The 288,358-nt window shown below is 42.5% G+C and overlaps 16 protein-coding genes and 1 long non-coding RNA gene across 23 annotated transcripts; 11 read left to right on the top strand and 6 right to left on the bottom strand.

Moving 5' to 3' along the window:
• Window positions 1–17,287: 17,287 nt before the first annotated feature.
• ankrd9 (ankyrin repeat domain 9) lies at window positions 17,288–21,118 on the top strand. Of its 2 annotated transcripts, XR_014599873.1 has the most exons (3): window positions 17,288–17,973; window positions 18,673–20,723; window positions 20,758–21,118. XR_014599873.1 is itself a non-coding variant. In XM_084045499.1 (2 exons), exons 1-2 carry the CDS (start codon window positions 17,708–17,710, stop codon window positions 19,307–19,309), a joined length of 903 nt encoding a protein of 300 aa, XP_083901625.1. In that variant the 5' UTR covers window positions 17,288–17,707; the 3' UTR covers window positions 19,310–21,118. The 2 variants fall into 2 exon arrangements, 1 of the variants encoding a protein (XP_083901625.1); XM_084045499.1 differs by having other exon boundaries at window positions 18,673–21,118.
• A 327-nt stretch (window positions 21,119–21,445) lies between these two features.
• LOC311035916 lies at window positions 21,446–25,807 on the top strand. Its single transcript, XR_014599806.1, has 2 exons — window positions 21,446–23,685; window positions 23,718–25,807. It is a non-coding gene; the product is annotated as an uncharacterized lncRNA (long non-coding RNA).
• Window positions 25,808–25,910: 103 nt separating this feature from the next.
• On the bottom strand, window positions 25,911–76,735 carry tecpr2 (tectonin beta-propeller repeat containing 2). Of its 2 annotated transcripts, none has more exons than XM_084044411.1 (27): window positions 76,614–76,735; window positions 75,597–75,706; window positions 74,705–74,845; window positions 72,771–72,899; window positions 72,269–72,400; window positions 70,892–71,049; window positions 70,013–70,166; window positions 66,403–66,555; window positions 65,284–65,416; window positions 64,104–64,336; window positions 63,078–63,318; window positions 61,967–62,204; window positions 59,894–60,116; window positions 59,583–59,798; window positions 58,994–59,061; window positions 57,554–57,669; window positions 56,082–56,255; window positions 52,961–53,141; window positions 51,179–51,320; window positions 50,462–50,702; window positions 49,210–49,299; window positions 48,924–49,021; window positions 48,303–48,438; window positions 31,677–31,825; window positions 31,116–31,257; window positions 30,320–30,469; window positions 25,911–28,508 (listed from the first exon to the last, which is right to left on the bottom strand). In XM_084044411.1, the coding sequence occupies exons 2-27, from the start codon at window positions 75,678–75,680 to the stop codon at window positions 28,360–28,362; spliced, it is 4,071 nt and encodes a 1,356-aa protein (XP_083900537.1). In that variant the 5' UTR covers window positions 75,681–75,706; window positions 76,614–76,735; the 3' UTR covers window positions 25,911–28,359. The 2 variants fall into 2 exon arrangements, with proteins under 2 accessions (XP_083900537.1, XP_083900536.1); XM_084044410.1 differs by having other exon boundaries at window positions 59,583–59,804.
• A 3,811-nt stretch (window positions 76,736–80,546) lies between these two features.
• Window positions 80,547–91,862, top strand: znf839 (zinc finger protein 839). The gene is made up of 10 exons (XM_084044860.1): window positions 80,547–82,119; window positions 82,490–83,734; window positions 84,225–84,359; window positions 86,012–86,128; window positions 86,262–86,354; window positions 86,522–86,662; window positions 86,975–87,085; window positions 87,375–87,453; window positions 88,067–88,172; window positions 88,279–91,862. Exons 1-10 carry the CDS (start codon window positions 80,929–80,931, stop codon window positions 89,048–89,050), a joined length of 3,990 nt encoding a protein of 1,329 aa, XP_083900986.1. The 5' UTR covers window positions 80,547–80,928; the 3' UTR covers window positions 89,051–91,862.
• A 137-nt stretch (window positions 91,863–91,999) lies between these two features.
• Window positions 92,000–97,311, bottom strand: cinp (cyclin dependent kinase 2 interacting protein). Its single transcript, XM_084044861.1, has 5 exons — window positions 97,180–97,311; window positions 94,942–95,131; window positions 94,220–94,349; window positions 93,965–94,094; window positions 92,000–93,612 (listed from the first exon to the last, which is right to left on the bottom strand). The coding sequence occupies exons 1-5, from the start codon at window positions 97,184–97,186 to the stop codon at window positions 93,410–93,412; spliced, it is 660 nt and encodes a 219-aa protein (XP_083900987.1). The 5' UTR covers window positions 97,187–97,311; the 3' UTR covers window positions 92,000–93,409.
• Window positions 97,312–97,911: 600 nt separating this feature from the next.
• LOC311036840 (uncharacterized protein) lies at window positions 97,912–108,096 on the top strand. Of its 2 annotated transcripts, none has more exons than XM_084045845.1 (5): window positions 97,912–98,207; window positions 104,892–105,275; window positions 105,560–106,001; window positions 106,635–106,842; window positions 107,077–108,096. In XM_084045845.1, exons 1-5 carry the CDS (start codon window positions 98,163–98,165, stop codon window positions 107,315–107,317), a joined length of 1,320 nt encoding a protein of 439 aa, XP_083901971.1. In that variant the 5' UTR covers window positions 97,912–98,162; the 3' UTR covers window positions 107,318–108,096. The 2 variants fall into 2 exon arrangements, with proteins under 2 accessions (XP_083901971.1, XP_083901972.1); XM_084045846.1 differs by lacking the exon at window positions 97,912–98,207 and adding an exon at window positions 102,321–102,757.
• Window positions 108,097–110,955: 2,859 nt separating this feature from the next.
• dkc1 (dyskeratosis congenita 1, dyskerin) lies at window positions 110,956–120,837 on the top strand. Its single transcript, XM_084045290.1, has 15 exons — window positions 110,956–110,993; window positions 112,276–112,334; window positions 112,812–112,898; window positions 113,892–113,983; window positions 114,302–114,486; window positions 114,951–115,015; window positions 115,294–115,420; window positions 115,506–115,636; window positions 116,316–116,459; window positions 117,019–117,139; window positions 117,386–117,504; window positions 118,471–118,574; window positions 119,044–119,095; window positions 119,575–119,760; window positions 120,424–120,837. Exons 1-15 carry the CDS (start codon window positions 110,978–110,980, stop codon window positions 120,490–120,492), a joined length of 1,557 nt encoding a protein of 518 aa, XP_083901416.1. The 5' UTR covers window positions 110,956–110,977; the 3' UTR covers window positions 120,493–120,837.
• Window positions 120,838–122,336: 1,499 nt separating this feature from the next.
• Window positions 122,337–127,633, bottom strand: zbtb8os (zinc finger and BTB domain containing 8 opposite strand). The gene is made up of 7 exons (XM_084044446.1): window positions 127,438–127,633; window positions 126,724–126,748; window positions 126,511–126,632; window positions 126,075–126,157; window positions 124,567–124,619; window positions 124,021–124,057; window positions 122,337–122,889 (listed from the first exon to the last, which is right to left on the bottom strand). The coding sequence occupies exons 1-7, from the start codon at window positions 127,517–127,519 to the stop codon at window positions 122,803–122,805; spliced, it is 489 nt and encodes a 162-aa protein (XP_083900572.1). The 5' UTR covers window positions 127,520–127,633; the 3' UTR covers window positions 122,337–122,802.
• Window positions 127,634–129,886: 2,253 nt separating this feature from the next.
• LOC311035854 (uncharacterized protein) lies at window positions 129,887–135,181 on the top strand. The gene is made up of 6 exons (XM_084044316.1): window positions 129,887–129,950; window positions 130,185–130,247; window positions 130,447–130,578; window positions 131,443–131,520; window positions 132,046–132,201; window positions 132,873–135,181. The coding sequence occupies exons 2-6, from the start codon at window positions 130,204–130,206 to the stop codon at window positions 132,913–132,915; spliced, it is 453 nt and encodes a 150-aa protein (XP_083900442.1). The 5' UTR covers window positions 129,887–129,950; window positions 130,185–130,203; the 3' UTR covers window positions 132,916–135,181.
• A 723-nt stretch (window positions 135,182–135,904) lies between these two features.
• On the top strand, window positions 135,905–141,816 carry LOC311035918 (histone-binding protein RBBP4). Its single transcript, XM_084044414.1, has 11 exons — window positions 135,905–136,040; window positions 137,665–137,812; window positions 138,368–138,513; window positions 138,724–138,897; window positions 139,049–139,164; window positions 139,286–139,446; window positions 139,741–139,867; window positions 140,193–140,270; window positions 140,426–140,560; window positions 140,696–140,806; window positions 141,075–141,816. The coding sequence occupies exons 1-11, from the start codon at window positions 136,025–136,027 to the stop codon at window positions 141,135–141,137; spliced, it is 1,275 nt and encodes a 424-aa protein (XP_083900540.1). The 5' UTR covers window positions 135,905–136,024; the 3' UTR covers window positions 141,138–141,816.
• A 131-nt stretch (window positions 141,817–141,947) lies between these two features.
• Window positions 141,948–147,171, bottom strand: LOC311035919 (syncoilin-like). Of its 2 annotated transcripts, none has more exons than XM_084044416.1 (8): window positions 147,038–147,171; window positions 145,900–145,932; window positions 145,708–145,765; window positions 145,040–145,137; window positions 144,224–144,799; window positions 143,223–143,633; window positions 142,442–142,566; window positions 141,948–142,351 (listed from the first exon to the last, which is right to left on the bottom strand). In XM_084044416.1, the coding sequence occupies exons 5-8, from the start codon at window positions 144,794–144,796 to the stop codon at window positions 142,315–142,317; spliced, it is 1,146 nt and encodes a 381-aa protein (XP_083900542.1). In that variant the 5' UTR covers window positions 144,797–144,799; window positions 145,040–145,137; window positions 145,708–145,765; window positions 145,900–145,932; window positions 147,038–147,171; the 3' UTR covers window positions 141,948–142,314. The 2 variants fall into 2 exon arrangements, with proteins under 2 accessions (XP_083900542.1, XP_083900541.1); XM_084044415.1 differs by having other exon boundaries at window positions 141,948–142,365.
• On the top strand, window positions 147,116–190,147 carry LOC311035917 (uncharacterized protein). 3 transcript variants are annotated; one of them, XR_014599807.1, is made up of 9 exons: window positions 147,116–147,476; window positions 162,065–162,395; window positions 177,821–177,964; window positions 179,279–179,322; window positions 180,002–180,140; window positions 181,540–181,647; window positions 182,053–186,648; window positions 188,911–189,044; window positions 189,097–190,147. XR_014599807.1 is itself a non-coding variant. In XM_084044412.1 (8 exons), the coding sequence occupies exons 2-8, from the start codon at window positions 162,089–162,091 to the stop codon at window positions 188,961–188,963; spliced, it is 5,391 nt and encodes a 1,796-aa protein (XP_083900538.1). In that variant the 5' UTR covers window positions 147,116–147,476; window positions 162,065–162,088; the 3' UTR covers window positions 188,964–190,147. The 3 variants fall into 3 exon arrangements, 2 of the variants coding, with proteins under 2 accessions (XP_083900538.1, XP_083900539.1); XM_084044412.1 differs by having other exon boundaries at window positions 188,911–190,147; XM_084044413.1 differs by having other exon boundaries at window positions 162,072–162,395; window positions 188,911–190,147.
• Window positions 190,148–203,276: 13,129 nt separating this feature from the next.
• On the top strand, window positions 203,277–213,955 carry LOC311036812 (putative histone deacetylase 1-B). The gene is made up of 14 exons (XM_084045806.1): window positions 203,277–203,411; window positions 206,015–206,127; window positions 206,611–206,728; window positions 207,170–207,244; window positions 207,643–207,781; window positions 208,296–208,437; window positions 208,529–208,621; window positions 208,879–208,987; window positions 209,509–209,649; window positions 210,148–210,256; window positions 210,374–210,504; window positions 210,662–210,835; window positions 212,222–212,279; window positions 212,731–213,955. Exons 1-14 carry the CDS (start codon window positions 203,360–203,362, stop codon window positions 212,756–212,758), a joined length of 1,482 nt encoding a protein of 493 aa, XP_083901932.1. The 5' UTR covers window positions 203,277–203,359; the 3' UTR covers window positions 212,759–213,955.
• Window positions 213,956–214,416: 461 nt separating this feature from the next.
• tmem54a (transmembrane protein 54a) lies at window positions 214,417–223,515 on the bottom strand. Its single transcript, XM_084045807.1, has 6 exons — window positions 223,363–223,515; window positions 219,598–219,794; window positions 219,309–219,368; window positions 217,726–217,929; window positions 216,790–216,927; window positions 214,417–216,243 (listed from the first exon to the last, which is right to left on the bottom strand). Exons 1-6 carry the CDS (start codon window positions 223,373–223,375, stop codon window positions 216,094–216,096), a joined length of 762 nt encoding a protein of 253 aa, XP_083901933.1. The 5' UTR covers window positions 223,376–223,515; the 3' UTR covers window positions 214,417–216,093.
• A 16,533-nt stretch (window positions 223,516–240,048) lies between these two features.
• Window positions 240,049–257,646, top strand: pabpc4 (poly(A) binding protein, cytoplasmic 4 (inducible form)). The gene is made up of 15 exons (XM_084045657.1): window positions 240,049–240,732; window positions 245,463–245,656; window positions 246,047–246,162; window positions 247,712–247,851; window positions 249,823–249,917; window positions 250,715–250,852; window positions 250,954–251,049; window positions 251,718–251,987; window positions 252,616–252,706; window positions 252,982–253,074; window positions 253,759–253,889; window positions 254,274–254,364; window positions 255,372–255,502; window positions 255,674–255,778; window positions 257,250–257,646. Exons 1-14 carry the CDS (start codon window positions 240,537–240,539, stop codon window positions 255,773–255,775), a joined length of 1,884 nt encoding a protein of 627 aa, XP_083901783.1. The 5' UTR covers window positions 240,049–240,536; the 3' UTR covers window positions 255,776–255,778; window positions 257,250–257,646.
• On the top strand, window positions 248,642–249,430 carry LOC311036884 (beta-1,3-galactosyltransferase 2-like; the record flags this gene model as incomplete). Its single annotated transcript, XM_084045895.1, has 1 exon — window positions 248,642–249,430. The coding sequence occupies one exon, from the start codon at window positions 248,642–248,644 to the stop codon at window positions 249,428–249,430; it is 789 nt and encodes a 262-aa protein (XP_083902021.1).
• A 4,184-nt stretch (window positions 257,647–261,830) lies between the features above and the next one.
• LOC311036113 (cytosolic 5'-nucleotidase 1A-like) lies at window positions 261,831–268,864 on the bottom strand (the record flags this gene model as incomplete). The annotated part of the gene is made up of 6 exons (XM_084044635.1): window positions 261,831–262,175; window positions 263,932–264,116; window positions 264,770–264,892; window positions 265,451–265,580; window positions 265,744–265,911; window positions 268,682–268,864. The coding sequence occupies 6 exons, from the start codon at window positions 268,862–268,864 to the stop codon at window positions 261,831–261,833; spliced, it is 1,134 nt and encodes a 377-aa protein (XP_083900761.1).
• Between the last annotated feature and the right edge of the window lie 19,494 nt (window positions 268,865–288,358).

Consider the following 288,358-nt stretch of genomic DNA (forward strand, 5'->3'; position numbering starts at 1 on the left):
AGTAAGTCTAGCCTAGTCTGTCTAACATCTGCAAACACGCTGGACAATTTCTTGTTGAAGGCGAGCATTACGAAAGCTGGCCAACGAGCGTGATGCTAAAAGCAGAGCCAACATCTTCAAAACCCAGGTCAGGATCATCATGGAGTACTACTGCCTTAATTGCCTGGATAAATGTCTGACAGACTATTCTCAGGCAGTTAGATATCCAGAAAAGGGCAAGCTGAGTCATCGCAGAATAGATGATGGCATGCTGCAACAACTGTTCCTTTTAAGATATTTCTTTTTTAGATGCCCACTCCCAGCTGTCCAGAAGATCTGTAAGCACTGCTGCCTCCATCCCGTGTCCCAGGTCAAACCATACGGAGGCAGCTATTTTAGCTAAAAATAGCTAAAATAGCTGATCTACAAGCTCACAATGATGCAACGTGTTGTGAGCTTGTAGATCGCTGTTTTTGCTAATACAAAAAAAGAACATTTTGAGAATGCTCACCTGTAATGACATGTCAAAAATAAGGATACCATGGAAAGTGGGTAATGGATGTATGTTTGAGGACAAGAACATGTGTCTTGTCTATAACACATCACATGTCACATGTAGATGGATGGGAGTGGATTGAGATGCACTCAGCGTCAATCTCCAAAAAACAGGTGGAGAAAATATGCATAAAATAACTGAATTTGAGGTACAAAATGCAAATGCTAGGCTAGGGTGGCATTTGCCCTCCCCAGGACCCCAAAATGACGCCCCTGCTCGGAGATGACCACCAAGCCATATACCTCCAGTTCTAACACCATATGACTTGACAGGAATAACTTCCATTCTGCAGTTATAACATAGCCTGATTTTCAGTCTGAAATTGGCTCCAGTGTCGGGGATTACAAGGGGGAGGGGATTAGAAATTCCCTAAACCAATCCTAAGGGATCCCCACGCCCACCTCCGCCTCTCATTGGACAACGGATTTTGTACCGGAGAAGTCTTAGGTTCACATTTGCAACTCCAGACTTTTCCTCCGAGGTGGAAAGACTGGTGATGCGAGGTTACTCCAGACCAAGAGGCAGTCCACTCAGAGAGTGGGCGGGGTCTATGGTATGGAACCAGGCTAGTTAACATGGAACAGCCTTCCCCCTGCTGTTGTTGGAGACATCACATTAAGTGGTTAAAAGAATTGAAAAAATACCAAGAACTTCTTTATATAAAGTAGATTGAATAAAAAACAACTATATTCTGAAAACCCCCCACATATTGGTCAAACATTCCTCAGCGCAGGGAGAGAACATCCCGGTGCCTGCCCCAACAAAAACAAAAAACATAAAAATATAATCGCCATTCAGGCTATAGATCACTATCTAACTAATTCTAACTAGATAGCTAAACATGCCAAGAAAGAACCCAGTGAGGCAGCAGCAGGCAGTCGGGCGGATGAGGAAATGTCGCTGGTCTGAGGAGGAGGTCAACAAACTGCGAGTTCTGCGCCGGCGTCCTAGAGACACCTGGTCTTGGAAGTCCATTGCTAAAGACCTGGGGCGCGGCCGAACGGCGGAACAGGTGAAGGCGCGGAGCCTTGATAAGATCGATCGTGCGAGAGGCGGTCTCAACCTGCCGGCAGCGTCGGCTCCCCGTAGCGGCTCGCATTCAGTTTAAAACCCTGGCGCTAGCCTATAGGGCAGTGAAAGGAACAGCTCCCTCTTACCTCCGGGTTTTGGTCAATGCCCACAACCCTGCCCAACCACTCCGGTCTGCCACCTCGGGGCGACTGACTCCCCCGCCACTCAACGGTCCTTCTGGTCGATCGATGCGGTCACGACTTTTTTCTGTTCTGGCCCCACAGTGGTGGAATGAACTTCCCACTGAGGTCAGGACAGCAGAGTCACTGCCCATCTTTCGCCGCAGGCTGAAAACCCACCTCTTCAGGAAACACTACCCTTCCTCTTTGCCTGACCTACTTGTTGTTAACTAGTCGTAGGAACTATTGTTGTATTGTTGTATTGGATCTTGCTTAGTCGTTACACTTTTGTATTAGCTTGTGCTCATTTGATTTGGCTAATTTATCTCATGTGTTTAAGAAAGTAGGTAGCTGATATATTGCACTTTTACCTTAGCGCTAGGTATACTCTTGGTTGCTTGTTTTTACAGGAAATTCACTTAAGACCTCTGGTGATTAGTAGTTTCGTTCCCTACCTATGTTGAATGCACTTTTTGTAAGTCGCTTTGGATAAAAGCATCTGCTAAATGACTGTAATGTAATGTAATGTAATGAAACACTCATCCTAGAGCTAAAAAGCCCAGACGCAGTCCCGCCCCCACCGTCGCTAATGAAGCAGTACCTTCGGGATATTGTAGAAGCTGGTGGAGCCGATGGGGTTAAGCTGGGAGGGGGATCCAACCTCTCATTGAAGGTGGAGGATTGTTCTCCGGAGCAAATTGAGGCTAGGGCCCTGGGTCTAATCAGTAGCCTGGGAACTCCTGAGCCGGGGTGGTCGCGACGCCCGGTGGTGGATGATGAAAAGCGGCCCAGAAGGTGTGGTGGTCGACCTCATCGGAAGCGTCGTAAGGCGTTCCTGATGCGACTTTACCGCACGGATAGGGAGCGACTGGCGGGCATAGTCCTGGACGAACAGGATGGTGCCGAGTGTCCGATTCCCGTGCAGAGTGTTTCAAATCTACTCTGATGCGTGGGGGCTCGCCAGGCCGTTCATTGGATTGGGTCGCTTTCACTCCTTCGCTGGGGCAGACAATACTGCCCTGGGTCGGTTGGTTTCGGGTGAAGAAGTAGTCTCCCACCTCCGGCGTATGGAAAAAGGCAAAGCGGCCGGTCCCGACGGCATTACTCTTTCTGAGTTGAAGCTCTGGGACCCTGACGGCTCGCAACTCGAGCACATCTACTCGTCTTGGCTGGTCGCGGGTCATGTACCCCAGTGCATGAAGCAGTGCCATATAACCCTTATACCGAAATCTGATGATCCGGCCAAATTAGACCTACCAGGGAACTGGCGCCCCATTACCATCGGCTGTTTAGTCGTTGGAATTTTCTCTCATATCCTAGACAGGAGGTTGAGAGAAGCCTGCCCCATACATCACCGCCAGCGGGGGTTCATAACCTCTTCTGGCTGCTCTGAAAATCTGGTGCTGCTCGACGCATCGATGAAGATTAGCAAGGGGCAAGGCAAACCGCTGGGCGTGGTCTTCATAGATTTCTCTAAGGCGTTTGACACTGTCTCCCATGAACACCTGAGGGCGGCACTGGAAGGGCGGGGCCTCGACCGGCACATGATCAATGTAATCTTCGCGGGCTGCGAGGGATGTGTCACGAGGGTCAGGTGCGGGGAAGGGACAACACCTGACGTTAAAATGAAAGTGGGTGTGAAACAGGGTGATTCCCCGTCTCCTCTACTGTTCAACCTAGCGGTGGATCCACTAATGCACGCTCTCGAACGCAAAGCGCGATGGTTACAATGGCTTTCGCCGATGACATCGCGCTGCTGAGTGACTCAAGGGCGGGTATGCGACGAAATCTGCTCATTTTGGGGGCATTCTGCCAACTTACCGGCATGCGAGTTAACACCGGTAAGTGCCATGGGTTCTTTATCGAGAAGAAGGACGGCCGCCTCACCTACAACCAGAACGTCGAGTGGAGCCTGGATGGTGAGAGGTTGCACCTGATCGAACCTGCGGGTTATGAGAAGTATCTTGGCCTCAGGGCGAGTCCACTAGGCGGCTTGACTTCCCCGGACCTAAAAGCCTTGATCGCCCTATGGTGTGACAGGATCGGCAGAGCCCCGCTTGACCCTCGAGTCAGACTTGAGCTTTTGAATCGTTTTGCCCTTCCGAAGGTTCTTTTCGGTGCGGATCATACTGGCGTCAGTCCCTCACCCTTGAACGATGCGGACACGTACATCCGAACCGTAGTGAGGTTGTGGCTTCACATGCATCCTTCGTGGTGTAATGGGGTCTTGTACTCGCACAACGCCGATGGTGGCATAGGCTTGCTGCGTCTACGATCGGTTGTGTCTGCTACCCAGGCTCGACGGGCTTTCCGACTCGGGATGTCTCAGGACAGGGTTATCCGGAAAGTAGCTTGCGCGGTGATCGGGGCAGATAACTTGGTGTGGTGGTGGCTAAGGGCAGGTGGGAACATGGACAACCTCCCTCGCTCGGGGGGGACTCCGCCTCGGTCTGTTTCTCCTCGAGGCAGTTTATTGCTGCCCTGCAGTTGCGGGCAAACATCTACCCGACCCGGGAAGCCTCAATAAGGGGGCGGCCCAAAATTAACGCGGAATGCAGTCGTTGTGGAAGAAGAGAGCTCGAATCCGCTTCCCATATCCTTAGTCTCTGTCGATTGGTCAAGAACAGCCGGATCAGGAGCCACAACAGGGTATGCCAGCTGTTGGCCGCGAAAGCCATCGAGTTCGGCTGGCGGGCCTATCCGGAGTTCAGGTTCCGTGACCATGAGGGAGTCCTCTGGATCCCGGACCTGGTACTCGTGAAGGGTCGTCAGGCGCTGGTGATTGATGTGGCGGTACCCTTCGAGATGGACCTGACTACCTTGGCTTCGGCTGAGACGGCGAAGGTCCGGAAGTACGCGCCACTGCTCCAGTACATCCGCATCTTTTCTCTTCCTTTTATATTCCTTGCTCCTCCACTGACAGTCTTTGTTTAGCCATGTTTTCCTAAAACACAAAGTATGAATAATTTTAACTGGGATGTGCCTTTCTTTTAGATTACTTGACAAGATGTAGGTACTATGGTTTGTAACACGTGTTTTATATTTGAACACTTATAAATGGTTTAAATGTAAAACATAATGTAATATAATTAATTAATTTAAATTATGGTAAGTAAAAGCAGTATAAGAGCAGCCTACAGTGTCCATGCTCTACAAGTCAAATATGTTGGGTAGGCTATAAAAGACACATAAATCAGCATGTGTATACATTTATCCATAGGTAAAACAGTCAAATAACATTTGAATATGTAATCATGAGCATAAGTAATATTATATGTCCACAGTAGGATGTTATAGGAAGATTTTACAACTCCAGCCATTGACATTACAACTCCGGCCAATGGAAAATCGTCCAGAGTTGTAGTCTGCCGGAGTTGTAAAATGTGCCCTTTTCCCTACATCAAGTAAATATTGTACATGCTAGCTCTTTGTTGTTAGCACAGTTGCTAGCTGCTACAAGAACAAAACTAATATAAATTCAATCCACAGCTCATACCTAATATTATCAATATTAAGGGGGCGGAGTTGTACTGCATTAGCTGTGACATCAGTGATATCAACATTGTTTGTCTAAAATATAAAAAAAAGTAAAACTTACCTGAGCACATCATGTACTGCTGCATCCTTCATGCACAGGTGGTGGGAAAGGGGTCCTCGGGCTTATAGCTGACCACTCTATTTCCTGATTAGAACTGTTTTTTTTTTTAAATAGTCCGGAGTTGTAAGAAACAGAGGACACAACTTTGATAGGCAGATTTCTGTATAAAATATTTTTTTAGAATTGTGTTATTTCTTGTTTAATGTGTCTTTAACTATTCTTTTTCATTTGAAACATATATTTTCAAATTGATGATGTTTTTAATAGGTTTTTGGAACAGTGTGATATTGTGACCTCTTGCTGAGGACAGGTAAATTAACATGTAATCTCTATGTATAGATCATGTATTCAAGTAAATTCAACAGAAACAGTAAATACATATATACAAATACTACTATGGGTATACCCAGATCCCATAGATTTAAATATGTATATATTTTATTTATTATACATTTCATGATTTTTAACATCAAGATCACTTTTCTATGTAGGACGTGTTTTGTCCCAATTCTCAAGAATGGGTGCTTTGCAAACACATTGGTGAAGATTTTTTTTGGTAAGGAATTTATTCCAAGACTTTGTAATATCCCCTGACTATAGGGAGACAATGTAAAATATTGTATATAAATATTGTATTGTGAAGTATGATGCACTGCTATGCATAAATGTATTGTCTCTCCTGATGATAATAACAATAAAAACAATAAGTTGCAAAAAAAGAAATAGGAAATCCAACGCACTAAATATCTTTTAAGTATTTTTGGTCAAGTTGAATATGTTACGTTATTGTTGTTATTGTTACAATTAGGGCTGCATGATATCAAGGCAACAATATGGACAATAGGCTACCGTATGCATTTTCCCCTACTTGCCTGAAGTCATCCAATCACAAACATCCCTTGTTTAGCCGGAGGCAAAGGAAAATCACCCCTCTTTTTCTCTTTGCATCATATTGAAAAAAGTTCAACAATTCAACTCTGGCAAGGGTGGTGTGTGTGTATGAGACGAGTACAACCGCAGAGCACACTTTTATGTAGCCTAGTATATGGTATTCTTTTAATTTATTCTGCCATGACCAGGACCCATGGGTAACAAATTGTGTTCTGTATTGAATGGAATGACAATAAAACTCCTTGAATCTTGACCCTTGCTTGAACGTGGTCGCAGATTGCTCGTGGCAAATCTGATAGCGATTTGATAAAAGGGTGTACCAAACATTTCTCAGTTGATCCTTGTGTGATTTATCCTGTAGAATCCATTTCTGCATTGTACATTTTTGTATTGTGCATATTTAATTGGATAATTTGCATATTTTAATAGATCAGGATAAATAACGAGTAAAGGTCATACAACTTGCATTTTGGTGGTTTTGTGGTAAGTGAATGAATGTTTTATCTCATTCAGGTGTAAGGACATTTGCTGTGTATCCATTCGGCATGTTTATTATGGTCAATTAGCATAACATATGAATATGTAATGACTCAAAGCAAACACATGGTTATTTTCTGTTCAATATTAGTCCAAGTATTTCTTTTTACAAATATTTGTATTCCTGTACATGATCACTATAGAGACAGTAAATATCACAATCAAATATTATTTGTCCATGTAGTAAGCTAAGACACTGGGAGGCATCTGGGAACGTATTGCGGTAGACCTTGCCTAGAGCAGCAAACAGGGCAGCGGTGAGCTTGATAGCGTGAGGCTTTATTTCTTGATCGGCTTTGTGGATTGGCCAAGCTTTGCGTGACATTTGTGCCACTGAAGCAATATAAGCGCTAAACGCGCACATTAGGACTCCAATGTTGTTCAGAGTGGGTTTTACAGATCCAAAAAGATATATGGTGTGAGACATGTTCTGCTGGACGGTACATGTGAATGGAGGACCAGAAGGATCCTTTTGTGCTGCTGCTGCAGTGCAGGACGAGTTGTACGCCTTTGAACGTCGGAGTTATGACTTTGTTGACTTTGGACTAGGACCTTGGACTAGGATTCAAGCCCACGTTTTCAACACAGAGTCTTTACACTGGAGGAAGCTGACCACAGTGACAACTGGAGTAGAAGACTATCCACTTAGATGGAGTGACCGCAGTAGTCATGATGGCCACACAGCTGTGCTGATAGAATATATTGTCTACATCTGGGGAGGGTGTCCTCCTTACAGCAACATGCTTTATGCGTTTGATGTCGACACCCACAGCTGGTTCAACCCCAGGGTGTCTGGGACTGTACCAGAGGGGAGGACTTACCACTCAGCCTGTGTCTTGAGGAAGGTCATGTATATTCATGGAGGATGCGTGCAGCTGACTACAGCACGACCTAACTACAAAACTAATGACATCTACAAGTTGGACACCACCACAATGGTCTGGTCTTTAGTTAACACCAGAGGACCTCCCCCACCTTATTCAACAAAACACTCTGCCACCATCATTGGGACAAAGATGTTTGTATTTGGGGGTGAAGGTCACCACCTTCCCCCCCACGACCGCATCAGAGTGTTTGACACTGAGACCAACTGCTGGCTGAACACACCTTCTGAACCTTGGCTTTGTCCAAAAGGCATGGGTTCATCCTTTGCCTACAATGGAGAGCTGTACATAATTGGTGGTGACGGATCCGGGCGGGACACTACCTCAAGTGACGTGTGGAAATTTAACCCAGAGACCTTTTCCTGGACAAAGGTTGGGACCAAGGGGAAAGACCCATCTTGGTGTAGTAAACGCTGTTTCATGGTGGGACATCGCATCATCCTCTTTGGATACCTCAGAATGAAAGACCTGCAAATCCTAGACTTGAGTCCTAGTCTGAAGACGTTATGTAAGCTAGCAGTTATTCAGTACGGTCTGGAGCAGTCAGAACTCCCACACAACATCAGGTGGGAACTCAGGGCCATGACTTCCAACAGCAACAGAACACTCTCTTCAGTGAACTGGACAGATAGATTCGATAGTTTCGATGAACAACCTTGAACAACCTGCTGTAAATTACTCAAAGCAAACACAGTTATTTTCTGTTCAATATTATTCCAAGTATTTATTTACAAATATTTGTATTCCTTTACCTCTGATCACTGTAGAGACAGTAAATATCACGATCAAATATTATTTGTCCATGTAATAATAACCTAAGTAAGACACTGGGAGGCATCTGGGAACGTACTGCGGTAGACCTTGCCTAGAGCAGCGAACAGGGCAGCAGCGGTGAGTTTGATAGCGTGAGGCTTTACTTCTTGATCGGCTTTGTGGATTGGCCAAGCTTTGCGTGACATTTGTGCCACTGAAGCAATATAAGCGCTAAACGCACACTTTAGGACTCCAGTGTTGTTCATGTTTCATTTTTGTTGGCCTTAATTATTGCTCCTGTTCCTCTATCTATGCAGAGATAGTTTTATTTTTTAATGGTTGTTTACATCATTGGAAAGCCTTTTCATGGCCATGTTGAGATCATATCTCATATTGAGATTGTGTCTAGAACTTGAACTGAATTGTCATTGTTATCCTGAAACATTTTTCAAGTGAAAAAACAGTGTGAGACATGTTCCGCTGGCGCTGGACGGTACATGTGAATGGAGGACCAGTAGGATCCTATTGTGTTGCTGCTGCAGTGCAGCACGAGTTGTACGCCTTTGAACGTGGGGGTCAGACTTGCACCGTGATTCAAGCCCACGTTTTCAACACAGAGTCTTTTACGCTGGAGGAAGCTGACCACAGTGACAACTTGAGTAGAAAAATATAAACATTGGAGTGACTTCAGTACTCATGATGGCCACACAGCTGTGCTGATAGAATATATTGTCTACATCTGGGGAGGGTGTCCTCCTTACAGCAACATGCTTTATGCGTTTGATGTCGACACCCACAGCTGGTTCGAACCCAGGGTGTCTGGGACTGTACCAGAGGGGAGGACGGACTACTCGGCCTGTGTCTTGAGGAAGGTCATGTATATTCATGGAGGATACTATTCATGGCGTACTATACTACGAAGCACTAAGGGTTCCCCAATTAATTACATTTTTTTTTGCGGTTTTGGGCGGGCTTTGGGCGAACATTTCTCGGTTTTGGGTGGATTTTGATTTCTGCTTTTGTCAACTTTATTTCGAAAAACATTTTTTTCCTCTAATCTAGCTAATTTGACACTGTTATTTTAGGCCTGGGGTTCTTGTGTTGAGGGTCACACAAGGAAAAAATGCTCTGAAAGCAAAATTAACACCAGAGGACTTCCCCCACCTGCTTCATCAGAACACTCTGCCACCATCATCGGGACAAAGATGTTTGTATTTGGGAGTGAAAGTTACCACAACTGCATCAGAGTGTTTGACACTGAGACCAACTGCTGACTGAATACACCCTCTGAACCTTCTGAGCTTTGTCCAAGAAAACCCTTCATGCGTTCATCCTTTGCCTACAATAGAGAGCTGTACGTAATAGGTGGTGACAGATCCGGGTAGGATACTAGTACTACCTCAAGTGACCTGTGGAAATTCAACCCAGAGACCTTTTCCTGGACAAAGGTTGAGCCCAAGGGGAAAGGCCCATCTAGGTGTAGTATGCGCTGTTGCATGGTAGGAGGTCACATCATCCTCTTTGGACACAGCAGAATGAAAGACCTGCAAATCCTAGACTTGAGTCCTAGTCTGAAGACGTTATGCAAGCTAGCAGTTATTCAGTACGGTCAGGAGCAGTCAGAACTCCCACACAACATCAGGTGGGAACTCAGAGCCATGACTACCAACAGCAACTGAACTGTATTCACAATACAGCCTCCATCTGGACTCGCTCAGATAGTAGAGCTGCCCGCACCGCTGCGTGTTCGAACCAATCAGCGGCTGCTAGGGGCGGGATCATCCAATCACTTGCCAAGTAGCTTGAACAAAATAAAGGGGCCGTCCCTTCATCGATTGTGCTACCGAGGTCCCAGATGGAAGTAGGAAGTAGTAGTGAAACAAATGTGACTCAAGCTTCTTCCATCTGGCAGAGTCAGGTCCTTCTCTCGCAGTCAAGGGATCATTCATAGGTTGCGGAAGAGCGCCCTCTAGCGTACTTTTTTTTTAAATTTACGTAGATCTACATCAATGTCAGTCAACGGTTGGATTTGAAACTACGTAGATCTATGTCAGTGGCAGTGAATGTGTTAAGAATTGCATCATGCTATGTATCTAATCCAATTTGTCTTCAATCTTGTGAAAAAAAAGTGATGATGACGTCATGATGACGTTATGATGACATCCTCCGGTGACATTCGTGACTAGGCCAGATCACAGCCAATGTGGGGATGATTTAATGTGTTTATGGACGGTTTTGTAGTGACCTCTAACAGCTGCTTTTACGGCCAGTGTGGGTGATGAAAAAGCAGTTTAGATGTCCTCCCGCTCAATACTTCCAAATCATCCCCATATGGGCTGTGATCTGACCTAGTCCTGAACGTCACTGAAGGACTTCATCACAACATCATCATGACGTCTTATCAGCGATTAGGCCAGATCACGGCCCATGTGGGGATGATTTGGACATCATCATCACCAGGACATCTTATGAACACACCCAAATCAACACATATTATACATAAGAATGTGAAAAGGAGAGAGGAAGTGACCAAATGAACAGACATTTACACTCATGGTTTTACTAACAAATGACATAAAACAACATAAATCACCAAATAACACCACGACAAAACACTAAACACAATAACCCATAACACAACCCCAATACGCATTCCCATGTTCAAATAATAACACAAATAAGAAAAACAACACACAGTCCTTTTCCAAGTGCATGCTGGGAATTGGACTTCCTCATAGCCACCATTAAAGGTCACTAAAAATCCACAACATTTTCCAATGAAATCAGCTTGTTGCCTACATCTGTGCAAGTTTTTTTTTGTGTCACACAGAAGCTGCCAAATAATCCGACTTAGGATAAGAACAGTCGAGGATTTTAAAATATGTGATTTAACCATTACAACAATTTAGTTATCCTCTGTCTAGGAGATTTCAGTGGCAACATATATTTTCTCTATAGGATTTATGTTAGTTGAAATAAGTTGATATTCTGGGCCAGATCTAACTAGACATGATAGGACTTGATCAAACCCCATTCATTCGCTCCTTGGTCCAGGTTCGTCCATGTTTTGCAGGGAAAAATACATTCCATTTTGCCCCATGAATTTAAGTTAATTAAGTTAATCTATGCAAGGAAACATTGCTAGGTCCGTCCGTAAACAGCTACCGGCACAGTTGAACTGATCGGCATGAAATTGCATGCACACTCTCAGTAGGCGAAGGAAGAACCTCTGCACCAGTTCTTTCAAATCGACCTCATGGTGGACTTGGTGGTGCTATAATAGGTAAGGGTTAGATATGTGTTTATAATGTGTTTATAGCCATGTGTCACGTGAAGCTTGACCAATCACTTTGTTGACGTGCCTGACCAATCAGAACGTTGACGTCCCTGACCAATCAGAACGTTGACGCACACACAAAAAGTCAGGTATAGAGCGCCGCTAAAAATGTAGACTAAAAATGTAGACTTAAACTAAGAACCAAATGGACCTGTTGAATTAACTCTGAGAGGGCGGACCTGTACCTCACCTGGTAGAGCGCATACCTGGTAGAGCGCATCACAAAGAAGATGTTCTTTGTGTGAAAACCATATTACAACAATGTGTACTTTGACTCGATTTTAATTGCCCCGCTTTGATCGCTCACAGTAAAATTAAATATCTTGCCCGTTCCCGAAATATTTAGATATTTCCTGACATCTGAGGTATCTACGACGACCCCTTGAATCTCCCAGGTCATAGAGAATCTAAGTTCGGCAACAGGGGTTATTGAAGGATTGGCTGGTATTTCAGTATTTGTGGTTCCATATACTTTTGTCTCAGTAATTTGTAATGGACTATCTGCACTTGCACTGTTACAGCTCGAGGGTCTCTCTAGCTGTTTTTACATCGGGATCTGTGACCTGGCTGCGTTTTCGGCTTTAAAGGCGGTTAGTTCCTTGGTGAGCAATCGTATTTGAACATCACGTTCATCCAATTTGTACTTGTAGGACATCATTATTTGTGTGATATCCTCTGAAATTAGAGGGTCGATGACTTCGTTCTTTTCCTCGGGGATAACATCACTCTTTGACCTCATTTGTGGGTCGATGACTGCGTTTTTCGGCTCCGGAATGACAGGACTCTTGGACCTCATTTGTGTGCTATCTTCTTTGTCAAACCATTCTCTCATAAGGGATGGCGGGATGCCCAAACTCAGACTTTCTATTACTTCGTTCATCGTCGGCTCATCATTCAAAGACGTACTGTAGTTTCTTGTATCTTTCTTTTTCTATTCGTCATATTGGGCGGAATCTTGGGCAGATCCAAGATTCTGTTGAGGATCTAACAACTGGGCTAATTACCTTGAAGGAGACTTTTTCGAAATGAATAGTAACATAGAATCACTCAATATTTCTGGATATTAGTCTTCATCAGAATTTTTACAGTTTATATACTTGTGTATTCATGATATAATAGTGATGTCATGAATAGTCCCCTTGCCTGACCAATCAGAACCTTGACGGGCCTGACCAATCAGAACGTTGACGTGCCTGACCAATCAGAACGTTGACGTGCCTGACCAATCAGAACCTTGACGGGCCTGACCAATCAGAACGTTGACGGAAAAGCCAGGTATAGAGCAGGACCGCTCTATGTATAGAGCGGCTAGCGCCGCTAAAAATATGTATAATTTTTTTGATGATTAGTCTAGCTATTTATTGAGTTCTTATACGGATTTGTCATTTGCATACAAGTGGCATTACTGTAAATAGATGGTGTATGAAATGAAAGCCTGCCAGGTACTTATAACAAAGCATTAATAAGGTGATGTCATGGATGGAGCTCTCTCTCTTTGATCTCTGCTCTGCCCTGCAGGAGTTAATGAGTATATTATTTTCCTCTGAAAACCGATCAAACTACAATAATAACGACTGTCTGTCTATCACTCTGACACGTGCGTGAAGGATATAACACATAATAAGCAAGCAGTGACACTTACAATGTTAAGGTGACATTAATGATTATGTATTACATTGTTTGTTTTGCTTACTTTGTGATTGTCTACTAGTTTCTTTTTTTAAACTAGCAATTGTTTAATTGTATTGGCTTAAGTAGACTACTTTCAGACGGAGCACCGTTTTTATTCAGTGTTCATATGTTTATAGGATTATGTATTTGCACTGTATTAGTCATACTGGTGAGGTGACAGTAGATTTATAGTGTTGTCTATTGACAATTTGTTGATCTGTGAGCTGCAATTTACAGATATAACTGCCACGTGACCTGTAGCCTATGCTCGATTCAGTTCCTTTAATTTGCAACTCTCTGGTATAAAGGATTCTCTGCTGGTATTATTTCCATAGTGCATCAAGTTAACCATAACATGGGTGGAGAAGTACAGACACTCTGTGTAGGTCTCTGGCAGCTTAAGTAGGGCGTGCAGTTGCTAATTCTTGATTATTTTCAAGTAAAGCACTACTGAAAGTTTAAAACTTTGGTATCAATACTTGGTACTTCCACGCCTACTTCAGAGCACACTCCATGAAGCCTTGAATTCATGGAGATTTATTTGTTTTTGTCACAATCCTAAGCCAATAATTTGATGACTGGCAGAGTCTCCAGAAATCTCCTGCCGGAGACTTAAACAATAATTACTTAATATTTAATATCACAACAGAATGAGAAGAATCAAATTAAATGATGTAACCAGCACAGTACCATGCTTTCTAAAGGAAGTGAGATCATAATTATTTTCAAGATAGTGTCGTCTGACTGTTTAATTGATGGAAATACACAGGGCAACGAGTAACAACGTCTATTAAACAATTCTACCTCTGCAATTGATCACACAATATTATAATATGAGGAACGTAAACAATGTGCAGTGAAAATATGTCTCTGTATTTATTCATGAATATACATTTAAGAATATATTGTATTTTATGTCCCAACTAATTCCAACACACTTTGCTAGTTTGGGATGGCTCAGGGTAGAAGACAGGGTTAAGCAAATATCATTGGGATTGGTATTTAAGATAGTCAAAGGGACAGTGCCCTCAATACCCTCATACCTGTCTAACTACTTCTCCAAAGTGAGTGACAGCCACAACACTAGAGGGAGTAACCATCTGGTATCACCCAAATTTAGAACAAACATGGATCTATTCTACTATTCTGCCATCAACATGAGGAATACCCTGACACCATCCATTAATACTACCAAGTCAGCCATACCCCCCATGACCAAAATTTGCATTTTAAAACAAAGTGTGAGACGCCAGATGTATGTGAAAACTTGGTGTCTTTCAAAACTGGCCTGAAAAAAACTATCTATCTCCTGATAGATGTATTTTCAGGCCAGTTTTGAAAGACCACAAGGGTAGGTACATGTAGTTTCGCATCTCCTTTGTACATGCAGTATCATATAGGCCTAGTGTTTGTATTTGTTGATGGCAGTATTATTGTGTTAATTCCAATTAACATAGCATAAAGATCTTTATGCTATGTTGATGAATTGAATACATAGGACCACAATGGAAACAAGTTATGTCTTTCCCTTTTAGCCTTAATGTCTTACTGTACCACGTGCTGTTTACATAAACATTTCTGACTAATAAAGTACTCAATCAATCAATCAATCCTGTGTCCTTTGAGAAAATTATTTCACAGTGTAATCACATCAAGTGACCACTAGGTGGCTCTGTAGACCACCTCTTATACTACAATGCGACTGGTGTTTGTGGAACAACAGACAGATAAGTAATCACTATTTACCGGTAGTGTAAAGTAACTAAGTAGGCTACATTTACGGAAGTACAATTTTGAGCTATTATTGCTTTACTGGAGTATTTCCAATAATCAGTACTTTTACTTCTACTCCACTACATATCAGAGGCAAATATTATACTTTTACTCCACTACAATTATTTGAAAACTTGAATTACTAGTTACTTTGTAGATTTTGATTATTATTACAAAACATACATTACCCACTTCAGCCCAATATACATTTTGGCCATTTGAAAATAGCCGATCTACAAGCTCAACAATGCTAACACTGTGAGCTTGTAGATCGGTTACTTTCAAATGATATTTATACATTTTATATTTTCATTTTCATTTTCATTTTTCTCTCTCTCTCTCTCTCTCTCTCTCTCTCTCTCTCTCTCTCTCTCTCTCTCTCTCTCTCTCTCTCTCTCTCTCTCTCTCTCTCTCTCTCTCTCTCTCTCTCTCTCTCTCTCTCTCTCTCTCTCTCTCTCTCTCTTCTCTCTCTCTCTCTCTCTCTCTCTCTCTCTCCAATTCAAATGGGCTTTATTGGCATGAGAAAACATACGTCTAGCTATGCCAATTAAGGCAAAAGGGGAAGAAAACAAATCTAAACAAAAATAATGTAGGATATACAATTAGCTACAAGAAATTGAGAATGAAGACATGTGTAAACAGAGAGCTGTTCCATTTGCATCTCTCTCTCTCTCTCTCTCTCTGCATGCATGGTGGTGCCACTGCAGTGCAGTGGTCTGAGTCTCAGTCTCAGTTACATAACATGAACTGAACACTGGCAGCCACATGAGCGCCTCGCTGCAGCAATGTGCGTGCGCGTGCGCGCACACACACACACACACACACACACACACACACACACACACACACACACACACACACACACACACACACACACACACACACACACACACACACACACACACACACACACACACACACACACGATATGTTCGATATGCGGGGCATGGACACACGGACACACGACACGGACGGATGGGCATGAGAACATCTCGTCTCCCAAAACAAAAATAATGACAATATATCATAACATGTTTTTGCATAGCGGAACACATACTGACAGTGCTGATGAGTATTAATACTTTAAAGGAGTAAACAAATAGCCCACGTCGCGGCCTAAATAAGACAATAACATTATGTAACCAGTTAGACCGAATACCCAAACGCTCGCCCCAAAACACAGTCTCCCCCAAATCTGGCGGCACCTGGTATACCTAAACGCAACCCCTCAGTAGACTATGCCTAAAAACCTAACCTTATTCCTTCCTATACGTTACGTAATCTCAGTAAACTATGCCTAAACCTAACCTTAAAATGTTTCACCACTTTGTCTTTAATCCTGATGTTTTGATAAAGTGTGTTTGTTTATCTGTTTGTTAGGTAACGGCTCAATTCCAGTCAGTGCAATCTACTTATAGCGTTGTGCTGTCCAGCATTCTACAACCCCCACTGTTGATATTATTGAAGGTGTGTGTGTGTGTGTGTGTGTGTGTGTGTGTGTGTGTGTGTGTGTGTGTGTGTGTGTGTGTGTGTGTGTGTGTGCGCACCCGCGTGCGTGCGTGTGTGTGCGTGTGTCCTCTGCAAACACTTCTCTTGCGCTACAAATATGGGCAAAGTTAGGACACAGTGTTGCCAGGTGTTGTGAGAGAAATAAGCAACCAAGTCTAGGAAAAGAAGCCCAAAAGAAGCGACTTCAGGTCACATGAGCACTTCATACCTATGCGTCATCAGCTATTTGAAAATAGACGGTGCATCGCGACGCGTTGTGAGCTTGTAGATCTGCTATTTTCAAAAAATCTTGAAATAAAATGTGGAATATTTGGAATATGTTTTGGGAAATTCTAACACAAATGCTCCCTGTGGCACAAAAAAACTAAAGAAGCCCAAAGTCGCTTATAATAAGCCGACATGGCAACGCTGTTAGGATGGCACGCGGCTCACGGCCAGGGGACTTTGAACGGTGGAGCTCTGACGTCACGCTCTCTGGCTTTGGAAACGGGGCTGCCGTTCCCCCTCAGCCAATGAGGAGGCGCTGGGGGCGTGGCGGGGGCTGGTGGGTGGGGGCACGGGGTATAAAATGCTCCCATGGAGTATGAGGCAGGGGTTTGAACCTGTGCTGTCAATATCAGCACTGGGGAGTCCCTAGGGACAGACAGACACTGAAGACAAGAAGAGAGGAACAGGAGTCTTTTTTCCCCTTCCTCTGAAGCTGTTTGTTTTTCTCTCCTGCCTTTAAAACTTTCATGTGGTGTTGTTATGCAACTCCTCTGTTGTGACTGTAACACTACAGCTGATAGGTTCGCTCTCCTCTCCTCCTCTCCATGTCATCTGAGCAGTGAGGAAGGAAATCAATATTTGTTTTTTTTAATACCAAACAAACAAAACAAATGGTGCACGGTTCAAGCATTTAAACAAAAACAAAACACAAACAGGATTTTTTTTCTGCCAGAAAAACTACCCTAGCCGTTTAAACAGACATAAAAAAAACAATAACAGGACTATTTAAACAACACCAGGAGGAGCAGAAGGGGCGGAGCCATGCCGTGGGATGTGGGTGTGGAGCAGCAGCCGTCGTGGGAGCGGCACGCTGACTACCGGTCAGAGAAACAATGCCAGAGGAGCTCGTACGCCTTCTACTGCTCGGTCCGGGACCTGCTGCCGGTCTGGGCCCTGGAGGACATGCGTACCATGGAGGTCTTCCACTGGGAGGACGACGGCCGCGCGTGCTCCTTCACGCCGTCCGAGGCGCTGCTGTACGCACTTGTGCATGACCACCAGCAGTACGCACGCTACCTGCTCAACAGGTAGGTTTTTTTTTGTACAGTTAAAGCTGCGATCCATGTAACTTGTTTGTAAACACAGTATTTTGACAGAGGTGTATGGTAGTGTATATTAATACAATTATATACAGTGGTCAGTTAGGACCACTACTGGTTGACACGAGGCATTGAGTGAAGGTCAAAACGCTATCTATCTATTCTCTACTAATGAGCTTTCTGTTGTAGTTCAACAGTAGACATTTTGGCGCTCGTCCGGTTCGGCGGACCTATGTTCGAATTGTGGAGGTGTGGAGATTCTCTGTGTGATGTCACCAATCCCACAAACCTATCATTGTCCATTATGCAAATTAGCCACTTGCTGAAACCGGAAACCACTTTGCTTTGGGCAGCAGTGGACTGTGACGCCTGTGATATTTGCATATTTAAATATTCATAGATCCAGAATTTCTAAATGAGGGAGAAAGAGTAGATGCGCTTCCAAGCTCTTTTTCAGAGTTTTTACGTTATTTATGTAGGAAAACCAGATTAAAGAGTACAGTATATCATAGCAGAGTATTTTTTACCTATTTCAAAAGGTGCCTAGAGGGGAACTTTAAGGTGCTTTAAACATGCTTGAATATGAACAAAACCTGATGTTGACATTGCCCCATTGATGTCTAATTCACACAAATGTGTGAAAAAATATCTTTACAATAAGAATTAAACACCTTGTATGTGGTCCAGGTACTCTGTGAGAGCGTTGGAGATGCCCAGCCGCAGTTTCTGCTGCTGCCAGACCCACGCGGCTCCGCCACACCTGTCCGTCGCGGTGCGCTACAACCGTACCTCCATCTTGAGGATGATGATGGCGCAGGTGAAGGACTTCTCCACAGAAGCAGAGCGCCAGGTCTACCTCAACAGCCGTGGCGGGTGCGTTCACGACGCCGACGCCGGGAAGACCCCGGTCCATCTGGCGTGTGACCTCACACGCCCCGAGTGCTTGTTGCTGCTGCTCGGCCACGGGGCGTGTCCCTACCTCGCCGACCGCACAGGACTGAACCCCTTGGACTGTCTGCTGCACCACATGTGCCACGCCCCGTCCAATATGGCCACCGACGCACACAGGATGCGGGAGTGTCTCGGCTACCTGCTGCTCTTCATGCCCAAACCGAACTTCCAGCTCAAAGACGAGCTGCTGAAAAACCCACAGCTCTGGCAGCGGCTGGTCGGAGAGGAGGCTTTTAATTGGCTGGCGGGTCTGACTCCTCCCTCCTTATTCGTCCAGTCCATGCAGACCCTCACTCAGTCCATCCCAGCTGAACAGATGGACGCTCTGCCGGACTTCCTCAAACCTCTGGACTTCAGACTTCAGCAGGTGTAAGCTGCTGTTCCCAGAACAGCCCTGTAGGCCAAAACATTCTGCCCCTACAGATGTAAATAGCAAGAACTTGGCTACAACCATGTCCACCTGAACATCAAACACAGCCTGGGAGGAGTGTTGTTTTGTTTTTTACGGGTCTCACACACACACACACACACACACACACACACACTCTCAGGGAAACTGCACAAGACTGTTCAGGAACTGGACTGAAATGTCCCTGCTCTGCTGAACTCTGGGTTGTCAGAGGTTGGTAGGGGGGTTAACCACTTAAGCCCTATGTACTTTATCGTTTGACAAATTGCAAAAAAGGCTGTTCTAAAAGCTCACAATGCGTCCCATCATCGCTTTGTGAGCTTTTAGATCATCTATTTTGTGCAGTTTTGAAAAATATAACACTTGGTGTTCATAGTGAAGGGAGGGGAGGGGGTCACCTTCTTCAACGTGGTCCCACTATAACAGACAGCGGGAATATTTTAAAGTTCAGATGTGGGTTGAAGTTCAAAGGGGTTTGAATCCTGAATGAATGTACGTCACTATGTTCAGCAGGAGAGGAGACAAACGGAAGATATTTTTTCACAGCCTTCTGTAACCCTTCTTGAATCTTGAATCTTGTAAGATAGAACAGGGAGGGCTCAGAGATACAAGCTGCTATAATTCATTTACCACAATCTCCTTACTGTATCTACAGCAGACTGATCTGAACACACAGACAGACAAACAGACTGTTAGACAGACAGACAGTTTGATCTCAACATGATACAACCTCCTCACTGGTCCATTTTAGAGATAGACTTTTAGTAAGATCTCTGGCAGACTACCTGGCAGACAGATGGTTAGACAGAACGACAGACTGTTAAGACAGACAGACAGATAGCTGTAAGGTGCCAATCTATTTATCACTGGTTCAATACACTTTCAAACCAATCAGCACAAAATGTCAACAGAAAATTAGTCACTTGCTGATAACAAACCACTAAATGTCAGTTATGTTGTAATATAAGATATTTGAATATGATCAACCTTTAGCATGAAAAAGTTGTACGCAACAGTATTTGAGTTTATGAAGAAACGGCAGCTTCCAAATCCTGACAGAACTGAAGGAGACTGTGTGCACATACTGTTTGTGCGAACGTACCACCACCAACACCAGTCGTCCTCAGTTCTGATCTTTGTCTGGAAAGTTAGCTTACCAGCCACTGTGTCAGACAGGCATCATGTGACAGCTGTCTTCACCTGGTCAAACAGTGCATTGTGGGTCATCCCGGTGTGTGCCTGGGTGAGACAGACGTTACTGTATATCATGAATGTAGCATGAAAATGTACTGTAAATACCGACAACAACCTCTGAAGGGTTTATGCACTTTAGACTAACTACTGTGAATGATGTGTAGGTGTGTGTGTGTGTGTGTGTGTGTGTGTGTGTGTGTGTGTGTGTGTGTGTGTAGCGTGTTTTGTTGATCATGTAATGTAAATAAACTGTTTCGTGAATGAGTACCCTAAAGTTGTTCGGTGTTCCATGTTGCGACAGTTTGACCCCAGCTCTGGTTCTGGAGAACCAGAATGATGATGGTTCTCTTCTATTCTAACATCTACAGTGTAGAATCTACACTGTTAAATCCTGTGTTAGTTTGGTTCCCTTTTCCACAATATCAGAGTTACAAATGGATAAATTAACACAGAGGATTTTACTTTGTAGATTACTTATCGTTGCGTTTAGGGCAGAAACCTTGAATCCCCATTCGTCAACGTTTGCCCTAATTAATGCCCTACTTTGTCATGCTACTGTATCACACAAAAATCATGTGTTGTGAGCTTGTAGATCTGCTATTTTAAAAAGACAGCAGTGAAGTCGTTCTGTGGGTGTTATAAATATTGAACCAATGAAAAATATGAACGACAATGGATCCAGGTTCTTTTTCCCATTTCCTGAAAAGTAACAGTTTTAGACATACAAGCTGTCGGCAATGTTATAATAATGATAACAACGCATTTCATTTATAATGCACTTTACATTCTTACGAATCTCAAAGTGCTCACCTGGTGCTCACCTAGTGTCCAATGTCTAAACTAATCCCTGATTAGACAGCTACTAGAATACAGACCAGCAGTAAACTCAGTAAAGTCTCCGGACCATAAATGAGAACCAATGTCCTCGATGCTTGCAGAGATAATCTTGTATACAGGGAGTAACAGATTTGATCTCTGAGACAGGAGCCAATCGGAGAGAGTAGCGTTCTGTAAAGATCTTTATTTAAGGAAGTTGTTACCGAGAGAGGGAGAAAAGCATATAAGAGTTTAAAACAACAACAGAAGTCGGAGACTGTATTGACCAAACCCCTCCTGCCCAAAACAACTGACATTAGATCAGCGATAGCTTCATTAATTTGCCGTGATTTATCCGGGGATAGGTATGTTGTGGTTATGTTTGAGGTATTTTTTTATGAGTTGTGTTGTTTGATAAATACAGACTCTTCCTCCTGAGTTACCCAGGCAACTTACACTAGCGACACGTTCTTATTGGTCAGCATGACCAGCGTCTTAACCAATTACAGCTTAAAGATAACATGAGAGCTTGTCTATGGGAGCAGCCAGACAGCAGTAGCAGTATGGAGGCTGTATTGGAGGCATATATACTGTACACAGGCGTGACTAAAAGGAGATAGGGAAGTCCGTTGTTCAAAACATCTTTCCATTTCCCCAAGAGGAGGAACGATAGCAACGATAAATTACTGAGTGGGACAAATGAATTAATGTGAATTAACACTCCAAGTTGGCCTGGTTTCTGTTATTAACCACTTTCAACCCAGTGTCCCTATTTTGAGCATGGCAGTATAGGCAAGCATTTTAAAAAATAGCAGATCTACAAGCGACATGTTAAGAGCTTGTAGATCAGCCATTTTTTAAACGTTTTGAATAGTAAATGGTTAAAATGGTCAATGTCAACAGACCTGGAGGAAACACGAGCTGAAAGCTAGGAGTCAATGAACGTTAAAACGTACAGTTTATTTACAAAGGAGTTATTTCTTTGTACCATCAACACGTCAACCGTCACAGGCTCACAGACTCACTATGGTTTGATTCTGAAGAGAACACCAAAGGAAGGGTAAATTGGAACTAAAACCGGTGCTGTGAAAATATCTTAAAAGTACTTCTCATTTTTATTTTTATTCTTACATGAAAGAGTTTTCCAGCCCGTGGTCACATGAAAAAAGCATCTTATCTATCCATTTAGTACAGATCGTTTTAATGCTAGATATTCCTATCAGCTCCTTTCCTCAGGCAGGTCTGTGAGTTCTGGACGCTCACTGAAGGTACAGTAACAGTAGGTTCACGTCAAACATTTACATTGTTCAGCTGTGATTAGTTCCATTTGTACAGTCATTGATACAATATTTACAGTGTGTGGGTGGGTTTCCCTTGTCATCTTATACAGTAGCAGAATGGTTGTCGACTGGAAGGAGTTCCAACAAGCTAACTAGATCCAGTTTTTACAGAACCACACACCACACTAGAACAAAAAGATAAGACATTTCAAATAGATTTCACATATGTGTTTCAAAATATACAAAAACAAATTGCCATAAATATACTTAGTTTGTATATTCTGGATCCTGGAATTATACATTTCATATTTTTCAATATATTTCAGATTTTCTTTTAGCCACTCAAAATATTTTCTCCATATATATTTTATTAAAATAACATTTCTGGACCATTTGTTTTGTATATTCTGAAACAACATGTGTGTTTTTGAGTTTGGGTCTGTTCGCTGCTGATGCACCTTCATAAAGAGGAACAATCAAACAAGAGTATAGATCTACTGATCTGAGATACCAATAATCAATCACACTGATCACATATACCAACACTGATCAGATCAGTACTGATACCAATATTCAATCATTACATATACCTACAATCAATTACTGATCAGATATACCAACAACCAGTCACACTGATGATCAGATACATACACTGGACACTTTATTAATGGTACACCTGTCCTGTTAACGCAAATGTATAAATCAGCCAATCACATGGCAGCACCTCAATGCGTTTAGGCCTTCTTTAGACATGGTCAAGACCATCTGCTACAGTTTAAACTGAGCATCAGAATGGGGCAGAGAGGTGATTTAAGTGACTTTAAATATGGCATGGGTTTTGGTGCCAAAACAGGCTGGTCAGAGTATTTCAGAAACTGCTGAATCTACTAGGATTTTCATGCACAAACATCAATAGGGTCTTTGCAGAGAATGATACAAAAAAATATTTTTTTTTCCAGTGAGCGGCAATTCTGTGGCATAACATGCCTTGTTGATAGCAGAGGTCAGATGAGAATGGCCAGACTGGTTTGAGCTGACAGAAGGGCAACAGTAACTTGTTACAACCGCAGTATATAGTACAGTATCCCTTAACGCAAAATACATCACACCTTGAGGCAGATGGTCTACAGCAGCAAAAGTCCACACCAGGTGCCACTCTGTCAGCTAAGAATAGGAAACTGAGACTACAATTCACACAAACATTCGGATCGTAGGGTCAGAATTTGTAGCCTGCAACATGAAGGAATGGATCCATCCTGTCTTGGATCAACGTTTCAGGCCACATTCAAAGTCACTTAAATCACTTCTCTTCCCCATTCTGATGCTCGGTTTGAACTGCAGCAGATCATCTTGACCATGTCTACAGGCCTAAATGCATTGAGTTGCTACAATATAATATAATACAATATTAGAAATGTGTGTTAACATGCAGTTGGACAGGCATGCCTAATAAAGTGGCCGGTGAGCTCATATCAACAACCAATCATAATCACCAGATCAATCAATTATGTTGATCTGTCATTACAATAAATCATATGGATCGATCAGATAAGCCATCAATCTGAACGTTAAGTCATACAAACCTACAAACAAACTGATGAGTGATATGAATAATCATTCATATTGATCGGTCAACATGGGACAATATTTTGTAGCAAAGTAGAAACGCTACCGTAAGCAGAGCAGGATATCTGGAACTGAATGACTGAATACTGAATACAATGTTGGGCAGAGCTGTTCTCTTGCTCTTGTGGTGTGTGATTGTACTTATATGATCTTGTCTGTGTTTTATTCTACCAATGAAGCCAAATTGAGCCAAACCAAAACAACTTGAGTCAATACAGCGTTCTTAAATAAACACGATTAGCTCAATAATACACATTTAAATCTGTGGACAAACAAATTCACAATTCTCTTCAAGATGTTGCCTCAGGTCGGTTATGCCTGATTTGTACTTGGTTTGCAAGCCGCATTGAAGTTGATTTACATGCTCACAATTGCTACGAGTTGTGAGCATGTAGATTGGCTATTTTCTATGTGCAGCATCGGCGTGAAACAAAGTATAAATCAGGCCTTACCCAACAGGGACACAGACACTGACCTAAACAGGTCAGGAGAGGGTCAGACAACAGCTAAGGTACTGATCTAGAATAAGAGCACACAGCAGAGCAATACAAAGACAATACTATGTGACTGAATGAGTTAATCTTATGGTCTGTCAAGGTATTTATGGTACATAAGTGGATAGAATGTGTTTTTTCTGTTATTTACTCATATGATCTTTACTTTTATACATTCTGAAGTGAACCCAAGCCATACGCTATGACCATCAAAAACAAATGTAGCTACAGTTTGTTTCCTGTCCTGTCTAACGTATCGTGGCTTCAGAAAAGGAGAGTATATCTCTCATATCTCTTTAATGTAAGGCTTTTCTATGATTTCTTTCAGATAGGACAGTGAGAAAGACACTTAAGAGAAGACAGGGGTCGGATTCAAACTCCAGTTCCTCGCGCTGACTAGAAGCATATGGTGTTTGCACTAACTGGCTGAGCCACCAGGTCCCCCTACAGCTGTTATTTTTACTGAAATGAACTCTAAACCCTAACGGTGACCTGTGACCTTTAAAACATGCCAAAAGTAGCTACTGCTGTATATAACTACAGTATACCATATGTCCTTACCTACAGTGTACCATATGTCCTTACCTACAGTATACAATAGATTCATACTGACAGTATACCATTGATCCATTTGGTATAAAACAGGGCTTACGTGGTTAACCAGTTAATTGAGAACCAGATCTCATTTACAAAAACAACCTGGGATATATGATATGGATATGGATATAAGACCAAATGCAATCTTTACTATAACAGCATATCCATACGTCCTGCTCTCGCAAAGCCAACACACTAACCACAATCTATTGATACTGGGTCCGCAACTTCTAAAAATGTACTGTACTGTACTGTACTGTATGTACTCAGTCCACACACTGGTTGTCTCTGGTTGTTAAGTATGCCAGTGGTTAGTGTACCTCGCATTGGAGGTAGCATTGAACCACAGTGCACAAATGATATAACCAAAACTGTGCAGGATTAAGTCTAGTAAGGTGAGAGAGGGAGAGAGCACTACAAAAACTAAATGGTAAAAAGAAAGAAAGAAAAGAACTGTGTGGCACTGTCACAATGTTCAAATGCTTCTGCCGACCCCTCTGTAATTCACAAGCTCTGAAAATAAGTAATTTCCCAACTTCCGTTTCGCCTTGTGCCTTCACGTAAATAACCCAGGCTGGAAAACAAATTAGCTTAAGCCTAGTTAGAAAGCTTCTTAGCAGAGATGGAAATTCCCAAAGGAATTTTTGATTCAACTCTTTCAAAATTCTGAAAGAGGAACCTGTCAGAACATGTCTGGAATTACGGACTGTCTTTGGAGCATTCAAAGATTGTGGAAGAGGAAGGCTTGGTTTATACTTGGTTGCACGCTGGTGTTGGGCACCAAAAAGCAGATCTACAAGTTAAAACGGCGTCACGCTGCGACACGTTGTGAGCTTGTACATCAGTTATTTTCTAGCGTTACAACAGCATCAGACCAGTCTGCAGCCAGACTGACGTCTCACTCAAAACTGCTAAAGTGCTAAATAGAAATTATTGTACAATAATTTCCTGTAACAAGATGCAAATAAAAACAAAACCAATGAGGTGATCAGGTGAAGGAGTAATAGAAGATATCGAATATTTAAAAACAAAAGATAAAACGTAGAGATGGGACCGAGGTCAGTGGTTTGAACTTCACAACTTAAGTGCACGTACGACGCACACATACACACACTCCAGTACAAACTCATACACCAGCAGAAAAATTGGTACATTGGTCCTGCCTTTCACTATATACAGCTCCTATCCATTTAAAAGGAGTAAAGTGCACCCAATAAAATCTACATCCCTTCTTCTTGTCATTTAAAATCCCAGAGTTTTAATCTGCTGTCCATTTTGCTTCCCTTCTAATCTGTATATAGTAATTCAAATGAGGATCCCACATTGGTGAGACGCCAAGAAACGAGAAAGAGGGATAATTAATCTCGCATAACCAGGTTTTCCGCAGCACCTGTGTGTAAGGCCTGGCTTCTGCTCAGTGTTATCAGGTCTAGAGTCTGCCTACTGCAAAAAAATATTAAAATGATTAACCATACATTAAAAGCCCCCAGTATGTTAGTACCTTTGTTGTTCCCCAACATAAATGCCAAATGGAGTAGCCTAATCTTGCCAGTTATAATAAAACATAGACATACCAAATGAATTATTCCAATAAGTAGTAGCCGGATTCGGAAGATCAGTGGTTCTCAAACGTTTTCATGTCAAGGACCCCCAAATTGATATGTATTTGGCCGTGGACCCTCCTTTCTGAAAATGTTTTGTGCCAGGGACCCCCAGAAGAGAAGATTTGTATTAAAAATGCTTGATACATTCAAGATTTTTAAAAGAAATGTTGTTTAAATGCTGTTTAAAAGCAGCTGCGAGCTTGTGCATCTGCTATTTTTAATAGCCAAAATTTTAAATATGGATTAAGTGGTAGCCCACTTTGAGAACCACTGCCTAAGATTACATCTAGGTCAGAATAATAACGCTGTGGCACCAGAAACTGAATTCTTGTAGTAGGAGTAGGCGGGCTCTAGACCAGGGGAAAGCGAAATGATCCCAGTCTAAGTGGTAATCGGGACGACGTGACAAACGATGTCACAGCGACAACAATGCAAAGAGTGGGGGTGGGAGGCGATGTCCACTTCGGTACAGAAGTAAGAGATGTCACACAGCGAAGCAACGGCATAAACGAAACAGCTTTGAGTCGATACAGCGTTCTTAAATAAACACGGTTAGCTCAATAATGCAGCTCAAGTAAACAACCGCTAGTGTGTCGACTGGGACCAGCGTTCTAATACTTCATTTAATACGCAATGGCGTTGTGAGCTTGTAGATTGGTGAGCGACACCACCACCACCACGGACACCTCCTGTCGCTGTCTCTGCAGTCCCACGCGTGTCCACTAGTTCCAAATAGAATCCACTGGTCCCAGTGCTAAAGCCCCTGTGCTCACTTGGATTCCTGCGTTTGTTTGGTGTGGAAACAACATTGCCATGTCACTGACTTGACCTTGTTTTCCAATATGGGAAGTGATGTCACTGACTGGTGAGAGGGGTGATTTAATTCAGTGATTCTCAACCCTTTTAATTTCAAGGACCCCCAGTTTGATATGCATTACGCCAAGGAACCCCATTTGATAGGATTTTTCTTTTTGATCTCCGGGACCCGAATGAACACTGTAAAATCCTCAGCGTACATTTAACTCTGAGAGCGTACAAATGGAACCAAATGGACCAGGGGTCCATTTGGTTCCATTTGTACACTCTCAGAGTTACAGGGTCCGTTTGGACCTCTGGTCGTTGAGAAACAGTGATTTAATTCAACACGTTTCCTTCTACTACTAACCTTTCGCTTTGTTCAGCTTAATTCAACCGGGGATCCAAAATGGTAACTAAAGTACAGCAGGACATTGTGTTGTGGGGATGTTAGAGGATGTGATGTCACTGACAGATGATCTCGCTGGTCACTCCCAGACTTTGTTCATTCTACTTACAACACTGTCAAACGGTAAACTTTATAAATCCTCTAATCCATGGAGGTGGGTGGGAAGTTGGCAGGAAGTGACGTCACCGCCGTTCGATGTTTAGATTACCTCCCATTCGTCGTCGAAGTCGTCTGCGCTGAGGGAGGAGGTGGAGGGGAGGGGCTTGGCAGTGTGGGGGAGGGACTTAGTGAGGCGGTGTGACAGACCACCTGACACAGTCACCGCCCACAACTCATCATCAGGAGTCACTGCAGTGCAGACACAGAACAACACACTGTAACCAACAATGCTACAATATATTACACAAACCATAACAAATGGCAATACACACAATATAAAAAACTATACACAAATAACAAACAACAATCACAGTTATCACACACTGTACTACACTGCCTGTATAATAACTACACTGAACAGTTTGACATTTAGTGGACAATCGTATGCAGAGCGACTCACAAGAAGCAGCTCAGACCTATACATTTATCAATAACAGGTAAGTGGTCAAAGTAACTAGGAGAACATAGCCGCTTTCTAAATAAAGTGTAGAATAATGTCAGGTGAGGTGACTAAAGGCCTTTTCACACCCAGTCAGAAAAGAAAATACTGTAATTTCATGTGATTAAGTTCGTCGAGTTCATAAGAAGTAATTGTGGAGAAACCAAACAAAAGCATTCCGTGCTGAAGACTGCAACAGACACCAATCATTGACGAATGCAAACATAGTGTGCGATTGGTCAGAAATGTAAGGTGCTTGTGACTTATTTTGCCTTCTTTCGGCATTCTGCCAGTGTGCCAGACAACATACCATGGACAGTTTTGAAGAAAAGGTACAAAGCCTCTATAATCCCTCTCTGAGGGACTATAAACATAACCAGATGGCAATCAATTCACTTTGTATATTGAGTGTCTGTCACCAGAAATGGCAAAATCTCTGGGAAAAATATGTCACAGTGCATCAGACACCTATTCTCTCAAGCTTATGGCGAATAGTTGGTTGTTCATTGTTTTTGATTTATTTAGTTTGGTTTATGAAAGGCGCTATATAAAGTCAAGCTATTATTATTATTATTATTATCAGAGGGTGAGGGTTAAAAAGGAGTGGAGGTCCAAAAATCAGTACTCAAAGCGGAGCAACATACTCAGTTTCAGCAAGCCACATTTATTTTGACTTCTTTTGAAGTATGCCGCCAACTTCAGAGTCTAAAAGCCCTGTGAGTGGCCGCTAAAGGATAGTGGTTCTCTTTAAAACCTACGCGACTGTCGTAACTAAGTGGGATGAACCAATCGACCAACACTGCCACCCTTAGATCACTGAAGTTTCGCTAGTGGCACTACATTTTGGCCTAAGGGTGGCGCTAGAGGAAAGTCCATGGGGAGTATGAAGGTACACAGTAAGTTTCATGGCAAACCAGCCATTAGTTTCCAATAGACAGACAGGTACCAATGCCATTTATTTGGGCTAAAAATGAAAACGCTCTTAAAGGTGGGGTCACAATACACCTGGATATAATCTTTGAGAATAACAACATGAAGGTTGTGATAGTCACCGAATTTTAACAGGTGACGTTAATACTCAGAGCAAACAAGATAAAGCAATCAATGAAATTCCCAAGCTGTCATATGATCTGCCATGTCATCATCCTATAATTCAGCAATTTACAGTAGGCCTATCTCTCGTTTGTCTTTACCTTTATTTATTCTCTGACACGCAGGGTTACTTGGAAGCAATTCTTGTTTACCTTGGCGTGACATTCTACATTGTATCAACAGCTATGTAATCATGTGAATACATTTATATTTAGATCTGATTGGTCACTGACTTTTTAACACAAAAAGAAACGTAAAAATTGTATACGCCGTTGTGACACAGCAGTTTCAGACTCTCCGTACAAAAGGTCATAGACAGGCATGTGTTCATTATATTAAAAAAGTGTTTCTTGTGAAAAAATGGGACTTGGTGGGAAACGGCCTTAAGTCTTGACCAACAGTGGACTGTTTACTGTTCTTATCAGTTTGTTTCATAACGATTCATGTGATTTGACTGCCTGCTTCTTACCAGTCAACCAGTGAGCTGTTCCAGGGATCTTCTTCCAGTAATCTCCAGCAGGGTTTTTGTCAGTGATGCCATAACGACGAGCTATCTCCCCACTGGGACAACGAACCCAAACCGTCCGAACGCTGACCACCAGCTGACTGGCTGATAGACCTGCACATAGATATTATATTATACAGATAGAACACTGACCACCAGCTGACTGGCTGATAGACCTGCACATAGATATTATATTATACAGATAGAACACTGACCACCAGCTGACTGGCTGATAAGACCTGCACATAGATGTATGATATATAGACAATACCGGCTATCTAGTACAGGGGTCTTCAACAGGGGGCCCGGGGCCCCTAGGGGGTCCTCAGAGTTACTAAAGGGGGTCCGACAAATCTTTGTGTGATGGGGAACATTAGCCATTGGAACATTTCTGAGATTTGGTTTAGAGGGGGAAAAAAGCAAGTACAGAGCCAATGGTCAAGTGGACTAAATATTGATGGTTTCAAGGGTTAACTATCTGAAAATACACATATACATAGCATGAATCCAACTATCTATGAAATCTATGAAAAGGTTTAATCTGCAACACAATTTTATACAGTATGTAGTGGGGGTCTCAGCTAGGGGGGGGTCTAGTATACGACTATTAGTAGTAGTGTAGTAGTATTACCTATTACATGTTCCCCATTCACCCCTAGTAGTAGTACTAGTATTCATGGTAGTATTAGTACTAGTATTAATGGTTGTAGCATTAGTACTAGTATTAATGGTAGCAGTAGTAGTATAGTAGTATCAGTACCTGGGACGTGTTCCCAGTCTGTCCCAACAGGCATCTCGTCACTGATTGCAGTCCGGACGTGGACGCTGCCTCTGTTGTCCACCCCCCACAGGAGACGGTCATTAGGACTAGTGTGGACACTCACGAAATGGATGCCCACCGGCTGAACAAAAACAAATACCAGTAAAGTCCCAGTTAACCCCTTAAAACGGGGAAAGCATCTGTGTCATTTTAGTGAGTGTGTATGTCAAGATTTTTCCAAAATAGCAGATATACAAGCTCATAGCGTGTTACTTCTTGCCTCGCTATGAGCTTGTAGATCTGCTATTTTTTCAGAAAACTGTAATTTTTAGAAACGGCCTTAGGTCTTTGCGGGTGTGACGTGTTGTGAGCTTGTAGATATGGTATTTGCGTACGACGGGGCATACATTAGACATTACTGTGTGTGTGTGTGTGTGTGTGTGTGTGTGTGTGTGTGTGTGTGTGTGTGTGTGTGTGTGTGTGTGTGTGTGTGTGTGTGTGTGTGTGTGTGTGTGTGTGTGTGTGTGTGTGTGTGTGCGTGTGCGTGTGTGTGTGTTCTACCTGTTCTGGGGGTTCTATACAGATCCACGCAGGCAGCATCATGCTGGGGTTAAACGGTTGGGTTCCAACCCGGAAGTAGACCATTCCATGTGCATCCACGGCCCACACGTTCTGACTGCCACACGAAAGACTGACCAGACGGACTGGACCTAGCAGAGGAGAAGAGAGTATAAAGCAGAACTTGTGTTGTTAGCATATAGGTTATATAGGTTATAAGCAACAAAGAACAACAGTTCTTTCCCTCTAGACAGACAGAAGTAAGGACAGCTGAGAGACAGACAGTGTAAAGAGGGACAGACAGTAATAATATGGTCCCCAATCTTTTGGGGTATTTTATTTTTTGTCACAAGACATTCACACATTTAACCCATCCTAACTATTTAGGAGCAGTGGGCAAGTGCCATTAATACAGCACCTGGGGGCAGTTAAGTGTCTTGCTCAGGGACACTTCTGACACATAGTAGAACAGGGGAACCTTTTGATTACCAGCTGCCCTCCCATTCAGCTATGGCCACTCCGAATGGATTAGAGAGGCCATGTAGGACAGTGGTTCTCAACCTGTGGGTCGGGACCCCCAGCGGGGTCCCCACATGATTGGTTAACTGGTTAAACATTGGCCCAATACATATCATTTTGGGTATGATGGTTTTACCCATTAAATTTTTTTGTTCCAGGGCCCCCAGAAGCAAAGATTTGAAATGTTGTTTCAAATATATATATATGTATTCAAAAATGTGCGCAAAATGTTGATTTTCAAAAGCCAAAGTATAGAGCACCGAAGGCTGATGTAATTTACGCATCCTACCTGGGTCGGGTTTTTCCCCCAGTTCTGAATTCCCATAGACGTGTTTAATATCGCTTCAAATAATAACTGTGTTACAAAAATAAACAAATGATCCCGGCGGATTGACTCATATGGATATGACGGTGAGAAAAAAGTAAATTTTCGCCAGAAACGGATTGTATCAAATATGAGTGACTGACTACCCGACCCAGGGGATGAACGAGTAACGCCAGGACTTCTGTACCCTATAAAATAATGGTTATAGCTAACATCTAAAATAACACAGATGCGTTCCCGGATGGGTTAAATAATACATGTATCAATAGTGGAATTACTGAAAACAAACATAGTCAATACTAACGTATGGCAGAGGGAAGGTGTTTACGCCTCTATTCATTTTCAGTGTAGGCTGAAAAAGGATTGAATCTGGATCCCCTTATTATGTAAACAAAATTACAAACTGCTTCAAGCCTGATTTCTTACTACCAAAAATAGCGATCGACAAGCTCACATTTCACCTGTGAGCTTGCAGACCGACCGGCTATTTTCGGGGCACGACACCATCGTACGGATGGGTATAATAAAGTTAACCACATTAACCCTGGTGTCCCTATTTTCAAAAGTAGCTAATTATAGCGGATCTACAAGCTCACAACACCACAATGCAAAGTTGCCACAATGCAAAGTGTTGTTGTGAGCGTGTGCATTTTCGCTATTGTTATTTGGTAGGGTTTAAGTGGTTAACATGATAACAAACAGAAGCAGCTGGGAGTTGTTTGGGGGATTAGAACCGCCAACCTTCTGGTCATCTCTGTAGTGATTTGATTTGGTGAAAATTGACAATCTGCTAATCTAGTTGACCCATGTTTACACTGATATCACAGACAGACACAGACAGACAGACAGACAGCTGACCAGTGTGTAGGTCAGTCATGTGTTGCGGTTATAAACAGCTCTGTCCCTCGACCAGGCCCTCACTACCCTGTATCATATCACACTATGACGCACACACACGCTCACACTCGCGCTCTCACACACACACACACACACACACACACACACACACACACACACACACACACACACACACACACACACACACACACACACACACACACACACACACACACACACACACACACACACACAGGAATGCACGAAGGCAAGTGTTATCACTTGTGGTCAAACGTCAGTAATAAAGAGGCCAAACGAGCACACAGTATTGTGTGTGTGTGTGTGTGTGTGTGTGTGTGTGTGTGTGTGTGTGTACGTACATACACTGAGAGTCTGTTTGTGTATGTATGCATGTATGTATGTGTGCATGGGAATTTTTGAATGTAACTCACACATGTCCCAGAGGGGAACCTTACAAGAACATATTGTACACACAGTTGTACACTATAGGAGTGTGTGCAGCAGCAGGGACATCATGTCTCGTCTCCTCCTAGAAGGACAGGTTGGACAGGTCCTGACTACTACTGCACACACACACACACACACACACACACACATATAACAAGTAAGACGCGCGAACGCGGGAAGCGAACGCAAAACAAAATAATAATAATAACATTTTTTTTTTTTTAAAGTAACCAATAAAAATAAAACATACCAAAAAAGTCTGCGTTAAAAGGAGCATCTTAGAAAAATACAAATTCCCCAAAACAATTTTTTTAATGTTTTTGAACAATTCAACAGGCGTTTGAAGTGCCTGTTTCACCCACTTCCGGGCGGCGGAGCCAAAATCCGAGGCCGAAGTATTTGTTCATAGACCCCCACTTAGGGGGGGTAGAAAAAGTTTGGGAGCGATTCGGGCACTTTTCATTTAACATGGGGTTTCAATGGGGAGTTTTTAGGAGCCTTCTCCGGGGCGTGGCTTCCGGGGGAAGGGGCGGGCTTAAACGCAACCTTGACAGGTGTGTTCAGTTTTCAAAGACCTTTCATTTGATGTATGGTACGTCTATATTGGACATTTACTTGGCTGCACACAGGCAGTGCACACATACTGCACACAGAGACACACACACACACACACACAAGCCGAGCACGGTTTCATAGTAAGCTCCACTTGCGCGGAGGCGCGCCTCCTTCCGCTGCGTTCGCAAATAGAGACACACACACACACACACACACACTAGAGCTCTTCACAGGCCCCCTGATTCCGAAAATACCCGACAGGACGCGACCCGTATCGGGTCGGTCGGTATCGGTTCTACTACCTCGGAACCCGGGTCTGTTTATCATTATGTGTAATACCCTAGTGGATCCGAGAAGACCCGTGCTGTGTGATTGTGTGTGCGGCGTGCTGCACTGATCAGGAGAGAAACGCAACAAAGTGACGTTTAAATCATCGTCATCATACTCATGCTCTCTGTTCAGGTCACCCACCACCTCCCCGACACCGCCCGGGCAGCAGGCACCACCAGGTTGGCCCTATCTACAGGGGACGGGCTCCTGAAGAGCCCCCTGCCTTCATCAGGCAGGATCTGATCAGGACGATTCTGATCTGATTCTTCTCCTGCGATGGGGCCCGCGCCAAAGCAACATCATTATATGTTCCATTAATGCATAATCCATTCATGTAAAGCAACATCATTATATGTTCCATTAATGCATAATCCATTCATGTAAAGCAACATCATTATATGTTCCATTAATGCATAATCCATTCATGTAAAGCAACATCATTATATGTTCCATTAATGCATAATCCATTCATGTAAAGCAACATCATTATATGTTCCATTATGCATAATTTATTCATGTGAAGCAATTTCAATACATGTTCCAGCGCCATTCTTGTAAACAGTACTTCGCAATAAATATCATTGCATTCATTTTGTGTAGCGAAGTCTTCCTTAAAGGTGAACTGTGTAACTTGTTTGATGATTTTGCTGGTTTAGGATCAGATTACTGGAGGCACAAAAAAAAGTGTTGAGCTATGCAACGCATGAGCACCATACTGCTGATTGAAAACACCGGCGTGCAGTCATGGATTTATCTGACACCGTTGTCCTCGGGAGGTGAAAGCAAAGCTTTAATTATAAAACGGTCATTGGTCAATAGGTCTATTTCAAGTCCACATTGATATACAAAGAAAACCTTTTGTCATGCATATTAAATTAATAGCCTAATGTCCTGCACATATTCATTTATTTATTTTTGTATTTGTTTCATATGCCCTTTTTTGAAGGGGTGTCTGTGTTGGGTCTGTAAAATCTCTGAACTAATCGGATGTCGAAACAAATTTGACGGGTCCAATAAAGAGCGTAGGAACGGCTCGGAATCTGCCCAAATTGTCACGAGTCTACTCGGGCTCGGTGCTGTTATTTGAAAAAAATCTCGGAACGGTTCAGATTCGGACCAAATTTCAGGGGTCCATTTCGGTACGGGTCGGACCCGTGAAGAGCTCTAACACACACACAAACACACAAACACACACACACAGGAATATTACAATTTACACACGCAATATACTGTACAAGCTCACGTGTCACGAAGTGAGACATAGTTATCTTGTTGCGCATTTTTTATTGCGCTTAAATGGTTAATAGTGTAAGGCGTCATGCACCACAAGAATAAAAAACATTTATTCTACTAGTCTGCTCTGGACATGAGGCACTAGAGTTGCTAATATGTGACCCAGTGCAAGAGGGGGGTCCAGCTTGAAGCTACAGCAGAGCTCAAAAAAATATCCAGTTTGGCTTAAGAAAATATTATATGCTGATTTAGAATCCTCAAATGCTTTTCTATCATTCACCTAAAAATCACACCCTGTGTGAAGGAAGCGGTGCCTTTGATGAGAGGATGTTGGGGGGACCACCCACCAAGTTTGAGATCTGTAGCACGCTGCAAACCGGCATTATGGCAGTTTTAATCCCAGCCAATAAGAAGATGCAGGGGCGGGGCTTAAGTAAGACAGCTCGTCCCTAGTGGTGGCGTAAGTCCACAAACCAAATTCGGACTTGGTGGCATGCTGCTAACTGGAGTTATGGCTGTTTGTAGCCCAGCCAATGACAATACAGAGGGGGCGGGGCTTCAGCAATTAAAGCTTGTCCCTATTGGTGGTCTAAGTTCACGTGGTAAATGTGTATTTGGTAGCATGCTGCAAAGTGGACTTATGGCTGTTTAAAGCCCAGCCAATAGGAAGACATAGGGGGCGGGGCTTACTACATTTCAGTTCGTCCCTATTGGTGGTCCGAGTCCACGTACCAAATTTCTACTCAGTAGCATGCTGTGAACTGGAGTTATGGCTGTTTAAAGCCCAGCCAATGGGAAGACAGAGGGGGCGGGGCTTATGTAATTACAGTTGGTCCCTATTGGTGGTATTAGTTGGACTTGGTGGCATATGCTGCAAACTGGAGTTATAGCTGTTTAAAGCCAGTGGCCTCCTGGTGGCGCTATAATAGGGCGGGGCGGGGCTTCAGCAATCAATGCTCGTCCCTATTGGTGGTCTAAGTCCAAATACCAAATTTGGACTTGCTGGCATGCTGCGAACTGGAGTTATAGCTGTGTAAAGCGCTGTTTAAAGCCAGTGGCCTCCTGGTGGCGCTATAATAGGGCGGGGCGGGGCTTCAGCAATCAATGCTCGTCCCAATTGGTGGTGTAAGTCCACATACCAAATTTGGACTGGCTGGCATGCGAACTGGAGTTATAGCTGTGTAAAGCGCTGTTTAAAGCCAGTGGCCTCCTGGTGGCGCTATAATAGGGCGGGACGGGGCTTCAGCAATCAATGCTTGTCCCAATTGGTGGTGTAAGTCCACATACCAAATTTGGACTTGCTGGCATGCTGCGAACTGGAGTTATAGCTTTTTAAAGCCCGTGCTCAAACGGACATCCGGGCACAAACGGACATAACGGACATAACGGACAAACGGACGGACATAGTCAAGTGTAGAGCGGCTGGCACCGCTAAAAATCTAAGCTGAAATTGTGTGGAGTGCCGCCTGGTGGCTCACCTGGTAAGAGTGAATACTGCACCAAATAAATTAGTCTATAGTTCTTCCTGCAGCTAGCCTGGGTTCGAAGCTGACCCGAGTCTTTGCGGCACGTCACACCCCCTCTCTCTCATTGTCAATATCAACAATAAAGCCAAAATGCGAAAACTATTATAATAATAATAATGATTTGAAATTGGTTTGCAAATACTGTATGAAAAGTATGCATGAATATCAACATTGATTCCGCAGTGGAGAAACAGTCAAATACACCACTTGTTAAATCAAATCATCTGATCCAATTACTGAAATGTGTTGCAGTAATGTTACAAAATCAACCGTGCGCTTTTTCTGTCATGTCAAGTCTGAATTAACAGAAGTGAATCACTAAAATCAAGTTTAAAACCAACATTAGGATCCTTGTTTTGAAATGCAACAACTAACACTGGTCCTGAGGAAATAAGGAGTTTCTTTGTCCCAGAGTCCATTCTCTGAGGCAGCCCTTCTGTCTGTTAGCTGTGTTTGATTTAATTAAGATGATGATTTTGGGTGAACTCGTCTTTAACTACTTGTAAAAGTTTATTTGTGCATGAGATGTTGTGGAACTCAACCATAAAACTAGTATTAGACAGTCAGTCGGTTGGACAGTCAGTCAACTGACCCAACATAACAGATCTCAGGGTTAGGGTTCATCCTACTGATTGTAGCGTGAATTGTATTGACCCTGGTGACCCCATGGCCTTTCCTCTAGTGCAACTCAAAATATCTACAGTAAATCTTCTGTTTAAAAGGCACTTATTTTATTTCACTTCAATGCTTTTTCTGTTGTCTATAACAAGTGTCAGTGAACTATACTGAACATCATCTCCCCACCCCCATATACATATACTACAGTACACTCACTGGCCACTTCATTGCACGTCAACGCAAATTTCTAATCAGCCAATTACGTGGCAGCAACTCAATGCATTTAGGCATGCACACATAATCAATACGATCTGCTGCTGTTCATACTGAGCATCAGAATGGGGAATGCAGGTGATTTAAGTGACTTTGAATGTGGCATGGTTGTTTGTGTTCTACTGGTACGCACAACCATTTTAGGGTTTTGTGGAGTCTCGCTCCAGTCCCGCCGGTCAGGTGAGTTTTCCTACAGTGAGAGCCAGAGTGAGGAGCCTAGAGTCCAGCACCTCAGACAGCCCCGTTGCCTAGGGCAACTGATTGAGGGGCGGTACGTGCCACTCTGCATCCTCAGTCAGTTGGAAATGATGACACCTGCGTGCTGGGCAATCAGAAGGCAGCTGGGCTGAGTTTACTAAAGCAGCTCACTCAGGCTCACTCACTCCTGACTCTCCCTGGGGAAACACCGACCGGCGGTAAGCGATACACTCCACTCATTTCTCAGTGTTATGTGAGATCAATGCTATGTTTGAATACAAGCCTCATGTGTTGTTTCTTTTGTTTTGTAGGCAATGTACGAGCGCTCATGAAGCCTACACTGCATCTCCTAAACCCTACTAACCCCTGATATGGGAAGAATCTAAGTTGTTTTTTGCGTGAGATGCATGCCCCATGAACTGTTAAGTTTTCCCTTAAATAAATTGAGCTTTGAAGCCTGAACTGTTTCTATTCTCTGTGCCGGGTTGGAGTCAGACACCACATATGGTGGAGAATACGGGTAGTCTGACCCACACCAAACACAGATCATGGAACATGCAAATGCGCTCACAGCTTTGCTCAAGAGCCAAAAAGACTTACAAGATGCTGTGCAGCAATTGTTAAAAAAAATAGATACGGATGCTACGGCTCCCCGCCCTCCAAGTGACGTGCTGACCAAATTAGGCCCTGAAGATGACATTGAGGCCTACCTCGAGCTGTTTGAACGGACGGCTACTCGGGAGCATTGGCCAGCAGGAGACTGGGCCAGCATCATCGCCCCATTTCTGACGGGGGAAGCCCAGCGCGTCTGCCGCGATCTCTCCCTGGCCAACGCCCGAGACTACAATAAGCTAAAGACTGCCATATTCTCCAGCCAGGGCTACAGCCTGCCTGCCAGGGCCCAGCGCGTTCACAATTGGAACTACTGTGCCACCCAGCCCCCGCGGCCGCAGGTCGCGGCCCTAACGCGGCTCACTCGCAGTTGGCTCACCAGTGCGGGGGAGCCCCCGTGGATTGAAAGACTTATAATTGACCGCTGTATCCGCTCATTGCCGCCGGAGGCTCGTAAGTACGCGTCCCAAGTTAGTCCTGCCTCGGTAGATGAACTCGTGGCCCTGCTCGAGAACTACCAGGTCAGCTCGGAAATGCTGAGGACTACAAGGATGGAGACGCCGAAACCCGCCCAGGAAGAGAGACCCAGCCGAGATCGTCGGAGAGGAGCGCCGCCCCCTCCACAGCCGAAGCCTGCAACCCCGACTGAGAGAGCACCTCGGGGGCCCCCAGCCCCAGAGGAGGTGCTATGTCTGTGGGCAGGCAGACCACATTTCATGGGCCTGCCCAGATCGCGACAGAGACGTGTCCATGCCGTCTGCAGCGAGCTCCGAGGCTCCACGTCCCTGTCTCCACTCCGGAAGCGCCGGCCAACAACACGCCACCCTGCCGGTGAAGGTGGATGGTGTCGACACCCACGCCCTCATCGACTCCGGGAGCGTGGTCACCCTTGTCCGAGCTGACCTGGCGGGGCCGGTCAGCGACGCCACCGTACCTGTCACCTGTGTACATGGAGACATGCGGCGCTATCCGGTATGCCACATCCGGGTCCAGACTCCCAGAGGTGACGCTGTCGTTCCAGTGGGCGTCGTCCCAAACCTCCCGGTACCACTACTCATCGGGACTGACTGCGTCATCTTCGACCGGTACTGGGCGCCCGGCTTGCGTACAGGGCCACCCCGACGAGGGCGACGCCGAAGCCGCCGCCCAACCCCCAGGGCCGCCTGTCCGGCTTTCCGCCCCATGTCCGCCGTACCTCTGAGCGGGAGCTCAGGGGATGACGACGGCGCCGCCAGTGGGAGGGAGGGAGAGAAGTCCACCACACCAGAGGAGGGTGACCCGTTTGCAGAGTTCCCTGAAGCCGAGGCCGGGGGCCCCGGCCCGAAGGGTGAATTTGCTACGTCCCAGTGGTCTGACCCCAACCTAGAGGCGGCACGTCAGACTGTGTCGGCCATAGACGGCCAACTATGCGTGGGGGTGAGTGAACTTGCAATACCTCATTTTATGGTAAAAAATGGCTTACTGTATAGGGGGGTGAAAGCTAAGGGGGGGGACCTGGTTGAACAATTGTTGGTTCCAAAGAATTATGTCTCACGAGTCCTCTATCTAGCGCACACTCATCAACTGGGGGCACACCTGGGGGTCCAAAAGACCTATGACCGCATCCTGGCTCGCTTCTACTGGCCCGGGGTCAAACGAGCGGTCGAGGACTTCTGCAGAGGCTGCCCCGAGTGCCAGAAGTCAGCTCCACGGCCTAACCAACGCAACCCGCTGGTCCCCCTACCCATCATTGGCACACCGTTCACTCGCCTGGCCATGGACGTCGTCGGCCCCCTGCCGAAATCGGGCCGAGGACACAGATACATTCTGGTGATACTGGACTACGCCACCCGCTATCCTGAAGCTATACCCTTACGTGCCGCGACAGCTAAAGCGGTAGCGAGGGAGCTCTTCTTGTTGTTTAGCCGGGTGGGAATCGCAGAGGAGGTGTTAACGGACCAGGGCACATGTTTTATGTCAAGGGTAATGACGACATTATATAGGTGGTTGAACGTTAAGCGAATTCGCACCTCGGTGTACCACCCCCAGACTGATGGATTAGTCGAAAGGTTCAATCACACCCTGAAGCAAATGTTGAAAAAGCTGGTGGAAGCTGACGGCAAGAATTGGGACCAGCTGCTGCCCTACATCCTGTTCGCCATACGGGAGGTGCCCCAGGCGTCCACGGGCTTCTCCCCGTTTGAACTGCTCTATGGCCGAAACCCCCGGGGCCTCCTGGACCTGGCCAAAGAGGCGTGGGAGAGCCAGCCCTCGCCCCACCGCAGCGTAATAGAACAGGTTGATGTCTTACAGGAGAGGGCGAGGCGCGTCTGGCCCATTGTCCGGGAGCACATGGAGAAGGCGCAGGCGGCCCAATGTCGCACCTACAACCGGGGGGCCCGTGTCCGAGAATTCCAAGTGGGGGAGAAGGTCCTAGTTCTAGTGCCTAGCAGTGAATGTAAGTTCCTCGCCAAGTGGCAGGGACCCTATGAAATCGTGGAGAAGGTGGGGCCTGTCAACTACAGGGTAAGCCAGCCGGGCCGGCGGAAAGGTAATCAGTTGTACCATGTAAACATTCTTAAAAAATGGACCCCGGCTGGTCCTCTGCCCTCCTCGGCCCTGTTAACGTCCGTTTCTCCCCAGGCCCCACCCCCAGTTGTCATAGGAGAGGACCTCGCACCCGCACAACTCCAGGACATCAAGGAGATGCTGGGTCGGAGCCGCGATGTTTTCTCCGACCTCCCCGGCCGGACCAGTGTCATCCAGCATGATATCCAAACCTCGCCAGGGGAGGTGGTGAGGCTACGCCCCTACCGCATCCCGGAGGCCCGAAGGGAAGCGATCAGAGAGGAGGTCAAGATGATGCTGCAGCTAGGTGTCATCGAAGAGTCATTCAGCCCGTGGTCTAGCCCAATAGTGATTGTGCCAAAGCCAGACGGCTCTCTAAGGTTTTGTAATGACTTTCGCAAGCTCAATGACATCTCCGTCTTTGATGCCTACCCCATGCCCCGGGTGGACGAGTTGATCGAGCGGTTAGGCCCCGCCCGATTCGTCAGCACCTTAGACCTGACCAAAGGCTATTGGCAGGTGCCCCTGACCGAGAGGTCCAAACCAAAGACGGCTTTCACCACCCCAGACGGTCTCTTCCAATACACAGTCCTCCCATTTGGTGTCCACGGAGCCCCCGCTACATTCCAGCGCCTGATGGACAGAGTACTCCGACCCCACCGTGCCTATGCTGCTGCTTATCTTGACGACATCGTCATTCACAGCGCCACCTGGACTGACCACCTGCTGCACCTGGAAGCCGTCTTGGGGGCCCTACGACGAGCAGGGCTGGTTGCTAATGCAAAGAAGTGTCGGGTGGGATTAACGGAGACAGACTACCTGGGGTATACCATAGGGCGAGGCTGTGTGAAGCCACAAGAGAGGAAAGTCGAGAAGATACGGAATTGGCCCCGCCCTGTCACCAAAAAGCAGGTGAAATCATTCGTTGGTTTAATGTCTTACTATCAAAAGTTTATTAACCACTTTGCTACAGTTGCAGCCCCCCTGTATGACTTAACCCGGCAGAAGTTGCCAAACCATGTAAAATGGACAGAGGAAAGTGAGCGGGCATTCCAGACGCTAAAGAGTGCCCTCTGTGAAGAGCCAGTGCTGGTGGCCCCTGATTTTAAGAAGCCCTTCGTTCTCCACACGGACGCGTCCGGGACGGGTCTGGGAGCCGTCCTGTCCCAGGTTATCGACGGGGACGAACACCCGGTGACGTTCATCAGTAGAAAACTGCTAAAACACGAGAGGAATTATGCAACGGTGGAGAAGGAGGGCCTTGCAGTGAAATGGGCCATCCACCACCTTCGATACTATCTCTGGGGTCGAGAGTTCACCCTTATCACTGACCACGCCCCGCTGAAGTGGATGGCCACTAACAAGGACCGAAATGACCGCATCACCCGCTGGTTCCTAGAGTTACAGAACTACCGTTTTAAGGTCGAGCATCGGCCCGGGAAAGCCATTCAACACGCCGATGCCATGTCTCGCCTTTATGAGGAAGGAGGACCTGAAGCTCCCGGCACGAGCGGCGAGCTTAGGGGGGGGATGTGTGGAGTCTCGCTCCAGTCCCGCCGGTCAGGTGAGTTTTCCTACAGTGAGAGCCAGAGTGAGGAGCCTAGAGTCCAGCACCTCAGACAGCCCCGTTGCCTAGGGCAACTGATTGAGGGGCGGTACGTGCCACTCTGCATCCTCAGTCAGTTGGAAATGATGACACCTGCGTGCTGGGCAATCAGAAGGCAGCTGGGCTGAGTTTACTAAAGCAGCTCACTCAGGCTCACTCACTCCTGACTCTCCCTGGGGAAACACCGACCGGCGGTAAGCGATACACTCCACTCATTTCTCAGTGTTATGTGAGATCAATGCTATGTTTGAATACAAGCCTCATGTGTTGTTTCTTTTGTTTTGTAGGCAATGTACGAGCGCTCATGAAGCCTACACTGCATCTCCTAAACCCTACTAACCCCTGATATGGGAAGAATCTAAGTTGTTTTTTGCGTGAGATGCATGCCCCATGAACTGTTAAGTTTTCCCTTAAATAAATTGAGCTTTGAAGCCTGAACTGTTTCTATTCTCTGTGCCGGGTTGGAGTCAGACACCACAGTTTACAGAGAATGTAATGGGACCATAATTTACTAAACGCATATCATGATCATTTCAAAAAAGACTTTAAACTAGCAAAGTGTTTATGAAAATGTTGACGAAGGTAAAGTGTAAAGTCCCGCCAAAACCTCATTCACTTGTATTGTGACTGAGTGAGTATATTCTTCTGGAGCCTGAAGGAGGTGACATAGCGACATTTGCTGGGCCATTAATGAGGCTCCCTCCATCCATATTTTCTATGGGTGCAGCACAACGCTTAAGGTGCAGACACACGTATGCGGAGTGGATTACCTTCACCTCTAAATGTTTGCAGCTGGTGGGTGTGTCGCTCCAACCCTCTGCGTAGGAGAGGCTGGTCTGTGAATGGTTTCATTTTCATTTTAGGTGAGAAAAATACTATGCAGTTGCTCAATATTGATTCATTTCACACATACAACTGCTAGTTTAAAACCTTTTTATCAGTATTCTTTACTTCCCATAGTTATATCGAAGTACATTTCTGTCAGTTTCAAGTGGTGTCATGTCTCACTGATGTAACGCTTGCTATGTATAGCTGCAGCCTGGCGAACTTTGCTTCTCATTTGCATACAGTAACAGTTGGAAGATGCGTGCGGCCGTGCGTGTGCACGCACACACACACAGAAAAGGCATTGACGCAGGTATTCAAGGACTTCTTTTTATCAGGAAAGTGGATAAATATACACACACAAGGGACGATGCTGTCACATTGTATTAGGAGATAAGTGCATTTTGCACAGGTCATCTGTTGTGGAAACTCTGGTCTTGTGACACACACACACACACACACACACACACACACACACACACACACACACACACACACACACACACACACACACACACACACACACACACACACACACACACACACACACACACACACACACACACACACACACACACACACACACACACACACACTCCTGTCTTGACCCCTGACATCTTGCTTCAAGCAGAGGTCCATTATTGGACACTTATGCAAGGACCCGCTGTCACAATTATTACATAATCGCCTAATTCAAAGTAGCAGAAATAGCATATCTACAAGCTTACAACACGTCACTTTGTGATGTGCTGTAAGCTTGTAGATCATCTATTTCCGCTATTATTATTTTTTAAGTATACAATTATTAAATGTGTCAGTAATTTCTTTAAATATTGAAGTTATTGGTCATATCTGCCCTGTGCAATTAGTGATTATAAAGCCTAACCCCCCCAAAAAAATAATTCATATGTTCCAACATTCAGTGCCAAAAAGCTATTAAATTGTTACTCGCAATTATTTGTGTGATCATTAATAGACATAATAGTCAACTTAAATTTGTAATCGTGACAGCCCTACCGCTGTCAATCCAACTCAAATAACCCCTGCCCCCCAAAGCATTATACATGAGAAGCCTCCCCTCCCCGCCCTAGACACACACACACACCCCCACAGAGTTGTGCTGACTCCAGTACTGTGAGTCTTCTAGGTCAACCGATCTAAACATAAACACTCTGACCTGACAAAACCACTGACCTCCACCAGGAGGCACACCCTACCTCCCTCTGCCTCTTTGGATGGTAACCGTAACACTCGCCCCAAAACACACTCACCCCCATTTTTTTCGTGGACCGCTCGGCCCCAACGGTTCTTGTATGCTTGCTTTACTGTGATGTGCCATCGTCACTAGGACAAACATGATGTTACAATGTTATAATATTTTCCAGTCTAGCCTGGCAGGGGCAGACTGGAAACAAAAGCTTGGGAATTGTTATTTATAAATACAAGTGAGTAAGAGTCCTGTATTCAAAATCTTACATGAGGAAATATTGGCATCAAAATACACTTTAAAGGGATATTTCACTTTCAAAAAAATATTGGGTCATTTTATAGTCTACTCAGGCTTTTGTCAGCCTCCAGACAGTTTTTAAGTTGCTTGATTCAGTATTTAGATATTTGATATTCATTTTATCAGACACGCCCCTTCCTATACAAACCCATTGTAACGTCAAACTCTTTTAACCATGACAGATTAATCGAAAACACCCGTCCTTGGTTCTGGACTATTCTGGCCTCATACTGCCCTCCGAATACGCGAGCGGCCGTGTCTTTTCGATTACCCTTTTAATCTATTTTTTGGGGGGGTTTTTTTGTATTTTGTTTTTTTTCCAAAGAATTATTAAAAAAATGAAAAAAGTAATTGAAAAAACACATTCTCCCCACATAATAGAAGGACAATAGTCACCAGAACCAAGGACCGGTGTTTCCGATGTGTTGCATTGCTTGAGCTTGTAGATCTGCTATTTGTGAGGGGAAAAAATTGCATTTCCGACTATAATGGCATGCCCAAAATAGGGACGGCAGGTTGAAAGTGGTTAAAGGTCCAGTGCTATCGCTGAATAATAATAATGATAATAATAATAAGACTGAATGCAGGTATGGGACACATACCGTTTCCTACTTTACTAATAAACTGGCCTGCCTGCTCTATCAGTGAGGGATCAGCATTTATTGTTATTTATTGAAAATGTTATTTGACAAATGCCCCTCTTCCCCCTCCTCTGACGGCCCTGCTTTCTCGGAATGATGGTAGTCATGGTACTCATTCACAGACATCATCATCATCACCCTTCGACTGTCGTCGAGGTCTTAGATGCCACGTCTTTCCATCGGGTCCTGTCGGCCATTGCTGCTCCCAGTTCTTGGAATGTAAGTCCTGTGTCCCTGGAGATCGTGTCAGGACTCAGGATATGTATGAGGCCTGGTTCCTCTGGACTATTGGGGGAGGCGCCATAGCAGGATATTCGATATTACTTGATCCTTGGAACGGTAGCATTGACCAGCAAAGATTGCTCTAAGACGTTCTACGGTTGTTGTTGTTGTTGTTGTTATTAGCAGCAGTTCACCATAGATCTGCTCTTTGGTTGGATGTGTTTTCCAGGAGATGTTTTTAACACACATGAGTCTTGTATATGTGCCATCAAGCCGGTCTTGTAATTAATCAATTAATTGGAGATGAATACGTAACACACTATTCTTGTGGGTCATGGGCTGTATCATTCCATCATGCAGTTACGGGCAGCTCGTAGCAGCACTAGTCCCTCCATGATTTATAGCCTAGTTAATCTTAACCCATTAAGACCTGGTCACTTTAGATTTCTTTGGGCTATTCAAAAATAGCAGATATACAAGCTCATAGCGCGGCACCGAGTGAGCTTGTAGATCTGCTATTTTTGAAAAATCGTGAAAAAATATTTTTTATATTTTTTTCAAAAAAACTTAGGATTTAGATTTTTTTAGACGCGGCCTCAGGTCTTAATGGGTTAAATAGTCCTGCTGCCTTGCAGGTAGTCCTTGGTTGAACAAAGGCTAAGGGACCAGCCCCAACAGAAAAGGGTGACTGAAGGAGTTGCGCCCTCAGATGCACCAAAGCAGAAAGACAAGATTAATGATGTCACAACTAAATTCACAGACATGGCTCACCCTACATGTTCCAAAAGTCCACACGGTGTTAGGAAGATCTGCTTTCTGTTACCGTGTCCTACGTACAAACATGCTTTAAAAGCAAAACGATACGTTTACCGATCCGGACCTCTAGTACCGTACTGCTGGTTTTGTATCCTATCAGGACCTCTAGTACGACTGGTTTGCCATCCATCCAACCAATTATTCAATTCTATTATAGTGCCAAATCACAACAAGGATACTCAAGACATTTTACATATAGAGCAGAGAACCGACATTGTCCTCAGGACATCTAGTACTGCTGGTTTTCTATCATATCAGGACCTCTAGAACTGATGGTTTTCTATTCTACCAGGTACTATACAACTGCTGGTTGTCTATCCTTTTCTTACCAGGGCCTCTAGTACCGCTGGTTTTCGAAGCTACCGGTACTGCTGGTGGCGATCATGAATGCTACAGAACTGGTGTAAGTGATCCTGTACCAGACAGACAGACAGACAGACAAACAGACAGGTTGGCACGTGGCCGAGAACTGGTCTGGTCTTAGGAACACAGCTGTCAGCGGGGAACTGGACACTATGTTCTGTTTAAGTAGGGCAGACATGAACGCTAGCTCGCAGATACGGGTCAGTCGAAACACGGATAAAGTTTCTTTGTCCAAACAACCCTCAAGGAGTTTGCCAGTAAAACAGCTTTTTATAAAACAACTGAAGTGTACTGTATCAACTCCCCCCCTTCTGTTGTCTTTAAAACCAAAAATAATGGTTATTATTATATTATATATATTTTGACGGATGCTATGTCAAAAGTGTCTCACTTTCGCCACGTTGATCACATTAACTCTTTGACTGCCAGAAATAAAACATGGTTTGCTAAGCCACTGCCAGCGATTTTGGGCATGTCATCATTACAGGTGAAACTTTTCAATAAGACACCATCATAGGACATGTAGTGTTGTGTACCGGTGTGTATCGTACTGTAGTGTTGTGTACTAATAGTGTTGTGTTGTAGTGTTGTGCAGTTGGGTGTCCTACCTAGCTGGTTGAGGTCCAGTAGGGTCCACTGGAGGCCTGTAGGACAGGTAGGAGACAGGGTGCGGATGTGGACTCTACCGTGTGTGTCCAAACCCCACAATGCATCAGCACAGGATGACAACTGAACCAACTCCACCTACACACAAACAGATTTAAGTTCTTGAGTAGTTATTTGGGGTGGTTGACGTGCTGTATATAGCAAGGGTTCCCAAACCTTTCAGGCCGCGACCCCCCAAAATAATTATATTTGAACTGGGGACCACTGATAAAGCTCACAAGCTTAAACGTTTGTAGATCGGCTATTTTCACAATGTTTGCCTCTTTCTTACGTAATATTTGACAATTTGCCCAATTTGGTATTGAAAAGGTCTTAAAAGTCATTCAATTGTAACTATACAAATTAACTAATCATCTGGGGACCCCCCAAAATAATTTGGGGCCCCCCCTGGGAACCACTGCTGTATAGCACCAATGCAATTCAAAGAATGTGTTGCGCTGAATTCACATCAGCAACGATGTTGGCGGAGAGGCAAATTTGAGTGAGATTGTGTGTGTGTGTGTGTGTGTGTGTGTGTGTGTGTGTGTGTGTGTGTGTGTGTGTGTGTGTGTGTGTGTGTGTACCTCAGGGGGTAGCTGTACAGTAGTAGGTCTTAGTTGTCCATCCTGGTCCCAAACACAGAACAGATCTTTCCTGCTTTGAGCAAGCCACAGGAATGTACCTACAAAAGCACACATGCGAGTGTACACACGCAAACACACACACACAGGAACGCGAGCGTACACATACACACGTAAACACACAGGAGTTATTTGACATTCTATATCCCAAATAATGACACTTTCTGAGTGTGTGTGTGTGTGTGTGTGTGTGTGTGTGTGTGTGTGTGTGTGTGTGTGTGTGTGTTACCTTCTTTATGAGGTACTGATGATGAAGTGATAAAGACCCATCTGGTGGCTGACACTGTTCCCCTGGGAACCACGTTCTGCCAGAATGTACCTAACACACACAAACCACACGCACACGCACGCACACACACACACACACACACACACACACACACACACACACACACACACACACACACACACACACACACACACACACACACGTTGTGTTGAATTCATCAATTAAATTACTCTAATATTACCCTAATATTCAAACGTTACAGAGGTCCAACTGTTTAATGGTTTTAGGTGTCCAATTAAGAACACCTAAAGGCGGGTGCATTATCTACTGTAAATGGTAGCATCAACTAGTTTTAGAGTAGATTAGCTTTTGACGAGGTTGAAAAACCTGGTCTACATCTACACTCGCTAGTCGTGACTTTTGCGGCACTTTTTCCTCATTGGCTGGTCCTTTAGCCAATGAGGGCTCAATGTCCTCTCAGAATATGGGATCTAAAGACGACCCACAATACTGTGTTCGGACACTGTATGTAACTGGTAAGTGGTGCTGTTGCTCAATTTCCTCTCAGAATATGGGATCTAAAAACGTTGCCATGTTTAGTGAGAGAAATAAGCAACCTGGTATAATATGACTGTGTCATATGCTTGTTTCTGTAAATTTCCACTCATTCTGGCATGTACTGTATAACGTCCCTGTCACTGCCAACCACTACTGTTGTTCTGGGGTATGGTGTAGACCAGTGGTTCCCAAAATGTTTTGTTTGAGACCCAAAAGAGAAAATAGACGTTTGCCCGGGACCCAAACAAGTGAAGATAGCAGATATACAAGCTCACAACGCTCTTCGTCTCTTCGCGCTGATCATCATGCGTTGCGAGCTTGATGATCTGCCATTTTCACTACTTCATAAAAGTTTTTATTTATTTATTTATGGATCTTTTTAGATTTTATTTACGAAATACTTTAGAAATATTTTGGAATTGAAAGGTTGTGATTTGTTTGTTTAAACTTTTGAAATAATATATATTTCTAATAAAATATGTCTGGTACCTGTCTACCTGACCACTGCGCCACCCGGACACTAACGATGATGGCTCACTGAGAGAGAATCCCACGATAATAACCCAACCAGGAAATGTATACCCTATGAGTGCACACATACAGTACATATATACATACATACATGCATGCACACGCACACGCACACACACACACACACACACACACACACACACACACACACACACACACACACCTATGAGGTTGCCCTTGGCAACGTGCAAGTGGTTTCGTCCTGATGCGATCCACACTCCAGTGCTGTTGGTAGCGAGCAGACTGGGCTGGCACTGGGCATGCTGGGAGAGGAACGCCACGCGAAGGCACTCCGCCACACGCTCCACAGGCGCACGCGTAACCGTGGCAACACTCTGTGTCGCCGCCAGTAATGTCTGGAAAAGACTGCCCTGGTCGAACACCACGTAGTCTGTGATACTGACCTACAGTCAGACAAGATGCATAGAGCTTTATCGATCCCAACAGGGAAATTCAGTCACCACAAACAGAAACTGGTAGAGATACAGCCATGCTGTTACAGTCAGACAGAAAGGTAGAGAAGCGACCTGTCAAAATATCAGTGGTGTAAAGTAACTAAGTACATTTACTCAAGTACTACTTAAGTACACTTTTCGGGCATTTTTTACTTTACTGTAGTATTTCCAATTTTCAATACTTTTACTTCTACTCCACTACATCTCAGAGGCAAATATTGTACTTTTACTCCACTACAATTATTTGAAAACTTTAGTAACTGGTTACTTTGTAGATTTGATTATTGTTACAAAAAACATTCATTAACCACTTCAGCCCTATATATATTTTGGCCATTTGAAAATCTACAAGCTCACAATGTGTCGCGATGCGACACAGACAGGTACAACGGCGGACAGAGATACAGATAGACAGAGCAGCCTACCTGCCACCAGTGGTCATCCTGACCCTGTGGTTTAATGGGAGAGATGCCGGTTCGAAACCACAGACTGCCACTGGTGTCCAGGGCCCAGGCTGTTTCGTTCTCACCAAGAGAGATACAGATAGGTTCTAATCCCTGAGCCTCACTGGACACACACACACACACACACACACACACACACACACACACACACACACACACACAATGTACATGTTGTCAGATATCGATATCAAGGTTTGTTCATAAATATTGTGATATAAATTATTATATGACCTGGTATATATGTTGTGATACACAGTATATGGTGATATATGCGACCCAGTGCCGCAAACAGATAGATGGTCATGGCGTGGCATCACGCTCCACCCCTTTGCTCACATAGAATGGAAGTGAACTTCTGTTTTAGACGCATACAGTATGTATGCGTCAGTATGTACAGTATGTGTACCCATAACCTCTCTCTGCTTCTCCGTCCTCGCAGGCATCTTGGAAATAACGTTACGATGGGAACGATGTACAAAAACGAATTTCACCCACTTTTTTACTTTGTAAACCTGTGATGTGACAATAAACCTGATTCTGATCTTTTGGTTTGCTCATAGTTTTTGTTATCTAGTCATTTCCTCATCCTTAATCTCTCTCTGCTTCTCCTCACAAGCACCTTTTGGTTTGCGCCTGGTAACTCAGCTTCATTTCATCCATGGTCCTTTTCCATTGCGGGAAGGGACATTGAGGGGAAAATGTGAAAGCTGAAATAATAATAACTACCCTAAACGCATAGTATTGTATGTGCATCTGAGGTGACAGAACACCTTCTGATAACACTGACTTCCACCGCCTCGCATTGTGATGCGTTGTGGGCTTGTGAGGAAGAAGTTATATGGCTGCTTATATCTAACCTTTATATTATGCCATCCTTTATAATACTTCTACGATACATTATGATATGTGTCAGCTTGTAAGAGCCTAGATGTCTCCACTAAGCCTAATATCTATTGTTTTGGTACAGCCTATCTTGTTATGGTTCAGTTTGTCCTTCAGGCTGCTTGAGTATAACTATGATCTCTGCCTTGTGCTCGGGGCAGAACTACCGTACCACTGACATGAGTGTTAATGTACTTCTGACCATGATATCATGTACATAAAGCATAACCACCACCACCTAGAATATTGTCTCGACTCCTAAGTGCTTTATTGATTGCTGATTGATCCAGAATTCCACGACACTTGCAATAACTCAAATCAATAACTGATATATACTGTATGTGATATAATGCAATACACTATGGTCTCTTGTGAGTTATATACATTGGAATATGTCGCAATATATATTTTGATATACTGGTGGTATCGGCCCAAGGAACCATCACGCCTGAAGGAAATGTTTGGATCGGGATGGTGCAGAGGATCTGGTACAGCGCTCAGGTCCTGGACCTGGTGAGACGGATGAGGAGCCCGGCCAGGAGGCCACCCACAGAGCCTAGTCCCTCCACATGCCAGAGCCTCCCCCGAGTTCCGGCAGAGTAGTTCCGGAGAAACGGACTGATTGGCCCCGTCTTTCCCTATAGGACTGACCGTGGGTAGCTACCTTGGACGTAAGTTGGGGCTTGATCAACCCCGGCTGGGTCACCTGGGCGAGGGTGTATTTTGCGAGACCCGAAACACCCTATGATCCCAGGCTACAACACTGATGATACGTCCCAGGTGCATCCATGTGATGTATTCTTTATAGTTATATCATGATATATTGTCTGTCATATACTGTATGCCATGTCATGTTTGTACCTGATCTTGTCGTATTTCCACATCTCTCCTTCGCTGCAGTAACTGGTCAGTCCTTCTCTGTAGAACACGGCTCTCTGCTCACTCAGAGCCCACACTACCCCCCCGACTGCACAAACCTGAGAGAACGCACAAGGACACTCCACCTTCACTGAACGAGCGCACGGACGGTCTACTGACAGACCTACACCAGAGAGACAGAGAGAGAAAATGTAAATAATGATTTCAACTGTTCTAATACATCTGTGTCACTTCCATATTGATACTACATTTACTAGGGTAGCTATATTAAAAGGTAGGGTAAGTGATTTGTTGTTAATAAAATGAATGTTAAATAAATATTTTGTCCAATCTGTATGGTAGAGTATTATGTTAATAAATATAACTTATACAAGTGGGTTGGTTGTATTTTGTCTCCCTGCTCTTCTAGACACATTTAGATCGTGTCAAAGGTCATGTCTCACCTAAACACAGGATCTGACAGGAATTTTGACCTGATGTTCAAGATTCAATTTATCCCCTGAGCAAGCAGGCAAGCTCTATTAGCTCAATGGTAAAATTGAAATACTATACATTTGAAGCTGATAAATGGATACTCTCTCCTGATTGGCTGAAACTGGCAACCCACCTGAACATTTATTATTCGTTTATTAACTCATTCGCTGCCATAGGACGACTTTGACGACTTTTTCCCCAAAGGTCCAGACTGTCAAGGACGACTAAAACGACTTTTGGACGATTTGTTTATTTATTTTATTTTATTTGGCCCACAAATGTAAGAAAATTGAAAAATCACTGGCAGTGGGCAATTACAGCCAGAAATAACTCTGGCAGTGAATGAGTTAAAGAGCTGGAGAGACTGGGAAACACTCTATAGTCTATAGCTATTACTATACTATCACAATATAGTGATTTAAGTCACTCTATTATCTAATGTGCTCAATAAATAGCGGGCCAATGATAATAGACCCATTATGAACGTGTATTGAGACTGAATAAAAAGATAAAAGATTCTGCACAAATAACGCATACAAGTTCATTGCTGATGGTGTGCAACGAGTACAAAATGTTGGAACTGCAATTTTATTGCGTGCCTGCGTGCGTGCGTGCGCGTGTGCCTGCGTGCGTGTGTGTACAGGGTGGATCAAGACAGCTGCTCCAAGTCACCCTGCCTTTATTAGTTATGCAATACACACACACCTCCTTATACAAGCAGTGCTGTAATATCAGTGCCAAACCCAAACACAACCTTTCATGGTGACAGCAGCTGACTATTATGAAACCAAGCTCTGATTTACAACGGATATATTTGGGAGTAACATTCAAAATATAATAACATATCAGTATGTGACCTGCTGACAAAGCTACCATACTAAAGCCTATACTTAGTTGACCGGATTCCCGCCCTATATTTGGTTGACTGGATTCCCAAGGGCTCTACCCTAGATATCTTTGGCGAAAATAGCCGATCTACAAGCTCATAATGTGTCGCAAATGCATTCAAGTTGTTAAAAATATCATACGAAGTAACTTAAATTTGGTTGGACATAACTTGATTTAGCTTGACTTTCATAATTTGTAAATATTGTCACTCAATTCAAATAAGATTTTTGAAGTGTGTAAATAGATGTACAGATGCAGAAATAGCTGAGCAGCTAGCACAGATTTATTTCTTATAGTTAGGAAGCTAGCACAGATTTATTTATTTTAACTTTGGTTGTGAAATTGCTACGCAATTATCATTGTTATTAATACTAGTTGTAGTGGCAATAGTAGCAGTAGTGGTAATAGTAATAGATATACTGTAGTAGGAGTTAGCAGAAGTAGTAGTAGTAATCGTAGTGGTAATAGTAGCAGAAGAAGTTGTAGCAATTGTATTTTTCAAGGAAAACTTGGAACTTTATAGACTCAAGACTTCCGTTACATTATATACAGGTATAGGAGGGTAACATTCTTGGATTTTGTGTTCTCAACATTGCAGCAACAAGACGTGTAGGTTGAGTGTATTTCAGTTGAACTCATTGAGACATGTTCGTGTTTCTTCTACCACTTCACTAGCTAGTGGCCATCCAAGGTCGTCCAGCTTTTGTTATGGACCAGAGGGGAGCTCTGAGGACCCCTGCTGGTCGCAAAGACACATTTCAACAGAAACACTAATATCACCGGAAGCAATTTGTTTGAGGTCTTTGGCTTTGTTTACTGAAGTACAGTGTCTCTCTCTTTCTCACACACGCGCACACACGCACGCAGACAGAGACACTCGCTCAACTACAGACACATCAAATGAAGGTTTTAGGGGTGAAACACGTCACTGCTCAGTTCGCTGTTACTCGCGGTCAGAAACAAATGGCTTTTAATCACTTTTTTCCTCGCTCGCTCACGTGGCTCAGCTGGTGCATGTTTGCGTGTCAAAGATGGAGAGGGAAGAGCATGTATAAAAAATGTATATGCATTGAGGCAGTTCTACATGCTCTCAAGGCGTTGTGATGTGCTGCGTTGTGAGCCTCGTAGAAGTGTTTTGAGAGCAGAAATTAGGGCTAAACAGTTACACAACCACCCTCTCTCCCATACACACTGACAGACAAACAAACAAACTAATTTTTATCCTGCGATTTTGTAACCCTTATTTTTTCACCCGGTGCCAATTTCTAAGTGATCCTGGGCGCTACACTCCCCTCACCAGCCTAGGGAGATCAGGGCCGAGCTCATGCCTCCTTCAATGCATGAGAGCCAACTGACCTTCTTGTCACCTGACAGGGGGGAGTTTCCCTGGTTGGACGTAGCGTGTGGAAGGAACACGTTATTCCAACCAGTTCCCTTCCCCTCCATCAGGCGCCCCGGCTGTCATGGGGGAGGCGGTATAGCGACCAGGATTACTACATGTTTTTGTGAGGGTATTAACTACCCTGAGAGACACGGGGAGAACATGCAAACTCCACACAGAGTAGGCCGTTTCGCCAACCCCACCTAGGGTATGGGCGCTGATGACGCGGAGGAGAAGACACGCCCCAAGCGCCCACAGCGTCCCCGGCGGGAATCAAACCCAGGACCTTCTAGCTGTGAGGAGACAGCGCTACCGACTGCGCCACCGTGCCCCCAAACAAACATCCTTATACAGTCGTACCAGTCTGTAGGTAGAGGTCCCCGTTGGTCCTCACGATCCAGGCAGTGTCATCGCTGAGGGCAACGAAGGCGGTGTGCTCCATGGCCTTGTACCAGTGACGCTTCCCTTTGATGGTCACCTTCCCGCAGGCAAACGCCGTCATGGACCTCTGCTCCACCTTCCACAGCAGCAGGCCTGAGGTGGGAGACAACACCTCACTCAAACACAACATCAAACACATGCATGTCCACAGTCTTATCCCCATCAACACCTGAGGCCGATTCTACACATGAGCTTGTATATCTGCTATTTTTTAATAGCCAAAGAAATATAAAGTGACACAGATGCGTTCCAGGTCTTAATGGGTTAAACGAGTAGCTCTCACACTTTCAGGATTTTTCTAAAATGCTAAAAAATAGCAGATGCACAAGATGTAGCTCGTGAGCTTGCAGATCTGCTACTTGCGATGCTTTTGTGTGACGCTGTAGTATTATGATCAAGTAGGGCGTTAATTTACGAAAAAAACACACAAAAAGTTAAGAGTATTGAGATGAGAGGTGTCCGCCCGACAACAGCGACATATTATAGTAACAACTAAAACGACACAGAGGCGTTCCCAGCTTGAAAGGTAGAACAACGTATGGGAGTAACGGGTCTAAATGGGTTAACATACTTATTAACAGTACAGGTAGCACTGTCAAAGGTTATGCCAAAAGGATAACACAAAAAGACCCTGGGGCTTGTTTCCATTGTGGTCCTTTGTACTCAATTAAATCAGTAATACATATAATACAGATAATGCAATAAAATACAAAATATACTACAAAACATATTGGAATAAAGCTAAGTAGAATCATAAGGTATATTTATAAAAAGAAAGTGGGGGAGGGGGCGGGGCTCAGGAGATTCTACTATCAAGGTGTTCAAGGCGTTAAAACTATGTTAAATATATTTTGACAAAAAACCCTATATTTCGTTGACTGGAGCCCCCCAGGGTTCTATACAAGGCCCCGTATTCTTTTCCCTCTACACCAGGAGTCTTCCAACATCTTTCAGGACAGGGACCCTTTAGCGGAGACAGAGATGAAGCAGGGACCCCCACTATTGTATAATATTATGGGTTTTTTTGTTCCCCTTTTTGAGAAAGACTTCCATGCAACTTGATAACAGGGGTTTAAAAGCTAGTTCACCATATTCATCCGATTTGAGACCAGTTTGGACATATTCCACAGGTTTTTATTTTAACTCATTCAATCCGGGAACGCATCTCTGTCATTTTAGATTTCTTCGCTATTCAAAAATAGCAGATATACAAGCTCATAGCGTGGCACAGAGTGCCACGCTATGAGCTTGTAGATCTGCTACCCCCCCCCCCCCTCCTGCAGTAACTCTGTCAGGCCCCCAGGAGACTCCTGTTGAAGATGCATGCTCTACACCAAATATCAGGTTAATGTATCAATAATGTAGCATCGATTATGCTGCATCTGTGTCACCTGAGGGGGACAGTGCCATCTGGTGGACGTTGTCTTCAAATCTCTGCCAGTTGAGCCCTCCATCAGACAGAGAACTGCAGAACAAACCTCCTTTAAAGTCCAGACACCACACATACCTAGAACACAGAGAAACCAGTCACTATATTGGATGTACAACCAGTAACTATATTGGACATACAGTATAACCATTACAACATACATAAAAAACAGTCACTATACTGTACAGTGGCTCGTGTTCATGAAAAAAAATGCCATGTTGATCAAATGCTATGTTCTCATTGTCTTTGTGAATACATAAGGTTATGACTATGTAGGTTTGTGATGTGACAAACAAATTATTGCCCAGCATTTTCTCATTGCTCTCATTATCCAACCTCAGGCTCACCTGTATCCTGCAGGGTATGATCGGGCTGATAATATTTATGGCCCTTGGTTGGATGACCTCGGCCCCAGGTGATAAACTACGCATAGACATTACACTGCACATACTATTTGGAATACATAGAAATGTACGTTGAAATCACTATGGATTTATTTGTAAATATATAAGCTCTAAGACATGACCAATTCACTTCTGACACAATTGGCATTTCTTGTACTGTATGTATAAATGCCAGAGGTTGGCGCTCACGGTTGCTTGATTGCCGAGGCAAGTACAAAACAATATTCGGGCAATTGGGTTTTGCTTTCTGTTTCCCAGAACCGGAGTGATATTAAGGACTGGGTAGCAAGCAACCTTGTTTTGTTCGCTGTTCACACAAAATGAGACAAAGCCTATCTGTCACGACTGAACATCCTCACGCTCTGTTCAAAGGGCTCTCTCTAAATATCGTACGTTGCACCAGCTGAGCAACGTAAGCGAGGGAGAAAAAGTGATTAAAAGGCATTTGTTTCTGACCTGTCGAAAGCAACCTGCAAGCAAACTGAGCAGTGATGTATTTCACCCCTAAAACCGTGTAGTTGAGCGAGTGTTCGTGGCTGTGTGTGTGTGTGTGTGTGTGTGTGTGTGTGTGTGTGTGTGTGTGTGTGTGTGTGTGTGTGTGTGTGTGTGTGTGTGTGTGTGTGTGTGTGTGTGTGTGTGTGTGTGTGTGCGTGTGCGTGTGCGTGTGTGTGCGCACACGTGATGCAGTCCTCTCCTCGTCCAAGGCACAAATAGTTAATTTGGTTGGTTCGGGCGAGTCTCGACGCTATTATATCAGGATAGTTTCCACCTATTTTGCCTACTGACTGTGGCACAAATATTACACTGATATGGTGACCTGCTGGTTTTTGTTGTGCTCAGAGAACTGAAATCAAGGGTAGGATAACATGAATACAATTTCACTCCATATTTCACTCAATATTTGCAATTACATGCCCAGGTAGCTACAGTGTATACAACCCAGGGTTCTACCAAAGTTCAGCATCGCTTTAAGTTTATGAGGATAATAACAGACTTACCTGTCTGTCACCTGTAGACTCAGAATACCACAGCCTGGACCAGAATAACCCATCCAACTCTCTGCCAACTAGGAGAGGAGAGGACAGATGGTATCATTGCATAATTCATGCATTCTTCAACTCATTGTCTGCTGATGACGGCACACAATCTGTCAATCATGCAAACACCTTGTATCATTCACCCACTAAACCTGCCGTACCTATTTTAGGCATGTCATTATAAACAAAAAACGAAATCACGTGTCACAATGTGTTGTGATATTATAGATCAGCTGTTTTCACGAATACAAGAACGCTCGCCCCAAACCATGTCCCCCCGGGTCAAATCTGTCGACCTTGGAATGGTCGCCACCAGGTATTCCTACACGTAACCTCAGTAAAACTATACCTAAAACAAACCTTAATCTTAAAAGTAACCTCATTAAAATGTACTATGCCTAAAACTAACCTTATTCCTAAACCTGAGTAAAACTATGCGTAACCCTAAACTTATTTCCGCGGAAAGAATGGGGGCAAGCGTGTTTTGGGGCGAGCGTTACGGTTAGCGTTTTCACCACACTACTACACTGCTAAATATAATTCTTCTGACCTGGTCTGCTTTGTGTCTTGTCTTGTCCTCGTCCGTCTGTCTGTCTGTCTGGAGGGACAGGGAGCTCAGGCCGTCTCCTACACTGACACTAGTTGGCACTGCAGCGTGCCCGTATATGTCCTCCTCATCACTGGACACACTGCTGGGCCGTCTGTCCAAACAGGACACGGTGGAGTAGAACATCTGGTCAGCCACACCACTGGGGGGCACCATGTCCTCATCCTGGACACAAACAAACAACAGCATCAGTTAACTTTCAGTCTGACTTCACACACACACACACACACACACACACACCCACACACCCCCACCTCATCCTCTTCCTCTGGACCAATGAGAGGGCTAAGGAACTCATCTTCCTGCTCTTCCATTGGCTGCAGGTCCTGGCCGTCGTGCGTCTCCTCTGAGTTGTGCATGTAGGAGAACGTGCACTCCAACAGGAGGTCCACATCTGGGGTCGGGGGCTCGGCCCTGCTGTCTGCCATGGGGTCTGATGACAAGTGAAGAGGGAGGGAGGGGGGAGGGGTCTCAGAGCTGCGCGCACACGCACACACACACACACACACACACACACACACACACACACACACACACACACACACACACACACACACACAGGATAGGATGAGTAATTAGAATATCAGGAGTCATTTTAATATTAAATTATCAGATCATGTGGAGTCCCGTGAACCACGTGGAAACGGCATCTTGGCCGTCATGTGGCCTGCCTGTGACATGACATATCTTGTATATGTCGTATTACACCGTATTTGGGCAAGTTTTCAGCCCGTTCAGTCTCATTGACAATTATACAATTTAAAGGTAGGGGAAGTGATATCGCTTTGTTAAATTAAGTGTTAAATAGCTCTAGTATTCATAGTCTCCCCGTCTCTCCAGCTCGTAAACAGAAAATGCGAACAGAAAAAAAGAGTGAACTCACACAGATTAAACGAGTGAAATCCGAGGTGATGACACAAAGAAAGGGGCAGACAAAATTGGAATACTATAAACTTTAAGCTGATAAATGGTACTCTCTCCTGATTGGCTGACATTGGCAACAGACCTGAAAATGTATTATCTGTTTATTAAAGAGCTGGAGTGACAGGGAGACCCCTGTTACTGAACCAACACTCTATGGCAGTGATTACTATCAGAATGCACTTGCATGAACAAAATGCATGGAGAATGTGTGGAGAAATGTTGTGTTGATCAGTCCAGCAAGATCTCCAGGCACAGAGACAGACACACACACACACACACACACACACACACACACACACACAGACACACACACGGACAGACCCTCTTATAGATGGCTAGCCTCATACAGAGCCAGTCCGTAAACTCTTGTTTCAAATCGGTGTGTTTCATCACAATATAAAAGCCTTGCAATGCCAGTCTTCACTCATCGCTTTATGGCCAGCCTCAAAAGGTAGTATTTGCTGTTGTTGTTGTTGTGGGGTAACCTCATTCCCAGTTTTATCTCCATCTCATGAGGAGCTAAAGCCTGGAAAATAACTACTGCCCCTAAAGTGTCTAACCAGAAGTACAGGAGTACAAGACTACACATGTTGTCCAGCCAACTGGAACTTCATGTAGCCCACAGTGGCTGCCCTGTACTTCTGGTTAGACACTTTGAGCAGTAATTCTCATCCAACCTAGATTGTGTACGTCGTCAATGCGCGTAGACCAAAATGACTTTTCAGAGGTGATAGACCAGCCTTTAACCACCCAGCCAGTAACCGTCAATCCATAGAACTGGAGCACCATATGTTTTTACAATACACGCACTGATCTACTAGTAAATAAGTGAGGAACAATTATGGTAGAATTACATAGCGTTATATTACGCCACACCTTTTGCCTTATATGTTCTAACAATCTGAATATCATAGAGTCAAGATGCCATGACACAGGCCTGGTATCTATTGTTTATGGTACAGCTTGGTCCCGTGACACACAAGCAAGTTACTCTCTTATCTTTGTATATAACTAGTAGGCACTCTGTTATGCCTCAGCATTTACTAATCGATACATAATTTCTCAACACAACACTCCTGCAATCAAATCTAAGCAAGAAAACAACCCCAGTACCGAAACAAAACAGATTATATTGTATTGATGCCAATATCATCAAATGCTGAGATAATATGACATGTAACCATACAGGCTTCCCACTATAAATGCAAAATGCAAAAATGCCCTTGAATGTTTAAAGTTGTGCAAATTAAGTTGGTCTCTGACAAAGATGAAACTAGGTAAACCGCTATCATTATTGTCCAATGTTTTTTGTCTCTCTGTATTGACCGGTAATATTTATATGCACAAAAAGAAGGTTGTATAATTAATAGAGAGCTTGTCTCCGCCCAACCCCCCCACCTCACCTCTGTCTATCTAGGTCTGTGGATTCTGCCGGACGGTCCAGGACCTGTTGGTCTGAGCGGTCTTGGTTCCGGTTCTGGTCCAGGTCTGGTGAGTCCTGGCCGTGCAAGTCGGACAGCGTCTGGTCACTCAGTGGGGTTCCACCGCTACATCCTCCATCGCTGTAGCAGCCGCCATCTTGGAGGCCGAAGTTGGACTCTGACCAGCTGCTCTCTGACAGTCGGTTACCACTGGAGCTGTCTGTCAAATACATATGTCAACTGATAATCATTATAATGTCAGATACATATAAATATGACCTGATAATTATAATGTCAGATACATATATGACCTGATAATTGTAATGTCAGATACATATATGACCTGATCATTGTAATGTCAGATACACACATACTGTATGACCTGAATCATTCTAATGTCAGATACACACATATTGTATGACCTGAATCATTGTAATGTCAGATACGTATATGATCTGATAATTATAATGTCAGATACACATATATGACCCGATAATCATTATAATGTCAGATACATACTGTATATTATCTGATGATTAAAATGTCAGATAGACACATATGACCTGAATCATTGCAATGTCGGATATGCACATACAGTGCATACTGTACTGTACGTATGACCTGAAATCATTGTAATGCCTTGATGAGATTTGAAGATGTCATCCTTTTATATTCACAAGGAACACTTTATCAACATAAAAGGAGATTCATACAGGGACATGACTGGCTAATTGATTATCCAAGTAAATGACCAACTGACTGACTAGTTGAATGACTGAGTAGCTGGCTGGTTAGCTGATTGACTGTGGCTGGTTAATAGTATAACTGACTGTTTAAATAATTGACTGAGTGACTGGCAGGTTAAAGCCTAACTAGTTGAATAATTTACTGAGATACGGGCGTGTTAACTGCTTAACAAGTTCAAGAATTGACTGACTGGGTAACTGGTAAAATTATTGACTAAGTGACTTGAAGGTTAAACAGCCAAAGTAGTTGAATAATTGATTTAGTGACAGGCAGGTCAACTGCCTAACTAAATTTAGTAGAATAATTGACTTAGTGACTGACTGAATGTTAAAGGACTGCCTCCCACCTTGTCGTCTCCTCTTGGCTTTCTTCCTGACTTTAATGGCTTTGACCACCAGCTCCTGCTGTAGCTCCTCATGTCCCAGGGGGGTGCTGTAGCGACTGGCAGTCATTTCCGACTGCTCGGTGGTAGAGGAAGTGGTCATCAGGGCATTGCCGTGGACACTGTCCCAGGAAGTGACGGAGCTGCTGCGACTACGGGAGTCGGTAGTGGCCAGACTAGGTCTGTGGTAGAGACGCTCAGAGGCCTGGAGGGGACAGACATACATTGGTCAACATGCCTGAATATGAGATGAACATTGGTTTCTATGAGTTAGAAACACATTGAAACCATCTTGCCGTCTGTAGTGTGGAGAGGCAGAATACATAGAAACGGTCATTGATCCTTGGTCATTAACCCATTAAGACCTGGAACGCATCTGTGTCACTTTAGATCTCTTTGGCTATTCAAAAATAGCAGATATACAAGCTCATAGCGCGGCACCGAGTGCCGCGCTATGAGCTTGTAGATCTGCTATTTTTGAAAAATCTTGAACATTTTTTTTTAGGATTTTAAGAATCGTCTCAGGTCTTAATATTCTTTCCGCCAGACTTTGTGTCCATTTGTGTCCATTTTCTTAAGCTTAAGTTAAGTTTTCTTCCAGACAAATTTACCATTCATGTGTTTCTACCGGGCGTCCCTATTTTGGGCATGTCATTATAGGCAAAGCTCTTTTAACCCATTCAAACCGGGAAAGTATCTGTGTCATTTTTTATTTTTGCATTGGCTATTCAAAAATAGCAGACATGCCTCGCTGCGAGCTTGTACTGTACATCTTTTTTAAAAGCTTGAAAGAACTACTGGTTTAGAAGGCATTTGTAGATTCGGCCCCAGGACTTAATGGGATAAACAACAGATTGTATCAAAGGGAGGTCCGTGGCCTAATGCATATCAAACTAGGGGTCCCTGAAATGTAAAGGTTTGAGAATCACTGCTCTATTCCTCCCATCTCTCCTCCTTCCACACCCCCCCCCCCCTCCACACGTCACTCACCTCCACCTGCTCGTCCTCCTCTTCTCCTGCCTCCTCTACCTCCTCCACTGGTCCTTCCTCATCCTCCTCTTCATCCTCGTCCTCCTCTTCTCCCTCAACCGCCCGTCTCCCCCCTACCCCCTGCTCCACGATGATGGCCATAGTTCTGATTGGCTGAGCCGTTTCCACAGACCCCGTTGGTGGGAGGAGAGTGGGTGTGGACGGGGAGGAGAGGCGGAGAGAGAGATCAGTCACTAGAGAGAGAGATACAGAAAGAGGTGAAAGGGAGACTTTGCAAAGAAGAGTAGCAGCGGAGGTAAAGGTTATTGGTCTGTTTTGTAACAGTAGTACTAGTAGTAGCATTAATCATAAATAGTCATAATAGTTGCACTAGCATTACAGTACTTCCAATGAATACTAGTCCTTCAACGATACTAGAATTAGTACTAATAGAGTACAGAAGTCCTGACGTCACTCGTTCATCACCAGGTTCGTAAAGTAATTTTGCTATGGAGAATAACATTGGGTCATCATAGAATCGTCTTATATAAGAATTGTGGTCCGAAAATAAACGAGCTATCTCGGCGATATTGTCAGGGAGTAGGTTCTGTATCGTTTATGATAGTCAGTCACTTATATTTGATACAGTCTGTTTCTGGCGAAAATGTAACTAATTCGGCGGAAGTAACATTAGCGTTTTCTCACCGTCAGTTGATGCTTCATATCCATAAGAGTCAAACCGCCAGGGTCATTTGTTTATTTTTGGAACACAGTTCTTATTTGACGCGATATTAAATACGTCTATGGGGATTCAGAATGGGGGTGGAAAACCGCGAACCAGGTAGACAATCCTAGGATGTGTAAATTACGCCAGACTTCGGTGCTCTATAATAATAGTGGTAGTGCATACAATTTGAAACTACCCCTTCAAGGCTAAAGCAACAGTACTACAGTAGTATTAGTACTAGTATTAGCAGTGGTAGTGCATACAGTTTGATACTAGTCCTTCAGGGCTAATAGGGACGGTACTAGTAATAGTACTAGTGTGATAGAGATGGTAGTACATTCAGTGTGATGCAAGTCCTTCGGGGCTAATAGGGATGGTAGATCATGGTACTAGTATTAGTACTAGTAATAAGACATGGTAGTACATACAGTGGCTAATAAGGACAGTACTAGTATTAGTAGTGCTAGTACATACAGTTTGATGCTAGTCCTTCGGGGCTGTTGGAGATTCTAACGATGTCTCTGTCTCCTTTCAGGATGAAGATTTCATTTTCACAGCAGGACACTGAGACGATGTCACCACAGCTCTCCAATGCCCCGATGATCACCTACAGCACAACACAGCATATTACAAATACAACACATTATTAGATTTTCACCCATTAGAGCCGGGAAAGCACCTGTGTCATTTTAGATTTTTGCATTGGCTGTTCAAAAATAGCGGATGTACAAGCAACAAAGTTAGTGAACTCCTGATTTAGAAGGCCTTTGTGGAATCGGCCTCAGGTCTCCATGGGTTAAGGTACCGTAAGTAAAATCTTTAAGGAGCTTTAACTTTTTAAAGTTATAAACCCCAAAAATATAACTTTTAACTTCGCACCTTTGATTTCATAACACATGCTACCTAACATACTATATTACATTTGCCTAGTATACACACAACTACATTGACTGATTGATTGAATACTTTATTAGACAGAAATGTAAACAGTCAGACATTTAGGCTAAAAGGATAATACAAAAAAGTCCAGGGGACCTGTTTCCATTGTGGTCCTATACCACATAGCATATACATAGCATATACTATATTGCATAATGCTGTAGAACACACTATATGATACAATACTCATTAAGACCTGGAACTGTGTCATTTTTCGATTTGAGCTAAAAAGCATTATTTTACACTTTGGCTATTCAAAAATAGCAGATATACAAGCTCATAGCGCGGCACCGAGTGCCGCGCTATGAGCTTGTAGATCTGCTATTTTTGAAAAATCGTGAAAATTTCTGCAAATCTTTGAATATATGTTGTTTAAAGCAAACATTTTTAACTCAAATCTTTGCGTCTGGGGGTCCCTGGAACAAAATATTTTGATGGGGGTCCACGGCCAAATACATATAATTTTGGGGGTCCTTGACATGAAAAAGATTGAGCACCACTGATACAGAAACATACGTTTTTCAGAAAACTGTTGGGATTTAGGAGACGTGTAGAATCGGCTTCAGGTCTCAATGGGTTAAGCAATGGACATACTGTAGTTGAGGCATGTGCATCCCCGGGGTATGGACTAGTTTTTATTATCGGTATTATTACCTGGTTAACACAGTCCAGTACATAAACACTGTATTCGTTCCAGCTGAGCAGCCAGCCGTCTCGGAGAAAACAAGACAAGAGACCCAGCTGTCTCTCTCTGGGCCTGTATCCCCCCGCCGGACCTGGTCTGGGGAACAACTCAACCTGAGGGACCTGGACAGATGGCGAAGGGACAAAAAAAGGCAGGCACACATTCAAAAATCACACCCTGTGTGAAGGTAGCGGCGCCTTTGAATACATTATGTCATCGATATGTGTTTATAATGTGTTTATAGCCATGTGTCATGTGAAGCTTGACCAATCACTTTGTTGACGGGTCTGACCAATCAGAGCGTCGACGACAGATAAAGTTAAATTGAGGATCTAACTTTAAATAACTTACCTAGAAGGAGACTTTAGCCAAATAAAAATATATACAAAAAAAAACATGAGGAAATAAAAAATAAACCTTGACATCATAGTGATGTCATGAATAGTCCCCTTGCCTGACAAATCACAACCTTGACGGGCCTGACCAATCAGAACCTTGACGGGCCTGATCAATCAGAACCTTGACGGGCCTGACCAATCAGAACCTTAACGGACTCTTGGATTCTCGATCGTCTCTATCAAACCATTCTGTCATAACGGATGACTGGGTCCCGAACTCAGACTTTCTATACATTCACCCTTCATCTGTTCTTGTATCTTTCTCTTTCTATTCGTCATATTAACTTTAAATAACTTAACTAGACGGAGACTTTAGCCAAATGAATAATAAGATGAAGTCATTGTCATCGTTTATATAGACATCGAATTCTATATTCATGACATCATAGTGATGTCATGAATAGTGACCAATCACAACTTTGGCGCACCTGACCAATCAGAACGTTGACGCACCTGACCAATCAGAACGTTGACGCACCTGACCAATCAGAACGTTGGCGCACCTGACCAATCAGAACGTTGACGCAAAAGCCAGGCATAGAGGGCTAATATCCGCTCTATACCTAAAGGTATAGAGCGGCTAGCGCCGCTAAAAACCTAGATAAGAGACCGATAGAGACCGATAAAGATGAATGCCAGCGCCGTAGTTGGGAGTGGACAATCTGGAGGGGACTGCGGAGGGGAGGATGAGAAGGAAGCCGGATGCTCTCCTCCTGAACCTGTCTTATCCATAGAGGTATAATATAACTAGAGCATTGGTTCTCAAAGTGGGGTCCGGGGACCCCCAGGGGTACTTGAGGTGGTTCCAGGGGGTTAGCTAAATGATGGATAGGAACCAAATGGACCCTTATGGGTGTGTAACTCTGAGAGTGTACAAATGGAACCAAATGGACCCGTTAGGGTCCATTTGGTTCCATTTGTACACTCTCAGAGTTAAGTTAACATAGATTTTACAACATGAATTGGGGTCCCAGAGATAGAAATGCCATTAAATGGGGGTCCGTAGCCCTAATGCATGTCAAACTGGGGTCCTTAAAATGTATCTTTTCAAATGGGGGTCCGCGGGCTAATAAGTGTCCATTTGGGGGTCCTTGACGTGAAAAAGTTTGAGAACCCCTGAACTAGAGGGCGGATTGCCCCGCCCCCAGCTATTCATTTCAACGCAATTGCTCAGTGGCGTTTTGAAGCACACGGAAGTAATGAATATTGGTTCCATATTGGTTCCTGTTCTGTTCTAGGATTACAGACTCCTGCTTGACTCTGGTACATTTGCACATGGACTACTGGAACCATGTCTATTTTATAATTAATTCTTAAACGTATCTCTACTCTTGCTGCTACAACACCTGAATTTCCTCACAGAAATCAATAAACTCTATATGTCTCCCTGTTCTGTCTGTCTGTCTGTATCTGTCTGTAACAGACAGTGATACAGAAGGAACCAATGTGTCACCGAACAGAAAGCCCCTTTAAGCCTTTTATCCAAAGTGGTTTACAACACAATCAGGCCATTATAGGACTATTGTGGGATGGAAGAGACATTCAGCTGATGCAGTTATCCAGAGATGTCTCAACCCTCTCCATGGTATACTGTAGTTCCACATCTGCGCTTTATGTGTTTAGACTAGAGATGCGCATGTCTCCCTTATAAGATACTAATCTGGATACATGGGGCTATGACATGATTCGGGGATGATACATTTTAATACAGAATGATTACGTGCGATTCAAAGCGATACGATCATACAGCTCTTAACATGCGTTTAATGTAGACATTAATTTCCCATCGTAAATTAAAATAAGCCAATTCCATAAAAGTGGTTATTAATTTGATAACAAACTCAAAAGTTGGGCGACTAAATAGTATGCAGTATGGCTAATGCAGTGCATACTGTCAGTAGACAGTAAACCGTTTGAATCGTTAAATGCAGTGTATAGCAGACAATGACAGAAAACGGTGAGTAGTACCAGAAGTCACAGAATACAGCTAGTGAAAGCAATACATTCAAAAGCAAACTGCTAAGCTTAATTTATACTCGATCGCACGAGAATGTCTCTTGCCAAAAGGAACAACGGGCTGTGATGCAATGTGTTTTTAGCTTCTTTTTGGCAAGAAACATTGACAGGCTTTGGGTTTCAACGTAGTAGAATAAGAAAGCCAGTCCTTTAGTTTTGTATTTCAAGTATGTGTATCTGTCTTTTGAAAATATTTTGTTCCAATAAAAATTGAGAATTGAGAAAAAAAAAAAAAAGAATAAGAAAGTCATGCCAAGCCATGGAGTGACTGAATGACTTTTTTTTAATTAATGCTGCTTCGGCTGCTGATGCGTGAGCAGACCTACGTACGTATATGATTACTTTCATTAGGCTGAAGATTCTTTGTCAGTATCTGCCACTGCAATGGACCCATTATGCGAACATGTTAATTAAAAAATGAGTAATTAGCGTTGCTGGAGCATTGTCCGATACAATTTTCAATATCAATAAGCATCATTGAATCAAGGATTCGACTTTGTGACTGGAAATTGAGCCTGTACGTTAATCAGGGCATGCCTATCAGACAGTACAACTGCAACTTAGGTACACATCTGCATCTGTTGCCATTTTAAACCTCATGTACATAACTGCTACTACCGGTAGATATGCTATACGTATCTTTTTCACTCTAAATTAGAATATTTGATTAACCGACTTGTTTCTATCCTTGTTTTCGTTTTTTCTTGCCCTTCCTTCTATCTCTATTCTGCCTCCCTTTCCTAAAAACTACAAATGGAGTTTGCACGAAGAAAAAAAAAATCACCCACTTGTTTACACCTGTAATCCTGTGATGTGAATTAAACAGATTCTGATTCTTCCAAATACATTTTACATTGCGGCATCCCCAATTACTTGAGCATGCCACAAAACTAACAAATCTTCCTTATTTGTTTTATTGTACATTATTGGGTATATAGGCATATCCCAATGGCGCCCACACATATCGATGTGCAGCACTACTAATATTATTACTACTGTTCTTGTTCTCTTTGCACTCTGCTTATGTAGAGTGACTATTTATGTCATTTGTTTGACTAGGGTTCATGCCATTTACTCTGATTTCTGACTGTTGTTACTAATACTAACACTGTACTTCTACTGCAGCTACTATTGTTACAACTACTAAACTACTGCAATCATGTACCTCCATATTAAAGAGTGGTTTCAACAGTCTGGTGTCCTCCACAAGTCCTCTGATGTCTGTCCTCCACAATCTCAGTCCCGGTCTGGCTGCAAACACCTGTAGGTCACTTTGTTTACACAGACCCGGCAGGAAACACACTCCAAACCGTCCACTACTACAGCGCGCGTACACACACACACACACACACACACACACACACACACACACACACACACACACACACACACACACACACACACACACACACACACACACACACACACACACACACAAAGAGAGATTGAGAGAGACAAACAGGTTCATTATATATAATGAGTTTTCAACTTAAAATGTAACATTTAACAATACAACATTTACAACATTTATTTGGCAGGTTTTATGGCAATCTGCAAATTACATTTTGAGATATCTTGTTTGCAAGTAGAAATTCTGGAATTCAGAAAGGTTTTTGGGGGTGTAGTATCCGTTTAATGGTAATTTGGTTCTTATCTGCTGTACTTACTTTAAGACATTAGCACAGCTTATTTGAGAGTGTACTTATTACTTATGTAATACACTGTGTGGCAGTGTCTGGCCAGCGGCAGGTCGTGGTTGTGTGTATGTGCATGGTCAATACCCGTGTGCAAGTTCAGATCAATTGCTAAAGCCACTGAGGAGAACCATGCGGAACACGGCTGAGGTTTCGTTATTATATAGTAGTATATTCAAGCAATTAGAAAAATCATAAATATCTTATTGAAATACATTCAAAATCCTATCAAAAAAGTTAAACAGACATAGTATATATATAGAGTATAAATAAAGGGTATTTACTGAAAAATAGCTTTACAAGCTCACAGCGTAACATGTAAATCAGAAGGGCTCTAATGATAATGTCACCTCTTCCTGGGTTTGGTTCCTATCTGCTGTTGCGTGTGTTCCTGGGTGAAGAAGAGCAGTGATCTCTGCTGGGTGGAGACCAGTAGAACTTTCTGAGAGTACTCCAACTGAACGACACCCGACGGCTCCTCCAGCAACAACACAGGGTTACACACTCCCTGAAGAGGACACATATACATATTAATGAGTACAATGATAAATTAATGATGCGTTCCATAATTTTTTCGGGCGCTAGGACCCTGCATTATTCCTTATTGAGCGGCAGGTTTGGTATAGATAAACGCTGTAATGACCGGGAGTATGACTTTAATGCTGCGTTCACACTGGCAGATACAAAAGATACAAACTACAAACTACTTTTTTGAAGCTTTGTTGCTGTTGTAGCTTTTGTAGCAGCTACAAATGTTGGATGTATCTTTGTATCTTCATGTCGCTGGCTTCTAGGGGTGTGCCGATACACTAATTTCACCAAACGATACGATACGATATTTGGCTCACAAGTTCGATACGATATCGATACGATACGCACTTTCTTTATTATGAAAATATATGGGGGAGGAAAAAAGTAATTGCAAACAAATAATTCTGTTTTTGCATTATTCAGACATGCAAACTTGTAGCTTTTCAGCTACAATAGCCGTTTTCAATCCAAATAGGGCAATAGTGTGACACCTGACCCGAAAAAAAAAACATGTTGTCACCCTTTTCACCTCGGGGCTGTTTGCATGCCTGATTATAATGATTGTAAAAAAAAAAAAGTAAAAAAATAAATAAATAAAATGTTTTTTTTTCAAAACGATATTTTTTTTTTCCCAAAACGATACATATCGTCACGAAAACGTATCGCGATATATCGTGGGACGATATATCGGCACACCCCTACTGGCTTCCATTGAAAATGAATGGTAGGCATGTATCTTTGTTGTTGACAGTGTGAATGCAGCAGTACTGTCAATTGTCAAGAGCAACCTCATAAAAGGTAGCGTAAATTAATATTTAATATTTAGACATAAAAGTCAGAGGCATTAGTTTGAGTTTTTTTGGTATGTATGATATGTATTATTTTTATGTTGATGAATTGAATACCGTACATAGGACCACAATGGAAACAAGTCACCATGTCATTCTCTATGGCAAAATGTGCATACAGGCTCATTCAAAGGCTCACTCTAATGTTACATTTCATCAAAGCAATAAGCAAGCCTCTCTGATCATGGATATATTTTCTGCTGCTGTGTACACTTTTGGTTGGTCAATTCAAGATGACAACAGCAACAACATAGTGTGGTGTGGTCACTGTGATGTGGTGTGGTGTGTTACTGTTGTGTGGTGTTGTGAAGTGTAGAGCTGTGTTGTGTTGTGTTTTGTTGTGGTTACCTGGTCAAGGTCCAACGAAGAGAACACCACCTTCCCTTTGTCATCTCCAGAGAAGAGCTTCATACCATTAGTGCTCCATGCTAACGATGTCACTGTGCTCTTATGAATACCAACCACGTCAAAACGCCTCAACTACAGAGATGGAGAGACGGACAGACACAAGAGAGAGAGAGAGATGGAGAGACAAATAGCTAATGAAACAGATATACAGTGGTGTTAACCACTTAAAGCGGAATAAAGTCACTTTTATTAGTGGACAACATTTTTGTAATGTGTAGTAGAGTATGTTAATACAATATAACGTATACAATTGTGGTGGTTGTATTTGGTCTCCCTGCTCTTCTATTGAGACATTTTGATCCTGTGTCTAAGTTAGACACGACCTTTGACAAGATCAAAATGTAATGTCTCCCCTCAGCATGCAGGCAGGCTCTATTAGCTCAGTGGTAAAAAAAAATCCATCTCTTGTACAGGAGACCCGGTTCCAGTTTACTGAGTTCACCTGTTTGTTCCTTCCAGGAAGTTGAGACACCAGCTGGAAGAGAGCCACCCTTCCTGATGCTGTTCCCACGGCAACCAGGTCGTCAAAGCAACTGAGGAGCTTCACAGCAGTGATCGCCTCACACTTCCCCTGCAGCGCGCACACACACACACACACACACACACACACACACACACACACACTTAAAGTACTTATTCATACAGAGGAAAAGCAGGACAGAAGTACAAAACTACAGTGCACATATTTTACAAATATTGTAGGTGCGTGGCATAGCCTAAACACTGAACAGAATAATAATGAATAATGAAAAACAAGCAATTAAAAATAGCAACCTATAACTATGACAACGTATCTCTATGTCAAGGACAGCGGTAGCAGCATCTTCTTCGTGTACAGCAGCTACCAATGAGCGAAACCTGGTGTAACACACTGAACGCAAATATTATGCAGTGAAAAGGCGATTCAGCGGGAATAAAATCATCCACCTGTATGAATGAGGTGTCACCAAATTAATTGTTTAATGTATCATATGCGCATTTTCATATCATTTATTTGTGTTGCTTCTGGAGGGAAAATACCTTTAGACAAGACCAGTATGGAGATAAGGTTGAGTTAACCACACATTTTCTGGCATGTCACTATAGCAAAAAAAAGCAACAATTTCACACTTTTTTTTTTTTTTTTTTTCAAATATGTTCAAAAATGTTTAAAAAAAATAGCGAGACAGCAGATCTAAAAGCTAACAATGACCCATTGTTGCTATTTGTCATAAGGTTATAGGGCCTAAGTGGTTAACACATTCACGTTCAGTGTGTCCTCATGACATAAACAGCATGAAATAAACGCTCCCGGTGTGCACAGACCTTAAAGCTCACTACAGGTTGGTACTCGCTCTGTCACAGAGGTGGGCTGTGGATAGCCTCAAAATGTACTATGAACTATCTACAGCCCACCTCTGAGACACAGAAATGGTATCGTCCTATAGTCAGCATTAGCGAGGACCCATACAGTAAATGGAGATAGGGTTGAAAAGATTTCAATGTTACTTTAACCATATACAGTGATGGTAGAGTGATTAAGAACCACACCGTCTCCCTCTCAGCTGTCCTACTGTCTGTCTCTCGTACTCTCTCTCCCTCTCAGCTGTCCTAATGTCTGTCTCACCTACTGTACACTGCGAGACAGAGAATGGATACAAAATAAAAAGAATAAGCAGCAGAGACAAAATCATCAATTTAAAGTGGGTGGAGCATGTTCGTATCACTTAAAAAAGAAAACCATACCGATGTCTATTCGAGATCTGTAATCCACATTAGCACTGAGCTGCTCTCTACATTAACTAGACACTGTACGGGTGCTGTCAGACAGAAGGTGATGTGTTCAGGGTCTTCTCTAATGTCCTTAGGAAACGGATAAGTGGCTTTAGAATTTCACCCACTTAGTTACAGTGGATGGGAGGGGAGGGTAAAGAGACTCGTCCATTACACTCTTACCCCTGGGACCTGTCCACTAGTACAACCACAGTCTACCGTTGACCACCGGGAGCTGCCCAGTACAACTATAGTTTTCTACTGTTGGCTACTGGGAGATGCCGAGTACACCTACAGTCTTCTACTGTATACCGCCAGGAGCAGCCCAGTACAACTATTGTTTTCTACTGTTGGCCATTGGGAGATGCCCAGTACACCTACAGTCTTCTACGGTTGACCCCTCGGACCAGCACAACCATAGTATTCTACTGTCAATCACCAGCAGCTGCCAGTACAGTTGCAGGCTTGACCACCTGGACCTGTCCGGCAGTACAACCACAGTCCTCTACCGCTGGTCACTGGGAGCTGCCCGGTACAACCACAGTCTTCTACAGTTGGTGACTGAGCAGCTCCCTCATTATAGTATGTGAGAGTATCACGCTCAAGGACACCTCAGTGCCTCACCTCCAGGTTGTATTTGTTCATAGTGCTCAGTCTGCGGCAGTAGAGGTACAGCATTCCAATGCTGCTTCCCACAGCGATGTAGTCTGGTGTGACGTCCAACGCTGTCAGATAGACCACCACAGACCTGAACCCCTTCTGAACCTGACCCAGACCAAAACCACAACAAACAACACAACAAAGAACAATCAATCATCATCAGTAACATAATAATAACCTATTAGAATCAATTATATCGCAATCAATACAACAAAGATCATATATTCTAATCAATTATATATTCTAATCAATTACATCACAATCAATAGAACATAATGATTATCTATTACAATCAATTACAACATCACAATCAATGATCAGATTAATAATCTATTTGATTCATTTAGAACATCATATTCACTAATAGAATAATAATGTATTAGAATCAATTACAACAAAATGAGAACATCACATAACTTGTTATAATAACATAATGATAATCTAACTTTGTTGTAATACTTTTACAGTTTGTGTAGTCATTTCTATCACAACCCAAGAGGGGGTTGCGAGATTTTATGACAAGGTTGCAGAGAAAGAACTGTAACACAGAGAAGTAGCTTTATATTAGATTAGGTTTCAACTAAGGCTTTGCTCTGAATCCCTAAATAACTCTGTACTAAGTGCAACATAGTCATTTGAAATGTGGTCATCTGAAACCTGTATGTCACTGCAGTATTCCTCACGCTATCCGTTTCACCTTCATCACCGCCCTGAGCTTTATTTAACACTACATCCAATGTGGTTCATAGCTTCCTCTTAGCTCTAAAGGCACATATGTTAGTGCAAGAAGACTGATGATGTGTTTATGTATGGGAGATTATTATGTAAAGTGCTCCTTTCAAGTGACAGACGGTACCTTGGCGGGGATGGCATTGAGGAGGTAGTACAGAGGACAGAACTCCCTCAGAACCGACGGAGGAGGAGGGGTCTGGGTCGCCATTGGTTCTGCTGACAAATGGATCTGTACTGGTGGGTTCAGCAAGGAAAATAAATAACCATATAGATTCATGGGAACAAACATTAACAGATGGAAAGAGGTCATTGACATCTATAAGAGAAAAACTAATAACATACCTAGCTACATCTGTTAACACTTAATTTAAAATCCGGGTGTAACAACAGAAATGGATGCAGATTTCTATTAACATGTCTAAAACACAGACTTGGGTCTTTCTACACTGCAGTGTCACGTACTGTCAAGTAGGCAGCTCAATTGTATCACCGAAAATGGTGACCCGTCCAATTTGGTGACTCCAGAGGTTTCACTTTTACTTTACATCTTTACTGTGCACAAAGATGAGGAGATGGTAGCAAACTCACCTGATATAATCTTAATTAACGCGTGGGAGATACAATAATTACAGAGAGTTCACATCTTTCAGTTAGATGAGGTTTACAAAAGGCTGACATTGCTTTTTAACAGACATACACTTTGGACATTTCTCATGTCAAACAAAGCCATATAACTATGAGATCATATAATACCAGCATCTCTCATATTGAAGTAAAGATGTTGATGGAATGTTATACACTGCAAAAGCTCCAGACAGCAGGGACTCGAATTCTAGGGGTGGGTCACAGAATTCAATAGGTTTCCATTTCGGGTGTGACATTGACTGCTCTGTACTTACACGCCCAAGGCAAACAGCTGTTAGCAACACAAACATTACGACCACCAGACCTAATGTCCACGTTTTAATACATCACACAACTATATAAGTGTATAATAACTGTGAACAGGCAGTGCACAAAAAATATAGACGTGTTTGTTTTTATGTTTTTTGTTTTTTTGGGTGTTTTAATATCAGCAGGTGAATTTGACGCTATGAAACCGTAACTGCATAAATAAAACATATTTTAAAAACACACTTACAGCTTCTGTCGTCCGTAGTTATCCGTTGCCACAACGCACATGTATCACACGTTTAAAGGGCCGTCGGCGACATCGCCTCCTTTTGACGTTTGTTGTTATTTTAAGGATAAATAACATCTCATGATGATGCCCAGGCTGTCAAGCTCGCTTAACACAAACACTAGCAATGAATATGACTTCCGGTCGTGGACTTAAAAATAAAAGCTACATTTATTAATACATTTTTATATATATATATATATATATATATATATATATATATATATATATATATATATATATATATATATATATATATATATATATATATATATATATATATATATATATATAATATGTTAAGGATAAATAACATCTATTGCTAATGCTCACATTGTCAAGTAACACAAACACTAGGAATAAATACTTCCGGTTAAAGATTCAAAAATAAAAGCTAAATTTGCATTCCGTGGCGAGAGGTGGTGTCGCCAAGCTCCGTTCCGTCAGCAACTATAGGACATCCGGTTTTGGAGCTAGCAACTATAAGGTTTCCGGTTGCCTTAAAAATAAGATCACCAATGTGTAATGTTTTTTAAAAGACACAAATGTATTTTAAAAATACATTTATGATGTACGTCTTTTAAATGGCGCATACTAGAACACTTCTAATTGCCAATTCTATTTTTATAGACACAAATGTATTTTAAAAATACATTTACTTTAACTGGATATTCATTTGTGTTTGTTACATATGTATTGCTTTTGAACTGTTTGTCCATTATTGTAATAATGCTGCCTCTAGGCCAGGTCACTCTTGGAAAATTATCATGATATAATATTGTTTATTGCAGAAGCAAATAAACAGTGATAAAAGTAACAACAAAATATGCTACAAATAATAATAGTAGATCACTGCAGGTGCGATTTAAAAAGAATAAAGCAAGGGGGGTTTATAAAGTTGATCTCACCTATTTAAAAACTAAAATACAATACAAATAAGAATGTAATTAGAAAAATAAAAGTGTGTGTGTGTGTGTGTGTGTGTGTGTGTGTGTGTGTGTGTGTGTGTGTGTGTGTGTGTGTGTGTGTGTGTGTGTGTGTGTGTGTGTGTGTGTGTGTGTGTGTTTGTTTGTGTGTTTGTGAGAACTGTTCCATAACTGAGCGCCCCTGAACTTGATAGAAAATTGATACAGACCAGTAGGACAGAATGTTGGTGAAAATTGAGAGATAATTTGTTAAAAAAAAAACTGGCAGGCCGTCCAGTGCGGCCAGATGTAAGAAAAGAAAGTGCCGTTTTCAGACAACAGTGGACACTGGAAAGGCGCCGGCGGACGCTGCCAAAACTTCTGACATACGCACGCGTGCGGGGACACCTGCCCTACAACGCCACAATCTCGGATAAGCCCGAGAGGTGTAAAAAAAAGTGTGGCGGACCGTCCAGTGAGGTCAGAGGTCAGAAAAGTGCCGTTCTCAGACAAAAGTGGACACTGGACAGGCGCCGGCGGACACTGCCGACACTTCTGACATACGCACACCTGCGGGGACACCTCCCCTACAACGCCACACTCTCCGCTAAGCGGGAGAGGTGTAAAAAAAAGTGTGGCGGACCGTCCAGTGAGGTCAGAGGTCAGAAAAGTGCCGTTTTCACACAAAAGTGGACACTGGACAGGTGCCGGCGGACACTGCCGACACTTCTGACATACGCACACGTGCGGGGACACCTCCCCTACAACGCCACACTCCCCGCTAAGCCAAACAGGTGTATTTTCAAAAGTGGCGGGTCGTCCAGTGAGGTCAGGGGTCAGAAAAAGGCCATTTTCAGTGCATAGCCTTTACAAATTGGACGCTGGCCACGAGACAGCTATTTGCCGTGGCACTTGTGTCATACGCACAAGGTTTATCATACCTGCCATTCCATCTGTACTTTAATTTTATTTGTGTTATCTATATTTTTATTTTCTACTTCATTACATCAGTATTGTTACTTGTTACTGATGTATTTTGTTTGGTTGTGTTAGCACAGTCTCTGTAGAAACAGGTCTCAACATTTCACTGCTACTTGAGTAAGTGACAAATAAATCCCTCTTGATTCTTGTTCAGATTAGTTCCAGAGTTCTCTTTGAAAATATCTCACATTTTGAAATGGCTCCACATCCATTGCCTGATATTAAGCTGGTAGGTACACATGATGTAATAGACATGCCACTAAAAGTATGCACTTAAAAGTTTATTTTCATTCATTATTTATATTCTTTATAATTGTGAATGTCAAAAATTGTGGGGTTCTGCTATAGTCACTTACAAAACGTATACTCTTATTTCAACGTGAAATGATAGTGTTGTATACTGGAGTCAAACTGGGTTTGTGTCAAATATACTGCAGTTCTCACATTAGTTTATATATAGTAGGCCTAATACCTATCACCGTCCTTTGACTTTATTTGACTTTTAGTGAGAAAGACTGTTACTTGAGTCAGCGTTTAATAGCCTACAGCCAGCAATTGTTTCTAATTATGACAAGCACAATAACACAAATAATAATAATACTCCTGTGTGCGAGTCTGTTGAGAACGGCACTTTTCTGACCTCTGACCTCACTGGACGGTCCGCCACACTTTTTTTTACACCTCTCCCGCTTAGCGGAGAGTGTGGCGTTGTAGGGGAGGTGTCCCCGCACGTGTGCGTATGTCAGAAGTGTCGGCAGTGTCCGCCGGCGCCTGTCCAGTGTCCACTTTTGTGTGAAAACGGCACTTTTCTGACATCTGACCTCACTGGACGGTCCGCCACACTTTTTTTTACACCTCTCGGGCTTATCCGAGAGTGTGGCGTTGTAGGGGAGGTGTCCCCGCACGTGTGCGTATGTCAGAAGTGTCGGCAGTGTCCGCCGGCGCCTGTCCAGTGTCCACTTTTGTGTGAAAACGGCACTTTTCTGACCTCTGACCTCACTGGACGGTCCGCCACACTTTTTTTTACACCTCTCGGGCTTATCCGAGAGTGTGGCGTTGTAGGGCAGGTGTCCCCGCGTGCGTATGTCAGAAGTGTCGGCAGTGTCCGCCGGCGCCTGTCCAGTGTCCACTTTTGTCTGAGAACAGCACTTTTCTGACCTTTTCTGACCATTTATCCATTTAGATAAATTATTAATGTTTAAAAAAACGTTTTTGTTACACAGAAACATAATATGTGTTGTATAGCTTCGTTTAAATGCTTAATTTGTAGTTTTAATGTGCAAATTAACTGTTTTTCTACTTTATTTGTATTTTTAGAGTGTACTCTTATTCTGAAGAGATCGTCCACCGGAAGTCTTATAGTTGCTCCGTTATAGTTGCTGACGGAACACAGCTGTTTTCTCCTCGGTTTTCTTCTGTATATTTTATTGTCCACATATAGAAATATTTTAATATGAACAATTATTATACATAATATAACATAAATAAAAGACTGTATTTAGCTTTTATTTTGGTTAGTATTATTACCATCGGTCAAATATTTGTACGTTAAAGGACGACTTCACCACTTCACTAATGCTCATGATAGGAGGGCTGTAGACAGTTCAGAAACCCGTCTACCAGTGCCATCATCGATGGGGAATCCTGGCCAAGCTAATAGAAACTGCAGGCTTTGTATTCCTGGAAAGTTGCAATGCAATAATAGATCCCATGGTTCTCGCCTGAATAAAAAAATTGTAATCTTTTTGGGAAAAAAATCCTGCCTAACGATGATGTCACTGGTAGACGGGTTTCTGCCTCTGGACTGTCCACAGTCCTATGAGACACAGACCAAGTAGGAAAAAGTGTATAATTTTATCATGAGCATTAGTGAGGACCTATTATATGAATATATGTTGAAAAGTGGTGAAGTCGTCCTTTAATGACAGGAACCGGAAAAGGCGTCACTGGATTCAGCTAAAACCAGGAGTGAGGTTTTTTTTTTTTTATCAAAACGGGGTGCGACAGCTCGAGCTGTAATCATTACGCTGAAGTGTGTTTATTGAGGAGGCTCCATTCCAGTCAGAATTCCATTCCACAACTTATCAAGACCCGGACGCTGCTGGGGGAAAATGCTATGCTAGTAAAAAAAAAACATCGTGAACCGTTACCTTTTTTTCGTACTTATTAACTACACTGGTTAATAATTTGTTTCTCTCTCGCGATACGTTATATTGTTTTTTTTTGCGGTTACATTTTCTAAGAAATTGCGGTTGGAGTAAAAAAAAACATAATTGTCACGGATAAAAAATAATAAAAAATAAAACCCACCGAGTGGCTGCATGAAAATCTTTTAGCTTAGCTACGGCTAACAGTAGCTAGCTAGCTTCTTCCACCACAGACTTGCCAAAATGGCGGACAACGTTGGGGATGAGACGACCAGTACGTCAAATATGACAACAGTGGCGGCAGGGGATGCAGTTACGGTCACACAGGTTCAATGTGTTCCTGGACTACCGTCCAGGAACGACACCACGTCCGTGATGACCGCGGGTCCGTCGGCCACCACCAGCAGCCACCAGGACGTCACAGTCTACCAGGGACTGGCGGACTTCCTCCAGACACAAGGAGAGTGTCAGGTTGTCACACATCAGATTGTTGGAGGAGGCGGCGGCGACCAGGTGGAGCAGAATATATTCGTCGGCTCGTCCGAGTATGCCACCATCAATGCCGATCTGTCCAACACCACCATCATTTACGTGCAGCCGGACGGCAGCCTGGTGGAGGGGTCCGGGCTGACCCCCGAGGAGCAGCAGGCTCTGCTGGAGCAGTTGGCCAAGCAGCAGATAGTCCAAGTCTCCGACACCGAAGCTGCCCGTCTCTTTGAGCAAAACCAGGTGGTTAAGACCATCCCTGCTGGAGCTCAGTTTCTCCCCAACGCCACGCTGGCCCCCAGCGAGCTCCAACAGGTCATAGACCAAGTCACCAAGTCCCAGCAGCAACTGCAGACGTCCCCAGTCCAGGTCACCAAGTCCCTGCAACAACAGCAGACGTCCCCAGTCCAGGTCCCCAAGTCCCCACAACAACAACAGCAGCAGCAACAGCAGACGTCCATAGTGCAGGTCCCCAAGTCCCCACAACAACAGCAGACGTCCTTAGTCCAGGTCCCCAAGTCCCCGCAACAACAGCAGACGTCAGTCCAAGTCCCTAAGTTACAACCACAACAGGCATCCGTTGCCCAGGTCACCAAGTCCCAGCCACAGTCACAACAGCAGACGTCCATGGTTCAAGTCGCCAAGTTGCAACAACAGGCCTCTATGGTCCAAGTCGCCAAGTCCCAACAACAACAGCAGTCTGCCCAAGTCACCAAATCCCAACAACAACAACAAGCATCCATAGTTCAATTCAACCAGCAGAGCCAAGCAGCAGCTAAACCAGGGGAAACCCAGGTTGTGGCAACTGTGGATGCCAGTGGGTTGGTGACGGTAAGCACTGCCACTGAGGTGTCTGGAAGTCCCAAGCCACAGAACACCTCAGTGCCGCTGAAGAAAGTGGCAAAGGGCAACATGCAGACCACACCAGTACGTGTTGTCCAGAAAAGGGTAAGATGTAGGCATGTAGCCTTGGATAGTAGCACACACAGTTGTACTGCAAATTTACAAAGTCATGACATGACCTTAAAAAAATCACCTTGTAGCTGCTATTGACTATTATCAGTCTGTTTAATTGGATCCACAGTATGTATTCTTAATTTGAAACCTTCCTTGCCCATGTTTATGCTGCTGCCATGCTTTTGCACTGGGCTATATACAGGGAATGGATCTTGCAACCTGTTGAGTCTCTTGCTCTGAGCTACACAGAATACTGAACCCCTAATTCTATTTGTTGTTTAGTTGTTGTTTAATCATTTTTTGCTGTTTTTATGATTTTGCTAAAGCATTTTGTAAACTAAACTAATTTACTCCCTCTCAGCCTGAGCCAATCAGAATCCAGCTCCAGGCCCCACCCAAACAGGAAGCAAAGGCAGGGGGTGTAACCACCATCACCCTCCCACCCCAGACGAAGCCCCTGGCCATCAGCCAGCCACAGGTCAAGGTCTCTGCCAATGGTGGTCTAAGCAGCCCACAGATCATCACCCTCCAGCCAATGGTAGGCCAGCAGGGCCAACAGTTCTTCCTGCAAGGGAACCCCGGGGACCCACCCATCCAGCTGCTCTTACAAAGCCCTGCCCCTGTGGTCGGTTCCCTGGTCCCAGTGGTCCAGAAGCTAGCGGGTCAGCAGAGTGGAGCCACGGTGACTGTACAGACGTCTGCTATGCCCGTTAGCATTCAGAATCAGAAAATTGTAACGTCACCGCTTCGCATTCAGACGTCTCAACCTGTCAAAACAGTCACTGTGCCTGTTGTCAAGCCAGCGACAGCGACGGCAACCCCAGCTAACGGCACTGCGCTATCGAGCACCCCAAAACTCGTTAAGACTCCCATTAAGACTCCCGTTAAGACTCCCATTAAGACTCCCGTTAAGACTCTCGCTAAGACTCTCGTTAAGACTCCCGTTAAGACTCTCGTTAAGCCTCTGATTAAGACTCCCGTTAAGCCTCCCATTAAGGCCGTCGGCGCCGCAGCCACGGGCACAGCTGCTTCCGCAGTTACAAAGGCAACCAGTACCACCACAAAGGCGGTCGTCAAACAGTTGGCGCCAGTGGAGAAAGTAGTAAAGAAGAAAGAGAAGAAGGTGAAAGCGAGGGATAAAAAGCCGCTGAAGGTGCAGACGAGGTCAGGGCGCGTGTCTCGTCCCCCTAAACACAAAGCCAGAGACTTCAAGTTCATAAAGAATGAAGACCTGGCAGAGAGCCACCAGTCCGACTCTGACGACTACTCTGAAATGAGCATGGAGGAAGAGGAGGGCGAGGGCGGAAAGAAGAAGGCGAGAGGTAACCCCACCTCTTCCTCCTCATCAACCTCCTCTCGTAAGTCGCGGTCGTTCAAGTGTCAGACCTGTGACAAGTGCTACATTGGCGACGCAAGCCTGAATAGACACTACAGACTTAACCCCACCCATGGAGACCCCGAACCCCCAACCACACCCACCTCCCCAGGAGGAGGAGGAGCTGGAGAGGAGGTGGTGAAGAAGGAGGAAGGTGGAGAGAAGAAACAGACGAGCACTCTTGAGACAGAAAAGGTTTCCAGTAAAACATCAGATACCTCGCTGGACAAAGTAAGACAATGTTCTCCACTCATATTGCGCTAACACACTGATTGGATGGCTGGGTTGACTGACTGTATAACATAGACAATGAAGTTACTAGAATAACTTTACTAGAATAACCTGTGATTTAGGGCTGCAACTATCAATTCTTTTCTTAGCGGTTATTCTATTTATTACTTTTTCGATTTATTTTATAATAAACTAAATCGATTAGTCTGATTAACTGTTGTAGCCCTGTTAGACTTGACGGCAAAGCTGAAGTGACGAGCAACTGAAAAGTTTAGTTTCTCCAGGAGCCCTTGAAAATAGGTCTGGAAGACAGTCAATGATGTTAACAATCATTGTGTTCATATGATAAGATTACATTTCATGTCACACCATATGTACACATGTAACTTGCACCAGCAAAACCAACATTCAATTCAATTCAATTAGTTTGATTAAACTATTGCATCCCTGCTTTGGTTTATTCCCTGTTCCCACTCTTCCTCTGCTCCAGGATGAGGAGATTACATCAGGAGCAGCAGGTTTGAGAGTCCAGCCCAGGGGTCCCGGCAGGCCGAGGGGCAGGGGTCGAGGCAGGGGTCGTGGCAGAGGTCGTGGTAGAGGTCGACCTCTGGGTCCCCCTCCTAAGGTGGGTACAATCTTGTAGTTGTAATACTGAGTGCCAAAGCATACTCCCTGTGCCCTTTTTATACAGTACCAGGTAGGCCTACATATTCGCATTCCTATGGGTGATCCTATCCATTGACTTTATTCATTTCTTGCATTAATGGCTTCCTTCTACTATAGCTGCTCATAAAAACAATTATAGAGGCTTTAACGGAGGTGGACTATGCAAATGACACTCACACACTCTACGATTGTATTGACCTGACATCGGGTCAGTAGATGTCCAGGTGAAGTGAGGTATTACAACACAGTTTAGTGTGTGGCCTTCTGTTTGTATAACATCATAGGAACATTAATGTTCCATTAACTTAGCTAATCATGACTAGTAGCTATAACTGCATCCATGGTAGGGTTGGTTCCTCCATAGTGTTGTGATCTTTCTGTTGTATGTACAGTATATGTGGGAGGAGCAGCAGTGACACAAGTTAAGTAGACGCTTAAGTAGACACATCCATTTACACTTGACTAATGCATCAGATTTCAATCAAGCCACAGTGCTTCTTGGCTTTATTGCTATCCAATTCAAGGTTCAGCTCAAGATGCATGCAAAGTGCTTTACTGTAATCACTGACTAGGGGCATGCATCTCACCCGGTGAGACCGATTCCATACGCATCTCAATACGCAATCAACAATATGATACATCTAGACACATTTTAACCATTTAAGCCATACATTCCTGGTTCTGGGTTGTACTCAACATGTACTGGGTCCTACATGTAACCTTATTGGGTCATACTATACATGTGCTGGGCAGCAGAACTGCAGGTGGGGTGAAACAGACGTACTCTCTCGTACAGCACATCCATGCCATGGCATCTCTGATAAATGATTCTACCTGTATATACTGCATTTTTCAGCGGTTCAGCTGGTTTTGTATATTGTTGCACTTTAAGTTTTATTTTCTTATACAAGCCAAAGTTAATGTTTAGAAGTCAAAAAGTAAACGATAAAATAACGGGTTTATTGATAAACTGAAACATGCATCGATTTGTACACAATATCTACCAATGTTTTTGATTTATAGACACCATACACCGGTGTTGTGCATTAATCGATAAGCTCACAACACGTCACAATGCAACACGCTGTGTGCTTGTAGATCGGCTGTTTTTGTCATATGAAGGTGTCATGCTTAAATGTCAGTGGATTGTCTCATCCCTAGTATATTGACCAATAGATCGATTGTATTTATTGTGTAGAAAACAGGAGTAGTCATTTGTCTCAATTAATATATTTTTATTTAGAGCTGAATGATGGTAAATGCTCTTTGTAAGTTACCAAGAAATCATTTAGACTGAAAATTAATTTTTCATTTTATATTATGGAACAAACATTAACAGTTCAAGGTTTAAACATCACATATTAGATGTGTTTACATGATACATAACCTCAATGTATCATTGGATCAGTAAAATTGGATCACAATACAATTTATAAATCTTATGTAAATTGTCTAATTAGTTATTTGATTAATAAGTTCACCCCTACAGTTGCAACACAGTATCAGACAATGAATCAATATTGACCAATGGTTTAAAAAAAAAACATATATATATATATATATATATATATATACATATATATTTACATATCTTATATTATTATTATTAAGGTGGTGGTTGGCCATCCAGGCAGGCGGGGGCGTAGAGGCAGACCCCCAAAGCTAGGGGGCGCAACAAGAGCAACAGCAGAACAACAGGCAGAGAGGAGGAGAGAGCAGCTGGAAGAGGTAAATGAACATGTGATCTGATTTAACCTCATTAACCATATTAATTGAAAAATAATGTGTTATGTTATAATTGTAATCTGTGTGTGTGTGTGTGTGTGTGTGTGTGTGTGTGTGTGTGTGTGTGTGTGTAAAGTTGGTAGAAGAGTGTGAGGATGAGGAGCTTGTAGATGCGGTGCTTCCTCGTCTGTCCAAGGCTTTAACACTCTGGGACCTACTGCTGGCCAAGGTAACACACATACAACCCTGTTACCTCCCAAACCTCTGATCTCTCTCTCTCTCTCTCTCTCTCTCTCTCTCTCTCTCTCTCCCTCTCTCCTCTCTCCTCTCTCCTCTCTCCTCTCTCTCTCTCCTCTCTCTCAGCTGTCTATCTGATGTCTCTGTCTGTCCCTCCAGGTAGAGAAAGGTCGTCCTACTAGGGCTCACTTCCCAGAGATGTACCGTGAGTTTGAGACGCTGCAGGGCCAAGTGAAGAAGCTAGCCCAGGAATACATCTCCAACCCAACTGGTGATGCTCTGGATGTCCGAAATATAGAGGTGAGACTTTCTATTAGAGAGTTTTGCTCTATTCAGTTCCATTCTATTGATTATGCTGCACTAGTGCAGTGATTCTCAACCTTTTTTAATTTCAGACCTCCAGTTTGAAATGTGTTAGGCCATGGACCTCCATTTGATACCAGTCCTTTATCTCTGGTGCCCCAATCTACACTGACAAATTAAATATTAATTTAACACTGAGAGTACGTTACGTACCGACGTTGAGAACCAGTGTGGTAGTGGACAACTTTCATACTTGGAGTATAATATCACTCCTGTGTGGTTCACTTCTAACATGTTGATTGTGTCCAGGTTGCCAAATCTCTGGGGATCTTTGATGAGGTGAACAAGCTGAAAGTTGTTCCTGGAGCTCCTCAGAGCTCAGCAAACATGGCAACCAAGAATGTCCGCTACATGATGGAGGTAAATAATAATAATAATAATATAACTGTTATTAACAACGCTGTGTGTTATTGACTGGGTTTTGTAATGGTTAAACTGATTGATAATGGTTCATTTGACAAGAAATTGAAAACTAGACAAATTAATATTTGTTTTTCAATATATATTATCATCACACACTGTATTACTACAAACCTGTGAGCCTGGTATTGTGTGAGTTACATCTGTACTTAACAGCTCATTGAAATTCAGTGCAGAAGAGCACAAAAATAAATGAACTAATTCTTATTCTAATTGTTTTGTTTTCTAGAACGCCAAGATGTTGCCTCCTTCTAAAAGGTTCAAAATGGAAAACAGTGTTCCCATTCACCTCAACGGGATAGAGAAAGGTATGAGCTTCTGGAAATAACGCCTTGTTTTCTATTTCAAGGACTTAAGGTCTTAAACAGCGCTAAATGTAGTGCTTACTGTAGTAATGTACTTACTGTCTTAAATTCTTAAAATATCAGCTTTCTTGATGCACTGATAGTTGCTGCAACTCAGCCAAGTAGATTAAGTAAACCTGCAATTGCATTCTGACAGTTTTTTAATGACATTTATTTTTATTTCTCTATTTTATGTTTTCTATTCTTTTTTTTTGTTTTATGTGAATAACTTTGAACTGCCTTTTGTGTTTTTAATGCGCTATAAAAACAAACATGCTTAGTTTGAAATCCACTAGGTCACAGCACACACACTTCTATTCTCTCGATTTCCATTTACATTCATTTCATCAGTTTAATTGGTCTTATATTTCATTCTAAACCATATTAATATGCCCTTAAAATGTCTTAAATTTCAAGTCCATTTGCTGAAAATTGTAGAAGCACAAGGTTTAATATAAGAAATGTAAAACTACTTTACAATATACTAGTGCAACATGTCACCCTGTATGTTAGATGAATGTAACTTGAATCTTCAAATGACAAACTACTTCACATTCTGTTCTATTCCCACCCAAAGTCGGTGGTCCCACAACCCCGTTGACCTCTACCACCCTGAAGTCAAGCTCTGGACCGTCTGGATCCAAAATCCTCTCCTCCACTACCACCACCTCCAACACCATCAGGTACCTCCATCATCACACACACTGTAATACTCCAGGTTACGGTAAACAGGACATTAAGATCACGTGAGATCACTGAGATCACTGATCCTTCCTTTTCTGCTCCTAGCTCCTCCACAGCCACGGCCACCAAGACCAACCAGCCACAAAACTCTACCCACGTGCCTCCCACATCGAGAGCCACACCTATGGAAGTCTCCCAGGACTCCGCTCCAAACAACCAGACCCAGGATGCCGCCCCTAACAACCTGACCCAGCAGCCTTCAGTGGGAGAGGCAGAGCCCATGGAGACCAATACCCGGGGAGGGTCTCTGCAGGCTGGGCAGGGCGTGGTCTCAGACCCCCTGTTGAGTGTGGAGGACCAGGCTCTGAGCAGCAGCGACATCGCAGCCCAGATGAAGGAGCTGGAGAAGGCTCTGGGTTCAAATCCCGACCCGCTATCGAGCAAACAAGAGTCAACTAAGGGAGAATCGACCCAGCAACAGAACACAGGGCTGTCGGTTCAAAACCCAGCTACACAGACCACCGCCGCCGCCGCCACCACCCAGAAGTCAACTACAACCACAACTCCACCCATCTCTTCTCCAAAGCAGCCGGCATCAATCACCACCACCACACCACTGCCCCAGCAGAGCACACCGACTTTGGGCACTGCGGGCGCTACGGTGGCCTGCGAGGGCCAAGAGATCTACATCCAGACGGAAGGACTGACCATGCACGTGGAGGGGGAGGGCAGGGGGGGCTCGGACAGGGTGGTGGTGGTGAACGGGCCGGACGGCACCACCATGCACATCAGGACTCCTGAGGGAGTCCCCCTGGAGGCCGTGCATGCCCTACTGGGCATCGAGGCCGCAGCAGCAGAGGGAGAGAAGATGCAATAGACGTGGACTTGAACCTGAATTTGCACTTCATCGTACGACGGCGTCGCACGCCAAAAATAGCAGATCAATAAACTCACAAAGTTCCGCATCTGCGGCGCATTGTGAGCTTATAGATCTGCTATTCTTGGTGCATGACGCCGTCATATGACGGCGCATAAATTAGGCGATACAGACATACATGGAAACAAACAAAGTCACACAGACACACCCATATATACTGTATATATATATATCTGTGTGTGTTTATGTATATATAAATGTGTAAATATACATACATACATATGTATTGTGTATGCATGTATATGTACAGTATATATACATATATACTGTAATCTGTGTGTATACATTGATAAATAGTTAGATATACACACGTGTGCGTGTGTGTATATAGAGTATGTGTGTGTATGTATGTATGTGTATATATATATATATATATATACACACACACACACACACACACTGTATACACACACACACACACACACACATACAGATACACGTACACATAAACACCCAATACACAAGCATAAATTAACCCATACATATACAGTTACATACTACAGTATTTTAAAGAGCAGCTGCTCTGCAAAATGTCTACGTCAGCCTACGCCAAGCAACACGTTTTACATAGATCCTTGAGTTGACACAACATATTGGGAAGTGTTATGTCACATTTTCACATCCTTCTCACAATAGAGCTCGATTTAGAATTGGCCGAAGTTGCCCTTTAACACACAGACGCTCACTCATACAGTATGTATACACAAGCCACACACACATACGAACACTACCCTGCAAGAGCCAACAGCAGAAAGTACTTGCTGCATGTTTTTAAAAGGTCATCAGTTATGTTTCAGATCCAATTTGAACTACAGTTAAACCAGTAAATGTTCCCCACATCTGGACCTGAAATACTTCCTCATAAGATCAACTCTGTCTCTCTACTCTGTGGAGGAGTACATGTATATATAAATGATTAATCACTTTATGTATGGTCCAGTTTATACCAGAAAGACAGCGTGTTCGTACAGAGACTGAATTTGTGTTTACTCTGAGGCAGAAAAAGTTTCTTTTTTAATTTTCTGATTTTACACATCTCTAGAAAACCTCCATATTTCCGTTTTTTATTACAACAAATATCAAAGATGACAGACTTTCAGATTCTCAAATGTATCGGTATTTAAGTTGAAAACAATGATCAGCTTTTCAACAATTCCATCAGCTTTAGTATATTAATGATTAGACGAGTGGGCTGTAGTGGATCAAAGAGGATCAATTTGTTACATATTGTCTACAGGCTCAGGTTATGGTTCATATTGTTATGATTCATAAGTACATTTTACTGGTAAGGTTCAAAGTTGGACCAAGGGTTACGATAAAGGTGGAGTTTAAGGTCATGGGTAAGGGTTTGGGCTGGGCAGTGTTTGTCTTACAGTTAGAATTTGGGGTGTGGTCAGTTTGTTTGGCGTTTAGAGCTGGGTTCAAGAGGTGTAATGTTACTCTAAAGCCTGGTTCATGCTTTCTGCTGTCTTAAAGGTTGCGGCCAGTGCTGACAGTCTCCGTATATGTCATTTCATAGTTATTGCTGTCAGAGAAGCTCAAAGAACTGAGTTGACCTCCTGGTGACCATGGCAACAAACTAGCCTGCTTCTTCTGTAGTTGTCTTGGCTTTGTTTTTGTAGTCTACTAGTGGTAAATAATGCCACGTATATCACACAGTACACAAGAAGCATGTATCGGGATTGTGATTAAGCTCCGTTATTTAATGTCTCAGTGTAGCTTCCCGCGTGCGTGCGCGATGTATTGGTGGGAGATCAAGTCAAATGAATCTGTGCAAACTCTGACCTCTGCTCCAAGCGCCTGCCTGAACATAATTAACCAGATATTTCCACTCTGGCCAAACCCAACCGGTTGATCCATTTTATGTCCTACAACATTTTTACTCTGCTCTGACCAAACCCAACCCCATTTGGTCCAGTTTATGTCCTACAAGGACAGACGGCACTAGCAGCTACTGTGGGCCATGTCCTACATTTCAAAATTACACATTCTGGTATGCTACTAAACCAACAGTACTCATTTCAGAACTCCCAGTTTCACAAGGCAGGTAGTTGGTGTGTCCGGCTTTGTAGGGCAGTATTGTGTGTACTGTACGTTGAATGTATCAATTGTATCTGAGAAGCGGTTTAAGGATAATACCGTTGTTTAGTATATAGTTTGTTTTGCTTATGGCTCTTATAACCTTTGCCTGTTGGCTTCCTACCACTCTACCCTGAACCCACACATATACTGGTTAATGTTGATCAATTTGCCTGGCTTGTCAAATAGTGAAAGCGTGTTTGTGAAATCCCCAGTTCCAGCCTCTTTTGTTTGTTCCAGAGGTGTGTTTGTGCGTAGGTCTCAGTTGCTACAGCAAGTGCTTGGAAATCTGTACATGATCAAAAAATTGGACAAGAGGTTTCTGACGCGAGATGGAATGACTCCCGAGTTATTTCAAAGTCTTAATGCACGTTGTCACGGAGGGACAGGACAGCCATCCAAAGACAAACGGCAACAAGTACCTTTTCTGTGTTCTTAAATGTCTAACCTGAATAGAATTTAGATTGTATATCAACAAAAATTACACCCATAAATGGTTTGAAACCACAAACATACAGATACTTATGTACAGACACATACACTCCACCAGGGTTTGAGGGTTGGGAACTAGTACGCCAGGAAAATCTCCCATGATCCTTTGCTTCAAATTGTTCACTGAACTTGGTGGTTTTTATGCCGTATATTCTTTGTATATTTGTAAAACTCCTTATTTTGTTTTTCAATGTGTTTTCATATTTAGGAATAGACCCTCCCTTTACCGGATAAACAAAAAAGTACTTAGTCGGTTGTGATATGTTTATATGTAGATAAATACGAAAAGGAAGTTTAAAAAAACAAAAACAAGAAAAAGAAGTTGCACTATTTTATTATTACTTTTTATAAAAACAAAGAAATCCTGGCGTAACATTTTCTGAACGTAAAGCTAGGTTTGCAACAGCAGGAAACATGTAAAGATGGGACGTCAAAACAAAAACACAAATAGGAGGAAGGATGTGATTTTATTGATTTTTATGTGTAGTTTCTGTTGGATCGCTGAATGCAGTACAACGTTTCATAAGCTGGACTGTACAGTTGTACTCATGTTCCCTCAATAAAGAAACTGAGAAACCACATGACGGCACATTATTTGATATCAGTCTGTTTATTATGATCAAATCACCAGCTGTCTCCATGTCAGCTTCCCAACTGTCCTGTCTCTGTATCAGCTGTCCTACTGTCTGTCTTGCCTACACTGTCTCTCAACAGCATCCCTACTATCTGTGTCCACGTGAGCTGCCAGCACCTTTCTGCCACGCATTTCTATTGTCAAAATGCGCTAGGAGTGCTCTTCTTCCCAGAACCTCGAGTTTTAGTGTTCTCAGCGGCCAGCGTTATTTAGCCAAGTGCCCCGGGTGCCTCATGTAGAAAATCATAAAATTTGGAGAGGAGCACCGCTCTTCAATGTCACTTTTTTCCACCGATCAAAGAATCAAGAGGGGTTTACAAAGATCAACAAAACAATCGGACACAGTGTACACCCCTACTCCTCAGAGCAGGGTCTTTGAGATCCACCGCTAGAGCCTGGACTCTGGCATCCATGTTTAAAGTTATTTTATCCCTTACTTCGGTTAGGCTAGTTGTGATAATAATGGACATGTGACATTCACTTGCAACAATAATAAACGCTCTGTGCCCTTTGGAAGCACAGCTAGGCATTCATATATTTGCAATCCAAAGCACTCCACCCTGGGGTAGAAAAGAAAACACCTGCCTTCTGTCTGATACAATAAAAATGAGAAATACAAAGAGTATTTGAGCAGCTGACTGGTTTATAAGTTATCTAGTTATGTATTAAGTTATCTGTAACATGATTCAATTCATCACAACTTGACTTATACTGTGTGGCGACACACCAACATTCAGTCTAACAAAGCTGCTTCATTTGACATAAGCATTAGACATACAGGTAAGCTTTACTTTTATACCAGTTCTCCTTCTACCTACACATGTTCACAATTGTTCATCTAAATACTGCCAAAGTGTCCCTGAGGAAGACAGTTACTGCTGCTGTGTTTGGTTGGACTGAATGTCTCTGTCTGAGGAAAAAGTCCAGTCACATCATCATGGGTTTGAATCCAGCTCATGACCTTTGTCTCATCATCTCCTCTAACTCATTTAACAGGGAGGACATCATTGTCAGAGAGGCGGTTTTGTAACAGAAACCTCACAGGTTCCACCGTCCTACCCACCCTGGGCAGTGGGCGAGGACCCAGTAAACCATTATAACGGCCGGTGTCCCGTCTCCAACAGCAGGGACTCCAGGGTGAGTCTGGTGTCCGACTGGATGTAGGGCTGGTACAGCCAGCAGGACAGGAGGACCATGGAGAGGTCGGTGGTGTCACAGTGGGCCACTTCCTGGAGAATGGAACGCTTTAGTTTCAGCTCCTGACTGTAGGAGTCAAATAGATCGCGAGACACCTCCACTGGAGACGAGAGAGAGGCAGACGGCAGTACAATAAAACACAATGCTTCTACTAGGCTGTTCATTCTGCTTTGTATTTTTAGGACAATAAGACAGTAGAAAGCTGAGAGGGAGACAGTGTAGGAGAGACAGACCGTAGGAAAGCTGAGGAGGATAACAGTGCAGGAGAGACAGTAGGAAAGCTGAGAGAGACAGTGCGCGCGCGCGCACACACACACACACACACACACACACACACACACACACACACACACACACACACACACACACACACACACACACACACACACACACACACACACACACACACACACACACACACACACACACACACACACACACACACCCCTTACCAAAGCGTGCAGTAGGCCAGCTGATAAACAGTGGAGCGGTTCTGCCTTGACGTCCGAATTGAAACAGTTCCAACTGAACCACTCCCTCCACCGTGGACACCAAGCGCTCCATCTTACACACAATATGATCCTGGGGGATTCACATGAACAAACGCTGGTGTATGTAGATTGATAAACTGACATAATTATTTGCCAGTACTTTATGATGAGGGACGTCAATGGCATCATGTTTTAGAAGATAAAAAACAGGCTCACCATCTTGTCCACGATGTCCACTAGTCGGCCACATTCCTCCTCCAGCTGTCTGTCCATACTGGGATGAGAGGAAGAGGAGGGAGAGGAGGCATGGTCCTCCATCATGATCATCTGGTGCTCCTTCTGGGAGCTGGGACAAGAAGGGACAAGAGGAGGAGAGATGGGAGTGTGTAACTCTGTTTTTGTGTCACAAAGTGGTCACTAGCTCATTGGATACTAGTGAATGATTGGATTTCAGGCGCAGATTACTGATTCATTGAACATTGAGACACTGATGAGTCGATCATGTGTAACTGGATTAGGAGGCAGCACCTGATAATGAAGTAACAGCACCATATTGGCTGGACAATGTGAAGCAGCAGCTATAGCTCAGGGCCAGTGGGTCCCAAACTTTTCCGGATCGGGGCCCACTTGAAAATCTCTAAAGCTTTCGCGGCCCACCCATCTGACCAACAGAGCATCCGACTGGCTGCCGTGCATTTTCAAAGCATGTTTAATTTAATGATCAATCAATCGATTGTGTTCCGGCTTCGGTCAATGGAACCAACGTAGAATTCTTTACGTTCTGTATCACAATGAAAGCTCAATTTTCAAGGGTTTAAAGGCTTTCTTTTATACAAGAATGTCTGATTCCATATGTAGTTTGTGACCACTCCGGCGACTCGTTTACAACAGTTGGTGGAAAACACGACAATATCAACACTACAGTGATGTCACCTTACTCTCTGGATGTGGTCCTGAGGTTGACGATGGCGGTCGCAACCGCGGTGCCTTCATCGTTGAGTTTCTCCCATTTCAGGATCAGGTTGTGCCAATCGGCCGCATTGTCTTTGATCTTCCTGGCACTTCCTGTCACAGCAGCAGAACACTTCCTGTTTCTTGACGGAGTCACCGCGGGGTCACACGGCTGGGCTGAGAGAGGGAGAAAGAGAGTTATTGTTCTGTTGAGTGGACATGTTTCTGTAAACAGTAAATACCTACATTTCAGATCAGTAATACATTTCTTTTACCGGCTCAGTGGCCTTGTGGACAGTGTCTGCCCTGATATGGGAGGTCAGTAAATACTCCAACTCTGACCAAGAGAAATGCAGTGGTGTAAGGTAACTAAGTACATCTACTTAAGTACTGTACGTAAGTACAATTTTGAGGTATTTTTACTTTACCTGAGTATTTCCAATTTTCAGTACTTTTACCTCTACTCCACTACATCTCAGAGGCAAATATTGTACTTTTACTCCACTACAATTATTTGAAAACTTTAGTTACAAGTTACTAGGTAGATTTGGATTATTATTACAAAACATACATTACCCACTTCAGCCCTATATACATTTCGGCCATTTGAAAATAGCCGTTCTACAAGCTCACAATGTGTCGCGATGCGACACATTGTGAGCATTGTGAGCTTGTGGATCTGCTATTTTCAAAAGATTTTTATACATTTGAAAACTTGAAATGGGACATTCTGCATAATGGGTACTTTTACTTCTGGTACGTACTTTAAGAACATTTTGATGCCAATACTTGTACTTGTAACAGAGTATTTCAATATTGAAGAATTGATACTTTTACATAAGTACAACATTTTAGTACTTTTTCCACCACTGGAGAAATGGTACCCAAAGCCTCCCTGCTTGGCACTCAGCATCTAGGGATGGATTGAAGGCAAGTCCCAGTGACATACTGGCATCATGTCCAGCAGGGGGCGTACTTGTATATCAAGCTGTCCTTGAGGGTGTTCCAGGGGGTCCCCAGCCAAATGAATAGTTAGGAACCAAATTGACCCTTATGTGTCTGTAACTCTGAGAGTGTACAAATGGAACCCCATTTGTACACTCCCAGAGTTAAATGAACACTAATGACAATGATACAGTGTAGATTGGGACCCCCAAGAAATCAAAATGGTTGAGTCCCTGGCATATCTTTTCAAATGGGGGTCCTTTGGTCTAATATGTGTCAATTTGGGGGTCCTTGATGTGAAAAAGGTTGAAAACCACTGATATAGGCTGCTGAACTATGGGCCACATGGCTCGAGAACCGTTGTTTTCTTTTTTATGATTGATTGAATACTTTATAAACAGTTTGTAAAAAAAAATAAAAGTACAGTGGTACAGATTTATACAAAAGGATTCTAAAAGGATTACTCCATGAATTGAGTACATGAGGACCCCATTGAAACAAGCCAGTGGGCTTTTTTTTTTTTTTTTTCAAGCCTATTTAGTTGACCTTGTATTTTGAACTGTACTTCCATGTGCTTTTTTTCTCTGCAAAGTTCTAAATAAAGTATTCAATCAAAATTCGAAAAGAATAAGCCAAAAAAGACCAGGGCTTATTCCCATTGAGGTCCTGACTGTGTATTCAATTCATCCCACGGCTACTTACTTTAATATTTACTTATACACTGTTGTGATTTGGCACTCGGCAGGCACAGTAATACAAGTTGTATTGAGTTGGAATGAATGGAAAAACACTGTGGTCCTGCTCAGTTATTTGAGGCATTGGTTCTCAAAGTGGGGTCCGGGGACCCCCAGGGGTACTTGAGGGAGTTCCAGGGGGTCCCCAGCTAAATGATAGATTAGGAACCAAATGGACCCTTATGGGTCTGTAACTCTGAGAGTGTACCAATGGAACCAAATGGCATTTGGTTCCATTTGTACACTCTCAGAGTTACATTAACATTGATTTTACGATATAAATTGGGGTCCCAGAGATATAAATGCCATTAAATGGGGGTCTGTAGCCTAATGCACGTCAAACTGGGGGTCCTTGAAATTAAAATGGTTGAATCTCTGCTAGAGCCATAAAAATCTTCTCTCATGGGGGTCCCTGGCATATCTTTTCAAATGGGGGTCCGTGGGCTAATAAGTGTCAATTTGGGGGTCCTTGACATGAAAAAGTTTGAGAACCACTGCTTTGAGGACAGGACAGGTTAGAAACAGAGTGGCTTCAGAGCCTCTTACCTTGCATTGTTATGATGATGTCACAATCATAGCTTTGTTCTATTAGATAATTGAAATGATCTTCTCTCTAAACCATAGAGTTATATATGCTCTAAACACGTTTCTGTCCTCCTCACATATCACTCCAAAACATCCGGGATCATCTTCTTCTTCGCGAACTTGGGGCGATGGTGTACCTGTCTGTCTGCCACCTAGCGGTCAGTATGAGAAACAATTGGAAACCACATCTGTTTGACGAATCAGTCAGATTGGTGGACAGACAGACAGACAGCAGTGGTGTAAAGTAAATAAGTACTCAAGTACTGTACTGTAAGTAACATTTTTAGGTATTTTGACTTTGACTTCTGCATTATGAGTACTTTCTACTTTTGGTACTTTAAGTACATTTTGATACCAATACTTTTGTACTTTTACTCAAGTGCATTTTGAATTATTTCTACATTGCAGTATTGATACTTTTACTTAGATAAACAATGTGAGTACTTTTTCCACCGCTGAAAGACCATAGAGGTATGAAAGACAGACTTTGGACCAAATATAGGAATAAAATCTCTGAATCTGTGACGACAAACTGCGTCACATCCGATGTTACACCAACATTGGTGTAGCCAATCGAATTGTGTGACTTTTACATTTTTGCTCTGGGCTCCTTACCGTAAACCGTTGTGTCACAGAATTCGATGGGTCACCAATGTCCGTGTAACAACATCAGCATACGCGTAGGTAGGAAGCAGTACAGTAACAATGAAGAAAATGGTTAATCTCTTACTATCAGGTTGCCATGGTGATGACCCGAGAATGACGCACTCAGGAACAGAAAGAGCCGATAGAAGCTGAATGGGAGAAACTATTGCAGTTCGTAATCTACTTTCTATTCTATTCAGGTCCCGTGAAGTCCACAGGATTATTAAATCCAATTCTGCGAGAATAAAATAAAACACATATTCACCGGATCAATCAAGGGGCTCTACGGGGGGGGCATCATGACGCTGGTGGAGCGCTCCCTGCCGGAGGAGGTGTGGGTCCAGGTCAGTGCATGTGAAAGTAACTAATTACATTTACCCAAGTACTTAAGTAGAAGTGTCGAGGTTCTTTTACTTTACTTTAGTCCTTGGGCCAAACCCCAAAATCTCACATATCGCTACCACCTGGGATGGCAAATTCTAGTTGGGATTTTTTTATTCCTATACATCCCTAGATATTATTTTTGTATGATAGACCTTCCTGATGCCCAGCTAAATTGGGGTTATCAGCTGCTAAAGTTACCACCCCCCATTGAAAAATGGCATTTTAGACACATGTGCATATCTTGGTATTGGCTCACGTTCAGGGCATATTACAATGTTTTATATTTTATGTTTGGTATCATTTTTAAGGGGACACTTTGAGCTTTCATTCGAGCCCTTTGGTGACTATGTATGATAAGTACAGTGGTCACTGGAGCTCTTCAAACCTTTAATAACCTTTTTTTTCTCACAATTTCCGCCTAAACCATATATTTTCTTTTAGTTCTGTGGCATCAAGAAACATCAGAGACACAAAACACAACAACTGGAATACTGACATGACCCTAAGGATTCAGGAGATGTATAATTTACCCATAGTATTTCATTCTGGGGTGGTCATTTTCAGCCTTATCTTAAACAAGCACTTTTTATGAGAAATAGACCGGTCAATAGGCATATAAGAAAGAGTACCACTAAACCTCCCTAAACATTGATACAAAAGGGTTTTCAATTGATTCTGGTACCTTTAGGCATGCTTGAGAACATCCCAAATATCCAGGAAAATATACTTAGCAGAAAGGCATAATTTTCAAGATGCCATCCAAGATGGTCATGCAGTTCTGGGCAAGAACCATGCAGTGTTTTGCATGCAGTACAAATATGTAATTTCTGCCTATCGTAAAAAGGAGACCACTTCTAGGAGAGGAGACTGCATCTATAGCTGTATGAGACCACTGTACTGTATCTAGAAACCACTGTACTGTATCTAGACCACCACACTGTATCTATTGCTATCTGAGACCACTTTACTGTATCTAGAGACCACTGTATTGTGTATATATACCACTGTACTGCATCTATTGCTATATGAGACCACTGTACTGCATCTATAGCTATATGAGACCACTGTATTGTGTATATATACCACTGTACTGCATCTATTGCTATATGAGACCACTGTACTGCATCTATAGCTGTATGAGACCACTGTATTGCATCTAGACCACTGTGCTGCATCTATATCCCACTGTACTGAATCTATAAACCACTGTACTGCATATATAGACCATTGTACTGCATCTAAAGACCACTGTACTGCATCTATAGACTAGCTAATGTATCTATAGACTGCTGTACTGTATCGATAGACCACTGTAGTGCATCTGTAGACCATGTAGTGCATCTGTAGACCCCTGTCGTGATCTGTAGACCCCTCTAGTGTGTCTGTAGACCCCTCTAGTATGTCTGTAGACTACTGTCGTGGTCTGTAGACATCTCTGGACACCGATACTGCATCTGTAGACCCCTCTACTGCATCTGTAGACCACTCTACTGCATCTGTAGACCACTCTAGTGCATCTGTAGACCACTCTAGTGCATCTGTAGACCACTCTAGTGCATCTGTAGACCCCTCTACTGCATCTGTAGACCCCTCTACTGCATCTGTAGACCACTCTAGTGCATCTGTAGACCCCTCTACTGCATCTGTAGACCCCTCTACTGCATCTGTAGACCACTCTAGTGCATCTGTAGACCACTCTAGTGCACCTGTAGACCCCTCTACTGCATCTGTAGACCACTCTAGTGCATCTGTAGACCCCTCTACTGCATCTGTAGACCACTCTAGTGCATCTGTAGACCACTCTAGTGCATATGTAGACCACTCTACTGCATCTGTAGACCACTCTAGTGCATCTGTAGACCACTCTAGTGCATCTGTAGACCACTCTACTGCATCTGTAGACCACTCTAGTGCATCTGTAGATCACTCTAGTGCATCTGTAGACCCCTATACTGCATCTGTAGACCACTCTACTGCATCTGTAGATCACTCTAGTGCATCTGTAGACCCCTATACTGCATCTGTAGATCACTCTACTGCATCTGTAGACCACTCTACTGCATCTGTAGACCACTCTAGTGCATCTGTAGACCACTCTACTGCATCTGTAGACCACTCTAGTGCATCTGTAGACCACTCTAGTGCATCTGTAGACCACTCTAGTGCATCTGTAGACCCCTATACTGCATCTGTAGACCACTCTACTGCATCTGTAGACCACTCTAGTGCATCTGTAGACCCCTCTACTGCATCTGTAGATCACTCTAGTGCATATGTAGACCACTCTAGTGCATCTGTAGACCCCTATACTGCATCTGTAGACCCCTATACTGCATCTGTAGATCACTGTACTGCATCTACCGAGCCTTTGTGGCGACATAGTCATGTTAAATGTGCTTTATATATACATGTTTAAAGCTGTGTTGAGTTGAGATGCAGTATAGTGGTCTATAGATACAGTACAGTGGTCAATGTATGTGGTCTATAGATGCAGTACAATGGTCTATACATGCAGTACAGTAGTTTATAGATTCAGTACAGTGGGATATAGATGCAGCACAGTGGTTTATAGATTCAGTACAGTGGGATATAGATGCAGCACAGTGGTCTAGATGCAATACAGTGGTCTCATATATGCAGTACAGTGGTCTCTAGATACATTAAAGTGGTCTCATATAGCAATAGATACAGTGTGGTGGTCTAGATACAGTACAGTGGTCTCATACAGCTATAGATGCAGTCTCCTCTCCTAGAAGTGGTCTCCTTTTTACAATAGGCAGAAATTACATATTTGTACTGCATGCAAAACACTGCATGGTTCTTGCCCAGAACTGCATGAGATAGGCATACATTTGGCATGTCTGTACAGGAGAGGCTTGTAGGTATCCATGTAACCCATTTTCATTCACATATATTGAGGTGACAGCTCAAGGGACCATTTGGAAAATGGTGATGGTCGTTTTTCCCTCGTCAAAATGTTGTCTTAACTTTGAATCATTAGGTATTTAGCCCCCTTCCCGACAAGGTAGCATGACAAGGTTGGTCCCATTGGAAACCTGAGGTTGTCTGGAATCAAATGGTATCTCTATCTTTGGGCTACGTCTAAATTTGAGTGTTCCACAGTCTCCGAAAGACAGTCTCGCCGGCGTTCCAGCCAGCCATCCCGCAGGTCTCATAGGGTTAATAAAACATTGAAAAAAACACACTTGGGACCACTTTTTTTCTTGGGATCATCAAAATCCCAATATTAGAGGTCCTATGGATGCCAAAAATCAAAACTAGAAAAAAAATAAGCAGTCGCGCGTGGACCCCTCCTAGGGCCTCTACTACTTCAGCTTTGATTCCTGAAATAACTGCTCCACCACCACTTCATCAACTACTTTAATTGGACACAGGTTTGTTTAATTTATTAAAAAAAAGGAGCAGTGTGATGTCCAAAAAGTGTGTTATATAACTTTTAATATGTTGTTGGCTATGAATGAAAATCCGCCTATAGAGAAAAATAACAACATGTCAAAAAATATAAAAAGCTGCTCCTATGGAAAGTCTATCATATTTTTATTTACTTATATTGGCCCAAAAAACAATTTAGTATAGGTAAGGTTTTGCCAACTTAGTGGTAGCGATATCTCGTCTGGCCCAAGGACTACTTGTGTATTTATGTTTCGACACTTTATAGCAGGGGTCTTCAACGTTTTCAGGCCAAGGACCCCCTAGCTGAGAGAGAGATGAAGCAGGGACCCCCTCTATATTGTAGATTTAACTTTTTTTGTTTACTTGGTCTGCTCTTTTTCCCCTCTACACCTATACCTCTTAGCCAAAAAATAGCAGATCTACAAGCTCACAACGCCTCGCAGCGTGTGAGCTTGTAGATCTGCTATTTTTTGTCTAAAGTTCTCCTCAGAGAGGATGCTAGGGTTCAAGTGGTTAAGGTAAAATACAAAATCTTATCACACAAAGATTTGGCGGACCCCCTGTAGTAACTCTGAGGACCCCCTAGGGGTCCCGGACCCCCTGTTGAAAACCCCTGCTTTATAGCCTTCTTCTACTCCACTCTACATCTCACTCAGAGTCAGAGTCAGAGTCAAATATTGTACGTTTTTTACCCCACTACCATTATTTCAAGAACCAAGAATCAACTTTATTGTCACATGGCTGTCTTGGGGCTGAATACTGTGATGTCACCTTACTCTGCCCATGTGAATGTAATGGTTACGGGTGTAAAGAAGTGGGTAGGGCAGGACTAAAAGGATTATGAAGGACATACATCACCCGAGGAAACTGTTGGTGATTATGTGAAATGGTATAACGCCTGAGATGTCTAGGTTCTTGGCTCTTTTTTTACTTGCTGTAAGAGCACTTACTAAATGTGTACATGGCCATTAAATAAAAAGAAAAGGAGAACAAAGGTCGATGATAAGTGTCAGTTGGACATCAGCCTCGGAAACCCATGCCTTTTTTTTGATCACTTGTTTGAGAAATGCTGCCCATGCTATACACAGTATCAGTGGTGGGTATGTGTGACACTTGCACATTTGATTGAACCTGCTGCTTTGTACATCTGCACATGGTCACTCGCTTTGCACATTTGGGTGAACATTGCTGTTTTGATCTGGTATGTATCAGAAATTGACTGCATAAGGAAATGCTGTTAAGTATGTTAAGTTACCGTGCTTGTCTAAGACAAGTCCCTAAAGCAGGGGTCTTCAACCTTTTCAGGACAAGGACCCCTTAGCTGAGACAGAGATGAAGCAGGGACCCCCTCTACATATTGTATAAAATTGTGTTTTAGATTAAACTTTTTTGTTTACGTGGTCTGCTCTTTTTTCCCCTCTACACCTATATCTCTTTGCCAAAAATAGCCGATCTACAAGCTCACAACGCCTCGCAGCGCGAGGCGTTGTGAGCTTGTAGATCAGCTATTTTTGGCTAAAGTTCTCCTCAGAAAAGGGATGCTAGGGTTCAAGTGGTTAAGGTAAAATAAAAAATCATATCACACAAAGATTTGGCGGACCCCCTGTAGTAACTCTGAGGACCCCCTGTTGAAGACTCCTGCTATACACAGTATCAGTGGTGGGTATGTGTGACACTTGCACATTTGATTGACCCTGCTGCTTTGTACATCTGCACATGGTCACTCGCTTTGCACATTTGGGTGAACATTGCTGTTTTTATCTGTTATGTATCAGAAATTGACTGCATAAGGAAATGCTGTTAAGTATGTTAAGTTACCATGCCTGTCTAAGATAAGTCCCTAAAGTATTAGGGTATATAGTCCTTTAACTGTAGGTCAGAGGGGCTTATTGTCTGTATCAGCCGAGAACACGGGAGTATATCCCTGTTTCAATGCGTTCGGTTAGACCACTGGGAGATGGATTTCTGAGGTGGAGCGCCACACCTACCATCAGCTCCCAGTACTTAACGCATGATTTGCCACACCTAAGCCACCTAAGCCATGCTACTTATCATACGCTGAGTTGGCAGTGCCCAGGATCAAACCCACTACCTTGTAGCTATTATCTTTTTTATTATTGTCATTCTATTACATTTTCTTGGTTAATATCTTATTTTCTTCTTCGTTATATGTAGCACAGTCTGCGGGACAAGTTCTTGAAGTGGGTGCAAGCTACGCCATTTTGTTGTTTTTCAGAGAGGAAGAAAAAGAAAAAGGAGGGGGGACATGGAGAGGGAGAACAAGGAGAAAAAGCAAACAATAAAGAAGCATTTCAAAGAGAACAAAAAGTATGTACATGAGGTTAAACAAAAGGTGCGAAAGTGGTAACACATCAGTGGGTCCACATAGTGGCAGGCTTGTGCATGAGATTAGATTATTTTATCTAATTTAGATAAGGTGCAAAAAAAACACATACGGCAGGTCCACAGGTAAAAGTAAAGCCCCTTGGAGGAACATATCCACAAGAAGGGAGGTAAACAGTAAAGTGTTCCTGTTGACAGGCTAGTCTGGTGACAGGCGAAGATCAGGCCAATCTGGTAGTCTTGCCCTTGATACTACGTAGGTAGGCCTGCTAGGCTGGGGGTTTGAAAACTTAAAGGACGATTTCACCCATTTTCAACCTATCTTAATATAATTGGTCCTCACTAATGTTCATGATAAAATGGGACAATTTTTTTCTACTCGGTTTGTGTCTCTGTGGAGAGCTGTGGACACTTCAGAAACCCGCCTGCCAGTGACATCATCGTTAGGCAGATTTTTCTTTTCAAACAAGATTTCACATTTTTTATTTAGATTTTTATTACCGCAAGAACAATAGCTTCCATTATAGCATGCTAACTTTACAGTTATAGAAAGCCTGCATTAGCTTGGATTCCCCATCAATGATGTCACTGGTAGTTGGGTGTCTGAACTGTCCAGCTCTCCTCTGAGACACAGAGTAAATAGACAAAAATGGTACCATATTATAATGAGCATTAGTGAGGACCAATTATATAGACAGGTTGAAAATGGGTGAAGTCGTCCTTTAAGTAGTTACTTTGCAGATTTTAATTCTTAATTCAAAAACCCTATTGAGCTATTCAAAAATAGCAGATCCACATATTGCTCTTTCTACATGGTGGTATTGCTGCTTTTACTTATTGATATAAAAAAATCTTAATCTGAGTGCTTCTTCCACCATTTCATCCAGGTATTCGACTTTCTGTCCACGGAGGACAAACACAGTGTGCGGTGCAGCTGCAGGTACTTCAAAGAGCTGCTGGATAAATACTCGTGCCTCTGGAGGGATTTCTGCGTTGTGCTGACGAGCCGTTTCTCCTCCTATAACCGCCGGTTCTGGTCCACTCTGAGCCGGCGGAACCTCAGCGGGGCGGTGCTGAGGAACGGCAAGCGGAAGAACCTCAAGCACCTGGCGGCGACGCTGCCGTGTCTCCGAAGCATCGCCATAGAGAACTGGTCGGAGGAGAGTCTGGACCACCTGGGACTCTTCCCCAACCTGAGATGTCTCACTGTCAAGTACCCGTCCAACTGTCCCCTGGAGGTGTCCCGGGCCCTTGTGCCCCTGAGCGGACAGGTAAGGTAACCCTACTTTACTTTGATAACTCTAGATAAGTGATTCTCAACGTTTTTCATTGCCAGGACCCCCAGGTTGATATTCATTTGATACAATTAGTTTTTATCTCTAGCCCACCAATCTACACTGTAAGATCCTTAGCGTACCCATAAGGGTCCATTTGGACCCCTGGTGGTCCCCGGAACCGACGTTGAGAAACGGTGATTTAGATACTAATTTATAATGGTATTGTCTTCATTTAACAACTGTCTGTTTCCATGTCACAACATTTTTTTCTTTTACAGATAACACACCTGAACATCTGTAATGTCAAACTCAAGTGTCCTGTCACAGAGTTCATCCTCTCGGTGTCCAAGATGACGAGTTTGACGTCCTTCCTATTCCACCACGACGGGACCCAGCGCGTTCCCATCAAGGCCTTCCATGCCTTGCTCGTCGGCTTGCCCAAACTCAGGCACCTGTCCTGGGAGATGATCAGCTACAAAACCCTGCCTGAGGACTATTTCTCGCCGGCCGCCGGCCCATCGGACAGACTGGCTGCAGGTCTCCCTCTCTCCAGCTTGGAGCTCCTCAACTATGACACGGTGGTCTCAGAGGAGGCGCTAGTCTGTCTGTCTGGCCTCACCTGTCTGTCTGTGTACCATCTGTACTCTGTGCCCGGGCCCCGTTGTCACCTGAGGACCTGGCTCACTGCCCTGCCCAACCTCACAACCCTCAACATCCACGGTGAGTTGTAAGATTGTAATAGGTTATGGAGGAGGAGGAGGAGAACCACAATCAATATCTTATTTTAACCGCGTCATCAGCTTGCCCACCGTTGACGTGTTATTGCACTGAAACGGTGCTGCTTTTCAATGTGTTTTCATCGATCAGCGCCTTCAGGTTTCAGCACCCAGCATTGGCTAGGTTATTGCGAATGCATGGGTGAAATAGGCTCTCTATCTATCTCACTTTCACTCCTCCCCTCCCTCCCTCCCTCTCTTCTCTTCTCTGTCTGTCTGTCTGTCTGTCTGTCTGTGTCTCTCACTGATCTCAAGCTCTAGTGTGACATCACAGACGACCTCCCTCACTCTACCTCTCCCCCACTCCCTCCCACTCTCTCTCGCTGATCGAGCCCTGGTCTGATGACACAACAGAAACGGTTGGCTTTGCCAGACACTATGTGGACAATAGTGGTTTGTTTTTTTTGTGTGCGTGTGTGGGTGGGGAGGGTCATTAAGGGTACAGCCTTAATGTGGATGAGTGGGTTTCTGTACCTGTGTGGGTGAGAGTGTGTAAAAATGTTGGGACAGTACCATTTACACTCAGGATTTTGCAGTGTATGGCTATAATACCTAGATGTTATGTTGTCTTGTGTAGGTGGGCATCCTCTGGGTGCGTATGCAGACTGCGTTCCACACACTGTGACCAGCCTGACATTGTGCGTGGACATGACAGCGGACGACCTCGAGACTTTGGCCAGTCGGGTTTCAAACCTGCAACATTTACATTTGGAACCTTGGGGCAGCACGGGACATATCAGACGTCTGCCAGAACTCTTTCCCCAGCTGAGGACCCTCAAGATGAGGTCAGTTAACACTGGTTGTCAACATCGGGTCCGAGGACTACCAGGTGTCCAGATAGACCCAGATAGATCTTAAAAACAACAACAAAAAAAGAAATACCATATTGAGAATATTATCTCCTACTATAGGTAGGGAGGTAGAATTTCTTGCACTGTTTTGATACATAATGTATTTTCTTTGTCAGCAGTCACTTTGACCTATCCTCCTCCCCCCGTTGTATTTTTGTCCCTCTACAGGCACCATAACGTCCCTGACAGCGACTTCCTGGGTCTGTACCACCTCCAGTCCTTAGAGAAAGTCTTAGTTCTGGATCCGTACTACTGGCCCGACCGCAACCTCGTGGACCACATCACCTACCAGCCCAGTCCCCGCCTCCTCAGCCTCATTGGTGGGCTACAGGGTTTGACCAATCACAGGGTCCACGTCGTCACCGCCAAAAACACAAGGGATCCAATGACCTGTAACTGTATCGAGTGACAATTTAATTAACAATCACCACTAATCACATCGAGAAAGGCCTTGCACTCCCTTTCCTCAACGGCACTCAACGAACACCCAAACTGTCTAGTGGTGCTGCCAGCGGGTACACTGCAGCTGTAAATATAAATGTTTTAGCCCACTACTAGCCTGGCTAAATAAGAAAGCATTACCAACCAGTCAGACTGAAAGGGTATTTCACTTTAAAACTGTTCTGGGGTCATTTTAATGTCTACTCTGGCTTTTGTGTGCACCCCAGACAGTTTTTAAGTTGCTTGACTCAATATTTTACATAGATATTTGATATTCATTTTATCAGACACAACCCCCTGCTATATAAGCCCATTCAACTTCAAATAACATTTTGCTTACTCATCGATTTGTTTACTAAAAATGTTACTCATCGATAACACACGTCTTTGGTTCTGTTGACTGATAGCCACTCGAATGCGCGAGTGGGCTGTTTTAACTTTTTTCCTTTCTTTTTTTAATGAACAAAAAAATAATTTAGTATAATTGAAAGAACATGGCCCCTCACGCATTAGGACAACAGTCACCAGAACCAGGGACCTTTTAATCTAAGACCTAAGGCCGATTGTACAAATGTCATCTAAATCCTAACAGTTTTCTGAAACACTTATGTTGCTATATCAGTGGTGCTCAAAACCTTTTCATGTCAAGGACCCCCAAAATGATATGTATTCAATCAAAATATTTAATTCCAGGGAGGGACCCCCAGAAGCAAAGATTTGAGTTTAAAATGTTTGCTTTAAAAAAATATATATATTCAAAATTAGCAGATCTACAAGCTCATAGTGCGGCATGAAGTGACGCGCTATGAGCTTGTAGATCTGCTTTTTTTGAATAATCATAAGGCGTAAATAGCTCAAATCTAAAATGACATACTTTCCCGGTTTTAATGGGTTAAATGAGGCATGATTCAAATGGAGATTGAAGTTGAATGGGCTTATGAGTGTGACAGAATAAATATCAAATTGCTAAATTGAAAATAGCAGATTGCACTTGAATTTTGTCATGTTATGACTGTTATAATGAAACTGCCTTAAAGCTTCTAAAGTAATAATGTGGATGCTCTTGGTACAAAATGATTATGCAGCTATCAGTGATGCTATGCTCATTTGAGAAGTGGTTGCTCTCTTATTTTAATGACGTGACGCACACCTATAGTACAGGTCACACAATGGACAATTGATATGCATATAGGCTAATTCCTATGTTAATGTACCTGGCGTGAGTCGGGAGCCTTTGTAAACTTTGATGAAGTGTGAATTTAAAGTAGTTTTAAATCGATGCGTGTGCCTGCGCGTCCCCTTGGACAAAATGCTCAGTGGACGGGGTTGCACCCCGAGCAACCACTTATTTAATAAGTGGTTGCTCGGCGTGCAACCCCGTCCACTGAGCATTGCACCCCTGCCAGCTATACAGTATAATTAATACACAGCAAAACCTGCCCTTGTCTGTTTCTTGAGTCCAAGTCTCAAACCCATGACATTTAAAAATAGTTAGTCTTTGCAGAGCATAAGGAGTAGACTTATAGTCTAAACTCTTCAGCCAATAGAAACAGGACAATCTCTTGTTAAACACTCAATGCGTTCTGAGCTTTAATGTATTTTTGATTTTTTTTATAAAAAATGGGTATTTGTTTTGGTTTCCACATACGCTTTATCTAGCAGTGTAAACTTATTGTAATGACCATCATTGTTTTGAAATTATGCCCTGTTATATATAAAAATGTTGTAAACAACCATGCGAGATGGAAGAACCAGATGGGGATGGTCAGCCTTCACACATAACACATATATACGATAATGACATTAATAGGACACTACTCTATGTAATATCCTGTTATTGACTATTGACTTAACATTTCTTTAAAAATAGTATTTGTTTTTAAAGGAAACAAGATTCTGACATGGACAAAACAGTGAGAACTTACTTTTTAATTTATTCCACTTATACTTGCTAGCAACATTTATACAAAAAGTGTATTGAAGTTATGTGAACGTCAGTGGAAGTGTTGGTCGTAGACAAGGCTTCATCTCTGTTCATCAGGACAGCAGGGTTGTAGAGGAGGAAACCAATGTGTGAAGAAAGCAGTGGTGGGAAAAGTACTCAAATGTTTTAAGTAAAAGTATCAATACTGCAATGTAGAAATATTGTGTTACAAGAGTCCGGAATTCAAAATGTACTTGAGTAAAAGTATAAGGTCTCTATTCTACAGAATGTCCAATAAAGTTTTCAAATGTATTGTGGTTTGTGCTCCGACATGCACTGTCAACTGTGGGACCTGATAGACATGTGTGCCTTTCTAAGTGATGTCAAATCAATTTAACATAAGCAGACTCCAAGTTATAGAAACATCTCAAGGACTATCAGTAGAAACAGGATGCACCTCATCTCAATTTTGAGTGTCATAGCAAAGGGTGTGAATACTTATGCACACGTGATTGTCTTTAATACCTTCGCAAACATTTTTTTTAAAAAGTGTCATTGTGGAGAGAGTAAAAGTTACTTTGTATATTTAGATTACAAAACAGTAATCACTTGAGCCCTAAATACATTATAAACATTTGAAAATAGCCGATCTACAATCTCGATGAGACACATTGTGAGCTTGTGGATCTGCAATTTTATACATTTGAAAAGTTGTGAAAATGAGTCTACATTGCAGTGTTGATACTTTTACTTAGTAAAAAATCTGGAACCTCAATACTTCTAGTTCACAAAGCACTTTCACTGCACCATAGAGGCATGAGAGATGTCGATGACAATTAAATACTCAGAGTAAGGTAGTGGTTCTCAACTTGTCGGTCGGGACCCTCTAGAACAGATGACAGTGAAGTGACAATTTAAGGACTTTTAAGATATTTTGAATACTTAAAAAAGACCATTACTCCATCAAAAGGATTCAACAAACTATAGGCTACAATAAATAGTCAAAGTAATTTAAGAAAGAGGCATACATTGTGAAAATAGCTGTTTTCACAATATTTATCTGTGGAACCGAGTCAAATAGAATGTATGCCTCAACTACTACAATTCCTTGTGCTTGTCAGGGTGGGGGGTCCCCAACTCCCCATAGAGTTATATATATATCATTGGTTCTCAAAGTGGGGTCCGGGGACCCCCAGGGGTCCTTGAGGGAGTTCCAGGGGGTCCCCAGCTAAATGATAGATTAGGCACCAAATGGACCCTTATGGGTATGTAACTCTGAGTGTACAAATGGAACCAAATGGACCCTAACGGGTCCATTTGGTTCCATTTGTACACTCTCAGAGTTAAATTGACATAGATTTTACAATATAGATTGCGGTCCAACTGATAGAAATGCCATTAAATGGGGGTCCGCGGGCTAATAAGTGTCAATTTGGGGGTCCTTCACATGAAAAAGTTTGAGAACCACTGATATATATATCCCCAGGGGGTCCCCAGTTCAAATATGTTTTTTTTTGCGCCGGGTCGCTGACTGAGGTTGAGAACCAGACCAAGACCAAACTCACTAGCCGACTACCTATTAACTCGCCGTTAGGTGGCGGTAGATTCATAAGTGAACGATGAACAGGCGGATGTGCTCATATGAGTTCACTTCTTCACGTTAAGTTCAGAAGAAGAGAAGACAGAGTTGCGCACATTGTGAAGATGGCGGACGTAGAGGGTGAGTGTGCTTGTCAGCGTCTCCTGCGTGCATAGTTTACATTTAACCTAAATAACTTGTGTCATTCTGCGGATTGACGATGATAACATCTGTACTGCAAAGAGAGTTTTAATGCTGTGTTAAACTGAAGCAACGTGGAGTTGATTGAAACCTTGACATTAGGATAGATAGATGCACTGTTTCAGTCGCAACTCGTGCTCCAATGCAAACTTGTCTTTTACAAGCTCACATTTTAAAACATGAGCTGTTGCACTACTTATATTATACACTTAACCAAAATACCATAACGATCCACGAATAAACGATTTTCGTCCGTATGTCGGCCGGGGCTACATTCATTCATTTAGACTCCAGATGCAACGTTATTAATCTCAGATAAATGGGTTTGTTGCATAAGTTATTTAAGTGCCTCGTTTGTCAGCTCGTTTAAATTCCAGTTAATAATACACATCATCGTCCAGACAGTGCGCTAGTTTGTCCCAGTTCGGCCTGCATGCTGCATCCATGCATGTTGGCTCCCAGCTAGCGCCTCATGCTAAACCACGTTTGGAACCTCACTCTCCACTACAGCTCCGAGATGAGGTCCCGCTGTCTCTGGTCCGGGCAGAGGTAGAGTCCGTCCAAATGCGGTGTAGATCACCCTTTTCACATCATCGTATCTAAAAAGTAAAGGTGGTCCGAGACGCCTGCATATCTTTGACATTTCGCCGGAAAGTAAAATGTAACCGATGGGTTTGTATAAACCGTTTAAATCGCGTATTTAGTCAGCCTGTGCCATGTTTTCCCATTCAACCCGGAACACCCCCCGACGGAAGGTGCCAGTACTGCTCCCGCTTTGGCTACAATGTGAAAACATGACACAGACTGACTAAATAAGAGATTTAAACGTTTTTTTTTTCCAACCCAGTTGGTTAAATTTTACTTACCGGCAAAATGTCAAACATCTGTAGGTGTCTCGAACCACCTTTACATTTTGGATACGGTGTTGCGAAAGAGGTGATCTTCACCGCATTTGGACGGACTCTACCTCTGCTGGGACCCCAGACAGCGGGACATCATCTGCGAGCAGTCGTGGAGGCGAGGGAGGTTTCAAACCGGGCTAGCCTCATGCTAACCACGTGTCGTCTGATCTGCCACGTGGGTTCCTTCAGAGACACGAACTATACATATAAAGTTATCTGTTGAGTCAGACATTGGTAATTTTATGATCTGATTAGTCAGGTGTTTATCATTTTACCACTTAATGTGTGAAAATAACTTTTTTTTTAAATATCTTTACCAGTGTCAGCCAAGAAACAGAAAAAGAGAAAGGATAAGAAAGTAGCTGATGATGAACTCGGGGTAAGGAACACACTTTTATTTATTGAGTATAATGTAACTTAATTAAAATTGTCATTATAGTTTGAGCTCATGGTATCACTGCAATGTAACGATAAATCACTAGCAGCATTACTCATAACCACTCTTTAAATGACACATGAGATGTTACATGAGATGATCATTGTTGGACATATTATTATACCACCTTAATACAATGGGTTGTTGACCCATTACAAAAAGGAAAGCATTTGTGTCATTTTAGATTTCTTTGACTAATACATGGCCCTTTGGCATGAAAACGTTTTGAGCACCATTGATACAGAAATGACACACTTTTTTTCTGAAAACTGTTATAACTGTTTAGAAGACATTTGTAGACTCAGCCTCAGGTCTTAATGAGTTTTATCCATTTCTAACCAAATCACTCGGCATAAGATTATACAGTATACACACAAGCCACTGTATGGCAGCTTACCACTGTTTGTTTATTTGTTTCAGGACATCCAAGAGAGTGAAGACTTCCTCATCAAACCAGAGTCTCGGGTGGCCAGTCTGGACACATCTCAGTGGCCTCTGCTACTCAAAGTGAGTCGTGTAAACAGCCTTGTCACCATGTCTGCACCAGCTGAAGATTTATATTATACAAAATCCCACCTCACCTGATGTCAACGTTAACGTTAGAATGCAGACAAAGCTTGTCACTTAGCAATGAATGGTATTAAGATTGGAATTTACTAATCTATTTTAGGCTAGATAAAAGACGTGACTTTAATAGAAACAACATAATCTAAGAAGTATGAAGGTTAAGCAAACCAAAACCTATGGCGCAAATTAGTGTAGAAAGATGGACCTTTATTTATCCCTGTGGGGAAATGTAGCAGCTAAGGCAGTAAGACTGAAATGTAGAACAGGTGTGAGAGGGAGAAAATAACTTTGCCCTAGCCATCTGCACTTGCTCTGGTTGGCTTAACATGATGTCAATATACATTTTATCAATATACGTGCGTGTATTTATATGCACACAGAAACAAAAGGCCTATTTTACTAAAACAAATCTCAAAGCATTGACTTCAGTGTTACTGAAGCAATGAAATTTGAATAAAACTTGGAAGTGAGCATGTGAAATGATGCAACAGTTTATCCATTCTATGAGTTGTGCTGAGCCCGGGCTCTGATGCCCCCCGGTGTCGTTCTGATATCGGGGGGTCTCTGGCTGCCCGGCCCTCGGTACCGACCCAGTGTTCTACTGGGCCGGCTGCCGAACCGGGCATGCTGGGATCTGGACCCAACGGTGAGCTTCAACCAAGACTTGAAATGCTGACCTGATCACATGCTTCTGTCAGAATGAAAGTATTATTTCATCAAACAGAAACTTGATTTAGAATATACAACGGTAATATTTCCTTCCATAACAATCAAAAGCAAGAAACGTAACAAGTTCCAATAAATGTCCCTGTTCATTCACTACTGTAACTAAATGTGACCGGAGACGTAGACTGTTGGCTATGGTGAAGTTCTGTTAGAATTAATTAACTAAGCTGCTCTGTCTTGGGTCTACTATCTTTTATTTTCTTGCAGAACTTTGATAAACTAAACATCAGAACAGCTCACTACACCCCCCTACCTAATGGCTGTAACCCTCTCAAAAGGAACATCCAGGATTATGTCAGGTAAACACTGTTTTAAACCCTGCATATTTAAACTGAAAAGTGTTTGGAGCAAGCCAAATGATTAGATGTATAGACTGCATTAGCACTCTGTGCAACGATGACAATTATCTATCACCCACGTCTGATGGCTGCTTTGAAGTGTTATGGGAAACTTGATATTTTTATTGACTTATACTAAAATGTTATTTAAAATTTGATCTATATTTGATTATTTCTGACATGGCCAAAATATGAATGCCGTTCGCCAAGGTGAACGTGATTATTGTCAAGTGTAGTTTTAAACCGTTAATGTCAATGTTTATCTGAACACCCTTCCAGGTCTGGTTTCATCAACTTGGACAAACCGGCCAATCCCTCGTCCCACGAGGTGGTTGCCTGGATTCGGCGAATCCTTCGTGTGGAGAAGACGGGTCATAGTGGAACCCTCGACCCCAAGGTCACTGGGTGTCTGATTGTGTGTGTGGACCGCGCCACGCGACTCGTCAAGTCCCAGCAGAGTGCTGGTAGGTTGGAGGGCCAGGGCACAGGTTTGATGGCCATTTGAAAACAAATGGGCATGGCTTTGGATCAGAGCTGCTTGATATTTTGTTGCCTTTAAATAAAAGTATTTGCTTTCATGAAGATTGAAATGATGACGAGGAGGCAGTATGTCCCCCAGAATAGTGGGGGGCACAACGGCTGGGGTCAATTCTTGATTAAAGGTAGTGTTGGGCCAAAGTTGTTTGAATTTCTTGGGTTAATACCTGTAATGGTGTGCAGATTGATATCGGTCTTAATTAATAATGAGAGGCTCAAAGTGGGGAGGGGTTTTCAGTTTTACAACTAATAAAGACCCACTTCCTGTAAAAAAAGAGAGAAAATGAAGCAAAATGACCCCAGCTGTGCTCTGCTGCCCCCTGTGGTCTTGACAGCTGTCTGTACAGTAAACGTCAGCCTACCTTACTACTCTCTCTGCTGTGTGTTGCAGGCAAAGAGTATGTGGGAATAGTTCGGCTGCACAATGCTATTGAAAATGAACACACTCTTGCTAGGGTAAGTGTATTTGTGTGTGGAATGAGGAAAATGTACTGTTTTATGGTTGTAATATGTTTTGAAAGAAGCATTTCACCCAAAATGTTTCCCAGTAATGACATAATGCTTGCTTCATGTAGAGATGACAATTTGCATGATTGAAAGCCTCACAGATGAATGCTGTTAGAATTGGTTTACAGTAACGTAAGTCTGAAGTGCCTCTACTAACTCCTGAAACAAACTATTTGTGTTGAGCAGTTTAAATATGACCACTCAACCCTTTCCATGACCTCCTGCAGGGCCTGGAGACCTTGACAGGTGCTCTGTTCCAGCGACCGCCTCTCATTGCTGCTGTAAAGAGACAGCTGAGAGTCAGAACCATCTACGAAAGCAAACTGGTGGAGTACGACCCAGAGAGACGACTGGGTAAGACGGTCCCCCCACACACACACCGATGTCGGCTTTAGCACATTTGGTTCTGGAGAGATGACAACGTGTATGTTTGTTGTAGGCATCTTCTGGGTGAGCTGCGAGGCAGGGACCTACATCAGGACACTATGTGTCCACCTGGGTCTTCTCCTCGGGGTCGGAGGTCAGATGCAGGAGTTGAGGAGGGTCCGTTCTGGTGTTCTGGGTGAGAAGGTGAGAGTAACAGAATAACACTTCATCAAAATCTGTCAAATCTCCCTGAACAATAAATTAACAGTTATTTCTGATATGATGATCTACTGTACATGTAAAAAAAAACACATTTCCATTGTTTCAAAATAAGCCAGCCAAATAATCATAGATGAGATACTTGCACACATCAGTGTAGTGTCACTGTACTCGCTGTACTGATGTCCAGTGCTTTTTAGCTCTACTGTGTCCAAAGTGTTGAGTTCAGTTCTGGGTCGCTCCCTGGTTCTGGTAATAAACCTTTGGGAAACAATGTGGCTCTTGAGTGACCCCTGCTGTCGGTCTACCTCTGACTGCAGACTTCACACTGGCCTACAAGACATTACCACTTATGACATTTTTTACAAGACAACAAAAATGGATAAAGCAAGGGCATGTATCGCAATGAGTTGAGCTTGTAGATAACATTATTTTGTATATATGCTCAGTTGTAATGTTTAGACGGTGTTGAAATACTGCCTGTTAGGTCAGTGATATCTTGCCAGTGTACCCTTCATTTTAAATGCACAGATTTACCTTGACAACTATGTTTCCACACGTACCAACGGCTGTGTGGAAACTAATAAATGCAAAGTTAGTCCCTTATAAGTTGAATGTAGCAGTCCATATGTATAACCGTGGACCTGCTTTGTGGCTGCTGTAGGACAACATGGTGACGATGCACGACGTGTTGGACGCACAGTGGCAGTACGACCACAACAAAGACGAGTCGTACCTGAGGAGAGTCATCTATCCTCTGGAGAAACTCATGGTGTCCCACAAGAGACTAGTGATGAAAGACAGCGCTGTGAGTCCACACAGATCCTACCAGAACCTTGACTTCTCACTCTGCTCTCCTACTGTCTGTGTCTCCTACACTGACCCCTCTCAGCTTTCCTACCGTCTCTCCTACACTGTCTCCCTCACAGCTGTCCTGTCTGTCTTTGCTACGCTGGCCATCTCGGTATAGGAGAGCTGTCTCCCTCTCTGGTGTCTGTCTCTTCTACACCGTCTCCCTCTTAGTTTCTCGGTGTAGGAGTGAGACGGACATTAGGACAGCTGAGAGGGAGACGGCTGTCCGACTGTCTGTCTCTCCTACGCTGTCCCCCTCTCAGCTGTCTGGTCTGCCTGTCCCTTCTAAGCTGTCTTGTGTCCCTCAGTAACTAAATTATTGTACAGACTGAGCCAAGTGATTAGATGTATAGACTGCATTAGCACTCTGTGCGGAGATGACAAATATCTATCACCCACGTCTGATGGCTTTTGTCTGTATCTATAGCAAGAAAGTTTTGGTTAGTCTACAGTTAGTTAAATAGTTTATCTTAAGGTAACAAACTTAAGTGTGTGTGTGTGTGTGTGTGCATCAGGTGAATGCGATCTGCTACGGAGCCAAGATCATGTTACCAGGAGTCCTTCGCTATGAGGACGGCATCGAAATGAACCAGGACATCATCGTCATAACGACCAAAGGAGAGGCCATCTGTATAGGTGAGTTGCTGTGACTGTAAATGAACAGCAAATTTATAATGAACCATGAAACCACATGATTAAAGTGTAGCTTACAGGAGCACTATGTTGCCGTGGTGACCTGCTATCTATCACCCCCAGCTGATGGTTTCTCAATGATGATTTAAAATGATCAAATTTCAGTCTAATTTAGTTGGCCAACTTAATATCTATATTAATATATATGTGAGATTGAACCTGCTTCCATTCTCTTGCTCTCCTGTGTAGCGGTCGCTCTGATGACCACAGCCGTCATCTCTACATGTGACCACGGGATCGTAGCCAAGATCAAGAGGGTCATCATGGAGAGAGACACTTACCCTCGCAAGTGGGGTCTGGGACCCAAGGTACGTGTTCAATACAGCACTGGTACACACGCAAACGTGTTCAATGCAACACTGACACACGCACAGCTTCAGTACAACACTGGTACAAGGCAAGTGAGAAATAAAACAAAATGTCCAAGTGACTTAAACCTGCATCTCTAATGGACTGCAGGAGGAGACTAGTGAAATAAGTGATTGTTTCTAAGTAAAATGGGAAATGACTTACTTCTCAATACTTGATTTATTACCTTTGTAAACATTTTCTTAGTGAGGTCACTAGTTTCAAGTCTTCAATACTCATAATGACATTAATCATAATAATGATTAGCATTTTGTAAGTTACGGTCCCATTTAGTGTAAAATGTATACGATAAAGCAGAGTATGCTTTATGGCGCCAGGGTTGATGTGATGATAATGAGAACTGGTTTCGCGACTGTTCTGAAATAATGTGATGTCATGATTCTCTTGGCTATCTGATCAACAACTGATGATAAAGAAAGACTTAACAATAAATGGAAGGATACTACCAGTGGCGTGGCAATCCATCTCGTTCAAATATGGCGAAGGCCAGATTCATTCTAGATGTCAGAAGTGTGCCACATGAAGTCTGGGAGAGATGAGATAATTATTTTAGTCTACGTTACCTACACGTAAATGCCATGACCCATTAAAACCGTGAAAGCATCTGCCTTTGTTTTGCGTTGGCTTCTCAAAAATAGCAGGTCTGCAAGCCCACATTACGTCACTTTGTGCCGCGCTGCGAGCTTGTACATCTGCCATTTTTGAAAATTAACTGTTTGACTTTTTTTAAATAATTTTGAACTGATTTAGAAGGCATTTGTAGAATCAGTACAACACAGTACGGCAGTGTTTGATACCTTGTTCTGCTAAGTGTTTATGATTGTCTTTGTTTATAGGATGGTTGGTTTGTTATACAATGAATATACAGTGCTTCTGTTTTATTGTTGGTGGTTTTGTGTCTGCAGGCCAGTCAGAAGAAGCAGATGATTAAATCAGGTCTTCTGGACAAACATGGAAAACCAAATGGCCAAACTCCATCAGACTGGAAGGAAGGATATGTAGACTACAGGTACTACTGCTACACCCTAAATACTCTGGGCCTGACACAATTATTACATTATCGCCTGATAGCAGGTATTTGAGATCATTCACAATTATTTCTCATAATCATCAGAATCGTTAACATTCATCTGTTGACTGGCGAAAAGAGCTGATTTTTGCGGTCTGTTCGGCCTCAGAATAGGGCTGCTCGGGTTCATGTGGTTAAGCTTTGCTTTGACACAGAAGTCTGAACTGTACATCCAATCGCAAGTGATGGATGCAGACAGTTTATCCCTTGGTGGTCTCTGAGTGTGTTGGTCTACGATAGCAGATCTCTGACCACAGCTATAGTCTGCCAGCAGCCATGGCAAGCCGCTCACCTGAGGACCGATTATTGGTTTAATTTCTGTCTGAGAGGTGAATCCACGTTCAGATGTCTGCTGCATGTTTGGGTGTTTCAACGTCTGGGCTCTTATTGATGACGTTTGTTTTCACAGCGTTGCTGCAATAAAGAAAGAGGCCGAGGAGTCGAGCGCCGTGCCGGGAAAGGTACGCCACATCCATTACACAAGTTCAAACCACTGGTACTGCTGGACATCTTGTCCTTGTAGTTTTCTGTGCTACCAGGACCTCTAGTACTGTTGGTTTTCTATCCTACCAGGACCTCTAGTTGGTACCACTGCTGGTTTACTATCCAACCAGGGTTGATGTGATGATGATGAGAATTGGTTTCGCGACTGTTCTGAAATCTTGTGATGTCATGATTCTCTTGGCTATCTGATCAACCACTGATTTTAAAAGATTAGTTAGAATACATTAAATGATGTCATTATTTTGGGGACTGGGTTGGACCTACCAAAACCTTGTGAATGTAGTTAAACCTCTGTTAAGACAAACAACCCACAGTACTAGTGATCCATGAGGACCAGGGGCCATTACCAGCACTGTACCAGTCTTTCACACCTGACAGACCGAAGCTGGAGGTTGACTTGATCTGTAGAATAAACGAAACACTTTTGTTTTTTCAGAGGAAGAGGGAAACGAGTGACAGTGACGGGGAGGGTGGAGCCAACACCCCTTCTACACCCACTACGCCTTCTGCTGAGGATGTGAAGAAGGAAAAGAAAAAGAAGAAAAAAGAGAAGAAACAGAAGGTTGAGGAGGAGGCAGCGGCAGGAGTTGCAGAGGAGGCTGCAGGAGCAGAGGAGACTGAGGTGGGTTGAGCTGTCAAGATTTCAATAGTATTAATCGGTATCGTTAAGGTTGTATTTAATTGGCTTGACTACACACGCTTTAAATATTAAGACAGAACACATGCACACAAATATACATGCAAGCACCTCACCATCTTACCAAGACCACTAGTTGGTACTACTGCTGATTTACTAATATCCAACCAGGGTTGATGTGATGATGATGAGAATTGGTTTCGCGACTGTTCTGAAATAATGTGATGTCATGATTCTCTTGGCTATCTGATCAACCACTGATTTAAAAGATTACTTTGAATAAATGGAATGATGTCATTCTTTCCAAAACTTGATTTTGGAGAACTCTGCCTGCACACTTCTCGTAAAACACACACTACACCCACTTAAAATATTAAGACACAACATATGCACACAAATGTACATGCAAGCACTTCACGATCTTACTTGGACCACAAGTTACTACTGCTGGTTTACTAATATTCAACCAGGATTGATGTGATGATGATAATCACAAATGTACATACAAGCACCTCAAGGTGTTCCATGACTAAAGTACTTTCCCCCCCCCCCCCGCTTCAATGTTGAGGGACCAAAACTAGAGATTATTTCTCTGCACGACTGGAAAGAGTGTGGGGTAAAAAAATGAATCTATTCTTTACCTCCAAGGTGGGAGAGAGTGTCAAGAAGAAGAAGAAAAAGAAAAAACCGAAAGAGACGGATGGAGAAACGGAGTGAACAAAGCTTGTTGCTACCAGAGCATCATGGACAGTAAACTGCCCCTGGTCAGAACGGGCCAATCTCTGCTCCGCTACTGATGGACAGGTTCTGCAACCAATGAGTTGCAGAATAATAAATGAACGTGAATGTGGGATTTACCTCCACAAGACCACGGCCACTAACCCCACCCCAATGGATCGGAGGAGGATGAGCAGTGTGACGTGAGATGGTATAACGATATAACAGATGGTTTATGTTTTTGTCTTTTTTTTTATCGATCAGATATATTGTACAATGGCGATACGCTTGGTTTATGTTTGTTTTGTAATTTGAACATTAAAACCAGATTCATTGTTTTCTTAAGTGTGTTGTGCTCAAGTGGGTTCATTGTGATGCTGTACACCTCACTCAGAAAAACCTCTCCAGTCGAACCATAGACCAGCCAAGAGTAAACGGGGCGGCCCTCATAGCTGCAATAGGGAAAACATCATTTTGACCAAATATGATATTGTATGTTGATATAATATGACTAGCACATAACTGGAAATATTTTGTTCTGATATGTTGAGTATCTACACATTCAGGGCCAACTCTTGACATATGACACTCACGCATCCATTGACAACACTCATGTCGTGCAGGGAATGACTGTTGTATGCCCTGAAAAAACACCACTGTTTGAATGTGTAGTCTCCAGTCTAAGGCTGGGAACGAGGCTACAATAGCAGTCGTTCAACTTTTTTATTTGGACCCCCAGTTTGGCATGGAATTAGGTCACGGACCCCCATAACGGTCCATTTCATTTGGTTTCTAACTATCAATGATTTATGTGGGACTGGGGACCCCCTGGAAGCCCCTCAAGGACTTTGAGAACCACTGCATTACATTGATGCAAAACTGTGGAAAGGTTTTCAACTATTTACTAAACAAGCAAGAAGCTATAAATTATACATGATATACAATGTACACTAGGCTGTAGAGGCTAAAGTTGACAGTTGATTTTTCATCTGACAGCAATGTTAAACACTTGTATTTCAAAAAACTTATTTTTTTATCCTAACTCCCTAAAGTTGAAACTCCTTCAGTAAAAGGTTTTCTGTCTCCTTAATGTGTTGTCTGTCTGTATAGAGGAAGTTGTAATTGGATACCATGAACAGAAATGAAGAAACTCCTTTCCGCTGATGCTGCCTTATACCTGGATGTGGCATAATCCTTGTTTGTGAATATACCACCAGACCCCTTTGATGCATTGCATTTTATTCTTTACACAAGATCATGCCATTATCTGAAAGGGTTTTAGTTTAGTAAATCTAACTGATTTAGACAGTAGTACATACTATTGTGTCGAGCAAAACAACCCATTAATTTGTATTACTGTATACAGTATGTGTGGGACACACAGACATCTTTTTCATGATGTCTGGTATTCAGACTAAAGTACATCCATTTAGTTCTACCAAATCCTGGGAGGCATTCATCCACCGCAAAATAATATACAGAATACTGTATGGTCTCAAATTACAGTACAAGCTGCTGTTTTCATTGGCACAAGCAATGCAGTCCACAATACAGTATCAGTCGGTTCTTCAAAATAGCAGCTGGCATCATAATACAGTACCTTATGTTTATCGCAGAAATTGTTTTTTTCTTATTTTTTTCACTGTCTGCATCCAATGCTTTAAAAGGCTCAGTATACTATAGACCAAATAATCATGACATCACCACAACCAAACATGTATTTCCGGGTAGATAACACCAGCAGCATTGCATTGGAACAGTATTATTAATTTACCTTATTTATGGAAGAACAGGACACTTTTTATTTGTTCTAAATATCCACAGTTTGACAAACTAGGCATAGCTAATGTTCTGGACACTTTAGTATTATATTGTGAGAACATCCATAGACATTCTACCCGGAAATACCCGTTTGAAACATTCAAGCATTCTGATCTGGTCTATAGAGCGTAAAGTAGTATAGAGCTCAAGCTTTCGTTGTCCCAGCTTGGACATGGCTCCCAGAAACCATTCAGTCATAGAAAAATGCTGTTTTGATATATTTATTTATAAAGAATAAAGTCTTCAAAATGTAATGTAGAGATAAAGGCTCATCTCTTGAAAAATATATCACAATTGCAACCTAACTTATTCTTTGTTTCTTGTCAAAAAACAACTGATCTTCAACTAATGAACAACAACATTTCAGATAGTAAATCTCCAGTGTTTTATATCAAGTGACCACCCACAGCAAGGTGGTAACATGTGTAGTCCTTTTCCATTTGTAGTCCTTTCCCATTCAACCACAAACCTCTTCTGCTGACTACATCCTCAGATATCAACAATCATAAAGATCTGAGGTTTTTCTATATCATGAATCTGCATTGCTGAGTATGTGATAGCTTTCACCTCAGTTCCCTGGAAAGATAATACAGGACAAAAAAAAACAGAATTTTAACAAATTGTTTCAATATATCTCTATCTCCGCATTTACAGTGTGCGTGTCATTTTAATATGAACTTTTACCAGCAAGATAAATGCATATACGCAGAATGCCTGAACATAAAAAATAGATATTTATTTGATTGATATCAATTTTATAGCATTATTCTATTGAGGGTTAATGTGAAAAAGACGGAAGCCTCCAAGATTTCACTGTCTGAAAAAAAAAAACAGATTTTTATCATAGCGATAATAATAAGTGGTTAATAATAATAATGAATTAACCACTTGAATCCCAGCATCCATATTTTGGGGGTAACATTAGCCAAAAATAGCTGATCTACAAGCTCACAACGCAAGATTGGCTATTTTTTCAAGAGGTTAAGTTGAAGTCTGCAAACTGCTCCCTATACCAGATGAATTACTGCAGTGTAGTGTTGTCATATTTTTGTCATATTTTGAGCCACGTTGCCCTTCATTAGACATGGTTGCTCGAAACACTGCAGTAACACATTTGTAGCGTGCACTGCCGTGCAAACTTGTATTCTAGTTTTACTTGTTTTATCCAACAACCTCCTTTTAATTGTGAGATGTGTGTGGTCTCCACGCTTTTAATAGCCAGGTTAACTTAAGAGATGTGCATAGTTGAGATGTGGCTCAAGGCCTTTTATTTTAGGTGTCTGGAAATGCGTTTCACTGTATTTTCAGTGCCCTCTGGTGTACAAATTTGTCAAAAGCATGAAATATTATAGTCACATATACACAACAGAAAGACAATAGTTTTCAGCAGTTACAATAGTTTTACATTGCTTTGCTGTATTATTAATAGTTAGTTATTCATGGTCAGGATAGCGGGAGACAGGCAAGCAACCACTCAATGAGCTGGCCTGTGTTGGTGTTATTAATTGGTAACAAGCTAAAATACCGTAAATTCAAAAATAGGTAAAATAGCCGATCTACAAGATCACAACGCATCCCATTGGAGCTTGTAGATCGGCATTCTTTACTATTTTTGAACATTTTTACCTATGATAACACGCCCATGCCCAAATAGGGACCTCGGGTGGAAAGTGGTTAACATGTAATGCATCTCCACCACTAGCATACCTGTGGATGCTTGACCAGATTGAATTCTTCACCCCACCTTTAAGAAGGAAAGGTCAGACAGAAAAGAAGATGTGAGTTTGAGACACCACACACAGCTCAAACTCTATAAGAGTGTTGGTGGCGACACCATTGCCATCAGCCTGATCACAGTCAATGATGAGATGGGAAAAAGGCAGACCTTTGTTAGTCACGTGGGGGAGGGGGGGGGGGTCAGTTTCAGCTTCATCCAGCTGTTGGCTGTTCAGATGGTAATGATGAGCATTGCTCAGCGGGAGCGATTAGGGTTTGCAAAGTATCTTGCCTAGGGACACTCTCATGGCTCTCTGTATGAGGCAGGTCATCAGCTTTACAGTGAGGTTTCCAAACCAGGTTGAGATGCCATACCACAGCATGTTCTGAACTTATTAGACAGGTTTAGCTATGTGAAATGAACAATGAATGACTCTACCTGTTGTGTCATCATATCTACATTATTAATGATTATTTCTCAAAAGGTACAAAAAATGATAATACTTTTTTGTCAATGTCACCCAGCCAGTAACTTACCCAATAGAACGAATCCTGAAGTGCGTCCTGTCAAGGTGAACAACCTTCACCTCCTACAAGACAGACATTATCTAATTACTTGCTATATTCCGTAGATCACACAAGAATAGAAGAGATTTTCATAATGGAGGTATGATGTAAAAGCAACAATAATCAGTAACACGTTATGGTACATCATGTCAGTCACTATATACAAGTTACTGTTTTCTGCATTCCGCACCTCACTGCAAGGCCTGATTTATGCTTTGTTATATGATGGTTTGCATGCCAGAAATAGCCAATCTACCACAGCTAGGGATGTTAACGACTCAGTATTTTGCTAGTCAAGGTATTTACCGACAAGTCCACTGACTTTTTGTTTTGTTTTTGCAATGAACTGCCACACAGCATGTTCAGAATTTGCATCCAAGCCTTTCACATTTGACAATATGAGAGGCTTTATTTAAAGTAAACATGTGTTTACTTGACAATGCCTGTCATATCTGTTCACAAAGTTATAATGAATTTGTTACAAATGAATTACTGTGTTGTTGAGCCATTGGCTAGCCACTAGAGGGCTCCTCCACTGCAGTGCTGCATATGTTTAGCTATAAACCCCCAATGTTTTACCTATTACTGTATAGAGTTTGCTTGGTCTAATCTCTGAATCTGTATGGAGACTCTGTTTAAATGCTGTGGGGAGAAGCTCGTTCCTACCCGACCTCTCCTCCTTGTGCTGTCATTGGACACTCTGGGCTGATGTGTGTCTTCATAAATGGGTCATCATATTAGAAGTATTGCCTCTACCATAAGCCACGAGTATTGCACAGTGCTTGCACATAGTCGGTTTAATTTTTTCCCCACTGACATAGACATCTTTTACGCACCGGGGCATGACAAATCAATAAACGATTGACGAGTATTTAGCATAAAAACTATTCATATAGTTGATGCCTCATTCATAAAGACTGATGCTTTGTGTAAAATGGACTTTGCTCTGAATAGAAATTGTGCCGCTTTTATTACGTGTAATATTCACGTTCTGTGTGGATAGTCATGACACAAACAACAGTTGGAATTTTGTTTAAACTAATAGTAAAAAATGCTGCCGGTGTAAGGACCTTTACACTGCATATTTTGCAATGCAGCACATAACTTGAGGAAACTGAAAACAATACTTTTTTTTATTATTTAGAACACTTTTAATTGCCTATTTTGTAAAACAGTAATGTTTTCAGAACATTTTTGAATAGGCCATTGAAATAAAAAGTTAAACAAATGACATAATACTAACTAAATAAGTTGGTTGTTGAGTTAGACAGACAGGTGGGGACTCTGGGGGAGACAGACAGACAGAACGTAGGCCTATACACTACAGATAGAACTGAACAGAAAGTCATTCATGGTCGAGTACATATTGTCACATCCTTCAACATGCTCACAACGCATCACATGTAGACCTGCTGTTTTCAGGGAGAGACACCGTCGTATGACGGATTAAGCATTAGACAGACAGAAGTCACACTTACCCTGGGAACGAAGAAAAGATCTGCACAAAATTTGAACAGCCAATCATCTAAGAAGTGGAAAAGAAGAGATTCCATGTCGTGACCTGGTCAGGAGGAATAGAGAGAAAATCAGTGTCAGTAACATTCTAATAACAAAATGAAAACAGGTGTGATGTGTAAACTGTGTCTCATAAACAATATAAATGTCTCACATTCACCTAAATATACAAACAAAATGGTCAAAAATATATAATTTAAAATAATATTTTGGACCCTGTGAATATACCTTCTTTTTTCCCAATGTTGAAATGTGACATTATGTTTGTGCACAGTAAAATATGGTGTTGAATAAACTGAGTGCACAAATGGGACTAAATGGACCCGTTCCATTTGTACAGTCTTCAGATAAATTAACACTGAGGGTTTTTCTGTGTGTAAAACACCATCCAGGTCTCACCCTCTGACTCCACTTCTACTGTATCGAGGGGTTCCACCGTCTCTGTGTCGGTCATGTAACCAAACATGCCCATAGCACACTGTTCAAACGCCTCCTCCAGAGAATCCCCCCACGAATGGATTCTTACAACACAAAACAAAAGGCATAACCATGACAATGCAAAAGAAAGCAAATTTGACGGCTGCTACATTTGCTTTGAGTTACTATACTCACTGTACATCAGCTGTGTGATCCAAATCTGAAAAGATGGCAAAAGCAATAGATACTTGTTTACTTCCATTTCATGCTACTTTTATATAAGAAAGAGAATGTGGCGTAAACCGCGTTGTAACAGCGGTCGACCTCACAAGATGGGTGGTACCATCTTGTGAGGTCATCTCTACTACACTACATGTATTTGATAGCTTTAGTTAGGTAGTAGGTACTTTGCAGATAGCCTAATAGATTATTAACAAAAAATATAAATCAACGAAATGAACGAATGCATTATGATATATAGGCCTATATGTATATGTGTGTGATATGTGAGTGTGAGTGTGAGTGTGAGTGTGAGTGTGTGTGTGTGTGTGTGTGTGTGTGTGTGTGTGTGTGTGTGTGTTACCCTGCACAATATATGAAATAATTAATGATTCTGAAAAGGACATTCTACATACGTGTATATTTTGATGGAGAAAAATAGATAGATTTAGGAGCCTTCATCACAGATAGACAGACAGACAGACAGACAGACAGATTTAGGAGCCTTCATCACATACATACAGACAGACAGACAGATTTAGGAGCCTTCATCACATACATACATACATACATACAGTCAGACAGACAGACAGACAGACAGACAGACAGACAGACAGACAGACAGACAGACATCCTAAAAGCGACACCTTCTTACTACAGATTACATCATATGCCAGTAAATGAGCTCACATTCATATTTCTTGTTGATAGGTGGATATTTTGCTTTCGTGGCTTTCTGTTCCTCTGTCAGGTCTAGTTCACGGTCGTCCATTTCACTGATTATTCAGTCGGTCCGAGAGGAACTAATTTGTTTTCTAAACATAAATGTTAGAAATGCTAAAACCATAGAGGCTAAAACACAACACGAGCTTCAGAGACTGGAACGATCACGTGGGACCAACTTCTTCTTCTTGGTTTATCTTTCCAGCAGACATAGACGGCAGTCGACATATTGCTGCCTCCCACTGTTTGTGTTAGGTACCGCGCAATAGTACTGTGGCCTTACACCTTATGGTGCAGGCCTGTTTCAAAGATAAAATCCATCACAGCTTTCTCACCACTGCACTTTGGTGTTCCTCAGGTTTGAGAAGATTCATCGAGATCCGAGTCCAGCTGGCATCAAGCACTGCTGCAAACAGCGCATTCCTCTCTGTTGTGAATTGGGAGCATTCCGTAGCACATGCTGTACAGACTACAGTTTCTTCTGTCCCACATTCTCACAGTCACAGTCCAATGTGAGCCAACCCCCCTGCTAGGCCACAGTGTCCAAATCTCATCCTTGTCATGATCACCTGTTCTCTTTTGTTCCCCAGAGTGGTATTCCCTCCACTAATGCTATTTTGTATAGGTGATATCACACAGACCTTTACTTGGTCGCACTTTGCAAGCCCTGCTGGGCTAAAAATAATAGTAGTAGTAAAAAGTAGTAAAGTAGTAAAAATAATAATAGTAATAATTTCATAGATGAGGTATTTAAGATGTCATTGATACTGAACTTATAACCGTTATAACAGACAGTTTATAACCGTAAACTGTCTGTTTACCATAACTTCTGCTAGCCTAGGTCATCAAAGATATAAGGCTGAAACCCTGCCCAAATATGGAGTCATACTGTACGTCATACATACGTCATAGATGACTGTAATCACAGCATCACCATGCCATTACTAGACCCCATCTTGTTTTTTCTTTTTTTTATCAACATGGTGATTTGGCAACGCCAGACTATAGCCTATTCAGCAGGTTTTCTTATGCTGACTAGAGGGTTTTATGATATGAGTCAAATGCAAAGATTTGGTTGTGATAAAATGTGCTCAAAAAAATAAAATGAAAGCTTGTGTAATAAGGCTTGTGTAATAATATTATTATTATTACGTATTATAATGTGATGTTATAGGTAACATGTAGACCAAGCACAACATCTAGGCTGATCTTTGTCAATCTGTGCTGCAAGGTGAACATTGTGCAGCTTTTGTTTCCTGCATGAGTGAGTATAGGCAGTAAAACTGTGGTTTGCATTTGGGTAGGCCTATACTGCACACCAAGGAGTCTTTCTGTTTGGCATGAGAAACAAAAAAGGAGTGAACACAGTCACACAATGCTTTTAAAAACTTGTTGTTGACAGCCTTGAAATGTGGGAGAATTTCCATGGGATGGTAGAGTATATATACATAAAAACCCTGAGTTCAAATTCACACTCTTTTTTTTACGCACTTGCACATATTCACATCTGGGAGATTTGCATGGATGTATGGGAGATTTAGCATTCTCTTTTTATTTTTGTTCACACAAGTTTAAGGTTTGTTTTAGACAGTGCAAAACCTTCACAGACAGTAGTTGCAAACACTTGCCATTCTAAACTAGCCTACTGCCAATATTTGGAATGGGTGGTTGGCTCACTTAATAACCACAAGGTAAACCAACTAAATACTACCTCTGAGTGGTGCTACATTGAGATTAGGAAATATACTAGGCGCGCGCGCGCGCACACGCACACACACACACACACACACACACACACACACACACACACACACACACACACACACACACACACACACACACACACACACACACACACACACACACACACACACACACACGAAAGAGGCTCAAAGTCTACAACTAAGGCTGCTTGTTGTGAGTGATCCATTCATTGATCAGTTTTGGTTTCCTATCTCAGCCTCATATGCTTTTCTAGACTAGGCGGTGACGACCATGAATGACTTTCTGTTCAGTTCTATCTGTAGTGTATAGGCCTACGTTCTGTCTGTCTGTCTCCCCCAGAGTCCCCACCTGTCTGTCTATAGTCCCCGGGCCCCAGTGACGCTCCTTTGTGCCCGATGAGAGGGTCTGGACCACCTGCTGGTTGAGAGCTGCACTGCAGCACTGCAAACTGGAAAAGTCCCTGCGTGGAAATACCATAGAGTGGAAATACCCTAGCCAGGGCATTTCCTTTTTTTCAAACATATGTAACTAGCTTATTTCATAGAGAGGTGCGTGGACTCCTCCTGACAGACTTTTCTATAGTCGGACTACAATAAGCGAAGCTGATACCGAAATAGATTTGGATCCCGGAGCCGAGCGGAGAGGAGAAACCAGACAGGATTCTGATGGCGCCGTGGGGACCGATGCAGTATGAGGAGTGAAGTGGATCACTACAGATCTGCTTTGTTATTATCACCCCGACATATACCTCACAGGTAACTCTCCGCTATTACTGTAGCTCGGAGCTATGAGCACAGGTGCCGATTTATTTATGTTCGTGCTCATGGGTGCTAAACCCAAGTAGTAACCCAATCTCTACCTGAATCTGAGGCTTGCTATTTCTATTTTAATTATTATTCTATTATTATTATTATTATCATCACTATTATTATTGTATTGCCATTTCTTTGAATGAAACATTGAATAATCATAAACAATTGTATTCACAGCATCATCAGCGATGTGGTTATGGAGAGTGAACTGGCTCCACATGGTCACTTCAGTAGAAACCGGTAAAAACACAAAATGTTTATTTCATTTTATTGTTATTTTTATATCCCACATAATTGACTTGGTACTTCTAGATATGTGTCAGTGTACATTAGTGTGAAGAAGAGTGATTGGTCCATGCATCTAAAGTTGAAATACTTCGGTTTTTTTTTACTGAATGGGTCGCATCATGGTTGCATTTGTCTTCTATGTGAGTCACAGGATGAAGCAGGACAGAGCGGTGTCCCCTGCTGCCAGCTATTTGTCTCTGCAAAGTGACTGGTCAAAGGATTTCCCAATTAACTTAAAGGGAGACATCTCTTATCCAGAGTCAGGCTACTCAATCTCATCATGGTGAGAATGAACAGACATATATCATGTTGTAGAAACTAGACAGTCACTTATACTGTATACATTATACTCATAATACTAATCAAATAATAACAAAAAAAACATGCTCCTGAGGGGGGGGGGGGCTATTTGTCAAATAGAGTTTGTACGACAGAGAGGCAAAAACGTAAAAACGCTTTTGTAGAGATATATGGCCCTTATCAATTAGGGGAGGATTGGATGTTTCATTCCCTGATATATGGCATATGGAAACAGGCCCCTAGGGCTTTTTGTTATCCTTTTAACAATCATTGTAAAATCGTACCACTGCACTATTTGCAAACTGTTAATAAAGTAATCAATCAATCAATTTGATGGAAAATAAAGCATAATGTAAGTATCAAAACCCTGTTTGACGGTCATTTACTGAATTGCAGAAAAAAAACTCTGTAACACAAGTACAACAGTAACATTTGTAGCATTTGAGGCACCCCCTCAAAACTTAGGGTACCTTCGGCACCTGGGGAAAATGTTGATTATACGACCTACAGTTCAAGAGTTGTATGCCAAAACGTAAAGCGGCCTGTTATAGCGCCACCATGAAGACAATTTAAAAAACAATTGGAGTGGAGGTTCTGTCCAGCGGTGGTCCAACAGTGTGCAGCTAATCCGAGATTAGCTGTACACAGACGGGCGACAGTGGCTCAGAAGTTAGAGCGGCAGCTTGGGAATCGGAAGGTTCCCGGTCTCCCTGTGGGTCTGTCGATTGTTGAAGTGTCCTTGAGCAAGACACTGAATCTCCGCCTTTTGGCCTGGTGGAGATGATGAGATAATGATGATGATGTTTTGGTTGCAGTGTAAATGTGTGCTTTGTTTCCCTGCACCCAGCTGTCTGTCTATGAAGAGTCACACGTCCATGGCTTTCCCTTTAAACTTTAAAGAAGTCCCTTCTCCACACTCATCATGGTAAGATTATGAAAACACTTATTGATTCTTGTTTCTTGATATATTACTTATTAATCCACACACAGTGTATAGAATTTTACTCTTTATACTTGCACAATGGGGATATGTGATAGTGTTGCACATTTATAGCTCATAATTCATCACATGAGTGAAGACTTTAAATGATTATGAGTCTCATTTTAAAGCCATTATGCACATGATTTTTTAAATCCCCCCCCCCCCCCCCCCCCCCCTCAGTGAGTTAAGCTCCAGACTACTGTCCACAGTCCATGTGAGATGCTGTGTGTGTTCCGACATCCTGACAGATCCTGTCTCCATTCCCTGTGGACACAGTTACTGCAAGCATTGCATCGATACGTACTGGTCCCAGCCAGGTCCTACAGGAGACTATGTATGCCGTCAGTGTGAGAAGAGTTACCCTGTCCGTCCTGAGCTCGGTGTTAACGTAGCCTTGACCTGTCTGCTGCAGGTTCTCCAACAGACAGGCTTTACACCTAGAGATGTAGCTTGTGATATTTGCTCCAGCTACACACGCCAAGCAGTCAAGACCTGTGTGACGTGTAGAGCCTCCTACTGTGAGAAACACGTCAGGAAACACTACACCGTCCCAGCACTGCAGAAACACACTCTGGCCGGGGTCAATGAAGACCCAAGACTACTCAGAGAGGGAGGGGAACTCTGGTAGACTGGAGGTGAGAGAAAAGTTTGTACAGACCTGTACTTATTGGGGCATTAATGTCTGCTGTGAAACGGCTTACATTTTTTGCATTGAAACAATACTAAACTGTAGTTAGGAAGTAGAGCTATACGCTGAGTCCAGTGGTTCTCATACTTTTCAATTTGACGGACCCCCAGTTTGATATCTATGAGGCCATAGACTCCCATAACTCAGAGATAGTGTACAAATGGAGCCGGGTCCATTTGGCTCCATTTGTACACTCTCTGAGTTACAGACCTGTAAGGGTCCATTTGGTTCCTAACTATCAGTCATTTAGCCCATTTAGATCTGAGGCCGATTCTAAAAACACCTTCTAAAACCTAACCATAGTTTTCTGAAAACGTTCAAATTCTTACTAAAAATAAAAAATAAAAAATGATGTTACTATATTATAGCAACAACTAATGAGACACAGAGGTGGCATCCGGATTGAAAGGTATAACAACGTATAGGTAGCAACAGGTCTCAATGGGTTAGTTGGGGACCCCCTGCAAAACCCCTCAAGGACCCCTGTGTGTCCCCGAACCCCACTTTGAGAACCACTGGCTTAGTCGTTCTTGTTTATCAAAACCATGTCTGTCATGTTTAGATCAAATGCATAACTAATTCATCTTGTGATCATTATTTGTAAAAGGAACCGACTGTGGACGGTGAATCTGAAGAACATCAGTAGTTGAAAGATGAAGAAGGCTGATGAGAGATGTTCCTGCATCGTCCTGCGCAACCAGACAGCTGCAATGCCATGAGGAGACACAGGATGCAATCCTATGTCCTACGACGCGGATCCGCCTCCGTCCAATGCAACTTCAGGTTTTAAATATAAATATAACCACTGCTTAAGTATAACCACAAATACTGAATGTTTTTATTTTACTTTTTATTTTTATTTTTTTTATGAAAGAAGAAGAGAGGGCTCTGTCTTATCTCTTTGGAAAATAACGTTATATTATTTTGCACTATTGATGCTTCATATCCAAATAATTTTACAGACTGTTGGTAAAGCATCTAAATGAGAAACTTTTACCCGATCATGACAAGACATTTTAACAAAAGACACCAGGTAGATGTCATCATTGAACCATTAATGCTGATCATGATTCATGATTGGCAGTCACATTCACTGATGGGGGCATCCTGTAATTTAACTCCAGACCGTGTTGCGTCCCAAAAAGAACTACAAGCAATTCAAGTTTTGCGATGCAACACCTTGATATCTTGTAGATCATTTTTCTTTTGCACGGAACACCGTTGCATGATGGAGTACAAAATTAAGCTTAATATTACAGCAAATACAATCATTTGATAAGAATATGCAAGGATTATTTACTTTTGCCTGAAGGCAGATAATGCAAGAGGGCCACCGTTACAATCTCAAAGATTCAGAAGACATATTCACAGAGATATGAATATGTTTCCCTTAAAGAAGAAAGTGTCATAAATGTAAGTTGTTTTATAATTGAAAATGTCATTAAATAACAGTGATGATTCAGTGATGATGAAATAACAGAAAGTTAACACACATTTATAGCAGTAGACATCCATGTCACACCAGTGTTGCATACTATCAATCCATAAAACCTAGATGTACAGCACTCAAAACAAATGTTTTACTGTCCCTCAGGGTAACTACAGATGTGGTTGCTGTACACAATGCAACTTTACACATAAGCCATTACTTTTAGAGTGCCAGAGGTTTTTTAAAACGGGGTACAGCCAGTGCCAGCGTTTTTAATGATTTTCTTACCTTTTCAAGTAGTCACAGAATATTTTCCGATCCCCTCATTACACACACAGGGGTATCGTAGAATCAAAAAATAATAATATCCGATCGCGGTAATCCGTTCCATAATTGCAGCCAGTTGAAACACAGGTAAACATTTAACATTAAAGAGTCATAACATGCAACGCCAATGTGATCTACACTATAAGTAATCATGATATTAGAATCCCGGTGGCAGTACATTTCACACAAGCATCCCATAATGTTTTGTCTCTCAGATATTGGGGAATTGAACAGGCCAAACGTCCCTGTCGTGGGGGTGATATCAACACTGCAATCTACATTTTAGACACATTGGACCCAAAAGGGCTGAAGGAGGGCTTTGATTTGTGACCTTTTATTTTATAGTGGGTCAGCTTTATATTCACTTATTGTATATGTTATGATATTCACTGACCATTTGCCATTCCATTGCTGTGTTATTGTTAATTACCTTCTTTGTTATTACCACCTGTTTTAGACCAGCAGAGGCTCCTCTTAATATGATAGCTTACACCCTCAGCTTCTTGTTATTGCTTGACTTCACCTGGTGCTCTAGTCCAGTAATTACAAGTTGTTCTGATCATCTCAGGTAATATACAGTAGACAAATACAGTATATACTGTAAATATCCCTCTCAAGGGTACAACTGAGCTTTCAATAGCCCATCTATTTACTGTTCTTTTTTATGAATTATACAGTATGATGCTTCAATACGGTGTCACAATGTTTCTTAGGACTGTGTTGTTAATTACTCTCGGGGAATATCTAACGGCTGTTGCTGTTTCCTATAGCATTAGGATTTTGTGAAGAGCAGTTTTAATGTTCATAGACATCATTTTGTCCTGTTTTCACTTCAAACCCTCACACCTGGTAGCCATAGTCTCTCAAGCCAGACAACTGTGTATTCCACAATCTTTGAATGCTATGTATGTAAAGAAGCATTTATAATTTGTGTGAGACAAAAGTGTGTCTCAACCCGAGGCTATTGGTAGCCTGTCTGTTTTCTTTGTCTGAGGAACGTCACCTTGACCAGTGGGGGAAAAGTATTCAATTGTTTAAGTAAAAGTATCAATACTGCAATGTGATGATCCAGTGCACAGACTCTATTTTTGTATTTTAACATGTTTTGTCCAGCACCTGGGATTTAATTATTTTTGATCTGTCTGCATGCTTTTGTAAACTTTTTGCAAATTACTTAACAGATAGGAATGAACTTCCAATTATTATAATAAAAAAAAAACACGAGATCATAAAACAACATGTGACGTGTCTTCTTCTTTTTCCCTGAACAGATTATCTGACAAAGGTCGCAATCATTAAGAAAATATTGTTATTATTATTATTCAGGGCCACCTGGCTCGCATTCAGCTTAAATGCATTCCATAGACAAATCTCTAGGAATCATGCTATTGATACACACTAATCAGTATGCTATTTTTCAACTTACTGTTGAGTGCATTCACAACACTTGAATGTGAATTAATGTAATGTTTCATTTTAGGATATACTAGTGAGACCACACGAAATATTAGGAAAGTGCCCCATCTTGTGACAAAGCAGTGGTACTACACATACACGTTCCTGATTCATGCAGTGATCACTGCAGTTACAAGTTATTTATTGGACATTTACAGTTTCAAAAAATACTATATTCTGCAGGTGTTTAGTAGTAGAGTAGAAGTATTATTGACGTTACGACGGAGGTCTGGTGGTCACTGTCAACCATGTCAATTCCAGATCTAAATACATTCTGGTATCTATGTGCTGATGTGTTGTTGTTGTTGTCGCATGTACCGCATTGCATTGCGGGACTTGAAGTTCTTCAAGTAGCCGGCGTGGTGGGCGGTGCTCCGTTATGACGAGAACAACTACCGGTTCATCTTTGCCGGCCAGTGATTGGTCATCCGCCTTGCACGGAGTTGGCGCCATTGTGAAGGCTGCTGCTCGCCGTCTTCAGAAGGTTGTGTGTCACATTAAGAAACTAAACTCTAACAGTAAAACACTGTGTGTTTAAACACAACGACATGGCTGATAAAGAAGGTAACGTGTTGTTCACTTCCTCAACAAATGTGTGTTTATGTGCTTTACTAGTCTGCAAGTTAACTGATGATGAGGAGAATTGACGTGCTTGCGCGCGCCACTCAGCACCATGTCTCATTGTTTAGTAACCGATGCTAACTATTAGCCCGTTAGCCATGCAGCTCTGTTAATGCATTGGTTCTCAAAGTGGGGTCCGGGGACCCCCAGGGGTACTTGAGGGGGATACCAGGGGATCCCCAGCTAAATGATAGATTAGGCACCAAATGGACCCTTATGGGTCTGTAACTCTGAGAATGTACAAATGGAACCAAATGGACCCTAACGGGTCCATTTGGTTCCATTTGTACACTTCTCAGAGTTAAATGAACATTGATTTTAGAATATGAATTGGTGTCCCAGAGATAGAAATGCTATAAAATGGGGGTCCGTAGCCTAATGCATGTCAAACTGGGGGTCCTTGAAGTTAAAATGGTTGAGAATCTCTGCTAGACACGTAAAAATCTTCTCTTATGGGGGTCCCTGGCTTATCTTTACAAATGGGGGTCAGCGGGCTAATAAGTGTCAATTTGGGGGTCCTTGACATGAAAAAGTTTGAGAACCACTGCTTTACACTGTTGACTACTTAATCAAACGTTCGGGCAGGTGGAGTTAGCTTTCAGGTTGGCCGACGGGAAAGTGTGTTTGAGCAACTGTCATTATAGTTAACTATAAACACAACACAAGATGTCTGTGGAATTGAAAATGAGTGAAGTATATATTGTATTGCTATATTTGGCATTCATATTGAGCTATATGTCCATATCGCATATCCCCAGAATTGGCAAGTAAAGTAAAAAGTAGGTGTAAGTCACCATAATAAAGTTTAGATTAGATGAGATCAACCTTTACTGATTCAGGTGTCAGTACAGTGCCTTCTTCTGAATGTTATTGTGTGTGTGTGTGTGTGTGTGTGTGTGTGTGTGTGTGTGTGTGTGTGTGTGTGTGTGTGTGTGTGTGTGTGTGTGTGTGTGTGTGCACTGCCATGTGTGTATGTATAGTAATCTATTCACATGTCATGTATGTACATTTATGAGAGCATAGGTGTGTGCAGACTTTATGTATTATTCAAAGTGTCATGTGTGCGTGATGTTTAAATATTGAGGTAGATGAGTGAGGGGTGCTATGTGCGATTGTGTGTATTAGGCCTATGTACAGTAATATATAGATAATATTAATGATATACAGAGTTTATCAACAATGGCTATTATGAGACTATTATGAGTATATCTATGTAGTCTATTAACAATCAATCAATCAACAAACATGGTGCTAACCTAGAATCAAGGACCAGACTGGGTGCGATATAATGTCCTCATCAATCAGTTTCGATGCTGTATGTCCAAATTATTTTGGAGTTTCCCCAGATGATTAGCTTAATGTGCAACATTGTTTTCTCACTCAACAGTAAACAAAATGTAATGCCTACAATTTGTGCCTTTCAGGGTGGTCGGCGGTCCCCAGTTCAAATATGATTATTTTGGGGGGGTCATTGCCTGAAAAGTTTGGGAACCCTTGCTGTATGTCATAGTGATACAAGCATCATGTCAATGTAATTTTGTCTTCACCTGATGCTTACCTGGTGCAGCGGCGTTCGACGATGCTGTGGAGGAGAGGGTCATCAACGAGGAGTACAAGATCTGGAAGAAGAACACCCCGTTCCTCTATGACCTGGTGATGACACACGCTCTGGAGTGGCCCAGCCTCACCGCTCAGTGGCTCCCCGATGTCACCAGGTGAGAGTGTGTTCATGTTAGAGCCCGACCCATTCCAGGTTTTTGTTAGAGCCTGACCCATGTCAGGTTTTTGTTAGAGCCCGACCGAGGCCAGGTTTCTGTGTCCGATCCCGATTTTGGACAAAAAAACTACAAAGAAGTACATATAACCTTTTGATAAATAAAATATTAAATTAAATACAGTATATATGTTTACCCCATGAACCCTGGCATCGCTATTTTGGAATAGCTAATCTACTAGCTCACGGAATGAAAATTAGCTGTTAAATCACTGTTAAATGCAGTGTATTTACAATACATTACATTATTATGTACTGTTCATTAATATGCTCTGTCCCGTCTAAATAAATAAAATAATTAAATAAATGTTTTTTTGTTTTGTTTATTATACATACATAAAAATCGGGCTGCATCACTGCCGATGCAGATGTTAAAAAAGTAAAATTATGGCCGAAATATGAGTCCTATGTGCAGAGGATCCCTCCGAACAAGCCCAGGGATGGAGTCATTTATTTATTTATTTTGGTGTGTGGTGGCTTTTCTTTATCTTTGCAGACCAGAGGGGAAGGATTACAGCGTGCACAGGTTGGTTCTTGGGACACACACTTCTGACGAGCAGAATCACCTGGTGATCGCCAGTGTCCAGCTCCCAAATGACGACGCCCAGTTCGATGCCTCACACTACGACAGCGAGAAAGGAGGTGAGGGAAGACTTCTGTAGTTATGTGATTAATATCATGCAATGTGCCTCATCCGCTTCCCGCTTAAGATATAGATTGATGAGTACACGTGTGTGTGTGTGTGTGTATATTTGTACTGTATATTGCCATGTTACCATCAGCATAATGCAATGAAAGATTGTCAAAAGGCGTAAACGGCTACACTTGTAACGTTAATCCTCTTCATTTCAGAGTTCGGAGGCTTTGGTTCGGTGAGCGGTAAAATAGAGATTGAGATCAAGATAAACCACGAGGGAGAAGTGAACAGAGCACGCTACATGCCACAGAACCCCTGTATCATTGGCACCAAGACCCCCACCAGCGACGTGCTGATATTCGATTACACCAAGCACCCCTCCAAACCAGGTGGGATTACAGTCTATACAGTACACCTTTTTTTACGGCGTGGCTTGTGCCTTTAGTCTAGCCAGCTGTAAGAGGTTCTGTGTGTGTCTTGTCTGGAGATAAACTCGCAAACTGCACTTTTTTCACTGTGTTTCTTGTCTGTGTATTTCAGACCCGTCTGGAGAGTGCACCCCAGACCTGCGTCTAAGGGGCCATCAGAAGGAGGGTTACGGTCTCTCCTGGAACCCAAACCTGAGCGGCTGCCTCCTCAGTGCTTCTGATGACCACGTAAGTTCCGTTTTCTATTAAATAATTATGAATAGTTATTAGTTATTCCCTGTGTCCTAACAGTGTCTCACTCTTTCCCTCTGATCTAACAGCGTGTCTCTCTTTCCCTGTGTCCTAACAGACTATCTGTCTATGGGACATCAGCACAGTGCCTAAGGAAGGGAAGATCGTCGATGCCAAGACTATCTTCACAGGTCACACAGCCGTGGTGGAGGACGTGTCTTGGCATCTGCTGCACGAGTCCCTGTTTGGATCCGTGGCAGACGACATGAAACTCATGATGTGAGCAGCATCTGTTTCTATTGCAATTTTTACAACAAATAAAATAAAATAAGTAGATTAAAGAAAAGGAAGCACTGCAGGGATAATGCAGTCTCTACCTACAGTAAATAAGAATTATATATTTCACAATGAATACACCGGTAGTTCACAATGTTACATCAAAAGAACCCACGCACACAGTAGTGCTTTGACAACAGAATGAAGTGGCTTCGATGATGATTCACAGGAGACGGGCGTTGTTCTTTCTGATTTTCTAACAATGGTGTGTTTGTTTATTTGTTTGTTTGTGTGCAGTTGGGACACGCGGTCCAACAATATGTCTAAACCCAGCCATGCAGTGGACGCCCACACTGCTGAGGTCAACTGTCTGTCATTCAACCCTTACAGTGAATTCATACTGGCCACTGGCTCAGCTGACAAGGTACATCTGGCTCCTATCCTGTAGAGAGTTAGAATCTTCTTCCCAAATTCAATTGTCACATTTCAGATTACTATTTTATTAATATATAATTAGCCATCGATTTATTGTTCACACCGCCGGCTGTTTTTAGAGGGAACTGCAGTGTGAATATTCAAATCAAATTTGCCAAAACAGTAGAACATTCATAGATGATTTTGGTCAGACATACATGCATATCCCTACTACCCTGCATTTGATATTCCTGACTAATGAATGACATAGCGCTTATCATTATGTTTATTATTGTTGATGTTTCTATATCTTTATTGTGTCTCTTTTTTGTCAGACTGTGGCTCTTTGGGACCTGAGGAACCTGAAACTGAAGCTGCATTCATTTGAGTCTCATAAAGACGAGATCTTCCAGGTGAGAAGAAAGGAAGAAACGGAACCTCCTGCCTTTCCTGGTTTTATTTTATACTTTGAGATGTTTGTTTAGTAGATTGCCATTTTGTTTGTTTCTCTAGCACTTTGTACCTTCCCAGATGTTTTGAACCAATGCCTGTCTATTCTTGCCATCAGGTCCAGTGGTCTCCTCATAATGAGACCATCCTGGCGTCTAGCGGCACCGATAGGCGGCTCAACGTGTGGGACCTCAGTAAAATCGGAGAGGAGCAGTCACCAGAGGATACAGAGGATGGACCTCCTGAGTTGCTGGTGAGTTGTCAGAAACACATTCATGACAGAGCTTTGAAACGCAGCTCAGCAAGCTGTGTCTTAAAACGTGGAATGAGGATGAGCTTTTCTCAGGTGATTTATACGATATTCTTCTGTGACTGTCACACCCTCTAGTTCATCCATGGCGGACACACAGCTAAGATCTCCGACTTCTCTTGGAACCCCAACGAGCCCTGGGTCATCTGTTCTGTGTCAGAGGACAACATCATGCAAGTCTGGCAGATGGTAAAAGTGGCTGAGCAATTGACGTTAATATGTCCATGCATAGAACATTTATTGTTATTTATTAATTACGTATTTAATTACCCATTTATTTTGTTACATTTAGATTTAAAGATAATAAATCATGTTATTGAATTAAACAAATATAAATGCATTTAATGAGTTAACTATTTAGTTTATTACATTTACATAATCATGATTTTATTTATTCAATTAGTTACATTTGAGGTTAAAGATAGTAAATCACATGAATAAATGTTCCCCTCCTCAGGCTGAAAATATCTACAATGACGAGGACCCAGAAGGTGCTGCAGATGCAGAAGTCCAGGCATGAGTGCACCGTAATGTCCTCCGTGTTAATCAAAAGTGTACAAATGGAACCAATTGGACCCGTAATTGTCCATTTGGTTCCATTTGTACACTCCCTGAGTTACATTAACACCATGGGCGTTGCTTGGTTGGAACCTTTCAGGCCATCTTTACTTTACTTTTCTTTCTGGTTCAAACTTCAAAGTGGATCTGTTTTCCATTCCAATGCTGGACACACAAGCAGTAGTGTCTTTAAAAAAAAACATTTTTTTTTCTTTTCAACAACCGCTTTTGTAGAGAAACAAAACACATTGTGTTATGATATGACGTACGTATATTTATAAAAGGACTGTTATGGGGAGAAGATTTTAGTGCTCCATTACTGTGTCTATTACTTTGCTTTTGTTTGATGTACTGATAAGTGTTCTGGGTGTACTGGCAACAACTGCCCATTATTCGGATCCTCTTGCTCTGTGTATAATTTGGTCAAGTGAGGTTTATCAATACAATATTTCAATTTTCTTGATTAAAAACATGTACATAGATTTACATTTTAATTGCATCATCCATACTATGAATTTTCTGAGTTGTATGTGTAGTGTCCTGTATGTACTTCTGCATTGTCTTTCTATGCTGCGTCTGACTCTTTATGTACTTTGTAAGTGTTTTCATAATAAAAAATATATTTACTTTACATACAATCACTTTGTTTCTTGTGGCAATGTCTGGTGTGCTAGCACTTAAAGACCAACTGAGGAATCAGTATGATGTGATGTGACCAAGTTTGTCTCGTATAATGTCTCATAGAATGTAAGTAAGGCTGGTTAATTGATGTTTTATACATGCATGCATCCTGGAATATGACAGACAGGTTTAAAACATGTCAAATTAAGTTATTTTAAATACTTAATGAAAGAAAATGTATTTGGGATCAGGATGTCATGTCAATACATTTTTACTCATCTATTGGAAATGTGTCTTTCTACTGTAAACTGGAACTAATTGTTTTCATTTGTGCTTGTCTTGGCCAGGTCTCCTTTGAAAGATACTCAATCTTAATTGGATTTCTAAGTAAACATAAATACATGTAAAAAAGAAGAACAAATTGTATTATGTAGTGCATTAGTATTTAGGCACTTAAATTAGAATTATATTGGTCTGGTGTAGATATTCAGCATGTCTGGAAAATAATAAATCCTCTTCTACAGTTCAGTAGTCTCACTGGATTCATCACAGCCCCTGGAAGACAAATTCTGAATATTTTAATTTAATTATTTCCTTTTTAAGATGCCACGGATATGCATATTATTGCTCAACATTAGACTGTACCTGAGAAAGACCAGTTCTCTTGAAAGACCATCTTTCAGTTCCTCCAAGTGTTTCTTTGATGCTCTCTGAATTTGAAATTCAGTTTTAAGTTCCCTCAGTGTCTCTTCCAAGGTTCCCACAGTCTCCTACAGTGGTACACAAAAAATTCATCAGTATTTGACACTTACTGTAATGGCCGTACACAAAGTCTACGCAGGTCCTCAAAATGTCTAGAATTGTGTTTTTTCTAGGTCTTGCACACAGTTTACCAATTAAACACTTATGCCGTATTTCAAGAATAGCTGGCAACGTGTCACATCGCAGCATGGTTAATGTGGTTAAGCCCTAAATACATGTTAACCACTTTCCACATGCCATCTCTAGTATTTTGGGTATGTCATAAGTAGGCAAAAAAGGTATGCTATCATTTTCAAAGATAGCATAAATAGCCGATCTACACACTCACAATAAGTTGTAATGTGATGCATGGTTTGCATTTAAATTATTTATAGTTTTTTAAAACAATCAAAAAAATCTTGAATTTTGTTTTTTACATTTGACCAAAATAGGGACACCAGGGTTAATGTGGTAAATAAATTCAGAATTGGAATCCACCAAGTTGCAGTGATTAGTATATTAATCTTAGAGTTAGTATATTGTCTCATTTTCTACTCATGCTAATTTGGTGACGATGATCTTATATTGAAATCTAACGTGTACTTAAAAGCTATTAAAATGTCTTCAGTTCAACTTGTTGAACCATACACCATTAACATCTGACAGGCCATTGTACTCACTGTACCTTGTACTGTGTTATGTTCTCCTCTCTCTCCCTTTCCATCAGGAACATTCTCTGCTCCAGGGAGACTTTCTGAAGCGCCAGTTTCTGGGTCTCCTCTCTCAGGGGCCCCAGACGGACCTTCAGGTCTCGCCCCAGCTCCTGGCTCCTTCTCAGAGCCTCCTCCACAAACTGCTGCCTCTTCAGCAAGGTCATGATCCGGGGCTCGTACCACCCCTCCAGTGCCCTCATGCTCCCAGAGAGCCGTCGCTGCAGGCTGATGGAGGCGCGTCGGCAGTGGCTGACATCGCTCATGGTCCTGGGCCGGCTGGGCGTTCTGGCCCGGTCCCTAAGGACGTTGACCTGGTTCCGGTGGGCCTCGCGGAGCTGTAACAGTTCCTGGGTGACACTTTCGATTTGGCATTTGAGCTCCTCCTGGACAATAACACACACACACACACACACACACACACACACACACACACACACACACACACACACACACACACACACACACACACACACACACACACACACACACACACACACACACACACACACACACACACACACACATATTAGGTATTGACCTCTTATAAGCCCTGTATACTTTATCGAACAACAAATAACGAAAATGATGAACTTGTAGATCTTCTATTTACCCCACTTTTTTGTAGGAAAGGTTTGAAGATTTTGTTGAATTTGCCCAAAAGAGGGATGCCAAGGTTAAAGTGGTTAAAAACATGGGTTTAATTTCCTTTCCTTTGTAGAATAACACAGTAAGTAGAGAATTTAAAAACATCATACAAAGGTTGTGTACCCTGATGAAGGCTCATTACAGCCCCTCCTGTTGGTTGCAGGAGGGAAGGACAATAACATCCATCATTAGGTATTGTTGAACAGAGCAAAACAAAGACACTCATCTTCGAGTGAATATTCATGTTCAGTTTTCCCTTCCTTCCACTATGATGTCATCACGACAAGTTAACATACAGTAGAGCTGCATGCTGGTAGCTGGGTCTTACTTGTGTGACAGTGGATTGAGCCACCTCATACTCCTGTGCTGCTAGTGTCACCTGGCTGCGGATGCAGTCTCTGGCATTGGAGAACAGCTTTCTCTTCACCTGCTGCACCTCCTCGTGCACTGCAATATAATCCAGCTGTACCAGTGTGAGGAGTCTCTGTGTCTCCTCCAGCTTCCCTCTCAGGTGCTTCACCGCACGCACCATGGGCTCCTGCAGCTGCCGCAGTTCTCCTATCAAGTCATCCCTCTGTGTTTGTAGACGAGACACTTCCCGGATGCACCAGTCGAAAAGCAGCCCCGAGCTGTCAGCGTCTTTCTGGTCCCCTGGACTCACAGCGATGTCACCTGGAAACCTCTCCTCTAGAGGATGGATCATCTCACTCATGTGTCTTTGTCCCTGGTACCCGGCATCACATGTGCTGTCATAGTCAGTTGTCCCTGAACGAGAGTCCGTGCTGTTGTTGTCCAGATTGAGGAGATCATCCACAAATCTAAATTCAGCTTGTGAGTCCTCTGTAGACACCATGCCATCCCTGTCCTGCAGAGGCTCCTTAACAGGCATGCAGGCATCCATCACCTGCCAAGAGACAAATTTAGAGTAGAGACCAAGTGAAAAATTGAAAACACTATCTAGACCTAATAAACCAAAGGACATTTGTCATTTCAGTCTAGTTATTTTGGATTTCTGATGATAATTCTGTGAGATGACTGAGCAAAGACCTTAATCCAAGCACATGAAATATGTGGCAAAACTGTACTTTAACAATGTAGTATGCCTCAATTTAGCCTATCAATAACAAGTAACATTCCTACTCACTGTGATTGTGGAAGACAGTGCAGGTAAATCACAGTCTGAACACGTAGAGACAGCATAGAACCAGTTTGTAGCTCAGGACAACTCTGTTGTGCTTCAGTCTCCAGGAAAACAGAGACACAATTTGTGTTTATTAATAACACAGGAAGGAGGGGAAGAAATACTATCTGCTGGCTCTGTTGGAAGGGTCCTACCCCCCACACAGCGTCACTCACTGTGGCAGATATACACTATACTAGTGTTAATTTAACTCTCAGAGTGGACCCTAAATGGACCCTTACGGGTCCATTTAGTTTACACTCTAGTCTACACGAGTTAGTTACATTGGTTACATTGGTGTACACTTTCAGAGTTACAATAGAAATGGACAAACTAAAACGGAGGATTTTACTGTGTACTTGACCAGCCTGTGTGACAGTGTTAGGGAGAACTGGGATATATTTAGACAATATTATGACCTGTTTTATGAGCATGTAAGAAAGCATCTGGGCTGCAGGCTGTCCAACTGGACAGGTTTTATTTGAACAGTATACATTTTCATTATTCATACATTCATGCTGTGACACTGCAAATGCAATTACAATCTGCACATTTAATTCAGTCGCCCATAAAGTTGTAATAGTGTGATTAGTGTCTACGTTTGAACATAAATTGTTTGTAATACTGCATACCACAATTCTTGCAGCTTGGTGGCGATTCCTGCAGGACTGCACAATCATGATTTACATACTGGGAGGAATTTCAGGAAAGAGAGGAGATATTATTACAGTATGTCTCATGTAAACACATAATTCACAGAAGAAACATTCTTAAATTACAACATGCCAAAAATAATAGCTTAAACCCATCCGATGTATTCTTACCTCAGATATGGGTTGCCATGGGTTATAGGATTTCTGGGAATTAGAAAATGAAATTCCAGACAGGGTAAGTCAATTTGAATGATTTTGAATGATATCAGCATGGGATATCATAGAATATGGATTGTTGGCAACATTTTTCTTGCTGAGTTTAGAGAAGAAGTAGAAGACATGGAAAAAAGAATGTGTCGGCCTATTGCATTTTAAAAAGTTGTCTAATAGGTGTATTATACAATACAAAAATAAATGGATTAAATCAAGCTTATCCAGTTGTCATGGCTCTGATTTAGTTGAACATGGAATTTGGGGATTTGGTCATGGAAAGTCAAGGAGAATGTGACCTTACATATGGGATCCCTGGAAACTTGAGATAATCTGGTGTTGCTGTCTACATGGACTACATTTTAATTTGCAGAGGGAATCTAGGCCAGTGACAATGTCCGTTTTATCCTCTCGGAACAACACATTTCCTTTATGGTCCGTATCATCTTACACAGTCAAAGTTAGCGTTAAAGTGATTAAAAGTAAGAACATATCCTCATTCCCAGGTCAAAGCAGTGAGTGGTTGTCGAACATGTTCTTAGCTATGGATCCAGTAATCTGTCATGACCGTCATGGATGAACTTCAACATAGTGTTTGTACTTTCTCCCTTTTTGGCCCGTACATCTACATAAACGTTTAGATTTCAAACATAAAGTGCTTACCTCATGGCCACGGATGTTACAATTATGTACGAACCGTCAAAAGTACCTGTATGTTACGCATTGTTCAATAAAAAAGTAATTTAATCCGATTGCTGGCCATTTTCTCAGAGTTATAATGTGTCACCAATCGGCCACCAATCGGATTAAAATGCTTTTTATTGAACAAGACAGAATATACGGGTACTTTTAAGGGCCCGTAAATAATTTTAACATCCGTGGCCATGGGGTAAGCACTTTATATTTGAAATCTGAACGTTTATGTAGATGTACGGGCCAAAAAGAGAAAGTGCCAACACTATGTCTATGTTGAAAGTTCATCCATGACTGTCATATAATATATATGCCAGTCATGTATCAGGGCTAGGTTGATCCCAGCTTCCACCACTAGAGGGAGGCAAATAGCTGAATGACGTTTAGAAACATCACTCATTCTCACCTGAGCGCATTGGAGTTACAGGACAGGTGGGACAGGACGGGACAGGACTCGAACCTTTCATTCTCCACCAGGCACCGGGAGGAGCGTCCACAAGTCTACTGACCCACCGACAGACCGACAGACAGACTGACTGACAAACACAGTGGGTTTGTTGACGTAACGTTTCTACACACGGATATTACAGGGTATTAAAGTCAAACAGAAACGTTTTTTGAGGCGCTTCGCGGAAATGTTTTACCTGAAGTTTCTGGGACTGGGAGGACGGAGAACATAGAGTTTGGAGAAGACAGCGTAAAGGTTTGGAGAAGAACAGCTTAACGTTTTGGAGAAGACGAGCATAAAGGTTTGGAGAAGAACAGCCTAAAGTTTGGAGAACAAATGGAGAGCGGATAGGAAGACTTTCACCCAGCAGTGGGATAGAGACACGTTTTATCCAAAGGTAGGATCCTCATGTTGGTTTTTGTCTAGCTCCGACGGAACCTCTCCCTCCGCTGTATAGCTCCGAGATGAGGTTCCTCGTTAGTTACTGCCGTCTGTTTTCGAAATGGTCGCACGTCGTCCACTTTACATGTTTCTTACCCCTTTCTGCACATCGTATCCAAAAAGTAAAGCATTTCCGCCACTCTCTCAGATGTTTGAAGTTTTAACGCGCCATAAAAGCCATCCAACGGGTTGAAGAAAGTATTTAATTTGCCTCGGTTTTCATCCGGTTACGTGGTTTTTAAGACATTGCGCAAGAGTTGCGCCCGTAGAGATAACATTACTTTTTACCCTACTGGTCAAATGTTGAATTGCATCTTCTAATGCAAAATATTATGGAACCGGATGAAAACCGAGGCAAATTAAATACTTTCTTCAACCCGTTGGATAGCTTTTATGGCGCGTTAAAACTTCAAACATCTGAGAGAGTGGCGGAAATGCTTTACTTTTTGGATACGATGTGCAGAAAGGGGTAAGAAACATGTAAAGTGGACGACGTGCGACCATTTCGAAAACAGACGGCAGTAACTAACGAGGGACCTCATCTCGGAGCTATACAGCGTACAGCGGAGGGAGAGGTTCCGTAGGGGCTAGTTTTTGTCGTTGTTTAAAGTTTAAGGAGGAGGCAGCTTGGTGGAAACAGTACTCACTTTTTTACTTAAGTAAAAGTATCAATACTGCTATGTAAAAAAAAATCTGTTACAGTAAAAGTCCAGAATTCAAAATTGACTTGAGTAAAAGTACAAAAGTATTGGCATCAAAATGTAGTTAAAGTACCAAAAGTAAAAGTACTCATTATGCAGAATGTCCTATTTCGCGAGTATTCAAAATGTATACAAATCTTTTGAATATAGCAGATCTACGAGCTCGAGCTTGTAGATCTGCTATTTTCGAATAGCCATTTTCAAATAGCCAAAGTATATAGGGATAAAAGTGGTTAATGCATGTTTTGTAATAATAATACAAATCTACAAAGTAAGTAGTAAGTTAGTAACTTACGTAAGTTTTCAAATAATTGTAGTGGAGTAAAAAGTACAATATTTACCTCAGAGATGCAGTAAAAGTACTGACAATTTAAAATAATAAAGATTCCTCAAATTTGTACTTAAGTACAATACTTTAGTACATGTACTTAGTTACTTTCCACCACTGAGGAGGAGGAATGGTTCCTGATCATGAATATAGATCTATTGGCAGAGAGGTAGTGATTTATGAGTCAAATTGTTGTTCAATCAAATGAGTTGGCTGTAATCTTTCCTCAATCCTGGCAGTGCAGAAGGATTAAGACCAGGCAGTGTCATTATGTAATATCATTTCCATTCCTGCTATTGTTTTGAAATGATATAACGAATATGAACATGATGTTATTTTCTGAACTATAATCCAGTAGGCTACTTTTACATTTAACCCAATGGAGTTGAGTAGATAGGAACAAATCCAAGTTCATTATTGACACTGCACACGCATGGGAACAAATATATATATGTGTGAGACATTTCTTTACTGTGGCCTTGAGGGATATCAAACGGAGGTAATTTAAAACCCATTAGTATGAAGCCTTTGACAATGAAGACTATTGTGATTGTTTCCCCAGTCAATGACCCAATGTGGGACTTCTTGACAGTATGGAACTCATTGACAGCTCAGTCTCATCCAGTCAATGGTGGGTGGGTGTTCAGTCCATTGCCCAAATCCTCTTTATCAAGAGGTTTGTTTATTAACCTGACAGAAGATAACCCCAACAGTCTCAGAACCTCCTCCCCTGGGGTCTCTCTGCTACTGTTTGTCTATATACCTCCTCTCCGTGGACTTTGGGCTGGAAGCCGCAGCTCCAAATCCATACTTCTCTTGAAACACTGCAGCATTGATCTGATGGACATCACTTTGGGATTCAACACAACTAAATTGTGCTCATTGACTATTGTTCTGTCAGTCTCACATTCTGCGTCATTTCATTTGTTGGATGAGGTGGCCCATGATTTGAGCTCTTGCAACATCAGTGGGAATGACCGTTGTTCCAGGTGTTAAGTGACCGTTGTTTCTTACCAGGGGGTTTCAAGTGGACCTGTTAGTGCTTCACTGTCTGGTGTAGCTAGCTGCAGTGAAGAAAAAGAAGCATTTGTTTAGGAAGGGTGTGTCACAATATTCCTTCCTCCTTCTTCACCAGACTGCCATGCCAGGGCTTGTACCCATGGAGATTACAGGTGTGTTATTGTAAGCACCAGTGGTACATTAGCTGGCAGCTATACCCTGGCATTGAGAGAGAAAGACAGACAGGGGGAAACAGACGGAGATTGGGAGAATGGGGGCAAGACAGAGATGGTAGCAGAAAGAGATAAGAGATGGAGTGAGATAATGATGTGACTTGAGGTAGAGACATCAGATTGAAGATCTGCAACACTGATATGCCCAGATGGCAACCCTAAGTAGCCTGAAGAGAATGCAAGGAAGATGGCGACCAAGGCAGTCGAGATGTGGGGAAATAAAAAGCCTTTATTTGTATGGTTAATGCATAGCCAGTGCATTAACAGCAGTAAAAATGCACCTACGTGTTGCGGCACATCAGCCTTCCTTATGGTGACTATACATTAGTGAGGAACAGACAGAAAATTACATCATAGACTCATTACCTTAATCGACTGAGTGAGCAGGTGACTAGAAATGGAGGGGAAAACACACTCACACTCACACACAGGTGCCTTGGAATTTTGTTCCAAGGCACACATAATCACGCAATATTATTGCAATATATAGTGTTATTAGGTACTTTGTGCGCACTCATTTCCCAATACAGAGACACATTTTATGTGCCTATATTAACCACTTTCAACCTGGCGTCGCTATTTTTGGGCATGTCATTATAGGAAAACATTTTAAATTGTATTTTATTTGCCCATTCGGTTAACGAAGTTTGAAAACCAAACCACTCCATTACAATATATGAAACACCTTCATTAAAGTAGCAGAATATACAGTATATTACATTAAAAAAGAGAGAATCACATGAACTCAAGTCAAAAGAGAAACAAAATAAATAAAATGTTATAACAAAGGACAATAATCTAGTTCCTCATTGAGACCTGGAAAAATCATAACTTTGAGTTAGTGATATGATAGTCCATAGGTTGATGCTTCTCCCAACCTGACTGGGCCACCCCAATATGCCCTCTGTGTGTATTGAATGATGTCCTGTGATGTGTAGTGACTGAGGAGTGATTAGTCATTATTGATTAGTCCAGGAAGAGGATAAGTGTGTGTGTGTGTGTGTGTGTGTGTGTGTGTGTGTGTGTGTGTGTGTGTGTGTGTGTGTGTGTGTGTGTGTGTGTGTGTGTGTGTGTGTGTGTGTGTGTGTGTGTGTGTGTGTGTGTGTGTGTGTGTGTGTGTGCGTGCGTGCGTGCGTGCGTGCGTGCGTGCGTGCGTGCGCGCGTGCATGAACCATCCTTGCAGTGAGAATTAACTTGCTGAGTGAAAGACAATGGGCCGTTAATCACAGGGATTGGCTGATGAGTAACTAATTACTGTGGTGCCATTATCAGCACTGTTATGACTCAAATACAGTAGATGTAGTATGATAAGAGACAGGAGCACTTTAACAGGTGTCTGTGGCTGACTGCTGTCCTTCTGTAATGTTGGGGACCTTTTTTAACCTCTAGCCAAAATAGCCGATTGATATGACGCATTGTGAGTTTCTATATTGGCTATTTTTTTTCACTATATGTTTTAAGTTTACGTCTATAATGACATGCCCACTATAAGGACGTTGAAAGTGGTTATGTCGCATTCGAGTGATTTTTTTTATGTTCTTGTTTCACATCAGTACTATTTCAGTAGCGTAGAGCTTTATGCACAGACAATTCTACAGTAGGCTACATTACATTTGACCGTAGGACCCAGCCTACTGTGACCATGTCTCTACATGGGGTTAAGTGAGCGTTTGAGTCAAAGTGTGTTATTTCAAGCAGGCCTCGGAGGTTTTGTTTTGACTTTAGGGGAGAAAAGAGACTCGGAGATGCCAGCGTGTGTATTTTTAAACCCCACCGTCCAGCTGTGTTTGCCTCCACTGTTACTCTGTGACTTGCTACCAAAAAAAGCTTCCCCTGTCTTCTGACTGACCCATCAGGATCACGTTCTTTGGCTCCTTAGAGACTGGAGTCCTGGCTTAGAGACCCCTTGGCAACCCCAGGAGAAGCACAGCAAACAATGTTGGAATCTCAACAGCTTTTAGAGAGTGGTTGGTTCCACCATTTTACTGTCTGTAGAATGCAGGGACCCTCTGTTCTTCTGGCGCTTTCACTTTAGGTAAAGTAGGCTAGCTAGCTGTTCAACGATTGTTACGCCCAGAACTGATGTATTGTAAATGCCAGCATGTGTATGTGTGTTTGTTTGTGTATCACGTCACTGCTCTGTTGATTTATTATTTGTTTTAATTGGTTCAATGAGCCTATGGAGCCCATCATGGCACTCTTGAGTGGATTTTTAATTTAATAGTTCTCAATCAGTTACAACAGATGTATTAGCTAATGGCGGTATACAAATGAAATGCGTTACTACCATCATTATTATGAATCAAGGAACGGCTTTTGGGTTTCAGTAACAATTTGGACAAACCAAGTCTTGGGAGAAGGAGCACATTAGTCACTCTCTGTTGAAATACACAATGAACAATAACCTTGACCGGTGCATTAGCAGCACATATTAAAATGTTATCTTACAATGACTCTCTCACACGCCCCTGCTATTATGTTTTATTCTTTTGTTTTCGTAGACCAGTGGTTCTCAAACTGTGGTCCAGGGACTCTCAGGGTTCCTTGAGGGGGTTCTAAATTGACCGTTACAAGTCTGTAACTCTGACAGTAAACTGTATACTGTCAGAGTTAACCCATTCAATCCGGGAACGCATCTGTGTCATTTTAAGATTTCTTTGGCTATTAAAAAATAGCAGATACACAAGGCACAAGCTCATACTATGAGCTTGTAGATCTGCTATTTTTCAAAAAAATGATTTAGAAATCATTTGTAGAATCCCCAGAAGCAATAAGATTTGAGTTACAAATGTTTGCTTTAAAAATATATATACTGTATATTCAAAGATTTGCACACATTTTCACGTTTTTTCAAAAATAGCAGATCTATCTGCTATATCTGCTATTTTTTTAATACCCAAAGAAATCTAAAAAATGACACGGATGCTTTCCCCGGTCTTAATGGGTAAAGATTGGGAGAGAAGAGTTCCTCATGCAGTAATTATCAATCTTTCAGGAATGCTGCCCGTGTTCTTACCAGACAAGCTGCTGCATGGCCACTGCCTGATCTATTCTCCCTAGTACCACGGTGTTGCTTTGCCCACAAAGATCTGATCTTCAAGCTAGCTGGTTAGCTTTAAGATCACACACCGTCGTGTGATGGTGTGTATATATAAGCTTACAGTGGACCAAAGCCTGATTTATGAGGTTGTGCGCCAGCGCCATGCACTGAAAATAACCGACCTACAATCTCACAAAGTACTGTGAAGCGTTGTGAGCTTGTAGATCTACCATTTTTGACATTAAATCAGGCTCAAAAGCATGATTACATGCACTAATCTATCTCTCCTCGGAGACCTGCATGGTAACACTCACGCACGCACGCAGGCACGCGCGCACACACACACACACACACACACACACACACACACACACACACACACACACAAAATAGTCTCCATGAGTCTGCTGGACGGACCTCGTCTGAGTTTAGCTCCATGATATTTTGGCTCATTCATGTCATCATTATCTTACACAGTGTTAGCGTTTATTTTTTATCTCTATCATTATATCCACACAGTGTTTTTCTGCAACTGGATCCTTCCAACAGCAAACAAAGGGACCACATAATGTCAGTAAGGGATTGTCTTTCAGACCAGCTACTTCGCTACTGTATATTTATAATGCTGACATGTTGGTACGAAACCAGCTCCTGGGCATGTGCAATGATCTCCCCTTAAAGTCTGTCTTTATGGCTCTGTTTTTCACACCAAGCTGTTTGTGTGTCATCATTCATATCCTGTGATTTATTAAAATAATAAATGCAACATAATTTGAAACATCCCCGTACTATTATCCTGCCTAACAGGATTGGACTGGAGAGAGCAATAACTTCCTTGTTTCCTTTGCTTCTTGTAATGGGTTTTTAGAACGACGCTCTCAGCCACCGATGACTGACACTTTTTTTTGGGTTGGGGGGGCTCTTCTTCAAATTGTTCCCGGGTGCAGTAAGAAGTTACAGGTCAGGCGCTAGCCTTTTGTGTTGAAAATGTATCACTGTCTTAACATCTTGGCGCATTCCATAGACTGACAGTCCTACTAAAGACATGGAATTGAGTCATTCCAGTTTTCCCTGTGATGGCCTCACCTTCTGACACACACTGTGTGTGTGTGTGTGTGTGTGTGTGTGTGTGTGTGTGTGTGTGTGTGTGTGTGTGTGTGTGTGTGTGTGTGTGTGTGTGTGTGTGTGTGTGTGTGTGTGTGGTGTGTTCTAGTCCAGACATGGTTTCTTGTTAAGTATGTTAGTGAGTAGCAGTACTCTCCTTTGTTAAATAGTGCCCAGGGAAGACGGGCAACGCCCTGATTGATGCCTACAGGTACGGTAAAGCCAGCTCTGACAAACACTAGGGTAAGTTGTCATTTACTGACTTGCAGATGCAGAGACCTTGTGCACAGCAGACATTTTGTAGTAATGCCATAGGACACAGCTGAAGCCAATCACGTTAGTTGCGTGAAGTTAACTGTACAGGTGCTGTCCATGCTAGCACATGGAGACCTTAATGAAATGAACCCGCAAATGAATGCTGTTACCTTCTGCTGTGTTTACCTGAGAAAATAAAGGTACATGCAGCCTCAGGTAATAGATCTATCCAGATCTTGATTGATTCCGCAAAGGAAATTAAGTTGTCATAGCAGCAGCGACCTGCGCATCACCAGCTCAAAGTACAGACCCTGCGGTACCCCAGTCAAATAAGTATGTAGGGTTTAAGAGTGGTTAACTGTACAAGAGCTGTCCATGCTAACACACCCAAAGTGTTATTCATGCCTCCAGCCCCCAGCTGCATCTATGATTATGTCAACATTTGTGTTGGTTAACATCAGCATTTTGACTTTTAAACTCAAATTCAAAAGTCTCACGTCTTTTTAACGGTGTTCACTCTCCATACCGACATCTCACCACTCCGACTAGTGGCTTCCGCGTGCGGTTAGGGTTAGGGTTAGGGTTAGGTATAGGGTTCGTCAACGTCGGAAAGGCGACATGTCGGAAAGGAGAAATGCACCCCTTTTTAACTGGGAATTTTATGTACAGCATATAGTTGTTTTGTTTTTACTGCTATTTTGTCCCATTATAAAAATCAACATTTAGAATCGTATCCTTCCACACTTACAGCCACGTTAAACCCTGCAGCTAAATGTAAACGTGAATAGACTCAAACAAAGCTGTGTGTCTGTATCGTTGTGTTTGATTTAATCCCATGGTTCTACTTCCTCCTCTGAGTCATAGCAGCCATGGCTCCTGTTCCTAGAGTCCCAACCTCTTCTTTCCTACCAACCGCATTCACATTGTTCATATTTGTTTGTCCGCCTAGATAAGATAGTCTTTAGGTCTGAATGGAGAGGTTATGGTGTGAGTTTCTTAGGAGAAACTTGGGTATGATTTGAAAGAGGGCTTCTCTGTTCAAAAGTTCAGCATGGGGTTGTTGGGAAGTTTAGCCCTGACTTTAGCCTAAACTAAACAATATTTGCCAATACCTTTTATGATTTTAGCCTGCTTTTTAGCTTGTCAGTTGCATTTGTCTCAAAGGACAATACTATTTGACAGTCACTTTAACACGACTAAAAACTCATATAATGGTCCTACTATTGTATGTGAATTGACCTAATTGGAAAAACACCACCCATCTATTCCAAACTGTTTAAAATGGGAAGTATTTGCTGTACTTATTTGACCCAGATGTGGTTTGGCAGTGTAGGCCCAAATCACTTTCTAGATAACATGAAATCGTTCACAAGTTCTTTTCACTTGCGTGCAGTTGCAATTATGGCTGTCCCCTTAATCGATTTGTCGGACACTTTGGTCTTAGTTGACTTAGTTAGTTTTCGAGGGGGTCTAATTTTTATGTTTTATTTTTTTCCATGTACATCTCTTGTAAACTCTAGATATAACCCTTTAATTCTGCCAGTCTATAACAGCTAGTAATCAAATCAACATTAGAATGTTCTCTGCATGAGTGTATGAAGCAAACACAATTTCACAGATTTGTTGATTAAATCAACTAATCGATTGGTCTAATTCCTTTGACCTACTGGTCCACAAAGAATTCCTTCAGACGAGGACAGACTTACTTGCAACAATAAATCTGGACATAAAAGGTACAGCAGAGCCCAGAACAGCAGGGAGATTTGAGGTATATTATCCTAGCATTTTGTGCACTCGTTTGACATGTACAGTAACCTGTGCTACTGTGCTTTGCTTGAGGCGAGGCAGGTGTTTGTGTTTTGCGTTTGCTTTAACGCTGCTGAACCCCTCTGTATAAAACTGGAGATCCAGATTTCCTCTGGAATTTATGCCCTCCAGCTCTATGACATGCAGTATTAGGGCGGGCCATACTCAGGTGCCAAAATGAATATTAAGGAAATCCAAAAAAGAGGGGTGTCTATTTTATGTGTTTTTTGATGGAGAGTTCAAATATGACATTATTTTTTGGATAGGACAACTCTTACCTACATCAATTTGCATTTTTAAATCGCTAATTGTACCCGTTCTAACTCATTTATAAGATATTAAAATCCAAAGGAAATCCTAACATGTGGGGTGTCTAAATGATGTGTTTTTATATGGGGAATTCAAATGTAACATTCTTTTTTAGGTGGAATAACTCTAACCTACATCATTTTGTACTTCAAAATGGCTAATTTTGCCCTTTTTAACCTAATTTTAGGATATTAAAAGATATAAGGAAAATAATTTATATTGACAAAGCCAAATCAAACTTACATATTTATTCATAATGGAAGTGCATGTATATCACTGGATACAATTATGAAGATCAATTATCACTTCCTGAACTTTGCTAGGTTGTACAAGTCCTGCTTTGACGATTTGCCTTAGACATCAGTCTCCTGCTGGTCTCCTGAGTCCTGATCCCTCCATCCCTCTTTTCCTTAGAGAAGTATGTAGAAGAAGCCTCAGTCACCATTTTGGCAACCCTCTCAATGCTCTGAGTGTGGCAGGGCCAGTTGGGCACCTTCATGGGATGACAATGAAGTTCTTCATATCCGATGTGTTTAGTATGCAGGTGAGAGGTGGCTCTGACACTGTGACACACCTTTTGACCAGCTAATCAATCCACCAATGCTGGAAGCATCATAATTGAACTCAGTTGTCCTTATAGTTCTTACAGAGGAGTCCCCCAGCTGAGTGTCTGGGTCTCCTTCTCCCCTGATGGCCAGGATTCTCTCCACCCCCTCAATCCTCTCCTTCTGATCCTTTGCACTCAGCAGTGTTTGGAGGGTGGCTTCATTATGGGCATACCAAGCAGATCTTCTAACAGTTGGCATCACAATGTCCAGTGCCTACTTCCTCTGGGACTTCAGGCAGTCCAGCTGAAACAGGATGTGCCTAGGCCCTTCAATCCAGGTTTCCTTGACCTTCACATTGAACCAACATGGATAATACACTCATATGATGTATTCCACAATGAACTGCAGATTTTTCTGATTCTTTCCTCTCAGTCCATGCTTTGACACCCAGAGCCTGAGAAGTCTGTTTGCTGTGGTGAGCCAGCGGCTGTGGTTTACTGGCCCAATATCCAACAGATCCAGCCTTGCAGGAACCACTCTGTCTCCGACTGCACAAACAATTTGATAGCCATAGTGTTGATCAGTCAAGAGATCTTGAATGACCTTGTAAGGCAGCTTGATCAGTGAAGGGCCATCAAAGATACTGGTACATTTTGGATTGATATCCAACTCTGTAGCTGAATCAAGGAGCTTTAGTATTGGTCCAGATCATTTGTTGACAGAGTAGGACCTTCAAGTTCAACAATGAGCCAGCGGAGGGGCAGTTCACCAGTGTGTAAGTTGCACACCAACCAGACCAGGGTTCTGCCCATGTGCAGCTCCAGCTTCCTCATTACTCCAGCTTTTACACCACTGTTGACATTTGTTGAGTCTCCTCCAATGGCCCACAAGGTCTTATGAAAACCTTTCTCTCTCAGCCAAGCATAAAGGACCTTAGCAATCTGCACTGCATGTGACTCCTCTTTAGTTGCTGTTTCTGGGGTAAAATGGAACATATAGTTGCTGCCAGGCTCACTGACAACACTATGTTCTTCCCTCATCTTTGCAGGAAAAGATTGGTCACTGCCCTCAGCTTCCATCATTACATTGGTCAGGTCAATCCGTCCATCAAAGAGGATGCAGGACTCACACGCCCCCCCCTCCTTCCTGCACTTCTCCTCAAATTCATCCCCAGCTCTCTTATCAACTTCTCCTGTGCTATCTTGACCTTGTTTTTATCAATCACTTTTCATAAGGTGTCTTCTGTGATGATTCAATCAGAGCCGCAGTTGCTATTGCTGCAGTTGGCCTGAGCGAATTAATCACAAATTAATAAAACATATACAATAATCAACTGCAAATGTATGTAGGTTAGGTTTATCAGAATTGAAACATTTCTTCAGATTTGTGTTTTACACACAAACAGCTGTTATTTGAACAGGAATTCTTTGTAAAAAGCCTCCCATCTTAAGTTCTGTCTTCCAGAAGAAAATCGCTAATTAATCAAAGAAATGGACAATAATCAATTGCAAATTGATGTAGGTTAGGTTTATCAGAATTGGAAAATTTCTTCAGATTTGTGTTTTACATGCCAACATCTGTTATTTTTAACAGGAATTCTTTATAAAAGCCTCCCAAAATATTTTTTTCTTCTAGAAGAAAATCGCATATTAATCAAAACATGTACAATAATTAACTGCAAATTGATGTAGGTTAGATTTATCAGAATTGAAAAATTTCTTCAGATTTGTGTTCTACATGCCAAAATCTGTCATTTGAACACCCCTCTTTTTTGATTTTCAAAAAAAAAAAAGTATGGCCCGCCCTAATGCAGTATAGCTGTCAAAAGGACCTGATCTGAAAATGTCTGCGCTGGTTATACCGTCTGCCACAGAATACGTCCTGTCACTGTGTGTGTGTACGCTACAGCCACTACTGTTGTCGTCGTTGCTATTGTAGTTATTGATGGCATTGAGGTTTGCTGTACAGAATGGTACCTCCAGTGAGTCCAATGTCAAAGTCTCATGTCTTTTGTGAGGGATAAGTAAACAGCATGTTAAAACACATGCCGGCTCCAGCAGGATTGGGGCTGGGCTGGAAAACCACAGTGGAAGGCCAGTGGGGACTTGTGTGTGTGTGTGTGTGTGTGGGGGGGGGGGGCATGCATGTATAAACACAACTTCTGTGTCTATGAATGTGCTTGTGAAAGGTTTATCCACATGGCTCCATAATGCTGTATACAGGTTTATTTTTCTTCTTCGTAATACAATAGATCTTGGCGTCTCGGCCACGAGGGTAGGTGTTCTCAGTCGGGAGATCAATGGCTGTCCATCTGTAATGGTCTCAGGGGGATCGCCTGTTAAAGCCTCCTTTTGCATCATGTAGAATGTTTGTGTATCAACATTCACAAATTGAGAGGTGTGGTTATGCGTAAAGTAATTACTGTGCCAATGAAGCAACTCTGTAATTTTGTCAAAGGCTGGGGAGCTTTAAGGTTGTTTGGAAAGCATTTGTCTGTGTGCAAGGTTCCTTGTATGTGTGTGAGAGAGGGTCACTATAGTAACAGGACCGCTCAAATTGGCCTAAGAGCTCTGATGTTTACTTGAGTAAACCGTAACAACGATCAAAGCGCTGACGGTTTTAGAGCAAGCAAGATTTGTAAAGGGACAACTCCATTGTGTGCGTCACCCCTGGTAAATTCGTATCAACAGTTTACAAAACCAGAAATTGCTGGTTGCCGTCCGTAACCATGACGCCGATGGGTGTGAGTCACCTCCTTGTGACTGGACCTCTCAGCAGTCAAGTGGGTGGCCTTCCTCTCACTGATGTCCCAGGGAGCTCAGCAGCATCACTGTTACACTGTTTTGGTGGAAATAACATGGAAGGGAGGGGGGGGGGTTAGCTCTCTCCCAACTAGCCATCCCTGGTCTATAAACGAATACGCCAGCCCCCTCTTCCCAAGGAGGGCGTCTGCAAATTGTCAGCCACAGCCAGTACAGATGCATGGATCTTACTCATGCACAAATGACTGTAATTTTCTGGAGGAGAAACACAGGGCTTAGTTCTGGGAGATGAGAGGGGATGGTACTTTTCCCTGCAGTAGGCAGATAGATGACCAGTCTGGAGTCAGGCTAGCCTTTCACTTCTAGCAGCAACACGTCACTTTCTTCAGATGCACCGCAGTGAGGAACGCATTTTGACAGAGCTATGTCGAGTTTATTACAAGCCATTTCAAAAGCTCCCACGAATGATCTTTCGGGGAAGTCCTCAAGCACTTTTTGCTTTCTCCCAGAGACCTTCTCACCAGGCTGTGACCCCTGACAGGGGCTTCTTTGGGAAGCCAAAAACCCAAGTTCAACTCCAGGCTGCAGGCTCATCTTGCATGTGTGTATGGTGCTGGCCACTGTCTTGGCTATGGATGACATTCCCTATGTCCCCTGCATTAAAAGCTTGCAGATTCTAGCGGTGAGACGCTGACATTTTCAAGCAGAGATCCGACTGATAAAAGAGCTGATTTACGATCCGGGTGAGCGTGTGTGTGTGTGTCTGTGTGTGCATGCACGCAAGGGTCTTCTGGCTCAGGAAGGAACACATCTGCCTATAAAATGCTCTGTGTGACAGATCCAGACCAGATCCCGCCCCTGTCAACTCCCGGATCCCTCCTTATGTTAAGTAGAGCTCTGATAATGAGAAGCCATCGGGGAAAAGTCTCATTAGAGAGATCTGTAATTCTGAGGAGACGTGGGCTTTGGGTTTTTGTGGTGCGGTTCGGCTTGTAAGCATTGGCTGGGGGTATGCAAGGATCTGTTCCTGGTGACTCTGTGTTACTGGAAGCCGTGTTCGTTGGGTTCCTCGACCAAGGCGTTCACTAAAAGAGAGGTTTGCCCGTACTTGTGCACGTCAGCACGTCGGGAATCCTCCACCAGAGCACCTCCAAGCAATTGGGAGGGATATTCTCTCTCCCCCTCCATCTCTCCCTCCCTCCCTCCCTCTCTCTCTCACTCTCTCCCTCGTTCCACTCCCATTGCAAGCTCTCCCATCTGCCCGTTTACTGGCCTCACCTCGTCATCCTCTCAACTCTGAAGGGCTCGTTCCCTCTTCTTGGCTTGTGATGTGAAGATAAGCAGCTCATAAAGCACTCAGCTGGAAGGAGCGCTGTGTAAGCTTCATGTCCCCAGCAGCGAGGTTGGGAAACCTGCCTCGGAGCAGGGGAGTTCGGCTGGGTGGAGTAAGCAGAGAGAGAGAGAGAGAGAGAGAGAAAGAGAGAACGCAGTGAGATCATTGAGATGAGGGCGAAAAAGCAAGACAATGAATGCAAGATGAAGAAAGACAGAGGCAGGAAAGATATTTGTGAAAATGAATGGAGGCCATATGGTTAAAATATCTCAGTGTACAGTACATGTGTGTACAGTATGTTTATTTTCTGTATGCTGTGTGTGTGTGTGTGTGTGTGTGTGTGTGTGTGTGTGTGTGTGTGTGTGTGTGTGTGTGTGTGTGTGTGTGTGTGTGTGTGTGTGTGTGTGTGTGTGTGTGTGTGTGTGTGTGTGTGTGTGTGTGTGTGTGTGTGTGTGTGTGTGTGTGTGTGTGAAAGTGTATGAAACTCCGGGTGGGGCTTTGTGAATTATGACTCCATGTTGTGGAATGAAGGGAACTGTGCCAGTTCTCTGCAGAACACTGGAGTTTGGTGGAGAGGCTGGAGGGGGTTTTGTGTAGGCTGGGTGTGTGGGCTCTCACACACACACACACACACACACACACACACACACACACACACACACACACACACACACACACACACACACAGAACAGAGAGGTCTGGAAAAACAAAGATTTTGCCATAGTTACACTGAAAGTTTGGTGCAGCTTGTGCTTTTTTTCTCCTTTTTCTTCACAACTACATTAAAGTGTCCATGTGGTGATTAGCCTCCATTGAGTGCATTTATTTTAATGGTGGTGATTAAATACTGTGAGTGATAATTTAACCACTTTAACCTTGGCGTTCCTATGTTGGCCAATTGTTCAAAATCTCTCTCTCTCTCTCTTTTTATTTTACTGTGTGCACAATGGTTATATTTGGATTTCTATTTCACAATTACTTTTCTCCTTTCACTTCCCCATCTGTACCCCCCTCTCTCTCTCTCTCTCTCTCTCTCTCTCTCTCTCTCTCTCTCTCTCTCTCTCTCTCTCTCTCTCTCTCTCTCTCTCTCTCTCTCTCTCTCTCTCTCTCTCTCTCTGTTTCAAGGGCGCAGGTCCTCTTTTACGTGCGATGTCAAACCGGGACTCCCTGGGGGGTAAGGGGGATCTAATTCCCCAGGATGTGGTCGATGTCTTCGCCCAGGAGAGGCTCAGCAAAGCGGGCCGCAAGAAGAAGCGCAGCAAGTCCCTGGGACGGGCGTTCGGCTGGCTGAAGGGCAAGAAGAAAAAGGACGTCGGCGCCAACGGGCAGAGCCTCGGCCTGGGCCCGGGGCTGGACCTGGCCCTGGACGCACCATCACCCCCCGCTGGGCACAAAGGAACGCAGAGGGCAGGAAAGCTGGCGGGCAAGCAGGCCCACCCACAGAGCAACAGCCATGGTAAGACCCCCCCCCGACAGGAAACCTGAGAGGAAGTGTGAACCAACCTCTAACTGTACCATGTTGTACATGATCCAATCTGTCTCTTATGGGTGTTTACACACGTCTCCATTGTTCTGTGGTTGAGCCTCCAGAGAACATACTGTACATATTGTATATACGCAGGCCCGAACCCTCTAGTACTGTATATACAGTGAGTTTGGCCAGGAATCTTTACAGATTAGATAGGACGATTTGATTGAATGCTGCCATGATTGGCAGAGTTTGGCAGCAGTTCTTTGGAATCTTGTGAAATCGAGTCCCAAACCATTCCTTTCTTATTATTATTTTAAAAAACATTTTTACTTTGTGCCGCGCCAGTGTGAGGACTACTGATTTAGAAGGCATTTGTAGAATCGGCCTCGGGTCTAAATGGGTTAACTCTCATTTAAAGCTGCAGTCTGTAAGTTTTATATCTCCAGTCCTGACGGAGAGAGCCAATTGCATCTGTAACACTCGGCAACAAGCAACAGGGAATCCTTCCTTGGCCGGGGGAAATATTCTACTAGTAAGTGTCCTACCTGACATCAGGGTCAAAATTTCTCAATGGAAGTGTAGGGAGACCGCCTCCAATCACATCGTATTATAATACTCCAGCGTGTTAATACAACTCTACTACTTTATCCTTATTGATCAATAAAGATCTATCTCTATCTACCACGCAGTTTGGTTAAAATAAAATTGTATGAATTCAAATAAGTTATGGATTACAGCTTTAAGAGAGGGCCACGCATTATATCTACTAAGCATAATAACTATCATGGAAAGTAATATGCTCTGGATGTCAACGGTTCACTGTGTATAAACAGAAGAAAATGATGTCACTTACAGTAGGTGCAGCCTATTTCAACATTTGATTCAGCTGACTTATTGCCTAACAATCACTTCAGTCATAGAGAAGGTACAAACTTTTAAAATTACTTAAAATGGAATTTCATTAGTTTTTCCGATTTTCATATCATTACACCGAATCTTTTACATTTTATTTGACCACTTAATCCTCATTTTGTACTTTGAAAAACTTTTTCAAAATGAGCGTAAATAGCCGATCTACACGTCGTGAGCTTGTAGATCTGCTATTTTTGCTCATGTTGACAACGTCTTACAGTTTTCATCATTTTTTGACAATAACTCTTCACCTAAAATGCCATGCCCCAAAATAGGGACGCAGGGTAAAAGTGGTTAAAGAAACGTTTATAACACAAATCCAGTCACAGTACACTGCTGAAACCAAGGTGAATATCCTGCTTCTTGGCTTCCAGGCATGAATGTAAGTTTGTTCACTGGAGGACTATTTGAACAGACTTTGACTCACAGGCTGACCCCTGACCTTCAGCAGCCATTGTTTGCTATGAGGAAATCTCCCTTCGTCTGTCCTGTTTCTGTCTGTGATCCTACGACTAGCACCGAGCTGGTCTTCAGTTCAGGTTACACATAGGATGAGACTACCATCCACATGGGAAGGGCAGTGGGCACCACACATGTGCTGGAGGGGGGGGGGGGGGGTTATGCAAATACACAAACGCGCACACAACCCTATACTTAAACTCATACCATATCACCCACACAGATGTTTGAACATACAGGACCTAATCCACACACTCACATGACCTTTTTTTTCTCTTCTCGCCTATGAGTTGTGCCAGACAGATCTTGTTGGAGCTTGCAAATGTGTGTGTGTGTGTGTGTGTGTGTGTGTGTGTGTGTGTGTGTGTGTGTGTGTGTGTGTGTGTGTGTGTGTGTGTGTGTGTGTACGTGTGTGCGTCTGCGTGCGTGCAAAGTTGAACAATACCAGCTCCCTGTTTTCTCAGGGTGCTCTGTAACAGAACTTTTTGTGTGTATCTAAGCTGTGAACACAAACTTTGCTTCCATATTCTCACAACAAATATGAAATCACACCCTTGGCTCATATACAACACTGATCTGAACACACACACACACACACACACACACACACACACACACACACACACACACACACACACACACACACACACACACACACACACACACACACACACACACACACACACACACACTGACCAGACAAGCACATTTGTTTTGATTCAGAGCCTGACTGTACATGTTAATTATGTTAGCGTGACCCATCAAGCCTTCGCCCCATGCAAGAACACAACAGAACGATTGGCTGGGATTTTGTCAGGGAGTGCATGACTTGTACAGTCTTCTTGTACAGTCTTCTTGTACAGGGTTCGGAAACATAGTGTGGATGCTAGCCTGCGGCGTAAACGTGGTAAAAGTTATGCATTTTTTAATTCAAACGTATTCGTGTGGATGTACTGTAGACTTGGCTAACTGTTTGACCAACGTCAGAGTCCACACTCCTCCCGGTTGCTACTCCTGGTCTCCAAGAAGAAAGCCACAGCAGTTTGTTCACATGTGAATGTGTTTGGGGGAATTCCACTGGGATCCATCTACGTTTACACTCACACAGTCACAACATGCTCGCATGAGTAATAATTAATATATACAGTATGTAATATATACAGTACACATACTTAAGCCCTATGTACTTCGTTGGACGACAAATAGTGAAAATAACAGATATAAAAGCTTACAATTATGTGACAAAGTTCTTTGAAAAAAAGAAATAATAATAAGAAGAATTATTGTCATTATTTTTGGCCAGTGTAAGCCTTTATTTTGACGGTAGTAGTGAAGAGAGAGTAGGGGAATGACATACAGCAAATGGTCCGGCCTGCCGAGAATCGAACCAAGGACTCACTGAGAGCACAAATGTTTTGAAATGTTTTGAAAAGTTTTGCATACTTCATACTTGATGAAAACGCTTAGAAATGCATCATCTCACACAGACATCAGCTATCATACATTACACACACACACACACACACACACACACACACACACACACACACACACACACACACACACTGTAATAGAGAATCACTTGTATGTACAGACGAGATGTACGGTGCCTCTTTTGGTTATGTGAACAGTGTGCTGCTGAGACGTTTGTTAGGGAAAGTAAACAGTGCAGACAGATAAGGCATTTCTCCCCTGGCAAGGGCAGCATAGAGGTCACCGTCCCTTCTCCTCCTTGATCTCCATACATGGCAAACTGACTCAAATCAGTGCACACCGGTGTACAACACATGTCACGTTTGTTCTGCTGAGGCAGAATAGTAAGGCTAAACGAATCTGAAAACAACAGGTAGTAATGTGAACGATGAATCTCCAGTGAATGAACAGGCCTGTGGGTTATTGATATCGCCATGGGGCAGGAAGCATGGTGCTATTATGCATGATTTATGTGCCAGGCGTATACAACTACTGAGCCCTCAGCGATGAACTTGTTGTGTGGCAAGCAGACAGTTGGCACCTGACAAGAACCTCGCAGAACACAGACACTATGTCGGATAACCAGAGAAATTAACTGTACATCAGGCTGTATAAATCTAGATAGATAGCTAGACAGACAGACAGACAGACAGACAGACAGACAGACAGACAGACAGACAGACAGACCAACCTTTATTGATGCTGAGGGAATGTCTGTTGCCATAGCAGCACCACAGTAAGGATGAAACGGAGACACAGGTCAGGGTAGAGAACAAGTACAGAATAAGTAGTAACACTAGTAAAAAGTGGGTAAGAATATAATAAGAATATAGTATAAAGACGACTTAAGATCTGTCCTGGCCCATAGTGTAGTAGTGTGCATAGTGTAGGCCACTAGTAGATAGAAATAGAGGCATAGGTATGTGCATTCTATCACTAATGAAAACGGCATATATATTGTATAAACTTGAAGGCCTAGTATGGATTAGGGACTGACCTGACTCACTTGGATGGACCGAACATAAATAGATAATGCACAATCTCTCACCAGTAAAACGGGCAAACAGTAGTTACTGTGTGGACAGTGTGTACTGAACATCAACAGTAAAATATCTACACGCTCCATAAGTGCAGAAAACCTCAGATAGAACAGAGAATACCTCCCCTCCAGTCCCATGGAAGCAAACAAGCTTATCCTGATAGGGATTTGCGTCGATGCCAAGGGGCCCTATTGCCCACCGCATGCCTGGTATGGGAGAGCGCTTGGCAGAGTGCCTGTTAATTACAGGCCGTGCCAGAGGAGCGCTACAGCAAGGAGGAACAAGGGGTTTTGTTCCTCTCTTGACCCAAACTTCTTCTCACACTGCTCCTCCTCCTCAATGAGATTAGACAGATACCCATGGACGATCAAACGCTGGTTATAGTGTGTGTGTGTGTGTGTGTGTGTGTGTGTGTGTGTGTGTGTGTGTGTGTGTGTGTGTGTGTGTGTGTGTGTGTGTGTGTGTGTGTGTGTGTGTGTGTGTGTGTGTGTGTGTGTGTGTGTGTGTGTGTGTGTGTGTGTGTGTGTGTGTGTGTGTTTGCAAGCACGTGCGTGTGTGTGTCTATTCATGTACTGCTAATGCTTTGGTCTTCAATCACATAATGAACAAAGAGGCCTGTTATTAACAGATAGGAGTCAGAGAACCTTATCTGCTGAAGTATTTGTTGTCCTGTTAAGGGATGACAGTGTGTAGTTAACTGTTCCTTCCATGCTTGTACTTTATCTTAACTTGCTGTTAAGATATGGTACACGGTTATATCCTCAGTGTTAATTTAACTCTAGAGAGGGTACAAATTACAGGTCCATTTGGCTACATTTGTACATTCCCTGAGTTACAAATGTATGAATTATCACTGAGAAATGTTACTATGTAATATGTTTTGGTAAAGTTTGGACCATAAAGTTTGACCACTAGCAGGTCTGCCGGGATGAACCCTGACCTACTGAACCTTTTCTGAACTAAAATCCTCAGTGTTCATTTAACCCGGAGAGTGTAAATATTGACCCAAATTGGTCCACTTTGTTCCAGAGTTAAATGGACACTGAGGATTTTAGTGCACACCGGTCCATTATTACTGCATAGACACGTCCTCCCAGATAACATGAACTGGTGACACCATGAGACTAACTGTGTGTGTGTGTGTGTGTGTGTGTGTGTGTGTGTGTGTGTGTGTGTGTGTGTGTGTGTGTGTGTGTGTGTGTGTGTGTGTGTGTGTGTGTGTGTGTGTGTGTGTGTGTGTGTGTGTGTGTGTGTGTGTGTGTGTGTGTGTGTGTGTGTGTGTGTGTGCGTGCTCTCCTGCGTGCGTGAGAGCCTGACCAAGCCTTTTTATGGCCCTAAGCAAAATTTTATTATTTTTAAAAATGGTATGTCTGATGTGGGGGCCCCCTGGTGGCCGCAGGGTCCTAAGCGGGCACTTAAAGTACAGTAGTATAATGCCCCGGGCCGGCCCTGGTATGTGCATGTGTCTTTGCATGCTATTTCACTTCCATTAGCGTGCAAATTTCTAAAGCAGGTGGCTCTATGTACGTGTGTTTGTGTGAACGTGAATATTGTTGTTTGCGTTGTTTGCATGCATTCCCCAGGAGTGCTCTAGGTGTAGTTGATACTACATGATGCCTAGAGTCATCTCATATCCTGTCCTATTTCATTATACAGTACGATGAACAACGAAAATAGCAGATCTATGAGCTCACAACGCGTAGCATCGTGACACGGTGTGAGCTCGTAGATGTGCTATTTCGTGTTTATGGAAGCGTTTGACAACTATGGATAAGTTTGGAAAATTGTCCGTCTAATGACATGCCCAAAATAAGGACGGCAGGTTGAAAGTGGTCAATCTTACATGGGTTGTTTGGGCTATGGGTTCAGCGAATGGCACCAGAACACCGGTGGAGGAACAGAGAGAAAGTCGAAGGGCAGAAGGATAAAGTGATACGGTTTCTAACCTGGCACCTGGACCTCTGAGATTCCTCACATTCCTAAGCTCTATAAAACTATTTCTCAGAGGGAAGTAGAGATAGGAGTGTGTGTGTGTGTGTGTGTGTGTGTGTGTGTGTGTGTGTGTGTGTGTGTGTGTGTGTGTGTGTGTGTGTGTGTGTGTGTGTGTGTGTGTGTGTGTGCGCGCACGTGTGTGTAATATGCAGAATGCACACATAATATTATGTGTGCGTTCTGCGTACATCTGGTTGCACATCAGGGTTGGACCCCATTTGTCAATGTCTTTGCCCTAGTTGTTTAAAAGGGTTCCGTCTTCCGTGACAACAATGCATCGGTTGTTCCAGACTGGGCAAAGTCCAAGAAGTGTATATTTGGTTGGAGAGTTGCTTCAGCCCAACTCCAGCTGAACTCTTTGAGCACTGTGACTTTTCAGGCCTAAATCCACTTTATCATCTGGATTTCTTGTCTATGCTATCAGCGAAGCATGTCGTGCCATACTCTGCCAGTTTGAGACGTTGTTTCATAATACCAGGGTGTGTGTGTGTGTGTGCACAGTAGGTGTGTGTGTGTGTGTGTGTGTGTGTGTGTGTGTGTGTCTGGGCGGGACAGAGAATGGATAAGCTCGATTGCAACTGGGATGATGATCACACAATAAGCAAGGCGAACAGTGCAGGCGAACAGGTTTCATTGTCGGACTGATAGTGTTTCACTTTCCTGCATGCTGGCATGATGATCAAACGGGCCTGTCCCATCTCTGCCGTGTCCTCCTTGCGTACCCGACGCTACACTCTTGTCGCACGACGGTGCCGATTTGCCGGCAAGAACAGATCTCCAAGCTAAGCTTAGCTTGTAGATCTGTTCTTGTCGGGGAGCGACACGTCGTGCTGCTTCGAGGGGGATTTGTGACGTCCCCCGGCGACGGATCATGTGACCTAATTACTCACTCACCTGAAAGTCATTCACAACAGTGGTTGGTCGTCATGGAAGGCTCGCTGTGACTGGGTGCAGTTTATATTGGTCGAGAATGGGGTCGAGGGCGAGGTAGGACTAGGTATAGGAATTTATACTGTTTTATTGATAGCAACAATTGCAGTCCAAGAGGTGCACACACATCCAACAATATTTCGACGGGTGCTGGATCACACAGACAACAGTGGAGAGAGGAAAAGATCCGCACACCGTCTTTATGCTCCCAAATGAACTTTATTAAGAAAGTGGCAAAACAATGTCATACCTGAAAAAGGCAGCAGAGGCGGAAACGTTGTTTTGCCGCTTTCTTAATAAAGTTTATTTGGGAGCATAAGACGGTGTGCAGATCTTTTCCTCTCTCCATTAATACCAACAACGCCTTTAGCGGTTCTGCTTATCGGTATGATTCTTTATCAATTTACTTATTGATTCCTGATCTGCACACCTGGTCTTATAGAGTTGTGGAAAAAAGTAGGCTGCCTGCACAGGTTTTCAACTGTATCTCCAAGTCTGAGCATGATGTAGAGCAGGGGTCTTCAACAGGGGGTCCGGGACCCCTAGGTGGTCCTCAGAGTTACTACAGGGGGTCCGCCAAATCTTTGTGTTATGATTGTTTTTTTTTTACCTTAACCACTTGAACCCTAATATCCCTTTTCTGAGGAGAACTTGAGCCAAAAATAGCAGATCTACAATCTCACAACGCCTCACGCTGCGAGGCGTTGTGAGCTTGTAGATCGGCTATTTTTGGCAAAGAGTTATAGGTGTAGAGGGAAAAAAGAGCAGCAAAAGTTTATCTCAAACACAATTTTATACAATATAGAGGGGGTCCCTGCTTCATCTCTCTCTCAGCTAGGGGGTCCTTGGCCTGAAAACGTTGAAGACCCCTGATGTAGAGACAGCAGAACAAAAGGCATGCATGGCGCCTGCTGTTCTCCTTTCCCATCCCTGAGCAGGATAGTGTTCTCGATTCCCATCCCTGGGCCGGACTTACTGGTGGTTGTTCTTCGGGGGGAAAAGGTTGCAACCTTTGCCACTGCATGTGTGAAATGCCTGAAAGTAATGTCAACCCTGAAAAACAACCGCACGCACGCACGCACGCACGCACGCACGCACGCACGCACGCACGCACGCACACACACGATGGAGGTATGAATGAATCAGGGCTGACATGAATACAGTTAATACAGTTGATAAAGTCATTCACAGATGCTATAGGTTAAAATGACAGACGCCACACCCTAATATTAGAGATCATATTCAGATCAGTCAAAAGGTGGAAGATGTAAGCTATACAGTATATACTTAAGTGCCCTCTAGTCCTGCTTGGGTTCTCTGTCGGTGTAGATGTCATCACTCTGGTCTTAACCTTTTGTAAAACGCTGTAAAATGCGTCTCAGTGTTACCAAGGCATGCGTGATGGCCGTCGGCATGGCAGCAGTAATAATTAATGAAACAACAGATTTTTATTGTCAGGGAGGGTATACAGATGCATTACAGCGGTTTTGCTGGCTGTTGTCATGGTAGGAGAATGATTGCAAACACAGTGGCAAGTCTACAAAGGAACTGATTGTATGCTGGGAAATCCTGTGAGTCATCAATCAGCGTAATAGCTGATGAAGGCTTTTCTTTTGGATTAACCACTTTCACCCTGGGATTCCTATTTTGGACATGTCATTATAGCTCATATTTTTTCTAAAATAGGTATAAATATAAGTACTCTGGCTCTGCAGGGGTAAAGTACTTGTCCACCACCGCCGAGTCTAGGGGTTAAAATCCGCCGCAGTGCATCCGGCTTGGCCAAGCGTCCATTCGAACACAATTGGTTCGGGGGAGTGCAGCCGATCTTTTTCGCTGAACCAGCGAATCTTACGTGCTGGGGAGGCGCCTATCAGGGGGTTCCATCGCAACCCATTCTGAGCTTGTAGATCTGCTATGTTAAGAAGGATTTTGAATAGGGCTCCGTGTGGATCGTTGCATGCCGTGGAAATGAACGGTGCCATCGTCATTAGGGGTTGTTGTTGTGGTGTGGTTGACTGCAGTGACCTGACAATTTGGTGACGTAGAAGGCAAATGTGGTTCCACTGCCAGTTGCTGCTGCTGACGTGTGCAGTAGATTCATGTTGTTCGTTCCAGGCCTGTTCAAGGACTGGTGTTCTGATAAGGCGATGCCGTACGTTGTGTATGTAACAGAGTCTAGTTCATACCAACACAGCGTGCCGGTGCCCAGAGGCGATAAACTGCATGAGGTTACGGAGGAAGTGGGCCTCAAATTGGTGTCACTTATATTCCTGTTGGCTGTGACAGACCTGCTGCAGGCTGTGCCACTTGTCTCTGTGTTTATTAACCTCTTTCAGCCTGGCGTTCAGTTTTTTCCAATTTGAAAAGCTTTGAAAAATATCGAAAATAGCGAATCTACAAGTTGACAACACGTTGCATTACGACGCGTTGTGAGCTTGTTGTAGATTAGCTATTTTCGTGTGACACCATCGTATGGCTATTTTCGTGTGACACCATCGTATGGCAAAGTATGATGTCGGTCTCAAGTTATTAAATGCTTTGGCCTAGGTCAGCCTCGTGGCTTTAGTATCAGACTATTTTCATAGCAACTCTTTATATCTACACAGTTCGCTGAACATTTAACCTTGTGTGCTTCTTGACAACTCACCCTTGCCCTACTAATGAGAATGCTGAGCTGTTTCATTGTGTCTCTGTCTGTGTGTGTGAGCCTATAGCAGAGTAGCGCCTACACCGTACAGGCCCTAGCAGGTCTGAATGTTTTACATTCTCCTCCTGCACAGGTTGGAGGGGGATTTTGAACTGTCGCTAATGGCAAAACCTATCCAGCGATCAATGCAATCCTACTGTGAATTAGAACGGAGAGTTTTCAACCTCCGGACCTTTTTTAAGGTGTATTTCATCTTTGAAGTGACGGTTAAATGCTGAGTGCAGGCTCATTTATTCGGTCCAATTACCTTGATCAATCATGTATGACAAATGAGGTTTGTCTGCACAGCATACTAATTAGAAGTGCTCATAGTTTACTTTAGTTTAGTTGGTTTGCCCACAAATCATTTTGGTTAAAAACATTCCATTGTGGTCCTCTGAGTTATGGGAATATTGAAGTGAGGGGGGGGGTCAATCTGCTCATACATATGCATATGCATGGTTTTAGCTTGACAGGTAGTGACAGTGATCTGCAGGTATATCTGTTTCCAAGAATTTCACCTGCACCTCCTTTTAGCGCGTTCTCACAACGAGACATGCGCATGTTAACATGTGCCTTTCAGACCTTCCAGCCCTTTCCCACTGATTCCAGCGTGCTCACTTGGGTTTGCACTGTGCAATGAAGCTTAAACACCTGGCAGACACCCAGCACCCTCGGAGCTGCAGAGAACATCCCTGCATTGCTGTCTATTTGGCAAGCAAAATGAGGGAGAGAGGGCAAGTTGGGGCAGGGACAGCATGGGTGTGTGTGTGTGTGTGTGTGTGTGTGTGTGTGTGTGTGTGTGTGTGTGTGTGTGTGTGTGTGTGTGTGTGTGTGTGTGTGTGTGTGTGTGTGTGTGTGTGTGTGTGTGTGTGTGTGTGTGTGTGTGTGTGTGTGTGTGTGTGTGTGTGTGTGTGTATAAGAGAGAGAGAGACACGGAGAGAGAGAGAGAGAGAGAGAGTAAGGGTACAGGGTATGTGCGTCTGTAAGCCCCATCAAAAGACCCATCTAATTAAAACATGAACGTTTACAGAGTTTGGCTGTGCTAATGCCTGTGTCCGTCTACAGTACCTGAATAACCTGTCAGTGTGTCTCTTGTACTGACAGCCTGATTCTGATAGATAGGTTCTGGCTCGGTAAGAAGTAGCCTACTCCATTCCTGACTATATAACTCTGTTGAATAGACAGTTGCCTTAGAATAATGCAGAGAGTAGGATACATGTACAGGTTTATAGAAGGTTGTTGTCCCAAGACCCAGAAGTGAGGCAGCGATATTAATGGCAGTGAGGAAGTGCCATTAATAATGGAAAATGCGTGTGAAATGTATGATGTGCAAATGTACGGTGATAAATACCCCAAAACAACAAATGTGTCAAGGACAACAATCTATTATACGGTATAAAACAATGCTAGCATTATGAGTATAATATTGTCTAGTTTTGTAATGTCCAGGAAAGACGTAACAATGGTACAATTGTTGACAAAAAGGTGTGACACACGACAAACTGTCTTCAAAGCCACCTGTTTGTCAGGTTGTCATTTGTTTACAAACCTAATCCCTGGTCTTGTCAGTCCCCGAATGTGGAACTGTGTGGCTTGGTTGCCAACAGAGAATACAATTTATATTAAAACAAGCCAGATGTTTGTTTAATTCAAATGTTCTGAATCCATTATTAACAATAAAAACAAGAAGTTGCAAACAAACAAAAAAAACATTATTATTTATAGTGATAAAATGTAATCTTAATGCCCCCTTTAATCTGACTTTTCTAAGTTGTTGTCTTCACTGGATTTAATGGGTCCATTTTACAGGACTTTCTGTTATCTGATGATCATAATCCCTGATGTAAACATCAGTTGGCATTCTGTCACAGTCACCAGTAGCCCTTTTTAATACCATCATCTTCCCCTGAGGCCCTCCGTGACAGATGGTGCCTTTAATATCTGTGAGATTAATATGGACATAATTACAATGGGCTCACAAAGCCAGTGATAATATGTGACCCTCATTAACAAACACAGTCTCTGTGTCCCTGACTGCAGGCCTCCCCCCAATCACATGCATGAGTTTATGTCCAGTGTCCTCCTGCTGCTAACGAGATCAATGGCGTTATGATGTTGGCTTATGTTTGAGGCGCATAACTTCACGGTCGCTTGTACATGTCGGCTTCCTGTTTCTGTTTTATGCAATCTAAAGGATTCACATCCCTGTTCTTTGCTATTTCCTGAAAATGCCAAGTGAAGACACGTGTGAATCATTTCTTTACAGGCTGCTTTTGTTGAGTCATTCAGTCAGATCATCGTGAGTACATGGGAATGTTTTCCATTTGTTCAGATGTCATACGTTCCAGCATGCCATGTCTGTGCTCAACTCCGGGGAGAGATTCCCCCCCCCCCCGCCCTCTGCCCCAGATAAGTTATAAGTTTCCTTATCGGAAGTAATGAAAATGTCCGCATTCTATTGAAATGTAAGAAGTCACAGACATGAGCCTCAGAGTGAGATACCGTATGTTTAAGAAGCAAGCAGAAACCATAGCAGCGTTTCTGCTGTTTTGTTTTCCTGAGCATGTGAAAATAGAATGTTCAATTAATTCTTTTTGTACAGTTGGATGAATTTGATCATGTCACTATGAAGAACTGGTAAACATATTTTTTCCATGTGCAAAGCAATTGTTGCGATTCTTTTTCTTTCTTTTTCTCAGGAGTAGGATACTGAACTAAAACATTTTAATTCACCTACTCCCCCTTGTGGCGAAAGAATCACAAATGAAACTTGGCTCCTTGAAAAGAAGTGAGCTGATTTGTTCTTACAGAATGTCTTTTAGTGAAGAACCACAGTCACTACAGTAGCACAGTGAGGGGGGGTGTTTATTCTTATTAATAATAAACTAAGGCCGTGGCTCACATACTGTAAAAGGGCCTTCGAACATCATACATGTAATAAAAAAGTCACAATAAAAGGTGAACATACAAAATAAAATAAAAAACAATCCAATCTCCATAAACAATAAAGCAAAACAAGGATTTGTTTAGAAAAGGAGCAGGAAGAAGGTAAATGCTATCATCAACAGTTTTATATGAACTCAAAATCAACTCAAATCTTAACCACATTAAATGTCCCAAATCTGTTGATTTGATTTTTTTTTAAAGTGAAACATGTTTTTTTGCACAATCCCCCCCCCCCCCCCCCCTGTTGTGAGCTTTTAACTTTGGCTATTTTCAAATAGCCAAAGTAGGCTTAAGTGGTGAAGCAGGGGTCACTGTACCTCGAATCCCCCTGATATCTGCTCTCTGTTCCTTTTGAATAAATTGACATGAGTGATCTTGGTGTCATAACATCCATAGTCATTTCCATCATAATGGTCGACCAATCCTGGATCAGCGTGGCCACAAGCAGATAGCAACACTACTGGATAAACTATCTGTGGGGGAGGGGGGGGGGGCGTGGTGGTGGGAGAGAAACGGCAGGAATTAGGCTGCAAAGGATTAGTTAGTGAGCTGTCATTGTCTAAGGGTGGTCAGACCGCTCTTCATATCTGTTGACCACCAAAACAACAGAATTTATCCCATCTGGAATCTCAGAGGATGTTTTTCTTGCTGACGGGACTTTAATCCAGCCCTGGTGACTGATCTGTCTGTACATCTGTCTGTTTTCTCCTTCACTTTTACATTCTGGACAAGAGCAGCGCTGTGAAAAGTAACCATTATGGTGGTGCTTCTGAGTAATGACTTTAATAATGACATCTCATATTGCATTCCAATAGTCTTCAAGAGAAAAGGTGAGTGATAAATGATAACCTGTGTTTATTTTCTTAAATTCACTTTTATGTTGTGCTTGTCAAGATTTGAACTCCTAAGCATTTCAAGAATGAGATTTGAACTCCTAGCCTTTCAAGAATGAGATTTGAACTCCTAGCCTTTCAAGAATGAGATTTGAACTCCTAGCCTTTCAAGAATGAGATTTGAACTTCTAGCCTTTCAAGAATGGCCACTTCTAAAAGTGATCTGGATGAACTGGGTGAACTGGTTTTAGGGTCTAGACAGTCATTATAGCCAATAGAAACCATTGATAATGTATATGGTAATGCTATGAGAGTTGGTCAGAATACTATCATGATTTTAACCCATTTAAACCGGAAAGCATCTGTGTCATTTTAGATTTGAACCACTTTAACCATTATTTTATACTTTGGCTTTTCAAAAATAGCAGATATACAAGCTGAGCTTGTAGATTTGCTATTTTTGAAAAATCGTAGATATATTTTAAAGCGAACATTTTTAACTCAAATATTTGCTTCTAGTGGTCCCTGGAACAAAACAACAAAACTCAGGTCTTAATGGGTTAAATGTCTGAATTATACTAAATATAGTATCTTGAATATAAATAGACCTGGGATCATGGGAATCTTCTATTTTTAACCAGATATTCCGCAATTAGTCATCTAATGACAGGTTAACTGACCGCGACTAATGCTGTTACACGGGAGACAGTGGTAACTATAGCAGGGATCACTGTTACCTCATGGCTGTCAAGATTAAACGCAGCGTGGTCATCATGCTGACACGACTCCATAGGTGTCTAAATGGAGAGCAGCTGTCACCATTACATAAAGTTATTAACCCACTGATCCTTTTCATGGAAATGTGTTGGCATCAAATGCACTGCAGGGCTTCAGGGTGTCAATAACTCGACAGGATTTAACCACTTAAGACCTATTTTATACTTGAAAATAGCTGATCTGCAAGCTCACAACACCTTGCATCACAACGCACTCTGAGCTTGTTGAGCAGTTTTTTTATGCGTGGGAAAGAAATGTAATTACATTACATATAATATGTACAGTATAATATAATGTCTGTCTAACTAGGGACGCCAGGTTTAAAGTGGTTAAATGGCATCAAAGAATAAACAAGAAAAGATAATTAAATATTGGCTTTCGTTAACTATTGTTGCATTTTCTAACAACAAATTATTTTACAAGAGAGCTTTGGGAAACATTGCCAGCAGCAAAAGACTGTACTGTACTGTATACCCTTCTCTTTTCCAATTCCTGTTTTACAGTATGTTTCCTAAACATCATCATAATATTTCCTCAGCAAAGCTACTAAAAATGAGCGAGGCATAAAGCTAAGATATAACCCTGAGAGGTTATTCCAGTTCTCTTTGATAGTGCCTATAACTCATATAGCCTCATAAAACGTTGCCCCAGGTTATCTGGACAGTTGCCTGTTTGATGACACATTGTCTTTGTAACATGATGACAGCTACTAATTATTCATGTCTTTTTTTACAATCACATTTTATGGCTGCTTGGAGTAAACACTATAATAGTAGAGCATATGTCGTTGATAAGGGATAATCTCCACAGGAAATCAGTCCAGTAATTGGTGTTTAACCACCTAGCGTCCCTATTCTCAGCATGTGAATAATAGCCGGACATTCTGAGAAAATAGGCGAACGTTTGGCAAATATAGCAGACCTATAAGGCACAACACATTCACAACGTGTCACGTTGTAGGCTTGTAGATCGGCTATATTTTCGGCAAAGAGATATGGTTTAGAGTTTAAAAAAACTTAGGGAGAAAAATAAGCAGGGGACCAAGTATAGACCTCTGGGGACCCCAGTCAAGAAGTACAGTATGTAGGGTTTTAAGCAGTTACTCTTGCATGAATGGAACTGGATGTGATATCCAGATTTTCATTTGTCATTTGTTTTTATAGTTTGTCCTCAAATTCTTCTGCCGTCACCTGTTTCCTCTTATAGGCTTTGGCTGTGTTCAGAGTCTGGAAGATGTCTGGTTTGGCCCTAAATACACTGAACTGTCCATATGGCTCCTTATTTCCCACTCAGAGGAACTCTGAGCTCTGAGCTGATCCAGGCTGATCCCCTCTTTCTTCTGCTACTGTATTGTAGGTGTCCAAAAGCAGTCAGATGAATACAAGACCACAGTCCCCCCCTTGTTCCAGGAGAATGTGTTCATTGAAGGCAGCAGGACCAAATACGTGGAGGACCTTCACAATGAGGCCCAGGAGGGTCTGAAGCTCCAACGACAGGAAGGTAAGAAACGTATCTTTCACATATAGTCCTGGACTGTGGCATCTAGTTTGAGGGCAGTAATGTTAATGGGCCTTTTCTCCCCCAAATTTTGAGTAGACTATTATTTATTTGGTTGTTATGCCAATGAACCCTCCCTCAACATTTCTGTGGTTTGCCACTGCTGTTGTACCCTACTCGCTCACCTGCCAATGAGGAGCCCCCACCACGAGGACATAGCGCCCCCGTCCTACTCTTCCTGTTCAACACCCCCTGCTGACAGGTGCCACCCTATCCCGTTATGGGTGGGGCGACAAACATCACCCTGCCCGGTTTCCCGCCTAGATTCCGTCCCCCGAACATGGCCAATTGTGTTCGTATAGACTAGACTAGAGTATAGACACTCGGTCAAGCTGGATGCACCGTGGTGAATTCGAACCGTAATGTTGACCACTTAAGCCCTGTATAGGGACTCCAGGGTTACTATGGCGTATGCCCTGGTTCTCCATGTAAAGGGGAAGAGGGATGTTATATTTGTTTAGTGGTTAGATATGTCTGTCATTGGTGAAACTTGCACATTGTCAGTGGGATATTGCTGACAAACCCACATGCGGAACACCACATCCATTGTGACATCCAGGCTCTAAGGACAGGGGGGTGTTGCTGGGTTCCTTCGTGTGGGCCTGTGATGCTCTTGGAGACTAAACAGTGATTAAGGTCTATACAAATACATTTGAATTGAATCCACAGCGACGACTTTTGGCTCACGATTCTTGACAATCTGGGCAGCGGTGGGACGATCCCTTATTGTCTGTGTGGAACTCACAGAAAACACTGTGCTGGGTCGTTAGGCTGGAGGCCGAGTGTGCTGACTCAAACTAGAGACCTACAGTATGTGTGCTGAACACAGGATTTAAGTCAGTGGTTCTAAAAGTGGGGTCCTTGGTGGTGGTGGTGGGGGGGAGGGGTTCCAGGGGGTCCCCAGCTAAATTTGTTAATATAGCATCACTAGTACCATTATAACCACTTTATCCATATTCTATACGTCGGCTATTAAAAAATAGCAAATATACAAGCTCACAGCGTGTCATCTGCTATTTATTAAAACAAAAGTATATTGGAAAAGTTTGAATAATTTAGATTTTTTACACAAATCTTCTCTTCTGGGGGATCCCCGGCACAAAATATTTTCAAATGGGGGTTTGTGGCCAAATGCATATACATTTTGGGGTCCTTGACATGAAAAAGTTTGAGAACCACTTATTTAAGTAACTGAAATGAGTAACTCTACTGTATGTAACCTAACCTACCTTTATCTTTATTTCACCTCCTTTTCAGAAAGTAATAATGGGGTGGATTACAGAGATGATGAAAGCAGCATTGTAAGTAACACACATACTGTATTTACACTGTAATTGTACACCCCATTCATCAGCCATAGATTTAATAGATTAAACGGTTGTAAGAGATATTTTCTTTTGTTAAAATAAGATTTATATTAAAATGGTCTCCCCTGCACTTTAGTAAACGGAAAATACATTTTCAGGTCAGGATACCAATGGTATCCTATCAAGGAGAGAGAACTCATACAGGATATACAGGATTAAAAAGTGAAATTGGAAGTGATGAAACAAAAAGTGAGCGGATAAAATTGGAACTGGAACACTATACTATTTTATTATTATTATTATTATTATTATTATTATTACTATACTTTGTGGGGTTCACTCTCCTGATTGGAGACAATTTTGTATCCAAACCTGAACATGTATTTGCTGTTCACAAAAGAGCTGGAGAGATGGGGATATAGCAATGATTATTACTATCAGTATATAGAGCTTTAACCCCCCCCCCCCCTCCACACACACACACACACACACACACACACACACACACACACACACACACACACACACACACACACACACACACACACACACACACACACACACACACACACACACACACACACACACACACACACACACACAAACACACCACATGACTTCAATAAATATAAATAAATCACTTTACACCCCATTTAATTTCTGTGTCCGGCAGTCGACTGTGTCGGTGCAGCCAGAAGACGATGACGGCAGAGGTTTTCTGTCAGACAGCACCATACCTGATGCTTCCTCCACCGTCTCCACACCGTCCATCGTCTCCTCAAGATCCTCTCGCTCTGGACTCACCAGACAGGGTACGTTGTGGGAATGCATCAAGAATGTAAACGTGTAGGTTCATGTGTCTCCAACACAGTTACAGTCCCCTCTTCGATATAGATGCCAAAGTATGGATAAAACAACACAAGTGACATTTGATATATACTGTATAGCAGTGGCTCTCAAACCTTTTCATGTCAAGGACCCCCAAATTGACACTTATTAGCCCGCAGACCCCCATTCGAAAAGATAAGCCAGGGAGCCCCATAAGAGAAGATTTTTACGGCTCTCTAGTAGTGAGTCTCAACCATTTTAATTTCAAGGGCCCCCAGTTTGACATGCATTAGGCTACGGACCCTCATTTAATGGCATTTCTATCCCTGGGACCCCAATTTATATTGTAAAATCAATGTTAATTTTACTCTGAGACAAATAGAACCAGACAAATAGAACCAGATGGACCCTAACGGGTCCATCTGGTTCTATTTGTCTGTAACAGAGTTACAGACCCATAAGGGTTCATTTGGTTCCTATCCATCATTTAGCTGGGGACCCCCTGGAACCCCCTCAAGTACCCCTGGGTACTTTGAGAACACTTTGAGAACCGATGCTGTATAGTATACTGTAGATAATGTAATGAATTGTGAGTCTGATTTAGAGGATTTCCGCTATTTCTTTATCCGATTTGTAACCATTTGTTTCTGAACTTTTTGAAAATCTTGGAACATTTTTGAAAATCTTTGAAACACTTTCGCCTTTAATGACATGTCCAAAATAGTGGCGCTAGGTTGAGAGTGGTTATAGAGGATATTATTATTATTATTATTTTTTCAAGGTTTTTTTATTTTATATTTTCACATACAGGTCAATAACAAAAGGCATACAAAAACAGTGAATGTATGTTACCCCTCCCACCCCCCCAAAGTTCCCGCTCCGAAAGAGCCACAACCCTGGTATCTTATTGTACCATTAACACAAAGGACAATACAAACAAGTAAAAAAATAAATAAATACAAAAAATACAAAATAAATAAAGTATACACAGTAGGATATATATATGATTAAAGAAGGATTTAAATTGAATTAAAAAGTAATAATAATAATAATAATAATAATACACAAAAAAATATAATACAAAAACAAATTCAGTGGGGTCAATTTATGGGTCATTAATGTCAGCAGCATTCAGTCTCTCTATATATGTTAAAAAAGGTTGCCAGATGGTGTAAAATTCCAGAGCACACCCCCTTGTGGAGTAGCGAATTTTCTCCAAAGTCAAATGATGCATAACATCATTAACCCATGATTTGAAAGTTGGTGGGAGTTTTTCTTTCGGTGGGAGTTTTTCTTTCAGAGGATATTACTTTTAAAGGATGTTCTGTGAATCTGTTATCTAACGGGAACATTTGTACCATGTGTCTTTGCGCACTTTTACAGCATCAACATTCAGGCCACTGAGCTCTGGGAAGAAACCAGAGAAGACCAGGAGGAGGAGACACAGGAAAACCGTGATGGGAATCCCACAGCATGTCCAGAAAGAACTGGGTATGTTGTTCATCCTGGAAAGCTACAAATCCCTACGTTTTATGTCTGTTGTCTTCCTCTCCCGGGAATTGCAACAATGTCCGAACTACAATATTGATGGCAGTGCATCTTGTGTCCAATCAGACATTGTCAACCAGTAGGGGTCCTACCCGGACACCAGGGTCTAAATGTCACCACTGCAGATGTACTAGTTATAATGTATTGACATACAGGTTAGATAAAATAACTGAGCAGTCGTTTTTATCAATATGTTATGTCCTTTAAATGTTGATCATATTCTCATGACGCCCATTCTGCTTTTATTTTATGCTCGGGGGTGGTGTGGGGTAAGAACAAAATGGTGCTATGTGAAAATTGGTCAGTTGCCTTAAATAAGCCCTACTTTGCTCTGCTGTATTCCATCAGGGTTGGATAGAATAGGCTGGACCATCACTCGAGTGCTGGATGAGGAACAACTCCAAAACGGTGAAACGGTTGAGACCACTGATGGGTCTCGCCAGGTAGTGGAGCCCGGTGAGGGAGCCACCGTCGACCCCCACATGGCAGCGGTCCTGCTGCCACCCAGCGAGAATCAAACTCAGCAGTTGAGCTCTGCTCATACTGGTCACAGGGACGACCTGGCTTTACTGCAGCGCTTCGCCCCCCAGCTGTCAGCCTCAGCGAGGCCTCATTCTCTAGCTGTTCCCTGGATGACCACTGCCAACAGCCTCCAGCAACCACCCAGCCCTGTTATGTCCATGTCTCCCCAGGCCACCTACCTGTCCAAAATTATCCCCAACGCCGTGCTGCCGCCCGCCGTTGAGGTGGTGATGATCAGCCGCGGGCGAAGCCGCAGCAGCCTCCGCACCGTCAGTAAAAGCAGCCTGCTTTTAGCCAGCCCAGCATCTTCCCGTGCATCCTCCAGAGCTTCCTCCGGCAGAGCGTCCACGCTCTCCTCTGCGTCGCGCCACAGACCCCCCATGTCTGACAGCTCCGGGTGGAGCCACTCGGGGTCCTCGGAGACGCTGGTGTCCGACTCCTCCACCATCTCTAGCAACAGCACTGCCCACCAACATCAGGGGAGATCACAGGAGGGAGACGCCGAGGGTTCGTCCAAGGATGGCTCTCCTAAGGAGGACAAAGTGAGTCTTAACTCCTCTGTCAGCCAGGCCTCTAGAGCCACCTCCAACGGTAAGCCAAAGAACAAAGTTGAGGAGGTTAAAAAGGATGGCTCCTTCGTACGCAGCCTCTCTGTAATGAAGTCCAAGAGAGCTCCACCTCCTCCGAGCCGATCCTACTCCCTTCACAACAAGATGAAACGACGGTCACGGGATCTGGCGGAGGCTAGAGTGATTGTGACAGATTCCTCTCCTCAGAGCAGTTCTGCATCCGCTGGAGAAGGTGAGGAAACCGAGTCTGGAGACATGAAGGAGGCTGGACCCTCTCCCATGTCCTCCAGGGCCACAGATAGCCCTGGGTACACTGCAGACACCAGCTCTCTGGATGACTCCACAGGCTCTGTGTCCTTCAGTCCCCCCAAAACACAGCCTCAAACACCAGAGACGGTAAAGACTGAGAAACCGGTGGGTGAAAACAGTTCTTCACCTGAGAAGCCGCAGCCACCTCAGGTGAATGGGCTAGAGAAAACGGTCTCTCCCTCCAGTGGCTACTCCAGCCAAGGTGGCACGCCCACCAAATCCTCCAAGCAGACACACGGCTCCTCCCCAAAACACAAGAAAGGCATCCTGGCCAAGCTTCAGAGTTTATTCCCGGGGTCGTCGTCCGCCCCTGTGGTCAAGGCCCCGTCCCCTCTCACACAGCCAGGAGCGCCTGAGAGCACAAATCCCCCTGAGGCTTCCCAACCACAGCCCGACCCCTCATCCAACACGGCCACTGCCAGCCCGTCAGTCAAGGCCCTGAGAGAGCTCTTCAATATCCCACCCCCACCCAAGATCCATGCGCCTCCCCCACCTCCCCCAGAGGTGTGGGCCCACAACGAACGCACCTTCGAATTGCTGCTGGGACCTCCCGCCCCAAATAACACACACGAGATTGTGAGGAAGAACCCCAAGGATAGGAGACAGCAGAGGCAGTCACCTTCTGTGTCCAGAGAGGCGTCTGTGAAGAACTTGTCGGCAGAAAGAAAACAGGAGTCAAGTCAGATTGTTCCGGTGGAATCGAGTAATGGAACGCCCAACGTGTCAGAAAGGAAAAGTCCAGGAAGTGATCGGTTGAACACAGAGGTACAAAAAGAGCTCAGTGAAAGACTGAATCGAGTGCTTAAGTCTGTGGAGATGAAAGGAAATGGAAAAGTCACAGAGAAAGATGAGAAAGTAAATGGGACGTCAGTGAAGGTCCCGCAGAAACCTGACCTGTTAGAAGCAACACAACAGGAAACGAGAAAAACTGAAACACAGACTCAACCTGCTGTTACGGGGGTAAAGACTAAAATGGATACATTAGCTGTCATAACATTAACGCGGGTCTCCCCATCTCCGTCCCCCCCTCCGGCACACCATCCTCCCCTGCCACCTACAAAACAAGCCATACCTGCCACCACTCACGATGCTGCCCTCGCCCCGACACTAGAACCTACGCTGTCCCCCACAACGGAGTCCTCTTGGCCCCCACCTCCCCCACCGATCGTACAAGCTACTGACACTCTTGTGACGGGGCACGATGAGATGGATTTTCCCCTCCCACCGCCACCGTTATTAACTGAGGAGGGGCTGGCTGTGATTGCCTTTGTAGCCCCAGCTGAAGTGCCTGTAGAGCAGACCACTCCCCTTACGTCAGCAGAGTCCACTGAGGTTTCATCAGTAAAGCCCAGTGAGGAGGACAGTACAACCTGTCCTGTGGTGGGCCAGGACCAGCCAGTGCCACCCACATCCCAGGGAATCCCTCCTCCTCCCCAGAGCATCCCTCCTCCGCCACCTTATTCGGCTCCTGATCCACCCGCTCAAAACCTCTCCTCCTCTCCTCCTGCAAAGGAAGTTGCTCCTCCAAATTCTCAAGTGGCTGCTGCTTCGCCAGAGAGTGTAGTCTCTATGCCCCAAAGTAATCCACCTCCACCACCCCTAGAGCGTGTACTCTCTCCGCCCCAAAGTACTCCACCACCACCAGAGAGCAAACTCTCTCCGCCCAAAAGCAATCCACCTCCACCGCCCCCAAAGAGCAAACTCTCTCTGCCCAAAAGTAATGCACCTCCTCCACCCCCAGAGAGTGTACTCTGTCCACCCCAAAGTATTCCACCACCCCCAGACAGTGTAATCTCTCCGCCCCAAAGTATTCCACCACCCCGAGAAAGTATAATCTCTCCGGCACAAAGTACTCCACCACCCCCAGAGAGCAAACTATCTCCGCCTCAAAGTAGTCCACCACCCCCAGACAGTGTAATCTCTCCACCCCAAAGTAATCCACCTCCACCACCCCCAGACAGTATAATCTCTCCGGCACAAAGTACTCCACCACCCCCAGAGAGCAAACTCTCTCCGCCCCAAAGTACTCCACCACCCCCAGAGAGTGTACTATCTCCACCCCAAAGTATTCCACCACCCCCAGAGCCCCAAAGTAATCCACCTCCACCACCCCCAGACAGTATAATCTCTCCGGCACAAAGTACTCCAACACCCCCAGAGAGCAAACTCTCTCCGCCCCAAAGTACTCCACCCCCAGAGAGTGTACTCTCTCCACCCCAAAGTATTCCACCACCCCCAGAGCCCCAAAGTAATCCACCTCCGCCACCCTCAGAGAGAGTAATCTCTATGGCCCAAAGTTCTGCACCACCCCTAGAGCACCACCCTGCTCTTCCTCCATCTGAGTCAGAACCACTTCCTTTAGTCCAGGAGGTTAATCAGCCGCCCGAAATGATTCCTCCTCAACCTGACACTGTTTCTCCTCCACCTGAGAGTATTCTTTCTGCACCCCAGACCATTCCACCGCCACCACCACCTGCCTCAGAGGCCCCGCCTGCACCTTCACCTCCTACTGTTGATGCTGGCCTTCCATCACCTGCTCAGGAGATGCCTCCACCACCTTCACTGCCAAACTCACCACAAGTGGACCTTCAACCTGCCATAGATACACCTGAGAACATTCCCTTGCCTCCAGCCCTACCTGAACAGGCCCCAGCCAACGTTAAAGACCAGCCAGAGAACCGGAGCCAAGAGCAACAATCCCAAAGCCAGACTTCTCCTCCTGCCCCAGAAGAAGCCCCCTCTCCCCTCGTAACACCCTCTCCTCTGCAGATGGTCAAGCTGAGTCCTGAGCCACCCACAGCTCAGGACCAGGATCAGGCTCAGCCTGAGGTCACCATGCGAGTCCAGCAGCCCAGGGTTCCAACCCCGTCTGCTAGTGGAGAGGCTCCTCAGAAACCCATCAGGAGGTCGCTAATCATGGCCTCTCTGCCAGCTGCTGACAAATCCGAGCCCACTGTGGTGCCTCCCACCTCCTCGGCCACTGTAGTCCCTCCCACCTCCTCATCCACTTTGGTGCCTCCCACCTCCTCATCCACTGTGGTCCCTCCCATTTCCTTATCCACTGTGGTCCCTTCCACCTCCTTGTCCACTGTCACCTCCCCTACAAACAAGTCACCTCCAGCCATGGCCACCTCTCCCTCCATGAACCTACAGGAGGCTATTCGCCTGAGGACAGCTGCTAGAACCAAAGGTGGCCCGTCCTCCCATCTCAGCCTACAGTCCCCTAAATCACCACGAGGCGGAGACATCCACAAGTCTCCCTCCAGCACTGCCAGCTTTATCTTCTCCAAGAGCACCAAGAAGGTGGTGATTGAGACCACCTCATCACCAGAGGCCCAAGCTAACTTCCAACAGAACCTAGCTGCTGAGCTTTCCTCTGTATCAAAGGCAGCCAAGGAAGCAGACTCACATAAGACTGGTGTCAACAAGGTGCCTCCGCCTGTGGCAAAGAAACCCAAAGCAAAAGCCAAAGACATGGAAAGCAACGAGGAGACGGAGCAATTGAAGACTGCGGGACAGGACACACAACTAGAGAGCATAGAGGGTAAGAGACTGATCATTTAAGGGATGTACTGTAGTTGGGCTTTTTTGACAAAAGGTGGTATGAGGTATTTGTTAAGTGATTGAAGATTGAAGTGTTTGAAGGTATGACCCAGACTTGTCCCAGAAGTTTAGCAGCTTGTCAGACACGAACAGTGCCAATTGCAGTCAGTTAACAACATTTTAAGTTTTTGTTTGTTTTAACACAACAAAACATTTTAACTGTCCACAACAGCATACGACATATTTCATGTGTTACTGATGCTCTTACTCCTCACAGACAACATATTTTTTAGCTATTTTGTCACTTCATCACTACACACTGATGCCACTTATGCCACCATAAGTGGCATCATTTGTGATGAGTGATACATGGGCGTTCCATTCACTCTGTGAGGAGAAAGAATGTCAGTCTTTTGTGGATGGTTAAAGGAATATGTCGCCCCGAAATTATTTTCCTAGCAATTGCCCCATGGTTCCTTGAATTCATGTAGATTTTTTTGTCTTCTTGCATGCCTTCACAGTGAATGAAGAATCCAAAAACTGAGAAAATCCTTAATTGAAATTTATAAAGTTTAAGTAAGATTGTTTAAGAGTAAGTGATATTTATTTTTGTTAAAATAAGTTTTAAATAGTTCTATATTCTGATAGTAACTAATCATTGCTACTGTATATATAGACTATTGCTATTGTTCAGTAACAGGGGTCTCCCTGTCTCTCCAGCTCTTTAATACCAAAAACTGGAAATTCATTTTCAGGAGGTTGGGATACTAACTTTAAGACAGAGAACTCGCACAGGATACAGATTAAACAAGTGAAATTAGAAGTGATGACACAAATAAAAACAATTGGAACTGGAACACTATAAAATTTAAGGTGATAAATTGGCAACCCACCTGAAAATGTATTTTCTGTTTATTAAATGGCTGGAGAGATAGGGAGACCCCTGTTACTGAACAAACACTCTAGCAATGATTACTATCACAATATAGAGCTTTACTTTGTATCAAAAAAAACGTTTGTTTAAACCAGAAAATATCACATACCCTACCTTTTTAATTACAGCAAAACTATGTTTATATATTAAAATAATCTATTTATAAACCCTCTCACATAATATAGTCACAGTATAATCCAAGTGTTATGTATCTAGTTGTATGCTTGGTAAACACACATGCATTCGTATAAAACTTGTATAAACTTAACAATTTCAAACATTTCTGGATTAACAGAGTAAACAGAGCCTGGGTGAATGCGTGTGTCTGAACTCGGCTGGTGTTGAAATCTTGTGCAGTTGAGTAACTCATACCGCCTTGTGTCGAAAACACAGACCTTTAGGCGCATCTCTCATACCTTAAGCCTGCATGCATGACGCTCTGGTGTGTTGAAAGTGTAAACAACAGTATGGAAAGTCAATTTAGTTTAATACATGTCAGTGGTTAATACAGTGGTTCTCAACCTTTTGAATTTAAAGAACCCCCAGTTTTATAAGCATTAGACCATGGACCCCCATTTGATATAATCTTTTATCTCTGGGACCCCAATCTAAATTAGAGTTACAAGACTCAAGATTTTTTATTTGTCACTGACTACAAGTATAAGCAGTGAAATGTTGTTGGGGCTTATCCCGCAGATTGTGCTACATATAACAAAAGACATATTAACTCATTCACTGCCAGAATTATTTCTGGCCGCGTTTGAACACTGCCATATTTTTCATTGAAAAAAAAAAAGTACTCAGGAGCCGAGATACAGCATTTTTAAGTTTTAAGTTAACAAGGAAGTGGATGGGAGTCTATATCTTCGAAAAATCATATCTCCTTGGTCTTTGGGTAAAAAAAAAAAAAAAAAATCTAAAAAAAAAAAAAAAATTAAAAAAAATATTTTTAATTTTTTAATTTTTTAAAAAAGTCGTTTTAGTCGTTCTTGGCAGGCATGGCTTATGGACAGAAGTCGTTTTAGTCGTTCTAGGCAGTATATGAGTTAAAGCAAGAAAGTTAAGACATAGAATAGACTGACAATATAAAGAAATAATACCTATACAAATATACAGTGATAGGACTATAATACACTGTAGGGACTTGGCTTAGAAAGGCGCAGTAACTTAAGCATCATAATTGGCAGAGTTTTCATGTGCAGTCAATTGCTGATGGAGACCTGTAACCATCCATTTGGACCCCTTGTGGTCCCCGAACCCCACGTTGAGAACCAGTATTTGTTGTTCCATTCCTATGAACTAATCTCAGTGTTGTCTCTCCAACTCAAGGTTGCGCTGAGAAGCCAAATGGGAGTGTTGAAGGACAGGTATCGTCAACATGATCAGAAAGACTGAAGAAGTATGTGGTGAGGAGGAACTGGAACTGGCTCGATATAAAGACTGAAATCAGTGCAGGTTGAAAAGTGCATGTGTGTGAGGACATTCTGAGGTGCATGTGTGTGAGGACATTCTGAGGTGCATGTGTGTGAGGACATTCTGAGGTGCATGTGTGTGAGGACATTCTGAGGTGCATGTGTGAGAGGACATTCTGAGGCGAGTTGGAAGGAAGACGTTCATGTTTCACCGATGGTATTTTGAAGAACTCTGTGTTTTTAAAGAAAGCCTTTCAGTTTGATGTTAACGGGGTGGGTCTCAAATTTCTCAAGTACTCTGTGTATTATAGTAAGAATGAATAAATAAGAGTAAATATATTTCCTTTGCCAGAGGGTCTTCTAAGCTTTAGCTTCATGGCGCTTGTTGCTGGTCATAGAGTTCCGTCATAAGATATGGGGTTATACCGCCATCTAGTGTCATATAATGATTGTACCACTAGGGTACAGTTCTGGCTCAATGCAAAATGTTAGTACATCTAATAAAATGGGAGACTTAGGGGCTTGTCTGTAATATAATGGAGTATCCTATATTTAATATATCCAATCATTATGGACGTGCACTATGGAATTCTGTTATGTACGCTCAAAGGTGGTGTTTCACCCATTTATATTTGTTACAATAATATTTACTGTAAGTTATTTTTCATGTTCTGTTACGTTCTGTCCTGTGGGATATTTTGTTTTCCATTCTGCCAAATGTTGCATTATAATTGTATGTCTTCATTACAATGTTCTGTAAGAAATGTTCAAAAATAGCAGATCTACAACGCCTCACATCGAAATGCCCTGTGATATTGTAGATCTGCTATTTTCACTATTCATCTTACGAGTTACAACAAAGTATATGGGCTTAAATGGTTAAAAATCTTCCTATTGAAGCTCAACCAATACATACACGTTTCTGTAAATGAGTCAATGCTATTTGTGTTCTGCACTCTTAAATGTCAAATCATTATAACAAAACCACGCATGATTTTGCAGCACATTTTTGTTGTCTGGAGTGCTACTCACAAATGGGATATTCTTCTGTGCTTTTGAACTACAAAATATTTCAGTTTAATTTCAATGATTGAGAAGTTATCAAATGATTGTATAGTGAACATTTATGAACAGAATAAAATTGTCACAATGAGGAAAAATGTCTTTTATTTGGTCCTTTCTAAAGACCAGTATATATTTTCTTCAAGATGAATTCTCATTTTCCCTGTAATTTAACATTTCAGATAAGTTGTTTATACAGGGGTGCATAGACGCCGATACCGTGGGGGCCTCGAGGGTATAAGCCCCCACCCGAAATGATCAGTCCCCACAGGAATCTCAGATGTCGGGGCCCAAATTAATTACCATTACTACAGCGGGGTGTAGTGGGTAAGTGGGGTGGGGCACTTCTAAAATTAGGCTTTCGGTTCTGGTCACAACCACTTGAACCACTGCATCCATATTCTGGGGGGGAACTTTGGCCCAAAATAGCCGATCTACAAGCTCACAACGCGTCTCGCTGCAACCCGCTGTGAGCTTGTAGATCGGCTATTTTCGGCAAAGAGATTTGGTGGAGAGGGAAACAAGCGGCATAGATGTGCTCCCCACTTATTAAAGTAGCACTACACCCCTGGTTGTGTCATAACGAACCCTGATCATGGATGTATAGATTCAGTCATTCTGTCAGGGAGAGTGTTGTGTAGGCTACTGTAGATTTTCATCTAATGATTTGCCACCTCTCCCTTCAACCTCAAATGTGCCCTAAAACATCTCATTGATGTGAAAGGCCTGGTTTGAATCTTACACTTATCTTGTGTGGTAGTCACATGTTAACTTCATCAAGCAGGATGTAATTAGGTTGATTAAGAACATGCAGGCTCAGGAATCCCCTCTGATGGTTTGTTTGTTTGTTTCTTCTGTGTCAACCATGTGGCTGTCCGTAAGTAAATATGTTGTTAAGCACCTCGGTAATGATTCAATTACATTTTTATTATGCCGTCAATTGAACTGTATTTATGCTGTAAATGGGTAGGCTTAATAAGTTTTATTAGGCTACTTAAACCTGGCAACTAGGTGTAGACCTGTAGACTATATTTAGTAACTTGCTGGAAGGGAAACCGTTAATTAAACGCTCGAGAATTGTTTTTAAAATACAGTGCTTGCCCACCTATTTACCTACTACCTGTAAGAGAAAATAATTATGCATACTCAGTGGTGGAAAAAGTACTCAATTTTTTTACTTAAGTAAAAGTATCAATACTGCAATCTAGAAATACTCTGTTACAAGTAAAAGTCCAGAAGTAAAAGTACAAAAGTATTAGTATCAAAATGTACTTAAAGTACCAAAAGTAGAAGGTACTCATCATGCAGAATGTCTCATTTCAAGTTTTCAGATGTATAAACATATTTTGAAAATAGCAGATCTACAATCTCACAATGCGTCGCAACGCATTGTGATCGGCTATTTTTTTATAAATCCAGCCAACCAAATCACACAATGAACAGATGGCCTGTTCCTTGGAGGAGTTTAGCTTGTTGTTAATTCAGACACAATAGTATAATATACTACTGCATTGTTTTATCTTGAGCTATTCTAGTGACTCAGGGATAACAAATTATGTAAATTGAATCCAACCACGTAATTGTTTTTATGCCAATACGAATAGTATGACCTTTTTTGAAAAAAAGTTCATACTATTCTATGACAAAAAAAGTGATGTCATGCAATACTTTAGTTTAAAATGCCGTACTACAGTACTGTTTAAACTTTAAGTTGTACAATGCCATGATACTTTGTACTTATAGAACAGCTATCTGTTTTTGTATTTAATTCTTGATTGGTGTTTGCTGCAATGAATACATGCAATGGAAGTGGTTGGATTCAATTTACATAATTTGTTATCCCTAAAACTAAAAAAATAAACATTTTGATCATCTGAAACTAATAAATTAACATATGACAAAAAGGGTATGCATTTTAAATGACATTACTTACTAGGCTATAACGAAACATTTCTCTGTTTGCTTTCAATGAAAGTGTAAATCTGGGTGCAGAGTAACAATGTCCTAACAGATGGTTTTAAACAATAACCTAAATCTCAGTTGTGTCATCAATCTGTAGATTCAGATGCGATGCAACGCATGATGTGATGCAACGCATTGTGAGCTTGTAGATCTGCTATTTTCAAAAAATGTTTTATACATTTGAAACTTGTGAAATGGGACATTCTGCATAATGAGCACTTTTGTACTTTAAATATATTTTGATACCAATACTTTTGTACTTTTATCCAAGTACATTTTTAATTCCGGACTTACTTACTTGTAAGGGCATGGTCCCATGGTCAATTTGCATTGACAAAGCATTGGCAGATTCCGCCCCAGAGGTAAAATAAAAGTGCGGTGGGACCGTGCCCTAACAGAGTAGCCTATTTCTACAAAGCAGTATTGATACTTTTACTAGTAAGACATTTGTAAAACATTTGAATACTTTTTCCACCACAGCTAATAAGTATCGATGGATAATAGCAATTGGGAATAAGGTAATATGAATGGGGATAACATAAGGTGTGCTCACAATACTGTACAGCTATACAATAAGCTAACTGGGTCTTTCTGAAGAATTGATTGATTTTATAATAGGATTCAATTTCAAACAGACAAAATCCTGAGGATAGCACTTAACACACTTACTGTATTTCCAAAGTGATCCTCAAGTGTAAAACAGGCAAACATTGCATGCAAACGCATGGAACTAAATAAATACATAAAATGTATATAATAAACAAAGAAAACCCCTTCATTGTCACTTAAAATAACACAATTTCACCTAAAACGTAATTAAACAGAACTAAAGCAATAAAACAGTCTACAATGTAGATTTCAAAAGAATAACATTATTAGATGCATGCTAAATTAGAGCATGCATATAATCTTAATCATATGTACATTTTTTTTGTAACCAAATTCAGTTGGTGGGCTGAAGCTCTGAAGGTCGCTGCCGTCCAAGCATCATCCCAGGCGTCTAAGGTGAAGATATACTAACTACAAACTATACTATAAAAACTGGTCAAACATTGGCCAAATTGTCAAATTATATAAGAAAGAGGCACAGACTGACTGACAGGTGGGGGTACTGGGTTCTCCAGCACTCCCATCATGTTGGAAAACTGCAGCAGCTTTCTACCGTTTTCAAAGCAACTGTGATAGTAGAGGCCCTAGGAGGAGTCCACGTGCGACTGATTATTCTTTTTTCTAGTTTGGATTTTTGGCATCCATAGGACCTCTAATATAGGGATTTTGATGATCCCAAGAAAAAAAAGTGGTCCAAAGTGTGTTTTTTTCAATGTTTTATTACGCCTATGAGACCTGAGGGATGGCTGGCTGGAACGCCGGCAAGACTGTCTTTCGGAGACTGTGGAACGCTCAAATTTAGACGTAGGCCTAAGATAGAGATACCATTTGATTCTAGACAACCTCAGGTTGCCAATGGGACCAACCTTGTCATGCTACCTTGTCGGGAAGGGGGCTAAATACATAATGATTCAAAGTCTTCTATCCCCTAAAATACCCCAGTTTGAACATTCAGGCTCTCACAGCAAATCTGGGGTTTTCTGTAAACTGGTCTCAAAACAGGCCAAACTGATTTGCACCCTGATGTGATGTCACGTCAGGGTACAATCCCTCCCGTTTTTCAGTTTATTTTCTTATATATTTTTTTTACTTTTTCCACACAGAACTAGGAGATAACATGCATACAAATTGGCTCAATAGCGCCCCGTGCCAAACAGGACAATGTGACAAGGCAGGTGAAAGTGCTTTATAAGCCAGAGAGAAGTTAGTTGGAATGAGTATATCAGAGGCTTGATTTAGGCTCAAACCTTTTGAAAAACATTTGAGGGACATAAACAATATGATATCAAATATTATTTTTTAAATTCATGGTGTAGATCCTATAACTAAGGCAATTAAGGCTAATAGGTGTAAACATTTACTTTCTACAACATGTTTGTGTTTTAATGTACTGTATAGTTCAAAGCCATCTGCATCTAAAGTCCCTTTCCCCACACCTTGACACTCAAACATATTACTGGGGTGGGACTTGAACCTGTGACTTTCTGCTTACCAGGTAGATTCAGCTATGGCTGTCTCTTTAGTCTCAGTGGTTCTCAAACATCTTCATGATAAGGACCTCCAAATTGATATGTATATGGCCGTGGACGCCCATGTCAAAAGATGTAGTGCCAGCCCCCATAAGAAATATTTATATTTATAACTTGGAGGGAAAAAAAGAGTGTTCCAAATTTGGCAAGATGTTGGGTACACCTTGATCATTGTCAGAACATGGACTTGAACTTGCATCCTCCCATATCATAGGCAGGTGCCATTACTCAGTGAGCCACTGAGCTTTTCTTTAATGCTTATGAAAAACCCTCAATTTGAATCCATTTCACTGTATACCATTTGTATATTGTCCCTTAGTAGGGATACTATAATACTAGTCCTGTGTAGTGGAAGAAAGCTGGCATCAAAAGTTAAAACTATTACTAAAATTGATACGTATTGGCCGCAGACCTCCATCTGAAAAGATTGTGCTGGGTGGCTATAATAAGGATTTGTTTAAAACGCCAAGATTCTTCAAAATGTTGAACTGGTATTTGTGTGACTTGAACCCAGGACCTTTTTTGACATGCAGAAAGCGTCTTTTCACAGTGAGCTATTGTTGTGACTGCTAGAACAGCCAAACAGAATAGATTGATCACAAAAAAAACAGAGGATTTTTTCCATAAACATTGAAACATCTAAGCTAAACTAAATCATTTTAACTGCATATTTTGATGTGTATTTTGTTGCAGTAATTAAGGAAGTGAAGGGACAGTGGGAGTTACAGAGGTTCTTCTTTAAGCTGAAGCATGTTTTAAACACCACACTTAAAAGCACTAAAGAAACCTGTGGAAATGTGTGGAGGTGCCATAGGCAAGCGAGTTCTGGCGTGGACACCTAGGCGACCTTAACAAGGCCAAAGCAGGTTCAAGTCTCGCCTAGACACTGAAGCACATACTCATCGATGTACTCTGTTACCCCTGGTGTACGGGGATGCAGTACAGTGGGGCCGGGGAGCGGTTTAGCTCCCCGGTGTTTCCACACAGTAAAACGTGGTGGTTATGGCAAAATAAATCACACCTATCTTAACTTTTATGTAACCAAGTCACCAAGGTAACAATGACAATTAGGTGAGGTCACTTCCTGAACTGCACTCCTCCCACCTCACTGTGTGTGTGTGTGTGTGTGTGTGTGTGTGTGTGTGTGTGTGTGTGTGTGTGTGTGTGTGTGTGTGTGTGTGTGTGTGTGTGTGTGTGTGTGTGTGTGTGTGTGTGTCGCGTGCGCGCGGGTGGGAACAGTTTAGGTGACGGACCATTCATTGCCAGCAGTGCTCCGTGCACGGAACACAGCTCTGAAAAGGATCAAGGGAGGACCATGCTAACTTTATGTAGCACTGGCCCTTTAACGAAAATGGATAAAGAGGGGTGGCCAGGTTTGTGGCCTCCTGTCTAGCCAGAAGCCTGGTTTGAGTGTTTGTGAGAGAGACCTGGAGGCATGAGGGGTACAGACTAATTCTCGGTAAGACAATTTGAAACAAATGACAACGTTTTATAACTCATTGTAACAATAGTATATATATATAAGAGTTTAGATAGGCTGACAATATTAGGCCTGTTGTTAATTATACTAATATATATCTGTACTTCCAGAAGCCTCCAGGTCCTTTGAGCAGCAGTACCCTGTGGCTGTGCAGGCCTTTATCAATTGGAGCCATGAGCATATATTGACTATTTGGGTATGTTTGTTGTTTTGCTGTATTTTGTCATCTTGCTATAGGAGCCTAATGAATTGATGAATTGGGATGAATTGTTGGAGGGTTGGTCTAATGTTTTATTGTTTGATTTTTGTAGGAGCTGAACTAATATCACTGTTTTTCCCACCGTGCCATATATATATTTACTATTTAGACTGAGTGCAATAGGGTTGACTGAGGACAGAGCTATACTGGGCCATTAAGTAGCATTGCATGATTTTGGTTTTGCTTATTTGTAGTTTGTTTTGATTTGCTTATTTGCTGATTTGCTTTTGGTTACTTATTTACTTTATTTTCTTTTGGTTTGGCGTTATTTGGATTTGATTTGTTTAATTTCTGTATATTTAGTTTAGAGGCCCAAGTAGGCCCCGAAGCCCTTACCCTTATTGCCCCTTTGCCTCTTGAGTTTAGTCCCTTTTGCAGAACTCTAATACTAACCGCTTTCTTCCTTTCTGTATTTTAACCTGACTTATTTTTGTACCAACTGTTGAATAAACTTGACACATTTGATACATCAGCCTCTGGTTCTGTTAATTCTGAACCCATACCTTCCTGGGGAACCTTACCTTGTTCAGTCCTATATATCTATATATGGTTAATGTGTTTAAAGGATCCCTCACTCCTATATGTGTGGGTGGTGTAGTCATTGCTTTACATAGCCCTGCTACATTTGGCGTTAGTCGGCAGGACCAAGGCTCTGAGCATGGAAATTAAGTTTAAAAAAAAAAAGAAAAAAACACTTTGTAGAGTAAGATTGAGATATTGATGCTTAAGGGATCTGTTGCATTTTTTTGCTTATACTGTTAATGGAGTGGTTCTGTCCTAGAGTGATGGTGAGGAGCGATTGCATGGGATCTTAAGGATCTGGAGAGTGCTGTTGCCGTCATGGCCGTATTCTTCACTACTGCTGCTTTCCCCTCAGAGGAACTGTATGAAGAGCATGTGTGGAGGTCTGGAGCTGAGGGTCAACCTATGGAGCGTGTGGGCATCAGAGGCCGCACTCCAGTCAACCTCGATCAGCTGACCTCTGGTGTGAATCACTGAGGAGTCGACGGTCCCTTCCTTGGGAAGCGGAGTGAGCGGTGTCATAGCCACACTCCTTTGGGCCCGGATAGACTGGCCTCAGTACTGTGCTGTGTCAAGTTGGATAGTGTCACAGCTGACGGAATGACTGACTGTACGGTGTGTACATATGCCTGAGGTGGACTGTCTAGCATGGTAATATGCCTCCATGTTAATTATGATGTTCAAATCCCTGTGCATCAATTCAATCTTAACTTAAGTTGGACAATGATTTAACTATCAAATATTTTAGATGTACAGTGTGTGAGTTGGATGCAGTATTTGAATGTTTATGCAGTCTTCTTGAGTAAGGTCCAGAAGATGTCTCATAATGTAGCCTACCTGCGCCCAGTGATGATGAGTGAGCCCTGACTGGAGACTGACCCCACATGGTTTATTAGTGTGTTTTATTTTTTACACTGAATTGATTGTTTTTGTGTGTTTTGCTGAATTCAATAGCTTCTTGTGTGTTTTGGCTTTGCAAAATGTGAGTACACATTTTTAAACTTTGTGGGGAGTTATGTAACCAGGTAGACCTGTTACTATGGCAGCATCAGCCAGGTGCTCCTTGTTTCAAATTAAGGGTGGGGTTTATTGTCACAGGAGATAAAAGGGTTAGGGACAAGAGCTGGAAGGCATGGCGTTTCTAAATGTGTCGGCATATTGGCCACCTGGTGAATTAGTAAGTTATGGTAAAGAGTATGCCCTTATTCCATGCTGTGCTCCTTCTCCTCCTCTGTTATGCCAGCCCAATGTATGGTATTGAATGTGTTTGGTTATTATGATTGTTGGGTTTTAGTCTAGTGTGTATTTTAAAAGTTTGAATACTTTATACAATGTTGGATATTCAAGAAGGATGTGTTTATGAAGGAAAAATAATAAACAGCCTTTTTTTTTATAAAGTCATTCTATGTCTTATTTCCATGCTCATCCTTGGTTAAACGAACCTGTGCATTGCATTGTTAAAGAGGACCTTCCCTCTAGAAAAAGGTGGCGTAGTCTAGTAGGCATTATATATTTTATTATTATTCCCTCTAACAGCCCCCCCTGCTACATTTATAACATGGTAAAGCAAACGATTTAATGCTCAAATAACCTGGTGAATACAGTGGATTCGTTTTTAGATCGACCTGGGATTTTATAATTGTGTACTGGGCTGTCTGTATCCTGCAGCTTGGGCTTAAAGCTAACAACAGTCCATCTTAGTCAAATGTAATGATTCATAAATATACTCACTGATCACTGTCATACTCCTTAGAATGTTTAGCTTAGTTTAAGGGTCTGATTTGTTGAAAATAGCTGATCAACAAGCTTGTAGATCAGCTATTTTCAAATAGTTGATGTATAGGGTGTATAGTGGTGGTTACAGGTCAATCACTAAACACCGACGGAGAGCTGTGTTGGTAAAGCCAGGTTATTCATATCTTTTCATACATTTTCAATTTTTCATGCAAGTATGGACATAATGGTGTCAACATGGCAAAAAAGCGCTGGTAGTCGGTACACCTGGTTTCTGCTGGGAACAGGGTTCGATTCCCTGCAGCGCTGTGCTTACTGTTTCACCTTTGTCCTGTTGTGTATGTTTACATAGAATGTTAGCACTCAATTCATGATTCATAATAGCTGAATGCACTTTTTATGCAAAGCTGTTCATGTGAAAGATGGTTGCATACTGAGCAACACAGAATATTCACCACATGCTGACTGCAGGTTTTAATTTCATACCTTGAATTAGATAGGGGTTTCATTGTGTATATTGCACTGTAAGTCCCACAGATGCTCACTCATGCACTTTGATGTCATTATTGAATGCACGTCATCCTCAAAATGTAGGAACATTATTTTGTTTTTATTTATATATTGTACAATTATTTCACACCTATTTGTGTTTGCTATTAGCCTACAGCCTATATTATGTGTGCAGTGTGCTTGAGAGATACATAGGGAGTCAAGCAAAGTTGAGCTTTTTGCAAACTGAAAAATGAAATGTTGAGAAATGTGCATCAACAGAAGTAGCTATTGCATGCAAGCAATCAAACTCATCTGTGTCGCATATTTGGGATCCATACTCCCCCTTCTTAGAAACGCTCGTTTTAACATTTCAGTGCTTTTTGAAAATATTCGGCAGAAGGGAACAACAAACACTTCAGTTAAAATAAGGTGACCGTTATTTAAAATGATTAAGCAACAAAAACAGAACGATTTGATGGAGTTCCCATACCGGGAGTCGAACCCAGGCCACCAGGGTGAAAAACAGGAATCTTAATTGTTAGGTTATGGAACCATCTGACACCAGACGACTTCCAGGAAATACTAATATTTTGGTCTCATGTTGTTGCTAAACTGCTGTTTGGACGCCATCTAGTGTCCATCAGCAGACACTACATCTGTCTGAGGATATGGGTGTAAAATGTATTTCAGATTTAAAATATTTTTTACACTAGGTTAGGGGTCTTCAACAGGCCTTATGTAATCAGTTGTATTTACATCAGTGTGTTCATGTAGTTTATCATGTCATTAAATCATTTCTACTTTGGTACTTGGTACTTGGTACTTCTCTTTGAAAAAAAGCAAGACTCTCCCCACTGACATTGGCAAGACACACCATCTCCGCTTTACGAAATGATTTAATGTCAGACCAGAATACAGGATGACATCTTCTACTCTGTTAAAAAATGTCCTGGGGGGGGGGTCCCCAGAAAAAAGTTATTATTAAATATGGCTCTTTTATTGCTACTTTTAACTTTTTAATGGATCCTATGTATAAGTAAAGCCTGATAAAAGTGTCAAACTCAAATCCACCAGAATACTCTGTTAAAAACTTCCGGGGGGGGACCCCCAGCGTGGTCAAGAGCCCCCCCTCCCTGGGAAAGAATCTCCTGTTATCAGACGGTCTGAGGTTGATATACAACGTTACGCCCATACGCCGTGCATACGACGTCCATACGACGTCCGAGTCGGACCTCACCTTTTGCAAAAACCCATCAAAAACAACGTTCATTTAACATTACGCCCACACGCCGTGCATACGACGTCCACACGACGTCCGAGTCGGACCTCACCTTTTGCAAAAACCCATCAAAAACAACGTTCATTTAACATTACGCCCACACGCCGTGCATACGACGTCCATACGACGTCCGAGTCAGACCTCATTAAAGTCAGCTGCGTTGCAAAAACACCAAATCAAAATCAAATAAGACGTCCGTACGACGTCCATACAACGCCAAAGAAGAGGCAGACCTCGTCGCTAAAAGACGCTGATGGGATTACTGAAAATGAATTCAGAAATGATGCTTCCCCTCCCTCTAAATCAATGATTTCTATTAACTACCATAAAGAATATAATGTAAAGCAGGCTAAAATAATTACATCAACGAGGCAGGGACATTAGCTGTTATTATTATTATTAAGCATTGATAACTACATAAACACACTGATGTAAATACAATTGACTACAAAAGGCCTGTTGAAGGCCCCTAACCTAGTGTAAAATCTGAAATACATTTTACACCCATATCCTCAGACAGGTGTAGTGTCTGCTGATGGACACTAGATGGCGTCTAAACAGCAGTTTTTAGTCTTTTTAGTCAGTCTGTCCAAAAAGAGGGTTAAACACTCAAACACACACCAAACACACATACACAAAACGTCCTTTTAAAAGCTATTTATTTAAGATGTGACGGATGTCAACACAACAATCAGAAGGGAACAACAAACACTTCAGTTAAAATAAGGTGACCGTTATTTAAAATGATTAAGCAACAAAAACAGAACGATTTGATGGAGTAATAACCAAGAATTAAACATGATAAAATACAATAATTATGGGTCATCAACCAACTGTAATCACAAAGAGACACAAGACACAATTAAGGGAACATCTTTATGTATCAGCTAACAGTATGGAAACTGTATAAGCATATGTGTCGATGAAATGAAATTTGTCCCTGAGCAAGACTCTTAACCCCTAATTGCTCACAGGTTCTCATTGGAAACAAGACCGCAAGGACTTTCATGAACAACCTGTTAAAAGGAATTATCCTTATCCTTATCCTAAGGCTATAAATATGATTTGTAATCAAACTGTACAATTTATTCAGTTTAATACAAAAATGTACCAATCTGGTATTCACACTGTCAGAAAATATATTAAGAGATTAAGCATCATTAGAATAATCTCATTGCGTTTATATACAAATTACAAATTATCAATACAAATAATCAGTTCTTCTTTACCTACCGGTACATATTCATAATTTGTCACAGTCAAGTCCTGACAGGAGTACTGTTTATCTGTGCTGTCGGGCAGAAACCAGCACACCACAATACTGCCACTTAAATTGGTGACTTTATGCATTGTCAGACACTTGAATGTGTCCTTACTTATATTATCATCACTTTACCCAACTACAGCTCAAGTGGAGTTAGGAGGTTTTTGACCATTCATGTTTTTCCATCTGACTTTGTCATTCTAATCAATGATGGAAAAAACAGCAGATAGGCGGGTTGACCGACAGTTTGAGGATACAATGGACTTAGGAGGTTTAGTATTTAAGCACGTTTGAATACTTTTCATTGGTTCAATATTTGTAAAACCCACACACAGACATAAAGGGTGTTCAATAGCACTGTTTTATGAAAAAAAAAAAAAAAAAGTAGATAAATGGAGATAGCTGGTTTCTGCCCGATAGCGACATTATGGTATGTATGAATGGTACTGCATTATAAAATACAACATATTAATACAAATGGCTTACAAGGCCACTGTGGGCTGATGGCTAGATAATGATTCTATGGTGACAGCCCAGAACATAAAATCTCACAAGTTCAATTCCCAAGACAGCTAGTTTATCTATCCTGGCAATGTTTCTTTGACACAGTACCTCTAGTACGACTGGTTTTATATCCTACCAGGACCTCTAGTACTGCTGGTTTTATGTCCTACCAGGACCTCATGTACTGCTGGCTTTATATCCTATAGGATATAAAGCCAGCAGTACTAGAGGCCCTGGTATACCAGGGCCTCTAGTACTGCTGGTTTTATGTCCTACCAGGACCTCATGTACTGCTGGCTTTCTATACTGCTGGCACTGACAGATCTAACCTGTCAGTGATTACACCAGGAGAATACCAGGTTAACCACTTAAACCCTCGATATACACAGTGAAACGGACCTGAGTTGCAACTGTACTTGTCTGCTCTCGTTTCCTTTTACACCAAATCTCTTTGTCAGAAATAGCTGATCTCCAAGGTCACAACGCATCGCATTTTGACGCGTCATGAGCTTGGACATCAGCTATTTCTGGTGAACGTTCCCCCAGAACAGTGACATTTGGGGTTCAAGCGCTGAGTGGTCCGGTACTACGCTGTGCTCCTGGGCGATGGCCGCCAGCTCCTTCAGGAACTCGGCGTACAGGATGACAGCGAACACTCTGCTCCGGGCCTGGGGGGGGGGTGGGCGGGCGGGCAGGCGGGGGGTGATGGGTGGGCAGGGGGGCCCCCTAGAACTCCCTCAAGGACCCCTGGGGGTCCCCGGACCCCACTTTGAGAGCCAATGCCTTAAGGGGTGCGTGCGTGCCTTCTCACCTGCTCCTTTGGGCCAGTGTATGTGCTCAGAGTGTGAGTGTGTGTGGACACCAGGAGGGCATGAGGAGCAGCAGAGAGGAGGCGCAGGAGGAGTAGACGTCTCTCTGTGTGAGAGAGGAGCGCTCCCTCACACCCAGATGCTCACATGGGATCAGATACCTACACACAAACACAATTCACACACTATTAAGGTTATAATTTCACCTGGACAAATGGCCCACGCATAAAAGCAAGCGCTCCTCTTTCAATTTCCCTGGAATGCCAATTTCCCTGTGACATATACGGTAAGTGAAGTCTGTGTGTGTGTGTGTGTGAGAGTCTTGAGGCCTATTCATCTGACCACAAACTGTACATCTTTTTTTTTTTAAAGATATTTTTTTTGCTTTTTTTGATAGATCACAGTAGGCTGACAGGAAATGGGGATAGAGATGGGGGGTGACACGCAGCAAAGGTCGTCGGGATCGGGAGTCGAACCCGCGACACGCTGTCAGGCTGGCATTGCAGCCTAGGGTGCCTGGACCGCCACGCTGCGGCCCAGGCCCACACTGTACATCTTAAGCCCCTTGCACATAGAGTCTGACTTCTTCACACACAGAAGGATGTTTCTCACATTTAAAGGGTTAGTTCAGATTTTTGGACTTAAAGCTGTAGGAAATACTTGCCATTAATGTATTGGTTGCAAAGGTATTAAGTAAAAAAAAGTGAGTACTTTTTCCACCACTGCTCCTCCTCTGCCTCTTGGATCAAAGCGCCGCCGCCGCCGCCCAGACAGACGCGCTACAAAGTATCGTGTTGCAGCAGCGCTTTGCGCGTCTCGTCTCTCTTCTCTCCTCCAGACCAGACCTCCACACTAACTAAAATGGCGCTGACTTCTCAAGGAACAAAGAAAAAAGTTTGCTACTATTACGATGGTGAGTGTCCATTATTCCGAAAGGAGGGGGGGGACCGGACACTCGAACCCGGAATCCTTTGAGTTTTATTTTACCCGGGAGAAACGTTGCAGTTTGTGGGATGTGTCGCTCGGTCCATTCCCTCCTACACTAGCCTCCTGGAGCTAAAGCTAGCTGATCATCTCTAACCATCATCACACTGGATCCATCCTAGTGTTGAAACGTTGATGTGATTAATTTAGGATCAGATTAGCATCTTTCATGCTTTTGTTTGCCTTTTGTTTTTTAAATATATGAAATGTTTACTTTTTAGAATAGTGAACATTAAACATGTGAGGTACTAGTTTATTTTAACCCTCACACACACAGAGCTAACAAAGGATGTGAGACTGTCTGTAACCTCATTCTGAACACCGCAATTAGCTAAACAAGAACACACCGTGCTCGGCATGCTGGTGGTTTAAATCTTCACTCCACAGTGCGACGACGGCGGCGCTTGCCGACCAGAACAAATGTGTCGCCGTCGGCAAGCGACGCCGGGGCAGTGTTGCCAGATTTGAAAACAAGCCCAAAAGAAGTAACTAAGGCCTAGTTACTAGGCTAATTGAAAATAGAAACAAACAATGCGATGCGTTATGAGCTTGTAATCCTGCTATTTAAAAAAAAAGGAATTGTTCTGAAACATTTTAACAACATAAATCTTGTATGGGGGTCCCTGGCATAAAATGTTTTCAGATGGGGGTCCGCAGACAAATATACATTCATTTGGGGGTCCTTGACTTGAAAATGAACCACTGGTTTAAACTACACTTTAGGAACAAGCCCAAATAAGCAACTACATTTCAGAAACGAGCCCAAAAAACTGCAACAACTACCAATATTTACAAGCAACTCCACACGGTACAGAAAAACAAGCCCAAAGTCCCTTCTAATAAACGGACATACATGGCAACACTGCTGGGCAAGCGACGCTGATTAGGCTTTAAATCTCCCTAGAGAGAGAGAGATTATCTCTTATCGTCAGTCTCTGGTCTCCTCCTAACTGGACCTCGTGCATTAAGAGTCACTCACTATATGGTATGGCCAGTTGGCAACACACTGGCGATCAAACTGCTTGATGATGACGACCCGACCCTCTCTTACCAATAAGCAAAGCAGTCGTTTCTCATCCTGTTTTCTCATGCTTTCGGTTCAGAGTTTGTGTGGTGGGCTTCATAGTGTATTTTGAACCTAATGGTTTTTGTACCACTGTGCTCTCTGTGCATTTTGTCTTCTTATTTCTTAATGAGGGGTTGTTTATGCACTGCAATCCTACTATAACACCCCTGTCTATGTACAGACTGTTCTGGCTGACACAGTCTGATCATCATCACGTCCTGCATTGACATTTGTACTATGTCATATTGAGGAACAGTTGGCTATTCTGTTTTTCCATACATATCACACTGTAGTGCTTTTGCGATTTCTAATATTTACTGACGTTTCCCCATAGATTTGAATACACGTGTGTGTGTGTGTGTGTGTGTGTGTGTGTGTGTGTGTGTGTGTCTCTGTGTGTGTATATTTGCACACAGCAATAAGCCTATTTAAAACAAATATCAAATCAGTGTTAATGTAGCAATGAAGATGAAAAAAAAAAAAAAAAAAGTAAACATGTGAAATGATGCAACAGTTTATCCATTCTCTGAGTTGTGCTGAGCCCGGGCTCCGATGCCCCCCTGGCGTCGTTCTGACATCGGGGGGGTCTGGCTGCCTGGCCCTCGGTACCGACCCAGTGTTCTACTGGGCCGGCTGCCGAACCGGGCATGCTGGGATCTGGACCCAGCGGTGAGCTTCAACCAAGACTTGAAATGCTGATTCTGATCACATGCTTCTAGTGCGTCAGTCTCCAGGTTTTCTTCTGAATTTGTATGACACTGATTTACTATGACACTATATGAATGACACGTTTGGTTCTCAAACATTTTTATTTTCAACATGTCTGTAACTTGGAGTTACAGACATGTAATGGTCATTTAGGGCAGTGGTTCCCAAACCTTTTCTTGTCAAGGACCCCCAAAATGACGTGTATTTGGCCACCGACCCCCATCTCAAAGCAAAGAAGCAAAGATTTGAGTTACAAATGTTCGCTTTAAAAAATATATATATTCAAAGATTTGCACAAGTTTTCATGATCTTTTTTCGAAAATATCAGATCTACAAGCTTATAGCTTATATAAGCTTGTATATCTGATATTTAGATTTTGAACAGCCAAACTATAAAATATGGTTAAAGTGGTTAAAATGATTGTGACACTATATTAACTAATTTTGCTGGGGACCCCTTGGTACCCGTCCAAGGAGCCCTGGGGGTCCCCGGACCCCACTTTGAGAACCAATGATTTAGGACTAGCTCTTAATGTGGGTGTGTGTGTACTCATTTTGTATGTCCATGGCAAAAAATAGGAAAAAAATGTCCACCACAAGCCAGCATGGCGATGATGACCCTTGCATGTCAACCCCATTTCTAAAAAGCAGAAATGCTGAAAAATTACTACGAGGTCAATTTGTCAGCGTAGTTTCAACATTGTTCTTGTGTTTCCGTTTTTAAATCCTTTTGATGTTTGTCTTTGTCTCTATCTCAGGTGATGTTGGGAATTATTACTACGGTCAGGGTCACCCCATGAAGCCCCATCGCATACGCATGACCCACAACCTGTTGCTCAACTATGGCCTCTACAGAAAGATGGAGATCTATGTATGTGGTTACCTTTTCTGATGAACATCTGCTTTCATATTGCCGCTGTTGGGTGGAAACCTTGTATGTCCAAGACCATTACATTTCAGGAAATGTGCAAAAGAACCTGTGTTCCAGTGGATCCAGCTTACAGTGTCATTCGAGGCATTGTTAGCTTTGCAGATCTACTACTTTTGCATGTGACTGTCATATGACAAAGTATAATGGGGCATTCATTTATGGAAAAAAGATTAAATATCTAGATTAACCCAATAAAACGGGAAAGCATTTTAGATTTTTGCGTTGGCTATTGAAAAATGGCAGACATACAAGCTCACAGCAGCAAAAAATCTTGAAAGTGTGCGAACTACTGATTTTAGAAGGCATTTGTAGAATCAGCCTCAGGTCTTAATGGGTTAAAGGTTATGCCCGACAGCGACGATATTCTAAAGTATTGGAGAGCAGCGGACTGTTTCAGGGACTAATTTACCTTCTCTGTTGCAGCGTCCCCACAAGGCTAATGGAGAGGAGATGACTAAATATCACAGTGACGACTACATCAAGTTCCTGCGTTCCATCCGGCCAGACAACATGTCAGAGTACAGCAAACAGATGCAGAGATGTAAGTTTGGCCAGAGCAGAGGGAGAGGTTGTGTTTTGTAGATCAGGGGTTCTCGACCTTTTTAATCTCAAGGACACCTAGATTGATTTTCCTATTACCTTAGGCCATAGACCTCCATTTGATGGGGGTTTTTTTTTATCTCTGGGACCCCATTCTACACTGTAAAAGTGTAGTTAATTTAACACTCAAGAGAGTATACAAATGGAACCTTTATGGACCGTTATTCCATTTGGTTCCATTTGTACACTCTTTGAGTTGCAGACCTGTAAGGTTCCATTTGGTTCCTAACTATCAATAATTTAGCTGGGAACCCCCTCACAGACACACCATTGAGAACCACTGGTTTAGAAAGATAAGTCATTCTAGTTGTGCATGACTTTAGGTAAACTACTATAAATCCATGTTATTAAATGTACATTTATATTGACCGTTTCTCCACAGTTAACGTAGGGGAGGATTGTCCTGTGTTTGATGGCTTGTTTGAGTTCTGCCAGCTCTCAACTGGGGGCTCTGTTGGTAAGTTGTCTTAATGCATTCTACCATTCTAAGAATAAGAATCAGAACTTTGTACGTATGTGTTGCACTAGTTATCCCTGACACCCATCCCTATACATACCATGATGCGAGCAAGTGAATAGTTCAACAACGACTCGCTTCAAACAACCTGTTCTGTCCCTAACCCACTCCGTGAATCAGTGGCCGGGGCACGTGGTGTTTCGCTTGCTTGAAAAATCGGTTGCTTCGTCTATATTTTTGCAAAGTTTGACAGCCTTGGGGTAGAAATAGAAAGGGTTTCTATTTCAGGGTTTTCAGGCCCAAATACAAAATGTGTATAGATATATTTTTTATAAGGAACTTGGAAGTAGTGTGAGCTGGTACAGTTTGTTCATTGTTTCGTCCTCACGGTGTTCCAGCCGGAGCGGTTAAGCTCAACAAACAACAGACTGACATCGCCATCAACTGGGCCGGAGGACTGCATCACGCCAAGAAGTCTGAAGCCTCTGGTTTTTGCTATGTCAATGACATCGTACTCGCTATTCTAGAGTTACTGAAGTGAGTATGAAAGATTGATCACAGCCACTCTGCTATGTTACCAGTACTTTGAATTGCATCAATGCTCAAATTGCGTGTGTGTGTGTATATGCATGTCTACTCAAAAGTAGACCAATCATAGCTCATGACATCACAAAACAGAAGAAATATCGGGTGAAGTGAAAGTCAAAGTCTATTCATGTAAAACAATTGTTCTTGTGAAGCTCTTTTCTACTTTATATGCCAATGAGCAGCCAACCTGTATAGTGGAGCTTCGCTATGGAACACTGCATAATTTGTGATATGCGATTTGAGCTTCGTTCACAAACTGGACAGGGAGAACAAGCCATTATTAGTCTCTGTATCTTGTTTTGTTTTTTTACTTGGTATGATTGTAATAGGGTCTGTCAGGAAATCTATTTTACACTGGAATGTTTCTAGAGACCACTTGTGATCCTGTGTGCAGACTTTGTATGTAGCACAAGTGATGGTGTCTGTCACTTCTGTAACAATGGTGTCTGTCACATGGGTCCAGATATCACCAGAGGGTCCTGTACATCGACATAGACATCCACCATGGTGACGGAGTGGAGGAGGCCTTCTACACCACAGACCGTGTGATGACCGTGTCTTTCCATAAGTATGGAGAGTACTTCCCTGGCACTGGAGACCTGAGGGTAAGGTTCATTAGGAATCCTCTATGACACATACTTTACATACACATGTTGTGTTCCAGTAGTGGGCTGACATAGAGCTTGTCTCCTGCAGGACATCGGTGCAGGGAAGGGTAAATACTACGCTGTTAACTACCCACTGAGAGACGGGATCGACGATGAGTCTTATGAAGCCATATTCAAACCTGTGAGTACATGGAACAATCAATTTTCTACATCCCATGCTAGACAAAATAACCTTGATTTGTTTCCCAAACAACGTGTAAAACCTGCTTTATACTTTGTTGTCGATCTATAACTTCACAAGGCGTTGCGGAGGCAATGTGTTGTTAGCTTATAGGTTTGATATTTTTGGCCCATGACACTGTCGTACGACTGAGAAAATGTAGGCATTAAATATGAGTCCAAACATTGTGAATAGCTGTTTTTGTTGTTTGGCTGTAGATCATGGCTAAGGTGATGGAAATGTACCAACCCAGCGCTGTGGTGCTCCAGTGTGGAGCTGATTCATTGTCAGGAGACAGGCTGGGATGCTTTAACCTCACCATTAAAGGTACAGTACATTGGCTGCGCACTGCTTTTAATGGCTTTCAATGGGTCAAATGCAGAGTCAGACAGGATGAATTCACCCATAGGGATCAATAAAGTATAATCTAACCAATGACTTAAAGGCCCTCACCCCGAAAGGAGTTTGACACCCCTGACTTAAACCCTCTAGTCTAGTGAAACGGACCTGAGTTGCAACTGTACTTGGGGCAGCTTTTTCCCCGTCTATTGTGAGCTTGTAGATCGGCTACTTTTGGCGAATGTTCCCCCTCTGAACAGGGATGCTGGGGTTCAAGGGGTTAACTTATGCAGTTGTATTATTATGGTTTAAAGTTAGCAGCAGTGTAAATGGCAGACAGGATGTGGACAAGGCTTTCACATGTCTCCTGGAAAAAATAGTCTTTCCAACATAGCAATCTCTGGAGTATAACTGCAATAGCTCAAGTTTAAGGATAATAGTTGTATTATTTAGACTAGAGCCAACTAGTCCGGATGGACAGTTGAAGCCAGTTTATTTTGTCCACTCAGGTCATGCCAAGTGTGTGGAGTACATGAAGAGTTTCAACCTGCCTCTGTTGATGCTGGGTGGAGGAGGCTACACCATCCGTAACGTGGCTCGCTGCTGGACATACGAGACAGCTGTAGCCCTGGACAGCTCCATCCCTAACGGTGAGTCCACATAACAGTTCATTACATTCATTACAGTACGTTATTAAGCCTGCCCATCAGAGGTACAGTGAAGTCAAGTCAAATCTGCAACGTGGGGGTGAAGCCCTTCAAGTAATCGATTTAGTTATGTATTTTGCAATCATTTCTAATATGAGTTCACCAAAATGTGATTGCTTGTCTTGTCACATTACAAAAGTTTTTGGACTGCTGGGTCATTAAGAAATTTCAAGAGGTCTGTTTGGGGTCAGATATCTTGTGATTTACCATCATTTTCTGCTTTAACCATTGTTGTCATAGTCCATTAATCATTTGATTAATTTCGACCATAAAATTATTTAATTAATTAATAAAGGCTATGGACATGTGAGCCAAGGTATAGTCATATAAGCCAAGGTACTATTACAGTACCAAGGTGTAGTACCTTGGTAATATAAGCTAAGGTATAGCCAATAGTAAGCCAACTGCAAAGTGATAAGATTATCCATATGTCCTCCACAGAGCTCCCGTACAACGATTACTTTGAGTACTTTGGGCCGGACTTCAAGCTTCACATCAGCCCGTCCAACATGACCAACCAGAACACCAACGACTACCTGGAGAAGATCAAGTGAGTCACTCTGCTCTTCAACTCAGTGCTACTGTGCTCGTCAGGAAATCATTACAACAACTAGATATGTGCCTTTGTTTGTTAATGTATGCAATGTGGTGTTGTGACGTCACACAGGCAGCGTCTGTTTGAGAACTTGCGGATGCTTCCCCACGCCCCGGGGGTCCAGATGCAGGCCATTCCAGAGGACGCTGTGCAGGAGGACAGTGGTGACGAAGAGGAAGAAGACCCTAACAAACGCATCTCCAGTAAGACCCCCACTTTTTAAACAAAGTTGAACGATTCTTTTGTATCGATTAAATCAATTAGATGATGCACCCCTAGTAGCAGCATCCAGTTTTGCTCCCCTATCAAACGAATATGGCAAACCAAATGTAATTCACCTTCTGTCCTGTGTTTGCACAGTTCGTGCCCATGACAAGAGGATAGCATGTGAAGAGGAGTTCTCTGACTCTGAAGACGAGGGAGAGGGAGGACGCAGGAATGCCGCCAGTTACAAGAAAGCCAAACGAACCAAGACGGAGGGAGGAGAGAAGGAGGGAGAAGAGAAGGAGAAGAAAGGTCATGAGGAGAAGAAAGGTATGTGTCCATTCATCTTTCCTCTGTGTCATTCTAATTTATACACATTGTAACGTTTGAAAATCTTCAGTTGGAATTATCATGAGTTGAAAATCTTCAGTTGGAATTATCATGAGTTAAAAGGCAATATGTTACATTTCTACTCTGTTACTAGTATAAATAGCACAAGGAATATTGTCAGGAAATGTTACAGATTAATATTTGAAATCATGTCCACACCACAAATATTATATCATCTCTGTCAGGTGGAAACCTCATGACTGTGACTTTTCAGGATTCAAAAAAAAAAAAGCTAACTTTTACTACTTTCATTTATTTAACACAAAAAGTTATATGGAGTGAATATGGAGATAAGCGGTTTCTGCCCGACAGCAACGAACGATACATAAAATATTTGATGCCTGAGGTAGCCTGTTGGTAAAAACATTTTTGCTGCGGGGCTCATGGTACTCTGTGTCATCCCCATCACTGCTAAGAGGCTTCTGCAACTTTTAAAATCCCATCCAGTGTTTATCTTTTTTTTTTTTTTTTTTTAAGAGCTTGTTCCTTTTTAAAGTGTTGTGCCTGGCGCTTACAGTGTTCTGCCATGGTTTAACACCAGTCAGAATCTGTCACTTGGTGAATTTTCCAACAGACTACCACAGGCATACAGCAAACTTGCATTGCTTTCAACAATTAGTCTAGATATATTCCATGTTATTTTATGCTTCTAACATAGTAGAAATGTTATGGTTATACATAATGTTTTTGTTGTTGTTGAATACATGAACATAAGCACCCTCTAGTGGATATTTCCACTTTAACTTTAGCTTAAACTTCAAAGCACAAATGACACTTTGGTAGAGGTTTGGGTTGTACTGTAGTTACCTTGCCACGATGTAACTCCAAATATTGGTGAGATAATAGTTGATTAAAATGTTCTCCTCATTGACTTGCATTGCACAGGGTCTCAAACTCGACTCTTTTAGAAAATAAACAAAGCAAACCAAGCAGATTCTGCCATGTTGATTTTACAATCTTTACCACTTATTTAAATAATCAAATCAACAGGAAGTTAACATGATGTTTTGTATTGGGGTTTTGCGTTCATTCATGTGCTAAAAGGGTGACTTTGAGACTTGTTTCACGGTGCAATGAAACTTAAGTCAATTCATATTTTGTATTATACTTTTCTGAACGGAGCAACTATTGAAGATATCTCGGTAATATTTGAAGTTACATATTACCACGGTAACTACACAACCCAAACCTCTATCAAAGTGTAATTTCGCTTAAACGTCAGAGATAGTCCTGTACAGATATCATAGGATTAATGTTAGATCAATAGTATTGTATTCATGTGATTGTTAATATGATTAATATTGGATGTCCTCCCCCCCACCACAGAAGTGAAAGAAGAGGAGAAGGCACCAGAGGAAGAGAAAATGGACACATCCACATCCAAGTGAGAAAACATTCTAAAGTCTTATCTGAGTGTGTTGACAAAGCTAGTGTCTATCTGAAGGGTCCATTAATCACTTTAACCCCATCATCCCGATTCCAAAAATGGCTGGTCTGCAAGCTCACAACGTGTCGTGTTGTGCCAAATCACTTTGACAACCTGATTTGGGAGTTAAACAAAAGAGTGTATCAAGTACAGTTGCAGCTCAGATCTGTTAGTATAGAGCAGGGGGTCCTCAACATTTTTCAGGCCGAGGACCCCTTAGCTGAAAGAGATGAAGCAGGGACCCCCCCACTACATATTGTATAAAATTTGTGTTGCAGATTAAACTTTTTCATAGATGGCTTCATAGACTTGTTTGACAGCATTATCATCAGTGTTGTCAGTTTTTGTTTTTTTAGGAGGTTAGACATAGGGTGCATAAGGTTAACATAAGTTGTTGTGGATCTTTTAGGCCAAAAGAGGAGTCCAAGACGCCGTGAGGCCCCCTAACCCCGGATGCCTTCATGCCAGCACAACAGGCTTACAAAGGTCAGTCATCTCTCCAGGCTGCTGCAGTGAAAACCCTTGAAGGACTGTACATTTAAATAACGGACTCAACCCTCCTCCCACAGTGGGAGCTACACCTATTTTCTAGGACGCCTTTCAGAAATATTCCTGTTCACAAAAAAAGTAAAATGGGATATTTTATACGTATTTTTGTTGTTTTTTGTATGCGTTGTGTTTTGTCAAATTGTTTGTTCTGAATCTTTTTATGCTATGAAATCTGCTTTTCCTAGACAAAAAGCTATGTAGTCTATTAAAAAAAATGCCTCTAGCATATGTTACGTTATCTTTTATACATCTTTTGGATTTAATTTATTTAAATCATGGATATTTTTGGCTACTTTTGTTTTGTATATTTCAGTCCTGTGCCTTTTTGAAACGTAGGTAAAGCATGACGTTATACCGTAGGTCCACTTCTCAAACGTGTTTGTGTCACTGCTTTGACCTGCTAGAGCTACAAGGACTGGCGCACAGGGTGATGTAAAACACAGTTCAAATGTGTTACCAAGAACTGACATTTGATGTTTTGGATCATGACTTTCGTGTCCTTTATAATTGAAAACACTTCCTGACTGATATCAGTGGGAATTCTGTGCGATGGGATTAGATTCCATTGCAGTCAGGACATAAAAGCTACAATCCGTAAGTTTAACCACAGAAACCATTGTGTCCCTACTCTAGGGTCGAACATTCTGCAAAAATAGCCGAGCTACAAGCTTACAATGCAATGTGTTGCGAGCTTGTAGATTAGCTAGTGTCAGCTAAGATTTGGTGGAGGGGGAAATTACGGGGTAATAACGTGGTCTACATTTCTCAATCGAAAAGTAGGGCAACCACCTCCAACCACTGCAAACACACTAGTTTTATTAACATACTGATTATTAAAAACGGCTTTATTGATAAAAATACGTCCCGGATTGTAGCTTTAATGTTCAGTACATGTTTATTGCCTTCCCAGTAAAATGGAAAGCAGACAAAACTGCCACAATTCATTAATTGTTGTATATATGTTTTTATTCTGCAAACAGGAGGAATTTTATTCCACCATAGCGCTTGCAAATTTCATACAAATCTGTGAGACATCAGGCTGTATTGACCACACTTTTCAACCTCAATAAAAAACATTAAAAACTGTTGTGACAGTGAGTAACTTCTGTTCCTACTAGTCACAAAAATACAAGTTAATATTAGTGTTTGGTTCTGAAATTAGTCCATAGTTGAGTGTTGGTTAAAATGCTATCTGGTAATCAGAAGGTAGCCGATTTGACCTCCTGCACGTCCAATATACAGTGTCCCTGAGCAAGACATTTGCCCCCCTCCCCCTGTGCAGTGTGTGCTGGGCTGGTCTGGGTGATGCCCAGTTTCCCTTAAAATAGTGATGCATACTTATACAAATTGATTCTCAAAATAAAACTCTGAAATATATTGTAGCTATAATAAACTTAAAAATAAATGACAAGATGTTTTATTTTGGAATGGAAAACCATAACATTAAAAAATATATATGTTCTGACATTTCCAAAGCTGTGACAACAGAAGCAAAGCAGCAGTCCCAAAAATAGATTAGCCCACAGACCCCCATTTTTTATATACGTATCTATGGGTTCCCAATCTACACTGTAAAATCCTCAGTATTGATTTTACTCTGCAGGGAAAATGTGTAAAAACTTTGTACACGGTCTAGAGTTACAGACCCGTAAGACCAATGAGGTCCCTGGACCCCATGTTGAGACGGTATATAATAATAGCTTGAATTTATGTAGCACCTTTCATGAACCCCAAGGATGCTTTACATTAAAACGAACAACCAACAACCAACAAACAAAACAACAAACAACTAGTTGCCATATGCCTGAGACAATAGGTGTCTTTTCAAGGCAGTCTTAAAAGAGTCCAGAGTCGAGCATGACGAATCTCCATTGGGAGAGAGTTCAACAGGGCGGAGGCTGCCACACTGAAGGGTCTGTCCCCAAATGTTCGCTTGCTAGTTTGGGGGGATAGAGAGGAGATCCAAATCTGTGGGCTGCAGGTGCCGTGAAAGAGTACATTTATGGAGGAGACCGGAGAGGTACTGTGGAGCCAGGGCGTTGAGACACTTGTGTCACAGTGGAACAGTAATTTCATGCTTTTCCAATGTTTTACCTACAGTACTCAAACACTGCTCAGAAAGTATGCATTTTCTGTGGAAAGTCGTTACTAATGATAACAGGCAGCCATGCTGGAAGAAAGAAAACTGTATAAATGTATCGTGCAAGGCCTCTATTATCATATAATATTCCAGAAATTATAAAATGGTCGCCCACTTGAGCTAAAATAATTTAAGTACACGCCATATCATACGAATCGCGTGAAAAAATACTAATTGACGCCGTAAGACCGCACTAAAATACAGAAAATAGCAGATCTACAAGCCCACAAGCTTGTACGTCTGCTAGTTTCAGTATTTTTGAAAATGTATTATTTTATTAAAATCAATTGTTATAATCGATTAAATCCATTAGTTCGATTAAGTGTTGCACCCCTAGAAGGGATTGTAATGGCCCAAAACACGGCATCAACATCCTGATCACAACACAAGGCCATGAAACGTCATAGTAGACTCAATATCTGTGTAGTACAGTATGTAGGTCACTCTGTCTGCATTGACAATCATTAGGGGTGCATATATCGTACATCATATTAGTTATCAGCTGATAATTACTTTAAAACGTGTTAATTGGTATCGAACCAATATAAAAAATAATCCTGATATCTTGGCCGATATTATAAAACATTAACATTAATGTGCTTGTTAAATGCATTGGTAACATAGCAACGCATTGACTGTGCCAAGTTGTTTGTACTAATTTATACTCGTCTCTTTCAAGTAATGAAAGCAGACACTTGGAAACAGAGTATAGCTTTCAGTAGGTCTAATAAATGTGGTTGTGGGTTCCAGTACTTTTAAATACATGAACCCTAGCATCCCTATTCTGGGGTGAACATTCTGCGAAAATAGCCCACCTACAAGCTCAAAACACATTGCAATGTGACACACTGTGAGCTCGTAGATCGGCTATTTTCGGCGAACATACTTTGGTGTATAAGAAAATATCAGCGGACCAAATATGTTCAACATTGTATAGTGTATAACTCTGCCGGGGGACCCCGGTCAACCAAGTATATAGGGTTTACGAGGTTAAACCTATGTGATTCTAGGTTCCAACACTTGAAAACCTATATGTGAATGTAAAGTTCCAGTACTTTTGAAATGATTCTAGGTTCCGCTGGGTCAGAGCCAGTCACTGCGCTCTGCTGCATTGTTACATTCCAGTAGCTCATGTTGCTCTGCGGCCTCAGCGTCTGTCTCTGTCTCTGGTTCCGGTGGTGGTGCGGCCGGCGGTGGCGATGATGCTATTTCATCAGGTCTCTGAATACGCACCTAGAACAAACGCAGAATGGATTTACACACAGACACCATCTAACACATAACTATGTGGAACCTTTCCCATCGCACCCGTCATCACGTACAAACCCATTAAGACCTGAGGACGATTCTACAAATGCCTTCTAAATCAGTAGTTCTCACACTTTCAAGATTCTTCAAAAATGTTCAAAAATAGCAAATAGAAACGAACAAGCTCGCAGTGATCTGCTATTTTTTAATAGCCAATGATAAAATCTAAAATGACACAGTTTTAACAGGTTAAGGCTCTAAAAAAGTACAGCTCTTTCCTCTACTGTCATGTTTGTTGTCAGAAGGATATATTTGAAAACAGGTCAGATATCATTCAAATATTCCTGCCCTCTCAGCTCCTCTGAACTGCACTCTAGTGGACAACGTAAAGGAAGCATAGAAGTATGTGAGCAGTTACATTGTTGGAAACGAACTTATTATTTTCATGTGTAATGGGCATTTACACTGGCATATTGTACCCGCATAGCCAGTGACACATATCACATAAAGAACCTAAAAATGATAACTTACTCTTCTAGCATGGATGGGCCTTCTCCTTCGTCTGCACATGCGGAGGAAGGAGGTGCAGGCTGCAAAGCACCGGAAGGAGAACACCATCTCCACCACAGACATCAAGATGAGAGGAACCCAGAGAATCAATGTGGTTCCCTGGCAGAGGAAATGGGCAGAAAGATGTCACAACTACAACTAAAACACACTGGCCATCCAAGTTCAAGGTTCAATGTTTCTGTTACATCGTAAGAGTAAAATGACTTTGTTCTGGTTCCTCAGACAATGCAGCAGCATTAATAATTAGGTTCTGAGAACTTTATGTGAAACTGAGCCGTAGCAGATGGAAACAAATACAGAACAATAACAAACATATATACAACTAGAAAAATTTGCTCCTCGGAGCACAGGTCTCTGCCACGCCAGTAGAAGTCAATCTTGGCCAATCAGGATGGAATATGACAAATTGGACAGATACGTCTTGATCACATGATTATACAGATAATGTGTACCAATTTGCGTTATGTTTGGACAAAATCTGTAGGAGTAATATAAAGAATGCGTTTTTCAAAAATTGTGTCGAAGATTACCTTCGGCCTGGTGGAGACAACAAGTAACAACAAAATGAATAATAATAATCAAAATAGCAGCACTATTAAGAAAGATCAGTTCATTGGTTGTCCTCCTAGCGCTTAAGGTGTTTTAAGATGCTGTGTACAAGATTCTTACTCCTGGGATATAATAAACATCTATTCACATGTATGTCTGTATGTAAAAGCTGTTAAGTGACCTGTGCCAGTATCCTTGGCATTGAGAGTTTTGTTTAGCTCTGCTTCTTCCGGGTCATCAAGGAAGCCAGCACCTCGTTCACTACTTTATCAAATATACTACTTGGTTCCAGTGGTTCAAGTCATCGTCACAGCTAGCTGTGCGTCCATCTGTATGTTTCTGACTTACGTAGATGCGGGTGGGGTCGAAGGGACATTCGTTGGTGATGCTGGAAAAGGCATCGACAATGATGATTGTGTCCAAATCCTTGCAATGCGTCAGCAGACTCCGTCCGCCATGAATGATGGCTTTGACCATGGAGACCAACAGGCCCAAAGTGGAGGCAGCTGCCAAGAGACCTGCCACGAAACTGAACACCAACAGAATCCACTTCTGCAAAGAGAACAGAAGCACAACACAGGTGGCCCAAGGACTTAAAGATAGATTAAACTTTTCCAGAACCTGGCCATGACATAAGTTCAAATATTGCCAATCATCTTTATCTGTTGCGGGTCTCAAAATCACACAGTTGTCAGACTATAAGAACAAGTCCTATTGCTTAGTTTTGAAAAATGTTATCACAGTCCACTATTATAGCTCCATATGCAGATGCGATACTCACATTTTTCTGAATCTATGACCCTGTGGCAATGTGTCACACTAAACGTGAACTTAATTTATCCACTTGGGGAAATTAGTCCTTCTTTGATCAGTGCCCTCTAACGTCAAAGAATCAGACGGGTCACAAATTTCAGTGAACACCAGATGCTCTTTCAAATTCAAAGGTTAATATAGCATGAATAGAACCACTTTCCCCCAAATAAGTAACAGGACAAAGTTTAAAAGCATAATAAACATTGGCAGCATCTGCATTGTTTGGGTTTCAGGGTCCCCACACATTTTTAGCAATGAATTTCCAAAACTTTTCCAAAACTTTTCCAGAATATTTAGCCCAATTTCCAGGCCTATATAACAATCATTCGGCGCAATAATGTGTCTCTTACTCCTATGTAGAATGCCCAAAGATAGGCAGTGTAGCAAAAATAAAGTTTGAGACATACATTAGGCTGCCGTCACACAGCCCGTTCGGCGAAAAACTACTTACGTTACATATTTCGTGTAATATTATTCATGTTTATGAAAATGTTTTGTTTTAACAAAATCAATAGCCAAAAACAATGCATAGCCAAATATTTTTCCAGGACCCTTGATAAATTCCAGGACCTTTGATGATGTTTGATCAATTTCAAACCTTTTCCAGTACTGGATTTATTTATTTTTAATTTCAAAATATTTCCAGGAATTTCATGACCGTGGGGACCCTGGGGTTTGCTTAAAAAGGAAAAAGATTCCTTGTTCCTAATTCAGGAGCAAGTGAAATATGTGGACTTGTATCATGGATATGTAGCTATACAAACCAACCCAAGGTTTTAGCTAAGTAAAACATTGCTTTAGCTTTAATATGGTAGCCAAATTAAAAGTTCTTTCCTCAGCCAAAGTATTATTTGTATTATCAGGAGATAAATGTACATAGGAGCACACCGTCAAGTGTGTGTGTGTGTGTGTGTGTGTGTGTGTGTGTGTGTGTGTGTGTGTGTGTGTGTGTGTGTGTGTGTGTGTGTGTGTGTGAACAGAGGTGGTTCCATATTTGAATACAGGATTCCTCTGCGTAACCTCTCAGTTTGACTGCCCTCATATCAACACACTGCACTCAGAACAGAGCAAAAGTTCATTTGAGAGTTCTAAAAAGATGAATGAGAAACAGTATTTACCAGTCCCTTGTTTTTCTTGTTTTTTGACAGGACAATGGCGGTGATGCCACTTATTATGCCCTGAAAGAAACAATTAAAATATACATGATTAAATCAATCAGATGCCACTGGTCAAACTGTGGCCTGTTCATAGAATTGCATCAATGGCCTTTGTTAAACTGAATTTACAATCTTGTAGCATAATCTACTGGTTAATGCTTTTGCTTCAGGTGTATTCTCTACATTGGGTTGTGTATGTAGCCCCCTCAGACCTGCAGGGGTCAGTGTTTCATTAGGGTGTGCCACTTACAAAAAGGCCAGCCACAATGGCAATGACGTTGGCGATGGCGTACACCATCGCCCGGGCCACAGCGTTCACGTTGATGTGCCTGAGAACAGCGCCGTGCACCAGGGCACCCAGCAGGAAGTTCACATGTCCCACTAGCACCAGTCCCAGGCCCATCTTCATCAGGGCCTTGTTGTCCTTCAAGTTGACACAGCATAGTCCTACAGCAAGCCCCCCCAATAAACATTTAGAAAAACAATATTAGCTAGGATGACCTCCAACATAATAAGATCCTTATTAACCACTTAAGCAGTGTCGTACGACGGTGTCCCGCAGCCAAAATAGCTGATCTACAAGCTCAACATGCATCGCAATATTGTAGATCAGTTATTTTCACTATTTTAGAACATTTTCGTCTATCCACAAGTTTCCTAGGGCGTTGTGGGCATCACTTCCTGTCGATTTGATCAGGTATCAGGGATCAAATCGACAGGAAGTATTTATTGGCAGAAAGTCAAAGAGTTACATTTTCTGTTAGGCTTTAGGAGAAATAGCCTTATCACAACAAACAACAAAAAATATATTCTCACACAGCTATGTTTACAAATCCAAGCACTCCTGAAATGAATGCTATATTAAGAAAGTGACTACATGGCATGAAAGTGGATGTGATAATAATACCCACATCTGCTTTTTGAATTTGATCTGATCCAGGCCTACACCCCTTCCCACACACATCTGACACCTCACCCCATTCTTGTCACTTCTTGTTGACATATTTTTTGGGATAGATGCCAATTATACTATGCAGATATTGTTCACATGTTTGCTATATTTAGACTTTAATACTGCTTGCTTGCCGACAAATGCTAAGAATGTTATTTATATACGTTCTTTAGACAGATGCTAGGCTTTATATTTACCTGGTATTCTATTTACTTTGAAGCACTTAATTTTTTTTCTTTGAATGATATTTACTTGACCATTACCCTGTCACTTGTTAACTAGGGTTCATGCCACGGACTCCAATCGAAGGCAACTCTCCTACCGGATCAGGTCCGTCAGGAGAAGGGACGCTCAACTCAAGGGGAGTCTTGAGGTGTGGTCTCTTACAATTTAACTGGGTGCAGATTCTAAACGATGCGATATACAGTGAAAGGATTATCCACACTGTCTTGAGTAGTTTCTTATATTCTTTTTATTAGGTTTGCACAGCAGCAGTCTTCCTCGAGAAACGGACACGTTCCGGCACGTAGGCCTTCCTCAGCGTTTCAAACATGCATCCATTTCTCGAGGCAGACTGCTGCCTCTAATAAAAGGAATATAAGAAACTACTCAAGAGAGTGCAGATAATCCTTTCACTGACTCCAATCTCACATCGCTCTGGATAGGAGCATCTGCTAAATGCCTAAATTGCAAATTGAGTCTGAGGACAAACATAAATCTTGGTTGTGTGGTAGTGTGCACCGACAACGTGGATGAACATAAAGAGGAAAATCAGGTTGAGTGAGCCATGACATGGCTGTGGGCTCAGCACAGCAAGACACAAGTGGGCCAGCAGCAGGTAACCAACCACACCGATACACCACCTAATTAACAACTAGCTAATTAATCACAAACTTCATTGACCCAGAAGAGGAGTGATGGTGAATGTGTTACAGGAGCATGCTGAAAATGGCTGCAGCGATGGCAGCATAATCAGTATGAGAGCAGACGTATCTCTCTCTGTACCCAACATCCCGTTACATCCCCCAAGGCAGCATTTCTCAACCTGTGGTGTGGGGCGAGCCAAAGATCACCTTCCTCGTACAACCTGAGGTACAACCTGAGGAAGGTCTACACGACCAAAACGCTGTTACATTAATAAAACTTCTCTTGAACGTGCAAGTGGCAGTGTGCAGGTATATCTTTCCAGATTCTTCTCCAGCCATATATATATATATAGCAACATAAGTTTTTTCAGAAGACTCAGTAGAACAGTGGTTTAGAACAGTGGTTCTCAAAAATAGCAGATATAAAAGCTCACTGCGAGCTATTACATCAGCTATTTTTGAACATTTTTGATTTTTTTTTAAATGTTTGAATTTGTTTTAATACATTTGCATTTTTTAACACAAATATTTTCTTCTGTGGGTCCCTGGCACAAAACATTTTCAGATGGGGGGGTCCGTGGCCAAATACATATTATATTGGGGGTCCTTGACACTAAAAAGTTTGAGAACACGAACCACTGTTTAAAGAAGGCATTTGTAGAATCGGCCTCAGGTCTCAATGGTTTAGATCCACCTGAAGATAAAGGGACAAAGCTCAGGGTGGGGTCAGGCCAGGGTGGGTGTGTTCAAACATTCGATGAATGATGGCCTGAGGGCTCGTGTTTACAGTGTAAACTGACCCATGCATTCAGTTGTGATTATTGTTAGTCTCCATGTTTTTAGTCACAACATTGTTACCGTTCAGACATGCATAATGTAGAGATAAAAAAAAACACTTCACATTTGTCTACAATACATGTCTGTCTGCAGACTCTACAGCCCCATAATCACTGTGCTATGATGACCCATTTGCACAGCACCGTGTCCATTTATTGTGTAATATGCTATGTCGACCTTTATTTTATACTTTTAACTTGAAATTGTAATAACTAAAAATATATTGTTGAACTTTTAACATGTGAACTTAATTTGAACAATTAAACATAAAGTTGAAATCAGGGACTTATTTTAATTTAACCAATATGTATGGTAGAGTATGTTAATACAACTATTATAATATAATATAACTAGCACATCTGCAGTGGTTTGGAGGTGGTCTGCCTACACTTCCATTGAGAAAGTCGGGTAGGACACCTGGTCACCTACTGTTGACAAGTAGCTGGCCAAGCCAGGCCTGCCTGTTGGGAGAGTGTCAGAAATGTGGTCTCTCATGTGGGAGAGGCAGGTAGAAGGAAATGGCTTTTATACCGAGCAGAAATGCAGACATTTAGCAGATGCTCTTCATCCAGAGCGATTTACAGTCAGCAATGTAAACAAACACATGCATCAATTGCATTATTTATGTGCCTCCGTAATCTAGGATCATATTAGGCAAACAAAGAACCTCACCAGTTTAAACAGTATAATATAACAGAAATAATAATAATCTGTACATTGAAACAATAGAATGCAAGCCAGGTCAACAAACGAACTAGCCCTAGAATGTCTGTGATCTTACATACATTTCATGTATTCCAAATACATTCTAGGGCTACAAATGAACCTGGCATCTGTCTAAATAAAACCATGCTATCTAAATTACAATTTAACCTTATTTGCATAGACTGATCCGAGCATGAACGAACATTTACTATTAAATCAAGATATTCTACTAGAATGCGACGAGAGAGATGTTATGTTTACCACCGCATGAAGCCGAGGGTGGATTATTAAGACCCACCTGAACATGAAGGGTGTTCAAACAAGAAAGACCAGAAAGCAGTGGTGTAAAGTAAGTACATTTACTCAAGTACTGTACAATTTTGAGGTATTTTTTACTTTACTGGACTATTTCCAATTTTCAGTACTTTTACTTCTACTCCACTACATCTCAGAGGCAAATATTGTACTTTTACTCCAGTACAATCAAGAGTATTTCTACATTGCAGTATTGATACTTTTACTCAAGTAAAACATTTGAGTACTTTTTCCACAACTGCCTGACAGTGGGCTGACTGTGACCACACCTAAAAAAACGTATTTCTGCTGCTTTGTATTCCGCTCTGTTTAAACATATAATCACATGTATATAACTTACCTAAGGATGACATGATGAACTGGTTGTGGTTATTTATGAGTTGATCACATGCAGCCCAATAACAGTCGTGTAAATAAAGCCATTTCTCTCTGTAATAGATTATTATTATGTTTTACACCTCTGTCTTTGTGTTCGTGTCTTCCTCCTTCTCTGCTCACCTGTGGCTGTGGATGGTCGTCGTCATCATGTAGTGGGAGGGACTACATGTCTTTGCCCCACCCACAATTCCCTAAAGACAGGCTGAGACTGATTAAATTTGAGGGTTGCAGATCCGGTCTAAAGCGGATACGGAAACAGTCAGTGTGCTTTCATGAATATGCCTGTGTGGAATGATCGGATACAGTAGGCGGGCTGAGGGCTCTAGACTTATTTTTAACTCTATGCTCTAGACCAGGGGTCTTCAACGTTTTCACGCCAAGGACCCCCTAGCTGAGAGAGAGATGAAGCAGGGACCCCTTTATATTGTATAAAATTGTGTTTCAGATTTTTTTTTTTTTTTTACTTAGTCTGATCTTTTTTCCCTCTACACCTATAGCCTTTTTGCCAAAAATAGCTGATCTACAAGCTCTCAACGCCTCGAGGCGTTGAGAGCTTGTAGATCTGCTATTTTCGGCTAATGTTCCCCTCAGAAAAGGAATTCTAGGTTTCAAGTGGTTAATGTAAAACTAAATCCTATCACACAAAGATTTGGCGGACCCCCTATAGTAGCTCTGAGGACCCCTTAGGGGTCCCGGACTCCCTGTTGAAGACCCCTGCTCTAGACCGAATGTGAGCCCTGAGCACTAAATACTAAATAGGCTTTCCATGGGCAGCCTAGTGGGTAAAGTTTCTAAAGTTTCATCTGCAAATCATGTATTAAGCTCATGTGCTTAATAAACTTCAGAAAGTGTGTGTGTGATACTGCCTGGTATTCTCCAAGCTTGCTGCTTCTACTCAGAACGATGTGCACTATTTAAAGTTAATTGCCAACACCTGTGACTGGGTGCCACCTTGACCTTTTAAAAGCCAGGCCTTTTGGTCAAATGAAAGAAAGGCCTGCCAACTTGATGAGCTCCTGCTTCACTATGGGGATTCTGAAGCTGTTAAGACTGTGTTTTATTATTGCAACGTGTCCTGTGGCTGCTCTAGCTGCTTTTCAGGAGCAGTTTGGAAAGTTCTCCCGCCATTTCGTAGAAGATATTTTCCGCTCTCCAGTTGGTAGTGATGTGCCGTGGCACTCCTGTCACTCTTGGTTCAGTAAAACCCTAATGTCCAGTTTATAGACGACATACACAGAAATTACCGTTCACATGCGCAAGGCATCTTTATTGACAAACAAGGGAAACTCCCTTTATACTATGTGAATAAAAGAACAGCAAATTAATGATATTAAAACAATACGACCTGATATATCACGAAGGCAATTCGCTCCACATCTAGGTCTGCATGCAAACAGGCGTTCGGTTGAGCGCCTGGAGAATTCTGAAGTTCTTATCTATAACATTCAGTATATCAACGCTGTGGCAGTCAAGGCCTTCCTTCTTACTAGAGCACAGCTACTGTGCTCCACACTCTATAAAGTAAAGGTTGACGGCCCAAGGTTCCACAATGGACCATCAACCCCTCCTTGGGTACGAATTTAGTACCCACAACACAACATTAAAATGTGAACATTATTTTATCGCAATTACTTTATAGCAATTATCATCTAGCATAACATATTGCATGTTAAAAAAAATCAGGTCCCAGTTTTTTTCTTTTTGAGTCATGTGAGCCGAGGAAAACCCTTTTCTTTGAAGGGGAAACTCTGAACTAGGCTGGGGCAGTCCCAAACCTACCATCTGGACATGAGCTCTTATTGGGGACAATTACAACACAACATTTGTCATTTGATTCCAACAAGTGTATTGCTAAACTTAGGGTCCCTCAGTGGGGCACTCCCACTGAGTTTTCCTTTACAAGCCACTATTCTAACATGTATATTATTATTTTTTTATTCGTTTTTTTTGTAATATGCGTGCATTTTGGTTTCTTCTTCTCCAATTCCTCCGGTTGAGGTGGTCACTTTTCCGAGCCCGGAGGAGGAGGTTCCGACAGAGCCCAAGACTAGCCCCCCCCCCAACCCATCCAGCGCCATTAACGAATGTACTTGGCACTGAATGAGCTAAGAGACGGAGGTCCCATTCCCGAGCCCCCGGGTCCGTACCCTCCTGGGGCGGAGGAGGTTCCTACCAGTGCCTGAGACCGGAGCCCCCCGTATTATACACAGGGGCCCCAACCCCCAAGCGCCAGTCAGATCCGTACCCTCCTTGAGGTGAAAAGTCGGGGCGCAGATATAGTGCAGGAGTGTTCTTCGTCAAGTTCAGCATGGGGGCCCAGGTGGCGCTACGCTACAATGTTTATGTGGTGTGTGTTGGGATTCCTCTGTATCTGCTCTCTTATCAATTGCCATGTGCGAAGGGCAACACAGCCTATACTTAATGTGCCTAAAGCTGCCAGGGAGATCGCTGCGATCAGATTACGTCCCCCAACATTACTATCAAAATCAAAATCAAAATGTGTTGGACAACATGGTTGACGGGTCTTGGGACACTCTCTGTTTGGTTTCTTGATATAAATTAACTGGTCAAATTAATTGTATAGAGTCCCTCCTTGATATAAAAACATTAATTATTTGTGTAGTGTCCCTCCTTGTCTAGTGGCAAGTCTTTCACTTAAGTCTTTGGCCCGTATTATGGTTTTGACTTTAATTATACTATCTCGACTAACGACTGTATTTGTACTATTATACTCTCTAATATGTGGCGTGCTTGTGAGAGTGTGTGCGTGTCACTGTCCCGCTTTCTTTACACTTACTGCTATCATACTATTTCCCTCCTTGACCTGACACCCGGCAGGGCACACAGCATAGGAATGTGCAGAGGCCAGGGTGCAACCCTCCTTTATCCAATATGTGGAATGGTTCAAACACGTACCTATAATTATTCACACTTAAGTTTAATGGGTTGGTTAATTAATTTTCATTCTTGGAAACAACTTTCCAGTCAATTGACATTATTCTCGGGCTGTACAAAATTGTACACTTCTCCTCTCCCACCAATGACCTGTTTCAGAGAAATGGAAGGTTAAGACAGCAAAAGTGTATAAGTCTCTCCTGCAAGCAGTCGACCTGTTTTAGAGAAATGGAAGGTTAAGACAGCAAAAGTGTATAAGTCTCTCCTGCAAGCAGTCGACCTGTTTTAGAGAAATGGAAGGTTAACCACAACATAAACAACCTTAATCACACCTTGGTCAATCAGTGTTATCATGGCAATCGAAATTAAAGTTAGGTCAACATAAACAAAGTAATTGGATACATTATGCACTCTTTTGAAGATAGTGTAGTTTTCAGCCAGTCCACCTCAACTGGCAACACACTGCAAAGCAAATGTCCACAATGTATGAAATCAATAGACATCCACTCTGCAACCAAAACCCGGCATGTTCTCATAATGTACACCAAACGCACTGACCATTAACATAACAGGGAGATATTCTGAGCACCACAAACAAACACATAGTTTCGCTTTCGGTTTATCACATCAAAATAGCATGACAGAAGCCAACACGTACACCACCCCGAAGTGTGCACCCTTCAGAGGCCGTGGACCGTGCAGCTACTGTCTGTAGTCATAAATGTTCTGCCAAGCATCACCCAACGTGCTCGTGAGCCTCTCGACAACACAGCCTAACTCAATTGCAACAGAAATCAACTACCTTTCAATTCACTTAGCTAATTTAGATAAGCATTTATGATCTTTTGGTATCTTGTAAGAGCCTAACTGTCCCCAGTAGGTATAATCACTTATTGTTTATGTTATAAACTTATCTTGGTGTGGTTCACCCTGTCCACCCTACCACAGTGTGATCAATTTATCGCTGCAGAAATCTAAACTAATGTTGGAATGCAACCTATTTGTTTCTCTTCGCTTAAATAATTGTATTATTCTGCCATTCATGTAACATAAAAAATAATGAACACTTAACTTTAAGCCCTATTTTAGCTATAGCCAGGCAAATAATTCTCATTTCAATCACTTATACTTAATTATTTTCACAACTCTGACGTTCCCTTGTGCACTTCAGTCTCGTTCATCTGTGCCTGTCTTGTTGACACAGCCACTGAATTGGGTGAAACCACTGAACTGTAAACATCTTGATAAGAAAGGACCACTTACTGCACAGTGTCGAAATGGAAAAATTTGAGCTGCTCGCCACTAAAATCAACCTAATACCAGCACTTATTTAAAAATGGACTTGATTGAAGAACACAGCAGTTTCCGTTCAGTTCACTTATTTGACATAGGCATGCATGATTTTAGTTTAATTTTGAGGGAAAAAAAATGATTGTGGCATTCTATTTAGCAATACACATTCCAACAGTTTGTCACTTGTCACTGGACCTCCCTTAGCAGGGTTGTTTTTTCACTTATTACATTATTGAAGTAATCTAGGTCCATGACGTCTAATTAACACTGCCTCAAATGTACTATTATCCTACTATAAATATGTTATAATGTAATCTTCTGACATTACCCACTAATCAAAGTCTGGATCAATTTTTTGTCATATTGTTGTGTAATTTCATAACAGACCGAATTGTGTTATAGATAACGATACGGCCAAGCATTGATAGCTCTGGTGTGCGTGTCTCTATTGTCACTTATAAACATAAATCGTGTTGTGTCCTCTCCAGATCGATAGAAATGTATGTGTTTGCACATGTCGAGGCCATAACAACAGAGAGCAGGCAAGAGGTCAACCCCAGCTGCGTATATTCCACTGGCTGAAAAGACGAGAGGTCATGTGTCCGTGACCATAGCATAGTAGTGAACTGGTGTAAAGTCTCTTAAACATTCAAGGTCTGAGTAACCCAAGCTTCCCCAAGGCTTGGTGTCTGTTCCCCATAGGTGTCATCAGAAGTGAGTCTCATACACGTATCACAGCTTGTATCTATTGCTGGCCCTCTACGTCATATCCAGAACGATGGTTTAAGTTGTGGTGTTTCACTTGTAGCGCACACAGCACAGTTTGTTGTACAGTTCCATGTTCCATCAGGTCATAGCTGGAAGTGAACCTCTGCCATTCATGTTGCAAGTTAGCATCGAATGTGGAATCAATACATCTCTAACTTCTGTGAAGGTCCATTTTGGGAATATGTCACTTATTACACTTAAGTCTTTCAGACCTCCCCACCGGGGCGCAGTCCAAGGCTAGACCCCTTTCCACTTGAGGTCTACACCCAGGTCACCCTGGATAGAGAGTTCAAGCCTCCTGCTTCCCGGCGTCTTCTTTTCAAAGCCCACCGATCACAGGAGCATCACTTGCTTACATGACTGTTGCACTCCGGCGGTCGCTTTGAGCTCGTGATGGCCTGACTGTACATCGAGCCGAACGCAGCGACCACACCCGCCTCCTGTCGGGGAGCACGCCATGGATTTAATGCTTTTTGCGATCCGACCGGCGGGTGACCCAGTCGATAGCGATCCCTTACCCGTTGGCGTGGTTGACGCCCCAGGCAGGAAACCGACGGTCTTGTCCTGGCCCCGCTTGGCTACGGGAACCAGAATATTAACCGTTTTCACCCGCCTTGCCTGTAACCGGTGAGTCACGCAGCTCCCTTCCGGTTAGGTGTGGACTGTCATCCACGCACCATGTGCTGCCAACCCTAGGAGAGAGCGGCAGTCGGCACATCGACTAGACGGTTCCACAGCAGGATGTTGATTCATCCTTGACAGAACACGGGGGCCCTTCAGTCTCTCCCCAGCACTATAATTCCGTCTTTAACGTGCTCTGGGAGCCTCGCGACCCCGCTGCCGCCTGTTACACACAAGGGATTGGGGAGCCTACCCCCTAACCTCATGTGTGGAATGCCTACAGGCACTGTGTCTGTGGCACTTGAATGTAATTTGATAGTGCAGTCTATGTGGGAAATCGGTGTCAGTAAGGCCTCTGTTCTGCTCTTGGCCTTCATGTGTGCGTGCTCACTTGTTTGGTCTATAACAACTAATGTTTTAATATCACCGCACTATCTGGACTCCAAAATGCGTCTCGCCACCAAGAGAGACTACTGGCCCTGGCACGGAAAGAAATTATGAGGGGTTCAATCAATGCCTGAGTAGGGTACCAATACTTAGACGCTTTTGGGCTTTCTGTCATTTGCGTGCATTCTTAAAATTATTATTATTAGTACATTTATTATATATATATGTATTTATTTTAAACTAAAAACTCTACTATCTTATTATCGGTCAAATTGGCGTAATTTTATATCTAGTTTTGTTTGTCTAGAATCACTTCTGCTGGCTGGTCCTCCTAAGAAAGTAAACCACTTAACTGTTGTACACCATAATTAATTTCAGCGAAAATATAATTAACCAATATAGTTGCCCCATACCTAAAAATGCAGATTCACTTGAATATTATTGTATGCAAGCTACTGTTTTCTATATTTCTGCAGAATTTTGTGAAGAAACTAATTTATTTGAACGTCACATTTCTCGCTTACCTCTGACCTCGCTTTTTTACCTTTTTTTTATAACTGACTCCAGTCATCTAATCTAAGGGTGGCATTCCCTAGTTATCAGTGTCCTTAATTTCTGGGATTGTAGAAGTATTAAGGATATAAGCGGGTTTGGTCACAGTACATTATTTCTGCATTTATTTTATTATTCTATGGAGAATTTCGTCGATCTACAAGCTCACGTTGGGTCACTAATTTCAACCTAAATGTCCACTATTCATGACTACATTTTAGCTGGGAGCATTCACATGCAAAATAATAGGTTTTGTTTTCCATTTCCACTGACAGTGTTGTGGGAATCTTATCAGTGTGTGTGGGCCACTGCTGTAGGCCGCTGGTAAGGAGTGAAGGTCAAATGCCTTCCTTCCCCCCCCATTCTTTCAACTGTCTATTTTACCAGATTTAAAGAAGAAGCTTTTTCTCTCCCTCAGTGCATGGCTGCCTTTGTAATTCATTGACTGTGTTTATCTCCTATTTTTTTTTTTTTTACTTTGAAAGTACTGGTCAACCTGACGTTGGATAACTGCAGTATGTAAATTCTCAGGGGCATAGGCTTCAATATAACTCAAATATTTTAATTCAGCAAAAAAGTAGCAGGTGTCTTGGATGCACCTTACGTGAATGTGGGGTATTACTAAGTTTCTTTCTCTCTCTCACTCCCCCTGGAAAATATTCCCCTAGTGTCTCCTACGTCCTCAGGCCTTCACACCGTTCACTCAGAAGTAAATCACTGTGCTCCATTGAGTCAGACTCAAAATGGTACAAAGCCATGCACTTGTGAATGCACCATGGTAACCAGAATCAGGGGTCACTCAAGCAGAACTATATGATTTGTGTTCAACCCAATTACATATATGGACCCAGGAACGGCACGCGATCGAGGGGCATATATGAAATAAGTTGAACCACGGTCCTAATAAATAGAGTGGGTGCGCCTGTCATTCATACTCTCACAATTCCTAATGCATTCACCTCTAACACTTACCCCGAAGTGGGACACACATACAGCTGCAGCACCTCTCAATTGGTCAGGCGTTCAATTGGGGACGTGTCCAGTGGTGTAATCAACACATACAGAACGGACCATACAATCAGTGGCAGCACGCCTCCTACTTAAAGTAGAAACAAACATGTACACTTAACAATGACACAATATACCAACAACATACACGACATACAAGACAAAACAAAACAAACAAACAAACAAACAAACGGTCGCAGTGTATATTTTTGTCAAGACTTCACTGTAAGTCTAAGCCTTCCCGGCCGCAGTGTATATTTTTATCAAGACCTCACTGAAAGTCTAAGCCTTCCCGGCCGCAGTGTATATTTTTATCAAGACCTCACTGAAAGTCTAGGCCTTCCCGGCCGCAGTGTATATTCTTTATCAAGACCTCACTGAAAGTCTAAACCTTGTTTGTTACATACAAGACAAAACAAAACAAACAAACGGGACTTACAGAGGCCTTCATTCATTCAGGACGACATGCGTTCAACATACACATACAGTATAGACAACATATATGACACACTGTGGTACCATTTAGGGGTCAGCCCTAGGCTGCAGAGCCAGCCTTTCAGTGTATTTGGTTTTTTTCTAAGACTCCACTACAATCCTTAACAGTGTATTTGGTTTTTTTCTAAGACTCCACTACAAGCCTTAACATGGCCGGCCTACATACAACCTGTAGTATTTTTGGGGTCTTCCCTGAGCCGCAGTCCCAGCTCACAATCTGTAGTATTTTTGGGGTCTTCCCTGAGCCGCAGTCCCAGCTCACAATCTGTAGTATTTTGGGGTCTTCCCTGAGCCGCAGTCCCAGCTCACATGTAACCTACCGCTCGGACCCAGCAGCGTACGTCCTCAAGGCCCGTTTACGGTCGTCACCTCCTGTAGTATTTTTGGGGTCTACCCTGAGCCGCAGTCCCAGCTCACCTGTAGTATTTTTGGGGTCTTCCCTGAGCCGCAGTCCCAGCTCACATGTAACGACATATAACGACATATAACGACATATAACGACATATAACGTACACAACTTAGGCTACACGCTATCTTCTCCCATGAACCCAGTGTAGTTTGCGATTTAGAGAGCCGTGCAAAGGCAGTTAGTGTAGTGTCTCATAGAAGTATAGAATATTGTCTATAGGAGTATAGAATACAGAGAGACTGTGTAGTGTCCCAGTAAACTATAAGATCATAGAATACAGAGAGACAGTGTAGTGTCTCAGTAGACTATAGGATCACAGAATACAGAGAGACAGTGTAGTGTCCCAGTAGACTATAGGATCATAGAATACAGAGAGACAGTGTAGTGTCTCAGTAAACTATAGGATCATAGAATACAGAGAGACAGTGTAGTCTCTCAGTAGACTATAGGATCATAGAATACAGAGAGACAGTGTAGTGTCTCAGTAGACTATAGGATCATAGAATACAGAGAGACAGATGCTGGGAGGATCGACTCGGTCCACCCAGCCACTAACGGGACATCATGGGGTATAGGAAGTACAGAGCCTAAGTATTAATACACAAAGGTCATTCAATCTGCTGTTCAGTGGTGACTTCACATGCGAGCAATCATATTTACACATTATCTTTGACAATTGACCTAAATTTGGTATAATACAATTCACATATAGCACCGCGTGTACTCTTCCTGGGGCCCCAAGGAATTGTAGCACATAGTGTATGGGCGAATTGTTATTTGGATCTTATGGATCCAGCGGTCGTCTGGACTGGACAGGGTCACGGTCGGGGTCACCAGCTGATGTGCCGTGGCACTCCTGTCACTCTTGGTTCAGTAAAACCCTAATGTCCAGTTTATAGACGACATACACAGAAATTACCGTTCACATGCGCAAGGCATCTTTATTGACAAACAAGGGAAACTCCCTTTATACTATGTGAATAAAAGAACAGCAAATTAATGATATTAAAACAATACGACCTGATATATCACGAAGGCAATTCGCTCCACATCTAGGTCTGCATGCAAACAGGCGTTCGGTTGAGCGCCTGGAGAATTCTGAAGTTCTTATCTATAACATTCAGTATATCAACGCTGTGGCAGTCAAGGCCTTCCTTCTTACTAGAGCACAGCTACTGTGCTCCACACTCTATAAAGTAAAGGTTGACGGCCCAAGGTTCCACAATGGACCATCAGTAGTGTTAATGAATTTCCGGACACATCTTTCAGTTCTTGGCAGATTGGCCCTGAATTTCACACGCTTCCCATGGAAGTTCCAAGAATTCAGGTGTCATGTGCTGGACCTCAGCTCACTCTGCTGGTTGAGAAGAGATTCAATGGTGTCTTGCTAAGTGGAGAGGACTTACAGCTTGGTGATGACTGCTTCAGTAATGGATATTCACAGGAACATTTTGTCTTCACTTATGACTTTGCCCAGTGTGGAACAAATCATGTGGTGAGTAGCTAGGCATATAACACAGGAAGTTCTGTAAATGGGTGCCTATCTGTAATTCCTTATCATTTATGTTCCACAGACCCAGAATGGCTTGGACGTGGTCTACAATTTGCTTCATTTCATCCCGAGAAGTCCTCTTACCTGGTGGCAAGCTCCATTCACTGTGCCCATCTCCTGTGTCCCAAACAGGCACGTTTTGTTGAATTGTACAGTTTTGTTTTAACTTCTAGGCCCAATGTACTTGTTGTGTCATCATGCGTAACAAATGGTAAAGTCTTATCTACAATCTGTCATGATGCGTTGAAAGCTTGTAGATCTATCTTTACTATTTTTGAAATGTGTAGGAACAAATTTGAAATTTTGTAGTAGTTCTATTCAAACTTGTTTGTTAAATGTTCACTTATATTACATGCCCAAATGAAGGTCATATCATGGGCCCATGGACTTTCCCGTCTCAATACCTCTTCCAAGCATGAAGAATGATTGGAGCTTTACCTTAAATGCCATGAATCGTGAGTTAAACTTTTTTTCCCCCTCCTGTAAAGTAAGAAACTTAATGATTTATAGATTTCAAACTGAAAGTGTAATATCATTTTGGCTGCAGCATCCTGGACCGACACAGCAGAGTCCAACCTTTATCAGAGAGGCCAGGGCATTCACCTGCAGGTGTTGGCTAAATGTGGCACTGACCTGCGGCCTTTCATCCAGTCCTGCTGGGTGTCTTCATCCATTGCTCCTGAGACTCGACCTCGGCATGCAGTCATCATGAATAAAGGGTAAGGTGCATGTGTTGCAGTGGTGGAAAAAGTACTGAAATGTTTTACTCAAGTGAAAGTATCAATACCACAATGTAGAAGGTACTCTGTTACAAGTAAATGGCCTATGTTCAAAATGTTACTTGAGTAAAAGTACAAATGTATTGGCATCAAAATAGTACTAAAATGGCAGATCTACAAGCTCACAATGCGTTGTGAGCTTGTAGATCGGCTATTTTCAAACAGCCTTATATATAAAACAAGGCTAAAGTGGTTAATGTGTTTTATAATATAATTTATATATGCATAGTAACTAAAGCTTTCAAATAATTGTAGTGGAGTGAAAGTACAATATTTGCCTCTGAGATGTAGTGGAGTAAAAGTACTGCAAATTTGAAATACTCCAGTAAAGTAAAAATACCAAAACTGTACTTAAACAGTAATTGAGTAAATGTACTTAGTTACTTAACACCACTGGTGTTGCAGCTTAAACTCAATGAAGAATTCTCAGCCCGTTGCATATAAAGCATCTTAAAGTAAGGGTTTTAAAAGAAATGTCTAGCTTCAAGTTGTGTCATTTTTTTAATTTATTTTTTTATCCTGTGTCTACGTTGGTTAAGCCGTTGGCTCGCTGTTTCTGGTTTGCCACGTATTTTGACCTGAAGGTCTAATCTGGGGTAGAACAGGAAAGTTAGTGCAGCTTTAAGTTGAAAGCTTATGCAGGAACTACTACATTTGGACAGTTTGCTTTCTCCATAAAGGGCATTCAAACTTAGACTTGCATTACCAACTGAAATCAAAGGAATCAAATAATTCCTGATTTTAATATATGCTAATGTTTTTTTGTGATTTAAGTATTTTATTGTACTTATATCCATTGTAGTTTTATGATAAAAGCTGTATATTTTAATTGCTCTGTACATGTCCCCAACTAGGAACAAAAGTAAAACAATAGCTATACTCTGTGCAGTTCTGCACTGAAACTATGTTGTGTCGTTCTCTCAAATGCAATTCAAACGGGTAATTAATTACAATCTGTTGTTCTCTGCCAGGTGCACAGCCACTTCAAGATCCAACCATACCATGGCACAGTTTGTGCCTTCTGGAAACAAGGATGCAGTGAATTTCATTCTCAACACTTCACGCCTGAAATCTGGGGTGAGTTTGTTTTCTGCATACACTGACCAGTGACTGTTGCTGACCAGTGAGATTGTTACCTGCATACATTGACCAAATGTGCTTTAATGTGTTAAACATGAACTGGATCTTCTGTCTAAAGGTGTACATCCACTGTAGTGTGGTCATTTCAGACCAGGGCATCACTGTGGGTTCTAAGTCCTGCAACTACAAGAAAATCCAGTCCAGGTATTTGTAGCTAAAATATACTAAACTATTCAATAATTGTTTTATGAAGCTACTGATTTTAGTGGATTTTATTTTTCAGATGGGAGGAGCTGAGTGATAATGTAACTGTCTGCAACTGCTGTAGATCTAAGTGTAAAGCTCAAACTCATGGGAATTCACGCATTGGTCAGTGCAAGTATTTTATTGATTAATGCTATGTAGATGGTTGTACATTGAGTGTTTTCTTCTTGCAAGAGTGTTCTTCTGACCACTTGATGATTTTGTCATTTCAGATGCCATGGCTTTAGTCAGTACTGGCCCCTTCATTGTAAATGGAGAACCTATGAGACCTCACCACCCTGCCCCACAACTTGAGAGGAAATTTAACCCTCCAGCCCCAGGTGCTGACTCCTATAATTATGTAGACTTCATGCAGTCTGATGAACCAGCTCCCGAAGTGACTAAATACCACACATCAACCTCCCAGTCTGCCTCTGGAGCTCAAGAAGAAACAATCTCGATCCCTGGACCCCACTGGTTTCCTGCTCCAGCTGGTGCATCGGTCTCAAGTCAGGAGGACCCTGCAGCTAGACTGTCCCTGACGCTGCCTGGTCAGGTGCAGGTCACTAATAATAATGCACTTGATGAGATGCCACGTGCTCTGTCAAAGCTGAATACCAATGATGTCACACAACGGAACCCTACAGCCACACACTACAACTCGCGTCAAAGTCCTCCTTTGAAAGGAATGAGTGCGAAGAGGTTCAATGCCATAGGAAGTGATACTGTAACGAATGGTGTTCCCTTAACGGCAGATGGATGGCTTATCCCTATTCTAGATGGATGGCCAATCCCCCCTCCTCCAATGCTGTACGGATGGCCAATCCCTCCTCCATATCATGAAATGGCAGCTCGGCGAGAAGAGGGTCTAAAGCGCAGAGAAGAAGCTCTGAGGGCAATGAGGGAAGAATCTCAAAGGAAATGGGTTCTGAGGGAGAGGGAAGAGGCACTGAGGGAAGAATCTCTAAGAAATCAAGAGTGGGGAGGACAATCACGGATGCGTGGCAGCCGAGCATTACAAGCGGTCAACGAGCCCTGGCTGGCTGATGACTTGAACCAGCATGGAAGTGGTCTTAAATTGAAGATCGATGGACTTCATCGGGCTGATGCTGAAGTGGGAACAACTGCTGGCGTCCAACCAATCCTCCGTTCAAAGCTGCAGTTGGCCACGGGTGCAGATGGGTCTCAGACACTGAGTTATGAGGAAGAGACGGTGAAGCCAGGTGACGGGAACGGGATGACCACAACATTGGGTAAGGATGACAATGGTGTGGAGAAGAGGACTGTGACGGGGCAGAGGCGACTGCTTTCCATGTTCCTGAATTTGATGAGGTACCATCTGTTGTGGCTACTTTAAAACATTGTTTTTGTGCAATCAGAATTTGGACTATGGTCAAATGTTGCTATTGCATGTTGGTTAATACAACTTTGTCTCTCTCCTCAGGAAACTGGACAGAGGAGAATAAAGGGATCACCCTAATTGAATACTTGGATTTTAGTACACTTGTTATTGAATGTAAGTTTAAAATAAAGGATTTCATGCTTTCCCTTGGTCCACTCAAATGTTTTTTTTAACATGATTACTTTCAATGAAACTAATCTCATGCTTTGTCAGTGGTTCTCATTCATGTCAACATGGATATAGAAACCTAGATCCCTCATTGGCCACTGCAGTTCATTGGCACGACCTGTATCCGTGGCCGCCATGTTCAAGGAAGGCGGCCGAGCCTTCTAATGCATTTATGTCAATTGAAGCAGTCTCTACTATTAAAATCATCACAACTCCCTAGGGGTGTGCCGATTTCACGAAACGATACGATACGATATTTGACTCACAACTTCGATACGATACGCACTTTTTTTATTATGAAAATATATGGAGGAGAAAAAAAGAAAATGCAAACAAATAATTCTGTTTTTGCATTATTCAGACATGCAAACTTGTAGCTTTTCAGCTACAATAGCCGTTTTGAATCCAAATAGTATGACACCTGACCCGAAAAAAAAAACATGTTGTCACTCTTTTCACTTCGGGGACGTTTGCATGCCTGATTATTATGATTGTAAATAAAAAAAATCAAAAACGATATTTTTTTTTCCCAAAACGATACATATCGTCGCGATATATCGCGGGACGATATATCGGCACACCCCTACAACTCCCCGTATTTTCAAGCGGTTAAGTTTGTAACAAATGCCAGACATGGCGTTATGGATTCAGTTATCTAATCCAAGTAATGGTCACTAAGCATTTCTGTCAGTCCAGTCACTGGAATAGACAATATAATATATACATGAAATATTCAGGCCACATTGCAGAACTGCCTTTTTTGTCTATATCTATCATGCTCTTCAGGTCAGAACATGGCTATCTATGGATGTTTTTAGGTCCAAACATTAAATAAACAATAAATTAAAAATTTGGACCAAAACTTCTATCAACTTTAAAAGACAAAAGAAAATTATTGACCACCATTGTGGGGGGGCCTTTTTATTTTTAATTTTTAAACAAAACAGCAAATACAAATGAAATTGGTTTGAGACAGTCTCTTCTATATTTTAATGGCACTGAAACATAACACTGCAATATAACATCAAAGTTGCGGAACATTATAATGCATTGGAAGTAAATGAATAAACAAAAGTAAATTGAAAATCCCTGGAAGACTATTTTCACAACTTTTGCTGTGTTGCCAATGTATAGTGAAGCCTCAATTTGTAAAGATAAGACAAATAATGACAATAACATGATGGCTGTTGCACAACACATCTTCGTTCTGAACTAATGTCATCCCAAGCTGGACACAATGTAGGCAACAGCCCCAAGCTGCGCACAGACTGATCATGTCTCTGGGACCCTGTTTAGACTGCAGTAAAAAATAACATCACAAATCCGAGTGTGGAGTTTGGAAAGTTCCAACTAACAAGTTGCTCTGCTGAGCGGCTGCCTCTTATGAGCTTGACTTCCCAAAAATGGCACCCGCAGCAACAGATGCCCCAGAGTCGGAGGAGGTGTCTACCTTTTTATGTCTATGCTGTCCAGGACCTCAAATTTAAGAGAGGAAAATGTGTCACATGTTACAGTATATATACTCTTGGCTCCATATTGAACTCCATAAGTCCTCAGAATCAAGGACCACTTATTGATCAATGTTGTGCAATGGTATTATGAGTCTGTCCTGATTCCATACAATGGACCACCATAGGGAATATACTGTTGCGTTTAGTAGGCCTACAGATATGTACATCTCCTGTCTATTATACACACAACACAAACTAGATGGTGAAAGAGTCGATGAGTTATAATGATTAACGCGTATAGAGCATTAAGTGCAAAAGAACTGTGTGGACCCGAAATTATCAGGGGTCCATTGCACCTGTTATGTATTTGAACTGTAGTTCTTGACACTGAATTGCATTTGAACTGGATATTGTGTTCACTCGGTTGTTGTTTTTGTGTGTGTGTGTGTGTGTGTGTGTGTGTGCGAGCGCGCGCGCGTGTGTGTGTGTGTGTGAGATAGTTGTATTTGTAATGTTCATGCTGCTCTCTTGGTCAGGCCACTCTTGGAAAAGAGAGAGGGTTCAGAAAGCATGTCTATGGCACCGAGAAGTCTAGAAGTTTCATGTTACACAAGATCAAAAATGAAAGTAGGCTATATATGTTTTTACTCAAGATAATGGTGAAGTGACACTGTTTATTTTGTCTGGGACCCCCTGGAACCCCACAAGTACCCCCACTTTTTTTGAGAACCACCGTACAGCAGTGATTCTCTAACGGTGCGTTTTAACAGCGGGCAACTCTGGGCGATGCCGGGCGATATCGCCCAAAAAGATAAAGAAAATCCATCTTTCATCGCCCCCCCCGCCCACTTCGCCCGATCGCCGACTCTCATAGACTTTCATTATATTTTGGGCGATGTTGCCCGGCATCGCCCGAGAGTTGCCCGCTGTTAAAACGCAGGGTGAGTGTGACCCTTGAGGGGCCCACAGCTAAATGAGGAACAGTTTAACCAATAACTGCCATATTTTATAGCCATTTTTATTGATTGATTGAATACTTTATTAGCAGTTTACAAAAAAAAGCACAGGAAAGTGCAGTTCAATACAAGGTCTGCTAAGAGGATTTTAAACCCAAGAAAGCCTATGGCTTGTTTCCATTGGGGTCCTTTGTACTCAATTCATCAAAACATTTAATGTGAAATAGAAAAATATGTACAGTAAGGGAGAGGCTAGGCTTTGACTTTTAGAGGGGCCATTATTTGGAATAATTTGGAATCATTAAACAAAAAAAATATTCTCTTCCTTAATTCACATGATAAATGTGAACCACAATGGAATAACAGAACTTTATACCAATACAATGACCCCCCCCCCCCCTTTTTTTTCTCTTAATGTTTTTGTACTGTAAGCCTACTGTCCCACCCAGATGTCGCTGTGGGGAGCTGGGCTGTGTGGTTGTGACGTCCCTTTTAAATGGCATGCTGCTCGGTTTTTTCTACACCAAGTTTGACCCTGTGTTTCCTCTGCTCTGCACACCGCTCTCACTATAAAGACCCCATGCGTTTCTCACGCAGTCTCTTTCCCCGGTCACAAAACAACCGTGAGTGTCTAACTCACCGTTCTTGAAAAACTTAAGAAAAAAAAAAACATAAAAAAATATAAAACTATAAAAAATCTTCATAAAAATAAGTACCGTAATATTAAAATAATAAAAAAATAACAAATATAAAAAATAGCAAAATCTCATTTAAAAAAAAAACAAGGAACAGGATAGGCCTCGGGATTTAACCCGAAGTTGGCGTCTAAAAAAAGGCAGAATAATTCGGGATATACGCCAAATTATCCCGTTTTTTCCAGGCTTGTCATTCTTTCATTCTTTTAATTCAACAAAACGTGGGAAAACTTCTTCAGGTCGGCGATCGGTTCTGGTTCATCATCATTAGCGCACATTATTATTACGCACGGATCATTTGGTTGTGGAATAATCACCGTTATTTCTCTGGCTTTCGGAGGGGAGAATAGCGCCCGTTTCTACTCAGTGAAGTCCCAGGGATATGAACACGGCGACAGCCGGGAGTTATCCAATGGCTTCTCTCTATGTGGGCGACCTGCATCCAGACATCACGGAGGCTATGCTGTATGAGAAGTTCAGCCCAGCTGGACCGGTGCTGTCTATAAGAGTGTGTCGGGACATGATCACCCGGCGTTCCCTTGGATATGCTTATGTCAACTTCTCCCAACCCGCTGACGGTAAGGAATATACAACCAACCCCACATTAATTCAATATTCATTGATTGATCTCGATCTATGCAGTGGCATTCTGTCAGTGTTGGAAAAAAAGTGCTCAATTTGTATTTACTTAATAGAAAGTAGGCTATCGATGTAGAAATACTCGATATTCCCGGAATTCAAAATGTACTTCAGTAAAAGTACAAAGGTATCAACATGTACTTAAAGTACCAAAAGTAAAAGTACTCGTTGTGCAGAATGTCCCATTTCACAAGTTTTCAAATGTATACAAATATTATGAAAATAGCAGATCTACAAGCTCACAATGCCTTGCATCCAGAAGCATTGTGAGCTTGTAGATCGGCTATTTTGTAATGGCTGAAAATAATGGGTTAAAGTGGGTAATGTACGTTTTGTAATAATATTCAAAATCTACAAAGTAACTAGTAACTAAAGTTTTCAAATAATTATACTTGAGTGAAAGTACTATATTTGCCTCTGAGATGTAGTGGAGTAGAAGTAAAAGTACTGAAAATTGGAAATACTCCAGTAAAGTAAAGATACCTCACATTTGTACTTAAGTACAGTAGTTGTGTAAATTACTTGGTTACTTTATGCCACTGCCTACCTATGCATGTCAAAATGTTTTGGTTTGGCACTTGCAGTCCTACTATTAGATGCAGAGTTCAACATTTACATTATTATTGCCTTATTCTTAAGTGAATTCTAATTTATGCATCATTCAAAGCAAGTGACAGCTGTCACGTGATTGGAAGTGTTCACTGTAAATGCCACTGATGTCATGTTGATTTCTGAGTGATGAATTGAGTACAAAGGACCCTAATGGAAACAAGCCATAGGCTTTCTTGGGTTTTAAATCCTCTTAGCTGACCTTGTATTGAACTGTAGCTTCCTTCCTTTTTTTGCAAACTGCTTATAAAGTATTCAATCAATCAATCAATCAATCAATCAATCAATCAAGCGTTAGAAAATGCAAGTGAAGGAAAATCAGTGTTTGCCAATTATAGTGTACCAAGCAACATCATAAATCCTATTTTACAAATATTGTTAATAGTTCTCTCATTAAGCCCCATTTGACATAGGCATTTAGCCAGAGACTATAGCATGAAAATTGTCATTTTCGAGTAATCATTTGACCCATATAAGTGCATGTCCCAGTTCCTGCATGCTGCAGTATAATGCTAACTTTTATTAGTATGAGCAACATCAGTCCTTTAGACATGCTCGGTTTGACATGTATGCTATGCTTGACATTGTGTTGAAAACCATGTCCTCTTATGTAGGTACTGTTACCTCACAGTAGAAGTAACACTGCAGTTATTATGCAGTTCAACTTGTAGCAGTTCTTGTCAGCCTAACCCAAAATGACCCATTTCTGCTCCTATTTAAAGGGCCACTGAGGGACAATTCTGTAGTGAAATTAATTCCCCTTGCCCCTTGCTGCTGTACACACAGGAACAGGCACAGGCAGCTGAACAATAACTCTTGTATTTGTCAGCCTGGCATGACATACATGTGTGTCTAATGCAATGACATGCTTTGTTTTGTTTACTCTCAACCTTGCATTGTAATCAGATCACAGCTAAATGAATGTCATATCATTCAGCTTGTTTAATGTGCTACAATGTGATTATTTGTCTGCTTGTTTAGTACACATGTCATTGAACTGCTGTGTAAATATCCATTCTCAGATGTTGAGTCAACTTAGATAAGTTATAGACTGACTTATGTTGGTAGACATCAATGAAATCCTATCGGGGGTCATGAACTACAAACAAAACAATGCACTATTAGGGCTGATATTATATCGCTACTGTGATATGAGACTAGACATAGTCTGGGATTTTGCATACTGTAATATCGTGATAAGACATAAGTATTGCCTCTTCGTGGTAACGCTTGAAGCCATATTTTATACTTCATGTTTAGAAATAACAAAATAGCTGATCCACAAGCCCACAACGCGTGGCATCGCTACGCTATTTGTGAGTGTGTAGATCTGCCTTTTCTTTTTTTAACAGTTTGAAAAAAAGAAGGAGAAAAAAAAACATATTACAATATCAATATCAAGGTATGTGCTCCAAAAATATTGTGATATTTGATTTCGTCCATATTGCCCAGCCCTACACATTGCACTCCCAGACAAATGTTTAGTTATTTCAGTGCTATTATTAGAAGATGTTTTCTCGGTTTTGGGGACCATGGTATCAAAGCATTGAGCAACAATGGGTGAGTGAGTGCTGCTGTACATGACTTAATCTGCAGAGTCTGTCACCCACCCCCCAAAAAACTGTTTACACAGCGTGGGGTTTTTGAGCTGTTGTATCAACATTAAACACCTGTCACGACTTATCTCTGCTCAAGCCCGTTACCAAAACCTGTGGCAATGACTGGGTTACAACTGACGTGTATCCAGAGTGGTGGTATAGAGTGAAGGTAATAAGAGACTGAAGAAACCAAAGAGAGACCATTTGTTGGCAGTTTAGAGGTATAGATATGGGGGGATGGTAGCGATTGGGGTATTTGGGCGTTAAATGAAGCTATAGCGCTTGGTTATAGACTCAAGGGCAATACTAAGCTGAAACGCGTATTTACTAGACTACAAATTATAGACTTATTATATATGGTTGGTGTATATGTTGTATCTGTATTCAGATAAAACTGATTTGTTTCTAGTTGATCCAGATTTCATACCTAGAAAGCGACTAGTCCCAGCAGGTTACCATTTCTGTTGGATTGAAATGGTGTCATAACTGTAAACATTTGTAAGATGTGGTGATTTTTGTTGAATGTGTCTCGACTACATCAATGGTAGTGAATGCTCAGCTCACAGTCCATGCCAGCACATACCTCTCACAGGACCCCTCTCTAAATATAGATCCTCTTACAGGCAGCCAAAAATGTGCCTGTACATACAATATCTAAACATTTGAAGTCTTAATAAAAGTCTAGAGAACAACAGATATGGTTATCAGGAGGGTTAGCATGGTTCGCTGTGATCCATTACTTGGGTTCTAAATGATGAAGCAAGAGTTTTAAATGACATTAATATAACGCAAAACCGTTATCATTGTATTGCAGTTGAAGTCTGTCTGTGATGTTGTTGTACTTTATCTTTTAAATCAAGAAGCCCTCTCAGAACCTTCCAGAACCAGGCCTCCATGTTTGATTGTCATCACGCACACCTTCTCTGAAGCACATTGGTTGTGAAGTACAATTGCGGGGCAAACTGCTGATGCCAGCAGACACAAGGCAGCTCCGTTTTGTTTACCAGACATTTTAGCTGGAAAGCTGTGTGTGTGTGTGTGTGTGTGTGTGTGTGTGTGTGTGTGTGTGTGTGTGTGTGTGTGTGTGTGTGTGTGTGTGTGTGTGTGTGTGTGTGTTTACTGTGGAGTAATCGAACAAAAGGACGCTCACTAGTTGGCATTCGTGCCCAGATGGACATGAGAGCTGACATGAGAGAGAGAAAGAGAGAGAGAGAGAGAGAGAGAGAGAGAGACATACATACATACAGTGTATGGATGGAGAAAGAGAGAGAGAGAGAGAGAGAGAGAGGGAGAGAGAGAGAGAGAGAAAAGAAGAGGAACAGATAAAGTAGTGTGTTATTACAAATAATGACACTAAACTGGGTTTAGAGAGCATTGCTTGGTACTATGGATCAACGGATAGCAGTACTGTATATCTTAGACAATATGTTCTTACTTGTCTGTTTTTTAAATGATTATTTCTATATAGTGTCAATTCATTCTGTCTATTCAATGAACCAGTAACCCGCCACATATCCCCAAAGCTTTGTCCAGCCTTTGTAAGGCCTGGCGGGGCAGCATGTAGCCCATGGGTGCCCTGAGTGAGAGGACCATGTGCTCGCCCCCTGCAGCTGCCCTGACACTGACACAGCTGCTCCGTGCCACATGGTCTACCACCGTGTTTTACTACCCCCCACGTGTCTCTTGATAAGGGCCAGAAATTGGGATTCTCCAGCATGGCGTGAAGTCTCTGAGTGACATTCCACTGTAGCATTATATTCTATTATAAGATAGTTGGCAGGAAGATACCTCAGTCTAGTGTTATGTGGTTTACACTCCAAATGTGATGTTTTTAGTTATAATCATAGTTAGAAGAGCTGTGGCATGATATCGTCAGTTTGGTCACTGGTGACTAGTTTAACCACTTAAACCCTGGCGATCCTATTTTGGGCATGTTGTCATTAGGCAAAAAGGTTTAAAATATATATGTTTTTTTAATAATTCAAAAGTAGCCCACCTACAGGCTCACAAATTGTCATGATGCGATGCTTTGTGAGATTGTAGAAAATAAGACGTTTCAGCTTAAAAAGCTGCAATCCATAACTTTCATGGCCTCCAGTGCAAGCATTGAAATTTCTACTGCTGAGCTAATCCTCAAACAACATTTGGGTAGAAGATAAATTGCATTTTCAGCAATACATTGCTGTCAAACATTAGTGGTCCTAGCCGACCACAGGATACACATTTCTCAGAAGAGCAGGTAGATCAGCTTCAACCACCTCCACTGCAGTTGTGTTAGTTATTGTAGTAATTGCAGCATTAAGTGGTTAAAATGCAAATAATGTGTTGGTGGGTATCAAAGTATGTTAAAGCACAGCGTTCATAGACCATGAGTGTGCATGCATATCACTGACAGAGGTGTTTTTAGATACTTGGCACCCTTTTTTACCTCTGTGACTGTTGCCCCTCCTCCCCCCCACCAGCTGAGAGAGCCCTGGACACCATGAACTTTGACGTGGTGAAAGGGAAGCCAATCAGGATTATGTGGTCCCAGAGAGACCCCTCCCTCAGGAAGTCTGGGGTGGGAAATGTGTTCATCAAGAACCTGGACAAGTCCATCGACAACAAGGCTCTCTATGACACCTTCTCCGCCTTTGGGAACATCCTCTCCTGCAAGGTACCAACATTAAACACAACATGAGTCATGACTGAAAGCCACAAACACTACAGGACACCTTACCTGTGCTTACACTGATTTCTTTTTTTTTACAATTTACAACTTATGTCAGTGGTTCTCAAACATCTTCATGCCAAGGAATGTATATGTATCCAAGAACTAAGGAGAAGAGTTTAGGATAGTGTTGGCCAGGCTGTCGTAGGGACACGTTTCATGCTACGGTTTAAGACAAGAGATGAATGTGTAACTGACAGTATGCATGTGAAGATTTGTTATGAATAAGTAATTAATAGAGGAGATTCCATCATTAGCTCTTCCTGAAGGAACTACCGTAAAGGTAGTATGCTCCTCGTTATCCTGTTGAGTGATGTCACGTCTTCTCCTGTCCAGGTGGTCTGTGATGAAAATGGCTCCAAGGGCTACGCGTTTGTTCACTTTGAAACCCAGGACGCGGCTGATCGTGCCATCGAGAAGATGAACGGCATGCTTCTGAACGACCGCAAGGTGTGAGTATCCAATCATCCCTCACAGGGGAGCAGTTTCGGAGGAGGAGTGCACCTCGACCTTCCATTGTTTTAGTCTCAGAGCATCTGTTTTAACCACTTAAACCCTCTAATCTTAGTAAAACGAACCTGAGTTGCACTGTTTCGATATAAACCAAATCTCTTTGCCAAAAACAGCCGATCTATGGAATGACAATCTTTGCAGAATGTTCCCCCCAGAATATGGATGCTGGGGTTCAAGTGGTTAAAGTTGTCATCCTTTGTTTCATCATCTGGTTCTAACTATCGCTGGTGAAAGCAAATGTAATAAACAAATAAATAAAGAGAAGAAAAAGACAAGGATTGTTGCTGCCTGTGATCAAGAGGTGGCGTCGTATCCCTCAAGGTGTTTAACCACATGACATGTCAATGTATGGTCTAAGTCAAGATATCAACTACAAAGGGAACTCATGACCTTAAAGTATGCAATCACACGATAGTGTTCCTTGCCAACAATAACTAATAACGCATGCATAGCTTGAAAATCAATTGCTGTTGGCCGGGGACACCGTCATACTACAGTACAGTATAGTAGTAGTAGAGTATAACTTTGGCTTCATGGCGACGGCAACGCCCGAACTACCTTATGTTCCATCAGAATGACATGAGATGTGGTTAGAAAAGAGGTATATTATTTGTGTCTATGTAACTTGTTCATCTGTTGTCATACCTTGTTATTGTCAGTCTTGCATTGTTGTTGAGTGATTTTTTTTTGTACTGGTGTGTGAATAATACAACTAACAAGCAGAGTTCTTACTTGGAGCAGCATTACAAAAAAAACCTGACAAAAACAAACTTGAACGTGAACGTACATAACAAAAAGACAGACACTTCCTTGTATCTTTTTCTACCAGATGTGTTTTTGTGTGTCCATCTGTCCACCTGCTGGTTTCGCCTGCCTCAGAGTGTGTGTGTGTATAACCAAGCTTGTGTGTTTTAGTGATGGATCGAAAGCAGGAATGCAATACTGGATGGCGGATTGGGAGAGGTCGTCGTAGCAAGGTATATAAGACCATTTGGTCGTCCTCAGCTTTCCTTTGTCCTGCGGGCCTCTTTCCCTTCATCCCCTTCCCATCAACCTCCTCACCAAGTCTTGGACCAGGAACTAAGATGGTCGTCACTGTGCTCTCTCTGTGTAGCATGCCTATACTTATTTGCCTGCCTCTGGTGATATTATTAACAGCAGTTACATGGTCGTTCATCGTTTAAATCCTGAGTCTCATACGGAGTTGTGGCTGTGAATGTCTCGTGAATGTTGTCTTTATTTTTGTTATTTTCTTTGCAATGGAATGGAAGTACTTGTAACTGGTGTTGCGTGGTCAGGTCTCCCTCTGTGTCAGTGTGGTGAACGCCTACCCGCCCTCGGATGCCTGATTAAAGCCAGTCTCTTTAGATTGAAGATGGAAGTCAGAGAGATGAGTTCTGCTTCATCTTGCTCTTGTTGTTCCAGACTGTTTTTATTTTAATATTTTTCTGTAAGAATGTGTGTTTGCCTCTCTGCCCTCGTCTTCAGGTTCGTGGGTCGTTTCAAATCTCGCAAGGAGCGTGAGGCGGAACTGGGGGCAAAAGCCAAGGAGTTCACCAATGTCTACATCAAGAACTTTGGTGATGACATGAATGACGAGAGGTTGAAGGAGATGTTCGACAAATACGGTAAATTGAATGAATATTTTGCCTTTTTTCAACACCATCTCCATCCATGGGTCCTCGCTAATTCTCCCTATGGGATGGTGCCATTTTTGTCTACAGTTTCAAGCTCTCTGTGTCTCAGAGGTTGTCACTTGTTTAGGTTCATAATACTGGCATCTAGTGGACATATTAAGTAGCGTTTCTTGTACAGCGTACTGTAGATCTGCTAGACATTTGTAATGTTTTCTGAAGAATTTAGGTTGGGTGTCTCCCCGATTGGGTGTCTCCAATCGGGGAACGGCTCACAGGTCTCCAAGCAAATGCCGTAGCATTCACTACGCTGCTGGCTCGCAGGCTGATACTTAGACAGTGGAAATCGGAGAAACCTCCCTCATTCCAACAGTGGGTCAAAGAGGTACTCTCTATGATACCTTTGGAGAAATTGAGATACGACCGTAGTGGCTCCAAGGATAGATACATTAAAACCTGGACCACTTTTATAGAGTTTGTTGAAAACATACCTTTCACTTGAATACATACTCCCTTATATAATTGACAACAATCAACAAATCTGACTCTGACGGCCTCTGGCTGGAGGCCTACAGTATATAGACGGTTGGATGCAAAATATGTATTTTCTCATTTTTATTTCTATTCATCGCTCTCAATAGTGGAACTGTCCCTAACTTGACCTGAAAGGAACAACATATTCTGACAAAAAGTTAAGCACTGTACGCTTGGCGATTCACTCGCACGTCTCCTCTCGCTGCTGGCGATCTTCGCCCCATCGCCGGGCCAAGGTGAAGAGGGCTCAATGGTGGCTCCAGTGTTCCCTTACATCATTGACGAGGCGAACAAATGTCCGGCGGGGAAAGCGGCGCCGTTCCTGGTGTTGCTGATAACTGTCGAGGCTCATCAGGTGGATCGCCGGGACGCCATACGACGGACGTGGGGAAACAAGGAGGGAGTCGTCCGACTGTTCCTGCTGGGGGTGAAGGCAGGCGAGCAGCAGAAGGCCCTGGAGTCCGAGAGCCTGAGACACCACGATATCCTTCAGCAGGACTTTTTGGACACCTACAACAACCTGACCATAAAGACCCTGTTGGGCCTGCACTGGGTGGCCACGCGTTGCCCGCGGGCCAGCTTCGTCATGAAGACCGACAGCGACGTGTTTGTCAACACCGAGTACCTCGTCCACAAGCTGCGCAGTCTGAAGCCCGGGGAGATGACCTACACGGGCCACCTCTTCAAGGGCACAGGGCCGGTACGAGACAAAAGATCCAAACACTACGTTTCCAAAGAGGAGTACACGGGCCACGCGTACCCTGTCTACCCCTCAGGGGCCGGTTACGTGTTCTCTGGAGACCTGGCGGTGAAGATCTACGGCGCCTCTCTGAGCGTTCCACGCTTCCGCTTCGAGGACGCGTACGTGGGCATGTGCCTGGCCAAGCTGGGGATCGAGCCCACGACGCCTCTGCCAAACGAGTTCAACATTGCACGAGTGCCCTGGTCAGTCGACAGGTACAGTCGCCTGGTCACCTCCCACGGGGTTTCTCCCAACGACATGCTGGAGTTCTGGACCCGCCTGCAGCATGAAGGTTAGACCTGCAGGAAGACTGCAATTCCACCAGTAGCTGCGACCCCCCAAAATAATCATATTTGAACTGGGGACCCCCCACCCTGACAAGCACTTGGAGTTGTAGGAGTTGCTGAGGCATTCAATTTAGTTTGACTCTGTTCCAGAGATAAACATTGTGAAAATAGCAGATCTACAAGCTCACAATGCCTCGCAACGCGAAAACAAAGGGCAGACAACAGTGTGCACTCTATACAGTTCTCATGTCGGTTAAGCCTTGGATTTGACATGTCTGTAAGTAAAGATGTGAAGGAATGACTTTTTATTGGGAGGTTCTGTGGACGGTAGGGCTGTAACTATCGCTAGCTAAAAAGTTTGGGAAAGTTGCTGTAAACGCTGTTCCTCTGTGACCGCTGCAGGTAAAACCCTCAGTGTGAAAGTGATGACAGACCCCACTGGCAAATCCAGAGGCTTTGGATTTGTGAGTTACGAGAAACACGAAGATGCCAACCAGGTATTGTACAATAGCTGCAATAGAGTTATGGATATTAGTTTTTCCTCTGCTTTTTTCCAATACATCGCTGTACCTTGCTGCATCCATGTTTTTTTTTTTACTTATTTTTTTATTGTTTTCCAAGTATAAGATTGACACATAGACAGAGAAATAAAATGAAATGAAAATAAATAAAGTAAAAACAAACAAAAAAGCATACAAAAATTGTGTTGAGGTGGGCGTTATAATACAAAGATTAACATATTTATGGATTACAGTATATATATATATATTTTTTAACAACAATCAGTCAATGAATTACATTTCTCATCAAACAGTAAGAAGTCCATTTCTTCCATTTTTTCGCATATTGTTCCGCTCTCAGCCTAAGAGAGAAGGTCAGACTCTCCATAGAGTCTATCTCATCGACAACTGTAATCCAGTCTTGCTGCATCCATGTTAGCAGCGCACGTTGTCTTTTTACATGTTCATTTTTAGAGTCATGACTCTGTATGGCTGGGTTATAGTAAAAGGGGCTTTGTCCCAGCATGTAAACATAACCAGTAGTGGAAGAAGAACTCAGATGTTTTACTTAAGTAAAAGTACCAATACCACCATGTAGAAATACTCTGTTAGAGGTTAAAGGTACAAAAGTATTAGCATCAAAATATAATTACATTACCAATCGTAAAAGTATAGCCATAGCCGTAAAACACGCTGTAAATTAAGCATAATACTTGTTGTTTTGCAGTGGAAAAAGCATTACTTGTATGTTTGTCTCTCATAATTCCACCGTATTGTTATGAACACATCCACAGGCTGTGGAAGACATGAACGGCACAGAACTCAACGGTAAGACTGTGTTCGTTGGCCGCGCTCAGAAGAAGATGGAACGCCAGGCGGAGCTGAAGAGAAAGTTTGAGCTGCTCAAACAGGAAAGAATCAGCCGTTACCAGGTCAGCAGAAACTCTGTGTTGTTAAATACATCATTGTTTTGTTTTTTGAAACGTGTGTGTATTCACAGTGTAGATCATGACTGTTTGGGCTTTGTTTTCAGGGAGTTAATCTTTACATCAAGAACCTGGATGACACCATAGACGATGAGAAACTGCGTAAGGAGTTCTCTCCGTTTGGGTCCATTACAAGTGCTAAGGTGTGTAATAGCAGTTTTGTGACATCGTAACGCCATATATACGTTTATTATTAGTTACATAGTTACAGTGAAGATATCCAGATGTTGTTTTAATCAATATGTTTTTGTTCAAGAGCCTTAACCACAGTAATCCTGGTGCCAAAAATAGCCTAAAGGCCTATTTGCTTAATTTATACGTATGCCAGTGTTGTGCAGTGAAAATAGGTAACAATATGTTGTGATGTTGTGAGTGTGTAGATCAGCTATTTCCGTTGTATTACCATGTAAGTCTTAAGTGGTTAAGCCACAAATAAATGAAACCCTCCCCACACTCACTCACTTCCCAAACCAACAGGAAGGACAGAGGGAAACATTTTACATTCATTATAATCCATAAAAGTTTATTGAAAAGGGGATCTAGGTGGCGCAGAGCTAAAACACTCACCCACCACCGCAGAGGCCTAGGGTTTGATTACATGCATCGTTCAAGTATATAGGGTTTAGGGGATATAAAACCCCTAAAGGATCGCACTCAAAAGTTAAATATCCCCTGAACCCTACTTTGTGGTCTCATAGAATTCTAAGGACTATGCACAGTGGTGGAGCAAGTGCTTTCAAATTTATCCTCTGATCGGCAGCACTCAAATGTGATGTTGTGATCCGGATCTAAAGTGATGTCTGTCTTCTAGGTGATGCTGGAGGAGGGCCGTTCCAAGGGCTTTGGTTTCGTGTGCTTCTCCTCCCCTGAAGAGGCCACCAAGGCTGTGACAGAGATGAACGGCCGCATCGTGGGCTCCAAGCCCCTCTATGTGGCTCTCGCCCAGCGCAAAGAGGAACGCAAAGCCCACCTCACCAACCAGTACATGCAGCGCATCGCTGGCATGAGGGCAATGCCGGCCAACGCAATCATTAATCAGTTCCAGCCCGCCAGTGGCTACTTCATGCCAGCTGTGCCACAGGTGTGTGTGTGCCACAGGTGTGTGTGTGCGTGTGTGTGTGTGCGTGTGTGTGTGTGTGTGTGTGTGTGTGTGTGTGTGTGTGTGTGTGTGTGGGTGTGGGTGTGGGTGTGGGTGTGTGTGTGTGTGTGTGTGTGTGTGTGTGTGTGTGTGTGTGTGTGTGTGTGTGTTTGTTTACATGCATTTAAAACATTTCATTAATATACAATATTCCAGTCCAAACATGATTATTGTCCTCTTCCAAATCCGGTGTAGTCTTTTAAGTTAAATTTAATTTGTTTTACGTGGACCTCACAACAACATTGGAGTAGCATACAGTTATGCGCAAGCGCCAGATCCATTGTACTGTTGGGTTTTAGTGAGATACATAAAACAAGACAAGAGAACAAGGCACACATAGAGTTGTGCAAACCTGAGCTGCAGCACCCTCTGGTGGGCAGAGTGACATATGCAGTAAGCCTCATTACAATAGCTTTGCAGCTCAACTAATAAAGATAAGATAACCAAAGAAACAAAACACTGGAAAAAATATAAAGAAGGTCTCACATTGTCCATAAGACACTGCAATGGAAGCATTATTGTATGAAATCACAATATTAGCTTTTTAATATTGTGTTTGCATGTCACCCAGGCCCAGAACAGAACCACTTACTATGCACCCAATCAGTTGGCACAGATGCGGCCCAACCCTCGTTGGCAACAGCAAGGTGGTAGGGGTCAAGGTCAGTGAGACAGTGAGATCATATGATTATTAAACAAATCTCTCTTTGACATAAACCATGTGTGATGCATTCTATATAGTATGTGGTATTTTAATGCACTCTAAAGCCCTATTTATACTTCATTGTACGATGGTGTCGCACACCGAAAATAGCATGTTCAAGCTCACAACGCGTTGAGGATGCAACGCGTTGTAAGCTTGTACATCTGCTATCTTCGGCGTGCGACACCATCGCGCGACGGAGCATAAATCGTGCATTACTCTACCTCTCCCAAGGATTCCAAGGAATGCCAAACACCTTACGCCAGCCAGGTCCACGTGCCAACATGAGACACATGGCTCCCAACAGCAGTTCCCAGGGCCCAAGAGGTGTGTCCTCCATCTGTATCAGTTTCGGACTCGAATGCTGAATTCACACCAGCAGCAGTATCGATTTCTACCATTGTGCTTTCCCGCTAAATGGGTGTGTAAAACATTTGAACGACCCACCTTCGTTTGAACGCCTCGTCCAGGCTTTGTCAGTCCACGCTTTGCTGGCTCCACCTCCTACTGCAGCAGGGAAAGCAGCGGTTGCTCCTCACCATAAAAAAACGCATGGAACCTCACCGCTTTCTCCAAAATGTGGAAGTGACATACCGCTGCTGGTGTGAATTCGGTGTAATGCATCAGTGAGAATTGTCCTGGATCAGCCGTAGACTGTAAATGTTAAAATACAGTGTGAAAATGTATACTTTTTCCTGTCAAGTTCATCTGTTTGTTGTACAAAGTTTATGCAAACTATGATTTTTATGGGATTACATTGATTATCAGCTGGTTGATCTAAGAACCAACCCACCTGGCGGATGGGTGGATAACCAGATGTGCATCGCCCATACAATCGCAATCCGGTTCGATTGTGGTGGGAGAGTGTATCTCTCCACTGAATTAAATAAATAGCTCTGCTACCTAAATAAATCAAAGCAGAAAGGAAAACTCAAGTGATTCAGGTAAGAGTCAGTCACACCATACAAGACATAGTGTGATATCGGCTCCTTATCCCCTCCCAACCTCTAGGTGCTGGCCAGTCCATGGGCCCCCGCCCCTCCATGGGAGTCCCTGGCCCCCGGGCCATGCCACCCTACAAGTATGCCACCAGTGTCCGTAACCCCAACCCCCAGGTGGTGCAACCTATTGCCTTGCAGCAGGTATGTATGGTGTAAAGCAGTTGTATGCCAGTCATTATATTGTCAAAAATAAATGTTTTATAAGGCGAAAAATAGCAGATCACACGCAACGCGGTGTGAGCTTGTAGATCTGCTATTTTCACTATTTGTTGAACGAGAAGTATTTAGGGCTCAAGTGATAACATGTTTGAAAAAAACACAAGTGCGTGTGTACATGTTTGCGTGCATGTGGGGGTGGGGTCCTACTGTAGTTTTTGTCAGATTGTGAGAAGGGGGCGATCCAAGAAAAAAAAAAAAAAAGTTGGGAACCACTGGTTTTAAAGAACTTTAACATCATTCATTTCCTTCCTCAATGTTCAATATCAATCATGTTCCTTATGGTTTTCCCTCCTCTGTGTGCTCCAGACTCAGCCAGCTGTGCACGTTCAAGGTCAGGAGCCTCTCACAGCCTCCATGCTGGCTGCCGCACCTCCACAGGAGCAGAAACAGATGCTGGGTAAGAGTTATACAAAGTATTCTTGTTGTTTACTTGTTGTATACTGTTTGCCTGCCCTATACAGTACCTCATTATGATTACTCATGCTTAACATGCATTATAGTCTGGTGTTTGTTTGTCTTATTGTTATGCCTTGTTGATGTCATGTCTTAGAAAAAAAACGAATACAAATTAATATATATAGAAATACAAATAAAAGAGTGATACAAAGTATAGTACATTACAGCAGTGGTTCTCAAACCTTTTCAGGTCAAGGACCCCCAAAATGTTATGTATTTGGCTGCGGACCCCCCATCTCAAAAATATTTTGTGCCAGGGATTTTTCAAAAATAGCAGATCTCCAAGCTCATAGCACGGCACCGAGTGCCGTGGTATGAGCTTGCATATCTGCTATTTTTAATAGATAAAGTATATAAAATATGGTTAAAGTGGTTAAAATGATTGTGACGCTATATTAAGTGATTTTGCTGGGGACCCCCTGGATCCCCCAAGAACCCCTGGGGGTCCCCGGACCCCACTTTGAGAACTAATGCATTACAGAATGTATGTGTAGTAGATTAAAGAGTGTCTGAATTGGTCAAACTAAGAATCGAATAAATGTTCAGAAGCATCTCCCATAAAACACTAATGCTCTCCGATATTTCGTAAAACCGGAGGTTAAAGCCTCAGTCTGTGATTTCTTCAACTGGTTAGCTGTATGTAGAAGAGTAGGAACATACAGTAGGTTTATTATCGAAACGCCATAATTCAACATATTGTGGTAATTGTTTAGGAATCCGAGCACTATTGTGTGTGTGTGTGTGTGTGTGTGTGTGTGTGTGTGTGTGTGTGTGTGTGTGTGTGTGTGTGTGTGTGTGTGTGTGTATGGGTTGGGGGTCGGGGGCTCCTTTCACGCTGTTTCACAAATCGCACATTGGAGCTTGGCCTAACAAAGTTTTCAGTCATGAGATTAAATGTTTAGCTTTAATCCATGTATCCGTCTCTCGTTTTGTCTTCCTTACAAACAGGCGAGCGTCTGTTTCCTCTGATCCAGTCGATGCACGCCAGCCTGGCGGGGAAAATCACCGGCATGCTGCTGGAAATCGACAACTCTGAGCTACTGCACATGTTGGAGTCACACGAGTCTCTGCGCTCAAAGGTATCTCATCCCAGTTAGGGGTGTTGTTTGATGTGTTGTGTTGTGTTGTCATGTTATGTGAACTTGTCGATCAGCTATTTTTTAACAAAAAATACACTAGTGTAGAGCCCTGAGGGACTCCGCTCAACAACGTATGGGGTTTATGTGTTAATGGATTGTGTTGTTGTGTAGGTGGAGGAGGCGGTTGCCGTGCTGCAGGCCCATCAGGCTAAGAAGGACGCCACCCAGAAGGTCAGCGGCATCACCACAACCACGGCTGCTGCTACCTCCTGATGTGTAAGATGCTCTATTTCATTTGATTATGGAGTGATTTATTGATCTGGAATCCAGACTGACTCGCCGCGGTCAGTGCTTGGTCTTTTCACCTTTAGCTTCTCAGCCTGGGAAGCTTCCCTTTGAGCCGAACGTCACCTGTTACGTTTAGGCACGTTATTGCTGATTGCATAGTGCTCAATGAATCACAGCACTGAAGGAATGGAAGTGACTTGAATTTTACATTGGAAGGCTATGGTCCTGCCCCGCCCCATAGACCAGTCAAAATCCTTGGCACCTGTGTGATCGAAACCTTCAAATAGGAAGACTCCCAGACAGAGAAGCAAAGTGAAAAAAACAAAACGCTGAATGGTGGTGAATCAGTCTGGATTCCTTCCAGGCTATGATATATTTACTTGTTATGGCTAGACCCCAATTGCGCTTATGCGACACTGGCGTACAACTAAGTATAACATCTATAAATCACTATTAAAACCCCCTATTCTTAGTAAAACAAAGTTACAACTGTAATTGGACCGCTTTTTTTCTCGTCTACGCCAAATATTTTCGCCAAAAATAGCCTATCTACACGCTCACAACACGTTGTGTCGCGGCGCGTTGTGAGCTTGTAGAGTAATGTTCCACCAGAATATGATATATATATGATATAATTAAGCAATATGCGCCGAGTTCCGCGAGCATCACTGAAGTGCCAATAATGTAAGGTAAAGCACACCCTCGAGTGTAATATTGCGATTATACAACAGTTACCAACAAAACACATCCAACTGTATTCATATTGTGGGCCAATTAATAATAAAAATGTTTCGCTATTGTCCGTTTCCCTGTAAAGAGAAGAGTTTTTGACTGAGAGACATTAAATAGTCCCTGTAGCAGCGCTTTGAGTTAGAGGCACCGTCTCATCAACACAGCTGAGCTATCAATGCTTGCGCAGTGGAATGAATTCCAGTAGGCTATATGCTCCGTCGTACGACCGTGTCACGCGGCCAAAATAACTGATCTATAAGCTGACAACGCGTCGCGATGGCGACGCGTTGTGAACTTGTAGATCGGCTATTTTGGCCGCGTGACACGGTCGTACGACGGAGCATATAGCCTACTGGACTGTTAACGAAATGGGAGTCATTTTACTTTACACAGGAGGATATTTATAACCTTCTAACCATTGATCAACCGTAAATCCACCAAATTAACAACATAGTCCATTTTGCATAGCTGTTTGTTCTCCGGTGGCGGCGGTGGGTCAGGCTACTGTCTGTTTGTTTTCCTACCGTGGGACAGAGTGACTTCACAGCACAGCTGTGCCATATAATGGTCTAATCAGGTGCGGACTGGACTGCACTGCGGAGTGATTTATTAATGTGATTAGGCCCGTGCTATGATGCTGGTTTGAAGCACGGCTAGAAAGCTATTTCAACCAATCAGATTGCTTGGTCGGAACTACCTGTTGTATAATGTTTGTTTGTTGTTTCAGGGAGCGGCAACGGGGAGAGAAGAACACTGCACTGGCTCCAGTCACCAGACACCTCTCCAACAAAATACACAAAAAAAAGAAAAACAGAAAAAAAGAAAACTGTTTAAAAAATGAACCTGAACATTTTGAAAAATATTACAGTACTTAATTTTCTTAGTTCTGTAATAGTTTTAAACTGAACACCAAAAGCAATAATGCAAATGAGGGGCTTCTCTTGATTCAAGGCCCTTCATTTTGTGGCTAAGGAGAGACCCTTTTTCTATCAGGAAAATGAGTTTCGCTCTATTTCTTTGTTTGAAAGTTTTTAGTTTGATTTGATTTGAATTGATGGATTCCTCCACCCCATCATGTTATCATGGATGTGTGGTATTCTCAATAAAGGGATGATCAAAGATAACACTGTTTTATTGTATTGTATTGTTAGTTTTAAATGGTCACATGGGTGGGCTGCGTGCATTTTCAGAGCTTGCTTATTTTAATGATCAATCGATAGTGTTCCGGTTTGGATCAATTGAACCAACACAGTATACTTAAGTTCTTACTTATTGGTATCACTAGGAAAACACATTCCCCCCAAAAGGAATTACATAATGAGGCGGTATAGGAAATGCAAATATGTATTTAATTAATTTTGCATTATTAAAAGTAATTCATAGAATATAATGAGCGTGAAAGAATAGGTAGCACAGATAAAGCTCTGATCACACAGATCAATTTGTTAATTTCAATTCAAAGTGTGCAAGCTTTTGACGCCCTCTACTGTCGACAATGGTCTGGATTCACAAGAAGCAAACATTTCAGTGTATTGGCATTTCCAGCTCGAGACCAAAAGGAGAAAATTGGTGTCTCAAATTGGGCACTCAAACATACAAAATTACATTATGAATTATCAATCACTTAAACAAATTAAAATGTAGAAATGAAAGATTTGTTTGTGATCATCCATAATCTTGTACTTAATACAGTACTGCATGCTTATGGTTCTCAGCCTTCTCAGCCTGCGACCCCCAAAATAATCATATTTGAACTGGGGACTCCCTGACAAGCATTTGGAATTGTAGGAGTTGAGGCATTTAATTTAGTTTGACTCGGTTCCGCAGATAAATATTATGAAAATAGCTGATCTACATGCTCACAATACAGAGGCATTGTGAGCATATAGATCGGATATTTTCAAAATGTTAATATTTTCTCAGGTAATATTTCACAATTTAGCCAATGTTTGAAAATTGTTATAGTATAGTTTGTTGATTCTGACGCACTAATACTAGTACTTTTTTAAGGTTGTAAATTGTCACTTTAGAGATGTGAATATACCCTGTATACACTTACACTGTATGTTAGTTTGTTTACTGTTGAGTGAGATAACAATGTTGCACATTAAGCAAATAATCTGGGGCCCCCCCTGGGCCCCCAAATGACCCACAGGTTGAGAACCACTGCTATAACACACTATTAAGACTTGAGAACAGTGAATTAAAGTCAGCCGTAGTTAATACAAACATTCTGTATTCTAAATGTGTAAGTCATCAAGAGAGGAAATGTTACGCCCCAGCCAAGGGGAAACCTACTGTAGGCAACATGTTAAAGTGGGACTACGCTCTTTCCATCTCCCAAGAACGGATGTTCAGCCTTTTTATGGGTTTTATTAAAAAGCCAGTGACTTCAGAGTGGGCTCACAGTCAAAAGAATAATCAAAAGGAACTAAACATAAACATAAACATACCTAATCAAATGAAAAAGGAACCAAAAAACAAATATAGTTTAGAGAAAGACCTTTCAGGACTTGTGGCCCTCAGGTATAGGCCTATAGTTATGCCAAGGCTACAGACACTATGGATGGAGGGTATTTGTCATCCTCACATAACGAGGTGTGTAGGGATGGCAGTACTGACCCCCCCCCCCCCCCCCAAACGCACGCACGCACGCACGCACGCACGCACGCACGCACGCACGCACGCACGCACGCACGCACGCACACACACACACACACACACACACACACACACACACACACACACACACACACACACACACACACACACACACACACACACACACACCACACGCGCACACACACACACACACACACACACACACACACACACACACACACACAGCTCCAGCTCAGCAGCTGAAACGATGGGTTCCCAGATTGTTTGACTTTTTTGTATCCATATTCAGTGGTGGAAACTGGAAAGTACTCAAGTAGGCTACTGTACTTGAGTAAAATTTTGAGGCATTTTTACTTTGCTGTAGTATTTCCAATTTTCAATACTTTTACTTCTACTTCATTACATCTCAGATGCTAATATTATATTTTTACTCCACTACAATCATTTGAAAACTTTAGCTACTAGTTACTTTGTAGATTTAGATTATTATTACAAAATATACTATATATTCAGCCCTATATACATTTCGGCCATTTGAAAATAGCCGATCTACAAGCTGGAGATCTGCTATTTTCAAAAGGTGTTTATGCATTTATACATTCTGCATTGTGGGTACTTTTACTTTTGTACATTAAGTATATTTTTGATACCACAGCGTATTTCTACGTTGCAGTATTGATACTTTTACTTGAGAAAAAAGTGCCTTTTCCACCACTGTCTGTATGTAAACATTGTGTAACAATGTATGTTTAGCCATAGCCTGGCAAAGATAATACATAGGCCCATTATCAGTTATGCTTGTGAGTTATTTGCATATTAGCCTGACTTTACATATAGTTTCTATTTTTTTCTTTTTCTTTTTTTTTACATGGGCGTGGCTAACGATTCAGGGGCTGGAGCCAGGCAGTGGTTGTGCCTGTTCAATGTTTACATTTTCAAGTGATATAGCGCCACCCTTTGGCCAATATGTTTTAGTCAGTGTTTTTATGTTGCATGCAGCATAAAAAGAGGCTTGTACCATCCATGACTACCATCACGTTATGACGCGCCGATGATGACCATGAAGAAACGCATTAGCAGGTAGGCTACAGCATTGCTACTATACATGGGAGAGAGTACAATTAGACAATTGGAAACACCTGCCAATCAATTAACCCTGGCACTGCTCTATATTAGTCAGTCCCCATCGTTCCCCTTCACAGAATTGCTAATAAACAGGTTACATTTGGGGAAAGTAAAAGATTGGCGTTGTCTCATATGCCAATAGACCAATTATTTGTTTACTAACATTGAGACTGGACGCACAGGTGATTGTTTCACGCAATCAATTCCCAACCTGTTATTTCGGGCTGCGCAGCGCACCCCAACCCCCTTGTGTGTTGGCTAGTGAGGCGCGTCCTAGCGAGACCTGATAGAATGGGTTTCATTGCACGCATACTGGTTGCACGCATACTGGTTCTTATCAGTGTGACGTCGTCTGTTAAGGGGTCTATGGTCATTGCCCGTGTGCCAGTTCAGATCAATGGTCAGCACACTGAGGAGACACATGAAGGAAAGACAGAAGGACAGAAGGAAGGATAGAGAATTCTCATTTCATAGCAGGATTTCACAAATTCCTAACTATGTTTTAGTTTTGAGGTTGTATTGTGTGTAGATTAACGGCCAAAAGATAAACTTGAGTTTACTTGACTTTTACCAAATGGACCAGAGGCTATTCAAATTAACATGTTTACCGGGGACTCCAAAAATGACCACTTTCTTTATAACTTTTATTATAAAGCATAATGTTTATATATCTGTACTTTTGACTCGTACTTTAAATGTCCAATACATTCAAGACAACAATCAATCAGCCACAATAAAACCAAAGAACAAACAAGTAGGCAAAGTATCAACAACATAATTTCCAGAGAAACTTAGACACTCTTAGACAAAATTACAGACAAACATTTCAAATAAATAAAAAGTCACAGTGTCTGGGAAGCTTTGTCTGTAGAGAACATGGCTTTGGGGCCACAAGTTGCTGATCCTGGGCACCGCCAACCATATGAGTTGTATGGTTTGGTTGGGCAGTTAAAGTACTGGGAGTTGATGGTAGGTGATGCCCTCCACCTCAGCAATCCATCTCCCAGCCACTCCGACCTACTGCTATCAAAGCAGTAGGTCAAAGTATCACTTTGCTAAGGAGGCAAGGAGCAGTGACTGTCTCCGATGACTGTCCCATATGATTCAGTATTATTATTTATATTATGGCATTTACCTGGATAAATCTTATAATTAAATTAATGAATTCATGTAAATGTAATGAATTTTTGACATTTTGTGGAGTTTATTATGTATGTGAAAATCAGTATCTCCCTTTTCTTCAACAACTGTTTAACCAGGATATGATGATGATGGCCGCAAATGAAATGCTTTCATAATGTCCTGCTTTTTTGGGGGGATTAATGCTTTTTATTGCTTTTCAGTTTTGGACAAATACATAATGTTAAACGGGCGTAAACAAACCTCTTGGACAGAATATGTACCAATACAAGCAATATCATACAAACCGTTGTATTTGTATGCTGTGATTTGTTAGTTAATACCTAATGTCATCCAAGGATTTACAGATTACAATAACAGTAAATTAACAACCTATGGCTTTCATAAAAGGGACATTATAGCATTGACAATACTCCCTTGTTTATTCTTGTTTCTTTTGGGGTCGCCTCTGAGCTATCCCATAGGGCACGTGGCACGCCACAGTACCCATCTCCACTGCCCCTTCCACGTGGAACATCTGATCGTCGAAGAAGATGTGTGGCCTGATCTTCTCCAGCATGGGACCCTTGGGGGCTCCTGCCAGCAACAGGGCTTCATCGATCTCCAGACCCCATGACCGCAGAGTTTTTAGCGCCCGGGCGCCTGAACTGGCCGCACTACGAGCTGTCACCAGGTAGGTGCGAATGGGGCATTCCAAGCGCTGGCCTTTGTCATAGAACTTCTTCTGAAGCTTTCCTAAAGCCTCCAGGAAGCACTTCAATGGTCCCTGGAGAAATAAAACAAAACAAGACAAGACACAGAGACTAATAACGATGTGGCTTCCCTGTGCAATTAAAAAGGCTTTCAGACTGTAAGCTACATTAATTAGCAGTAGTGTATCATTGTAGTGGGAGTATTGATTTCATTTCATCCTTTAACATTGGGCTACATTGATATGCATGTACAGTATGTCTTGATTTATTTGATTTGCACAACATTTTTTTTATACATTTACAGGACATGTTAGTTATTTCCGAGGGAAACATTATGTGATAGTTGTTGTGCCGGTGAGGGAAGAAACCCTGGGGGGCTTATGTGAGAAAGAGTTATTTAATATTAAAAGCAAAGATGAACAGAAAAAAACAAAAAACAAAAAAGAAAATATAAAAAGTATATACATATACCTATGATAAAGGGTATAGGACAACTGATAATATAAAAGTACAAGACTGAAGGCAGAAGAGACGAGACAAAACAAAACAAAACAAAAACAAAAAGTATTGAACAAAGCAAAACAATTATGCTGTTACATATTCGTGTGAATATAAGGATTAAATGATTTGGAAGCTGGTCTAGTTTTCCATTTGGGTGTTTGATTTACTTATTAGGCTTCTTTTATAGGTAGGTAGGGAGGATGTGGTAGCCACCAAACTGAAATGGGCATTCCATAATGAAACTCCTTTGTACTTGATGGTGAACTGCCCCCTATTGGTGGTACATAGTGGGACATAGTTGGTTTGCTTGCCTAGTTGGATATGGGTGAAAGCTAGAATTTGTCTGGAAATGCAGTTTGAAATGATCTGGGTGGTGGGTGTATTGGTATTTAGTTTTATATACGAATAGACATGATTGGAGTGAGGAAGGCTCCCGTGGACTAGAATTTGTGGCTAATCTGACAAACTTTTTTTGTAGTATAAATAATTTATGGTAAACCTTTTTTGTAGTATAAATAATTCATGGAGACAAGAAGGATAGGTACTAGCCCATACAATATTACAGTAGGTTAGGTTATGTTGAACAATACCTACACATCACCAATGATGTGTAACATGCTAATGTGAGATTAGTGTCCTGCTGTAAGCATCAGCTGAGTTTTGTGTTTGTGTGAGCTGTTCTGTGATTGGTGCTGTATGCATGTGGCGGCGTCATCTGTTCGGTAATTGGTGCCGTACGCATATGGCAGCGTGAGCTGTGCTGATTAGTTTACTTTTGTGGGGACATACTTAGGCCTACATACTTGGTCTGTGTGTTCTAGACAGCTGGCCCCTATACAGCTGACTGGGATCAATTCAGTTTGCAGACTGCACTGCAGATCCGATCTAGAGCAGATACGGCTCTGTGCATGTGTGTGGAAATTACTGGATGCAGTATGAGCACTGAGCAGTAAACAGAAACCATGATGTGAGGTTACCTTCAGCCCCACATTGTAAGGAAGGAGGCAAGCTGGTAGAGTTTTTGTCTACTCAAACTGTAGAAGAGGTACTTATACTTAAACAATCACCCTATTCTCAATTCTTTACACAATTCATCCTCTGATTCAGTTGCACTAGTTGATTTGGTTATTTAATCACTTGAACCCCAGCATCTATATTCTGGGGGGAACATTAGCCAAAAATAGCAGATCTTTGAGCTATTTTTGGCAAATAGATTTGGTTTAGATGAAAAAAATAAGTCCAAGTACAGTTGCAATTCAGGTCAGTTTCACTAAGAATAGAGTGGTTAGACTATGTCTATGATACATGTGTTCCTGTGGACATACGTACATGGTCAAGTGGGCGGTTCTCATGTGTCTTCTCGTGCTCAAAGAACTTTTCGAGGCCTTGGGCCTTGTAGATCTGTTCAGACTCATCAGAGAAGAGAACCGCATCGCCATCGAAGGCCACACGCAGCTGGGTCTGTGACACTATCGTCATCTTCCCTGGTGTAAACATGGTGGCAGCTGCTATTCCTGGTGCAGATAATCAGTTAAAGGTAGGGTAAGTGATATTTTTTGGTTAAAACAAAAGGTTTCTTGTTAAAAGGTTAAAGCACTTTATTCTGATAGCAATCGTTGCTGTAGATTGTTTGTTCAGTAACAGGGGTCTCTCCAGCTCTTTAATAAACAGAAAATACTTTTTCAGGTGGGTGGCCAAATTTCAGCCAATCAGCAGTATCAGTATTGATAGAGTTCCAGTTCCAATTTTGTCTTCTCATTTCTTTGAGTCATCACTTCCAAATTCACTTGTTTATCCTGTATCCTGTGTGAGTTCTCTCTCCTGATTGGATAAGATTGGGATCCCGGACTGAAAATGCATTTTCTGTTTACTAACGAGCTGGAGAGACAGGGAGACCCCTGTTACTGAACAAACACTCTGTTGCAACGAGTACTATCAGAATATAGAGCTATTTAACACTTATTTTAACAAAGGAAAATCACTTACCCTACCTTTAATAGAGACAGTGTTTATCAGTTTTGCAAATCAGATCATGTTAAACATTGTTAAACAGGTTTTAGCAAGAAACTCATAGCCTAAATAGGGTAATACTAATAATCCATCTTTTGTCAATATTATTTCTCATTCTGCTCTCAGTGGTATTAGATGTTTCTGTCTGGGCACTTACCTTCCTCAATTGCTTCTCGGACTTTGATTGGGTCAGATGACAGGTATAGGTTTGTGTGGTAGGCCTTTAAGTAGCCGATAGGACTGTTGCCTCCGGTCATACAGAAGCGCTCAATGAATAGATCTGCAGAGTTGAAGATGAAGGAAGAAATTAGCTTGATCTGTAATGTATGTGTAACCACAAAATAAGGCCATCAGCGCAGCATAACTGACAGGACCCTGAACATGTGGTAATAGGTGAAAATATTCAATACATTTCTAAAATGTTTCGAAAATATTGATTGTTTTCTAAATAAAACATATTTTTTATTAAGTGGTAACTACTCCATTGCAAAGCACCATTAAATTAATTTACCAGATCAAGGCATTACTGATTAAATCAGGCTGAATAAAATTATCTCTGCAGTCTGCACACTATTTTACCATCTATTTCAAGAAGATGCATCCAAACCTTCCAAACTAGAGTGAAACCAAGTGATTTCCGTATTCGATATTCTTGCATTCTATGCCTGCCCTTGCTTACTTCAGTGTCAACTGTTGTAATTCGTTTGAGACTATTTTCTGTTTGGCAGTGTGTGCGTGTGTGCGTGTGTGCGTACGCTCGCGCGCGCGTGTGTGTGTGTGTGTGCGCGCGTGTGTGTGTGTGCGCGTGTGCATGTGCGTGTGTGCACCTGTCACTCACTGTAGTGGTTGATGGAGTTGATGAGTCTGAGGCCCACATATGCGTGGTTGCTAGTCACAAGCACGACATCAAAGAGCTCCTCACTCTCGGGGTAGAGCTCTCGCAGTCGAGCATTCACTGCCTCCAGAGCCTGGAACACGACCAAAGACATTAGTATTCAATTGTGTGTGTGTGTGTGTGTGTGTGTGTGTGTGTGTGTGTGTGTGTGTGTGTGTGTGTGTGTGTGTGTGTGTGTGTGTGTGTGTGTGTGTGTGTGTGTGTGTGTGTGTGTGTGTGTGTGTGTGGTCTCATACCTCTACAAAAGAGAAAGCTGGTCCAGGACTAAAGGGTTCCGTCTCGTGTTCCATCTGGTAGTGATTATATTCCTCCATGCCCTGCAGCTCGTAGATCTGTTTTTCTTTCTCCATGTTGAAGAGCACTTGTGACGACACGGCAATGGTGATTGCATTCTCTGGTTTGGGCTGCAAGATGAAAGAGAACAAACTGATCGATACTCCTAACAAACATCCACTTTCAACCTGGCATCCCTATTTAGAGGCATTATAATTATAGGTGAGAATTTAAAACATTTTCAAACAATTTCAAAACGACTGGAAGAGAAGGCCATAAACCAGGGATGTGCATACACACTTTGAACAGCAGGGGCTACAAATAGTAATAGCACAACAACAGATGAGTTTTGGGTGCAGTTTTTCCATCAAATCAAATAGAGAATTCTATATCTCCATCCATTTGCAGCTTTTACATAATTGTATGTTTTAATCTTGAATCATTGAATACACCATTGAGTTGAGTCAATGTTTTGTCACTGTATGATTATTTTTAAGAGATCAGACCTAGATCTGTCTTTTATCATTTAGGACAGAATTCTTGTGTACTCATGCTCACTCATGTTCCTGTCAAAATCTTTAGTTTTCTTGCAAATACATTTATTATCTGTAAAACAGACTAAAAAGGAGTGCAGCAGATCGCCTTTTGGGGCTATGTTTGGGGTTCCTCCCCGTCTCGCACCATTTTTTAAATCTCTGTTCATTACTTACTTCATTACTTGAATCTCTCTAGAGAGCTTTTCCAGTTTTTCCTTTTTTTGTCTTCATTTCTGATTGCTTGGGATAGACAGTTTTTCCTCATCAATAGGTTTGTCCAGTTCATCCAGGTCTCTTGAAAGCATCCCAAGGTCAAAAGCACACTTATTCAAGAGGCCTTCACAATACAATATATACTATGGTATATTTATTCCCAGCATGGGTTCTTTCTGCCATACGACTTTGGTGATTGCAAAGTGATTGTAAAGTGATTGCAAAGTGATTGAATGAAGGTGGGCTTTGACCCAGCATCTGGAAAGGTTGAACAGTTCATTGGAGACTTCTGTAGATTGTAGTGACTGGGGCGGCAGTGGCTCAGGGATACAGTGGCCGGGTAGAGTGAACTGGAAAACGCAAGGTTCCCAGTTCGATCCCGGGCTGGTGGGGTCCCCCAGAGTTAGTGTCGAAGTGTCCTTGAGCAAGACGCTGAACCCCTAATTGCTCCCGATGAGCATGTTGGTGCCTTGCATGGTTTCCTCTGCCATGTGTGGGTGAATGTAATGCACAATCTATGTAAAGCGCTTTGGATAAAAGCACTATACAAATTTACCATTTAGTGACTGTTCAAACAAACATTCACTGCAGAATGGATGATAACTTGTATTTGGTGTTATCTGAATTCAAATGATCTTTGGCGTACCCGGTCAGGATCAGACAGTTCTGTTATAGACACTGTATAGACATCCTGGATCTCTTTTTATGGCATGGCTCTGCAGGAGACTAGCCGTTTATATGAGGGTGTGCATGTTATTATGGAAGTCAATGGGTTTTGGATCAGTCTGAAACCTTGCCATATGTCATAGATATGTCACATTTAGACAACTGACGTTATAGAGGACTGACGTCACAGGCTATAGTCACACAAAGTCTACATTGGAGCCACACCGTTCCCATGTGGATCCTGAGATCCACATGATTCAGTGTTCTTCTTTTTGTGTGCAGTACACAGACAATATATAATGGAAAAGTAACGCCAACACCAAGGATTGCAGTGAGGGGCAAATAACTGGAAGTACACACAAGAAAATAGTACACATAGTAGTGCATAGTAGTGTCTATCTGTCTGTTTTTTAATGTCTCCCTGAATTGAGTACGTGAGGATCCCATTTGAAACAAGCCATTGTGGCTTTCCTGTGCAATCCATTTTAGTTGACCTTGTATTGTAAACTGTACTTCCATGTGCTTTTTCTCTGCAAACGTCTAAATAAAGTATTCAATCGATCAATCAATCAAACAAACACAAGTGTGGCAGAGTTATGGTAGAAATTGTATTGTATTTCTAGGCCGATGCCCACTGGTAATGATGCCCGTATTGCATACCCCTCCAGTTATGCAATACCCCGTAGTACCCGTAGTATCCGTTGCACCCGACTACCCGTTGTACCTGTTGTCATAGTACTTAGCGCAGTTATCCATTATTATACTACACACACACACGCACACAAAAAAATTGTACTTAAGTGCAGTACCTGAGAACATGTACTTAGTTACTTTCCACCACTGATCTTATCTTTGTATATAGCTTAGCCTTATGCACCTGCTCTCCACTGAGAACTACTTCACCATCAACCTGTTTAGTGTTCTCCCATGAGCTCACGTATTAAACTTCTATCTTATAACGTGAACTGAAGTGTCTCCGCCACCGTTTGCCTCAACAACTACAGATACAGAATTCCTTGACACGAGTCAGTCACCAGCTTTGATATAGGCTTAATTTTAAAGCTACGATGCATACGTTTTATGTTTCTACGATGCATACGTTTTAATTGCAATGATGTCAGAACTGCAATAAAGATGGCATAATGCGGTGTGCCATCTGCTTCAAATAACTTTATTGACATTATTAACATGTAGGTGTCCTGGGTCCATATTTCTCAGTGATAGAGTAGGGAGACCACCTCCAAATACTGCAGATGTGTAGTTATATTATATTCAAATATTCTACCATACAGATTGGTTAAAGTAATGTTCTATTCATTTAAAATAACCCAGATTGTTGCTTATTACGGTAAGACAAGTTTGTGAAATTGGTGGAAAACACGCTAATAAATAAAGAGATCCTTAAAGACAAATGTTTACACTCAGTGAAACTAACACTGAGCTTTCTACTGTGTACCCATAACTCATCACGCAGGTTTATACTCACGGTTTTTGGTTTCCTAGTGGGTGTAGACGGCGTCGACGCGGGCTTAGCATCTCCCCGGAGACCTCGGCTGGTGCTGCCGTTTCTGGCCAAGTCCTTCCCAGTGACGGTGGTCACTGTGGTTTGATCACCGCTGAGACTCATCTTCCTCTTCCACTCGCTGTCACCGTGGTCTTTTGTCCACATGGAGTCCCAGTGTGTCCCAGCGTGTCCCCCTCTGCGGGATCTACTTCACAGTTAAATCAAAAGCGTCTCTCTCTCTCTCTCTCTCTCTCTCTCTCTCTCTCTCTCTCTCTCTCTCTCTCTCTCTCTCTCTCTCTCTCTCTCTCCCACACACACACACACACGCGCACAGTGCCAGCTGAGTGAGTCCTTACACCCTCATTCAGCCCAGGGCACTCAGGAGATGAGATGAGAACACCAGCCACTGCAGAGCCGCTCAGCCAAACACTCGGTGGGGAGCGGGGGCGGTATTGAGATGTTGCGGGATGGAGAGAGAGAGATGGAGGGATGGAGGGATGGAGAGAGACACAGAGGAAGGCGGCGTGCAAGCTGTTGATAGAGATGCTCCTGTTTGATCACGCTTCCGGGATTCCCTCGCTTATCTTACGTTATCTTTGGTTTCTACGCCTGCGTTTCCCTGTATACGTCCGTCTCTCACTCTTCCGTCTCTCATAGTCGACACTCATGTATTTATTTATTTAAAGCCGGTCTGCATCCTCCCTATGTTTAACCCTGTCTTTGCCCGTTTACTCCACCGCACCTGATTGCATTGCACCGTTGCTGTGTGCAATGCAATCAATGTGACAGCCAGACGTTTATGTGCCCCAGTGTAAAGGTCTGTGTGTCAAGGTGGATGCATGTGGCTGAACATGTTCACCCCAGCATCCTGCAGGGCAGATACTCCACTGCAATATCCTCAGTGTTAATTTGACTCAGAGAGAGTGTAGGAATGGACCCATATGGGTTAATCTTACTCGATTTTTATGACACACTCTGACGCGTTGCTTGTAATTCATTCACGGCTGAGCACACATGATAGTGGGGGTGGTGCTTGATATTTTGCACATCGAGATATAGAAGTAATGCTCTTTCCTTGTGTGTCGGAAGGTCACACATACAGAAAGTGGCCATTTTTCATGTTCCAACATGTTTTTACTGCACATGCAGTACTAGTATAATTCATCTACCGCAAGCCTTCTCCTCACGAGTGTTTACTAGTGTGAGAAATGAATGCTGTCCTGGGTCATTTGCTCTCCCTGTGCTTTTACTGATGACTTCTTATCATACAAGCACCTGCAGGCTCCCTCCATGGGTAGAATTATAGAGCAGCAGCCACAGTTGCCAGGCAACGGTGGAAGCTGCAGACTGGCCGTTCCTGCCTGGCCCCAGGATCTGACTGGCTGCTGGGAGACCGCAGGCACTGAATTTGTAGATCACTGAACATTCTGTAAATCTGAAAGACTAACAGGGCGACGCAGGAAAAAAAAGAACATGATGGTATACGTTTTGCTTTGAAGTGTGTAAGTGGATTACGATGTCTGTGATGGCTTTTATCGCAACAAACAGACAGACATTTATAATATAACTGGTTTCCAACAGGAATATATTAAGGATTCATACTAGGTCTCATCCAAAGGGAGCTAAAGAATAATATCACATTGCCTATTTGTTGCTTGTGGGGTAAAGCTAAGTGCATAATGACAGACCAATAAATAAGGCAAACTAGAGGTGTGCGTAGTTTCAAATCCATTCAGTCTTTGTACGATGAATAGATCAGAAGACACATACAATGTGTTAATCAATAATTAACCCTTTTGACCTTGGACGTTTGACCCCCATATTGCACCAGATGTAAAATAAACAATTAGAGGTATAGTATGCCATTTCGTGGCCTGGGGATTAATGATGTTAGAGTGTATTGAGTGATACATGTGTGTATGTACATACAGTGTATGTCATTTTTATAAGTAAAAAATATATATTAGATGCAATTGTGAACAATAGCCAGGTAAGATAATGTATCCATTGGCCAATCATACAGTTCACTGCAGCTCAACAGTCAGTGTGAGGGGTGGTCAGGAGATCTATGTCTATGAACTCTGCGTTTAAAGGCTTGAAGGCCATTGTCTGTGATGGAATCAACTACATGCTCCGGTAGGCTGTTCCATACCCGGACAGCAGTGTGGAGAAAGGTTCTGTCCAATGTGCGTGTATTGGAGCCTGGGAGGCTGAGAGCATGTTCTGGTGTGGCTGTGCACAGGCGGGTGGTTCGCCGTTTGACGTATATCCCGGAGGGCCACAGGGCAGTGGGGGGTGTGCATGTTGTACAGGACTGTAGCGGCAGCAACCTGTCTTCTGGGTCTACGCCTAGGGATGGAGAGTTTTGTACTGGCAATGTCTTGGTCAACTCCTATTATTTTGAGGGCCTTCCTCTGAGTATTACACACACACACACACACACACACACACACACACACACACACACACACACACACACACACACACACACACACACACACACACACACACACACACACACACACACACACACACACACACACACACACACACACAGTTTGTAGTAGTTTGTTTCCGAGGTAACCACTCTATACTTACTTGACTGGGGTCCTCCAGGGCTCCATACTAGGTCCACTCACTGGTGTAGACGGTAGGTTCACTACCCTCTACACCAAATCGCTTCGTCAAAAACAGCCGATCTACAAGCTCACAATGCGTTGCGGCTATTTTAGCCAAATGTTTGTCCCAGAATTGGGACACTAGTGTTCTAGTGGTTAAATTAAGTGAGGATTTTACTGTGTATATGGCCCAGCATCGTTGAACACATATTGTACAGTGCATGTAGAGTATTTTACAGCTTGTTGCATTCAGTCAAGCATTCAACTCCCTTTGCCCATCCATTATTTTGTCACTGTCGTGTAGAAACCTCGGAAAATCTCCAAAACTGGTACTTTTCAAGAAATGTAAAGAAGAACCTATGTTCCAATGGATCCAGTGTACGGTAGTTACTATATAGTCACAAGCTCTCACTTTCACAGGTTTTCAAAAGTAACAAAAATAGCACAAGAGAGGGAAACTGCACAAATGGGACAACACGTTTTTGATTGATTGAATACTTTATTAACATGATTATTAACAGCACAGGTTGTACAGTCAAAGGTTATGCTAAAAGCGTAACACAAAAAGTGTTATTTGCATTTAGGCAATTGTACTCGGTTTATCAGTAATACATATACATACGATGTCATTACAATACAAATATGCGACATGTCGTGAGCTTGTAGATCGGCTATTTTTTGGTACTTTCGCGTGACACTGTTGCACAATGGCGTAGGCCGGGCATTAATTAACGAAAAAAAACATGAAACGTGTCGTGAGATACGAGGTTTCCTCCCGAGACATAGACGATTTTTGTAGAGACAGCGACTCACAAGGTGACATTATCCATCACGGCTGTGTAAACAGCAGGATAGTGTGTCACGCCACCGACGTTGACCCCTCCCTGCCCAGGGCCCTCCAGGGAGCACACAGAGTGCTTTTATCGATCAGCCTGAGACATCCGTACGCTGGTGTCTCTTATCACTGCCAGGAACCTGAACCACTGATGTTACAAACACATCATCTGCTTGATTCAATAGCTCTGTGTAGATCAGTCCACCATGTAGGATCGTGTGTGTGTGTGTGTGTGTGTGTGTGTGTGTGTGTGTGTGTGTGTGTGTGTGTGTGTGTGTGTGTGTGTGTGTGTGTGTGTGTGTGTGTGTGTGTGTGTGTGTGTGTGTGTGTGTGTGTGTGTGTGTGTGTGTGTGTGTGTGTGTGCGTGTGTGTGTGTTTGTTTGTGCGTATATTTAGATGCGTATACTTAGATTACACGTGTGTGTGTGTGTGTGTGTGTGTGTGTGTGTGTGTGTGTGTGTGTGTGTGTTTAAAATGGTGTAGGTATAATAGTAAATATCGATCTGTGCTTTGTTATGAGGAATTTAATGAATTTGGATGAATCATTTTAAATACAGGTGAGGTTGCCTTTTGAATTAACCACTTACTGTATATAAGGTGGACCCCCAGGTTTTTGTCGTGACATGTCGTGAGCTTGTAGATCTGCTTACTTTCTCTGAATGTTCGCCCCCAGAATCGGGACACTATATGGTGTTAACCATACATGTGGTGTTAACCCATTAAGACCTGGAACTGTGTCACTTTTAGATTTGAGCTAAAAAGCATTATTTTACACTTTGGGCTATTCAAAAATAGCAGATATACAAGCTCGTAGCGCGGCACTCGGTGCCGCGCTACGAGCTTGTATATCTGCTATTTTTGAAAAATCGTGAAAATGTGTGCAAATCTTTGAATATATTTATTTTTTAAAGCGAACTTTTTTAACTCAAATCTTTGCTTCTGGGGGTCCTTGGAACAAAATATTTTTACGGGGGTCCGCGGCCAAATACATATCATTTTGGGGGTCCTTGACATGAAAAAGATTGAGCACCACTGATATAGAAACATATGTTTTTCAGAATACTGTTGATATTTAGGACTTCAGGTCTCAAGTAGCTGTAGTACCCAGAAGGTTGACCGTTTGGTTGTATTTCACCGTTTCGTCCACTAGAGTGCAGCAGAGCGTAGTGTTGTATTTCCAGCAGGGAGCTGGAGACCTGGAGGTATTTGTTTCCATTCATTCCTGGGGGAGTCTATGGGGGGAGTTTTAAACAAAGAGGATGTGAAAGAGAGACGCTGCTTATTTGAGAGAGGAAGTTAATTTGAGAACCCAGTGTTCTCAGTGTTTACACATCATGGCCCTTCAAACTGGGCTACATAAACATAAAGGCAGTGGTGTAAAGTAACTAAGTACATGTACTCAAGTACTGTACTTAAGTACAATTTTGAGGTTATTTTTTTACTATTTTACTTTACTGGAGTATTTCCAATTTTCAGTACTTTTACTTCTGCTCCATTACATCTCAGAGGCAAATATTGTACTTATTACTCCACCACATTTATTTGAAAACGTAAGTTACTAGTTACTTTGAAGATTTTGAATATTATTACAAAACATACACTAACCACTTCAACCCTATACATACTTTAGCTACTTGAAAACAGCCGATCTACAAGCTCACAACGCGTCGCTATGTGACGCGTTGTGAGCTTGTAGATTTGCTGTTTACAAATGATTTGTATACATGACGAACTTGTGAAATGGCACATACTGCATAATGAGTACTTTTACTTTTGTTACTTTAAGTATATTTTGATGCCGATACTTTTGTACTTTTACTCAAGTACATTTTGAATACCGAACTTGTACTTGTAACAGACTATTCCTACAAAACGGTATTGATATTTATACTTAAGTAAAACATGTGAGCACTTCTTCCATCACTGCATAAAGGAGAGTTGAAGCATTTAAAGCTTTGTCTGATGTGGCTCTTGTTGCCTGTCATTCGGCGATAATTATATCCATTACTAAGATAGATAACAAGTCAATGGTTGATACTTAAAAGTCTGAAAGAAAAACACATGATCCTATAACTGAAGCAACGTAAAAGTCCTGTACATTATTCAAACTTTTACTTGTGTAATTGTTCAAAAGTATTGGCATCAAAATATACTGTACCAAACATGAAAGTATAACGCTTAAAATGCATTAGTGTCATGGTGACTCAATCGTATTGTTGGATTGTAATTTGTATAAAGCATTTAATGTGTTAATCACTTTAATGCTGCAGTAGGTACAGGTGGGATCAATGGTGCGTAGTTGCTTTAATTTAATCTAGGTTTTTCTATTCATAAATAGTCGAAAGATGCAAAGTAACTAGTAACTAAAGCCATAAGCAGTTGTGAAGTAAAAAGCCTCTGAGATGAAGTGGAGTAGAAGTACAGTATCAAGTGAGTCACAATGGAAATACTCAAATAAAGTAAAACAAAAAAAAAAAAAGAAGTACCTCAAAATGTTGCAGTATACTTGAGAAAATGTAATTTACACCACTGGTTCTGGGGAACTGAATTTGTATTGTATAACATCCTATGTTTACATCCTAAAGTAAATCATCTTAATATGTGCAAAATAAATACATCTGTGATTTATTTGTTTGTCTGTAGCGATGCAGCAGTTTGCCTCTTGTCTTTGTGCTCTCTTCTGCTTTCCAGCCTGAGAGAGGCAGCACTGAAGGGGTTAACAGGACAGGCAGACAGTTGGGCCGCACCCATTGAGCTGATTTAAATAACGCCGGCATTTTGGCGCGAGCGAGCGGCGCTGTGAGCCGGCCTTTCTTCATGCCGGCTGTAGCTCCGCCCACGCGCACCCCGGAGTGGCGGGAAATGCTACAGCAGGGAGAGAGCGAGAGAGAGAGAGAGAGAGAGAGAGAGAGAGAGAGAGAGAGAGAGAGAGAGAGAGAGAGAGAGAGAGAGAGAGAGAGAGAGAGAGAGAGACTGCAGTGGGGCTTGTGACATAAGTACAACTACTCTACCTGCTGTCATTGGGTTGCCCTGGAAACCTGCCAGACAGAGTGTACCTAGGAGAGAGAGAGAGATAGAGAGAGAGAAAGAGAGAGAGAAAGAGAGAAAGCAAGGGAAAGAAAGAAAGAAGGAAATAAAGAAATAAATAACCCCCCCACACACACACACACCCTCCCTGTTTTGGCGCGAGACGGACAGAGAGATAAAGCTCTCAGTGGTAGACGAGGGGCGGAGACAAAAGCAGGCATGAGTGGAGTGGGACAGAACAAAGAGGCTAGCAGCCTGGACCCCCCCCACCCCCCACCCCCTTCCTCCCTACACACACACACACACACACCCGCACGCGCGTGCGTGCGCTCGGTGCGCGCACAGCCCGCGGGGTAGATAGAAGCAAGGCAGATGACAATTATAACCTTAATAAGCCCTTCAAAGCGACCAGCCTGGCTCGTCTGCGTCCCTCGCTCTTTGTTCCGGCTGGAATCTGCGTGGGGTTTTTCATTGAACAGAATTACCACACTCCTCCTCGTCTTCCATGTGCACACACACACGCACGCACGCGCACACACATACACACGCACTCACACAGCGCACGCACTCACACAGCGCACGCACGCGCGCACACACACACACACACACACACACACACACACACACACACACACACACACACACACACACACACACACACACACACACACACACACACACACACACACACACACACACTATTCTTGTGGCTTTATTGTTTAAGGACCTCATATAACCTCATAAGCCCTATATAGTACAACGAATACGCGTTGCAAGCTTGTAAATCTGCTGTTCTTTGCTATTTTTGTAGGAACATTTTGAGAAATGTGGACAATAAGGACGTCAGTTTGAAAGTGGTTAAAAGTCAGTGTCACAGGCCTGGTACAACATCCTCACCACGCCCGAGCGATATAATCAGATTTGGTGTCATTCGGCTCCGCGGAGGCAACCATCTCCATTCAATTTGCCAGCGGAGGGCGGCTAAACTCAGGACGAGAATTAAATCTTCGACAAAAGGCAGAGAGCGAGAGAAACGGAGCAGTGGTTCCATCACTTCCTGTCTCCAAGGGGCCCACAACACAAAAACAGGAAGTGAGCGCTGCCTGTGTCGCTTCCTAGGCCTTTAACAGTGCTTCTCTCTCTCTCTCTCTCTCTCTCTCTCTCTCTCTCTCTCTCTCTCTCTCTCTCTCTCTCTCTCTCTCTCTCAATCTCTGTCTGTCTGTCTGTCTGTCTGTCTCTGTCTCTGTCTCTGTCTCTGTCTCTGTCTCTGTCTCTGTCTCTGTCTCTGTCTCTCTCTCAATTTGCAATTCAGTTAAATTCAAAGGGGCTTTAATGGGATGGGAAACATACATTTACAAATACAAATAAAAACAAACAAAAATGTATGTAAAGTTTTAAGATATTACCCTACTAGAATAAGTAGCCTAATTATGCAAACACAACAGAACTGTGCAACATGGCAACTTTGCAATCAAATAGGGTAGGTAGAAAAGATACCAACTCTCACATGGATGGACGGACAGATGGAGAGACAGACAGACAAACTGACAGTAAGACACGCACGCTCTCTCGCTCGCGCGCGCGCACACACACACACACACACACACACACACACACACACACACACACACACACACACACACACACACACACACACACACACACACACACACACACACACACACAGAGAGACACACACATGGTGAGGAGGAGGAAATGAGTGCACTGATTATTATTGCATAAGCGACACAGTAGTGGTCAGTCAGTCAGTTCCATCCTGACTACAACAGCACATTTAGATGTGGCTTGAAAAGAGAGAATTGTTCCCCCGTGGTGGGACAAAGAGAGAGGCTGGTCAGAGCACACAGAGCCACCCTACACAGTCACTTGTACACTACACACACTATACACTATACATTCCCCCATCAGTGTTGCCATGTATGCTTATTATAAGGCAGTGGTTTCAACCATTTTCATGCCAAGGACCCCTAAATTGATATACATTTGGTCGCGGACACCCATTTGAATTTGTTTTGTGCCAGGGACCGCCAGAAGCAAAGATATCAGTACATTTTCGCTTTAAAAAAATAGAAATATTCAAAAATATGCACACTTTTTCAAGGTTTTTCAAAAATAGCAGATCTACAAGCTCATAGCGCGGCACTTGGTGCCGCGCTATGAGCTTGTATATCTGCTATTTTTGAATAGCCAAAGCTAAGCGGTTAAAATGATTGTGATGCTATGTTAACTAATTTCGCTGGGGACCCCGTGGTACTCCCTCAAGGACCACTGGTGGTCCCCGTACCACTGGTTGAAAACCACTGTTATAAGGGACTTTAGGCCTTTTTCTGTAAAGTGGCTTTGGTAGTTGCTGGTTGTGTTTTTTTTTGGGTTTGTTTCAAAAGGTACAGTAGCTCTCCACCGCACCAACATCGTTGGCGGTAAGCGTTGCAAAACGTCTGATGCCGAAAATCTGTTGAATGGGCGGTGGGTGCGCCGTCGCGTCGGGTCGCAAGTTGTAGGGAAGCGTTGAATAGCAGTGGGCTTTGTTGTTGAAAAAGACGTCAAGCTAGGCTATTTTAGCACCATAGTAGCCGGTGCATGCAGCAACTTTTTTTCACACCTCCCAACCGACTGATCTCCCGACTTCATTCGACTGTCAGTCTGTAGCAATCTATAGTAGTCTAGTCTGTTTGGTGGAGAGCTACCTTAGGAGAGTCTAGACTTTGCTTATTTGGCCTTGCTTCCTAATGTTCCCTTCCTAAACCAGTGGTTCTCAAACATTTTCATGGCAAGCAAAGACCCCCAAATTAATATGAATTTGTCCACAGACCCCCCATCTACAAATATATTTTGCCAGGGACCCTTTTACCAGATTTGTGTTGTTAAATTGTTACAAGATTATTTTGGAAATAGCAGATCTATAAGCTCACAACACATCACATCGCGATGCGCTGTGAGCTTGTAGATCGGCTATTTTCAAGTAGCCGCTGCATATAGGTGCTCATGTGGCCTATAGCTTCTATTTGGGCTTGTTTTCATAGACCTGGTTGCTTATTTATCTCACAAAATATGGCAACACTGTCCCCCATGTGATAACGGGGATAATAACCATAATCTGATAAGTGCCACTATGCCTGCCGTGTACGCGTGTGGATCTCTGCATCGGTTGTAAGCATTTAACCACTTAAGCCCCACATAGTCCATCAGGGCTCTATACTAGTGTATTTTCTGTTTTCTGTTATTGTGGGGAAAGCATCAGCTGAAAATAGCAGATCGACAAGCTCACAACGTGTGGCAACGCAACAATGCGGAGGCTGGGGTTAAAGTGGTTAAATGCGTATTTGACGCGCATTCACAGTAATTACAACACTCAGACGCTGAGGTAATTAGCTGTCCCATTGCTTTTTCTTGGTGCGTGGGTGTTTTTACAGGGGGTGTCTCGGGTAGAGGGTGACGGGGTGCATTTGTAGAGAAACTGATTAGTGTAGCAGGCCTGGCTGAAGTTTCACCGAGCGACAAAGAGCAGAAGAAGCGCCAAGTGCTGATCTTAAAGGAGTGATGGACGGGGACGGGGGGGGGGATAACCAGGGGTGACAACTATGGGGTCTGCGGGAGGTTAAAGGGGATGAGGGAGGGGTTAATGCCTCTCGGAGTAGCTTGTGGGGGTGTGAGAGGAGGTGAGGAGGGGGGGGGGGGGTCGTCAATGGGACCTAAATTCAAAAGATGCAGTAAGTAAGTGTCCCAACTCCCCAACTTCAACTGAGGCAACCTTATACTGCGGAGCCTGAGGGCGACAATGGAACATCTGCTGTCTGACAAAGCCATGCTGTTCCCGCAAGCAGCCACGGCTCAGTGCTGCTTAAACCCACAACAACACAACGCAACAGGTTTTTAGACAAATTCTGGGGACATGCAGAGTTAGTGCTAACTTCCCAGTGTTTTTGTGTAAGCTTACAATTTGGAATTTGGAGCATTTTTTTGCAGGTGCTGTATTCCAGAGCGACTTGCAAAAAAGTATGTTTTTAAGTTCGGAGCGGCTTTTGACCACTTAAACACTGGCATCTCAATTTTGGGCATGTTATTTTGGACAAAATAAAGAACGATTTTTGATCAATTTCATGAAGTATTTAGAAAATAGCCGATCTACAAGCTCGTGCAGTGCAACACGTTGTGAGCTTGTAGATCGGCTATTTTCGAAACCATTTTGAAATGCTTTTTGTTGTTAATTGGTAAGTGGTTAAATAAACTAGCTTCAGCTTCAACGGCATGTAAAAAGGTTAGTTCTTTTTGATATACGTGTAGAGATTTAAGCTTAAAAATAAGTAAATAAATGGACACTTCACACTTGAATGAATGTTGGAGTTCTCACACAAACTATACCTCTGTGTGCGTGCTCGCGTGCGTGCGTACGTATGTGCGTGCGTGCGTGTGTGTTTTGGTTGCCAGGGCGAGGGCAGCAGAGCAGCTGTTGGTGTAGAGGCCCAGTCCCCCCTCTGTCGCCCTGTTGCCCTGCTCAAAGCATTTCTAGCAGTACCATGGTTACATCACCGTCACTAAAGCCCCTTCTTACATCACCGCTGGTGGTAAAGGCTGCCTGGCCTGCCTGCCTTATAGAATCTCATTACCACTGTATACATCCATGCATGTCACCAGGAACTAAAATGTCCTGTTATTTACAGTCGCCACCCACAATATCTTCATCAATCATAACACAAAATTGCTTCATTAATCATAACACAAAATCGCATCGTCATACGGCAGTGCCGCACAGTGAAAATAGCCGCTCTACAAGCTCACAACATATTGCATCGTGACGCGTAGATGGGCAATTGAGCGTTTAGATTGGCTATTTTTGTAAATCTTTGAAAATGTTTCCCAATTTTGTTTTTGTTTTTCTGTTGACATTTTCTTGCCTATAATGACATGCCCCAAAATAAGAGACATTATATATATACAGAATTACACAAGATGAATGAATTGGTAGTCTTCATTAGTGTGATGATGAGAAGCCTTGTCGTAACTGTTGTAAGCTGAGGTCAGGGAGTTGATCTAAATCTAGGCACTAGCAGTGAGCTGGCTGTGATGCTGTAGAGATCTTTTGACGGGTGTGGGTCTCTCTGAGTCCAGATGGCACCGGTGTTTACACTAACGGGATTAGGATTAGCTCCAGATTAGACGGGCGAGCTTTGAAAGGCGCGCTGCGCCGACACGACACGGACCTCAGACCCTACTGACCCACAATGGGCAGAATAGTCTGGCAGGAAGGGTGATGGAGGTTCAGGCTGAACCGCTGTTATTATAGATAACCAAAACTAAGGAAATAAGGAAGACTAGATGTGGAAAAGAAAAAATAGTTAACTGAAATAAAAACAAAAACAAGGTGTTCACAAAACAAAACAAACTGAAATTATAGAGAAAATGTCCAAAGTTTTTGTCTTTGTCAAGTTATTTTACACATAAGCCTAGTATTATGGATGGCACATGATTCCGCAAACTGGCTCCCAAACTGTGGAACAAACTCCCCATTGCAGTTAGAACTGCAAACTCACTCTCAATTGTCCTGCGTAATCTTCAGACTCAGAGGTTGATCTTCAGACTCAACCTCAGCCCTTAGCACTTGACCTGGATATGATGACCATGCAGACATGGTCATTTGTTCTCATGTTTTTGTTAGGCTTGTTTTTCTTGACCACAATGTTAAAAATGTTATTTAGATAACATGTTATTTAGTCAGATGCTAGGTTCATTGTTTACCTTGTATTCTTTAGTTTCAATGTACAGATAATCAATAGTATTTTGATGGCTATAAATGCTAAATTTGTAAAAAAAATAAATAAAACACTTATACTGATAAAAAATACACTAAACTAGCAACCCCGCTTAAAAACAAATTAACCACTTTTAAACCCTATATACTTTGCTGACCGGAGTCCCCCAGGGTATATACTAGGCTGCCACTTTTTCCCCATCTACACCGCCGATCTTCAAGCCCACAACACATTGTGTAACTAGTGATGCATTGTGACTCTTGTAGATTTGCTATTTTCACTGAATGTTCGCCCCAGAATAGGGACGCCAGGGTTCATGTTGTTAAAACCTGCACTGAATGCTGTGGAAGGAGGGAGGTGCGTCCGAAAGTTTTAACGTGTTTGTCTTTTAACAAAAAGGAACAATGTGGATTGGCATAGCTTTAAACGAAGCAATGGTATGACACACAGGTCAGCCAGGGCCAGATGTACACAGAGAGGAACATATACTGTGTGTTCCAACTGAATCACTGCAGTTATGTAGCACTGGCATTAGTGTGGGTGAGAGAGAGAGAGAAGAGAGAGAGAGAGAGAGAAGAGAGAGAGAGAGAGAGAGAGAGAGAGAGAGAGAGAGAGAGAGAGAGAGAGAGGAGACTGACCTACATCAGCAAATGGCAGAGATAAGCAACCAAGGGAAGGGCAGGAGACAGCAGCAGACTACTTCTAAGATCAGATCTCAGATCAGAAAAGAGGGGATACAGAAATAGAGAGAGAGAGAAAGAGAGGGGGACACAGGAAACGACAGCGGGACCGTAGGAAAACAGGACATGGGTAATTAAAGAGTATGAGAATCAGGAAGAATGCGTCTGCAGCCATGCATGTGTGCACATGCACTCATGCATTGTGTTTTGTGCCGGCTCGCGTGCACGCTCGCGTATGAGCGCAAAGACCGTGGCCTCATTAGGATCAGATGGACAGTGGCTGCCACCGCCCCGGCTCTGTTCCAGTGACACAACCAGGCTGGAATGTGGGTCAGTGGGCAGAGAGATGGAGCACTGCCATCAGGGAAAGTTTCCTACAGTACAGTACAGTACAGTACGGTACGGTACAGTACGGTACAGTACGGTGCAGTGCAGTGCAGTGCAGTGCAGTGCACAGTGGCGTGCACAGACATTTTGAGGGGCAGGTTCTCAAGTAAATTACATTTTTTTGTTTACTTGGTCTGCTCTTTTTTCCCTCTACACCTATACCTCTTTGCCAAAAATAGCAGCGCGAGGCGTTGTGGGCTTGTAGATCTGCTATTTTTGGCTAAAGTTCTCCTCAGAAAAGGGATGCTAGGTTTCGAGTGGTTTAGTTATGGTAAAAAGAAAAATCATATCACATAAAGAATTGGCGGACCCCCTGTATTAACTCTGAGGACCCCCTAGGGGTCCCGGACCCCCTGTTGAAGACCCCTGCAAACTGGAAAAAAAAAACGTTTTTTTCTTCTTTTTTTCAAAAGGGCACTTCTGGTCAAGAGGGCAAAGGGCAGGGGCTCTAGCACCACCTAGAGTCTATCTGTGCACGTCCCTGGCAGTGCAGTGCAGTGCAGTGCAGCGCCGTGTGGTGAGATGCAGTGCAGTGCAGCATAATGCAGTGCAGCGTGTATTTGTGTTTGTTTGTGTTCCTGACATAGGGCCACATTTGGGGGGAAAATGTTGAACATGAAACCAAATGATTGGGTTCAGCATGTCAAACAAACTGGGGACAAAATTGGTGTCCACAATTACATTTCACTTTCATAGGGTTAGGTTTGGGGATATGGAATGAACGTGTGTGTGTGTGTGTGTGTGTGTGTGTGTGTGTGTGTGTGTGTGTGTGTGTGTGTGTGTGTGTGTGTGTGTGTGTGTGTGTGTGTGTGTGTGTGTGTGTGTGTGTGTGTGTGCGCGCGTGCGTGCGAGCACATGCCTTCCCGGTTATGTGCTCCCAAGTTCCCTTGACCGTCAGTCATTTGAAAATAGAATCAGAGGAAGGGTGTGTGTGTGTTGTTGAAGGGCATTGAGTAATATAAAGTTGACAATATGTCCACTTCTCCTCTCATCTCTCATCATCTGAGGGGACATCTGACTGCCTAAAGGTTTATTCTTCACTCTAACCTGAAATAAATCCCCCTGTATTCATTGCAAAGATGCTATAATCTATCCATTATATAGATAGATAGATTCTAGCATCCCAATTCTAGGCATGTCATGACTGCCGAACTTTTGGCAAAAATACTATAGGCAAACATTCGGTGAAATGAGTACACAGCAAGAATAGCCAATCTACGGCCTGAACCTCTGGCGTAGTGGTCCAGGCACCTAGGCTCAATGTAGCCTGACAGCGTGTCACAGGTTTGATTCCCGATCCTTATGGCCTTTGCTGCATGTCACTCCCCTTCTCTCACCCCATTTCCTGTCAGCCTACTGTCCTGTCAAATAAAGGCATAAAAGCCCCCCCCCAAAAATAAACGATCTACTAGCTCACAATGCGTTGCAACGCGTTGTCAGCCTGCAGATCGGCTATATTCGGCAAAGATTTTTGGTGTAGAGGGAAAAAAGGAGTGGACCTACAGAGCCTTGGGGGACCCTGGTCACTATAGAGATTAAGTGGTTAAATTACACTATACCTTCTGAACAGGACAACGTGGACTTACCATAAGAAGCCTATCTGTGTTCAACCTATATACTACAATAGTCTTCATTTGACCTCATGTCGTCCACATGTAGGTCAGAGATAAGCTGGCAGTTATACCATGCACTTAGAACCACAAACCAGTGTAGCGTTTATGGCCTGTTTCCTCTTGCGTCTCTCCCTATGTAAACACGCAATGTGTGCGTGGCACACACAAACCAGGCCAGTCAGAGCACAAATGGTTAACATGGCGGAAACATTGCTCAACGACTCAGCGCTTAAAAGAAAGAAAAGTGCAGAGGTATGACATTTGTCACAGCGACAGCCAGCAGGGATGGTCCAGTTGCGAAAGTGCCGTTCACTCTTTTGTCTTGAACAGGGGATGCACTTGTTCATTGTTGCTCAATTATAAAACCAACAAATCGTTGAGGTGTGTTGCAACCATAACACCAGATTTTCCGGATGCACGCCTGCGTTTATATAACGCTCTGCGTTCTTCTGAGGAACCAGAAGTGCCGGAGTGAGGAGTAAGACTGGTTGGGTTTTAAATCAGGGACACTTGTGTGTCTGTCAGCAGTGCTGTGAGGTCACCAAGTGTGTCTGGCATTGTAGGTATAAAAGAAGAGTCATCGCGCACAACCGCACATCAATGAAATCTTGTAGGCTTCAATTTTGAAGAAGATCAAAGTCTGCACACTGTAGCTCCCCTTTGCAGATTTGCATACAGCAAAGCATTAACATATCATATGAACATATTGGATCGATCGCATTGGAGAGGCTATAATGCCTGTTCACTGATCCGGCCGTTCTGAGGGGTCAGTGCAAAGCCTAATCATTTATTGTATAGTCTGTGATACAATTGTGTCGCTTGCAAAAACGAACTAATCTACAAGCTAACAACTTGTCACATCGTGACGTATTGTTAGCTTATAGATATGTTGTCTTTGGCAAGCGACACACTGAGTTATAAGTTTAATTATAAATTAAGCTTATAACTCTACTATTGAACCTACCATTGTCCCCACAAAAGAGCCGGCATGAACAGGTTCACAGAGGCCTTCACTCTCTGATCTCACCCTATGCCCACTGATCTGTTAAACCCAATCAAACTCAGTTACCCAATTAACTCATTAATCATTGTTACAAAGTTATAGCAACTATATTAATTTTGTAAGCAGAATGGCCTAATGTCTGGTGTATTCCTGTCTGTATGACTACCTCCGGAATTGCCCCTTGGGGTTAACAGTCTTTTTTCTTTATGAATTGAATTGCATCTAAATTAGGGGGAGCTATTATCAAAACACAATGCTATCATTAGTTCCCTGTGTCAAAATCAGGAAATCTACATCTCTATTTGTGCCTGGTGAACAAAAGGTCATAGGGATATCAATGAAAAATGCTTGTTAACGGATGGTGGGAAAGACGGAGTGTGTTATAGAGTGCGTCAAGTGGATATATAAATCAGTGAGAGAGAAAGACGGCCCCCTGTACTGAGGCCCCGCCAAATCATCAATTCTCCACAGTCCCACCCTGATCACACACACACACACACACACACACACACACACACACACACACACACACACACACACACACACACACACACACACACACACACACACACACACACACACACACACACACACACACACACACACACACACACACACACACACACACACACACACCATTTATGACAAACCTGCATACATGCATACAGAGGTCACACATTCCTGTTTGATACAACCATGCAAAGATCAGTACTGGAGCTTTCGAGACCAGCGGTTTTCAAACTTTTTGTGGCCAAGGCACACCAAAGGGCAAGTCAAAATCTCAGGGCACACCTGTATTGACGTCCATGCAAAATAGTCACTCTGTAACCGTTTATTTTTATTTACTAATGCCATATAAAAGGTTTAACCACTTAAGCCCTATTTCATACTTTCACAAATGCTCCAAAATAGCACTTGTTTCCTGACGTGGATAAAATTGATATAGTAAATAAAAAAAGATATAACCTTTTGTATAGTTGTATATAGAGCGGGTAAGTATGTTCAATTGTATTATTTTTGAATGGAATAGAGGAGGGAAAAGAGGATTTTGATACCTAAACCAAAGTCTTGTGCTAAAACTAACTTGTGATGTACAGTAGCTAAGCAGTAGCACACATGTCACTCAAATCGTCACATGTGACAATTTGCCCTAGTAACTGTTACTAGGGCACTCCAGTTCCCTGTGTGTTGATATAATGCGTTTTACACTGTATTAGTAGTAGTTATTAAATTGCTAAAACTTCTATGACCATAATATGGTCCGAATTCACATGAGGGTGCATAATAAGCCTTTCAATTAAATAATAATATTAATATTTTTTATAAATGGCAAACAGAAGGAAGACAATAAAGAAGGAAGGAAGGAAGGGAAGCCTTTGAAATTATAAATGAAAGACCCATCCTCTGGCTGTAACCCCCCTGAATATCCTGGCTGGCTTCAGCGTAGCTGGGGTACATTCTTACAACAGGGATGTATTGTCATAAAAAGACTGCACAGAATAGATCTGCCATCCTATGTTAGGGGTCGTCCCAGCTTTAGCCACAACTTCACCAGGCCCCAGCTCAAACTCATTCTCACCATGTCCAAGCTCAACCCCAGACATTTCAGGACCCAGCTACTGTACATTAGGTTTTGAATTGGAACTAGGAAGAGTGCATTGTTCTGCATATATGCTTAATACATAGGTTACATGGGTTGTTCCTGTTTTTTTCATGCGCTGACACTCGTGAAGCTCTGGTATGCAAAACATCTGTCTAATAATGACATCAGACATTTAAGGGGCAAAATGATTGTGGGCAGCCTGTTTGTTGAAAAATATAATATATGATGGGAGTGAAACTTTGTTTGCATTCACACTCCCTGCCCCAAATTTTTCACATCGGCCTGTTATAGCGCCACCAGGAGGCCAAGTTTTTCCTACAGATTTTGTCAAACCATCACACAAGTCAGTACATATTATCTCTATAGTCATGTGATCAAGACGGATCTGTCACATTTCTCATATTACATTCCAATTGGCTATGATTGGCTTCCAAATGTTGTGGGTTTTGCACAAAATACCACACAGCATGAATGCAGCGCCCGATTGGTGTGAAACTTTGCACACACATTTCCACTAAGCCAAGGAAGCAAGGAAGCTTAGCCAAATTTTTCAAATCTGCTCATGGTGGCGCTACAACAGCCATCACGTTTTGACCTATAACTTGAACCGTAGATCGTACAATCTAACATATTTTTTTCCCTGGAGTCCTTGGATCATGACGCAATTTATAGTACCAGATTACATTTTCTGCTATAGTGCATTTTCTTCACAACACACTTCTTGCTACTACTCCTACAGATTTTGTCCAAAAGTCACAGAAATCTGTACACATTATCGCTGGGGTCATGTGATCAAGATGTATCAGATTTTTCAGATCCCTTTCCACTTGGCTAAAGTTTGCGGGGCAGGCAACACGGCCTGGCAGAGAACAGAGCACACTTTTCTAGTTTAATATGAAACATTATGACTGTGATGTACTGAGACCAAGATTTTGAAGTGAAAGCAAAAAGTGTGACAAGATGCCTGCGCTCCACTTGCAATATTAATGTGTGGTTGACACAAATTCCAAGGCACACCTGGACCTGTCTCACATGGGACACCAGTGGTCCTCGGCACACCATTTGGGAACCGCTGGTCTAGAGCATTGGTTCTCAAAGTGGGGTCCGGGGACCCCCAGGGGTAATTGAGGGGGTTCCAGGGGGTCCCCAGCTAAATGATGGATAGGAACCAAATGGACCTTTATGGGTCTGTAACTCTGAGAGTGTCCAAATGGAACCAAATGGACCCTAACAGGTCCATTTGGTTCCATTTGGACACTCTCAGAGTTAAATTAACATTGATTTTACAATATTAATTGGGGTCCCAGAGATATAAATGCCATTAAATGGGGGTCCGTAGCCTAATGGATGTCAAAGTGGGGGTCCTTTGAAGTTAAAATGGTTGAGAATCCCTGCTAGGGAGCCGTAAAAATCTTCTCTTATGGGGGTCCCTGCCTTATCTTTTCAAATGGGGGTCCGCGGGCTAATAAGTGTCAATTTAGGGGTCCTTGACATGAAAAAGTTTGAGAACCACTGGTCTAGAGGGTACACACACACACACACACACACACACACACACACACACACACACACACACACACACACACACACACAACATGTTGAAGCAGTTTAGGACTGAAAAGGGGGCTTATTTTAATCGTGGAAAATAAATGTAGCACACAGATGTGTGACGATGAAACCCACATGGACTAACAGCACACACACACCAGCCACCCACCCACGGCCTGAACATGTGTGTCAAAGTGATCACACATGCACAGCAACGCTGCTTCGACTGTAGGCATGTAGGGCGTGGGGTGGACTTGAGAGCAGAAGATCTGGTCGGACAAGTCTGTGCAGTTTAATCCATAACGACCGGGAACGCATCTGTGTCATTTTAAGATTTCTTTGGCTATTCAAAAATAGCAGATATACAAGCTCATAGCACGGCACCGATTGCCGTGCTATCGTGAACATTTGTGCAAATCTGTGAATATATATTTTATTTCATTTTATTTATTTGTAACTGTCAAATGTCTCAACAAATGTCTTTTTTTCTGAAAAACTATTGTTGCTATATCAGTGGTGCTCAAACTTTTTCTTGTCAAGGACCCCCAAAATGATATGTTTTTGGCCGCCGATC

This window comes from Gymnoscopelus microlampas (assembly GCF_963454915.1).
Source record: "Gymnoscopelus microlampas genome assembly, chromosome: 20".
Taxonomy (NCBI): Eukaryota; Metazoa; Chordata; class Actinopteri; order Myctophiformes; family Myctophidae; genus Gymnoscopelus; species Gymnoscopelus microlampas.

What these genes read in the sequence shown, in the direction of transcription:
- ankrd9 (XM_084045499.1), top strand. Translation starts at nt 17,708, where the DNA reads ATGCCGTGGGATGTGGGTGTGGAGCAGCAGCCGTCGTGGGAGCGGCAC. An exon ending in GCACGCTACCTGCTCAACAG is followed by an intron (nt 17,974 to 18,672) that starts GTAGGTTTTTTT and finishes TATGTGGTCCAG; the next exon opens with GTACTCTGTGAGAGCGTTGG.
- tecpr2 (XM_084044410.1), bottom strand. Translation starts at nt 75,680, where the DNA reads ATGGCGACCCAGACCCCTCCTCCTCCGTCGGTTCTGAGGGAGTTCTGT. An exon ending in TGAACAAATACAACCTGGAG is followed by an intron (nt 72,900 to 74,704) that starts GTGAGGCACTGA and finishes TGCGCGCTGCAG; the next exon opens with GGGAAGTGTGAGGCGATCAC. An exon ending in AACAGCTCACTGGTTGACTG is followed by an intron (nt 28,509 to 30,319) that starts GTAAGAAGCAGG and finishes TCTGCACTGCAG; the next exon opens with TGACTCCTGATGATGAGTTG.
- znf839 (XM_084044860.1), top strand. Translation starts at nt 80,929, where the DNA reads ATGGCGGACAACGTTGGGGATGAGACGACCAGTACGTCAAATATGACA. An exon ending in GGGACCTACTGCTGGCCAAG is followed by an intron (nt 86,355 to 86,521) that starts GTAACACACATA and finishes CTGTCCCTCCAG; the next exon opens with GTAGAGAAAGGTCGTCCTAC. An exon ending in CCTCAACGGGATAGAGAAAG is followed by an intron (nt 87,454 to 88,066) that starts GTATGAGCTTCT and finishes TCCCACCCAAAG; the next exon opens with TCGGTGGTCCCACAACCCCG.
- cinp (XM_084044861.1), bottom strand. An exon ending in CTCAGGACCACATCCAGAGA is followed by an intron (nt 94,350 to 94,941) that starts GTAAGGTGACAT and finishes TTCTTGTCCCAG; the next exon opens with CTCCCAGAAGGAGCACCAGA. An exon ending in CTGGCCTACTGCACGCTTTG is followed by an intron (nt 93,613 to 93,964) that starts GTAAGGGGTGTG and finishes TCTCGTCTCCAG; the next exon opens with TGGAGGTGTCTCGCGATCTA.
- LOC311036840 (XM_084045845.1), top strand. Translation starts at nt 98,163, where the DNA reads ATGACGCTGGTGGAGCGCTCCCTGCCGGAGGAGGTGTGGGTCCAG. An exon ending in CGGAGGAGGTGTGGGTCCAG is followed by an intron (nt 98,208 to 104,891) that starts GTCAGTGCATGT and finishes CATTTCATCCAG; the next exon opens with GTATTCGACTTTCTGTCCAC. An exon ending in CACAACCCTCAACATCCACG is followed by an intron (nt 106,002 to 106,634) that starts GTGAGTTGTAAG and finishes TGTCTTGTGTAG; the next exon opens with GTGGGCATCCTCTGGGTGCG.
- dkc1 (XM_084045290.1), top strand. An exon ending in CGACCCAGAGAGACGACTGG is followed by an intron (nt 115,421 to 115,505) that starts GTAAGACGGTCC and finishes TGTTTGTTGTAG; the next exon opens with GCATCTTCTGGGTGAGCTGC. An exon ending in AGTGGGGTCTGGGACCCAAG is followed by an intron (nt 117,505 to 118,470) that starts GTACGTGTTCAA and finishes TTGTGTCTGCAG; the next exon opens with GCCAGTCAGAAGAAGCAGAT.
- zbtb8os (XM_084044446.1), bottom strand. Translation starts at nt 127,519, where the DNA reads ATGGACGACCGTGAACTAGACCTGACAGAGGAACAGAAAGCCACGAAA. An exon ending in AGTAGAAGTGGAGTCAGAGG is followed by an intron (nt 126,158 to 126,510) that starts GTGAGACCTGGA and finishes CCTCCTGACCAG; the next exon opens with GTCACGACATGGAATCTCTT. An exon ending in TTCAGGATTCGTTCTATTGG is followed by an intron (nt 124,058 to 124,566) that starts GTAAGTTACTGG and finishes TCCTTCTTAAAG; the next exon opens with GTGGGGTGAAGAATTCAATC.
- LOC311035854 (XM_084044316.1), top strand. Translation starts at nt 130,204, where the DNA reads ATGGAGAGTGAACTGGCTCCACATGGTCACTTCAGTAGAAACCG. An exon ending in GGCTACTCAATCTCATCATG is followed by an intron (nt 130,579 to 131,442) that starts GTGAGAATGAAC and finishes CCCTGCACCCAG; the next exon opens with CTGTCTGTCTATGAAGAGTC. An exon ending in CCTTCTCCACACTCATCATG is followed by an intron (nt 131,521 to 132,045) that starts GTAAGATTATGA and finishes TATTTGCTCCAG; the next exon opens with CTACACACGCCAAGCAGTCA.
- LOC311035918 (XM_084044414.1), top strand. An exon ending in CCACTGGCTCAGCTGACAAG is followed by an intron (nt 139,868 to 140,192) that starts GTACATCTGGCT and finishes CTTTTTTGTCAG; the next exon opens with ACTGTGGCTCTTTGGGACCT. An exon ending in TCATGCAAGTCTGGCAGATG is followed by an intron (nt 140,807 to 141,074) that starts GTAAAAGTGGCT and finishes TCCCCTCCTCAG; the next exon opens with GCTGAAAATATCTACAATGA.
- LOC311035919 (XM_084044415.1), bottom strand. Translation starts at nt 144,796, where the DNA reads ATGGATGCCTGCATGCCTGTTAAGGAGCCTCTGCAGGACAGGGATGGC. An exon ending in CTCAATCCACTGTCACACAA is followed by an intron (nt 143,634 to 144,223) that starts GTAAGACCCAGC and finishes GTTATTGTCCAG; the next exon opens with GAGGAGCTCAAATGCCAAAT. An exon ending in AGAACATAACACAGTACAAG is followed by an intron (nt 142,567 to 143,222) that starts GTACAGTGAGTA and finishes GTACCACTGTAG; the next exon opens with GAGACTGTGGGAACCTTGGA.
- LOC311035917 (XM_084044412.1), top strand. Translation starts at nt 162,089, where the DNA reads ATGTCAAACCGGGACTCCCTGGGGGGTAAGGGGGATCTAATTCCCCAG. An exon ending in GAAGCTCCAACGACAGGAAG is followed by an intron (nt 177,965 to 179,278) that starts GTAAGAAACGTA and finishes CCTCCTTTTCAG; the next exon opens with AAAGTAATAATGGGGTGGAT. An exon ending in CTCTGGACTCACCAGACAGG is followed by an intron (nt 180,141 to 181,539) that starts GTACGTTGTGGG and finishes GCACTTTTACAG; the next exon opens with CATCAACATTCAGGCCACTG.
- LOC311036812 (XM_084045806.1), top strand. Translation starts at nt 203,360, where the DNA reads ATGGCGCTGACTTCTCAAGGAACAAAGAAAAAAGTTTGCTACTATTAC. An exon ending in CTCAACTGGGGGCTCTGTTG is followed by an intron (nt 207,245 to 207,642) that starts GTAAGTTGTCTT and finishes ACGGTGTTCCAG; the next exon opens with CCGGAGCGGTTAAGCTCAAC. An exon ending in CTGGCACTGGAGACCTGAGG is followed by an intron (nt 208,438 to 208,528) that starts GTAAGGTTCATT and finishes TGTCTCCTGCAG; the next exon opens with GACATCGGTGCAGGGAAGGG.
- tmem54a (XM_084045807.1), bottom strand. An exon ending in ACAAGAAAAACAAGGGACTG is followed by an intron (nt 217,930 to 219,308) that starts GTAAATACTGTT and finishes TTCTCTTTGCAG; the next exon opens with AAGTGGATTCTGTTGGTGTT. An exon ending in TCGACCCCACCCGCATCTAC is followed by an intron (nt 216,928 to 217,725) that starts GTAAGTCAGAAA and finishes TTCCTCTGCCAG; the next exon opens with GGAACCACATTGATTCTCTG.
- pabpc4 (XM_084045657.1), top strand. Translation starts at nt 240,537, where the DNA reads ATGAACACGGCGACAGCCGGGAGTTATCCAATGGCTTCTCTCTATGTG. An exon ending in CTTCTCCCAACCCGCTGACG is followed by an intron (nt 240,733 to 245,462) that starts GTAAGGAATATA and finishes CCCCCCCACCAG; the next exon opens with CTGAGAGAGCCCTGGACACC. An exon ending in GGAGATGTTCGACAAATACG is followed by an intron (nt 247,852 to 249,822) that starts GTAAATTGAATG and finishes TGACCGCTGCAG; the next exon opens with GTAAAACCCTCAGTGTGAAA.